Source organism: Gallinula chloropus, assembly GCF_964237585.1.
Source record: "Gallinula chloropus genome assembly, chromosome: 4".
Lineage (NCBI taxonomy): Eukaryota > Metazoa > Chordata > Aves > Gruiformes > Rallidae > Gallinula > Gallinula chloropus.
The window spans coordinates 35,341,000-35,629,357 of record NC_140088.1 but is presented as its reverse complement, the minus strand read 5'-3'; the positions used below and the strand labels follow the sequence as shown (position 1 = coordinate 35,629,357).

General features: G+C 41.5%; 7 protein-coding genes across 28 annotated transcripts; 3 read left to right on the top strand and 4 right to left on the bottom strand.

Annotated features, from left to right (window-relative positions):
* Positions 1 to 2,303: 2,303 nt before the first annotated feature.
* Positions 2,304 to 14,050, bottom strand: SLC39A13 (solute carrier family 39 member 13). Its single transcript, XM_084262777.1, has 9 exons — positions 13,768 to 14,050; positions 13,237 to 13,350; positions 11,562 to 11,683; positions 10,167 to 10,319; positions 5,599 to 5,688; positions 5,196 to 5,246; positions 4,816 to 4,948; positions 4,602 to 4,701; positions 2,304 to 3,054 (listed from the first exon to the last, which is right to left on the bottom strand). Exons 1-9 carry the CDS (start codon positions 14,033 to 14,035, stop codon positions 2,979 to 2,981), a joined length of 1,107 nt encoding a protein of 368 aa, XP_084118903.1. The 5' UTR covers positions 14,036 to 14,050; the 3' UTR covers positions 2,304 to 2,978.
* A 40,253-nt stretch (positions 14,051 to 54,303) lies between these two features.
* On the top strand, positions 54,304 to 74,692 carry SPI1 (Spi-1 proto-oncogene). The gene is made up of 5 exons (XM_084263334.1): positions 54,304 to 54,432; positions 60,859 to 60,952; positions 69,150 to 69,337; positions 73,166 to 73,322; positions 73,883 to 74,692. The coding sequence occupies exons 1-5, from the start codon at positions 54,388 to 54,390 to the stop codon at positions 74,197 to 74,199; spliced, it is 801 nt and encodes a 266-aa protein (XP_084119460.1). The 5' UTR covers positions 54,304 to 54,387; the 3' UTR covers positions 74,200 to 74,692.
* A 13,202-nt stretch (positions 74,693 to 87,894) lies between these two features.
* MYBPC3 (myosin binding protein C3) lies at positions 87,895 to 145,974 on the top strand (the record flags this gene model as incomplete). Its single annotated transcript, XM_084263148.1, has 31 exons — positions 87,895 to 87,919; positions 96,578 to 96,844; positions 98,530 to 98,625; positions 98,878 to 98,958; positions 99,101 to 99,249; positions 100,217 to 100,334; positions 101,637 to 101,685; positions 102,927 to 102,971; positions 105,249 to 105,305; positions 109,988 to 110,011; positions 110,747 to 110,913; positions 111,710 to 111,842; positions 113,058 to 113,182; positions 113,808 to 113,913; positions 117,778 to 117,944; positions 118,281 to 118,446; positions 119,385 to 119,491; positions 119,798 to 119,827; positions 119,990 to 120,126; positions 121,606 to 121,683; positions 122,839 to 122,998; positions 123,867 to 123,971; positions 126,402 to 126,590; positions 128,627 to 128,761; positions 129,924 to 130,091; positions 131,225 to 131,313; positions 136,266 to 136,461; positions 141,554 to 141,693; positions 142,431 to 142,590; positions 143,143 to 143,279; positions 145,735 to 145,974. The coding sequence occupies 31 exons, from the start codon at positions 87,895 to 87,897 to the stop codon at positions 145,972 to 145,974; spliced, it is 3,846 nt and encodes a 1,281-aa protein (XP_084119274.1).
* A 13,731-nt stretch (positions 145,975 to 159,705) lies between these two features.
* Positions 159,706 to 217,850, bottom strand: MADD (MAP kinase activating death domain; the record flags this gene model as incomplete). Of its 20 annotated transcripts, none has more annotated exons than XM_084263931.1 (35): positions 159,706 to 159,813; positions 161,566 to 161,612; positions 166,274 to 166,343; positions 171,418 to 171,524; positions 173,456 to 173,528; positions 174,441 to 174,605; positions 174,689 to 174,796; positions 176,684 to 176,794; positions 180,321 to 180,426; positions 181,478 to 181,598; positions 181,988 to 182,050; positions 182,625 to 182,733; positions 184,367 to 184,525; positions 187,329 to 187,412; positions 187,731 to 187,828; positions 190,828 to 190,881; positions 194,515 to 194,721; positions 196,508 to 196,658; positions 196,829 to 197,015; positions 198,041 to 198,143; positions 198,603 to 198,662; positions 200,561 to 200,662; positions 201,887 to 202,026; positions 202,669 to 202,949; positions 203,578 to 203,771; positions 204,642 to 204,745; positions 205,730 to 205,886; positions 206,302 to 206,537; positions 206,985 to 207,163; positions 209,745 to 209,825; positions 210,533 to 210,646; positions 211,599 to 211,730; positions 212,071 to 212,374; positions 214,152 to 214,766; positions 217,789 to 217,850. In XM_084263931.1, 35 exons carry the CDS (start codon positions 217,848 to 217,850, stop codon positions 159,706 to 159,708), a joined length of 4,992 nt encoding a protein of 1,663 aa, XP_084120057.1. The 20 variants fall into 20 exon arrangements, with proteins under 20 accessions (XP_084120057.1, XP_084120068.1, XP_084120070.1 ...); XM_084263942.1 differs by having other exon boundaries at positions 187,341 to 187,412; XM_084263944.1 differs by lacking the exons at positions 181,988 to 182,050; positions 190,828 to 190,881.
* Positions 217,851 to 232,682: 14,832 nt separating this feature from the next.
* NR1H3 (nuclear receptor subfamily 1 group H member 3) lies at positions 232,683 to 261,739 on the bottom strand. Of its 2 annotated transcripts, none has more exons than XM_084262934.1 (9): positions 261,664 to 261,739; positions 244,740 to 244,987; positions 241,613 to 241,888; positions 238,547 to 238,755; positions 238,130 to 238,309; positions 237,485 to 237,584; positions 235,948 to 236,061; positions 235,025 to 235,119; positions 232,683 to 234,623 (listed from the first exon to the last, which is right to left on the bottom strand). In XM_084262934.1, exons 2-9 carry the CDS (start codon positions 244,855 to 244,857, stop codon positions 234,477 to 234,479), a joined length of 1,239 nt encoding a protein of 412 aa, XP_084119060.1. In that variant the 5' UTR covers positions 244,858 to 244,987; positions 261,664 to 261,739; the 3' UTR covers positions 232,683 to 234,476. The 2 variants fall into 2 exon arrangements, with proteins under 2 accessions (XP_084119060.1, XP_084119059.1); XM_084262933.1 differs by lacking the exon at positions 261,664 to 261,739 and adding an exon at positions 260,533 to 260,629.
* A 288-nt stretch (positions 261,740 to 262,027) lies between these two features.
* ACP2 (acid phosphatase 2, lysosomal) lies at positions 262,028 to 270,856 on the top strand. Its single transcript, XM_084262670.1, has 11 exons — positions 262,028 to 262,156; positions 262,245 to 262,340; positions 262,413 to 262,499; positions 264,430 to 264,582; positions 264,935 to 265,033; positions 265,196 to 265,285; positions 267,477 to 267,609; positions 267,683 to 267,771; positions 268,389 to 268,495; positions 268,712 to 268,887; positions 268,969 to 270,856. The coding sequence occupies exons 1-11, from the start codon at positions 262,046 to 262,048 to the stop codon at positions 269,103 to 269,105; spliced, it is 1,278 nt and encodes a 425-aa protein (XP_084118796.1). The 5' UTR covers positions 262,028 to 262,045; the 3' UTR covers positions 269,106 to 270,856.
* A 1,243-nt stretch (positions 270,857 to 272,099) lies between these two features.
* Positions 272,100 to 285,088, bottom strand: DDB2 (damage specific DNA binding protein 2; the record flags this gene model as incomplete). 2 transcript variants are annotated; one of them, XM_084263010.1, is made up of 10 exons in its annotated part: positions 272,100 to 272,378; positions 273,049 to 273,094; positions 273,402 to 273,566; positions 273,817 to 273,962; positions 274,592 to 274,769; positions 276,064 to 276,163; positions 277,269 to 277,435; positions 280,077 to 280,268; positions 281,289 to 281,419; positions 284,908 to 285,088. In XM_084263010.1, 10 exons carry the CDS (start codon positions 285,077 to 285,079, stop codon positions 272,128 to 272,130), a joined length of 1,548 nt encoding a protein of 515 aa, XP_084119136.1. In that variant the 3' UTR covers positions 272,100 to 272,127. The 2 variants fall into 2 exon arrangements, with proteins under 2 accessions (XP_084119136.1, XP_084119137.1); XM_084263011.1 differs by lacking the exon at positions 277,269 to 277,435 and adding an exon at positions 279,074 to 279,219 and having other exon boundaries at positions 284,908 to 285,079.
* Between the last annotated feature and the right edge of the window lie 3,270 nt (positions 285,089 to 288,358).

The window sequence follows — 288,358 nt, the reverse complement described above, 5'->3', positions numbered from 1 at the left end:
ACATGGCTCCTGGCTCACAGAGCCCCAGCAGCAGGAACAGGAAACTGGACTAGAGGCTTTTCTTTCAATTAGGAAAGTCTGAAGAGTAGAAAGGAGGGCAAGATAGAGCCCAGAATTTTCTAGACTAACCCAGAGATGATGCTCTGTAATTCAAATGAAATTTTAATTGAATTTTTAATTCAAAGAAAAGTAGTAGCTTGAACAAAAATAAGACACAAACCCACATGGAAAACCATTTATTTCATCTCTATTGTCTCCATGCAAAGCAGACCAATACAGATGAAGAGGGAAAATGCATAAGAGCAGCTGAAAAAATAGAGCTAGAAAATCTGATTCTCTCTGCATTTCCGAAAGTGACAAAGGTGGTGGAGCGATGCTCCATTTCCTCCCAAGGCTCTCCACTCTCAGCCCTTTGGCTGACAGTAGAAAACTAACGCGCCACTCCCTCCTACAAGCCCTGTGCTACCTCCAGGGTATCTTCCCAAGAGCTGCAGACTGTCCAGGCCTGTGGTAGCAGCCAAGAAAAACAGCTCAAAAATTCTTTCTTCAGTGTCATACACTCCGCATTCCCGAACGCTGAGCACGAAGCACCAACTGTGGGTTTCAGTCTTGGCAAGTCTCAGTGCTGATGCAACAACGCCAACTCACGGGCACTCACCTGGCAATGCCTCAACATAAATGCCAACCTCATTTTGAGAGAGACATCTTGGGAAACAGCAGGCACATCTTTCTGTGCAAACACGCTTCCTACAGAGCCCTACTACAGGGGCTGCTTAGCTGCAGTCCCTGGATGGGGAGGGGAGGGACACCCCCAAAGCTAGAACTAGAGGGTTAGCATATTCCCCCAGTCCCTGCTGGCTAATCAGATTAATCCAGGAAATTCAGATTAATTCCAGGAAAGCTGGAAGTGGATGCTACCTTCAGGCTTTATGACAATTGAATGATAGAGGGAGTAGTTGGCAAAGGAAGGCAATTTTGTAAAGAGGAATAAAAAAAAAAAAAAAAAGTACTCAGCCTTCTTCATTGTGAAATCAGTTACTGATGTAAGCCTGGGGTAAGGAAAGCTGAAAAAATTTCAGACAGCAGTTTCCGGGCAGAGTGAACTGCAGACATGAGCTCTCCAGCAATCTCTGGAAAGTAGGACAGGAGCCGTCATTAGAGGGGAAAAAAAAAGAACAGAACTGTGTCAACAGTTCAGGAATCTTGTAGGGAAGTAAATAAATGCCTCTGCTCTGGGCAGCACACCTGCCTCACTGCTCTGACCCAAACTGACCTCTGAAGGGACAAGTCCCTCTTGATAAGGGCTCCTGTGCAGACTGGAGAGATGTACTGATTTACAGAAGTTAGTTGGTGCAATTTACACCGTGGCACCTGTTTTGTGTCCCATGACTCCACAAGTTCAACTACACCTGGTTTTAAATGGATTTAAGCAAAGTGAGGATAACCTCTGCAGAAGGGATGATCTAGTAACTGTGCACATTGCTGTGGCCATAAAACATCCCTCCAGAACAATGGCCTGGTCAGCCCTGTGAGCTGGGATGCAGGAAAGCACTAGAAATGTGTTGGGTTTTATTTTTTTGGTCTCAAACTGCCAAAAATTTTATCCCAAGCATCATAGACCAGAAGACTCCTCTAAGCATGACTTACTGTAACCCTTTCATACCCCTTTCTCTCTTTACTTAGCACATAGATTTTCCAGACCCATTTTTAAAAATCTTTTCACCGGTAGTTTCACTCTTCCCCTTTCACCTTCCCTCCAGTATTATTTGCTGCTGTGCCCCTTCCTTTAAGGGCTGTCAGTATTATTCCTTTTCCATTCATCCCCAAAAGACTAGCTCCACTATGAGGTAAGAAGCCCAGAAATAGGCTACTGCCTGTATTTTTGGTTATAGCATGCTCTGAAATAGCACACACCGAAGAGAGGAGTTACCAGCTGCTGACCAGGCTGTAGCGTTCCACTATTGCTCAAGCTGTCCAGACCTCTGCCAGGACAGTCTAGGGCTGCTGTAGCACATTGGGCAGGGCTAAAACACTACACCTCCAGAGAGCTCTGAAACGTGGTGTGGGTGGGTGGTGGGCGAGTCAGGCCTCAAGAGCAGGTTGAGCGCCATGTTCAGCTAACGGGTGTGAGGAGAGGGGAGCTGAGTCACAATAGCTACATGGCTTTCCTTCCATATGGAGGTGAGCTGGTAATAGGGCAATAGAAGAAACATTTACTGACCACTTCTCAGATAAATAGTTGGGCTGTGCTGGCTATTAGAGTGGTTAGGGCTGAGGCAAGTCATCTCCAAGCTGAGCTGTTTTATTGTAGTGATATATCTTAAAATGCCTCAAGCTTTTGGCATGATTTCAAGATAAACAAATACAAAATAGACCACAGAGGTGGACTGCTGAGGGTAATACTACCTTGAGGAACAACTGATGTCAATGAAAAGCCAGAGATCAAGTTGGAAGGGTCCTTTCCCCTCTGTCTCATAGCACCGTTAACTTCTCATGGGTAGGGAGTTCCAGCTAAAGCTGTTAAGTTTATCGTTGCTTTGCCATCCCTGTTCTGCCTCCAGCCCTTAGAGTGGTAGAAGTCCTTCCTCTTCATCAGCTACAGGAACTGCCTCTGCTGTTTTCACACAAGCGCTTGGGAGGTGCAGTTCCATCAGAATGAACCGAATGAAAAATGATCCATTCGCTGTAGAGCAGTTGTTCAGTTCAGTTCTGCTCAATCTTTTGTTCCATAAAAAAAAATAAAAACAAAGAAACAACCAGAAGCCCTGATGTGTGGATTTTAGCAGAACAGGGATAGGAGAGCCAGGGAACGAAGTCCTGCACGCCCAGACCTCTTTCTCACCTGCTTCTCATACTAGCAGCCAGATCTGCACACACACACACACACATAGGAAGTAACATTAGTGTTCCTTATTGCTTTGTAACAGCTCAGAGTCACTGTGGTGGCTCTGGGAGGCATCGTGAGGTCTGCGCAGAGGTCACTCAGTTGTGAGCGAGAGTAGCACCATGACTGTAATGCCTGTACACAGGAGCAGAATTTGCTGCAGGGAGTTCCTGGGAAAGAAACAGCAAAATTAGGAGAAGCCATAGACCAATTTTAATAGGCACCAATATAGAGGCTCATGAATGGTTTGTTCTTTGTCCTTCCAAATCTCCCCCAAGGAGAACACAACAGATGTATGAAGTCACTAACACAGCTGAGAAGACTCTTGCCCAGCACCCCAAGCATGTCTATACACTGACATGTCTTTGTTCTGCTCAGCTGCAAGGTCCAGCTTCAGGTTTCAAAATCAACATGGCAATTCAGTTATGCAGCTACCCAGGTGTGTGTATATACAGATTCTCATCCTTCCTCTGGCAGGAGAGCCAGCACTTCTGCAGCATGTTCACAGGTACTTTGGGAACCTCATCCTGCTAACAACTACAGTTGCAAAGATCAAAAAAAAACCCCAGCTGATTAATTTTGCCATTCTTTTAAGCACCATATCAGGCTTATGCTGGTTTGACGTGACTGTGTACCTACCATCTCTAGATAGTCTGCTGAGAGCTCTGCCAGCACAAGAGTTTACCAACCCAAAACCAGGCTCCCACTGGTGATTAACATTTCTCCACCAGAAGTTCCTGCCTCCTCAGATATAACTGTGGAGCTGTTTTTTGACCACTTCCTTAACTGTTTCAGAGAAAATGAACTAGGTGAGACAAGCCCTTTTTATTTAAACTACTCAATCACAGAACATTAGGAGTTGGAAGGGACCTTGAAAGTCATCTAGTACTCAAGTTACCTGCCTTGTTACAACTGAAATAGGAGGGAAATAGGAGGGAACATTCAGGGACAGCTCTGCCAACAGGTCTGAGAGGGCCTTTGCTGTGGTACAGCTGGATTTGGACCTGTTACAGCCTTAATTAGACTGCAAGAAACTAGAATAATACAGATATAATACAGATATATACCAGTGTAGAAGAGAGATGGCTAAGGTGGGGTAACAGACTATTAAACGCTGAATGACAAAGAGAAGAAAACTATTAGTTTCTACTCAGTAACACAGCAAACTTTAATAAAAATTAATAAGCAAGCGGCTAAAAACAAAGTAAGAGGCAGCATCATTTAACACAGTGTAGTCAAACTATGCAAACTTGCTGCCAAGGGGAGATCTCAAAACCCTAATGTAATGGATAGGGTCAAAAAGGGATGAAAGAAGCATGTAAAGCATAGGTTCACATGTAGTTATCAGACACACACCCCCTTCTATGGGGCCCTGGTTCAGACAGCCCCTAAATCAGTACATGCCAGAAGCTGATAAGACAGACCAGGGAACAGGTCACCTTACCAGACATGTTTCTGAGCAACCTTCTCAAATCGGTCATGCCATATACTGCATTAGTACAATCTTTAGGACTGAACTAGTTGAAGATTCTCATGTTTTTTTAGGGTCTTTGCAGTCCCATAACCGCAATAGGTAGCACAGCAGTCCATCTAGATTCCAGCCTTGCCCATTTGCAGAGCTGGCATTCATGTGCTCCCAGTACAGACATGGGGAATGGTTATATCCCTGCTTCCTAGCAGCATGAACTGCTGCAGCAGAACAGGAGGGAGCACTTACCAAGGATTCTTTTCCTCCAGGAGATCAGGCACAACATTTACCAAGGCAATATACAGAAATCCCCCAGAAGTGAAAGGGAGGATCCAGGCCACTGTTTCTCCTGCATAAATACAGAAAGCTTTTGTTATTACTGAGACAAAGCCGTAGGAGAGAACAGAGAAGGGTGAGATACACACATGCAGATGGTTTCTACAGAAATCCCAGGAAGCCTTACCTGCTCCTTTTGGTGACTGAGCACATATTGCAAAGCATGCTCCTAGAATTCCCCCTAGAGCTGTGGAAAGCTGCATCTTGGCTGCACTCCAGCGGTCAAAGCCAGCACGAAGTAGGATTGCAAAGTCTCCAACCTAAGAAAACCAAGAAACAGCAGCCAACAAATATGAACACGAGTATTCTCTGTCACAAAGGCCACCCACAGCAAGACCGGTGCTTCAAGACTGCTTCTTGTCTTCCAGACAGCTTTCCATGCTGCCAGTCTCACAGAGGGAACAGGTTTCAAAGGGACAAGAAAATGTTAGCCAGACCTAGTCCTCCTCTTAGAAGATGAAGCACCCTTGTAATCCCTCGTGATGGCAAAATACAAAACCTGCTCACCTCATGTGGGATTTCGTGCAGAAGAATGGCCATTGTGGTTAGGAACCCAACCTGTACCAGAGGAGAGAAGGTAATTAGGAAACAGTCCCCCAACTCCAAGAGATGAGAGTTTTTTTTTATCAGCATGTTAAGACTTGTTACTCAAGAGTTTAGAACCATTCAGAAAAGGGCAGGTGAGCTAACCCTTTCCCTAATACCAAGAAAGGCAACTAACACAACCCAAATTTGAGCAAGCTCTGCATCAGATGGTCAAGATAGTGCTGTGTTTTACTGTAGTCTCCATTTTCTCAGAAAATTCCACAGAATAGGATGGAACTCCTCACACCTTTGGGGTTTTTCTGCATGTTGCATCACACTTGAGAACAGCCCTCTCCAGCACAGAGCTGGTGGACAGAAACCTTACCTTTCTGCTAACCAGGAAGCTTGCTGCTACAGCCAGGCCATGTGTAAAGTTATCAATGGTGTTGGCCAGCAGATTGAGGTATCCACTAATCTGCAAAGAGAAGGAAGAGCTCCTGATAAGGGAAGAGACATAACAAGATAAAAGAAAGCACATGGCTTAGACACAGATTATAGTCATGATCAGATGAGAAAAGTCAGGACACGGCACTTCTGGTGAAGATCTTAAACTACATCAGTGCTCAAGTAAAAAATAAATGTTCTGTTCAGTTTTAGAGTAAACTAAGCTTTAGGGCAGGCAAGTATCGTTTAAGATTAGGATAATCACCTTATGGAAGTGACAAAGGGCTCTACAAACATAAAAAGAGAAAACAAAAAGTAAAAAGTAAAGATGCAAGAATATATCTGACTAAATCAAACAAATTTTAGTTAACACTGAGTAATTTACACAGGTGACTGGATTCAAATATGACCTGACCTTGTTTTCTAGTCCTATACTTTAATATCCAACTCTTAAATATCTCCTCCTCAAAAACTGGCAAGAACAATGCAACAGAACAAATGCTGCTGAAATTGCTTTTTATAACTAAACAACTCTTCAAACATTGTACTAAAAAAGCTTGTACTTGTGGGTTTGTTTTCCCTTAACAAAGAATAAAACGAGAAGGTAGTGATGACAGTCATGAAAAAGCCACCTACTAGAAGGCTGGAGAGCATGTATATGCCTTTGCATATATAGACATATTTCTTAAAATTATAAGCATAAAGCAGCTTCCTTCCTTACAAGTCCATCTCCATGCTAGTCTTCCCTATTATGCAAACTACATTCATCTCCAGACAAATTCTAAGTACTTGACCTGAAGTGATTCATGACAGTACCACCCCAGCTCTTTTGCTCAAAAGTTTTGGGGAATTTTCCATCAAGAAGTACTGCATATGGGCCCTGAGATGCTGCAGTTCACTGTATGGCACTGTAGCTTAAATTATTACCAAAGCAGGTGTTAGCCAATACATCAGCTGTCTCTGCACCACAAGAACTAAACTGAAGCATCCAGTGAGTGGAGAGACTGTCTAGAAGCTGTGAGACATTAACTGCTTATTTCACCACAGCATCAGGTGCCAAAGCTCAGCCAGAAAAACACAAGTGCTGGCGCATTTCATTAGCCCTTTTTGGTCTTCTGCTCCTCCCTGTTTCTACTGAAGTCTGCTTGGGGCATCTTTTCTTCCTACCATCTGTATGTCCCAGCTCAGGTAGGACTTTGTCAAGTCTCTCTCTCCAAAGCACCACCATTCTGTAGAGCACTTCCACTGCACAATTTCAGGACATCTTTATAGGCTCTAACCTTTTAGAAGTGCACTGATGATTAAATATGAAAATAAAGAATTAAACAAAGCCTAACTGCAGATCACATTTAATATCTTAAGTAACATGTCTACAGTGAGTGCACAAGTAGCCCCCTGCATATTTTTGTAAGAAGGGGAAAACAAAAAGATGCATGCAACAGACCCACGAGCACAGCTGTTTTACTTCTCATTCTTTATTTTTAGTCAAATCTGCCTAAAATTTCTCTTCTTCATGTTGAGATTTTATGTAATTGCATTTTCCCCACAGGCTAGTAATAATTATTCACTAAGTTTTACACAAAAATGCTTTCTCATACCACTCTGTAAAGAAAAAAAACCCACCCCCCCAAAAAAAGACTTCATGATTAAAACATTATGACTTTTTCTTGTCAGTGGCTTGGGCAAAAGCTGTCACTGAAAGCAGCAAAGCCTTGGAGTGCTCAGAAATAAACTGGGTTGATTTGACAGTTGTGAGCCTCTGACATTTACATTCTGCAAATTCCTAATAGGATGTTCCCATTGCTCATAAAGAGCACAGCCAGACGAAGTGTTTATGTTCATGCTTCAGAATTAATGTCACTGTGCAATAAAACATACTTCCACAAATCAGTAAGGATCCCATGTGCCACGGGGAAAAAGAAAGAATAAGCTAGGCAAGAAGTAGTCTGTAATGTTTTTACTTGTTGAAGGAATAAAGACCGCAATGCAGGACAGAACTGATCTATGTTTGGGTGCAAAGGAAGCCTCCCACCTGCAGTTTTCAAGCTAGGACAAATCATGACAGCAGCAGCTAAAGAAGCTCTAATACATATGGACAAAGGATGACAGATTACAGGTAGTCAAGCCCCAAAGGGTGACTTTGTTTAATAGCATCCTTTCCTCTTTTTTTCCTGGGGGTGGGGGTTTGTGGTGGGAGGGGGGTGGTTGTTACAGAGTAGATAGTGGAACCAAAGATGTCTGGGTTGCTCCAGCTTTCTCACTTTTCATCTCAAGCACACACTTTGCTCACTTCCTGCAACACTGCTTCCCTGCTGGCCTCTTCCCCACTTGCACCACAGCCCCTTCCACTCCAGGCAGGGACAGCAAGACTGATGTGCCAAGCAGGCAGACAGGCCAAGCAGCACACAGCACCTGAGTCCTGCCAGTTTTCCAATACAGCCTTAGTTTGCATTCCCCCTCTACTGCCACGTTGATCTGTATGTATCTTGCAGAAATTTGATTACCCTGAAGACTTCTGTCCTCTCTTGAACTTCAGCAAAATTAATTACGGGTTCAAAAGTTATTGAAAAATGAAGGGCATAACAGATGGACAGACAGATGGAATGACTGCTTATATTGTTGCCTAAGGAAACAGGCTAACAACGCAAGAATATCTCAGTAGCTTTGGTAATTTCCCCACAACCAGGAAGACTATTAAAATATTCAGGTTACATGTTCAGAATGCAGAAAGTTCAAACCGTGCATGTTAAGTCATTAGTTTCTGTTTCATGCAGACTGACAACACTGTATAAAGCTGAACAGATGCGTTAGGTTTTTAAAGCTAAGAGAACTTTCCATGGTTGCCGGAACTTCTACACAACACAACTTCAGTTGAATCTCACTGAATTTCTGCACAGAGCCTATTGCTTCTTAAGCTACAGCATACTTCACAGAACACAGCTTAAATCACAGCTTAAAGCTCACAAGTGACAAAGAATCTACTATGTCTCTACGGTAAGTTGGTCCACTGGCAAGTTACCCTCAGTTACAGAGTCATCTTTGACTTAATAGCCTGATACTGTTTGATATAGCTTTAACAATTCAAATTTATTCATACCTCTTACATATTTGTATACTTCAAGTAACTCCTGATCTGTCATGTCTACAGAGCTAAAGATTAAAGAAAACCACTTCTTACAACACACTGCAAACCTAAAATAATTACTTCAGGTCTTTCCTGACCCCTTTGCAAATTATCAGTAGTATTTTCGATGTTGGAACACTACTGGAAAAAGTCAGATAGCTGTTTCTTTACTACTGTACAGAAAGAGGAACGCTTGTCTCTTCTCTTGCATACGATTTCTTACCCTCCCATCCTCCTGGCTGTAGCATCATAATGGAAGAATGTGGTCAAACAATTTCCTACTGTGATTATCATACTCTTTTCCCAAGGCAAGACTTCCTAGAAACTGTCCTTATCTCATAAATATGATCTGCATTCTTTCCTAATATATTCCTTAATATTTGCATGTATTGAAGCATGTTAAAAATTCATCTCTTTTGATTAGGTTAATCAGTTTAGCCGCTATCACTGACCTCATGTAGTCACAATGTGCCATTTAAGTCATACAGCAGTATCTACAAATGTGAAGACACACTGTTTTTGTAAATAATCATTTAGAAAAACAAACCACCTCTGAACAAATTTAAGGGCAGCTGCATTAATCCAGTCCCTGCTGATAATATAAAATAACTGATTTTTAATGCAGCTAATATTAGCAAAAGTTGATTTAATGCAGCACTAGTCTCATTAGAATGTGGGAGAGTTGTGTTTTGTATACATTTGCTGGTGTCATTACCTTTATAAAACAATCTTATGATCAAACGAAAGGCAGGGGCAAGACGTCTGGTTGACAAGAAGTTATCTTTCATAAGATCATATCAATTAACATTAATTACATTATTTTTTACATTAGGACTGGGCCTGGAGCAATTGTCCCCCCCATCAGTGTTTCATTTCTACTTGAAAACAGCAGTAGACTAACCATCCTCTAAATCCATAGTTCCTTATATAAGCCTTTCTAAAATAATGCCAGGGTGTTTCATAACTCAGTAATATTGGCTTCTCCACCACTATCACCTCTAGAAACATCAATGCGGCACCGTGCAGTTTCCTGTAGAGATCACATGAATGTGACAGACCCAGGGACCTCAGCTTATCTTTCACACTTCGTGCTAAGAGCTAGAAAGTCACAGCAAAACAGATTTAAAATAGAAAGAGCCTCTGACTGACCATATATCATGGTTTGGGCTAGTTCACGCAACCGCCCTTTCTGTTCATAGTTACCCTCCTACAATCCTGCACATTTTTATGGGCTTTTAAAGTCAAATTATAGGTTCTCCTTCACCAAAGCAGTTGCTTACTCTTTTGCTTGTAATGCTCACCCAGACAAGGGCTGCCACAGTGCAAAGAGAACTATTTTAAAATACATGCCCCAAAAACCTAAGAAGGGCTTGTGGGTCTCTTACCTTGATTCTGTTGCCTGTTGGACAAGACTGGAGAGAGGAGCCATTACACTGAGCTGAATCTGGTCTTGCTCTTTGGGATTGGCCTGCCACCTTTGGAAGGGGGTAGCCACTTCCATTCGGAATCTTTCCAGCTGGTGCTTTGGAATCACAGCCCTAAATTAGTGGAAAACAACTTGTTACTGCCTTTTTGTCAGTGATGAGTATATATGAAGCAGTGTGAGAAATCCAATCTTCACCCTTAATACTTTTGTCCTTAAAACACAAATCAGCAACTTTGGTACCACAGCTTAACATCAACAACTGGCAGAAATGAGACAGATTTCAGAGAGCATTATGACATCTGCACTGTTAGACAAGGACAAAGACTTCCTCGATCACCAAGAGAAGGAAAGTAGAAAAACGGAGGAGAAATTGGAGTCGTGCCCCCTTGACACTGGAAAGACAAGGGACTAAGCCTGCCACTCCTGCTGGCAGCTGCTGCCCAGAGAAATACAACACCATCTGAGCAGGAGATGGGGGAAGAAGTCTTGCTCTCCCTAGTGCATCAGAATAACTAAGCACAGAAGATTATTCTATAGCTGGGATTGTCAGCTTCCAACCAACAAAATGTTCATCTCAATCTTATTTACAGAGTGACTGAAGTCTAAGTTCCTTTCTGACTTTAATGTCTCATGTTGAGTCAAAGTAAAACCTAACTGCTGTTATGCAGTGCTTGACCTCAAAAGTCATGACACAGCAAGGACTAAACAGTCCATGGGAGTTGCTGCAAGGTGTGCAGACACCTGAAGAGTAGCTGCTCTCCTCTATATTGGAATTACCTTCTCGTACCTCTGTATGTTGACCCTTTGCAGCTGTGGGACTCTCCTCTGAACCATTACTCGGTATTACTTGGCCACTCATAAATTCCCTTCTACCACACCAAGTTACCTGAAAAATCATCTGGCTCAGGCCATACCCCAGAATAAACAGTGAGTAACAGCTTCCAGAGAAGGCTGGTCACTGTCCTGACTGAGGACCCAGAAGGGGAATGAGTCACGATGGCTTGGTAAAACATGCATCAGCAAGCTGCCAAGCACGCCTTGAAGTTAACTTGAATGAAAGTCTCCTCTGCAGAGCACTCCAGCTCCCAGCCCCATAAAAGGGAAGTTCTCTCTTATTCATACCAGATCATGAACAAAACCAGCCCAGAGGTGAGAAAAAACACAAAACCAAAGCCCAGAGATGAAACGCCTCGTAGAGCTCAGTATCAAATAAATGGCACAAAGCTCCCCAAGGGTACTGACAAGCTACTCACAGCTCCAGGATTATTTGCTGAGCCTGTCAGAGAGGGCTGATGATGCATTTAGTACAGTACTCCAAACATCACAGCACTCCCCCTCTCTCTGGCTAACTTACCACACCAGGGCGTTCCTTCTCTTCTTTCTCTAGGAAGATCTTCTCCAGTACCAGGAAGGTCAGGAAACCAACGATCACCCAGAGACCCAGAAGCTTCTGCTGCTGAAAGCTCTGCCCTTCTCCTGAGGGACAAGAGAGAAATCACATACACAATGTTTCCCACATGTGAACCCACTCCACTCCAGACAGTTTAACCAGCAGTTCCAAGACAAAAAATGACAATGAAAACACCTCCTGTGAAGAATAACAAGCAAACGTATCTCAAAGAAAATTAGTTTAACTTGCTCATTTGATGTAACAGATATCATCTCAAGACCCTCAGTGTGAGAGTCCCTTACCCCTTCTGTTTTTATAGTGCAATCCAGAATATTTCCTGACAACACTAGGAATTTCCATGAGTTCCAGAGTCAAGTGAAGATTACAGCAACAAAAATCCCACAGCTGTATCTACTGAGCAGCAAGTCCTGACACGAAATCCACCATCAGTGGAGCTACAGACTCATTTTCCCGTTTCTGCCACACCTGGGCAAGTTATTAAGCCCAAAGCTATAAACTTTCTTTTCAATTACAGCCAAGCTTGTGAGATAATAATCCATTCATCTTGGCTGCAGAAATTGAGACTGCATTGCAGTGGAAGAACAGAATGACTCTGTAATGGGGCTTACATGGGTCAAGGAAACCTTTATGCTTCAGGACAGTCTGGCAGAAGCAAACAAGCTAAAGTAGGAATAGAGAATCATTTGGGAACCGTTGTAGAAAGGGAAAAATAAAAAAAAAGGAGAGCAGGTTCTCCTGGCAATGCTAGAGCCATGAGGAAGAGGAGGACCAAAGGCCCAGCAGATTTGAAATTCCAGAACATAAGCGCAAGGAAGTCTGCCTTCCATCCTACCAGTCTGCTGAAGCAGAGATACAATCAGTACAGGTTTCAACAACCCTGGCTATTTGAGGGGTGAATGCGATACACCAATACCACAAGCTCTATCTCAACCCAAACAGTGTTTCATTCACTGGTGAACAAGGGTTTCTGCCACTGGCATTTCTTTCTTCTTGCCCAACCCTTTCCTCATCTTACATATGGCTCTGTGGACAATTTTCCATTACTTCTCCTTGAGTAAAGATTGAGAGGGCAACACATTTGGGGTCCCATGGGGTGAAGCAGGGGGGCCCCAGTTGGTCCCAAGTAAGAGGCTGTAGGAGTAGCACTGTTATAGGCTATCTGATAGGGCAGAATCCCCACCTGAGATGGTGCACACTTCATGTGTGAGACCACACATATTCATAACTTCCCATCAGTGAAAAGAAGCATTCTGTTTCCTTACAGAAAGGACAAAGGAAAATTAGCAGAGATTTACAGGAGTCCAAGGCAAGACAGGAAAAGTTGACAGACAAGAAATCCATTGCAAGTCACTAAACAAAGAAATGGTGGCCAACTCTGGAAGCCTCCAATCTCAAAATCTTTGGAGGACTGCAGAGTATAAAGATGAAGTATAAATGTGTTTTATTTGTTCTCCCTTCAGCATTTGCTTCTACACATCATTTGAGAGTGAATTCCAGCCTAGACTAGTTTTGGGGCTGACCCAGTCTGGCTGGTCTTGTGTTTTCAAGATGGAACAGACTTAAAAACATGGCAGTAGTCATAGCATAGATTGCTTCTGGGCACATAAGGTTTTCATACCTGTTGTTGCACTGCATGTGTAGGCCCAGGCTTCAGGAAGCAGGTGCAGAAACACATTGCCCAGAAGTCCGCCAATTGCAAAACTCAGCAACTGCTTCAAACGGTGTGATCCAGCTAAAAACAATATCCAAAAGACTGATCACAACCCAGCCGGGAGCCAAAACATCTCCAGCTGAGATTCTGAACAAAGAGAACTAAATTGGAAGCATCTGCAAAGCAAGCTTTCAAAGGGAAGAGCACTCCAAAAGTTGGAGTGCGAGAAAAAGTCCCTGTACCGCTGGGACAGCGGTGCGTGGGAAGGTCTTGGACCAAGCAGGGTGCAAAACAAACAACACTCATTGTACAAGCTCCATCCAGGACTTGCATTTGTTTAAGGACTCCCTATCAAATTGTCAAGTATGGACTAAAGTACCAGAAAAGGAGTATTTTACAGGGCAGTATTTTTGTGACAAGGTCCTGTTCATCACTATGCCATTCAAACACAGCCCAGGACTTCTGGCTTCGTAAGGCTAATGCAGGTAGCAGGCTTACCTTCTGACTGCAGAGCAGCTCCTGTTTCCAATGGGATCACCAGCAAGGGGAAGACCCCACTCAGCCCGACCATGAACGAACCGATGAGGGAACAGATCCAGGCATCCAGCCGCTCGCTACTGAAAAGGTTTCCCCAGGACTCGGTCTCCTTCTCGCACAGAGGACTGGAACTAGCAGTAACATGACTCTTTGGACGCTGATGAGCTTCACAGGCCACAATCAGAAACAAGGAGAGTGTCCCATCAAGAAGCAGTTTTTGTTTTGTCATCGCTAAGTGGTCTCAGCTTGGGGCTGGCCAATCTCTGAAAAGAGCAGGGGAGAGAACTTCTCAGTCCATGCCTCAGACTCCCTCCCACCAGCAGCATCTTAGCACAGGAATACATCCCCATAAGAAGCATCTTAAACTCTTACTGATTTTGGTACAGCAGCAAAGGACAGAAAGGCTGTTTATTACTGGGTGTACGAAACCACACCAAACATCTTGTCCAAGAGTCTGGCTTTCAGCATCTCCCCTCAGGTGGGCTGGACAAGGACTCTGACTGAGTAGCCTTGTCCTTGCCTTTCAGTGTCCTGAGGCTTCAGAGAAAAGTATTGACCAGAGGTGCTACCCAGTAAGTCTTCTCTTTGCCACACAACAACATCCATGTAACAAATTAAGATGCAAGACAGGCAACATAACAGAGGTCTGTAAAATCATGAGTGCTGTAAAGATGGCAAACAGGGGTAGATTATCCCCCATCTCTTCAGATGTGCTGGCAGCCATCACAAGAAGCCAGCGAGGGTCAGCCTCATAACAAAACAAACAAATGTGATGCTTTATCAGCAGGTAACTCCTGTGGTAGTACCTCTCCAAAATTACGGAAAATTTTATATGGATTCAACAAGAGACAGGACAAGTACTAGAAAGACACGTAATGATTGTTCATGGTTGGCCAGATCACTTTAGACTCAGGAAATCCCCTTATCTGAAAGGAGATGGAGACTGGAAAGGCAGTTGGAAAAATATCATATATACTTGTTCTATTTTTATTCTTTGCTAGAAGGACACTGGGTTAGATGTTCTCTTAGTCAGAAATCAGCACAGCTCCAACTAAGAATACTTCAGTCACAAGCAAACTGGACAGAAGCAGGCATATTAGAAGAGGAAAAGAAAGATAATTACACTCTCATTGGCAAATGTAAGAGGCAAGCAAATGATACAAAGGCTGAAGTTCAAATACTTCTTTAGTGTCCAGGAGAAAAAATGAGATGTGACAAGCATTAATTTGGAAATGGAAGAAAAGAGCAGGTTAGGCAGTAACAGGTTAACAAATAATCACAAGACAGTTGTAGATTGAGAGGGAATAATGGCATTCACTTGAAAGCATGTAAGAAACCAGTCAAAGTAATTTCTGAAGCATTAGTGACCATCTTTGAAAATTTATAAGAGTGTAGGAAGGCCACAGAAGGCTGGAGAAGCATCATGCCTCACCTACCTTTATAAAAAGGGAAAAAAAAAAAGGTGGGAGAAGACTTAAGTTACAGACCAGTAACTTCAATCCTCTGAAAGATTCTTGATCAACTTAAATGATCAGTTTGTAGTTACCTAGAAGATAAGAAAGTGATAAAGATAGCAAAGCATTAAGTAACAGCCAGACAGAAAGGGGCCTGAAATCATCAAGATGAAATTCAGGGTGTTGGAACCAATCTAAGGCCTTGCTGCAACTGAAAAGGTCCATGTTGCTCCTTGCCCCCACCCCTCTTCATGAAACATCCCCTTCCCATGCTCACACCTGGCTAGAAAGAAAATGAACTAAATCACTGTGGGAGGAAGGCCCAGCTGCAGTGAGCAATCAAAAAAGAAAATTAACGGACAGGGTCCCAAGGCTGCAATGAAGGAGAACACTGAGCTCCAAGCACAGTGACTATGGACATCAGGAGCAGAGTGCAAGAAGGAGCCAATGAAGACACTGGCTTGGCTACCTGTGTAAAAACCATCAAAAATTTTTTGGCAACATAGTGTCTAATCAATGGTAAACTCTACTGACCCATACAGAACCCATCACTTCTTTTGATAAGGAAAAAAAAATCCCTCAATGTAGGTTCAAGCCCGTGCAAGATATCATGTCATCTTACTGCAGCGTTTTGATCTGGCTGCAGGAACCCTGCCTGGACCTACCCACAGAATATTATCAAACCAATCTCAGTGTAGATCAGTACAAACCAGTATACTCAGGGGGGGAATAAAATAAATCAAATGGACATGACTAAACAGTAGCTCTAATGTGCCACCAAAAAAATTAATACGCACACATGCATTACATTGATTCAGAAATTAATTTCAAGCCATGAGGCTTATGCTTGTACAAAGTAGGCAAATGATATCCTGGGATATATTAGTAGCTACATCATAGGTGTGACACTGAAGCAGTGATTTCATTCTGCTCCACACAGGTGGGACTTCAGCCAACAGACCGCACCCAGGGTCACATGCTCTTCTTTATAAAACAGATGCAAAAATCAGACATTGCAATAGAAAAAAAAAGGAAAATATAATTAGAGTGTAGAAAGGCTGACATGGAAAAAATTACTGAAGGGTCTGGGTGTGTTTAGTCTTAAAAAGGTAACTCTGAAACACACACAGCCGTCTGCACACATCAAAAGTCACAAGAATGGGGTGGAAGTGCTCAACTCTTCTTCTACATGTAGCATGAACTCAAATGGTAAACAAGATTCAGCCTGGATTCGAAGAAACAAATGTACATAGAACCAAAGCGGTGATACTCTGAAACATGTTATGATCCAGAATATCCAGCATTGGTTTCTTTCTTCCGAGAATAATAACAAGCACCTGCTACAGATGCTATTTCACTGCAAATAATAGAACCCCTTTTGAAGTCCCTCATGTGTAATTGATGGAAGCTGGTGAGATCCTTGTCGTACTGGGAGGACCCTATGAGAGTGGGCAGGTTTTCATCTACAAACCATTATTGGCACAACCCCTTCAAAACAATAGGGATGCGGGGGTTGGCAGCACAAGGCATTTTCATCTCTCACAACACTCCATGCACCAATTCAACTCAAGCACTGAAGTGAAGAGGCGCTGGGCTGATGCTCAGAGCACTAGTACAACAGCAAGGAGAGCCTCATGGACCAAAGATGTAACCTTTTGCTCAGCTCCAACACTCAAAAGTACCTGGGATGCTGCCCCCAACAGCTATGCGAACAGACACACACAACTATGGTAAAACTATGCTACTGAATCCCCAAAGTTTCTCCTTGAAAAACAGACAAACAAAAAAATCCCCAAACCAAACAAAAAACCCTAACCCACACCACAAAAAGATGAGAAGCTTTTAAACTGTCAGCCACAGAGGCATCTGCACAGGGAGGTGACAGGACTCCAGGCAGATTATAGCAGCCACAGCCTCCTCTTTGCTTACTAGCTGCTGCATAACAACCTGCAGTTAAGAGAATTTCATGCTTTAAAAAAAGATGAGCACCCCTTCCAACCCCAGAGTGGGCCTGACGGACATCCTCTTCCTCTGTGACAGGATTAGACCTAGAAAATGACCAAGAACAGCTTCTTTGTGAGAACAGGGAAAAATAAAATCATGATTTATAAAACCACCATATGCCTGTGAAAAGGCAACAAACTCACAGCAAAATGACTGCTCTCTACAGCTCGGCAGTGATGGGATGTGGCACAAACTGGCCTCTGCAACGCTGCCACCACAGCTTTTGAGAAACAGTCTGGAAAAGTAATCACTGCAACCGCTCCAGCGGGTCCATTTCTTCCATCTCCTTCTCCACACCCACACCTGCCACAAGGGATGACAGAAAGGGGCTAGGAGACTAAATGACCAAAATCCCAGAGGAGGCAATAGCACACAGAACAAAGGGCATGTCCAGGGCTCTGAAAGCAGGCTGAATACCTGGCTTGGTGTCCTTCTTCCAGCAGCAAAAGGGATGAGGCTCCACCAAAGAGGAACAGCAGTGGACAATAAATGGGCATAAAGGGGTAGAAATCTGATTCCCCTAACTGTATCGGTCAACTTTCTGCAGCCCACAGGTCTTTCTTCTCTTGTTACACAAGGGAAAACCAGAACATTTCCTTACACCTGTGCTGCCTGACTTCATTACCTTGTGGCTCAAGAACTTCCCCCTATCTCATGCAATAAATTCCTGACGCTTATAAAACATCTATGAAGAACTTGGTGCATCATCCAGGACACACCTGAACTGATCTTCATGCCCAGCTAATTATATAGAGTACAGCCACAGGATTTGCTTCTTTCTAACCTATTATAACCACTCTCTCTACAAACTGCACTTATCTCTGTAGCCCCTTTGCTTCTCCGTGTCACTAGTACACACTCCTCATGAGATGTTAAATTTACTTAACATTTTTAAAAATCTCTAAATTCAAGCTGGCTGCTCCCAAGACAAATAAGAGGAAGAAAAGGAGCAGTCAATATGCAGGCCTAGGAAAAAAAGCTCGAGAGAGAAAATAATGCTGTCACTAAAGTTGCAGAGGGTAGAAGTCTCTACCTACCCCTAATTTTAGACATCAGCATCTGTTTTAGGAACCCATCTAGACAAGATGCTGAGAAATTTCTAGATGAAGTACCTGCAGGTTTTCAGTGAGGTCTGTGGTCACTGAGGCAAACACAACCAGGTTTAGAGATGTGTTTTTATCAAGAAGGGTGTATGACCTGTTTAAGAACATACACACCAGAGAAAAAGCTGATACTCCCAGCCATGCTGAATCACAACCTGGTCACTATTACCACTGGCAGCACTTCCCAGGCCACCACATGTCCTGCATAGGTCTCCAAGCTGAGCATGCAGGAATCAGGTCTGCTCAGCTCCTTCTTCAACAGCCGTAGAACTAGAATGAGATCTTCCCAGCTCAGGACGACCAAGCGAATGAGAATCTGCCATTTACACGCCCCTGAGCTGGGGCAGAGGGAGGCAACCCACCAAGGAAGGGGATGAGCTCCTTCCCTCTCGCTCCCTACCTCACAGCACTCACTGAGCACCTCTGTAGCAGGCAGCACCTGAGAGTACACGGACAAAACTTAAAACACTAAGGCAAAAACCTATTAGAAAAGAGAAAATGAAATATTGACCTGACACTTCCTGCAACCACCCACCTCCTCCTCTCCTGGACACTTTGCCTTTCCAGACCACACAGCTTCAATCTCTGCCTCAGCACAATTGCTTGTGCCACATAATGACATTTCAGATACTGTTGGGGGGAAAAGAAGTTTAAAAGAAAAAGGCTTTTTTCAAGTGTTTTCCCTGGAAGCCGGTTGCCTGATCTTACAGTTGCAAAAGAGCACTGCATGGAATGGAAAAAAGTTATTTTCCAGGGAGGATGCATCATTTCCAGCCAAAAAAACTCCACAAGCTGCCTCCCTCTATTAGCCCTGTGGAGAGCTTTGAATTCCTCCCTGGAAGCCCTGACCTCAGCAGAGGCACAAAAGGTCTCCAGTCCCCATTCCTCACTCCCCCCTCCCTCCCAGCACTCCCTTCTCTCTCAATCACTGCCCCTCTTTAGGGAATGCACTGCTCTGCTGGGACCCTTTCAATTTCCCCCATCCCTCTCAAAAAAACACTTGGCATGGAGACTTACACTTCTGCACATCAGGAGCATCACAGCATGCAAAGCTAAATGCTGGAGATGAAGGATGAAGAGCAATGGGGTATAGCTGACCAGAACAGGTTACAGACCCCGGGCAAACCCAAAACCTGGCAAGGGAAGCAGTTAAAGCGCTGATTAAACGCTACAGTAGTTTGGGAGATAGCGACGCCTTCCCCAACCTACCCTGGATGAAAGATCAAAGTCTGCGAATCTGGCACCGGCGTTCAGCCCCTCAGGGCTAGGTGGGATTTCTCTCCTCCCAGCCCCCTCACCGCGGCAGCCCCAGGCAGAGGCCGGGCAGGCACGCACACTCCCGCCCCATCCCCCGGTGCCGCAGCCCTCGCCGAGCCCGGGCCAGGCTCTTATCTGCGGGCGATTAACACGGCGGCCTCGATCTTGCCATTGTTCCTAACTCGCATCGCGGCGGGTGGCGTCTGATGGGGCAGACAGCGCGGGTTTTCCATCGGAGGAATGCTGACCAGTGCAAAGTGAGACATGTTTGTCCGGGGCGCAGGGAAGGGGGGAGGGAGAGGAAGGAATTAAGCCTGTTCCCGCACCTTACTGGACCAGTGCGTTAGTTGCGCCCGAGGGTCCGTGTACCGCTGCGGCCGCGCAGAGCCCGGCCAGCCGGCAGAGCCAGGACGCATCCCCGCGCCGCGCGTCCCGCGGGGGAGGCAGGGACCGGGGCACCCCCCCGGCGCCGGGACCTTCCCGTGGCACCGTCCGCCGAGGGAGCGACTTCCAAAACTTTCTCTGCTTCGTCCCGCGGGGCCTGAGCTCCCAGCCCCGCACGCCCGCCGCCCGGCAAGCTGCAGCAAAGGCGGGTGGGACCGGGAGGACGCCGGTAGTGAGAGTCTAGAGGAGGAAACCGGGCCCCGGCGGCGCGGAGCCCGAGGTCCTACCGGGCCGAGGCACCGCTGCTGGCAGCAGCGGCCCGTCCCGGTGCCGCCCCACACCGTCTTTCCCGAACTTGCCCTGCACTCGGTCAAGCCGCACCGGACCCGCCGGTGCTGGACCCGGCTGCGTTACGAGCAGCGTTGTCTGCCACCGCTCCCACTCAGCCCGTCCCGCAGCAGCCCGGAGCTCAGCTGCACAACCGCACGCGGCCCCCGCCGGTGCCCCTCGGTACCACAACAGCGGAGCGAGGAGAGCGAGGAGGACCCGGCGAACCACCCCCCGCCCCGCTCCCGGCCCGCCAGCTGTCGTTACCGTGTGCCGCCGCCGTGCCCCGGGCCGCCGCTGCCATCCAGCCGCGGCTCGGCGCGGGCCTGCCCCGCCCGGCGCCCCCTCGGCCCCGCCTCCCCAGGCCGGCCACGTCGGTCCCGGCCTCCTCGGCACCAGCGTCGCCGCCCCGGCGGGTACCCGCGGCTAGAGCGCTTCCGGCCGCCGCGGCGGGGGGGGCGGGCGCCGGACCCGCTTCCTGCCGTTCCCCTCGTCGTCCACCCTCCGCCTTCTCCCCGGCACACACGGCCCCCAGCGCCCCGCGGTACGGGGCGGCTCCGAGCCCGGCCGGCGGGGCGGAAGCGGGGCTCGCCGGGCCGCCCCGGGTGTCGCGCATTTCCCCGCCCCGACAGTCCCGGCCGAGGGGGACCGGGCCGAGCTCCGTGTCCCTCGGTTCTTCGGGGAGCCCCTGAGGGGCACGTCCTATCCCAGCGGAAGCGAAGTCTTTGCAAGCAGCTCTTCGCAGCTCGCATCTCGCACGGCCAGTGAGATACTGCACATCGCCCCAGGAGGAGCTTCTGGGCGGTGGGACAGAAACACGCATGCTGGGGCAGAACTGGCTTTCCAGGATTGGCTTAGCGAGACCTTTCTGCTTCTAAAACTGTAATTGGATCATCAATTCATTGGGCTGCAAAAGTGTAAAGACGAGCACGGTAGAAACGTGGGTTTTGAGCAGAATCCGTGGAAGTTGTTACAGCAGAAGAAAGTATGGCAGCCTCCTCTAGGACTCAGCCCCCAAATGGCTTTAGGAGATACAATGACTTTTAAGCATATTTGCTGCCTCCTTACAGGTGCGTTACAACCTCCATGCTGATGCTTACGTAACCACAGATCTCCATAAGCACCAGTGTCCTGGCTATTAGTGGTGAAGAATATCCAGAGATTTGCAGAAACTGCATGAGCTCAAGAAACTAGGTCAGAGGAGAACAAAGATTTACTTTCATAAAAGCTGAGCTAGTTTGGAGCTTTTTATTTTTCTTTCCAGTACAGATGCTTTCCAAAATGTACTGATGTGCCCTTTAGTTCCATCTCTTACCATTTTCCCAGAGACACAGAACTTTCTTCTCACTCCATTTTTCAGAATGAATCCTATTCCCCAAGGAGACACCGCTGATGCTGATTCGCTTCTCTCTACAGTTTTGCCCTAGCCTCATTACATCATACCAATGTCATGCCCTGGAGCAGGAGTTAGGAATTAAATCAACCGCAATCGCCTGCACTGGTTGAGCTGCAGTTTCTGCGTTCAGGGAATGGGGACACAACCCAACCACACTGCAAATGCAGTTTAAGAAAAGTCGTGTCTTTCTCATTGGCAAGCAGAATGTTTATATAGGAAGATGAATTCTGAAAATGAATTTCTAAAGAAAAAGTACTTTGCATTTTGTTCTCAAGTTGTAGCATTTATGGTTCTTGTGTTCCCATCAGCCTTCCTGAGCCTTGCTCCAGTGGCACAGTTCCCTGTGCTGATGGATCATAGCTGTGATTATCACAGTTACAACAGAAAGCTGCTCCGGTAAACCAAGCCACACTGATAAGTTCCAACTGCTGCAATCAGTAGTGGCGTCAGAGAAATGAGCAGGAATTTGCTTCAGTGATGTAGGATTTCACTCCAAGACTTTCAGATTTTATGACATCACCTGTAAGCCAAGGCAGGAAGAATTTGGGAGGAAATGTGCACTCAGTAGCTTGTGTCATCAGGTGGCAGCTGCTAATGGGGCATCAAATGGATCTTTTTCACAGCTGGTGGCTCTATAGTGAATTTTCAGTGACAGGCTAGAGATCAGTATGGTGAAATCAGGGTCCAGCAGGCTGGGTCCAAAAGCTGGTGTTTTGTCACAATAGCAACTAGATGACGAAAGCACTGTGGCCTTCGTCTGCCTCCCCTAAGCCACAAAGCAGCTTCAACCTGATTTCTGTGAAAACACTATTTAGGTTTCTGTATTCTTTACCAGATTATTTTCTCATCTGAGGAGTAAAAAAACCCAACCAACCATACCAAAGGCAGACTAACAAGAACAGTCACCATATATCCAGTTCTGTTGGACTTGTAACTGATGTTCTCATGTCTTTACATCAAATACCCCTGTTTACAGTCTTTGCAGTCTCTTGTGTCCTTCCCAGCATGTGGAAAAAATGTAGCTGAAGCAGCTTTCCAGAAAAAAACCCCAACAGAACAAACCCCATTATAGCTCACTGACACCCACGAAGACAGAGGTGTGGGGCACATACCTAATGCACCAGCCCCCAACGGCTGGCACGTTGTGCATCCACAAAAGCCAAGAGATATCCGTGGAGCTTGGCACATCTTTTTGGGCAAATAATTTGTTCACTGAACAAAGCAGTCACTCAAAAGTATTAGTCAATACACGACAAATGCTGCAAACAGATTGATTTTAAAAACACTACTTTTGATTTTTTTAAATTGTTATTATGTTATTAAAGCCCTACTCGATGGGTAAAGTAGCACGTCATTGGTTGGGTCACCAACCCCTTTAGAGCGTTCAGGCTGGGAGAAGGAAAAAAAAAAGAAAGAAAAAAAAGAAAAAATCTAAAAGGAGAAATGGAAAAATCAGTTATTCTCACACACCTAACGGGTTCTGGAGGTTTCTGGTGTCTCTAGCTCACGGTAGCTGGGGGGCGGCTCGGTGCCGCGCTGGGAAGAGCAGCGGGTCTGTCAGAGCTGCGTTTCCGCAGAGGCACCGCACGGAGGTGCCACCTCCCCGCAAAACCGGGTCGCGGGGCCCCGACCGTCTTTCCCCCGTCCGCACCGGCGTTTGAGCTAAAAGCGTCTTTCAGCGGGGAAATGGGGAATTTCACTCGCGTCGGCCCAGGGGTGAAGATAGAACCTGGTAGATCGGATCTGGTCTTTCACACGTCTACTGCCCACCAGCAATTAAACCCGAGGGTAGTCACACACGAGTGACCTTCGTACAATACGCAAGTGCCGCGGGAAGTTCTGTGGCACCTCACAGTGACAGCTTGACAATCACTTCTTTCACCATCACAATGTACATAGCTCAGCGCGGTACCTGGCACTCAGGCTTGGGAACAGGGTCTGTACCGCGGGTCGTCTCTCCCCATGAGGTGGTGTGCTGGGGGGACAGGCACACCCCAAGCCCAGGGATGGTGCTAAACCTTCCCCTAGTCACTCTGGTGCTGTGGGAGGCTTTCCTTTGGCCAAGCACTGCCTTAGTGGAATTTAGGCCGTGAAGAACTTGGCACACATCTGCTTTGGGTGAAGGAAGAGACCTCCCGGGAGAAGTCTGGCTCCCTAGCCACTGGGGGGGGGGGGGGGGGGTGTTCTTTCCTAGGAAAATATTTTTGGCTGCTGAATTTCGACCATAAAACTTGCTAATAAAGTTAGGTATGGCTTAGTAAATCCATGCTTTCTCATGCCTAATAGAGGTCTCTGCACTCTGTCCTCAGGATGTTCTTAAACATATTTTTTCTTCTTGTGCAGTCAGAAGCTCACTTTTTAAAAAGGCCATGACCTGAATGGTGCCCTGAAAGTACACTAACTGCAAAGAGAAGGTACCAGAGCCTCAGCAAAGTCTCTGGAGAGGGCACATGAAAATGTCTGTAGTGGGCCCACATGTGTAAGACTAGATGTCTGACAGATGGGGCATGGGCAAGCAGAGAAACAGGGACAGCCCATGAATGTGGGTAGGGCAGGAAGATTTTTGAAAGTTCTTCCCAGTAGAGGTGGTCAGGCACTGAAAGAGATGTCCAGAGCTGCTGCAGTATCTCTTGGAGATTTTCAGAAGTTCAGCTAGTCACTACCTTGAGGAACCTGATCTAGTTGTGAAGCTTTGAGCAGGAAACTGGACTAAGTGACCTCCAGAGATCCTTTCCAATGTTTTCTATAAACCTATGATTCAGAGTAAAACAGTAGCAAACAAGTGAATCCAATGTATGTGTATGAAAGGAGCTGCGAGGCCCCACCATTAGGCATTTTTGCCTGCTGTTTGGTGGGAGCCAAATGCAGTAATGCTACTGCCTGGAAGTCCTGCTCTGACTCATCCCAGGACACATTTCTGCAAGGCACGACAGAAAAGGAGAAGTGACTGCTGAACCCTGAATGGGGGGGAGGGGAGCTGGCCCCATGGAAGCTCAGAACAGGGAATTTTAGTCTTACTCATCATATTATTTTTATATTTGGTTTTTCAGCTGTAAACCTCTGTTTCTGTCAGCGTATTAACTCTGTGTGCACCAGAGTTAATTTTTCCACTAGACCCAGTGACTCCTTTAGGCCTGTCTCTCACAGACGCACAAGTCCCAGCTGGGAGCTCACTTTGCCCCACTGCACTTTACTGCTGTTTATAAGGAATAAATGGAAAGCCTGGTGAGTGCTCTTTAATCTGGGCAGATTTCAGTGTCATGCTGGTGAAAGAAGAAAAAAAAAGACAGGCCTGGTCCGGGCAAGACAGCCAGAGAGCAGGTTAGGGCAGATAGGTGAAATGTGACAGCTGAGCCTTAGAGGATTTACAGAAGTTAGAAGTGAGATTCATCCTGAAAAGGTTCTCTACTTAGCCTTAACACATGTAACCGAGAAAAGGAAGGGAAATCTGTATGACCATGAACAACGAATAGTGCTGGAAGGTCTAGCAGAATCTAGACCTCTAAAAGAAGACCAGCATGAGTTTGTTCATTTCTGCGGTTTCAGATTTAAATAATGAGGTCACAATACCACCCTGCCACGGTAGTATCAGTATGTGTTATGTGTTTGATACCCGGCCATTATCTTATATTATTATCTTATATCTAAATGTAGTTAATGCTGGATTCTGACCATGAAAGAGGGTTTTCTTATGTTCTTCAGTGCTCAATAATGAAAACTGTGGTTTCTACAACCTCATATGCATTCTTCATGTCTCCGGGGCACAGCCCAAACAATGGTTCCTGCCTTTCAGTTGACAGCGGACAGGCTGCAGCTTGGTACAGATGTTTCAACATCAGTGTTGCAGACATACATACAAATACTTTATAACCAACATTCACACACTTTCTTTCTCCACACAGAGATCTACATCCCACCTTTGTGAGGTTCATATTCTGAATGCTAGTGCCAAAACTCACACTCTCAGCTTCTGTGAGTAGTGAGACCTGTGCTGTCACTCGCCCCGAGTGCTGCAAGCTCCAGGCTGTACAGTGCTACATACCCTCTAAGTGGAGTAGCTATCACTTGGCAGAGTTGTAAGATCAGCGTTTAGCCTCTCAGGCCTCATGTGCAGAAAGGGTTAAATATCAGGCCCATGTAACGCAGGGCTTCATGGAGTGCCAAAGGGCCTCCAATGCAGTAATACTGTGAGTCAGAACAATGCCAACCTTGGGCCAGCAGAGACAGAATTAAATTCTCCAGCTTCTTAAATGCAGATGGTTCTATTATTAGTATTCACCATTCAAATTCTAGGCCCAGGTATTATAGCCTCGTCCAGTTTTCTTTTAATGAGGAGGCCACAAGGATGTAGAGGTCGGTGGTTTACAGCCTCCTTCCAGACTCTTGATGAATCTATGCAGCCTCTGTTTGAGTGACAAAAAAACTATCCAGTAGGTTGGTACAAATGGTTCTGTAAGAAGACCAAGGAGAACACCTCATGCTGTTTCAGTCTGAAATGATGTATTATGGAATATGTTCTCAAAGACGGAAGAAAACTATGAGATCAGGGTTTTTCCATTTCTGTTTGTCTAAGGTTGTATAAAGCTGGCACTAAAGTGCAATTGATAGCAAAGTTCATCTGAGGCACTTCAAAGTACATAGGGGAAGCCCTTTTTTTTTTTTCTTCTTGTCTAGTTGGCAAAGCAGCTCAGGACTAGAGCAATAGTGGGAGTGCCACAGGCAACATTGAAACTCAGTGACAGACATTATTATGGAGGAGGATTCAGAAAAAGAATAGCAAAGAGAATTACCACTGAAGCTCAACTAACATTTGCTGTTATCAGTAATTTGAAAAAAATGAAGTTTTGGTTAAACAAAACAATTCACACGCAACATCCAAGATGAGTAATCCAGTACATAGCAATGGTTTCCTAGTGATCCACGATGATCAACGATGAAAAGATGCAGGCAGAAGTAAATTTAGCAGAGACATCAAGAGGAATGATTAGAAGAAGGAAACAAGCAGCTTGGGGCAAGTAAGGTTGCGTAGACACCAACTCAAAGTAGGTCTTAGGAGGAGAAAATTGGAATGTAAGCACAGCATCTCAAAGATGAGGTCTTGAAAACTGATCTTAGTGTAGTTGTATATGGATGCTATCATATACAATAGTGATAAAGGCAGCTGAGGAAAGCTGTGAGATAAACTACTGACAAACCCTTTCTCCCTCCACAGCTTCACACTAAGTGTTTCTTGTTTTGTCTTAGGTTTTGTGTTCTCAGAAGCTGAACTTCTTAGGCATAGTGAGAGGCCCCGTGAAATCTCAGTTTCTCTTTCTTTCAGAAGTTTTATATCAGACAGCATGAAAAGTTTGAAAAAACCCAACAAAAATGAAAAGGCTGAATACAAAAAAAAAAGAAAAAGCAGCACCACAAATTAATAATGCAAGGATCTTAAAGTGCTGTAACCAGCTGTGACATTTTAAAGTTCATCCTGTATTTTTGAGCTTCACAAATTTTGCACTATCAGAAATGGGGCATACTCTGAACAGTGCACAGTGCATTTACTTACACTGAGAAAATGCATATGCTGGTTGGCAGAACCAGTGGCCCCGAGTTTGAAAGTTTATCTACCACCCTCATTTCTTGCTATTGCCACAGACCTCTTCTCAGCAGTCTGGGGCTTTGCTCCCCTAATGCTTGGCTTGTCCTGCACAGCTGCCCACCCCTGATAACACAGCTGAGGAGCCCAGAGGAAGTTGTACAAGTTGCTTTTGTCAACACTCCTTCCCACACAGGCCATCTCCCATCTCCTTTGTTACTGTAAATTGACATCAGAGCTGCTGAATCATGATATGGGAGTCACAAATATATTATTTATGCTGCAGAAACAAGGTCCCCTCCCTCTCATTGTTTCCTGCCTGTGTCAAAATGGAGTCACTGATTTTTCTCCTAACTCCTCCTGCACTGGTACTTGGGGTGAAGCAGGCCAACTTCTTCTGGTTTGGGCTAGGATAAAATTCATGTGCAGATACAAGCAAGATTGGATTCTGGCCAGCTGAAAGACAGCCTTGCTGAGCAGACGCTGTCTGGACAGTTCACCATGAAAAGCCATTTGGAACCAGTTTCTAAGAGATTTGCCTACAAGGTCAGAGCCCCAAGGGAATTTTTCAAATGATACACTGCGCATTTGAAAAGTTGGCCTCCCACACAGAGGACTTACTTGCACTGCAAAAATATTTTGTTAGGGTGCTTCGTTACAACAGGCTTTATTCATAAGCCTGTAGATGGGGCTGAACTGTGCTTTGCCCTTTGAGCACTGTAACTGGATTCCTAACAAACCCCAGTGTTGAGGAAAGAAAACGGTGTGACACCTGGAAAGGGATGCATGGAATAGAACAACTTGGAAAGCATTAGACAAGACAGGAAGACACAAGGAGCACATGGAAAAGAGAAGGAAGAGGCAGGGGGAGCCGTGGCTACAGTCAGGAAGACATTGATGCCCAGAGACAAGAAGTTATAGACAAAATATTAAAATGTACAGGCAGAAAGGGTAAGTTAAGTCAAAGAGGAAGTCTCAGAGGCCTGGCACAACACAAGGAAGGGAAGAGTTTATAATCAAGCCATCCAAAAAATTCATAATGATCAAAATTTTCTATATATAAAAACATGAGCTCTTAGCATATTTATGCAAATGATTTTCAAAGCCATATTTTCATAGCCCAGTAAGATTTAACTTTCCTACTTTAATATATAGACTCCATATAGATTTGCTAAAATACTCAGGGGAAACTTCCAGACTTTGACTGTCAAATTTATCGGGAAAAGGTACCTATAGATGTCATTTAGAAATTAAATTCTAGAATGTCACCTCTGGTAAAGAAATCTAGGAAAATTCACAAATGAAAATAAAGTTATACATTCTTTCACTGGAATACTGTTCCTTTGCTGTTGTCTTCCAAATTCTTATTTTACAACCAGCTAACAGACAGACAAAGCTGTACTCAAAAAGAAAATATGGAAAAGCAATAAAGATTTCAGTTCTTCATTTACTGACAGTCTTCCCCACTATGACTCACCCTAGGATTATCAAAAACCATAATAAATTCAGAATAACAAACATGGTATTTTGGAATCACAAAATACCATAGCTGACACACATTTTCAACACATTACAAAATTGTTGGTGTTGCTATTGTTATTTTAGGTGAGAACAACATTGGGATGAAATGATACATGTGCAAGACAAATCTTGTAACCTAACTGAAATCGAATGTGACAACTGAATGACAGAATATAAAGGAGGAATTATTGGAGAGGGGAAAAAAAAAGTTTTAAAAAATATGGCTAGTGACTCCCATTAACTGTGCAACTTCGGTCATATGAAAACTTTCTTTTTTATCAACAAATTAAATCATCTGCCTTGCTCAGTTCAACTATTATTGTTTGGCTCATAGCACAGTAAAAAACCAGTACAAAATTAAAAATACTTACATAGTCATTACTAAGTTAAAAACAGACCTTAAAACACTTTCTTATCATGTCCTCTACATATCTCACAGTTTAAACATATCTATTCTAATTCTAATGAGAACTCATCCTGTTGTGCCACTACTGTTGGAAGGCTTATGGAACTGTGCTACAGTGTCATAGGCTGTTGAACTACTGTCCCTTTGAAGTTGTCAGCATTTGCTTAGTAAAGACACTATCGCTTTTTGCACCATATTTCCATTAAATGTAGGACAGTTACAAGACCAAGTGTGTGATTTATGCCCCATAACTGAGCGACAGCAGTGTCAGTGGGAGGAAATCCTTACTTGGATTTTTTTTCCCAAGTTCTGTATGGATTTGAAGGCCTGTAGCAGTTCCAGTGCATTTTTCTTTCTGGTAGTAGCATGCAGTGCTTATATTGCCTTTATTTTTTTTTTTTTCAAACAAGCATTTTACTCCAAACAAGGTACTGAACATGTGCCACACATGGCAATCTAATAAGTCAATGAGACAGAAAATTAACCCAATATCCTAGATTATAAGGCAGACTCCAAAGAGTGGATCATACTCTCAGCACTGGAATAGGCTGCCCAGGGAGGTGGTGGAGTCTCCTTCACTGGAGATATTCAAGACCCATCTGGACGCCTATCTGAGTGATGTGTCCTAGGGAGCTGCTTTGGCAGGGGGGTTGGACCCGATGATCTCTCGAGGTCCCTTTCAACCCCTACAATTCTATGATTCTATGTTAGCATTTGCAATGCTATTTTCTTTTACAAAACCTACTTTTCCACAAAAGTAACTCAGAGGTTACAGGCAATTAAGGTGACATTTTGTGAGTATTTGAAGGTTGAAAGAGAACACCAAATGTAGTAGGACGAGATCTCAAGAGAGACATGGTCAAGAACAGAGCACAGCAATCTGGCTTTAATGCAAGGGTAGGTAAAGGCAAAGGAAAATTTTTTGGGGTTGGAGAACAATATTATTGCAAGCAGCAGATTAGTCACCTTTCATGTTGGGGAGGAGATATTTTTAGCTCTTTGTTTTCCACATGGTTTGCTGTGGGACTCTGACAGAAAACACATGGTTTTCTATGTTTGGCAGGATGAGGAAGATGAAGGATTTGGCTTAAGAACCAGATAAGACTTCAGAGTTGAAGTTGAATTTTGCCAATGCAATTGGAGGTTTTCCAGCTGTGGCTCTCTGAAAAACTTCCATTGAGTATCTTGAGTAGTTTGTAATAGGATAAAATAAAAGGTTTTTATTTTAGATGGAATATTCTTGGACACTGAATGACTGTGAAATTTATCCAGTTACACTGGTAACATTTATTTTGGATATTTTCCTTCAGCATTAGTTTGAAATCAGTCAGATTATCAGCAGGAAATCCAGATGACCCAAATACAGACTTGTCAGAAAGTCTCTAAAATTTGAACTTGTGCTTATCAACCGTTTAATACTCTCCATTCCTGAGGGACTGAGAGCATAAGCAGATGGTCTGCAAAACAAAACTGTAATATTTGAGGCTTGATGGGAGGTGTGCATTTTGGCCAAGAGGCATGTACAGTCTTGCCTGATACTTATTTATTTTCCCTAACATTTAAGACATGAATCCATCACTCAACAAATTGGCTGATAAAATAGCTGTTCCTAATCATCATATGCCTATTCTAGGATGGGCTTTGTCATGTCATTGAACCCGAGGGACAACAAAGGAACAGTCATTATTTGGAAAGTGGTAGTTTGACAGGTTTTTCAAACACAGAAGACAGGCCTATTTCTGTTGCAGCATGGACATGAGTCCAAATTAGAAAAGGTGAGATGGAGTCTGATACCTGAAAAGGCTTTTTCCCTGAGAGGTTAAGCACAAAATCTTAAAGTCACATCTGCCGTGAAGAAGCTGCTTATTCAAAGTCTGCTAGAAGGGGGCTGGCCCTGGTAACAGGCCACTCAATGCACTAATGGTTCTTTCCATCCAAATTTCCTGTCACAGCTGCTGGTCTGTGCAGCTGTCTCTGGTTGTTGGTTTTTTTTTTTTTTTTTTTGGTTTTTTTTTTTGCCTACCCCATCTCATGTTTATAAATGGCTTATCATTGTATGTTGCAGGTCAGGGGCATGAAAAGTAAGAGATACTATTTTGATTTTTGCAACATATTGATCACAAAACCCTCAACAATCAAATATCTGTCCTACACACTAGTAACTGAATAGTAAATACCAACACATTCTTAGACTTTTAGCCTTGGGCTTTTGATTTTCCTTTGTTTCCTTTTTGTTCTCCAGGCACATGTACTCAAGGATTTTTTCCCTGCCAAAGGCTTTAGCAGTCCTCACTCCTTGTGAACCCCAGTAAACACCACTTCCCACCCCCTTCCCCAGTAGAGATTTACAGGAAATGCATTAAAGAGTACCATTTTCCCTACTTATTCACAGGCTTTAAATGCATTAAAGAGTATCATTTTCCCTACTTTTTCACAGGCTTCAACAAATTTCAAATCAGATGTGGGGTGATGTGACCTTTTAGTGATGGAACCTTATGCCACCAATCTCTGGGTACAATGAATATATCCCCTGGGGTATGGGGAACACTGGTTTTAGTCATGGGTGCCTTCCGGAAGGCTGAAAGAGTTGTTCTCAGCCTCTGATTCCGCTAGCTTTCTATCATTTTACTCACTGGTTATTAGCCAAATTCACTTATCACCTGAAAGATAACAGCTTGAGATAAAAAGAAATGACTGATAAAAAGCTCATCCCAACCACTCCAAAGCTCACCCACTGTGGCAGGTAGTAGATTGGCACTGGTTTGTAAGAGCATTGCTCCAGAACTTAGTCTTCAGGCTGCCCACCCATCTTTTGTTCATGTAATCCTCCTTTTCCCTTTCCATTCTTTGGGCAGATAGACCTCAGTTGCTGAGTGTTGCTTCAGTGTAAAACAACACGTGGTGTTGTGGTGCGGTAAGGAAACTGGCTGTGAGAGATAAAGGTTGAGGTTAAGAGCAGACCGACTGTTATGCTCCTGGGGCTTTGCTGCTCTTTGTATAACCTTGGTGTGGCTGAGTGATACAAATCAGCACTACCTTTTCTGATAAAATCCATCTACCAGAGGCAAACAGCAGCCATACCTCCACATCTTCTTGTAGTTTATTACAGCCCTGGTGTTCCAAAGGGTCGGGATGGGTTGAAGGTTTGTTTTCCATGATATTTCTGAAAGAGCACGATCAAGTTTCGTTGGGGCTCAGAGACTTAGGAAAGAAACGGAGGAAAAAAATATATCAGAGGAGCTGTAAAACAAAAACCTTCAGGGAAATTCCAAGATTGCCAAAGAAAAGAACAGTCACTGAGAATGTGTGCAAAACCACCATCTTCTCCTTCCTTCCCACAAGGACTAGCGCAACTCACTTTGAAAGAGAAAGAAAGACACCAAGAAACACTTCACCCAGCTGTCCTACTCTGCAAAGCCCTAACGCTTTACTTCACTCAAACGAGCAGGCAGAAATGCAAAATCATGCCATTTGTGACCCACAGAATCAAAGCTCAATGTTTGCATGGGTGGGGGAGAGATACAGTCAAGCTTATCACCAACTGGAAAAAATGCAGAGTAGAAATGTTCTGGTTGCTTTATCTTGGGCTTTTTCAGGGGGTTTTGTTTTGTTGGGGTTTTTCTTCCCCTTCATGCAAGCCTTAATTATTTTTCCTCCCAGGAAATGCAAATAATTATTTTTCCTCCCAGGAAATGCAAATCCTAAATGAAGTCCAACTTCACTGTACATAATCATAGAGACCAAGACTGATGGTTTGGAAGGCTAGAGACTGAATCTAATGTTTCTGGAAGATGCTGCACCAAAATCAATCTTTAACTCTTTAGTGGGAAAGGTAATTAAAAATAAGACAAGTATTGAAAAAAGAGAAGATCTGATCTGATCTCCTCAAAGTGGACTGTAACCCAACTTAAAGGAAAATCTTCTACCTGATCATCTGAAATTTTATACAGTAAGGAAAGTTCTTACATTCCCAAGGGCTATAGAATATGCAAGTGTGCATTTACCAGGCAGGTCTATGGCAGCTGGAGTCTCTCCCTTAGCGATGTCTAGAGCAGAACAAAGATTGTCATTGGACAATCTTGTCCAACCATTGTCATCTTATTTGGACTCAAGCTGTCTGCTGAAAGGAAAAAAAAATACTGTGAGCATCTGCATAACTGAAACCTGGGACAAGCATGATGTTAAATAAGGCTAGAACTGCTACAAAACTTCACAAAGGGGAACAAAAATCTGCTCCATCTCTGAGGTCAGCTCTATCCTAAACACAGCTTTAAGTCTCTCACATTATCCTGACATAAGGAAGTTACTCCCTCTGAAAAAATTTGGTAGAACCAGAATGGAACTGGCATGTAGAAACCCTCTGTCATCAAAATACATAATTTGCAAATACATTAAAAATACATAATACTGATTTTATTAGTGCAAAAATAAAGCTTTTGCTTTAAGGAATAAATGAAGCTAATGATGCTTTTTTCCCTTAAGCTCCGATTACATCAAGAAAAGCTGAAAGTGTTTTTCTGCACTGGTTTAGCTTCGAAAGTATTACTGATGCTGCAAAAACCTTTATAGATCATATGCAGTTCTGAAGAGGATTAGATTATTTATTGGTAAGATAGTCTAATTGTTCCAATAACAGCAGTTGAAATCAAGAGAGGTCAGGATCTATGAAAATAAAGTCTGAAGTGTGTAAGAGAAGATGAAACCCACACTGTAGAAACTGTAAACAAAGGCAGAGTTTGAATAAAACAGAATCATGCTTCAATTAATGTAATAAAATATATGTTGTGATCTAAGGTTGAATTGAGAAATTGATGGACTAAAATATACGTTAGTCTGAAAGTGATGAAACTGTGTTTTGATCTTTCAGCCTTCCTTTCATTTTTCTCTTTCTCCATTGCTCCATTTTTTTGGGGGTTTTCAGTTTTGTCAGTTACAAACAAAAACCCAACAAAATAGCCAAATAAATGAACTGTGTTTCATAAAACTAGTGCTAGAGTTCTACCTTAGCAAAATTAGGTTATGAGGGGTTAAAAGAAGCTGCTGGATGTTGAAAATACAGTATAGATTAGAGAGCAACCAGAGTGATTCCCTTTGGCAGTGAATTTAAGAGAATGAAGGGACAGAGTGAAGTATGCAGAATAATTTTAAAATTAAAAATAATAACAACTAAAAAGAAATCAAACTAGATGTATTTGAAGTAAGAACTATGTGTTATACAATGGCTACTGAAGAAATCATCCTTCTTCTTGCTCTAAGTGAAGACCTATAAAACTAAGCATTTCTGGTCCTTACCCGAAGCCTCCTATAATCTGGATAACAGCTAAAAGGAAAACTGGAGGAGCCAGCTCAGAGACTGTCCAGGCAGGAGTGAAACCAGCATCTTGGTGTTTTGAAAATGTTCTCTCTGAAAAAAATAGTAAGGTAATATATACTGAAATATATACTGAAATATAATAAAACATAACTAACCTAGCCTACTGAAAGATAGAGTTCTTCTTCAAAACATTGTTCATGTCCACATTTTAAAGACTGCTTTTAATTTTCCCATATACACAGTTTAATATGAGTTACACTTTTGTTCATAGAGAGCGGTTTTCTAGCTTTAAGGGCAACTTTGTACCTACTGGACTTGAAAAGGGCCATGTCAAGCCCAACAAAATCCAACCAATCCAACCAAACCTTATGGAAAAGCCACCGAGAGGCACAGAAAAAAGTCTTTCTGACTACAAGAAGCTCTCAGCTTCCTAAGCACTGAAAAATCACTAGTTCTCCTGAGCACTTTCTGAGTTCATTTGCATAAAATGCACCACCTTTCCATTTCTTGCCTCACACATTAGATTATTTTCATACTGCGTATTAGACCATTAATAAGGTACAAAATTCAGAGAGCATGATCTAGTCTAATAAGCACGCGAAGTTTAAGAGGGCCAAACACCCCCAATCGTCTTCATTGGCTCTGTGGTTTAGTGCACTGAAATATAATGATAATGCATGAAATTTCCTCTCAGAACTTAATTTTTTATCTGTAGAAGTTATTAACACTACTTTGGGCAGGTTGTAAGGGAAAAACTAGTCTTAATATATTTTAAGCTAGAAAAAGGTTGAGATGAATCATCAGACGTCTGGAAAACATCGGGAAGCACACTCTGAGTTGCAATCAAAGTTGAATAAAGTAAATGAGGAAGAACTGGTGGAATAGTTTGTTTCTGACTGTTTGGTTTCCAGGACAGATTTTCACAGTAACAAGCACAATAAGGACATTTTCCTTCCTCAGGACAGGTTATTTTTCACACTTACACAGCCAGGAGATGGAGTCCCAGAAGTCCATTTTTAAGTACATGCATAATATTCCCAAAGGGACAGAATTAAATGCAGACCTCAAATTTAAGTGAGCTAGTGATTTTTTTTTCTAATTTTGTGTGTGTGTGTAGATGCAGAATGGTAAGACATACCTTGGCGTTTAAGTATATGCTGATATGTCCACAAAAAAAAAAAAAAAAAGAAAAAGAAATAATTAACCCCTCCACGGAAAATCCATGACAAGCATGTGAACTGGGACATTTTTAAAGAAACAAACAGAATCAGCCATCTATTTTGCCTAGTCTGCCACCAAAAGAAAAGCGTAACTATTTCAGTTTTCAGGAGAAAAGACAGGAACAGCACAACAGTATTCTGTCTAGTAAACTTCATGATTTTATCAATATTTTTAGAACTTTGAAACAGCCAACAAACTGAATAGCCAGCAGGAAGAAAGAGATGTTAGACCAATATGAAGAGAATATGGATGTGTTAATATTGGAACTAGTCACCTTGCTCATCTCTGTGCACACTTGAAATGAAAATGTATTTCATGGCAGGAAAAAAGCCACAGTCATGAGCTTTAGAAAAATTCCAAAGCATGTGCTGTGAAAAGAGTTAACGTAATGAGAGGAGCTACAAGACCAACTGAAGTTGCCTCCTGAATGACTGTGCAAAATAGGAACGATCTGTTTAGAATCTTCAAAAGGCAGTACAATGAAGTTTTCATCTCAGATTAAGCGTTTTCAAAAGTGAACTGTGCGGAAAGTGTTATAAACTCCACTGTAAAGCAATTTGGGGAACAGAAATCTGGATAGAAGGCTGCCCATAGTAACAGCAGCAGTTAAAATATTCAGTTTATTTTTGGTAGAACTGCATTTCCATTTGCCATAGAGTAAGAACTGTGACAGAGAAAGCAGAAACTTGGGAGCTAGTGCTGAAAGAGGTAAAGCATTTCTCCACTCTGCTGAATAAGTTATATGCTTCTAATCCAGTTGGCAATGCTTAAAGTTTCTACAACCAACTTTGCTGCTTTAGCAAAACCAAGCCAGCTTCCTAAGGATATTTGTCTAATGTTCTGTTGACACTGTCTTCAAATCTACATTTACTTTCTCTTTCTGCACTCTTGCAATATAGCTCTTAACATTCTCCAGCTTCCAGTAATGCTGAAGGCCAGATTTCTGAAATCTCACTACATTTCTTATTCGGTTGGAGTTATGGGAATAATCAACTTTTATTGGCTGAACTGGAAAAAAAAAAGCTAGAAATTAGGTTCTTAATTTTTACCATTTTCATACAAAAAAGGAGATCCCCCAAGATTTAATTATGAGTTGAATGAAACATTTCTATTCAAACCAAAATCACATACGTTTTCATTTTGAATTTTCTTAAGTTCTGAAAAAATAAAAAAATCCAGCATTCAAAACCTTAAACTGTTGACAAAAGAATTCAGAGAATTTAAGAAGAATTCACAAATAGTTTGATTTCCAGGATCAGGTTCTCAAATCTTAATTTACCTGATGAGTGGAACATCTAACAGAGGAATAATACCTAACTCTAGTCTCAATTGCTAACATGTTTTTCTTTCTCTGATCCTCTGCTACCTACTTAATATTTCACTTGTTTTGCAGCAACTTCTCTAACTCACAAATCCTGCATGTTCAATTTAAAAGCCCCTACTAAAATTTTACTTGCCCATAATACAGCATATGAACTCATATTTTTTCCCCTTTTATTTTGCAGAACAATTTTTCAAGATTATTTTAGTGCCCAAACACAATAAACCCCCTCAAATTTAATTTTTTTTGCCTGTTGTGGAACATTCTGTTCTTCTCTTTCTGTCATTCCTAGTCCTATTCCATGCCGCACAGCACCCCTAAGAAATGGTGTTTCCTACTTTGAGCCGTGCATCATGCTCCTCCTTTTATATGCAGAAGACACCTCTATTCTCTGAAATGCTACAGTACAGTCATTTCCCTGCAACCATGACAATGAGAAATATTTTTTCTTGTTTAATATGAAAAACATCTAAATCATGAGATATATATATGTATAAATGTCCATCCTAAAATATTTACACATTTCTTCCATGTTGCCAAGGAAATGAGTACATAGTTAATCATGCTGAACAAAAGACAGTACCCTCCACCTTCTCTATTTCTCTCTCTCTTTCTGCCAGCCCTCCAGACAAGAAGCTTCTTACTGTACTTCTCTACAAATTTTAGGGATGGAACAAAATAATCGACAAAAGTCTTCACATTGTGGGTAAAAGCGTCCTGCTAATAAGGGATTTACGCTACAGTGACTGAGAAGCACAGGACATGTTGATGACTGAGTTTAGGTTATAGGCCTGAGAAACCGAAGCTAGGAATTGCACAGGCACCCAGAGGTCAGCAGATTTCTCATCTCTTTCTCTGTGTACTTTGCAGTGTTCTGTTAACGTTTTGCAATAGGTTCAGCAGCTAAGTTTTTGGGGTGGGTGTAAGAGCGCACCACTTCCTGTGGTGGCCGTTGTGCTTCCTGTTTTCTCAAGGCTGATGGAGACAAGCTGGCGGGGCTGCTGATTTTGAAACAGGGGCAGCTGCATGATTGTCTTGTGAGAGCTCAGAATGAATCACCACCCCATCCTTGTAGAAAAATCCCGAATATTTCCAGAGTTGGAACTCGAGCTCTGGTGGTGTTGGACTACCTGCTCGTGCCTTGAGAAGGGGGTGGGGAATGCCCAGAATGCCAAAGAGTCAAAAATCAAGAGCCAGACCACAGCAGATCATGAGATTAGTTCAAAAATCATACAGCTTTTGGAAAACACTTTTTCTGTTCACTTAATCTCCATTCTTTGAGATACATCCCATTCACTGCGACGAGCAAGAAATATTTTTCTTTTTTAATGTGAAAAACATGAAGGATCACGAGACACTGAATAAAACCGCAAGTCGGTGGATGGACAGGAAGGTTACTGAAACACAGAACTACCTTTACACAGACTTTTGACCAATGAACATGCAAACCACTGGAGGGTTCAGGGATACACTGAATTCAGTTTTCTTGTAAAAGAAGGGAACTTGCTGATAAAAGATCGCAGAGGACGGGGAAAAGAAATTGACACCCCCCAAAAAATAATCCTCTGATGTAAAATAAAAGAGGCAGAGTAAATCTATTCTGTTAAACTTTATCTGGTTCTTATTATTAAAACCTTCATATCAATATGAGATCTTCTCCATCCCTATTACAAATAACTACAATGTATCCAAGATTACAGGAGATGCTTCCCTGAGCTGGATGCAAAAGCTGAAGAGAACATTTGCAACACCTGCTTGCAAGAACAAAACAAAACAAAACAAGCAAGCAAAAAACCAAAACAAAAAAGCAGTTATATTCATACTCTCCTTTGATCTCCAGACTTACATTGGCCCCTATATTGTCTAGAAATTTCAGGCTAACACCTGTTAGTTAACATATGCTAATAAATATGCTTGAGAAATCTTGCATAGACAAGGCAGCGTGCATTTTACCATGCTCTAAGCTCACTGAATTAATTATTGGGCTTTTCTCTATGCTTTAAGCTATCCACCACAGCACTAGGCATTTTTTGCAAACTAACATGATTTTTTTAAAACTTGTTGCAGTTCAGATCCAAGCTCCCCAGCCCAGCAGGCTCCAGATAGTTTCGCAGTTAAAGCCTTAATTCATTGGTATTGTCTTCAATGCTGCCCAAAAGCAGCTCAGGTCTACATTTTGGAAACAAGACCTAAACAAAATGAGAAGGAAACAGTGAGAGAATAAGAGCCTTGAATATACCTCTTAAGGCTGAAAGGAGCGGTGCTAAAAGGAGGGATTGGTGGGACCCTCCTGGGGAGATATGTGTGGTCACTGTTGACATTTGGAGCCTGCCCAGAGAGGAACAGAGACTACTATATAAACCAAATAGCTCTGTTACTCCTTGATCTTACTGTAAGTCTCATGCCTCAAAGTGATTGTGTGTTCAACCGAACTGACTGTCAGATGTTTACATTGTACCAGATGCCTCTAACCCACCTACTGGAGAATGCTTTTATATTCCATCACCTGTATGCTAATGACTGCTTTTAACCATCTATTTGAACCACATGCTACATTGTCTAAAATGATCCCAAATGTTTTCACATCGTTTTCTACTTCCTGGACCTTCATCCCCCTCCTACTCTTGCCTGGTCCCCCATAAATTTAGACTGTGTTTTACATAAATATTCAATATGGATAAATGTCCCTCTGCTTTCTGCATTCTTGTCATGGGCCTGCCCTGAGTTCTCACAGAGAAGTGAATATGAAAGAGCTTGAGTTCCTCTCCTCACACTGCATTTGTTTCACTTTCTCCTCTTTTCACTCACTGATTTAATCTGAAGTTCTCTGAGCAAGACTTTAGGGTTCCTGAGTCCCCAGTTCATAAAATGAAGACACTGGTGCTGCTGGAGGATGGAAGAAAGGAGGACACGCCATTAGGTATCTCCCTGATCTGGGTCAGTGGCTTGAAGGCTCTACCTTCAAGCGTCCCTTTCTTATTCACAAACATCTCTGAAAATCTCAATCAAACCTACTTAGCAGTATCTACACAGGGTTTTGTGTATAACACACTAGAATAAGAAAGGACACATCCATTTTTCCCTACCATACCACTGAGCAAAATCTCTTTTGCAAATCAGTCTGTGGTGCATTATAAGCGAGCTTATTTATTCTTCCTGGCTTTAAAAGCTGAATGATGGCAGTCCAAAAATCCATCTTTGGTGAGCTGGCATGCAGCTCAGTTTGCAGCAATATGGATCTAGCATAGTTCTTGAAGAGCAATTCCTTATAGCCTCCACTGAGGTGTTTACAAACTGGAGCAGTGCAGAGGTGCAGAGAGGCCTGGGAACTCAAAATGTAATGCTACAAGATGTGGAGAGTGGTAAAACAGATGTGGATCATAGTTAAAAAAGACAAAATATTGGGATATGTCTCTATGGATTTATCAGTGTCTATAACTTTGGATGACAAGATTAATTATATCATTTTCTAAAATGTCCAACAGTTGTGGGGTATTTTTTCCTGGAAATGAACTAACATAGAAGATCAAGTCACATCAATTTGCACTACAACAGCAGTTCCAAAACTTCTGCATGAGGAAGCGGGCCTTTGCAGACCTCTGTGATAAACCTGCCCAATCCTCTGGAACCACATACCATGAATGACAGAGTTTATGCTGACCAGAAAGGCTAGCTGCTATCTGGAAACTGGCTACCCAAGACTGCTACAAGTCAGTGGCTAACCATCAAGTCAACTGTCAGACTGCTAAGTGGGGGTGGGGAGAGGTTGCAATGTTGTTATGAAAGTTGTTTATCCACTGATTATCAGCAGCAAGAACGTACATGAAATAACAGCAGTTTTTTTCAGAAAGAGTGCATTATGGCTAGAGATGATACACTTTGTGTCCATGGTTTGTGCTCCAGAAAAAGCCTGTAAGTTAACTAAAAAAAGAAAAAAAAATCCTACTTTTCTCTTCTTCAAGGTTTAATAGACACAGACTGATCAACACCTATGTGGATAGCACTAGCAAAATGTGTGAGTTCTAGGGAAATCATGCAGTCACAGTGTTGGGCAACCTGGAACCTTATTCTTTCCTATAGAGATAATCATCAGCAGAGTCCACTCCACATACTGCTAGTCTGCAGTCTTGTCCTTTCACATAATACTGGTGTTTTCTCTTCAGATGGTCAGGTGGTGTGGGCATGAATACAAGCTTGAGCTTGGAGCTATCAGATAGATAAATCTTAAGTCTGTTAAAGAGGAAAAGTTGTGGTGGCAGAATTTCCCAGAATTTAAAAAATTCGTATCACGGCATAAAAAAACCCTTATTTGTGAGAAGTTGCAGAGCTGGGCTGGATGACAATAATTCAAAAAGAAGTAGTTAGGAATTCAGGGCCCAGTTCTCATTTTCCAGGTAACATCTTTTCTCTGCTCAAGATGAAGACCATGTGCATTATCAAACCTACAAGTTTTTTTAAATTTTGATAAAATAGTACGGAGTATAGATGAACAAGGGCTTCTGTTCTTATGTAAGAGGCCCATAAAAAGATACCTTTACTTTTAAAAAGAAGAGCCCTTCACCTTGTTTTCGCTCTTGTTCTTCAGGTTTCTTTCCTAATCAATCTGGGTGAACAAGTAATATGCTCTCAACACTGTAATAATAAAGTAGCTTTAAAAAACCAACCAAACACCTTCCTAGCCTGGATGAAATTTTGACTCCATTTATATAGAAGTTTCTCTATATGAGCATAAGCATATGCTAGAGATCGATACAATCTAAACATCTGCAATTTGTAAAAGGAATAGCAAAGCTCAGCAGCAGATTGTTCCAGGATATATTTTCCAATTGTTTTGTGAGCAGTTTTGTATGTAATTTGAAGAAACTGGACCCAGGGGTAAAATGACTAAAGAAATACTTTGCGGAAATTCCTTGCATTTCCAGTCCACTCAGATACAATAAACATGCTCCCCTGAAATGCGTAGACAAAATCTAGAGATAAGTCATCTATGGATTAATCAATATCCAGAGGACAGGCTCTGTTGTAAGAAACAAAGAAAACTCCTCACCTATACCAGGCTGGTGACCATAGATCATATTTGTGCACGTGTCTGTGTGAGAGGTCTTATATTTCTTTATCCAATAATTGGTACCGAACAAGATGTGTGCCCTTTATCCTTACATAGCTGTAAGAAAAGTAAAGTATTACCTTGTCCTAATAGCTATATGTTCCACAGCAAATCCAACGTCTCAATGGTAAAAGGCCTATAACAATTGTGAAGGAAGAAAGTGGCTTGGGAATCCATGCACCCAAAAATACAAGAAACAGAAACTGCAGAAGTACATAATCACTTTAAAACTACTTCAGATGTTATGTATGTATTGATTCCAAGTGGAATGACAAATTATCAACTTCTGATTCCTTTGAAGATGACCACTCCAGATTCTAGAAGAGGTCTCCCCCAAAGCTAGCACCTAATCTGTCAGTCAGGTCACAGACTAATGTGATGTAAATGCAATACATCTAAGACAGGCTGAGAAAACTGTTTTAGCCTCAGTGGAGTGTGCTAAAATGCTAAAAAAAGAGGAAGGTCCTGCTAGCTGACAGGATTTGAGAGAAAATTGTCTTAGACAAATTCTCTGGAGACTTTTTTCAGTATGCTATAAACTGTCACAAAGCACATCTATCCTGAATAATATATTATTATGTGGAATTCTTCAGCCCAATGCCTGGGGGAGGTACATGACACATAGTGGCATGGACAGACCCATGGTTGAGCTTTGGTTTTATTTTAGTGCCTTCCTATGTAGGTATAACCAGTTTGCCTGGAGGATCTTGAAGATGATGCTGCTCTCTAGAGTGTGGATAATCCTACTGTCACCCTCTGAACTATTTAGCATGATTCTGAGAACAGAAGGCTCTCAATATCTAAGGTGTGTGTTTAGCATCATAACACATAACAATAAAGTTTAGGGAAAAGGCACTGAGAGACTGTAAACTCTCTGACAGTTAAATTAGCTACTAGTTATTTTAGCTACTCTGTATGAGGCTTTATTGTCACAAGATCATTCTGTAAGGAAAATCTGCCAAGAGATCTTACTTTCAGACAACTCACCTTTTCTCAAGTGACAGCAACAATAGTTTTTGATGAAAAAGGGGTCAAATAAACAGACTATCACAGATTTGACAAAATTTGACTCATCAGATCTTTGGGTTTCTAAAATGAAGGCAGTTCTCTATAGGAAAATAAACATGAATCAGACTTAAGAATATAATGCCTTTTAAACTTACGAGGACTACAGGCTACATACCTAGTTTCAAAAGTTAGCTCTTGATTGTTTCAAGAATGTAAAGAATAAAGATTTTGAAAATTAATCTGGATGGATTAAGACTTTACTTGAAAAAAACCCCACTGAAAACAGTTTACATTTAATTTTGTTGTAACAGCCTGATAATGAATTCCTGATTTGGGTGATTTTTAATATTGCAGTCAAGCATCTTTAATTAGTGATGTTCCCAACACCTAGCCAGAGGTAGTCCTTTGGGGTCAAGGTGAGAAATATGTCCTTGTTTCTTTGAAAGTGTATCTAGACTATTTGGTGATGACTGACCATGATGGTGTAAAGGATCTGTTCACTATTCCTGTCTTGGGAATCACAGTTTTACAAATACTTACAATAGCTGCATCCAGGTTTGATCTTTCTAAGAACTGACTGGATCAGGAGAATATACAGAAAAATATTTAGGAAACTTTCTGTCCATGATAGCAGAACGGCAGCTGGGACTGCTCCCACGTTTGTGCACATTGCAAAAGATCTCAGTGTATTTGTTGGATGGAAAGGGAGTTACGCAGTGTCTCTCTCCATGCCTACACATACTGTCCATAAAGAAAAGCCTGATCTCTTCTGACCTTATGCAAAATGGGAATGGTAAGAAATGGGGAACATTCGGTGAAGGACTTCTGAGGACAAATACATATCCATTAGGTCATCCTTTCATGGTCAAGAGGTAACTTGTGAAAGGAAGTGATTTTAACATTGTCTCTGTGAAGGCCTGATGTTAATGTTTCAGCTAAATAAAAAAAAAAAAGCACACTGCAAATCCCTCTACCAACTCATTGCTGTTCATCTCTGGCACCAAAGCTGAATACACCTCGGTATATAACGATATTTCAAGCACTACAAGCAAATGTGCTATCAGGTTTGGTACAAAAAAGTCAATGATAATGGGAAAGGAGTCATTATTATAAAGTTTGGGTGCTTAAACTTAGTATTGTAGCTGCCAGGAAGTCATGGGATTCACAAGGTCTGTTACCGCCTTTTTCCTCAGAGGACAGTTGGGTAGTGTTGTGACCCGTACTGCAATGTGAGATGACTGAAGACATGTCCTCAGTTTATCCACAAGGATCATGCCTGATTCTTCTAGGGCATGCCAGTATCACCCTCTTATAGGACTAGCACAGCTATTGAAACAGATTATGACATATTTGTATGGTTTTCATTTTGATTCTTTGCTCTCAAATTCAGAATATGCAGAGGTCCTTCTTCCGGAGAACTAACTGTACACTGCAACACAAAATACAGTTACATTGCAGAGCCCCTAAGGTCTTTCCTTCTGCAATGCATTCTTTTCCTGAAGTCTTCTTACCAGCTCTACAAAAAGTAGATCCATCTCAGCTACAATACGGAGAATCAAAGCCAGGATCTCAGAATGACACAAAATAAAGGACACTTTAATCCAAATAATTTTTATCATCAGCCTTTCTCACATTATTTCTCTGCTTTCCGGGTTACACTCTCCCTTTGATGCAGAATATCTTCCATCACCTGGTTTGGCACCTGTAGTAATACCCAAGATCCAGCCACACAGGAGGCTTGTCTTCTGGTTACAGAACCTCTGATGAGCTAGGCTTCCTTCCCAAAGTGAAAGGAGTCAGTCTGTGCCCCAGTCCCCAAATGAGCTTTTGAAGAGTCCTAACACTCAGTACAAGACAATGCAGTCTGTAGTGCCTTAGATGATTTCCTGCTACTGGTGGTTTGAGCATGAGAAGCAGTCTTTCACTTTTCATAGGACAAGAAGAATAATCAAGTGAAATCCAGAGCCTGAAGTGGATGGGAACATCACAAAACAATCTCAAGAGAAGAGCTCAGCATATTGTGCAAAGGAGGAGTAAAAAGGCAAAAGCTGTTCTAGTAACCTTTCTATTTACTGGCATGCTATTGAGCAATAGTTTTTGGTAACATGGTGTATATTCATATTTACATATATTTACAGATTCTTACATATATGTACAAAACCATAAAGACGTTCCTTAGAATTGGGATGTGATTTGCAGGTGGTGTTCAGAAAGGGATAAAATATTGTGGGGCGCTCAGTTTGTGAGGTTATCGCTGTTCTTCACAGCACCCTCAACAGCAACTTTAGAGCCAAATCTATTTAAAAACAGTAAAGGCAGAGAAGTGAAGTTGCCTTTGGTTGTGCTTTTTTTTCTCTTTCCCGTTGTAGCTTCCTCTTTCTCTTCACCAGCTCAGCACTGCTGGCAGCTTTTTATAAACCACGATTCCTACTGCTGTCAGCTTGTTTGGAAACTACATGGTGAGCTCGGTTCAGCAGCTACTGCTGTGGGTTTGTGTTTAATTGCAGCCCGGATTGGCTTTACATTCTGTATCCACCACCATTATTTTTATTCCAAAACACTCAAAGAGCTCTGCATATTCAAAAACAGTCAGTACAAAGGAGAGTTTCACACTAAACATATGCAGTTATGTTGCACGAACTAGAAGCAGAAATTCATTCTCATAAATAAGCAGTGAAGAGCTTCTACACAATGTATATGGGAGTGACGGCTTCTGGAAGGTTAAACCATGGCAGGGCAGCCAGCAATGTCAGGTTATTCTAGGTTGACAGTAATCTGCAGAGAGCATGCAAAGTGATGCCATGACCAGAACAATAGCTGTGTGAAGCAAAAAGCAATATTGAGAAGATCTTCATTTGTAGAGAAATCTTCTACAATACTTCAGACTTCTTTAATACCAGAGATAGGGTGGATGGGTGAGTAGAGGGCTGTCCAGACTATGTGAATGATTAGGAATAAAACAATGAAAAAGCTTTATCTAGCCATAGTATCAAGGAATGGTTACTAGGAAAGTAGGTAGAAACAACAGTGAGGAGCAGTAGTGGGACTGAGGAAACACAGAGTTGGGATAGTAAGATAAACATCTGCACTCCTGAAGTCTTTGTCCTCTACCTGTTGCTCCCAAGACAAGCTTTACTGTTGCTTTGGAGGATGAACCAACTTGGGACAGACACATTATATTTCTTCTCACCACAGTAAAAATCCTACAGTCGGCTAGGGACTGGGGAATGATGGCAAGATCTTGGCTGGAGCTAAATAGTACTCAGAAGAAAACCTATATAAAGAAAATAAAACCGGAGGTTCCTCTAGGTCACAAAGTTCAAAAACTTTTACTTGCAGATCCCTAAAATCCTTCCGTGTAGGTGCAAATACACAGACAATTTATATGGTCAGTTGCAGCCCACTGCTAACAGGGTTATTTTTGTTATTTGTCTCATATCCCTCAGAAATACTCCATGGACTTGCAGTGGCCTAGAAATCGTGAGTGGAAAAGTCGCTAAATCATGACTAGACAATATGTCTAAACATGGTACTTGTACTAGTTAAACTAAATTTAATTTCCTTATTGCTAAGTTGAATGAAAACAACATTGGTAATAGCATGCTGCGACTGTGAACTGAGTTAAATTTACCCACCGTTTAAAGTATACAGTCCAGTACTCAGATTAAATTTCAAATAGAAGGTTAAGATTTTTTATGTAGGTGAGGTCTGTGACTAGAGACACAAAAATCCTGAGTAAGCCCAGGGGTACAGGAGTGGGAATAAGGTGACTGTAAGAAAAGTTGAAGCTCCATTTATGAGCAGAGCACACTTTATCAGCAGCTTTAGCTATATTTGCCCACGCTGTACATAACTGCATGTAGTACTCCTAATAGAACTATAACTCTCACACAGTGTTACCCATCACAATGGGTCACGATGGTTACTAACAAGACACCCCACAATGTCAAAGCCACTGGGAAAGTCTGTCCCCTTCTCTGCTGGCAGGAATCCTGCAATCTCCGGACAGAGTCAGCTGAGTTATAAATACTCAGCCGTGGCTCTGTTTTGGTGTCTACTCCTCTGTCTCCTACCATCTCCTAGTCAGAAAAGAACCATTTCCCTTTTCTTAATGACCACTGAAATAATTTAGGGAATTTCCAGCACACGGTGTACAGATTCTGATTCACTTTAACCCCACAAAATTTTTAACTCCTTCTGGGAATTATTATGAATTGATCCAGTCCTGCAAACAATGATACTCCAAGTTCCTCTTTCCCTTTTTCCCTTTCAGCCTTATACAAGCACTTAGCATCCAAAGCATTCTGCTCCTCTGCACCCTTCTGTCAGTGCAGTGAAGTCTTCTTAGCCACTGGACCTTAGGGTCTCCACACCATTAATTGGGTCATATTTGTAGAGGTATCTTCTTCTAAAATGGGAAGATAATGTAACTTTTCTCATTTTCTGAGATACATATATATCTCTTGGCTTATTCTTCCATAGCATTATTTAAAATGTTTAACTGCTGCCACTAATACAACATGGGCAAAAAACCCCTCTTTGATTTCTTTACCTTCTACCTCCTTCCTTTAGCAAAGCTATTCTTCTTACTCTTGTCACCTGGGTGTTGTATCTGACACTATGCCAATCTACACAAGCAGGCTTTATCAAGGATGTGCAGCTTCCTCTTGCAGAACACCTGTAAGATCAATTTTTTCACTTTCATTGCCTAAACTCTCACCCACAAATGGCATGAACAATGGAAGTCTCCTCTCTGGCCTTTCTGGCTTCAGACTCTCTTTTCCCTTGGGGGGTACCAAAATGCTGTCCAAATGATCTCTCCTGCATTTCTGTCCTGTATTCCTCTCAATCACCACATCAAAAATTTTGAAGCCCTCTTAAGACCCTTCACACAACTGATCCTCCCTGGTCTTTGCATGTTTAATGTATAATAAAATACAGCAATTCAGTTGTTTAACATTTCATGCAACACTTCTAGCAGAAGAAAAAGAGTTAAATACTGTTTAGTACAGTCAAATACTGGGCTGTAGGTAGAGAAAATTGCTTTGTATGGAGAAACTCAGAAGACTACAAAATTAGACCACTGGACGGTTGTGAGAAGAACAGGAGAGAGAAAATAAAATGTTAAGCCCATATACTGCTAGCAGAACAGCTCTACAAAAAACATAATACCAAAATACAGAGCAAAACAACTGCAACCAAACAAAAACTTATCAACTCCTTTGACAAGCCTGTAGTCTCTACATAACTGATGCAGCATTTGTAAAAGCAGTAAGCTAACTGTGCTTCTAAAAAACTGAACAGCCTACGATCAAGTTACTTATATCTACACTGTTATTTTTTTCTACCAGAAGATTAGTGAAAGATGCCAACTTTTAAACAAACTGCAGATTTCAAGCCACCTGAAAAAAATCCACAGGTGAGAAAGCAAAAAGGAAGACTAAAGAATCTAACTACATGTGATTTATATAGTTAAGATGGTCTAAGGCTACAAAAGAATGAAGCACAGTTAATTCAAACACAATTTTTCCTATCAGTAACTTCTTCTGTAAGAAAAGGTTTCTATAGATAATATAACTACAGAGTGTGTCGTACACAAGTCATAAACACCTGTCCTTGACATACCACATAGAGCTGTGACATGAGGCTTGCATCCATGTTTCACTTTTTATGCAGCCAAACATCTGCTGTGAGGATGTATAAAGAGCACTGGCTTCTAGTACTTCAGTTCCTATGTTTATGCAAAATTCCAGACAGAAAATCCTTGTGAAAGTGGTGGCAGAGAACAGGAAGTGGAGTTGTAAACCCACAAGCTACCTAAAGATGTGTCTGTTTGTGAACAGTTTTTACCTTTAGAATTCTGAGAGATTACAAAGAGATATAATCCTAATACAATACACATCTGAGAAGTATTATTTACACTAGGAGAGCAAGACTTCTTTCTAGATGCAGCTGCATTCTCAAGAAAGAACTGATGCCTAAGTATCCAAATCAAACCCCATACAGCAGAGGTATTTCTGACACAGCTTGACAGATGTCACTACAAAGCCAGAAAGCAAATCCTCTCTAATGGTGGCTGTAGATCAGCAATTCAGTTCAGATCTTAAGTGCACTTATAAAATTAATCTTCAGATCTTAAACAGACTTGAAATACACTTTAATTAAATTTCACTTCTTTTTTTTTTTAAATTAAAGTACACTTTTTTTTGATCTAAAGTACACTTACTGTACTTTAATTTGCACCATGTAGCAGTCTTAGAGCACATAAACCAGATTCTTTTCTGGTGAAACTGAAGATGTGGCTCAGAACTCCTGCTGCAAATGGGAATTCAGTCCAGTCCACAGCACCAGACTGGAGCCAGCTTGAAGTGACACCCCCCGCAAAGGAAATACAGGGGGTTGAGCCTTCAGCAACATTTTTTTCTCTACAGATATGGTCTTGTATAACAGTATGTGAGTCATAGCTCATAACAGTATGTGAGTCATAGCTCACATACTGCTCATCCTTATAGTTTATTTTTGATTATTAAAGTTTGTGATTAGGACAGGCAGAAGGAAGACAACCTCAATTTGGACTGTAGGTTCAAGGCACAACTCTATGAAGAGATGTTAGACAATAGCACTTAAATCTTACGACATTGGTGCTACTAACTGTACATAGTACGTAGACTAGATGTAGACGTCAAGAGTAGACAGTATTAGAACTTTCAGGTTAATTGCTTGAAATGACACAAAAATTTTGAGAGGTGGAATGACTATAAATGAGTAAGAATGTAAACTGAAAATCTGTTGCCTACAGGATGCAGAATATCACTAAAAATTGACATCAAATCTTATCCTAAAATCAGAGAATGATTTGAATTGGAAGAGACCTTAAAGTTACCTAGTTCCAACCCCCACCATGGGCAGGGACACCCTCCACCAGACCAGGTTGCCCAAAGTCTCATCCAACCTGGCCTTGAACACTGTCAGGGAGGAGGTGTCCACAGCTTTTCTGGGCAACCTGTGCAAGGACCTTACCACCCCCATATTACAGAATTTCTCCCTAACATCTAATCTGAATCTATGCTCCTTCAGCTTCAGGCCATTGCCTTTGTCCTATCACTACATGCCCTTGTAAAAAGTCCTTATAGTTATTTGAAAACACCTAAAGCCAAGACAAGTTTTTCCAAATATAATAAATAAAATGTAACTGAGGTGGAAGCAGCTCTTGAAGCCATATACATTGCCAAAGGGAGATTTTCTTCTTTGCTGAATTCTGCTTTATTGTCAGTTTAAATTTTACTAATAAAATGAGAAACAAAATGCTTTTAATTTCTGTAAGTGATTGCAAATCATAACAGTTGTTTAAAAATTCATGAGGCTTTCTGGATTAGTACTGACTCAAATTACTCTTCCTCCCAAAAAAATATACTTATCTTCATTCTGATACGGATTTAGTCTAGTCTATGCTTGAAAATCTTTGCCAATATAGTGAAGTCAGTTAAAACTGTGATATTTTAATGACATTTCCACCTGGATAAACGTCCTTGTATACATGCTGTTACAGGATTTAATAAAAGCCTGACTGTCAAAAGCACATTTTTTGCCACTGGAAACTTCATCAACTCTAGGAAGAGATGCCCACCTAGTAAGGAAAAGTCTTTTTCAAATGTAGCCATGGTAATAAACCTGTGGGTAGCACAAGGGAAGGTCAGTAGGTGATTACCTAAGACAGTGGAAAGGGAAGCACTTATTTCAGTGGAGTCTACATTCAAACTGTTAAGGATCCTAAAGTGATGCTCTACATGAGAAAAAGTGATAATAAACTCTTCTCAGCCAGTAACTTGCAGCAGACGCTTTTTGGCTCCTACTCTCTCGTTATGAGAAAAGCCAACAAAGTTACTTCAGGTCAAGTCTTCAACTCAGTAGCATATGTAACAAAGAGTTAAATGCAGAGGACTCTGGTCTAGATCTCCAGACCCCATTAGAGTTCACAGTCAGTGATCCAAAGGTGCTCTTAAAAAAAGAGGGCAAATCCCTCTCATGTCGTCTGAATGGAAATTCAATGTTAAAGGATGGTATACAAGACCCACAAGCCATATTATCTCTAGATAAAACAAATTCAATGGAAAACATAGGCTTTGGTATGAGTATGGAACATGCAAGGAAATCCCTTGCTTAGAGGTCTTGACTTGCTGTTAGAAGAAAACTTGGTAGCAGAATCTATGTAAACACCTGATTCTGCTTAAGAGACTTCAAGATTAGTGATGTTTTATGTGGTTTTAATAGGAAGAAAAATTACCTTCCAAGCACCAAACAAGGTTTGAGGTAACGGGACCTCCCTGTGATGTGGCTGAGAGTTAAAACCCTTTTGCTTTGGTAGCTTGTGGTTAGAAATAGTTTGAAGAATAAACGGGTAGAGGCAGTGAAAGAACTGTTTCAAAAAATTGCACACAGTGAGGTGATGTTTAGAGGTTTATATTAGGAGTGTTAAATGTTTTCAGAAATCTTTCAGAAACTTAATCTTTCAACTCAGTAAGTTTTTCTCTAATTCTCCAAATTCCCATTATGGAGAGGATCCCTGCTCTACTTCAAAAGCCTTTCTGAAGGTGAGATTACAAGAAGTAGTTCATTTCATACGCCTCTGGAAATCAGTTCTCCACCATACATTTGTTTCCTAAATTCATCTGCTTTCTGCCTGGAACTCATCTAATAAGGTATTGTGAGGACCTGGGCCAAAAGTGTCATCTCTAGTTAGGCCTTCTTTTAGGAGTGAGATCATTCTGTGATTACAAACTTAGGATAAAATACCAGTTAAATGAAAAATTGAGAAAGTAATCTATGTTGAATTTTAGCAGGATTGTTATTAGTGATGCTCCTTTACAAATATGATAGTGTAAAAAAACCCATTTTATTTAACTTTTAGAATTTCCATTTATGGACATACTGTCCTTCCTAGGAAGCTTATTCAACTTCTGGATTTTGTGCTGGTCCTCAAACTTTATGGCATATTTTATGGTTCTAATTCATCATACAAAGAATCAATTTCATTATTTACACTGATAACTTTGGTGAGCTTATGAATACTCATGTGTTAAATATGGTGGATAATGTGAGTGATATAGCATTCCCTGACTGCAGTAAGGCTGGTGCAAAATAGCTATCCTTATTAGGTAATTTCCTGTGTTGAGTGGGGAAGTTTCATTCAGCATGTGAAATATAGTTGCATTCGACTTTAATAAAAGCCTCTCTGTGTAAAATGCTACATTTTTAAAATTTCCAGCAGCTGTGTAAGCTATCTTCCACTAAATGATGAATCAAATAGCGTATCTTCTTTGTTCTGAATAGCCTTTTTAATAGATACATGATTTCCACAATTACTTTTATTACCTATTACTCAATTACCCACTTTAAGGTTTGTGTATCCTACTGTTCACACCCTTTTCCTCTGTTTGCACTGTATTTTATCACTGGGACTGTACTTTCTTTCCCCTCGGGTGGTTCTGGTCACTTCCGGGATGGTATCCAAAGCGAGACTTGAGAACCATCCAGAGACAGAAATGGACTGTCAGTATCTTGCTTATTTCTAGGTTAAAGTCAAGATTTCATGGTATGAATAAAAGAGGAATGAAATGCTTATGTGTTAACTGGTGCTGAAGAAATTCGGTTTGGGTCTTCAAGAGTTAATCTCCCATCAAGTTCTTGATCATGTCCCATTGCTAATATGGGTTGCTTGTTGAGTTCCTTAGGGTGGGGAATGAGAGGAACTTGTGAGTGGCCTCTGGTTTTACCAGTGTATGAGGGAGGAAGTCTGTAGTGGCTGAAATTCCCCCCTCACACATAGACCCAGGTGAGTGGTGAACAGGCTGCTTTCAAAAGCAGAACCTGTGGCACATGGGCATAGATTGAAAGGGAACAACCCAGACAAAGAAACTTCACTTTTCCAAGACATTAGCAACTAACTGCAAAGCAGTAAGGTATTTTGCAGAATGAGAGCATTCTCCCTTTGCAGCAAGGCCCCACCTTCTACATCCTGCCCCGTGGCCCATCACCCCTGCCCCTGCGAGAACCTCTGTACAAAGGGCATTCGTTCAGTGTAGTGAAATGCAAGTAAAACAGTGGGATAAAGAGAGGGGAGAACACCATGTGAGAAGAGCTAAAGCAAAATATCTACAAGAAATTTTGACATCTAACTATGTAGATACAAGTCTAAAAATCTTGTTCTCTACTCACTGTTGAAGGCAGTTAGGATCTGAGAGAAGTCAGGTCATTTCATGGGACATGTAATATTTTCTCCTTTCCCCCACTCATTTTCTCCTTGTAGGAGCTAGAAAAAAAAACCCACCAGAAATCACAATAAACAAATAAGAGGACTAGGTATCCTTCACTGAAACCCCACCAGAAATCACAATAAACAAATAAGAGGACTAGGTATCCTTCACTGAATCGTTTTGCTCTGTTGCAGATTTTACACAGAAAGTCTCACAGGCTTAACCCAAGTCTGTGTATTTGAAACTCCATCTTTTTTAATTCATTTTTTTCTTTTCTATTTAGTATTGCCACCTAATTCTGACACAGGACTATTATTAAAGAAAGCCTATGCCACTGCACTGTCCTCACAGAGGTTGCCAGGACCATGTCTCTATGATACATCGTTAAACCAGAGAGCAGCACCATCGTTATGGTTCATCTACACTGGGAAGCACATAGCCTTCCACAGAGCACTGCACCCATATGCTTGTTTATTGGTAGCAGGCCCGGGCTCTGGGTTGCTGATTATACAATAAGCACCTGCCCATGGCAGATCTCTCTCAGGGCAGGCTTCCTGTTACAGTGCTCAGCTTTCTGAAATGAGATTTATGCAAACGGGTGACGGCCTGAAAACCATGTCGTCACAGCGCACTGATAGACCCAAGGGCTATCTCCCTTCTACAGACATTTGATAAAATCAGGAACTTCACACACGACTCGGGAAGAAGTTCACCTCAGAATGTATTAGGGCAAACTATGAAAACTTGTTAGTGTCCCTCTCCTACCCTGAGATCCATCACTGCAAAGGGACTTCACGGAGTCCAAGGATCTCGATTTTTTTTCTTTTTTCTTTCTTTCTTGTTTTTCTTTCATGTGATTTTTTTCAAGTCAGTTATCCTGGATGTTTGAAAACTGAATTAAGAAAATTTCACTCAGAAGTTGGCTGAATGTTGCAAGCTTGCAAAATGGAAGGATTTCCCCTCATTCCCCCTGTGAGTATACGGGTTTTAATTCTAGTATGGATCATTGGGCTCAGTAGCAAAAGGCAAAATAAACCAGGCTACATTACTGAAGAATATATCTCTGTTTTGGTCTGTATTTGCAATGCCAGGAAGTTGAGCTTAGATCAATATATAAAGCCAGTGACAACATTGCAATGAATGGGAAATTAATGTTTCCTCCATATACTTGTGTCTGATTTTGATCTCAGTTTGTTTCGCAGATTTGTATAGTATGCGTACAGCATGTCAGTCAATTTTTTTCTTCAGTGCTGGCTTCACAATAGAAGGCCATCTTTCTTCAGGTTGTAATTCTTAGTAATCTGGAGTCTCTGACATAGTTTATGTATTTAACTATCTACCAATATGCAAGAAAACAGTTGCTGAATGATTTTATGTATTGCATATTTTAGGACGCTGCTCTTTGCAATTATGGCATTTTGCAAATATGGATTGAGTTCTCTTGAATTCACTCGCTATGAAAAAGCAACTGGTGAATGAGGGGGGAAAAGCGATGGTCCTGAATTGTGTCTTTCAATGCTTTCTGTAAAACACATTTTTCTGTATGCTCACGAGGTTGTTTCTGTCCTTTCTAACTCTGAAGCATTGTTACACTGCTGTAATTTATCATATGGTGAGTTCAGAAATTATTATTTATGAAGAACGCAATGTCATTAATCTGTTCAGAAACAGACTTTAGTGGGGAGTCTTGAAGCAGAATGGGTAAAAGAGGCCTTAATTAGAATTTATTAAGTTTGTAGAAGCTGAAGAGATATCAGATAAAGTGTTGTACCTGGCTTTTTATGTGGTAAATGACTTATGGCTGTTGTTATATGTGTTCAGAAAATAGAGATAACACAGATCCAAGAGTCCTTTTAAAAAAATCTGTATCAAGTTTTCTTCTTGTCTTGTCCCATCTAATGAAGGCTAGAGACATGGTTGCATATCTTTCACCCAGAAATACGTCCCTTTGAATTACTTTCATGTTTGGTGTCCATGTTGCCTGAAAAAATATGTCTTCTTTTTCTGAGAACATTTATTCTCCCAGCTCATCATTAGTCTCTGAAATCCCCTATCTGCTCAAAAGATGAGAAGACCCTAAAGATTTTATTTCATTCTCTTTTTCTTAAATCACTGAGTTGCCCAATAGGATCTACTGTAAATGCATTAGGATAGAAATCTGAAAAGAAACTAAGAAAATGAAAGAAGTACACAGAAATTTCTCAATATGGTACTTGTTTGGCTTAAAAAAATTAAAAAGAAACACAAATCTTGCCCTTACCCCAGAAAGCATCACCCCTATTTAAAAAAAAAAAAAATATTAATTTTCCGTCCACTCAATCACTCTTAGTTAAGTTTTCTGGATTCCTTTTTTTTTTTTTTTAATTGAATTCCAGTGCATACATTGAATGAATGGAATGAAAAACTAATACAGTCTGGCCTATAGTCTAAGTTGTGTTCCAGTTAACATTCTGGCTGAACTCTGTCACATGAGTGATAGAACAGGCAGTGAAAATACAATTATGTCTTACAAGAGCACTTGACAGGCCAATTTGGGTTTTATTTTTGTGATTAAAATGTCCAAAATTCACTAATTTCGTGGCTTGTGCTTTCAAAATTGCTTTAAATGCACTTTGAGCGCTGCCACTTAGATCCCCACATGGCATCATTCTAAATGTCTGTGTCTCCTGGGACTTTTTCAGAGGGGAGACTTATGCCTGTTTCTAGACAAGGGGTTCTGTGAAGCAATACTTCCCCCCCTCTGCCCCTCCCCTTTCAGTTGAGGGTGGGTCAGCAACTGCTTTCTGACGATGCCAGAAAGCTCTTACATTTCAGTTGGAAAATGGTGCTCAAATAGTTTAGGAGTATTGCATCTTTCTCTGAAGACCAGGAACTTTGTTAGGAAAAGTTCTGCAAACTGGGCCCATGTCTTCCAGTTCATGACAGAATCTAGTTGTACAGCGAGGCAAAAAAATTTAAACTCAAGCACCTTGCCTAAAGAGGTCCCCAGTTATATGTAGACACCTATAGAAATCCCAGCTTTGAATGGAAGTATATTTGTATGAGAACAAAATGCCCCACAGAAGTGCTCTGTTCCACACAATTGCGTTGCCAGCATGGTTCAGTGAGCCTGGCCCAATGAAGGATCCTGCTAGTATTTTTACTCATCTTTTCTAAAATAGTTATACTGTATTTTTTTTTCCAAGGAAATATGGCTAATCTTGGCATTAAAACTTGTCTCAGCAGCACATCATTGGAAACTGCGTGGAATATTTCTGAATCACATGCCAGTGAATAATTATGTCAGTGTAACAAAAAATGATCAACTTTTAGTGAATTTACAATCACCTGGAATCATCTGATAAAGTGTTGGTGAATAACAAGAATTTTCAAATTGCTACTCAGTCGAGGCCCTTATATCTCTCTTAACCAGCCAAGCTTTTTCCAAGTAGGTTTGTGGTTTTCCCCTTGATTTTAGGGCAATGAAAGTAGATGGAGGCAACTCTCCGTTTATCAAAGTCTGTTGCAAACAAAGAATTGTTTGTTGACCACTTGCTTGAGATTGGAATATGGTTTTAGATAGTGTACTGCACCTCATGGCATGTAGGAAAGGAGATACCAACTTCAGACCACAGCTATGAGCTGCTAACAAAACTCTGTCATGCTTTTACATGAAAACAATTGACAGAACAAATGGCCATTGACATCAGTTAAATATTAAATTCTAACATAAGCCATTCTTTGCTTTTTGTCAGGGGAAACAAACAGCTCAGTGTCATGGAAGTGCTATCAGTGAGTAAGATGATGAAATGGTGTGTGGGTGGGGAGGTTCCAGAGAAGGATGGGGCAAGCGAGTGAAGATTGGTACAAGAAGCAACAGCAATGCATGGTGAAACCTATTCTTTCTAAATAGAAAATAAACTTTTAATAAAATGTAAAACAAATCAAACAAAAAAACCCCAAACAAACTCCCAAACCAACAAAACAACACCCCTCCACCCCCAACATAAAAAAGGTTTCTCGTAAACAGTTTCTCTAATGAATACAGGAAAATATTCCACCTTCCCATAGGATAAGCAGAGAGAAGTCTCCTCAGACCACCCATCTTACCAAGTTTATGATACCAAAACTTGTATCAGTACCCTTGAAGACCTGACACCAAGATGGAAAGTGGTGCCAATTCAAGTCCTCTGTGGATTGATCCAGGTTACATGAGGTGACAAGAATACACATAGATATTTTATCAAATGAGCAGAAAACAAATACAAGGAAGAAAATTCCTACAGTTGACAATAAAGAGGTTTTTTAAGTCCCAGATTTCAAAACATAGTAAGTAAAAGCAGGCTGTTTTTTAGATGTTGAGTGTCTACAGCTTTCTTTGCAGTCAGCAAGGTCTATAAATATTAAGGGAATCACTTTTTAAACACACTGTCACTTAGTTCTGTTCACTAAATGCACATCTGAACTTGTAAAACTAGCTTCATTTTCAGTTCTCAGACTGTTGGACACTGTCGCCTGTTACAGTATGTTGGACTGAAATCGGGGAGTTTGGAAAATCTTAGTGAAAGAGAGATAAGCGAAGAACACAACTAGGAACTCAAATGTTCTTTCCTGTGCTTAAAATATGTGTTGTTTACCTACTTTTGGACTGATGCTTGACCTTCCTGCCAAGATATACTTGTGTAAAGTTATGAGTGGTAAAGCTCTGGTTATAGCATTGGAAATCTTATACATAGCAAATAAGGCCTATATTGACAGGCTTTACTTTTGGCTAAATATTTATGAGAGCTGCAAACTTTAAGGCATTTACGTATGGAAAAATTTTCCAGTTTCAGTCAGCTTCTAGTGTTTTACTTGAAAGGAAAAAAAAATGTTTCTTTCAAACTATACACATTTATATGATTTTTTTAACCTACATTTCTTCCAACTAGTATGATGTGCATTTTCTGTTTGGAAGTTGAGGACTCTGTTCACAGAATATTAATGCTTTCCTTTGAGTTATGAAAAATTATTAATTCTGAATATGAAGGCAAAAACTTCATACATCCTTCAGGTTGACATGATTTAACAGGAAGCATATATTTATGGAAAGGAAATTAGGGGTGTGAAGTAATTTGCAAAGATAAGGAAAAGTAAAAATTCCACTCAGAATTTTATCCTGACGAAAGCAAAACATAGTCTCATTACTACTTCTTGTCAGAGATCAGAGCACATCACAGATGTAAGGAATGGGGATGAGTGAATGCATATAATCAGTCACAATTAGAGAGAACACCAGGAAAATATGTAGAGGAAAACCAGAAGCATCAGAGAGAATCCATGCTGTACTGTCTCCTTTGACCACCCTTCTGAAATCTGGAAAACAGGTTATACCCCCCATTAAATCTCTGTGTAGATGAAGGGCAATTCTATTGCAATGATATTGTCTTGGAAAGGGAGACTGAACCTTTGTCATTTTGGAGTCCAGAAATGAGAAGAATCCCTTCACTGGTATCTCTGCTGTGGATACAATTAAGTGACAATTTTCACCTTTCACTTAGTTTTTCCCTTAGATTGACCTCATTATGGGTTATCATCTTCTGAAGATTTTCCAAAAATAATTATTCACCACCACAGATTACTTTGGGAGCTGATAGGCAGGCATTGGACTTACTCCTGAGGCACTGAATATTCCATGTATCTGATGACCAGTTAGTGTGTATTCTGGATGTCACGACATTTTAGGCAATCTTACCAGTGTACTTTAGTAGGATACACTAGTATAGCACACAGCTGTGACTAAGGATCTACCAAAGCTCAAACTAATTTCTCAAAGGCTTTTTTTTGTTGTTTTTTTTGTTAGTGTTTTGGGGGGAGGGGGTGGTTCTAACGTCTTAATGCTCTGGGAGTCTCTTCCTTGGTCTCATTTCTTCAATGTCACAGAAATCGCATCCCTAGAAAAGGACAATCCTTAAATCCTCAAATTCCAACAGAATGAAGGAGTTAACTAGAAGAATTACAGAGTTGAGTTAATGAGGACTAGTATCTCTCATGCAGTCTTCACCAGAAAAAAAATTTTTGCCACCTGCTTATTTACCACATCCATCTGGATTGTAAAGGCAAGTTGCTGCCTTAGGTTTCATGTTCAAAAGTAGTCTAGAGGAGGAAGAAAGAGAGAATCTTGCATGCATTTCTGGCATGCTGTCACCGTAACTTAAGCTTACAAAATGCTGGTGTTCCAAAAATGAGACACCTTTATAGAGGAAAATAAAGTTTGAGACATACAGACAGGCATATGAACATATAAACATATGAACATAAAAAAATTCCATTATATTCATTATCATGCTGTTTTAAATATTTGTCCTTTTATTTAAAGTTAGTTATGCTGAAATTAACAGAAGAAAAATGTTTATATTAGTAGCTAGAAACTATTTCCTTTCAGAACAAAAAGGAAGAAGGTAATTGAGTTCTACATTGCTTTTGACGCTATAAGAATTTGTTCAGATTGAAAGAAAATATTGTAACAAACTTAATTGGACAAAAGTGTAGTAAAACCCTGTGATGGATACTGCCCTTCTTCAACTCTGCTTTCTGGAACAGGACAAAGCCAAACCTCAAATGAAGCAGCAGAATTGTGCACAACTAATAATAAACAGACCACTATTATAACAGCATCAACAGCAGAGTACTAGGTGTGGGGAGGAAGATAAGTGGGAAAGTCACCCTCTATCACCTGTTTTAAGAGGATAGAGAGGACTTTAATTCTACAGCTGAGCATCCAGTAAGTCACAACTCAGTATCTGCCCCACATTTGGACTTTTTAATTCTTCTCTGGGCATACCTAACAACCCCCTGCAGCCAATTTGAACCAACAAACATTTTCAGTTCATCTTGGAACAAAACCCGAGAAATACAATGTTTTTATGTCCTCTGTCAACATCATAATCCTCCTACGAACTGCCACCATTTAGTGAGACCTCATAGAAACACTCAGTATAATATGCTAAGCCAAGACAAATTTCTCTTTTCTCTTATGTATAGGAGGAATAATAATAAACGTCTGTTACTACCAAAGAAAGGGTTTCCCTGCTGTGCTGGTAAATGGCATCTTGTCTTGGGCCTCGTGTCCAAAATAACTCTCCAAGTAGTATCCACAGAAGGTTGGAGGGCAGGATATCAAGAACTTTTGCAACAGCACAGGGCAAGCTCTGACACAGAGACTGCATCTAAAGAGATTCATTACTTTAAAAAAAAAATTAAATCAGTGTTTGGCGTCAAGGAGTTTATTCCTGCTGATTCAATAAGAACTTGAAGCCTCCCCCTTCTTTCCCTAGGCAATATAAAATGTGTTGGCATCTCCCCTTCAATAACTTTATGAATAATTTTCAAGGTATTTGTGTAAGCTTACAGTTCTAAAAATTCCTCTTCTCTTTACAGCCCTCTGAAGATATGGTACCCTATGAGTCAGACCTCTACCGACAGCCCCATGACTATTACCAATATCTCAACAGTGATGGAGAGAGTCATGGTGGTAAGTTAAAAATATATCTCATTGTCACATAAAGTCTTATGGGGTACTAAAAGTAAGAGATTTAGAACATTCAGGAAAGGAACCAACATGTTTCTCTGATCTATAATGTATATACTTTCAAATCAGAAACCAACAATATTTTATTCTGCTTAATGGCACTGTTCCAACCCAGCAATTGCAACTCGGTTTCTCAGAAAGAGAATTTCAGAACGTACTGAATGATGCAAGGAGCTTCTAGGACATTCAGTGTAGTGCCAGGAAGGTGGGATTTCATGATCTTTATCCTTCATTATCTTCACTGCAGATCAAAAGCACTCTGCTGGGTTCAGAGCATTTTGAGGACCTGAGTTTACAATACTGTATTTCTCTTCTTGTGTTCTCATCTCTGATTCCTGTTTGATTTAGGTGGTACAATACTCTATTTGTGCCTTCCTTTTGACAACTTTTCTTTGGTACTTAGCCTTTTTCAACTCCATATATTTCGCTCTTTCTTTTGATCTCTTTTGCATGCTGCCACACCTAGCTTTAACTTTCACTCTTCCTTCAGTACTTCCTCTCTAAATCTATGTAAAACTTCCTTGTAGCTGTTTGTACGTAAACCTAGCTCAGTATAAAAATACTGCATGATTATTTATTGTTCCAAAGCTTTGGTGCCTTTATATTTTCATGTCATCTGGGTACTGGACTCTAAATCAATGCAGAGGGGAGAGTCTTGCTTTGTCAGTTCTGTCTCTCGTGTAATACAATGGCTCAGCAACACCACCCTGGAAATATCAGAGTCAATATTGACTCAGGAAGGAAAAGCACCGTTCTACTGTATCACTTGTGGCAGTCCCTTCAGATCCTGGAGTTTCCCTAAAAGACTCCCACTGATATAACAACGAGACCCATCACTGCTTAATTTAAGACCTGTAACAACTTCACAGTATAGCTCTGTTTTATCGGTGGCAAGAGAAGATACCTTAAAGGGACACCAAGTTACAGCATAGGATTGTTCTAAGCAACATTTATCTGAAAGAGCTTCCTGCCTAAATTTGTTCTCTGTTGTGCATACAAGAAACACTTCTGCTATTCTTAACACCTGGAGACTAATTAATTTAGGTTTTATAAGTTAGCTCATGGCATCTGTCAAGTCACATTAATCAAACCCAGCAAACTCCATAGGGAAATTCAGGGTTTTTACATTATAACACGTACCTGTTTACACACCCATAAAATGAGGATAACATTTATTATCTCAGAAGGCAATTGTGACAATTAAACAATAAATATAAAAGATGCCACGTAGGAAAAAGCAGTGGGAAATAAATTTTGTGTTATTAAATCTAGGCTACCTCTAGCAACAACATCCTTTTATCTTTCATAGTCTTATCATCCCATCTGGTTTAGTGCCCACTTTTCTGTTGGGAGGCTGATCATTAACATGTATTTTACTCATCATATTGAACACAAAAACTTGAAAGTCACCTGTGTGGGTGACTAAGTAGTACTTAAACGCACAGAAATTTGTCTTTTCCTAAAATTGTGCTGCACTAAAGACCCCCCCCCCCCCCCCCCCCCCAAAAATTGTTTAGTGTTTTAACTCCTACAGTAAGTGGTTATGGAAGAGACAACTTAATCCCAGCCTGCACATTCCAATAAAATTTTTATTTATGAAAGCACCTGTAATGTAGTTGGCAGTGTCTAAATACTTAATATGACCTATCCTTTCCTGAATTGCTCATGGTCCAAAAGAGCAATGAACAATCAAAGAACACAAAGGGGAAACAAAACCAAATTAACACATTGTGCTTCTTTCCTATAAACACTGACAAATCCAACTTAGGCTTTCATTTTGTTAACACGACAGAAGCAGTGGTTCTTGAGAAGAGCCATGTAGAAGAGTAGGAAAGGGCCATCACAAACTACTTCTAGAAATATCTACTAGGTGTTCAACATAATGATTGAAAAATGCAGAGGAAAAGAATAAATAAAGTGCTGTAGTGATAGCAGTGAAGTGAAGTGAAAGAGCTTGGAACTTGATTAAATAGGAAAAAAGGAAGAAATAAGTAGGACAGGATTGTGAGAGAAGTTCAACTTGGGGTGCACAGTGAGATCACTGGAAAACATAAAAAGCAATTTTGCAGATCTACTCAGTACCACTATGGACATCAAAGAAAAGCTACATAATAAAGTAAATATTTACTACAAGACAGAATAATGCTTCTGACTTTGCCGATAAGGGAGTGCTAAAGAAATAGGTCTTGCTCAAGTGTCAGACTATCTCTCTCACTGCTAGCAAATTAATTTTGTGAGAGGGAGATGGCAATATCTTTATCTGCAGATTTGTGCTGCATGCATTACTGTAATTTTTCTAGAACATAATGCTGAAGGCAACCCTTATTCCATATTTACATGAGTAGGCAGTAAAGTATACACAATAGTGTGTCACTAATTTAATACGTAGGAGATCATTGCCAATAAGTGAGTGCTAAATTTATCAAGCAAGCACAAGGCATAGGAATACCCATATGTTCATGACAGCATGCATTGTGTGCATTTATGGTGTATACTGTAGTTTAACTATTTTGTAAATACTGTAATAAACACAAAGACACAGTCATGCAGGACAGAACTACTTCAAGTGATCATGTATTAGTCCATCACCCTACCCCGAGCTTGTGTGCTAGTAAGCCTGTAAGTGTAACACAGTATATTTTGTAACACTAATGCAATCTTAGTCATTACAAAATTCCACCGTAGCTTTGTCTCTAAGTTATTACTAAATATTATTGGTTTAGTAAAAAATCACTTTTTGTATGAAGCTGAATGCTGATCTTTTTTTGCTTTGTTGCTAACCTCATGAAACTAACTAGATTTCATGAGCTGCAATTTGATTTTCATCCCACCTCCTGGAGTAATATGATCATTTAAGAATCTCAGCTTTGATTTCACTAGGATTTTACTCCACACAGGAGGAGGAAAGTCCGAACATTTGAACCCTAGTCTTAAATGCTATATGGAAAATAGAAAGAACTCCAAACTACATTGAAAAATCCCCTCAGTTCAAAGCCATTCTCATTATTTGCTGGGTCATGACTCATAGATTTTTGAACAGTTGGCATTATTAATATCATGAAGTTTGTAAACTGAGAGCTAATGAGATCCTACTGTCATTACAGGTAAGACTGCTGCACTGCTTAGGAGCACAGCATTTCCCTCAACAAAGAGCAATTCTGTAGGGAACAAAGACATTAAGTTTTCAGTGTCCTTCAATACTTTTTTCATTTCCTCTATGTTATTTTTTTCCTTGGTCTGTTTCTTCAGATGAGCGAAACACAGTGGGAACATCTAAGCTGTGCAGTGTAGCTCAGACCTCAGAAGTACAGCCATGTCAACACTGGCATCTCCTTAGACCAGGCAGAATGCTGTGCTGACAGAGCTCTCACGTTTCCGGTCCAAGAGCTGGCTCATGAATTTCTGCGTGGTTTTGCACTGCATGATACAGATTTAACTTGTTATTCTGCTTTAAAATAAACACCTACCATCAGCCTGTTCAGTATTCTAACTGCTGGTTCTAACATTATTTATCTATTAAAACAGGAGCAAAGGCATCTGGGCCCCTCAGTTCAAGAAGGCCATAGAACTCCCAGCACAGGGCCACCAAGATTATTAACAGAGTGGAGCACCTTCCTTATGAGAGGCTGAGGGAGCTGGGCCTCTTTAGCTTGGAGGAGACTGAGGGGTGACCTTATTAATGTTTATAAATCTGTAAAGGGTGAGAGTCAGGAGGACAGATCCAGGCTCTTCTCAGAGATGGCCAGCGACAGGACAAGGGGCAGCGGTTGCAAGCTGGAGCAGAGGAAGTTCCATGGGAACTTTTTCACTGAGGTGATGGAGGGGGAAAAAGTTCCCATGGGTGCTGGAGCTCTGGGACAGGCTGCCCACAGTCTCCTTCTCTGGAGACATTCAAACCCGCCTGGATGCGTTCCTGTGTGATTTAGTCTGGGTGATCCTGCTCTGGCAGCAGGGTTGGACTAGATGATCTTCTGAGGTCCCTTCCAACCCCTAACGTTCTGTGAATTTTCATTAGTCAGAACATGACTGAGACAAAGTTCAGTTATGTTTTCTTACTTGTAGAGCAAGAATTTACCTCCACGGTGAATATTAACACGTTGCCTTAAGCTCTGCTATTGCTTCCCAACATTCCTTCTGTCATGGGAGTTCAGAATTCATGACTGTCCTTCCTCTAACCTTTCACTACATACAAGACCAAAACAAACATGATTGCCATGTCTCTATAAAGGAGAATTTTTTTCACATCCTCTTTCACTTCATATGAAATTTCTCATAATGACTCCATTGTATAGCTATAGGTTGGCTTTTAATGACATTTTCTTTTACCCAAATAATAGACACTTTCCATTTCTAGAATTTTTCTCTTTTTTCTTCCTTCCACCTTTACATTTTTGAGAAAATAACAAAATTACTATGCATTCTGATACAACACTAACGGAGAACACAGAAGTAAACAGCTGCTGTTAACACTAATAACTGCAGACACAGATATTTAGATTTTTAAAGAATATTTTCATCTACAATAACTTAGCCAGAATGGTTAACTGCAGAGGAGCTTGTGGAGACAGAATTTGGAATTTCTCTTTTGATGTAGCTAAAACCTGTTTTTCTTAAGCATCGCTGTGAAATTATAAATAATTTAGAAAGAATTAAGGGTTTATGGCCAAATATTCAAGTCATGATAGGACAAAAGTTTGTGTTGAAGTAATTTCTGACATAGATTTATTTTGTAATGTATTAGTATTATGTGGTCACTGTAAAGCCTTAAATTCAGTGCTATAGGTATTACTCTATTAGAGTATTTTTACAACAGCCCACAATTTAATAAAAAAAAAAATCAGTAATTACTAGGGTAACTATTACATAATTAACATGAATATGCACAAATATTTTTCCATACATTAGTTTATTTCCCAAGAAAGAGTTTAAAAGAACAGTTTTAGAGTCAGCAGGAACCTTGTCATAGGCTCCAAAAGTAGGAGTTATATTGAAATAGAAAAACATGACTGCTGATAAAAAATATTTAAGAAGAATCAAAAGTAGACCATTCAGAACATGCACTCATGACTATGTATATTGGAAATGTACTGTGCTCTCTTTTGGGCACCACAGTTACTAATAGTAATACATTGCACAGCTGAAGACCTGCCATTGACAGCCTCAGAGACTTTTACCTGGGCTTTGTCCTCCTCACAATTATGTATTGATCTCATTTGTTGTAGAAGACAAGGGGTCTTTGAGATATATGTTGCCATCTGACAGAGGACATTCTGCACAAGTAGCAGGGCCAGGTCATTCTAAGGAAGAAGAGTGTAGATTACTCCTGAAATGTATTCTCAACAGTTTATTACACATGGCTGACCATGGTACAGGGGGGATCAATGGATTTGCTCTACTTAGGGAAATCTGCAGTACTTTAATGCAGAAATAGCATGAGTCAGTGTGGCTCAGTCTTCCAACTAAACAAAACCATTTCAGATTGAAAGTGCCCAAAGTCTCCTGTCAGAAGACAGCCTTAGATGACCTGTGGTTTCAAACACACACACACTGCCATATCGTGGGTTGGAGCAGATGTGAATGTAAAAGTACCTGGGTACTTTGCACCCATAAACCCCATTTTTTTACCAGAGAAAAAATTAATTTTCTCTAGCACTACAACATAAAGAAGTGCTACCATGCAATTATAACTTTGGGCTACAAAATCCATACATAGCCAACAGAAAGCACTATACAATAAATCAAAGAAATTAGAAAGTAATGCAGCAGCTCCCTGGGTGCTTTTATAAGCATCTTTCCATCCCTTTAATGTTGCTCTGGTTTCAGCAGGGATAGAGCTAACTTTCTTTCTAGTAGTTGATGTAGTGCTGTGTTTTGAATTTGGGATGAGAATGGTGTTAATAACACACTGGTATTCTGCTTGTTAATAAGCAGTGTTTACCAAGTCAAGGACTTTTCATCTTCTCACCTTGCCCCGCCAGCAAGGAGGCTGGTCATGCACAAGAAACTGGGAGGGCATACAGCTGGGGCTGACCCAAACTGGCCAAAGGGATGTTCCATATGATGTCACGCTCAGTGAATAATCTTGGAAGAAGCTGGCCAGGTGTGTGGTTTCAGCTCAGAGACAGGCTGGGCATCAGTCAGTGGGTGGTGAGCAAATTACATTGTGTATCACTCATTTTGTATATTATTATAATCATAATCATTATTATCATTATTATAATCTTTTCCTCTGTTGTCCTATTAAACTGTGTCTACTTCAACCCAGAAGTTTTACTTTTTTTCAATTCTCCTCCCCATCCCACTGGGGATAGTGGGAAGGAGTGAGCCAGTGGCTCATGGTGCTGTGTTGCCAGCTGGGGTTAAACCATGACACACATGCAGTGACATGGTTCCGCCATGAATCTGAAAGCAGGAAGGACAAAAACACTGGTGTGGTAAAAGGGCTGATAGAGCCTCCAAATAGATATCTACAGGCCTGATCCATAAAGGCAGCTAAAAGAGCTTACAACTTCCCCAGTACAACTATGTTTGGTATAAACTTCACCCAGTTCCCTCTAAAGGTAGCCACATTCAAAGTCATTATGTTGGATTTCAAATATTCAATGAGATTAGACCAAGTTGTTTGAAACCTAAGTGGGGAAGTATGAGGAGACAGAAGCTGAGAGAAAGAATGAAACTGGTATTTAAGTAAAAATATTCACAGCACATTAGTATCCAGATAATGTCATACACAATAACATCATACTGCAGAACGAGACAGCTGTTCCTCTATAAGTTCACAACACGCTCAGTTCTGTCCACTGCATTATCAGAAGGATGTCAACAGCTGGGAGGGAGCTTGGAGAAGTGCACAAGTATGATTAGAGGGGTGAATATACTGATTCATATTGAAAGACTGAGAGATAAATACATGCAATTGGGTTAAGTGATAATTAGGTGTAGACTGTAAGGGTGCATGACAGAAATCTGAAAACATGTGAAAGGTAGGACAGAAATGATTTATGATGATACAAGGGAAGACAACTCAGAAGAGTAAGATATAAATTAGAACTGTTACACTGAATATCATAAAGAAATTTCAGCCATGCAAAAATGATTCATGAGAAGTTAAACGATGGAAGGTTAGTTTCTAGCTCAGTCAGAGCAGAAGATGCGATGTTGACTTTGATTTTAAAAAAACAAAACAGAGTGCACACAATGGGCATAATTATGCATGCAACTACTGTATTTGTGAGAGAAATAGAATTTGCAATGCTTCAACATTTCCTCTTGCAGATTTTAAATTTTGAGAAGCAAATAAGAAATTTTAAAAATTGTAAAGGTTTATATTGAGCTAAAAAAACCCAGTAATGTAAACCTGAGAATTATGTGGAAATTAATTTTAAAAGTTTTTTACAAAATCAGTTAGTAGGACATTAGTTATCTGAGTAACTTTTTTATATTTTTGAAAAAATCTAATTTTCACAGACATTTCAAACCCACTGAGATAAAATGTAGATAGAGAATCTGCATCAGAATTTCTTCTCACTGACCACAGTGTACATCAGACTGCTGCAACAGTTTATCATTTTATTCTCTACTATTGGTACTGAAAAATGCTTGACCTCAACACATGATTACATGTCTAGCAAAGTACTGTGCCTTTTCTCAAGCATTCCTGAGATTTTGGTAGCAGAGTAAAATGAAGATAATTGCAGAACAACCTGTAAATTTTCTCCATCTTCTCAGTTTCATGCCATGAGGAAGAATGTAATGAGCATGTGACAATATGTATATCTTTAGAATTTGTTTCTCCGACAATGAAAATATAAGATTGCTACAGTCTTTTCCTGACTCAGGTGCCAGTACTAATGTCTTCTGCAAATTGTGCTAAATTATCATAAAAATCCATCTTTCCATCTAAGAGTATTATCCTAATTAATTAGCCTAAGCATTATTTTTCAGCCACAGGCATTTATGAGATTAGGAAAATTACCTTTACAGGGACCAATGTAGATTGTCACTAGAGACGTACAGGTCAACAGGGATGGTGTGGAGAGGGCAGAAAGGATAGTGGCAGGAGTAGGAACCAGTGAGAGACAGGTGAATGCCATGTTTCTTATTCTTGTAATGGCAGATGATCTGCTTTTATTTTCTTTAGATCATTACTGGGAATATCATCCACACCACATGCACAGTGAGTTTGAGACCTTTGGAGACAACCACTTCACAGAACTGCAGAGTGTACAGCCACCCCAGCTGCAGCAGCTGTACAGGCACATGGAGATTGAACAAATGCATGTCTTGGATTCTGCAATCCCAACCACACACATTGGACTCAACCATCAGGTACAGTTGCCACCCCTTACTCAGAATTTTGGATGACAATTAAAGGGTAAGGAAAATAATGCATCAAAATGGATATTGTTATATGAAAGAGATTGCTGAAATTAATTACACCACTTCTGACTACAGAAGCACTTGATATAAAACTCTTAATTCTCAGGACAAATTTTCTTTAGCATTCTTTTTATCTGGATAATGAGGAGTCATGTTCCTCAAGTTGTGCCTAGAAAGATAAATGCATTTTGTGTAGGTTTTTAAAATTTAAAAGTTTTGTTTAATTCGGAATGAAATTCTGCAGAGGAACTGGAATTGAGAAGCTATGCATTGTCATAGCAAGGGTATCCATGACTACTGGAAAGTATTCTGAGCCTCAAAGTAGTCAGAAAATATTAAATATTACCGAGCAACTCTGAAAATGTTACATGACCCATACAAGAAATACTAACAAATGCAAGTCATTGGTAATTTTACTACAGTGAAACAGGCTGAAGACAACCTGCTTATGTTTTTACCTGAAAGTAGATAAGCCATGAGCCAAAACACACTTCCTTCCCTCTGCTCAGATTTTACATGAAGACAGTTGTCTCCCTGTAGAAAAAGTTACTTAGTTGTGCAGTCAAAGTAGTCACCAGAGTGACAATGAATTCTCACTAAAGCTGAAATTATAAGGGGTACTATGAAGACGCTGAGAAAAGTGGGTGTGGAGATCACTTGTAACTTTTGGTCCTGTAAGAATATGCCCAAAGTCATTGCTGGGAGCAAGAAGAAAGCTGGGTGATCTTGTCTTAAGGAGTTTCCCAAGGCAGGCAAGCTGAATGCAAGACAGAGTAGGACTGAGGTCAGAGAAAAAGCTGTTTGCTGATCACAGTGTTGCGTATAATGGTGCCATTGCTGAAGTTTTGTGAGAGAAACTACATGCATGGGAATTATCATTTGGGATTTCTTTGTTCAAAGCATACAAATTATATGCAAATACTGCCTTAATCAAAAACATGGGAAAAAAGCGATTAAATTAACAGTGTCAACAGGAAACTGTCAAACTGCAAGCTACCAAACTTCTCACCTACTACTCAGAAAAAAAATCAGGAATAGAATATAAGATGTAGATACAAACAAAGAATTAGGAACAGAAAGTTACAAATATAAAAAAAGGCTTCATGGAACAGCAGTCTGTGGGAAGCTTCAAGTCGTTTCAGTTGCTCGCTGCAACTGCTAATATATAATGACCAACCGTTACTTCCATCCAAAGGCAAAGAATAAAAATTAGCCCCATTATGGATCTCTTTGGAAGCATCAAAAAACAAAGAATGTGTCTGCTTATCCCACTTCATTCTACTCGGTTATCATCTTTAATTTCAAGATGAAAGGTAGAGAATTAATTTTGTTGCAACTTCTGATAAAGAGCACTGTGTCTCTGTCCCACCCCAAACCAAGTTGTAGAAGACATTAGTAGGTAAAATTTAGCACTACCCTCCTCTTCCTTACCAGCTGGGGACCTTTGGCTTTTCACTTTAATCTACAGTAGCTCATGCAAATTGTACTCAGCATGCTCTGAGGTTCAGACTCTGGTGTGCCTCAGACACAGTCCTAGGCAATACCTATTACGGTTCAAGGCATTTTCAAAGAAACAGAAGCAGGAAGCAAGCTTTAATCCTCTGCTGAATTTGCCAGTTACTAAGTGCACTCATGCTTATCGTGAAATATCAGAGTTACAGTTTGCAAATAAATGAACATGCAAGGTTATCTCTCCAATTTTCTGTTGATAGCGCACTACTTTGTGAAATCAAATTTGAGGCTGCAGCTATTCTGGGACAAGATTACTTTATAAAGTTTTGTTAGCTTGTCAAGAGGTGGTCTCACTGAATAATAAATTAAAAAATAGTCATTCTGAAGAGAGAATGAAGGAAAAGGTTGGGAAACTGAGAGCTTTAGGAAGAGGAAATTCACATATGGATGCCACAGACCACAGCATATGGAAAGCAGTTAGCAGTTTCTTAAGCTTTCTGTCTCCAGAACTGTATTAGATATCTGGCTCTTTCAAACAACTACCAGGTCCTCTGTGACTCCATATAATATAACTCTGATGACACTGTATGTGTTGACTTACACTTAGTTTCAGGAGTAAAGTAAGCATAAGCAAAAAATTAGCAGATGGGGAAAATTACTCAACTCCCCAGGTTGGTCTCTGCAACTGCTTTTGCCTGTGAGACACTACTGCCCCTCCTCCCCCCACAGTGCTCTTCTACTGTCGTCCGCCAGCCCAAGAGGAGCTGTTTCTGCCATACTACCCCAAACGCCCCCCGAGTTTCCACAACCTTCCTCTCTGCAGAGGCACCAATCTCTGTTTCCCTCCCCTGTAAGCCATTGTCCCACCTTCTCATTCCCCTTCCCCCATGGCAGAGTGTCTCCCTTCCTTCCTACCCCTGATGCCACAGCTTTCTTAACTGTAAAAAGCTAAAGGTGACTCTGTGGTGAGGGCTGAAGTTTCGCTCTTGGGGATCTGACAGGAAGCTTACACACACTCTTACCCAATCCCGGCCTTCCTGCCAGATCGGCTCCAGCCAATTTGCCAACTCATTAACCGCCAGCTGCTGCACCCCAAAACCAGCCCTTTGCACACTCCTTATTGGGACATTTTAAGCTGGTAAAAGCACCGTTCTGCAAAGCCTGACATGGGGTGGGTGTTGTGACTCATGAACACCCACTCACTACTTCAGGGCCTAAGGACCCCTGGGAAGGGAATCAGGCTTGAGACATCATTTCTTGGCAGAGGGAACAAAGAGCCATTCAAATGGAGCTCACCATCCAGGACTACTGATCTGGCCCTTTTCACAAAAATCACATTCTATAATGCTGCTGGGTTTGGGGCATGATGGTTGGTTTTCTTCAGTGTAGGAATTGGGTTCCTATATCCTGCCCCTCAGCCTCATCTGTTTCTCATTATTAAATATGAAGCTACCATGGCAACTGGTCCCAATACCTAACAAACCAGACTACAACTGAGTATTTCTAGAGCTGAGGTATATTTCACACTGTTCCTGACAAGACCACTGTATAAAAGCAAGAGAATTTCGCACAAGTAGTTTTCTAGCTTTGTAGATGAGAAATCCCCATTCACTGGGAATTTTCAGAACGCCACTTAGGGAAAGAGAATATGAGCCAATATGATGCATCCTTTATATGCTAAGGCTATTTCCCTCCTCACAAGGGAAATTTGGGACAAGAAGCTGTAACCTCATCTCCAGAGCTGGATGCAGTCCTGTAGGGATTCACTGCTATCAGAAGGTACTAAGCCTGAGAGGAAGGGGACAGCAGAGACAAAGCCAGTCAAAGCATCTATGCTAGAGCAGAACTGATCAGCTCTTTCAAATTTTAAAGACTGGTTTCTGAAGGTCTGTGTTAGGAAAAAAAAAGTTGTTCCCAAAAGCAGTTTTACACAGGGAATAGGCAACAGGGATTAGAAACTCATTAGGAAGAATGCTGGCTTTGGGGACGTATGGGTAAAGAGGGGCAAAATCATTTGCATAGGATATAACATGTGGGAAGCTTGTGACTTTCACAACCTTATTCCTGCTTCCCTCTTGTAAAGGTGCATCTTGTCCATGTGAGTTGACTGCTAGCAGGAAGTGTTTCTTAATGGCATAGCATTTACTTTAAATGTTGACACCTAGTATTTATTATAAATGACACACACTATTACACTAAATCTAATATAGCTCTTACTTTTTCCCCTGTTTTCTCTGTATCTCTCTCCATAACATTTCCATTTTTCACCTCCATGCCCCGCTTTCTATCACTGCCTCCTACCTCTATGACTGTTTTCTCCCAAAGGTGTCCTACTTGCCCCGGATGTGCTTACAGTACTCCTCTCCACCACAGCCCAGTTCTGATGAGGAGGACATAGAGAGGCAGAGCCCCCCACTGGAGGTATCAGATGGGGAGACTGACGGTGTGGACCCTGGGCCTGGAATTATGCATGGAGAAACAGGTCAGTGAAGACAGAGACTTCATCAAGCTATATGCTGAGCAGCCTTTACATTATCATGAGGTCAATAAATATAACTGCGGTGCCAGTAATTTGTCTCACTGCCAGAGCTTCACTTTCTCTGACTCCTTGCACTCTCTTGTCTTCCGAATCTTCTATGACCATAACTGTGTCTGTATCTTGAATCTCACTTGCTCACGTACTCCCACTGCCTCCTTCTGCCTTTTGCCTCTTTCAGGCTTCCTGCATGACAATGGCTTTCACCATTTCTACTCTAGTTTTCCTTAACAGATGGGAAAATCAAAACAAGAAGGTCAAGGAACAGATTTAAATAAAAAATATTTGGTTCTGTCTGCTCAGTACCTGAAAGTCAGTTTCTATATAACCTGCCCAGGTTAGCTTCAGATTACTTTCAGATTAAAAATGTTGCAAACTGAAGAAGTTACATGACTGACAAGCTAGATGGAACAGTTATATGAATTACATGCCTTCTGCTGTTTGACCAGGAGTGACACACTAATCCTGATGCTCCAACTGCCTTTCTTCCCCTCACTCTCACACAGGCAGCAAGAAAAAGATACGTCTGTATCAGTTCCTTCTGGACCTTCTTCGCAGTGGAGACATGAAGGACAGCATCTGGTGGGTGGACAAGGAAAAAGGTACTTTCCAGTTCTCTTCCAAACACAAAGAAGCATTGGCGCATCGCTGGGGCATCCAGAAAGGCAACCGCAAGAAAATGACCTACCAGAAGATGGCCCGGGCCTTGAGAAACTATGGCAAGACAGGGGAAGTCAAGAAAGTCAAGAAGAAGCTGACCTACCAGTTTAGTGGAGAGGTGATGGGAAGGGGGGTCACTGATAGGAAGCATTATCCTCACTGAGGCCATGGGACTCTAAGCAAGAAAAATATTCCGACCTCCTGGCTGGATACCAGCAGAGGAGATGGACGCATCTTTCTCTTTGCTTCCTGTGCCCCCTTCTCTGCCTTTAAACGGCCTTTACCGTCAGGTGTTTCTGGTACGAATTCCCTTCTTCAGCATCTGAGAATCCAAAACATGACAGAATTCTTTGCTTCCATCCTACAAGTTGGACACTTGGGAAATTTAAACAATGTACAAATATATTATTGCCAGGAAAGATTTTTTTTTTCGATTGTATTGTAACTAAAGAATACAGCTGATGAAGTTTTGCCTTCAAAGGTGGTGCTGTGTCATTCATAGTGACACTGCATTAGCTTACAGCTTTCAAACTAGCATTAATACAGGCTCTGCCGCAGCTCTCAAAGCTAGAGAGAAGTTTGCAGATCTTGGAATGATACTCGTTCTTTTAAATAGTAATAACATGTACATATTTAATAAAATTTGATATAATGAAGTTCTGGTGTTTGCATGGTAAATGGTTACTTCACAACTGATTCTCACATGCATCCAGTTATGCAGATACAGCTGACGTATGGTACCTGAACAAAAAGCATACAGAGTTACAGGGCCTTATCCATCTGTCATAACTTTTTAATTTTCTTAGAAATGTCATCAATGCTGTCAAACTAAGTAAGAAAGACAATAGGTGAGACACATACTGTGAAAGAGAGTACAATACTGAAGTAAATTTTAAAATGGATATACATATTTACGTATATATCCATCATTTTTAATGCGCAAATGAAACCCTGCCAGTTGAACAATTTCTATTCCCTTATACCAGGAACAGCATTTATAGCCCTATCCGGTTTAGAACATAACAATTAACCATGTTCTTCTGTGGTTTCAGTCATTTTCCTGCTCCCGTTTTCCTCTTGCTTGCTTACCTCCACAGTGATATCTCAATTTAGCTTATGAACCTTTCTGGAAAATATGTTGTATTTAACCACATCTTTGCAGAATTTCAGTACAAAAGGTTTTCAAGCTTTTAACTCTAGATTTTTAGTCCCCACTGTAAAACAATTGATAGTAGGTAATAACAACTGCATTGTATAGTTTACACCCAAAATGTAAAATAAAAGATAATTCAACATCTGAGATACCATGGTAAAGTTACCCAGTACATCTACAGACAGAAAAGAAAACCAGTCAAACACCACTAATAAAATTATAACTTTCAATTTTAACATATCTCAACTGTGTTTAAGCACTCAGAAATCAGGCAGTATCATCATGATTCTTCAAAAATAGATGAGGTGAAATGAGCTAGGTCTAGAATGAAGACAAGGGGGTTTGTTTAACACTATTAAAATGTTGTAGAGCATGCCAAGTATGGCAATTTGGAAGTTGTAACTAAGTAACTTGAAGCTTTTCAGAACTTGCTCCTCACTGAAACCAGAAATAGTTGAAAGTGATGAGCTTCTTAGGGACCTCAGTTCTTGAAATTATATCTATACATAGTCAGTTTTATCCACACTAACAATCTCACTGTGGAAGTGAAAAGTCTGATGACATCACCAAGCTACAGTGTCTCTTTGGAGCCAAGCAGAAAGCAGCTCCTGCTTAAAAAACCCAACAGGCCATAGTGCTTCTCAATTCTTCTTCCCAGTTCATGAACACAATAAAAACATCAATCGATGTCATAATTCATCTGAGAGTTAAAACCGGGTGGGGGCTTCAGAACTTTCTCTACTCAAGACAAAAATAATAAATAGAAATAATATTTCAGTCTTATAAAAAATGTCTTGCAACCCAAATTTCAGTTACTATTCTTTGAGGATTGTGTATATTCTCCTAGTCAAATATTCTTAATTCAATTTGGGTTAGGATATGGCAAAGGTATAAAACAATTTTAGAAGAGATTTTGTTTCTAAATTTGTACTGTAAGAATTTACTTCCTATAAAACACAACGTAAACTCACTAGATTAGACTCATATAAACCATATTGCATCCATATTGCAATTGTAGGATGGAAGCCAAAGACACTGAAGATAGCTCTCAGAAGACCAGAATAACACTCAACACTGACATAATTGGGGTTTCTTCAGTGCTGAGGTAGAAAGTCGGGATTTTTTTTGCTTGGCATTGATGACTGCACCACTGGCTTGCTATTAGAAAGAGGTATAAAACATTTGCCCTCATCAGACTTTTAGACTTGGTATTCAAGAAAACCAGAGAATTAATTCCTCTCTTCACAAAAATATCTTTATCACAAACACAGCTCAGAAAAGCAGAACTGATTATTCTCTCACACTATAATATGGAGGAGAAGGATAACCTCCTCTTGCAGGAAAACTGTGATGGCTGAAAAGGACTTACTGGTAGATAGTTGTGGAGAAGTTTAAGATATCACAAAAACCATTTCAAGCTTGTCAAAAAGCTTTTTTAGATCTGAGAGACCGAGTTTTCCATTTTCCTAGCAAGTCTGATATAGAAAACAACGAGTCCTGGAGAAATACTACAAAATTAAAAAAAAAAAAAATAATTACAGGAGAAACAACAAGAACCTACAAATGAGTGATTTGAGCACCTGTCATTACTACAAATATTATTTTAAAGCAGCTACTTCTATTTGAACTGAAGAATTTGCACTTTACATTGATTTGGGCCACAAGTAACATAGAAATGGAAGAATCTGAGGAAAAATATTTATGGGATCAGTACTATTTATAATGAATCTATTTTTTTAAAAAATACTGAATATACTTTAACAAGCAGGTTTAAATGTTTTATCTCCGAAGCTGCAATCTTTTTCTCTTCCTCTTGTTAATACTTTGAAATACAGTTTCTAAAAATATTCTCTCCCCATCTGTTTCTGGTTTGGTTTTTCATCTGTGGCATAAAGAATCTGAATAATCATGTGTTGCAGCTGTGAAGGAGACCAAATGATGATGCTTCTCCACCACAGTGCCGTTTGTACCCTATCCAATCAAACTGGTCTGGACAGGAGGCTGTCTAATCAAGCTGAATTATCGCCATTCAATTGCCCATGCAAGCAGCAGCTCTTTCGCTGTTTTACAGAAAAATACCAAAATTAATGTGACAAAATCACTGGTTCAGGAAAATTACAGAGAAGCAAGCGTTCCCTTTTCTCTGAAAGTGGCCAAATACCAAAAAGGCAGACATGCTGGGAAAAGGTAGGTTGAATCATTATCTGAAGAGATGACCCACCATTAGCATGAGTTTATTAGAACATTTTACAGCCCACTGCTGTTACAGATCATCAGTCCTCTTTCAAAGCAAAGATTCACACTACAGCTGGATATTCAACTTACTTTAGACATTAGCAGCCTGCTTCAAAAAACCCAACCAGCTTTATTAGCTGCAGACTAGCTCCTAATCAAGTCTTGGGGAAAAATATTATGCAGAAAAGTATTGCTGAGCTAAATTCAAATTACCCAACTTCATACAATATTTTAGACTTCATCCAGTCATACACCAGACGTGTAAAACATAGAAAAATTGCACTGGCAGTACTGAGGAATAATCTGCTTATAATAATTTACAGAGACAGCATATATATTTTTAATTCTACCCAGTCAGAGTTTTAGACATTTGTCGTGGTTTAATCTGGCCAGTAGCTAAAAAAAACCCAAACAGCCGTTCACTCACTCCCCACCCTCCTCACCCCTGTGGGATGGGGGAGAGAATTGAAAATGGAAAATAAAAAAAAAAGGCTAAACTTATGGGTTGAGATAAAGACAGTTTAATAGGACAGAAAAGGAAAATAACAGTTAACAATAACAAATATACAAAACAAGTGATGAACAGCAGAATTTCTCACCACCTGAAGCCAATGCTCATCCAGACCCTGAGCTGCCTCACCTCCCATACAATCCCCAGTTATATATGGAGCATGACATCATATGGTATAGAATATGCTTTTGGCCAGTCTGGGTCAGCTGTCCTGGCTGTGTCCTCTCCCAGCTTCTTGGTCCATACCGCCCCACCCCCTCCTCCAACCTTCTTGCTGACAGATCAGTATGAGAAGCTGAAAAATCCTTGACTGCTTGGTAACAACTAAAAACATCCCTGTGTTATCAGCATTGCTCTCATCCTAAATCCACAACACAGCACTACACCAGCTGCTAGTAAGAAAATTAACTCTATCCCTGCTGAAACCAGGACATTTCTAGATCTGAGCTGCTAATCACCTATATCAGACAGAAATGCAGTTCTAAAGGTGCTATCATTTGGTTTTGCCTGATGTTTCTTATTTCTCAAATCCCACAAACTTCCTGAAATCTACATTATATCTATATATATCTCCCACTATATTTGCTGGTTATTTTTTTTGTCCCCTTCTTCATTAAATTGTATCTCCATAGTCTCATTTTGAGATCCATATGCTACCAGAGACTTATAAGCTGTATTTGCCTTCATTTTTAATTACAACAGGTCTTATGCTCTGTGCTTTGTTAGATGTTTTAACTTCAGTAAGCTTTCTGCCTCAGTTTACTTTTTCTATTTGTATCCCTTATTTTTTTTTCCTTTCTTCTATTTCTTTCTAGGTTTTTCTCTCCTTCATTCAAGTCTACACAGAAAAAGCCACTTTATAATCATCAAGCTTAATTCAAACTATAGTGCTGACTTTAGAACATGCACATATATTGCATGACAGTTCAGTTCATTTATTCTACTGCCCTAATTTTGCTTATACTCCAACTGCACTTTGTCACTGATGACAATATGATAAGTATTTCATCTTTGAGAAGACCCAGAACAGTATCTTCTCCATGGGAATTCCATTCATGTATATAACATTTATGGATTAATAATAGAAGAGACTATGATATGACACAGACTACCACACTCTGTGGATACCAATTCCAAGAATCATATGTTAACTTGCTATCTCACTACCTTTCCTTGTTCTAAGCAATGCTCGAATCAGATTTACATAATTTTGCATGCCCATATACCTAAAACACTAAAAATGTAACACTTATAATAAACAAAGCTACTGCAATAAACCCACTAATCTCCTACTACAGTCAAGTAGACAAAGGCTTTGCTCTTTGAAGCAAGTGTAACTCAGCTATAACTTCACCAAGCTTCACCTTCCCTCTCTAACAAATTTGTGTGTTACAGTTCAGTTCAGCATGTAATATTAGGGAAGTCTGTATATAACCCAAGTCATCAGAGTCTTGGAATAAGACCCAGGGAATAGGACCTTCTTGCAAAGAACATGGAAACAGCAATAGGCTGCAGATACTCTTATTCAGAACTCATCTGTGTCTTCTTTAGCCCCATTATTTCTTTCACAGCATCTCACACCTCACCACACAGTATCAGGTTAACTTAGATTGGAAGGGACCTCTGGAGGTCACCTCATCTGACCCCCTGCTCAAAGCAGGCCAATTAGATCAGGTTTCTCAGGACAACTTTCTTTACATTCTCTGTTTCTTTCCATTCTCTTCACTCATGTAGCCACATCCCCCTTCTTCATGCCTTCAGTTCCCCACAAAGTTACTTTTTACTACTGGGGAGTCAAAGCATACGTGAGAATGAGCAGAAAAGTCTATGGACAGGAGGAGAATGAGGATGTGGTAGAGCAGATAAGGTTTAGCAGGAGGTGGTAGAGGAGAAGGAAGGGTGGGAGGAGGTGTTGGGGAGACCAAGGTTATGCAAAGGATTGGGGAAGCGGCTTTGTGGTAGGAAGGAATGCAGTTTCTGTGCTTTAAGGGCTCCCTATGAGCTTTTGTTTTAACTCCCCAGGAGCAGAGTAGCAGCACTCTTCATATGAGAAGCCCTTTGACCACTGACTCCTTTGTGCAGAATGCTCCAATGCCTCTGCTTTATGCAAAGTGAAGAATGTTTGGGTGCTGAAATGGGCATTTGCATAAACAAATAAGTTTGGGTTTCTTTTCAATTTAACTAACTAATTTTCTGAGTTTTGAGCGTTTGCATTTGAAAACATAATTCTAGAGTTATTCTTCAGTCCTTCTTCCACTTTTTCCCACCCATAAACACTCTGTACTCTGTTCCCTGCCAGTCCCAGTTATCCACTCCCAGCTCTTCGTTCAGTATTTCTCCATCTCTAGGCTTGGCTACCAGACACCTCCCTATTTAGTAGATCCCAAGTGCTTTATTCTCAGTGTCAGGCTGCAGCTTTTGCCTAGCTAGTCTTATTCCTTCCTCTTACACCAACTTTTCTCACATGTGTCTCCAGTCAGCTTCTCTTTATGAGAATGGTTCTCAGTTCCAATATATTTGTTCAGCCATTTATGGTTTTCCCATCCCACATCCTCTTACAGTTTTAGTCTTATCACCTACTGACTCCAAGTTCTCTTCCCTGTCTCCCATTTGTACCCCACCTTCCCATTCAATATTCTTGTCTTTTGAGGATCTATTTCAAACCCATCCTGCAACATCCAGTCTTCCTTCTCTGAAGGTCCAGTTCTTTTCCCCCCACAGCTCTTCTGTCCATTTTTTATGCACCTGAAGGAGATGCTATTTGGAGCACAGGACATATACATGGTATTTGCTCTTAGTTTAAGTGTGTGGATTCAGCCCAAGCCCCACAGTAGCCCAGAGACAAATGCGGAGAAAATTCTGCTGACCCCTGCACTGGACCCAACTGATAAAGTCAAAACTTCTTCAGAGGATAAAAACTAGAAAGTTCTCACTGAGCATATGTAGACTGCACTATTTTCTATAGTCTACAATATGGAGCAACTCAGGTTGGTTATCATGAAGCCAGTTGAAATACATCCCTGAAATGAAAGCAAATTAACTTTCAAATGTCCAGAAAGATCCCAAATATGGGGTGTAAACTGCAGAGATACAAAACAGTTGTGCAGAGGGAAGCTCAAATAAGCAGTATCGGCATTACCCAGATCTCTTAAGCCCTTGTAAATGCAAGTTCTGCCAGCAAAGCCAAGTGCCTCTGCACAGTAGCCCCCAGAGCTGTTTCAAAAGCACAAAGGAAACAGCTTGCTCTGTTTGGTGGGTGCAGCACTTCACTGAATGTCTCCTCCTGGACCTGTGCTCTGCACCGAGCCAGCTCGGCTATCCCGCCATTCACACCAGTAAATCTGCAGCCCCTGGAACCAAGAGTTAATTTTAGATCCTTGTCCCCAGAAACTACTGAATCATAGAGGAGGTTATATTTTCATAAAACAGAACTAAGAGGCAGAGAGACAAATAAACAGAAACAAGAAATCAAATGACCTGACAGAAACTAAAAGGAAAAAAAAATGATCCCCAAAGTAGAAAAGCATCACAGAGACTTTCCAGCTGGATAGCTACATTTGGGCAAAGTTGTAACCATCTAAAAAACTATCCTTTTAATAGGAAGTTGGATAGTATTATCAGAAGGAGATGCTGCTGACTTTGTCTATAAATAAGAAATCATTGGGTTTCTTTTCATAAACCATGCTGCAACTTCAAAATCAGGAAGATGCATCACACAACCTATCACTGCAGGCCACCTATTTCTGTCATGTTTTAACTTGACTTTGAACTACATGATGAAAGCCACTGTCTGAGGCACAGAACAATAGTTTCAGACTTGCAAGATAATTCCTCTGACAAAAAAGGAAATAATTTTCCTTCTCACTCACCCTTTTAGCAAAGCCCCAGAGATATTTATTATGTGGTGTTTCACTATGCTTGTACATCATTTTTATCTGAATATAAAATGAAACTTCACACACTTTCTAAAAACTTGTCTAGTGTTGTCTTGCACCGGTAAGTAGTATCACAATCCACCACACATTTATTTTGGGCTAGTGTAGCCATCGCTGTCATATATTTCATTTGCATAGCAGTTTTGTTATTAAAAGCGTCTAAATAAATAAATAAATGTAGAAAGTGCTAGAAAAAAGTTTACTATTATAGCAACGCTGCCCCCTGGTAACCAGAAGTGTAATAGCAGAGAACACATTCATTCCACTCTGCCTTGAATGTACAGACTCAATTTTAAATTACACTTAAGATCACAAAAGCTGCAAAGTTGTAGCTGGAATAGGGTCATTACCCTGCATCAAATTAAATAATTCTCGTAGCTTTGTTGCATTGAGAGATAGAAGTAACTCACAGTCTCCCCAGATTAAACTTGAATCTGAATCTTGGAAAGGATCTATGAAGAATAATCAGCTAAGGGACTGACTACTATACTTGTATTAAATACACCTGATTTTGAGCACACAACGAGTCTACATTTAAAGTTATTCATGTCCTCTAGCAGCTTGCTGAATTAAAAGCATACCACTAAAAGTTTACATAAAGAATCAAATCTACAGTGAGAAAGATACTGAATAGATAAAATGAAATCCTGAGAAGAGATCCAAAGAAAATAAGATGTTGTGATGTCACAGCTGGAAAATTTATTCATTAAAAGGAAAATGCTATGACAAGCTTAAATAAGGAATATTTATTTAAAAACAGGAAAAAAACCCAACATATAAAGGTTGGGAAACATGACATGGATTGGAGAAAAGGTTCCCAGGCATTTATGAGACTCTGTAACTCAAGTCTAATATTGTTTCCAAATATCTGTGATAAACAAGGAGGAGAAAGTGAAAAACAGAATAAACTTATTTACATGATGCCAGAAAGCATCATTGGGATGAAATCCTGCATACTGTACTGGCCACATTAATAAAGAAATGCAGAGTATATTGTTTGTCTTTCCCTTCTAATATACACTGTGAATGCTTCATTATCTTAATACATTGCAACTTAATATCTTAGCATATTAGATTTTTCAGATTAGTCTAAATTTCTTTCGAATCCTCTAGGAAATAATGGCTCACATACAGTAACATCATACAGTTACTGGTATACAACGCTCAAAGAGTATACCCTTGGAATTCAGTCTAGTGAGTGTCATTTGAATGGTGTTTTGGGTTTGCATGGCAAGGTGGGTGGGCGGTGGTGGTGCTGCAGGTTTGGCTTCTGTAAGAACCTGTTAGAAGCTTCTCTTAGATCTGACAGAGCCAATACCAGCCAAGACAGACCCACTGCTGACTAAGGTTGAGCCAATCAGTGATGGCCATAGCACCTCTGTGATAACATATTAAAGAAGGAAAAAAAAACCCAAAACCAAGAGACAGCATTTTCCCACCAATTTTCCACCAGGGAAGGGAATGAGAAGATGTGAGAAACTTTGCAGACACAAAGATCAGTGAAGAAGCAGGGGCAGGAGGTGCTCCAGGCACCAGTGGAGAGATTCCTCTGCAGCCCATGAAGACCACCATGGTCAGGCAGGCAGCCTGTCCCCCTGCAGCCCACAGATAATGAAGAGTAGAAATTCCACCTGCAGCCTATGGGGGATGCCACAGTGGAGCAGGTGGAGACACCTGAAGGAGACTGTGATATGGTGGGAAGCCCACACTGCAGCAAGCTCCTGACAGACCTAGAGCCTGTGGAGAGAGGAGCCCACACCAGAGCAGGTTTGCTGGCAGGATTTGTGACCCTGTCAGGGACCAGGCTGGAGCAGTCTATTCCCAAAGGTCTGCACCCCATGGGAGCCATGCTGAGGCAGTTTGTGAAGAAATGGAGCCTCCATGAAAGGGAGGTGTTGAAGTGGAGAAGTTCATGGAGAACTGTCTCCCATGAGAGGGCCCTCACACTGGAGTAGGCAAAGAGTGTCAGGAGCCTTTCCTGAGGAGGAAGAAGTGGCAGAGACAATGCACGATGAACTGTACACAACCCTGTTTTACCAACTGACAGCATCAATAGACACAGGCACCAACAAAAAGGGGACGCTTATTTTACTGTCTATTTCAAGGCAACATAAATATAAGGTTAATGCATTTAGTTAAAAGAATAAGCTCATTGCACTCTAGTTTTAAGCAGCAAGGATAATAAGCAGTGTAATGCACCTAATCATTACTGTACAGGAAAAAGAAAACTCATAGTGGTTAAGAAAAATACATCACCAAGCGCACTAATACTTTACCATCATCCAGATCTGAAGTCATTGGGGAGCCCTAGTTGCAGTGAGGATTCAGAGAGCCTACCCCAGCAATTGGGAGGTCCTACACAGTGCATCCACTCGTAGGTGAGGTCTCCAAAGTCGCTGCAAGAGGGTCCAGCTTTTATATAGTTCAATAAATATATTTCAAAGCTTCAAGTGCAGAGACATTTTCTGTTGGATTCTGCCCAAAGCCTGACCAGGGCTCAAGGAGGAATCCAAGGGAATACCTCTACCTATCTTGGCTTTGATGATGTAATCCTCAACAAGGCCAAACATCTGATCTTGTGGCCTTACAGCATGCCATGAAATAAAGAAAAACTGTTCCATTGGTTACAGCAAGTGTTACAACATTGCATATGCGATTAATATTACACATAGTGACTATTTTGTTGGTCTGTGAGGCTCATCTAGATGTCAACTTCTTTTCAGTGCCTATAGTTCAGGCTCAGTACTTCAAACCCCTATTCCCTTTTTCCCTGCACCACCCAGCTGGAGGAGGAGGAGAAATCGAGAATTAAGTTGAGCCCAGGAAGAAGGGAGTGGTGGAAGGAGCTGTTTTAAGATTTGGGGTTATTATTATCCTTCTCTGGTTTCATTGGGTATGGTATTAGATGCATTTTATTCCTCATTGAGTCTGTTACACCTGGGACATTAATTGCTGAATGATCTCTCCCTGTCCTTATTTTGACCCATGAGCTTTTCATCATATATTTTCTCCCCTGTCCAGCTGAGGAGGTGAGTGATAGAGTGGCTTTGGTGGGCATGTGGCATTTAGCCAGAGGCAACCCACCACAAATGGCAGCATGGTTTAGATCACCCCATAAATTTCCAGAGAAACACACCAATGCAATTATTCCACAAGCCATGTGATGGCAGGATTAACTCCCCATTTTCCCCACAGGAAGCAGGATACTTCCACCACCAAAGTGATGGAAATGACATCTTATAGGCACACATCTGATGCTTTTAAAGACAAATACCTGATGATAAGAAAGCATAAAATAAAATAAATTGTTTTCACATGTAATGTCAGGTTTTAAAAATGTCCTAATATAGATTTATACAGCTGTGGCTTTTGTCCTAAAAGTACTGGAGTTGCTGTGACAAAGAATAGAAAACAATGAGCATTCAGACACTGAACAGCAACTTCTGTTCTCCTAGACTAGAGGATATTAAAATTAAAAGTTGGAAAATGCAGAATCAATAACAGGATTCCTGCTTTTACAATGTGTATTTCAACAGGGGAATCACCACTATTGGAAAGTATTGAGTCCAGGGACTAAATGTCATTTTAAAGAGAAATTATTATTCAGATGAATCAATAATATTGAGAGTTCCAATAACTTAGAAGAAATATTTAAGACGTACTTGAGCCACTATCTATTAGCATTCAGAATGAGTTCTGTGTTAGATATGCATTATCCCACATTTAATTATTCCAAGGTTCTCAGTTCTTGCTTTGGAACACCTCCTACTGGACAGTCACAAAGAACAAATATAGACTCAGAGTATAAGATAAATAATATAAAGGCCTGCATTTTAAAGAGTTTGTATATAAGGATATATTTCCTTTAATTCCATAAAAATGAGTTTATTTCCACTTACACTCTTACTTAATGGTAATAAAGGCCTATGTTGCTAACTGTAGAAAAAACCTTCATAACTGAACAACATTTTGAATCCAAATCTAACATATCCTGTCAGCATATTATACATTATATCAAATCCAGAACCTCCAAACATAGCATACAGGCTTGCAGTAAAAAAAAAAAAAAATTGCTAATAGGTGAGTGTCAAAGGATGAATCTTCATGTTTTAAATGTTTAAAGGTTCACGTTTCAAATACTGCAGAAGTGACTTCTAGTCAGGTAATTTTCTTTGTAAGCATTATTTCAAAGACACATGCTAGAGAAGCACCTAAGGTGGAGAAGTGTGGATCCGATCCCAATTCACCCCTGGATAATCTGCATAGGAGTTTGGTTTGTTCCTTTCTCCATGTTAGCTCTGCCTCCTGTGGCCTCCATTGCCTAGGGTTAGCAGGTTGACAACTCTCTTCCCATAAGGCATGTTGGAAATCAGCTCTGGAGAGAAGTTGTTGTTAATGGTACCTCTCTAATAGGGAGAGATATTTAAGAAATAAATAATGATCTTCACTAGTCAAGTGACAGATTTTTCTTGGGGAGAACCCAAGCTCTCTGAAAGCGTCCAAACCAAAGCCAAGATTTCCTGGCTCTCAGAGAAATGCCTCAGGCACAGGCTTCTAGGTCAAAAGCATACCATGCTAACTTGTGCTCTACTAGAAGCAGAGGCAATGGAAAATCTGCATAGGTCACATCCTACCCATCTTCCTCACTCATATGGGAAAAAAATCAGAAGTGGAGGAAGTATTTGGCTCCAAATCAGAAGAGGTAGCAGCAGACATTCTTGCATGTTCACATTTGTCCTATCAGTCTCTCCAGAGAGTCAGATGTGAAAGACAGACACAAAGTACAGTGACTGATAGGCTGCCTGCACACTCATCTATTCTGAGCTCCCTGTCAAAGGGAAAAATCCTTTAGATTGAGGGGGGTTTTTTACCGGGTAGAAAAAACGGAAAAAAAAAAAACCCCTGTTTTTAAACAAACAATTTTTTTCAATACTAGTAGTAGCTAAAATCATAGAATCATAGAATTCTATGTGCTAAATGCTTGGCCTAGAGAGTTTCTCTAGAAAAGAGCAAAATTCAAAATGGGACAAATGAAAGTGACAGGAACAGGACATGCCACCAAGTCAATAAAGGGATGTTGTCTACAGTTACTATTTTGACATATGCCAAATGTATGAATAAATAAGAAGCAATAACTGGAGCATAAAATAGCAATGCCAGAGTAATTTTCAAGGGAGATTTCCTTCAAATCTTTTCTAGATAATTAAGCAATATTAAAGCTTCTAGAGGCATCCGATGGAACCTTGGAACAAATAATTAAATGCTACTTAAAAAAAAAAAAAAAGAAAAAAAACCAGACTTGCTAGTTTTCAAGAGCTGTGTGCTGCAGACCCAGTGGGTGGATGGGAAGGAAGGACTGAAACTATTTAAGTCATGTCATGCTTTCTGGTTGTGACCATAAATGTCAGTAATGTATAAGTGTCTGTGAAAAAGAAAGTTCCTTCCTGATGGTTCACATTTAGTTCTACAAATACAGTCTTTGGTTGTAGAGAAAAAAAACATGGAGGTCGTTCAGTTCGGACCCAATTACAACAATAACAAAGACTGAAATAGGTAGCAAGGATGCAAGCAGATACATACTTAGACTAAGTACCAAACCAGCCTACAGGAGATGTAACTATCAGGTCTAGTTTGCTGAATGTGCCATGAACATGGATGGCAGCATAGGAATTCTTAATGCAATACAGACCTGACCCTGAAAAATGTACTGTACACACGTGCAACATCACATTGTGGTCTGGTTTGTGCCAACGGAGCAGCAGTAGCCAGTCTTGAGTGGTTTGAGCTCTCTGGCTTCTGGAACTTGGCTATATTTATCCCTGCTGATGTCGCCTGTCAAGCGTGTCCTGCTGTTGATAAGGAGCCGTAGTTGACAACAGTGGAGAATAAAGGGGGAGGAGCAGGATGGGGGCTTCCACTGAGTGTTTCTTTAGGGGGTCTCAAAAGCCCTGAAGTCTCATTCCTGTTTAGCTCAGGCCCTGATTTTTAGATACAACTGGGAGCTTCATCAGAAAAAAAGGGAAAATGCCAGAGCCTGCAAAGAAAACAGGTAAGGATCATAACTGACAGACAAAACCTAAGAACAGTTTGACAGGGAAAAACCTGAGTTGCATTTGCATGCTAGAGAAATGAGATGCCTCTGGAAAACAAAAAATACAGGGGAAAAAGAGATGGTATTTTATGAAGGTGTGAATATGTCGAGTGATCCCGCAGAGAAATCAGTAATCAGTTTGGCAACCCTCAGACACAGAATTTTCTCAAGCAACTTTGGATGAGGAAAGACTAAAGATGAAATGCATTTAATTCTCAGATTCTTCTAATTTCTCATTTCCTTCCCCAGTCACCTTTAGGACTCTGACAGAAGCTTGTCATCTCTCTCAGGCAGTTAGGCAGTATAAGCCTCTGCTGGTTTGGTTGGGTGGGTTTATTTGTTTTGTTTTTGGGTGCGGTTTTTTCTGTGTGGTTTTTTTTTCCCCTGGTAATTTCAAGGAAGTGTTATCAGCAAACTTTGATGGTATTTGTTATTAGTGAAATCTCTGTGAAAATGAGAGCAAAAGGCACCTGGTTCAGAGCTTATTTCTTCTAGTTCTTGTACCTAGTGAAAGTACAACTCTAGAAAAAAAAAAAAAGACACAGTACTGTAAAGAGTATATATGTATTTCTTTTCACTTGCCCTCCTCCATTCTTTTCCCTTGAGCCAAAAGATAACTAACCTTTTTCAGAAAGCCAAGGTCACAGAGCCCAGTGCAAGTCCCACCCCACTAGAAAACATCAGGAAAAGATTTCAGATTTAAGAAAGTTCTAATTTAAAATTGAGAAATAAGGAATCATTCAGAGGCTGCACATGTAGGAAACAGGGGAGGCCTAAGATGGGGTGTAAGGTGCAATCAAGCTGTTTGAGGAGGAAGAGAGCCTGGGAAACAGAGGTAGGGAGAGTTTAGCTTCAGAATATTTGTGTGTGGGTAGAAGAAGGCGTCTTAAGACCACTTCGTGTCCACAGTTAAATTTGGAAAAAAAGTCAAAAATTGAAGTGATGATTGTTTGAAAAGTGCACAGATACCAATACACAGGAGAATTGTACTAAATCTGGGACTCCACTTCTACACCTCTCACTTCATGGATGCCAGTGCATACCCAGAATCACTACTGCCTGAATGTACAGCACAAAGTGCATGCTTTTTAAATAACGTGCAGTTTCCAGAGGTAGGCAGTAATAGGTGTTGATACTTTGTGCTTTGCAAAGGACTGAACAGGCATCAGTCTCCTGTTAGGCTGGTCAGTGGGAAAATCTGCTGTGATCACAACAACAGAAGAAAAACTTTCATTTTCACCAAAATATTCGGAATTAGCTGCTGCCAGAGGCAGAGCACAAATCCAGTCTGTATCTCCCACTAAGAGCTCTCCAATGAGATTCTTTATGTTTCATTTAAATGATAACTAAAGCAAGAGTGGTGTCACCAATCCTTCAATTTTATCACAACTATAACATCACCTAATGTTCTTAAAGCTGCGTAGTAGAACCATATAAAAATATATATACCAGACCTCATAACTGTAGAGAAAACCTTGAAAATAAAGGTTATAAAAGTTCAGCAAGCACTCCAAAAAGAAGACATTCCTAATCACTTTCTATTTTTAAAGTCACATGATTTTTGAGATTTATTAAAATGCCTGATAGTTATGATTGACAATGCTGACAAAAAGAAATATGAGAGAGTAGGCAAAATGTGACAGTGTGATTGCTTAGGCATTGTAACTTTTGCTTTCTAATAGTTTAACTGCCTTTAAATGGACATCTTTCAGTCTCTGTGGATGAGAAGCAACTTTCCTGCCTGTGAAGATGCCCACAGTGGAGCAAAATTCTATTCCAGCTTATATCTGCAGAGAAATCTAACAGGTGTTTAACATCACCAGTCCTACACATTTCATAGGAACAAAGCAGCACAAACACAGTGATTATCACAGCAGGGGGAGGAAAAGATCTTATTACCCACTCTGACTGAGACAGAAACAGTCACATGCTCCATAACTTCTAGAGCGGATCTTTTCATTCTCCCAAGAGTCATTAATCCCTTTGGTTTTCCATTTCATGTTGTTTATATAGTTCAAGTCGTTTCAAGATGGGATAATGTTGAGCATAATCCTCAGGAGGGGTGAATAATCACCTAGAAATTCATACTTGTACAAACCACAACTCCTGCCTTTCAAATACCATACAGTTAGAATACAGAACCCTCAGAGATCTCTAGTCTGTATCTCTGAATATCAGAGATATTCTGCCTACAGCTGCTGCTCTAACAAATCTTTTAACATGTAAAAACAAACCGCAAACAACCACCATGTCCTGCCCCCCACTCCAAACCCAGACAAAACCAACAACAGCAAACCACAAAACCTAAACTAGTGAAGTAAATTTTCCAGCATTCTTTTATTTTAAATTGTCCAACTAAAATGCTTCAGGATAAGGCACTGCCTTATTTATTTACGTAATACCCAAAGAACTGATGTAGCTCTTCAGAAAATTGGTATGTTCCTCAAGAGCAACTGGAATTAGAAGTCCTGGAGCAATTTAGTGTCAGAGAAAGCAATCAAACACTGAAAACCATCAATTTAAGGGTTCTGTAGCAAAACCTTTATGTTCCTCTCCCTTAGATTTAAACATTTCATAGTTAATCTCTTTCCAAAGTCTCACTGTTTTGGAAAGTTTTGATTGCTTTTTTTGTTGCAAAAATTCAGAGAGGATATTAAGAGGAAACAGGTGAGCTTTAAATACCAAATTTAGTAAATAAATGTGACTTAATGGGATATGTGTGTGTTTCCCATTAAGTAGTACCAGTAGTCTGAGACTACTCACCTCCTCTGAAAATCAGTCAATTTTTACTCAAGTATTTTATAGATTGAGGAGTCTAGATTTTTCAGTTCACATCAGGGAATTTTTAAAAGGTTCATAATTAACCTGGATTGTAAGTACACAGAGGCTTTCAGCATTAATAATAAAAATAATCAATATTGCATAATGAAGGGTACACTGTATAATTTTAGTTTGACTCTAACATCCTTTTACATCCGCAAGCACCTAGCACAGTACTGCTCTATGATAATGAAATTCTGTGCACTATAGTAATGCAAAAAGAAATATCATCATCCTCCTCTAGATATATTTTCCTCTTTTGTAGGTTTCAAAGCAAGCTGAACAGGATTAACCCCATTTTACAGAAAGTATGATGGATGCATAGAGAGGAAGGTGACTCTGCTTGGTGAAACTATTCCTCGCCCATTGCTCATGTCACAGGAATTTAAAATCTCAGCTGCTGAAGTAGGGAAGGAATGATAAGATTGAGTAGTTCAATAGCTTTTGGAGCATGGAATTAAGCTTGTAATTGCAAGAAGCCACTTAGGTCCTGACTGAGGAATGTGCAGCATCTTTATATAGACTCTCAGTAAGGAATTTGCAAGCTCCGTTACTGAAGTCTGCTTATCCACAGTCTGGCTTTTAACTCAGTGGGAAACCAAATCGTATAGAAGGAAAGCTAGATGCCAAGTGCAAGTACTGATGCAAAGATAATTGTTCAACATGAAGCCTTAACAAATGAAGGAATTCCAAAAGCTAATACTAATTTTGTAATATGAATTAGATTGGCCAGGTACCTATTTTAATACCAAATACACAGAATGCACAGTAAGGTATCTCAGCTTTGCGGGAGAAAACCTGTGACTATCTTCCCTAATTACACTCACTACAGGTTCCTTGCTGGAGTTTATAGCATGTTCATTCAACCAGATACATTAGATTCTCCTAAAATATTTATAAACAGTTTTTATTTCAGAAAGGCAGAAATATCATTTGAAACCCTTATCTAAAACACATTCTCATTAAGTGCTTCTCCCTCTTGTCCATGTGCACATCACAGATAATGAATGCTGAAGCACTGAAGTCAGAGTCACCTCTCTGAAAAGCAGGATGAAATCAAAATAAATTTAAAAAAACCAAGAGAATGGCTCTCCTCTATGGCTATCTAGTTAAAAATCATACTTGTGGAATCTACACTTCTTCCTCACTTTTGTTTCACATACTTCAGATATACTTTGAAATTCAGTGATTTTAGGAAAAGGTTTTTACCTAATGTTTGTGATTCTTGACAAGCCAAATTACTTAGAGAATGTGGCTAGGAACTGAAATTATTCCAGTTATTTAAAAACTAATGTATATTTCATATATTTTTTTCTAACAATAATCAAAGAACCATGTCTCTTCTAGCTTCTAATACTGACTTTTATACTTATTAGGGTTTCAACTAAGTACTTAGTAGCTACTTACTAACAACTTGATGCTGTACAAAGAAAACTGAAAAACGGTCCCTACCTCAAAACACTTACAAAATAAAAGCACAGTAAATAGATAATTCAACAAGAGAGCAAAGGAGATGATGAGTAGTACAACAGAGAGTGACCTGGGTGCTACCTTAGCCATTTTCTAGGTTGCTTGTGGATTTTTAGGAGGCGATTGCTTCGAAGTAGGTCAGAAAGTAAGGGACAAAGCATGGAACTACTACCATGAAGTTCTAGTAAATGCAGCAACAGGAAGACAAAGCACTAGTTTTATTAGTGGAAACAGTGAAGGAAATTTTTTTTGGAACTTGAATAATTTCATTCCATTTTAATTTGGCCAAAATCAAAATGCGTTTTATATTTCTTCAGTCTCCTGATCAAAAGACTTATTCATAAATTATTATCAAAATGCAGTCTGATCATGGACCTCCAAATAGACCTTTCTATTACTAACGAAGATGTAATTCATAGATAACTGTATGTCTGATGTGTACACCTTCAGGTGTGACAAGAGTTTTCAAGGATGTGTGCTGCGTGCAAGTTCTGATAACAGCAGTGTTAGCCACCAAAAAGTTGTCTGCAAGACTACTGCAGACCACATGCAGCCTCCTTTCTCTTCTGCCTGGGGTTGAAATTTATTGGTTTACATTACTCAGAAGTTATATGAAGCTCTGTTCTTTGCATTATGAAAGCTGGAAGTGATTAGGAAGGTCTGGGACATGAGAAGTGAAGTGATGAAAAACAAGTTAGTACAAAGTAGCTCTAGTCTCCTTTTCTTTCATTCCCATGTTAAGTCCCCACAGCAATTCCAAGCCCATCCCCGCAAAACACACACACAAAGAGCACTTATCACTCTCCTTCTCTTCAACAATTCCTGCCATCATCAGCACTAGTAACTCGTGTGCATCTCTGTCTGCCCTCTCTCCAGAACTGCTATAGCATGATAGTATTAACATCACTTTTTTCTTCCTTTATGCAGGGTGGGTTAGAATTTACCAGGACTCAGAAAGTGAGTGGCAGAGGACATGGGCTACTTGGTCATCAGGTGCCTCGGGCCAGTGGGTCCTAAGAGTATGTTTGGCTAGAGTCTGGATAAAAATGGCATAGTGTTTGAGATCTGACAGTGCCTGACAGGCACAAGAGCTGTAAGACACTCCACAATATCACATGAGAGGTGTCACAGCCTGATGATGGTGGTCATATCCAACAGTGTTTTGAGTATGGGATGGATATAATGAACTCAGAGGGATGTATCTGGGTAGAAGCAAAATGTTGAAGTGAGAGAGAATGCTAAATGGGGAAAATGTTTCTGATAAAAGCAGGCAAAAGTGAAGTCCTCAGGGCAGACAAGAAATTTTGAAGGGGGTATTTAGCAGTGTTCCTAATGAGTGAACAGCTGGATTAGATGGGAAAAAATAAATCTGTTGGTGAACTTGGATTCAAGTCTTACCTAAAGTAGCAACCAGAATGAAGGAGACTGGGAATAGCTGATCTCTCATTTGTCTTTCTTCTGTTAAGCAGCCTATTTTTCCCTGAGAAAGAAAATGATGGCATTCTCATTGTGTGCTTGTTCAGCAATCTCACTTCTGCAATAAAGTAATTTCCTTTAAAATCTCCAGCTGTATATTGCTATTTTTCCTTTGCAAATATGAACAGTGAAAGATAAAAGGGAATACATATGGATACAGAGAGACACTGCTTTGTACATTGTCACGCACTGACTCTGAACCTGATGTGCAAGAAAATGACTTTTAGAGTCTCCTCTACCTGTGAAAAAGTGGGTTCTCAACAACTGTTCTTGTAGATCTTTATTTGGATGGGAGATTTTGGGCTTTTCCAATTTTATGTTTAGTTGAAGTATTCACAATTATTTTAAGTTGGAACTGAAATGAGTCTTTTTGCAGGAAAGAAGCGGGGGTGGGAAAGACAAGATTTACTCTCAAACTTCTACACGTATATTCAGATTTCCCAAAAGTCTGAAATATTATGTGGTGGTGGAGATTTCTCACTCTGCAAGTACTTCTGGCCAACAATCTGTTTTTATTGAGTCATCTACAGTAAATGTAAGAAACTTAATCACTTTGCAGGGTGTTCAGCAGATCAGAGATTTGCTTCCAAGTATGCACATCTTGAAACCCTGCCATTTGTAGGCTGGAACCTTTACAGGCCACATTGCTGTTAAGTAATTAATGTATTTATAGATTCTTTTGTGCTTAAATAGAAGAGTGATGATGATAGCACTTAAGAGAGAAAAAACATGCCTCTTTGCTGCTTTATCTCTAGCGCCACAGGGAAAGGAGCCAGCTAGTAGATGTTTCAGGAGTGGGCTCCAGAACTGACCCGGCTGGCAGAGCATACGCTGTCGTGCTATTTACTGAACTGCAATAATATATCAAAAGATGTCCAACTGATAACAGGGATTTGAGTACTATGCTATAGTATAGAGCCCTATATTCTATACAGTACTATATTCTGTTAAACTTACAGGCCTGAAGTTAGAAAAAACTCAACAAAAGTATGCAGACATTCCACTTCCAGAGGAAAATTCACACATTTATATCTTATTATGGAAGAAAAACATGCAGCAGAAAACAACAGAAGCTCAGTCAAGGCTACTACAGGTTCAGTGCAAATCAGATCTTTTTTTCCATCTAATATATTGGGGGGAGAAGAAAAATGCAATTTAGTTTTTTAATATAATAAAGAAAAGCAAAATGCCATACATAGCAAATTCTAAAATTATTTGCAACTGATACTTTAATTGGTGTTTAGCAGCTTTGAATCCTTTGCAAAACAGTGCAGGAAACAAGACCTATGTTGACTAAAGTCCAAAGACCATCGGATGAAATCTTTGCAGATGTAAGTCCACTGGAGTCAATTAATTTATGCAGTCTGAGGACACACTGCAGGACTAGAGATTTTGTGCAATGAACAAGTGGTATTATTAGTAACATAGCATTTCTACTAAAGCACCAATTTGAACACGAATAGAAGCTATTTCTTTTAAAATATTTCCATGCCATGTACCTTTTAGTATTATAAATCAGTATCAAAAGTTTAAAACTAATTATAACCCTTGTTGTGGTGTTTGGAAGAGTTCTTGTTGCTAGCCAAGGAGGAAAGCCTTACACAATTTGCCACAGAGGTGACATACAACTAAATGTGATAGATTTACTAATATTTTTAAAAGCTTGGTTATGCAGGAGTAAGTCAGTAAAAAGATGAAGAAACATTCAGTGCATGAATCAGAATGTCAGTTAATGGGTTTTTTTATACATTAACATAGCTCATGGCAATTAGCCAAAAGATTAACTGTTTCATTCAGACAAAAACATAAGCATAAAATAAAAAACTCGATTTAAAAAAAGTTGAAAAAAATCTAAGTAAATCAGGGTAAAGAAATTAGTAAAATAAGTTATCTTAGAAACATCTAATAGTTAGAAAGGTTAGAATACTCATGGAACAAAATCACGATTGGGGGGTTGGACTCTATGATCTCTGGAGGTCACTTCCAAGCCCTACAATTCTGTGAATGACACATTACTTGCTTTCAAAACTCCTATCTGTTGCTATACTTTGATTATGTACGAACTAAACCATCATTTGGTTTATGCTTAATTCACACCACGTAAGAATAATTTCATTACTTCTCAGTAGAAGCATCATAAATGCTTCTTGACACACAGAGGAAATATTTTGATCCACCTTGTAATTTATCAGAAAACTAGTCATTGTAGACTAAAACGTAGGCAAGTATTTTTAATGCTGAACTAAACACTTGAATGCAAACAACAGCTGATATTACTTTAACTGGGATAAAATTATGAGGACCATGATCCCTTTCCACTAAAGCTTTCATCAGTCAAAACAGAACAACTAAAAATGAACCATTAATTCACTGGGGTATATTAGGACACAGGTTTCTGCACAATCTTTAATTATGTTGGAGGAACAGTTCCTGATACAAGTAACTCTAAGGACAGAATTAATATTCCTAAATAAAACTGCACGGCAAATTGACATAGAGAGCTTGATATGTAAGACAACACATCCTACCATCTTGTCATAGTTCAAAACATTCACTTACAAAAAATCAGAGCGCATTATGGGGATGGAGGATGGAGGACAGTGAGATGAATCCACTATCAATTCCATTTTATTTCACAACAGTATGGAGAAGACATGACATCTCAGACAGAGGCAGAACTCAGTAAACACAAAGAGAATTCCACAACTTCTCTGTGGAAAGTGTTGTAATTTGTATCTTGCCTCGGCAGATGGGAGAGAAAGGAGACAGCTGTTCCAGCCACAACAGCTGACTACACCAGATATGCCACAATTGCAAAACAGATTTAAGTGAGCCTTCTCTGTTTTTCAGTTTCTGCATTTACCAAGAAGCCGAAGACAACAGAGGTGACAGCCGGAAGCACAGCTGTGTTTGAAGCAGAGACAGAAAAAGCTGGTGTCAAGGTGAAGTGGCAGAGAGCTGGCACAGAAATTACAGAAAGTGAGAAATATATCATCAAGGCAGAAGGAAACAAGCATTCACTGACAATCAATAATGTAGGAAAAGAAGATGACGTGACATATGCTGTAATAGCTGGAAGTTCCAAGGTCAAATTTGAACTCAAGGTCAAAGAACCAGGTACAGCATTTCCTAAGCAATTCAAATTTAATTACTGTTTCCAGTCCCAAATGCAAACTTCATGATTGAGGCCCATAGAAATTAGCCTAAGTAAACACTAAAATTTATGTACCAGAAGTATATCCCTTTTTCCCAATTACTTGAAGCTACTTGTTAATATAGAGCTGGGGAATACATTTCCCATGGTTAAGACACCCTTTTACAGATGTCGGAAGTCCACACAATGGATTTCACTTGGGAAATCTCAGTAGGCACCTTTAGAATTCTCTGTCAAGCTTTTCAACTTAACTGTTGAAAACCAGAGCAAACCTAGTCTAACCTAGCCTGACAAACACTAAAATGCCTGCATCTTAGGCCTGGTATTTATTTATTGTTATTATTCATACAAAACTGTATCAATTAACAAAAAAATATGTTATGCTATATTATGTCTTCAGAAGCTCACATATTCCCAAAAAATGTGTCAAAATAAGTTGCTAATGAAAATACTTGAACAACTACACATCCAAGTTATAACTACATCAGTTAGAATAAAGTTTAGTTCTTTCCAGTAAAAATTCAGTTCATATTTATTTGGATAAGATCCAGTGGGATACTTTCTAAAAATAAAAGTGGCAGAATTTGATACTTAAATATTAAAATAATACCAGTTTAAAATCACACTGTTTTCTTTCAAGACAAAAATACAGTTTCGGGTAAAAGGCAGAAATTTTCTGAGAGCAGGGGTGACTCAAGTTCACATGCTCAAAGGTGCTGTGTTGTTTTTCAGGCCTTACTAAAATTAGATTGTTAAAGACTAACTGGATTATCCATTGTTATTTTCACAAATAATAATAATTTCAGCTCTTCATTATAAAAAAAAAAAAGGAAACTGACCCCTAACCTGCCCACACACATCCATCTCCTGTTATGACAGAGGAGCAACATGGCACAACAGAAATCCCTGGTGGAAACAACATTGCAAATAGCTGGGAAACTGCCAGTGGAACTTGTGTGAGAGGGAGGCGAAGCCCTTTGGAAGTGGCTCTGCTACCTATGGAAAAAAAATAATCTTGTTGGAACTGATCTGTTTGAAGAAATTCTACCTCACTCCATCTGCCCCAGTTGCTCACTCCTACTCCCTTTTCATACATTTCTAGCTTCTCCATTGTGCTAAATGCATTTGCTTGAATTTGTCTGTGAGGTCATGGTTTAATTGAGAGGCCTTAAACTACCATGAGCCAGGGGAAGAAGTGATAGATGTATTTTTAAAATGCTTGCTCCATATTGATTCTCAGCGGTGCCTAGAGCTTTTCTGAAGCTGCACACAGCAATAGCATTTTGAACATTACATTCCAACAGAAGACTTAAACAAAATATCATGAATAAGCAAATAGTTTACAAACCAAAAAATTGCATAACTTTTCACTGCCTTTTCTATTTAGGCCACTGAAGCCATCAAATAATAGTGTCATTCATCAGCTGCTAAGTCACAAAGCATCAAGACTATAGAACTTTCCAAGCTCAGCAGAAGAGCGAGCCTCATCATCTACCTTCAGGAGGCCTCTTTTCCTCTAAGTTCAACAAAACCACAGTTAATTACTCTGCATTTCCTAACATTTATTAAAAGCTACTCTTTGCAAAGTTTCTTCAGAAAGGAAGTAGAAATATGACTTTCTCTAATCTTGGCTTACATTCATTTCCAGAAAAGAGTGAGACAGTCACTCCTGCTGAAGCTGTTCCAGCCCCAGCTGCCTCAGAGTCACCTGCTCCTCCAGTAGAAAGCAGCCAAAACACAGAAGGTAATAGAGAACTAACACTGTTATCAAGTCTGGTTCATTAAGAGAAGGGAAGAACAGGAACAAAGGAGTCAGTAGAATCAGTGACGTAGAGACAGTAGCAGAAAACAGACCGCTGGTGATGAAGAATGCAGAATCTGAGAGACAGAAGAATCATACTGAGATATTTTGAAATGACTTAACAAATTCACTACATAGACTCTAACAGAAGCTGATGCTGAAAGTTCTAACTAGTAATTCTGATGTTTAATTCAGTTGCATCTGCTGGGACAGAAGAGCCTCTGGACCCTATTGGGCTCTTCGTGACACGACCCCAGGATGGAGAAGTTACTGTTGGTGAGTACAAAACATGAGTCAAGTGATTGTAAACTTTATTTCTTGCTTGACAATTTAGCTCTCCATGTGCAACATGACAGCAGTGATATAACAATTAAACCAAACACTTCATAATCTTATTTTGACCTACTTTACTTAAAAGGTGGAAACATCACATTCACTGCCAAAGTTGCAGGTGAGAGCCTGCTGAAGAAACCATCAGTAAAATGGTTCAAAGGAAAGTGGATGGACCTGGGAAGCAAAGTGGGAAAACATCTCCAGCTACATGACAGTTATGATCGAAATAACAAGGTACAATTGACAGAGTAAGGTGCTCACTCTTCTAGATATTCATCTTTAATCTGGGGATAATATAAGATAGCATAGGCATGTTTTAATATTAAGGCACTCAAAGTTACACACAATGCTATACTTAAGCATAAAAGTCTGTTTTGACCATGCAGATGAGGAAAGTACTACATACAGAGGCTTGCGTACCGTATCTATGATGAAATGAGAAAGTGTCTTGAGGTTGAAAAGAGCAGTTTTGTAGGATTCCTGCAATCTTCCTCTCAAGTAATAGATGCTTGTTTACATTTAAAAGAAAACAATAAATTAGATATTTAAGTATGGTTTATCTTGGTTGTAATAGATCCAGTATTCATCTATTAGTATTGGAATTAAGTGTTCTCTTGCATTGTCTAGACTACTTTAGGTAATTAAGATCCGTTTTTACAACACACATGTTCAAAGGTACACGAACAGGATTACAAGAGAGTTTGTACCATGACATCTCATGCTGTTTAGTATATGAAACACTACTACCCTCTCCTGGATGGAACAGAACGGACTTGATCTCATTAGCCACTCCCTTGCTGAGTTTTTAAATGCACTGTATGCATTTGGGGTGGAGGCTCTATTCATTATGTTTAACAAAAGCTCTATTCCTGTTTCCAATGTACATACAGCACTTAGTGTATGCAATGACTACACACACCAGTACAACAAAGCTGTTAATATAACATTGCATCTTCTGGAAGACCTGCAGTGACAACAGTCCTTTATCTTACTCAACTGGGTGGGAGAGGAGGGGCACTTGATGTAATTGTTATGGCAGTAATGAATTACATGCTCAGGAGGTCCTCTGCTCTAAAAGAACACAGAGGTTTATAGCATCCCTTGTCTATTTCTCTCCATGACTTAATATGATTCATCCTCACAGTCTGTTTCACCATTTCATTTTCTAACTTGTGTATTATATCATTGGTGCCTGTTCTAGGTGTACACCTTTGAAATGGAAATCATAGAAGCAAACATGACTTTTGCAGGAGGGTACAGATGTGAGGTGTCTTCCAAGGACAAGTTCGATAGTTCTAATTTCAACCTGATAGTCCACGGTAAGATAAATTCCTGACATCTTGCTTCTTCCTTTTATTTTTTTCTTCTTGTATGCCCACCCACAATTCTTTCTGGTATATAGTGGCTACTAGACAAGCATAGATCTGAGATGTAAACCTGAAGGGCTACAGGTACACTTACCCATAGAGGCCCATAGATCATGACTGGGATGGATTGACAAGAGGTACAGAGCATTAGAAGTAACACTTCTGATTTTGTATCCATTCACTCATGATACTTACTTCCACTAGAATAAAAGAGAAGTCAGTTCTTCCTTTGGCAAAAGTTCAGTATTAAAATAGTTATTTGAAAAGATCTTTTTTTAAAAAAGGAGAAAACTGAAAGATTTAGGCATGTAACACTATTACAAATTCCCTTCTCAATAAATTTAAGTCGTGCAGAAGCACCTTGTAATAAAACATTCCTTTAAGATTAGACAACTCATTCTACATACTACACGATACCACCATCAACTGTTATACTGAAAAGATTATCAGCATCTGAAGTGGTAATAAATTTTAACATCAATTATACCAGTGTGGAAGAGTTTAGGTAAAACAGCGTAATCATGGACTACCTGAAAGACCTAAATATCCTGTTTCAGTGGTTCTGCTGAATGGACTGCAACATCAGTGTCCAGAAACCAATGGAGCCCAATATGCAAAGACAAAAGTTTACTGATGTTACTCAAGCAGCGGTGTTCATTTTTGAAGTTTCACTAGTTGGCTGTAAGACTCAGAAGACTTGGGAACTGTGACAGAACTGCTTTTCTCCCAATAGTAGCAGTACATACCAACAGAAACTTAGAACAGAGTAATAAAGTTCTCACTATGCAACATCCTTTATGGAGTTTCTGTACATCTTTACATATTTCTGGGAATTTACCTTTGCTTTCACAGAGAATGCATTACAATTTATTATTAGTAATACTGTTCAGATGTTATACAGTGGTTTTATCATTAGGGTTTAAATACCCTGTGAAGCCAGTATTGACACTAAAATTTACCTGCAGAAGAACTGACAAACAAGAGACAATGCAGTTTGTTATGCTGCAGGTTATTATGAAACATGAGACAGAATTACACAAAACACTGGAAGTTTGAAGCTTAGTGAAATTAATGAAGTCTACATGTTTAAAGATGATGCTTTAATCTTTCAATACAAAATAGTTCCAAATTTATAAGAACGTCAGAAAAAAAAAAAAAAGAAGTCTGCAAAGGAAAACTTTAGGAATATCAGTGTATTTTTGCATTATTTTGATTTACTCTCCTATTCTTGTTCATCGCTTTTTGTCACATCAGAAGCACCAGTAACTGGAGACTTGGATATTCGCTCAGCCTTCCGACGCACGTGAGTATGTACAGTAGAAATTTACGTAGATCAGGTTATACTTCCATGTAGAATTCATTACATTCCTAGACAAAACTGAGTAGAAGTAAAGCTGTTGTACAAACAAGAACAAAGATAGGGATGTCTACTAAGAAAATATTTCTATTATCAAGATACTATGCAACTCCTAGAAATCACCTTAGAAAGTTTAGACTTTGTATGAGCATAATAGTCATGCTTGTCTTCGATTATGCAACTGATAACATGTATAATTCTATCAGAAATTTCAGCACTTTTTTTCCTACCTGTAAAGAACATTCTAGACCTAGAGCAATAGAGAAGGAAAAGATTCTGTGTAGTTTTGATTTAATCTGCCTTGAGGAACTACACGTACCTTAATATAACCATTTGCTAAACAAATAAGCGGAGTTTTATTTGAGCTCTGTCAGCAGCATAGTCCTGGTAACATTAATAGAAGCATTTGATTGTATTTGTTTTCATGTTCTATAACCATACTAATTGAATGAAGGCAATTAAGCTGTCTGTGTAAAACCTCAGATATATGTAGGTCTAAAATATTAAAGACTGCAAGGTACTGTACTGATGTTGAAAAGGCTCTTCTCTCCACATCTGTAATGAAGTCTGAATTGATACATGATTTAATGGAATAATGTCCTCTTTTATTAGCAAAATTTGAAAAAATTGTTATTTATTTATTTAGACTGACAATGTGTGGCTTTTCACCACAGAGTTATTTCTTCTCCCTTTGCATAATTCAGTTTCTGGTTTAGTTTTTATCTATTTTTGCAAAGTAACTAGATCAAGAATATTCCTAACAGACTTCTCTTTCTAACATCGGACACAAATCACCTGTGGCAATTCCTTGAGTTTTTCCCCCTAAGCACCATTTTATGAGATTATTTTTAAAACATTCTATGACAAAGAACTGAAAAAGGCTTGCAGAAGTTACCTACAATCTAATCCATCCCTATTTAGGCAGCTAAGCAGCCTCACTGTGATGTCTGTTAAACAGAGAGAACATGCGTGCATAGCTGTATTGTGTTATTTCACTGCAGTGAAATTAGGCTTCAAGAGTGCCTCTTCTTTCTAGCATGATTAAAAGAATTTAGAGCCAGTTCAGAGTGGGCTCAGTGTGAGCAGTTTCAGGCTATTCAGATTTCTGGTTTATTCTGTAAGATAGGAGATAAAGTTTGAACTGAACTGTTTAAATCTGAAGCTCTGTCTTTGATACCCTCACTCAGGAGCCTGGCAGGAGGGGGGAGACGGATGACTTCAGCCTTTCTCAGGTAGCCACTGTCTGTGTCAGCAGACAAATTTAAGCCTAACAATGAACTGTCTCTCTTTGATTAGGAAAAGGAAAAACAAACCTCACAAAAATAGATGCAGCTTAAATTCCAAATGAATCATGGTTTGTAGTATATAGTATTTGTGTGAGATGAATACCTACAAATAAGTACTAATGTAATATAAGTAATGAAAAAAGTCATTTGATAATTCAGTGAGAGGCAGATTTATCTACAGTAAGGGCATGCCTTTGGCAAGTGGCATCTTCTCACCACTGTTGAAGAAAAAAAGTCACTTCAAATTATATGCATGTCTACTCCCCTCTCTTTTACATGTTTTCCTCTCTGCTGAGCACACCCTGACTAAAATAGCTACTGCTCACAGAAATGCATCACCACACATGTGTTGTAAAATCTGTTGTTTCCTGGCATACTCTTTATCCTAGCATCATTGAATTTTCATCCCTATCCTTTTTAGTATCAATGTCTTCTACCACAATGAAAAGAGGAACTCTGAGATTACATTTAACTCTGTGCACATTAAAGCAATTATTATGGTCTTATCCTTCAGAAAATAGAAGCTTCAGAAAGGCTGAAAATTGATTGCTAGGCTTTTCTGAATATCTGATTTAAGTACCATCTGGGAAGCAATAAGGTGACTAGCTATTCTCCCAGCTGTGGATTCTGATTTCCTAAATATTTGATCAAGAAACCCCTCTCAAGTTTATAGTAGTGATATTTCCTGTATTTAAGGTCTGCAAGCATCAAAAGTCTTCTGAAAGTAGTGAACATAATGGCCAAAAATATACTTTTCTGTTTGAGCATTATACCCAGAAAAGTATCTTTTCCAGTACTTTCCAGATCTTGAAAGTAATCACAGAAGCAAAAAATATTTCCTTAATAAAAATATCTCGCAACATATTCAAAATTACACTGATTCAAATTTGTTACTTATTCTCACTAAACTTGCATTGTCAATCAGCACATGAAATTTGGCACTTGTTTCTGTTTCATTTTACTAACACTACTGTTAAAATGCCCATCAGTTTTCTGTTGAGGCCATTTCCTTACTTTTCAAAGTACTAGTTTCTGCAATATTCTATTTCCCTGACATGCCGGTTTATACTTCTACAGGCAAGCTGCTTTTCTCTGAGCAACCAGAATTATGGGCTAGCACTATCGGCAGTACAACTGAAAATAATAATTTATGTGTATAAAACATTAATTAAATATAAGGTGTGGCTGGAAGAATATGAATGCAGTGAGACTGCATAACCAGATTCTTACACACAAGACAACAGAGACGTCAAGAGGCAGCTGAATATTGATGATGGGAGACTGACTGATATAAAGAAAATCCATTTTGACTTTCTAAACTCTGTCCAAATGCAAAGAAGACCAAGTTGAATAACCAATAGACATGAAATGCATGAAACTCCCAATACTTTTATATCAAATACCCAAAGTGATTTTTTAAGAATTATACCCAAAGGAGTTTAATGACTTTATGCTAAGTTTTCAGAGTAGATCTGTACTTCAAATGTTCAGAAGCACAGCTAAGCCACATTTAATTCAGAACACCAAAAATAACATTGTTCATTCCATCTGAGTTCACCATATGTAACAGACAGAATTACACATGAAAAACCTGCTTGTTGCTTCTTATCACAACAGAATCAATTCAAGATAGCTTGCTATGATGCTTGTTGAGCAACTGCATATTGAATCTCATCTCAGAATTCTTCCTTTAACTCTCCCCAAGCACCAATGACATCTTTTTTTTCAGTATAATTAACTCTAGAATCGCAAACAACCTTAAGAAACAATTACAGCTGGGATAATGAAAAAAAAAATTAGATTCTAAGAAGTCCCACCAAAAGCTTGGTTAAATACTGCCCCACACTATAAACAACATCCACAGTCCCAAAACTACAGTTTTCCAAAAGCATTAATGATGCTAAAGGAAAGCTTCTGCAACATCTTTATGATAATGAATAGATTCTGGATCAATATGACCACCAAATTAGTACCCTGTATAGCTTTAGCCACAATCAGTACAGAAAACAAATACAAATTCATAAAATATATTTTTCAAACCTGTATGAAGGCCAATATAGAAAACGTCTAATAAAGTTGCCTTCCATGTCAGCACACATTTGAAGTCATTCTAAACCCAACTACTACTTCCCTACAAAAATATATCATTTACATAATGACATAGTCTCACAAGTTATTCCTATTTCCTTCTGACACTAATTATGTTTTTCTGTTACTATACAGTACCGAGGGACATGAAGAAGGCGGAGAATTTAATTTTAGTTCCTTACTGAAAAAGAGGTGAGTAAAAACCCATTGACTTAGAGAAATAAAGTCACCAGCTTCTGTTGAACTACTCTGAAAACACTAAAACTAGAGTAAGTGAAAGCTTCATAAATTCTGAAGCCTTGTAAGTTTCCTAAAGCAGCTCTAACTGGAAAAAGGATGATAAGAAATTATGGCAAGATCCCCAGATACTCAGGGTTGGCTGCATTTCTGCTACATTTACGCTGGAAGGGAGTAGGGGGTGAGAAGAGATTAATCTTTCCCCAAGACAGAAAAGGCTGAGACTAGGGTAATTGTGTGCTTCCACCAGCACTTTCCATTAGAAGATCCCAAACCACCACAGTTTACAAGTCCATAATTCTGCCTTATTAGGAATTTTCTGTCCTAAGTTTTCACAGTACTTTGCATCAGATAGCTGAGAGGACAAGCCTTTTAATTAGATACCTAAATATTATTACTACGTTATACAACTATATATGATAAATTAAATAGCTGTTAATCATATATTTTAAAAAAAGGATTCTGTATTGTATACATAATTATATAAGTATTTTTTTACTTTTCCAATTCTAACTCTTATTTCTTACTTTCTCTTCACTTGGTGTAATTTCCTCTCCCTTTCTCATCCTTCCTTGTCACATTTGTTTTCATGATCTGCCTATTTATGTTTTTCTCTTTTTACCACCTCTTAATTTGGATGTTTTGGATTCCATTGTTGTAAACAGAGAGTAAGATTTCTATTTCATTTTATTACAAATGCATGGATCAGACTGAATACAAGAGCCATTTGGTTTTTAAATAATGCATGCATTTTTATATTTCTTATATGTAGAGCATGACAAAAATTAGACAGTCTAAAGAAAAATTACCAGCCACCAATTTCTGAGACAGAAATGTTTTTAAAGTGTTAGTAGCAGTTAACGGTTGAACATTCAATATAAATCAATATATTTCTCTGAATTTTCTTTGCTTTTCACCATCACTTTCTTGTATAAGCAGTTTTAAATTGTCCTTGAATGTCCAGATTTTCTCAATAACCTACTGCTTAAAATTCTTATTTTCATAGAAATTAGAATCAGAAAAATAATTTGCATAACATTCATGCTGGTGCCTATCAAATATGTGCTGATTTTTTTTTCCACCCATCCTTAAATATTAAGCAAATATATTACTGAAGTCACTTAATCCATAGATGTATGGGCTTCTTCATAACAAAACACACCTTTTTATTCAAAGTAAAGTTTCCTTTGCTCATTATCATCCCATTTCCTCAAGCATGCTTCTTTCTGTTGATGGCCCCTGGCCACTCACTCTCTCTTTCCTGAAGTTATTAGAAACACTTCTCACTAGACTCATGTTTTACAAATCTAAGCTTACTCAGTTAAGTTTTCGTGATCAACTACTTGGATGAATGTTGCTCTGAATCCGTGTTGAGTCTCTGTGTAAGTATTGGTATCGCTTTTCATAGAAAGTGTTATATTTTTACAAAGACTTCAGGATCATGTAGACATCTGAAGTAGCTTGGCAATAAAGACACAACAGCCTCATGTTTCATTCAGGTTAACTCACCCAAATTTGAGTGGGCCAAACAAGCTCACACAGGTACACAGATTCCTGTGTTATGCAGTATGATGCAATGTATCCAGAGCCAGCGAATTCTGGCTTTGCAGAACTCTCAAAGGACCAGCTAGATGAGACAGAAAGTACACCTATCAAGCTTTCTATAGCTGACATCAATATCAAAACTTCTTGTTTCATCGTGATCCCAGAAATATCTGAAGCCAAAAGCGCATTAGATTTTTTTTAGTTCTCAAGTAGAGAAAACATGGCAGTAATCAAAACTGCACAAGATTGAGGGTTTGAACAGTTGTACACACATTCTAATTCCTATAGAAAACATAAGACAATAAACAATTGCTGATCTCTGTTTTAAAAATCCAGATAAGTGGTGGCCAATGTGAAAGTATTCAACCATTCAGTAACTATTTCACTAGAAATGTAATTTTCTAAAAGAAGTTTACAAGTTTTACTGCATGTTATCAGTGGTTTTGACTATTCTTAACTTACAAGTCTGTTTAGTGAATTTAAGCAAACTGATAAATTCACTGTTCCTTGTTGTATTTCACAGCCACTTTAAAAGTACTTTGTGGATCCCTCACGCTTTGCTCATCACATTTTGATGACCATACCTATATTAATGAGAACTGATATGCATAAAACTCATCATAGAATGAAAGTGTTCTTTGTTAAAATAGAAAATAAAAATAAATTAGAAAAAGCTATGCAGATTCAAAGAGAATTTAGTATTATTCTTCCTACACTTCAATTTTATCCCACCTAATTTACAAGAATGCCTCAATCCAGAGGTAATGAACATTCTCACTGTAATAAAGAGAGCTTCATTTAATACCGTATCTCCTATTGCTGTAATTTAATTAACTGGTGTTGACATACAGATGTCATGGGCCAAGGAAGAAGAGGTCACTGGAAAGAGGAAGGGAACAGCTGTCACAGAACCATTAAATGGGATAGTGAGCAGAGACCTTGAAGGAGGTGACAGCTGACAGGGTCCAATCAGTTGACAGTAATGGGATAGGAAGGAACCATCTCTGGGATGTACAAAACTATTTTTATCCCTTCCACATATGTTTAAAACATACCAGCTGCATATTCCATTTACAGCAGGTTCACTAAGCTGCATCTTAATGGCCCCAAGTGCATAGTTAACCTATGAGACGATCACCCTCAATAAGGATCCCTAACACCAGTGACAGTAGCATAAGAGTGGGAGAAACTTTAGGAGTCCAAGTTCTCTATTACTTTTCATGCACTGCTTAGTTCCTGTTGGTAGTGGAAGAATACAGCCTAACTGGAAACTCTGTCTTTATGAGATCAAAGAGAATGTGTCAACAAATACAAAAAAGTTGAAAAGAAGTACTGGGATGGGGAAAACTTTGCTCAGAGGCAGGTTTTATTTTTTCTTTTCTTTTTCTGAACTAAATCAAACACTATACAAATTACAGCCTTTAGCTTTTAGTACCATTTTTGCATGCAATTTACAAGCCTTTACCTCTAATTAGAAAATATTAGTATCTCCAAAGAAGAAACTATGATCTTGTTTACAAACAAATTTTTTGTATTTCAGCTTGCCTACATCAAAACAGTATTGCCAGATATAACAGTGGGATGACTGAGTAATGGAAGGGCTAAAGCAAAAATTAAGGAAGTCTTCTCAATACTAAGATACACTAGACTGTGAAATTGCTTCCAAATTGGAAGATTTTTCTCATGATGTATTAAAACTCACTCAAATATTTTTGAAAACTCCTGAAAATTTTCAGGGAAAAATGTGTATACAGAGGAACTGAGAAAAAGAGTAGCAATTGAAACTGCTAAGTAGTTCTTATTTCCTACAACTTTATATTTCCTTTTGAAATACAGTTTTCTCCATAGAACATTAATTGTACTAGTACAAATAACTCAGCACATATTAGAAATATTATATATTCCTAGCTTTGTGCACTTATATATCTATTCCAGTTTACATGTATTCAGAAATATTTTAAAGTTGTTCATTGATATGAGCAGGGCAACTAGCCCAAGACTTCTTGCATTACAAAAACCCCTTAGTCTATTTGGCACATCAGTTCAATTGTCTGCTAGGCAAAAATACAAATCATTTGTAGCTGCTCCACACAAAATGATAGATATATAAAGAGGAATTCTGATTAAATTTGTGGGTGATGTTGATGCACTGTTAAAACAAATTAAATAGCCAGTAGGCTGCACTTATCACAAGGAGTCACTTCAGATCCAGCTATCAATTCAATGAGTGCTACTGAGGGCTTAGTGAGTGCTAAACCACTCCAAAGATATAGGGTAATGCATGTCATATTTCAGTTCACACTCTTTTCTTACTTCGTTTCTGTTCAAGAACTAGAAGGTTGTTGGAAATCTCAAGCCTAGAATGCAGTACTATAATAGACATAGTTCTCTTGTTACAAGCAAGACTTTTTTGGTCAGTAAAGTACCAGAAATATTTGGTTATTCCTGCTGTCTAGATTGACTACAGTCATGCTTTTGTAAGGAGTAATATTTCTCACAGAATAATGAAACTGCGTTTTTTCCTGAAAAAAAAGTGAATTCTGCACAATAATCCTCCACTTTTCTCTGCATTATTTGCTGCATAACTTCTTTTCTTGTTCACCACTTCATAACAATGTGTTCTGCTGCACTGGAACCTACTTGGTCCTGGACATGTCAGAAGCAACAGCCCCAGGAAGTTCCCTTCCATAAAAAAGTTTTTCAGAATATGTTACTTCTGTCATCCTTTCTCTGTTTACCAAAATACAAACTATGACAGGCAACAACTCCATGACAATAGGACAAAGTAGAACTAATTTTTTCCCTGTAAGGCAATCATCCATAATTAAGAATTAAGCAGAAGTACTTAGACTTATAAATTGCAGAGTGGAAGTGTACAAAGTGTGGGAATGAGTTTGGTTTAAGTAGAGAGCAGCATTTTTGTTAAGCCTCTTTCAGCTTTTGCATGAGCTCCTTCCTCTCACTGCCACTGAAGCACAAGCGTGTTGATTACATCCATGGCTCTTTTGTACTAACACATGATGTCCTCTTTCTTGCCCATTGGGATGCTGTATGTATTTTCAAACGGTTCTCTGCATTGTTCTGGAGTACAGCAGCTTCTTGCGCTCAGTAAATAGGTAAGGTTACATCAACTTCTTTTTCTATTTATGATTTTTTAAGTAAAAATACAGTGACAGAAAAACATCTTTCCATAAGCCAGACAACCAAACTTTCACTTGGCTTTGCTAAACCAAACTTAAATTCTTCCATAATCACTAGTTCGTTGGTTAAACTATAAAACAAGTAGACAATTGTTAATGTTGCCTTGTTTGCCACTACTCACCAGTCTGTATGTCTTTATGTTTTGTAGATTACTATAGCCAACAATTATATTTTCAATAGAAGACATATATTGATCATCTGAGAGTCATTTTAACAAAGAGAAAATTGTCCTGAGTAGAAAAGGACTTGTTTCTTATTAACATAAACCAACTACATTGTTTCTAAGGTGTTCTCAGGATATCAGTTAAGTTCCTTGCTTTGCCATGCCTTGTATATGATCATCACTGGAAAATAAGTATCCTTGTGTTCCCATTACTCAGCATTAAAGGGAAGTTAATATTTATTTGCTTTATAAGAAACTAATCCATTCAGGACAGCGATTGGATTTTAATCACAGCATATATAAATAGAAGTAAAACTAGTCACTAGTTTTAGTTCATTATTATATGTAATAATATAGCAAAAAGTTGGACTGCTAAAATCTTTATTAAGAAATGGCTTTGTGAAGCCAATGTGTAGCTTGCTAGGTCTATGGTTGTTTTTAAATCCTCCCAATAGTGGCATTCGGACATTTTAATCTCTTTCTGCAGAGGTGAAGCAAAACATGAATCACAATCTGATGTTGATGTCTGGGAAATCCTGAGGAAAGCTCCTCCTTCCGAATATGAGAAAATTGCTTTTCAGTATGGCATCACAGACCTGCGTGGGATGCTGAAACGCCTCAAACGCATAAAGAAGGAAGAGAAAAAAAGTACAGGTTAGTGACCTGTATTCAATTCAACTGTATGTGTCCATATCTTCTTCTATAGGACTTCTTCAGCATCAGCTGAGCAGCATCCAGATACAAGAGCATGAGAAACAGGAGCTTCCTATTCTTGCAGTTGCACAGTTTTTACATGTGAACTGCTGATTACAGAAGATTAAAGCCACACCCAAAACTCTGAAGTACCTTGTTCTGAAACTCTGTATATTCTGAACCTGCTCATTTTACTAGTTCTTTCTGCTCTGCCCCTTTTATTTCCCTGAACATAAAACAATACCCCCCTTCATGCCCAAAACCGATCAGTACATCAGGCATCAGTGGTACGTTTAAAGAATTGTATTTCCATTGGGATAATACTTCTGGAATTCTTGAGCCTTTTCTAGTATTCTGAAGTATTAATTACTTAATTTTAACTTTTAATTTGTTTTAAAAGTCTGAAACAGAGAAGGCAAGCTGCTATATATTATTACCGAGATCAGTATCATTTTTCTACATGGGCAGACACAGTTGAAACTCTGTGTAGGATGTGTTGAAGTACATATTCACACCTGATTTAGAATATTCTCCTTTGCTTATTTTAGTTTATATCCCATGCTTTTCATCCAATGTTAAGGAATAACAGTAAACAGAACAGGATGAAAAACAGAGAGAAGTGGCAAAAATGCAAACAGAGGTGCAGAAATCAGGGAAGGCTTATGATGACGATAAACAATAGGAACCTTCCTGACAGTTAAAAAAGTTAAATCTAAAATTATTTTCTTTTTTAAAAAATAATCATTCTTCATCATAGCATTCCTCAAGAAACTGGATCCAGCTTACCAAGTGGACAAAGGGCAAAAAATCAAATTAATGGTCGAAGTTGCAAATCCAGATGCTGATGTGAAATGGCTGAAGAATGGACAAGAGATCCAAGTGAGCGGCAGGTAAACTTGAAATATGGAAAATTGAAAAAAAGGACAAAGCAAAGAAACAAGCTTTTCTTAGGAAAAAAAAGGATCTGATACAAGCAACCTGGCTTGCATCAGAAATAGTGTGACCAGCAGGATTAGGGATGCAGTCATCCATCCCTACTCAGTGCTGGTGAGGCCGCACCCTTAACACTGTTCGGTTTTGGGCCCCTCACTACAAGACACTGAGGTGCTGGAGAGTCTCCAAAGAAAAGCAATGAAGCTGGTGAAGGGTGTAGAAAAGTCTTATGAGAAGTGGATGAGTGAACAGGGGATGTTTAGCCTGGAGAAAAGGATGCTGAGGACAGACCTTACACTGTCTACAACTACCTGAAAAAATGTTGTACCAAGGTGGGTGTTGGTCTCTCCTCCCAAGTAACATAGGGAGGAGAGATAGGACAAGAGGAAATGCCCTCAAGTTGTGCCTGGGGAGGTTTAGATTGGATATTAGGGAAAAAAATTTCACCAAAAGAATTGTCAATCCTTGCAATAGGCTGCATAGGGAAGTGGTTGACTCACCATCACCATGCACAGATGTGGTTTAGTGGTGGAGTCGGCAGTGCTAGGTTAACAATTAGACTTGATGAACTGCAAGGTCTTTCCCTACCAAAATGATTCTATGATTCTACTCTAAAATAGGGAGACAAAGGAGCTAAGAAAGAATCTACATAGTGCTGTGGCTCAGGATCAGTTTGCCATTCTCACGACTGTTTGTTTTCTTCCTTCTGCTCTATGTATCTACACATGGAACTGGATGCTTACGTCTACCTATTTAGCAAGTAAGTCCTCAGATTATAGCCATATCTTTATGTGTACATCTAGGTTTCATATTTTCTTGTGATGTGTGGTATGCTTCAGTGTAGCTCTTTTGCAAAACCATTTCCAGTCATTTTGTGCTGAAGCTGTGACAAGGCATTTTTAATGATAGTCAGGTCTGTTGCATGGCTAGATGGTTGAAAAGCATCCACCACCATTCACAAGAGTTTACATATGTTACTTGTATGAAGATTTCTCCATAAGTTTTTCAAACACTATGGCTGTCACTGGCACAGACATACAGGGTTTGAGTCTTAACAAACTTTGCCACTGAGGTCAGAAAAAACATCACCTTGTTTTCTCTGCCAGACAGGGGATGACAGTGACAGGGTCCAAACAGTTATTCTGATAATTACATTTAGTGTCTCTTTTCAGGTATATTTTTGAGGCTGTTGGGAATAAGAGAATACTGACCATAAACCACTGTTCTCTGGCTGATGATGCAGCGTATGAATGTGTGGTAGGGGAGGAGAAGAGCTTTACTGAATTATTTGTAAAAGGTAAGCAATGGTAAGCAAAAGGGGAGAGATCTCTCCTAACATATAACATTGTTTTACTGTTACCTTGTCTATGCTCAGATTAGTTAATCCTGTGAAAAAGGAAATTCTCAAACATATGATCAAATTCTGACATCTGTTGAAGCAGATATTTTTCTTACAGTTAAATGAAGGAAGATCTTTCCCCTATAGCTGCAACAAAGAAAGCATAGTAATAATTACCATTAATTCTCATTTGGAAAGTGATTTATGATTTCTAGCCCTATTCCCAACAATAGGGCCAGAAACATACTTAAAAATTTGAAGCCTTTCAAGATAAACATGAGCCTTAAGGTCTACAAGTAGATCTAGTAGTACAAAAAACTAATGCTTCCAGTTTAGAATTTCAGGATATGTATGAAAACCGATTCATCCTTTGCTCATATTCTGCCTCATGAAGAAAAAAGCCAAAAGGCCATTTGATAACATTGTTAATGTGATCCAGCGTATTAAATTTTAAATTCCAACTCGGAGAACATCACCATGTATTTGGCCAGTGGTTCTTCCTGTGGAGTGCAGAGTGGGAAATCTACTGCTGGTCTGCACTCTTTCAGGGTAGTGTTTTAATAAAAGTCTCTTCATTCTCCAGAACCTCCAATCCTAATCACACACCCACTGGAGGACCAAATGGTGATGGTTGGAGAGAGAGTGGAGTTTGAGTGTGAAGTATCTGAGGAAGGAGCTACTGTGAAATGGTAAGAGAATAGAAAAAGGGAAAAAAACCCAAATAACACCAAACATATCCTTCCAGGGACATTCTAGGACCAGTGTTTGTGGAATAAAAAAGAAGGCATCCTACACAGTTGTTTTTAGGATGATTGATTCTCCTCAATGTTTGACATTGAGGTCAAACTGTGAGGACAGAACATGGCAGAAAACAGATTAAGTATAGATATTTTACAGTCCCTCTAAAATTTCTTGTTCAGTGTTTATAGGATGCTTCTGACTGTACCAAGCTGTTAGCTTTGAAGTTTTCTAAGCACTTGACAGTAATGTCTAAGTATTGCCCAGACTAGTCAGATCTGTATTGTGATGAGTTTGCTATACTTTATGGAATCTTCTTGTCTTCTGAACTGCAGTGAGGGGCTTTCTTAAAGTATTTTATGTACAAAGTTAGTGTTTCTGAAGAAAGAGAGTGAAGGTCATTGACTTATTTTAACATATCTATTGTGTTGATCCTGCAAAGCTGGTCGTTATGCATATGCAGCAAGCAGGATTAAGGTGACAAACATTTAGACCACTGAGTCCATTTTGCTGGGCATTCCAACTGAGCGGAAGCTGGAAGGTTCATGCTGCTTGGGCAGGCACAGCAGGCAGTACTCACATACCAGGTCTTACACACACTGTTCTCACTTCATTTCTCTACCAGATGAAATTCTCTTAGGCTTGTTAACAGCTTCAGGCACACGGTCATCAACTGTTCCCACAATGCCCATTACATTCCTGGAAAGTGCCAACCACTCATCTGCTCTCCCAAAGGAAGGAACTGAGAGTTTAAATAGAGCCCAAGAGATAGTACAGCGTATGCATTACACTATTAAAGCCACATGCACAGGCACACGCATGGTATTGTTCAGGAACTGCTCAGCTATGCCTGGTCACAAGTAGATCTGTCCCTCTCAGAGCACAGTGCAGCTGCCACACTTTGATCCTATGCCTTTGAACACCTCCCATACATCTTGCAGAGTTGGTATCTGTGGGATGGGCATTTAGCGGGACAAGGGCAAACCAGCAGCTGTCTCAGCCTGAAATGCAACAAGTGGTCAAATAAACTCTTCAAATCATAGCAGCAGAAAACTGAGCAGTTAAATATTTACACTGCATTTTACTGGTTTTATTATGTGAAACTCAGTGAATGTTTTTTGGTAACAAAAGGAAAATTTTGGACAATGAAGAAAAGTGCTCAGGAAAAACATGAAATGCAGCATGGAGAAAGAGTTCCTATTCTATGGCTCATTAGGGAAATGCTCAGTGGTTTTAGCCAAGTAACAGGCACAAGCTCAGGGCACCTGTTATAGCTCTTGCACCCTTTAAACATGAGATATGAAATCACAAGCACATGAAGAAAAGCAGTGATGTGGCTTGCACAAGACAGAACTAAGTCTTACAGCCTCTTAGGCATGGCCTTCAGACTAGGACTTAGAGAATTCTTTATGAGGGTCCCTTCAAAGCAGTCAGGAAGAACGTTCTCTTGATCACCTGGAAAAGTCTCACATTATTATTACGTAGTACTACAGAATAGTTATTTCTAAACTTCAGGCAGCCTTGTAAATAATAGAGTTCTTTAAAGAAAAGATGTAATAAATACATAGTTTTGATCTGATGTTTTCATCTCTGAATGCTGAATGTATCATTAGCTCCAAATGAAAACAAACTGTAGTAACATAATGGTGTGTGTCCCCATTATCAGATAGCACCTACATCAGTGATATCTCAGCAGACATTAACCAATTTATCCTTAGAATTTAATAATAGGTAAGCTACCTATTATTGCTCTAGTTCTGCTTCGAGTATGAGGCCAGACCAGGTGACCTACAGTAGTCTTTAAATCAGTACTTCTATCATTCTATAAAATCCTCCACATACACTTTAATATCAACTGATTCTTCTACTTGATTGCTCCAGATGGCAAAGGCAGGCCTGCAATATTACCTTAAGTGAGCTTTTTCACTTTTCCCTGCAGTAGTGTATTATTTTAAGCCATATTATACCATGGAGCTCTTTTTTTGATATTTACAGTTTTATCACTCCACAATTTGTCAGTACACCCTTCTGCAAGCAATCTATTTCTCATACACAGCATTAGCAATGTGCTAATAAGTAAAACACACACAAGTGAAACACATTATTCCCTTGACAGGGATTTAAGACCCTAGTCATTGCAAGTATTTTTCATTACTTAGATAAAATTTCAATAGATCTCTTTCTTACCAATGGCTGAATAGAACATTCAGATATTTTCATGAGCCACATGCCAAAACACATTCATCAAAAAAATTACTTTTAATAGTTCAGCTTTGGAACACCAGCTACAGTGCACATGCCTGCTTCTGCCACAGCAGAATTTGAATTTTCTGGATTACAGTCCATTTGCAGCAGTTCAGCAACAGTTTATGCATTGCACTGTAGCAGTTGTTCCAGAAGTAATCTGCCTGAATAAGACTATCAGCCTTAGGAAAGCATCTTGCATGTGGCCTCAGACTCTTGCCACTCAGCAAGCAGAGGAAATGTTATCCTGACATAAGACCAAATGCTGTATTTAATGTGGTTGTTATAGCCCTCCTCAGTTCCTCCCTTACTGTCGGTCGAGTCCTATGATCTGGAAGGAGTCCAGTGTTTTTCTAAACCAACTATAAATTCCAATAAGCTGTGCTGTAAAGAACAGTTAGGAGGGAATAAACTGTAGGCACTTTGAAATGCAATTGCAGTGGGTACATCAAACATCCAAGTCACAAGTTGTAGGATTCATGTCTCTGCCTAAAGCTTTGATCTTGTGTTTTACTTAACCAGAGGCAAAAGGTTCTCTCACATGCATTCACCTAGATATTAGACCTATAGTATTTTAATGAGTCCCTAAGAAGCATTTCAAGTTACTATCCTGTAAAGGAAGCTTAACTGTCACTGGTAACAAATAAGGGAAACAACACAAGGTAGAAAGAAAATTTTCCCTCTATTAAAAGCATAACATCCTTTCAATTTCTTTTTCCACACGATTATAAAAAACTTTTTCATTTACAAACTTCAGAAGCATTCAAGTTACGTAATATAAATATGTCCAAATAGTATTGAAAAATACAAAAAATACATCTGCAAAAGATGTTGAACTAGTTACAAGTGTTTTTCTTGTAGACCGTTTATGTTATTTAGGAACTGGAAATCTTTAAAATATCTTACAAATTTTTGTGTGACCTTAACCAAACAGGATTAACCAAATCCTCTATGCTCATTCCCCTTTATGACAACTGGAAAGTACAATAATTAAATTTCCTCCCAGGCTGGATGATGAAGCTTAATTTAGTAACGTCTTAAATATACTGTGGCATCTTTGAATGGAAAGGGCTACAACATCCAAAATACAACTTCCTTTAAATCCAGCCTAAAACATTCTTCTTTTACCAATGCCCACAAACCATGAATTTATAACAAATGTAATTCACATCAGGAAAATGAAGACTTTCAAGTCATTTCCCAGGAAGTCTCCTTTACCTTATGGCAGCTTTTAAGATAATGAATTCCCTGCTGGAATGAAGTGAATCTTCATCCTTGCATCTTCTACAGCATTTATCATATTTTCATCTTTACCCATAGTATATAAATAGTAACAATGAGTAATTCCTCTCTTGAACCAGAAATCAAATACCAAGTGAAAATCAATGGCCAAGCTAGAAGCATCCTGGTTCTGGTTCCACTATGTTTATAAAATGATCTATTTTTAACTAATTTGAAGTGTTACAAAGGTTGGATTTATCTTACACCTTCCAATATCTACTAACATTGAGCTGACTCTTAAATTTCCTCTTCTGACTATAAAAAAATGACTCAACACTCTGGCATTGCAGGGAAAAGGATGGAATTGAGCTGACACGGGAAGAAACATTTAAATACCGATTCAAGAAAGATGGGAAAAAGCAGTATCTAATTATCAATGAGTCAACCAAGGAGGATAGTGGACACTACACTGTGAAGACCAATGGTGGGATATCAGTTGCTGAACTGATTGTACAAGGTAGGCACATGTAATTTTACAGAAACTGAGAAGCTGAAAAAATGAAAACAGACCAAAGGTAACCCTCTCCAGTGCACAGGGTAGCATAATCCTCATGCCAGGAAAAGAGAAGACTTAATAGGGGCCATAAGGTTTGATAATAAAAGCTTCCAATGAGAAGTCAGACCTGTGTACTGGATGTAACAGATACTCCAATAAAAACAGATGCTTAGCTATCAGTCCTGCATGCTGTGGATTTCCCTTCATATTTCACCTAGCCTTTTCTACTCAGCAAATCCACACTGTTTACTTACAGATCAATTTGTTGCTGAGTGTATTTTATTCTCACAATATCAGAGAAAAAGCTGGAAGTTTATCAGAGCATTGCAGACCTGACAGTGAAGGCACGGGACCAGGCAGTCTTCAAGTGTGAAGTTTCTGATGAAAATGTGAAAGGAATCTGGTTGAAAAATGGAAAAGAGGTGGTCCCGGATGAAAGGATAAAGATCTCCCATATTGGCAGGTTAGTTTTTCAGAAAGCAGGTACAGGCTTGCATATTGCATTATAATTCACCAGAACTATTACTTCAGGGGATAGGAATATAAAACAAGACTTTTTCCTGGCTCCAGCTAAAAGGAAAAATGTTTAAAACCCGCTCATATGCAATCAACCTAGTTACAAGAGTTGCTTTGGTATGCATGTGGTCTTTCTGTGTTGCTACATTTTGCATCTATGGCATCAGTGCTATATCAGTAGAATTCACTCTCAGTTTTCATTAGCATTTCATGTTTTCTTGATATTCAAAGTCTAGAAGACACATTGTTGATAACTTTAAAATTAGAAGTAGTGTTTAGACAGATTAAGACACATAACACTAGTTTTTCTGAAGGCTTTTAAATTTAACACATAGAGTTGCACAATTCTGTGATCAAGTTTCTTAGCAGCCTTAACTGCTACAGGAAATGCAGCCCAAGAAGATTCAGAAGATACATAAGCATGTTAGATAAAGTCTTCCTTGGTACTCCCTTTCCAGAATCTGTTTTAAATCTACAATAATACAGGGATGGAGCATCCCTTTAAAATTTATCCCCCACACACTCCGCCCCCAGAATTCAATATAGTCACAATCTGATCAAATGAAACCAGCAGTGTTATAGTTGCCCTTGTAATGTTAAATGGCTGGACTAAAGAAGAGAAACTTTCCTCTATTCAAAGTGGACTATACATCTGCCTTGATAAGAAAAATCCATTCATACACAAGATACTGACACGGATTTTCTTGAATACTGAAAGTAAAGCAGTCTACAGCCCTGGTGGTTGTTGACTTGATGTTAGTGCAGTGAGGAGATGAATATCAATGTTTATGAATATCCTATAGCTTGCACCTTATCTCTTAAGATAGGCTATTTCTTCTGGAGAGGTAAGGTAAGGGAGTGGAATATATCTGTTCATGTTTCCAGAATCCATAAGCTAACTATTGAGGATGTAACACCAGGTGATGAGGCTGATTATTCCTTCATCCCTCAGGGATTTGCTTACAACCTTTCTGCCAAGCTTCAGTTTTTAGGTAAGTTATCTTAGATTATGTAATGGGAATTCCAGAGGGATAAAATTGCCATTAAGTACGCCTATATCAGGAAAGAGTATGCAGAATCTCCTTCCTGATACCACAACACAGGCCCATAGCTGTTCTGTTATTTTGCACTACCATTACCACACTGTTTTTACAGAGCATCCTTTCCAGTTTATTGCATTACTCTGTTGACACATATAACCTACGAGACTTTAATGCTGAATTGTTTTTAAACTACTTTTTAGGTAGACATGTTACATACATTTTGTTTTCTGATCCACCCTTTTTTTCCCCCCCTAGAGGTCAAGATTGATTTTGTACCAAGAGAAGGTAAGAACAGCAGTCACTATGTATATGCAAGTAACCATGTTTTCAATTGCAAAGGACACGGTGGGGTTTTTTATTTTTATGTATATTCACCTTCTCTCTCCTTCTCCCAGTACAGAACAATCAAACTATATTTGCAACTTATTTTCTCTACCTTTGCTATAGAGCCTCCCAAAATCCACCTTGACTGTCTGGGCCAATCCCCCGACACTATTGTTGTGGTGGCTGGGAACAAATTGAGATTGGATGTTCCCATATCAGGAGATCCAACACCCACTGTCATCTGGCAGAAAGTAAACAAGGTAATGTGTAACCTGGTGCAGTGTCTGAGGCCAGGAAGTCGCAACAGGAAGAATTTTCTTTCTCAAATCGTACTTTGATTTACAATTCTTAGCTACAAGAATTTTCTTCTTTTAATTCTATTTTTTAATACCTCAAGAGAAAAACAAAAAAGTATTTGCAACATAGCTGTTTGGGACTTAGCTACTTATAAGACTCATCCTGAACTGTTCTATTTCTGAACTGTTGCCTGCTTTTCTATTCCAAAAGAAGGGGCTGAATATATATGGCTAGACATATGTACATGCAGACAGTAGGCTACTATATATGTTTATTCTCTTCCTACCTCAGAGAAAAAGAAAAATGATCAGTCATGCCCATCACCTTCACCTGATAGGATGGACATGTTCTGGAGATGGCAGCTTCTTTTTCACTCTTTCTCAAGAAATCTACAGTCTGTGAATAAAATGTAGTCGTAGCAGACTGCTGGGATAAAACTGTATTCACTGTAATGAAAACAGAGGACATTTTCTATTTGCCTTAATGTAGTTACAAAACATCAAAGAACGAATTTAGAAGCTAGACACAAAATGTTAAGAAAGCTTCCTTTATGGTTATCTCAGAACATCCCCACCCCTCACCATCTGTGGGCTCTTGAGCTATAACTAGCACAGAACACAGAACTACTCTGCATAATATTCTACGGCATCAAAATACTTCCCATAGGTGTAGGTAAAGACAAAAAAATTGCCAATTTTATAAATTTCCCCAATCTCATTTCTTCATACCTCTGCCTCTTTCTTTGTTCAGGTTAGCACATTTGATAATACATAGGACTTTTTTCCGCAATGCAAAATTAGTATGGAAACAAACAAAAAAGCTATTTGCCCTTTGGGAATCAAGATGAACTGACTTTCAGATACATTTCTCTGGTAAAATTATGATCAGATATCAGACAAACCCTACACAGTGTCATTTATAAGATTTGATGTGAATAAAAGAAACCAGTCTTGATTTGGAGGTCATATAGCATATACTTACTAAGAAAATACTAAACAAACACTAGCAGAGCTTCAGAATGCATTGTTTGATATATGTTACAGACTGGAGTGTTTATGGCGACTTTCTATCCCACTGTTACAGAAAAAAGTAATCCTTATTTTTATAGTTAACCAAGATGAGCAAGTAATACCACAGGATACATACTGACTCACAACCAGATACAATTCTACTGCAGGAATGTCATGCATCTTTGTTTGTTGAGCTGTAAATTTAGGTTTGCTGACTTATCTTTCCATTAATTCACTGCAGTCTGATACCTCTATTTCCATTTCTTCTTCCGTATCAGTTGATTTTCTTCCTAGGTCTGCTTGCTGCCTCACTTTGCTCTTCACTTTTTTTCACCAAGCCCTCTAACAAAGCTATGGACTCTTCTCTATCTCGAAGAAACTGCTTTACTGCTCTGCTCAAAAAGACTTATCTGGCTTTCTTTGCTTATCTAGAAAACCGACCTTATTCGAAGCAATGATGATTCCATGACTCCCTCAGAAAACAGCAGTGATTTAAACACTGATAGCAAGGTAAATTCCTCATTATTTATACAGACTCACAACTATGTTTAATATTTTCCAGATAAAACATCATATTCAGAAGAAAAAAAAATTGAAGTTAGTAGGTACTGAACTGTCAAAGCAAATAGCATATCAGGGCCAAGACCCTGTCTCACAATGGTTATTACCAAACTTTAAACAGGCACAAGAGATCTGGTGAGTAATTTTAGAGTAAGATGCTGACTGAGGAAATCTCTCACCATCCCATGGTAGCTGGGTTACAAGGAATTAAAGCAATCATTTTAAAGCTTTTTTATATATTGGTGAATGTCTATCCTTTTTTATCCCCACTAACTTGTGAACTTCAATAGCAGCTAGGAAGGAAAAAAATATGACAAACTCTTGTAGGACACAGGGAAAAGTTAGCTTTTTGTAAACACTTTCTGATTTTGATAGCAAAAAGTGGTTTAAATTTATTATATAACAATAAACATTTCTCAGAGTTAGGGTTTTGCTGTACTAGTCACTACTGAGGCACATATGCTTCCTAATTGTTCCTGTTCTAAGTGTAAAGAAAGATGGGCATAAAGAAAGGAGTGTGTTACAAACGTACAGCAAAGTTGAGGTCATTATGTTAGACCTCAGCTCTGGAAAGTCTAGACAACTATACTATATGACAATCTTGTGTGACAGAAATCACACTAACACCATTGAGAGTTACAAGAAACACGGTAAATTTTTTACAGAAATTGTTAAATCCATGCTATCTGATGCCAAATATAGACACTGTTGATCAGGAATGTTTATTCAACTGTTTGGATTTGCAAGTCTTCTTAAATTTACATGGTTCCCAACTCTTATACCAGAAACTCTTTGCATTGATACTAGCAGCTATCCCAAGCAGGAATTTGCAAAAGTACTTAGCAACTGGGTATGTGAAACTAGCAGTGAATCTTAACAACCCGCAAACTTAAAGCGCCAATTATCCCAAATGTTATTTACATAAGCCACTTGGTCTACATTTTCTCTCTTCTATGGACAATTAGATCTTTAAAGAACTTTGTAGATTTTCAATATTTTTTAATAATATTCAGTGATTTGAAGATTTTCACCAGCTTACATACAGGCTCATCAGACTTTCCCTGGCACAACTTACAATGACTCAGTTACTTTCACTGCCCACAGCTTCTGTTTGAATCTGAAGGCAGAGTTCGTGTGGAGATGCACGAAGACCACTGCGTCTTCATCATTGAAGGAGCAGAAAAGGAGGACGAAGGAGTATACAGAGTTATAGTTAAGAACCCAGTGGGAGAAGATAAGGCTGATATTACTGTCAAAGTTATTGGTAAGTGAAGGAAGGAAACAGACAGACCATGAAAGCACCCTGAGTTCACCAAAACTCACCCTTCTCTAAAACCGCAGCAAGTTCTGACTCTAGGTTTAGAAAAATCAAAAAAGGATCAGAAAAGAATCCCATTATTTTACAGATGGCATTAACTTCGGAAGTATATGCTTCATGCTTGTCAGTGACAAGAAAAACTTGGTATTCTGTTGTGGTTTGTATTTTTAAACAAAGATTACTTCATTCTCTAAGTAGTAAATGGCCAATTAGATACATTATGTTTCTTTATTCCATAAGATAAACAGATTGCCACTGAGTCATGGAACAGCTGTGGGGAATAGGATTTTGAGTTAGTAACTTTTATAAAATTTTTCATAAGAATTAACTTGTTTATACCCTGACACACATATGACAATAGGCCAAGTTATAAGCAAATTTTAAAATTATAAAATTATTTCCACCTACAATATTAAAATTATTATTTACCTAGGCAGTGAATTCTAAAGTCTCTTCGCAAATAACAAAATACATGAGACATGCAGCCATTATATTCTATAAGACTTCTTCTATTAGACTTCTGCAAAACTGTTGATTACGCCTGGGAAGAACAAGGGAGCTGAATAATAAAATGATATTTAAAGGAAAATCAACCTAACACAGAAGTGCCAAAAAGTAGGATTTGCTCTAGACTAAGTTAAAACTTTCTCAATTATACCCACTGTTGCTCTCTGACAAAGCTGTATCAATACAATACGGGGCAGGGTGTGGGTGTGGGTGGGGGTGTGTGTGTGTGTGTGTAAAAATATTTCATTGACTTGTATACAGAAATTGAAACCATAACAACTCACATTCCTTCTCACACTTTCTTCAGACGTTCCTGACCCTCCAGAAGCTCCCCAGATCAGCAACATTGGAGAAGATTACTGTACTGTGCAGTGGCAACCTCCTAAGTATGACGGTGGGCAACCAGTACTTGGTAAGTAGTGCTAAACAAAGTTCCCAGCATCCTTGCCGATATTCTTGCTGCTCATTTAAAATGACACATAAAGACCCTCTATATTTATTACTCTGGGAAGGCCAACACTCAGAAAGTATCTGCTCTGATGCAGCAAAACTTCAAACCAGTTTAGATTTGAGCCCGTCAATTTTAGGGAGAGAGTGCCCCCTACCTGTGCTATCTGAACCAGAGAAAAACATCAGCAAGCAAATGGTCAAAGCTAAAACTACACATTCTTATTCAAGACTGAAATTCTATGTAAGTGTACAGGCCTTTGGACTTACCCAGAAATACCAAAACAGATCTGTGGCCATGTGACTCATGTCATACAGAAGAGAAATTCACACAGAATCTTCACTGTCACAGAAACCTTTTGTGAGGTCTCATATACTTTTTATATTACTAAAGCATATCTTTAGCATAGATTATGTGCATTTTGGGGAATACAATCTGCTTTACCAAATGTCACCAGTAGTACCACTATTGTCTTTTTTAGCTAGCTCCTTTTCACTTTTTTTAACTGCAATTCTGGTATGCCACAATGAAGAAGTATCTAAGTTCTGACAGAAAACTATGCATATATAAAACTGCAGGAAAACAGAAATTGAGATGCCTTAACTTCTCTCAGTCTCACAGACCCTGGTGAAGAAAGAAAAAAAAATCAGGAACATATCAAAGGAACCATTGGTTCTTTGCTTAAACGTTTGACCCTATTTAAAGGTACTGAAAACAAGCATGCCAGGAGTAACTTCATATGTTAGAAGCAATGATAAAAGCTATCAGCTCAAAGATACTTTCACCACTCATTTCCAAAAAACAGTCTGTAGACTCCCATGTTCTTGCCATTCAGTGTAAAGGAAAGGGTGCCTGTGCCTGTAACGTGTCAGCAAACGTGCCTGTCATTCTCCAACTCCCTTTAGATGATGAAAGTATGAATCACACTTCCCAGGTATACCAGACATCTCCTAGTTTGATAGCCACAACATTTGTGATCATTGACCTAACACAGCCTGATTCATAAGCCTTTACAGTGGATTTCCTATAGTCTTATACTGTTGTAGCTGACCACTGTTACAGACATATCCTATCTAGACTATGGGTAGAAACAGACATATAGTACATACAAATACACAGTATGTGTAAATCACTAGTAAGTGTATTTTCTGGTTATTCTTTCCGTATTTAAAAGACTAATAGCTTTAACAAAACCAGAGCCTGCTTGGAAGAAATCTACATGCATCACATCCAGGCTACTTACTACCTGCTAGAGAAAAAAGCAACAGAAATGTAATATAGGTAGATGGAAAGAAACAGTTGATAACTTTTTTGTAGCAGGATACTTGAAAATTTATACAAAATTTTCCAATGTGATATAAAACCATCCTCCATATTAAGGATCAAGATTCCCAGATTCTATTGCCAGTTTTGGGAAATTAGAGATTATCTTTTAAATGGATAACCCAGTCTGACTTAGACATTCTGAAAAACAGCGCAGTAGTGTGGGAAAGGCTGTGGATGTTCAGGGGGCAAGGGAGATGTACTCAAGACCTGGATTCCGTGCATGCAGGCTACACCTAATAAGATACACTACAGATGTATTCTGCAGTCCATCCAGCTCTCTTCAGTCTCTGTAATCATACATTTTCCTTCCCAAGGGAATTGGAGCAACAAAAATGGTGTGCAGCCAGGACTCACTCCACTATGGAGCTGAAGCAAAGCTGGGCTCTGCACTGTCTGAGAAGCACTCCGCAATTCCACCTCTTAGCAATGGACACAGGGATCTTTTATAAGTCATTTTTATATAAAATAGACAAAAAATACCCAAACCCGAACCAACAAACACCAAAGGGATCTGTCAAACTCTTCTTCCAACTAATTTTTTGCAGTGGGATTTATGCTGTTTGTCAAGATTAGTGAACTGCAGCAACATTTAAGAATTTTATTTTTAAACTATGTTTCATCTTACACATTTCAAGGCAATTTCTCCTTCACTGAGGGGGCTGTTAAACTTCTGTCTCACATGTAATTAGAAGTGAATGACCACATTCTCACCAGAAAGGATTTACTATTTAAAGCTCTGCTGTTATCTCTATTTTGCATACATCTAAATAATAATACTGTATAGCATGCAAAATGTGCTTAAAGCCTAATACCAGCAACAAACAATTCTAAATAACCTCTACTCTGAAAAGATAATTGTTCAGGTAAGAATGTCAGATCGAGTAATACAAAAAGAAACTCTGCAGGAAAATACCAGAGCTTCACACAATCCAGTTACATGTAATAATTCTGAATCACATCTGGCTCTTATGCCACTGGAGAGAAAAAAAAAAATGGCAATTTTTCTTTTTTCCTGCATGTGAGAGAATAATCTGCAGATCTTTTACATCATAAGAGCTATTCTTTCAGGCTATATTTTAGAGAGAAAGAAGAAGAAGAGCTATCGATGGATGAGACTGAACTTTGACCTTTTAAAAGAGCTAACATATGAAGCCAAGCGAATGATTGAAGGCGTAGTTTATGAGATGCGGATTTATGCTGTGAATTCTATCGGCATGTCTCGGCCCAGCCCTGCCTCGCAACCCTTCATGCCCATTGGTGAGTTTTACCACACTTGTTTCTAGGACAAAACCAAGACAGAAGAATTTTAATCTATTGTCCTCAACTTCTCATATACCTAAAAGGAATATGTTAGGAAAGAGGTTATCAACCACCTCTATATTCTATATATATAATCAACCTTTTCCTCTAATCTTCCTCTTCCCTCTCCCTCATTCCCCTTCCTGAGGAGCACAGAGGTTCCAGTTTCATGAAATTGCTGATCAATTTTTAGTTGTTATAATTAGAAGTGTGAGAGTCAAGCTGGATCTGGAAAGGAGGAAAGCTAATTGACAGAAATTTCCCTGTCCCTCTCAGCTTCTCCCATTCCCTTATGGGTGCAAATATCACAGTATCCCACCCAGTACTCCCTTAATCCTGGCCCTCTCCACAGCCAAAATGATAGCTGATTAAGAAAATATTTGAGGAATGATTTTCTATAAATAATCCTTCCCAACACTGCAGTGCAGTGTCTTCTGCAGTCCCTGAGCAAGGAGTCATCAGGAAGCCTGCCTGCTAAAACCTTTAGAACGAAGACCCAACAAAAATACAAATAGCTGGAGATTAAAATGACTAGAGTTGTTAAATCTACAAACGACAGTAAAGGGGGACAGCCTGCTGAAGGGGATAATATAAAAACAGATGATGCAGTGAAGGGGGCAGAAGTAAAGGATGAACTGCAAGAAGTGTCTCTTAATTCTGGATTTCAAACACACAACAGCTGGTCTGCAACAAGAGAGGGCAAAAGAAAACCATCAAGTGGAGCTACTGAAAAAAAAGGTCCCAAGTTTTCATGGAATAGGCAGAGTTTTACTTGATTAAGGATAAAGTTCACACTTACTGCTTCAGAGAAGAGGTTTGGGGTTTTGATTGCGTACTGCATACTGTGTCGTTGCTCCCAATTGCCTTTGCCTCCTGTGTGCTATTCACAGTCCTTGCTGCCGTGTGAATATGAAAAATTGACACAGCTGCAGAAAGGAAACTGGGTGATATTTTAATTTTTTTTTTACATTAACTTTAGAAACTAAGATCAATTTTAATCAGATGTACAATTTATAAAGCTAGCTTTAACTTACATTATATATTAAATATGTCTAATATGTAAAATCTGTTACGTATATTGAAAAGTTATTCAGTTTATAATACATATACACACAGTATACCAAACATACATTTCTTTGACATGATTGTTTTTAATGCCATGTATATTAAATTTTATGTTCCAGGACTCGAAGTGTTATTTTGAAAAATTTATCTTTCTGTTTGTTTTTTGGAATCAATGATTTCACAATAGCATTTGTGTGTATTTGGAATTCTCTAAGTAAGGTGTTTGCTTTGTTTTTTTCTAATTAGTAGACATTGTCATGCTTAAAAAGACTAAAATTTAGCTAACGGTGTTTCCAAACTAGGGATTTTAAGAGAGTCATGACAACCCCACTCTGAAAATACATGAAATAGTTTTTACTGAAGTGAAAAATTTTTCAGCCCCAAAATATTTTTCTCACGCATGTCTGTATTACAAATGTGCAAATCAGATCTAATGTTTCTGTAAACATGTGGTCAGAACTTCTGGTCATTTTCTCCACTGTTAGAGGAAAGTCAGTGAAGTCAAATTTAGCCACTGATTAATTTGTTTCTCCGCTATGTCAACTTGGTCTACTTTACAATCAAGGTGTAAGTACAGCATACCAATCGTATGCATTTTTATTTCTAAACTTTTCCGCAGATGCCTGCTGAAAATTAGACTCCCTTCTACAACTCTTCCTTTATCATTGGCTTTTTCTCATAGGGGAGCAGATGTGTATAGGAACTATCATCTTAACCTCTTGTTCCCCTTCTTATTAGAGGAATCTTGTGCTACACATAGAGTAAATGAAGTATTAGGCATTACATTTCCCAGCTGATCTTCATCTGAACATTTTATTAAAACAGATAATGGTATATAGTTCAGCTGCTAATCATGCCTGCTATAACCTTACAATACTCACAGTTGTATTGCTGTTTCTCAGAATCTACTTCTACATGTTTTATTATAGCTCCTCCAAGTGAACCAACACACTTTACAGTGGAAGATGTTTCTGACACCACTGTTGCCTTGAAGTGGAGACCCCCTGAGCGGATTGGAGCTGGGGGATTAGATGGTTATATTGTGGAATACTGCAAAGATGGATGTAAGTACGCACAAGTTTAAGGCAGCAACAAATGAACATTATTAAAATACTACAATTGCAATGGCTTCACTGCAATAACTTAACCACATCCAGTATCATTAAATTTGAACTCTAATGTATGACATCCTTGTCAACCATCACCAGAATTCCAGAACAGGACTGTAAAATCATGAAAGCCACACCAACTATATATCATCTTCATAACCATCATAAACTTTAATACAGACAAGTACTAGAAAAGTATAGTAGTGACTATAGAACAGCACTGATACTTTTGTAGCATTCAAATTGCATATTCCTTAAAGCCAACATAACAACATCAGTCCAACTTTCAAGTAACTGTTACCTTATCTCATCTACTACTCATGGCCTGATAACAAACAGTGTAGTTGCACTATATCTGCAACACTCAATTTACTGTGATGCTACGACACAATATTTATGTCAAACTTCAGACATATTTATAATCGCTTCAATCATTAAATTTTCTCTGACAAGAAAAATTGTCATATAACATGAACATGAATGATTTTACGGAGTATAATTTATCCAGAAATAATTTAATAAGATATCATGGTGGAGTTACCAGAATCCCTATGGCATCGTCATAGAAGAATGATTTTATCACTCATACTTCTGTATCATTAGTATAATTAAGGAAGTCCTAAGAATTCTATTCTACAGCGTCAATTGAGAATTTAATAATAAATCCCAATAGTTATGTGCTCTGTTACTGTGTTCAGCATATGCTGCTCTCACCAAGCTGTTTGGACACCCACAGGAAATATATTTATTCCAAGAAAAAATTAAATTAAGGTTTCATTTTCTTGCTAAAAATACTTCTAAAATTCTCTCCCCTCCTTTTGATAATGAAAATAAATGTAGAACAGTCTCACAGCTCTAAGCTCTATAAAAGAGAATGCCAAAGGAACTACCCCAAAATTATTCCCTTAATCTTATCTGTTTTGCATAAACAAAAGCACATATATGTGTAAACACCTTCCAGATACAGGATTCTTTTTCCAGCTTAGTTCATTCCCTCTTATGTGTGCTGTTCACATTAAGTTTATTTTACTCTACAAAAAATTACTTCCAATAGTAGACAACACATGAGTTTGGAAAAATAATATATTATTATGATATGCAAATCCTATACTTGCAGGCACAGAATGGATTCCAGCTCTTCCTGGCCTAACTGAGCGCACATCTGCGCTGATTAAAGACTTGGTCACAGGGGACAAACTTCATTTCCGTATAAAGGCTATAAACTTGGCTGGTGAGAGCGGAGCAGCAATAATCAAAGAGCCTGTTACTGTTCAAGAAATCCTGCGTGAGTATCTAGACTGAATAAATCTCATTCATCTATTTCCTCTGGTCAAAATTATAAATATGCACACATGCAGAAAAGCCATGGGACTGACGAGCTGGTGCTGCCTTCTGAGAGCAATACCCAAACAGCTTTTTGACAAAGCATCCAATATCTTCCAATTTTGATAACGTTACTACACTGTCCAGGTCTTATTTATAAAGCATAGCTTTTGAAACTAAATCCTACTTCTTAATTTCAATATATGGCCATTTCACCACTTGTAGTCGCACTTTAATATTTAGTTCTCTGCTGGAAAAGCTGTTATATTACTGCAAAATGACCACGTTGGCTACAGCAAGAGATCTATTTAAATAAAAACAGTTATCTGTTCTTGATTGTCCTAGGTTATTAATTAACACTCCATATATCACCCAATAACAGCAGATTGTAATTTGTTTGGCTGGAGTCCAAAAGGTATCAAGAGCTGCTAATAGTGAATTCCTCAACCTTGACTCACACAAAGTGTGTGCCAGCGTCTCACTGACAGTAAAATGACCCTGTGTAAATGAAACAAAGTTGTAATGAATCTCAGAACCAAGTGGACTTGAAGAAGACAGATAATCCTGACTGTAGAAAGGCAAAGAAAATCCATTGAGTTGCCCTGTTTTCTAAATCCATAAAATCTCCAAACAGCAATTTACAAGGAGCTGCAATATAAATATAGATCAGTCGTAGTTTGTAGTCATTCTTTTTAAGTCCAATCCACCCTTTATCTCATCTCTTCTACTGAACTGATAAAGTTCTCCAAAGAAACAAAGTCCACACAGAAGGCTCACCTCCAACACATCACTGAAATGCGGCTTTTCAGGTGTAACAGTTTTACAAATCCTGATGCCATTGAAACCTGCTCAAATATAACAGAAATTTGCTTCTAAATTTGTATCCCGTAATCAAATATGTTTGAGACTACTTAGAATATTTACTCTCTAAGTTATAAACAGCATTTGCACAATTTTCCCTAGGCTTACTATTTCTTATGCTTTCTTATTTCTTATCCAAACTTCTCCTCTTTGATGTTTTGTCTTATTTCTGCTATAAGTAATATTTCAAATTATCAAAAAATTTGTCTTTAATGTGCTGATGCTTAACTGCAGAGCGTCCCAAAATCTGGTTGCCACGCCATCTCAGACAGACTCTAGTGAAGAAAGTGGGTGAGACAATCAATATTGTGATCCCTTTTCAGGTGTGTATCAGTTTCTGTTTTGTCATGGTTACTTATCATTACTTACCTAAAGTAGTTATGCACACTCTCACTGCTTAGGCAACATTACATAAAGTAAAATTGGTGATTTAAAAATACCCTCTTAAACCCTATAGAAAGGAAAAAAAACCACCGATACCAACCCACTCTTCCTTCAATTTTTTGTAGTCACAGTTTCTTCCATAATTCCTCTTTTAGGAGAAGAAAAAGTAAGTGCTTTAAGTAAGTGAAAGTCCATTCTTGCTAATTGACCATAGGATGCATCCTAAAGAAAGGAGTACACAAAAACTTAACTATTCTTCTGGATCCAAGCTACATGATATTGCTTGGCAACTTCTTTGCCAAAAGTATTTATGGTCATTTCTCTAATGAAAACTACAAAAAATATAGCTTGTACATAAACAGAATACCACAATTTGCCCTATTTAGAATTTGTGTGTATACAAAGAATAGCTTGGGTACCACTACAGGAGCTGAAGGGTGTAAAAAACCACAGTATGCCAAGGATTATCAAGAGTACATGCGTATAAGTAGACATGCCGCTAAGGCACGCGCAGAATTGCTAAAATATACTGACATAACCAGTTACCCCGTCTTTGCATTTTCTACAGCTGTATAAGAAACTATAATGACTACTTGCAACACAACATATACATTTTTTCAGATGCAAGACTAATATCAATACAGTGTAAGGATTAGCTTGTGAAAGAGAAAGGTTTCCTGAGTGAGACATCAGAAAAGAAATTGTAAATTGTAGATTCTGGCTCTGACAGAGATATTCTCCATAATAAGATAGATCATTTAATCTTGTACTTAATTATATCATGAATAAACTAAAATGCCCCTGCTGTCCAGGATTTATATTTATGAAAATGTAATCACTGTTACTCATGAGGAGTTTTGAAATTCTCATGTAGAAGATGCTGGAAACATGCAAAACGTTTTTCTAGCAAGGGAGACAAATATGCACACATTACCTATATTCTTTTGTTTGGGCAGTACTCTCAGGGAAGGAGGTGGGAGTAGCAAAAGCTATATAAGAGCAAAATCTATTAAAATCTACATTTCTTTTGCCCTGTGGTTACTGGGTTACATGAAAAGTTGCTTTTTCACAAAGATATATGTAATCAGTAAATAGTTGCAAACCAATACATGGAGTAACTGCCTTGAATTGGGTGCTTGTGCTACTTCAACATAAGCCCAGGATAATTTTTTCCTTTCACATTTCTTATCTCCAAAATTGCTAAAATGGCCCCTTCACTGAGGCCTGGCCGCATGCAAAATTCAAGATTTTACACCTGATATTTCTGAGTTGTCTTTAAAAAAAATAAATCAAATAAACAAGTAATTCTCCTGCCTGGATTTCCAAGTTTAAGAAAAGCAACAAGCTGCCCCAAAAGCAGAAGAACTGACAAAATTTGGCTTTTTAGAGATTTGTATCTTACGTCTCCTGTGTCACCATTTTCCTAGCATTAACAACCCACTACTTTTGCTTAGAGCAGACTCACTGCAATATTCCCTGAGATTTGCCAATTCTTTGTCACACTCCCCTAGGTAGTCCTACCTGACATGTTCTCATTTCTGCACGCCAGAGAAAGTACATGTAGCAACTAATCCAGAACTTCACTCATCCTGCCTGATCATTAAGCTGTTGTCAATGGAAAAAGACCAAGTCTTCCCCAACTTTTCTTTAGTGGGGAAGATAACTCAGGTTTCAGTATTTCACCCCATCATCAGTTTTCACAAAACTGTACTAAGCTAGTTTTAAGAGATTCTAGTTCACTGTCAAATTTAACTAAACCAATTGATTCAAAAGTTATTTGAGCAGCTGATGAACAAATGATGTTGGTATAAACACTTCTCTCTTAAAAGGTAAGGTTAGCAAAAAATGCTAATATCTAGCAACACAAATTTTAGCCAGTGTATTTTAACACAAGAGGTATTTTTTGCTTGAATTGAATGTGTAACAGTGTTGAATTGCAGCTACTAATACAATTCTTAATACTACAAAAGCTGTTTGGATGATGCAAAACTTGTTATCTTTAAAAAAAAAGCAAACAACAAACCAGAAAGCAAAACAAACACTTCACTTGGTATTTTGAAAAAAATTAAATCGTTGACAATTTCTACTAAAGAAAGATTCTAAATAGATATGATTGTAATGACCAAATTACAAAAAGCTTATGGGAGACAAAACATAAATACTAAGACTACCATGAACCCTGAACTAGGAAAACAAGCAGGTAGAATATTACATAACCATAGTTTAGGTCCTCTACTATTTACAGTTTCTGTGCAAACCTGCCAGTGTTCTCTATTATCACTACTGTGTCATTTAACACTGAAATTCTATTAAATAGCTTGTCAAGGTATCCTGAGCAAAATGCTATTTGCAAATCCGTTCAAATCTTTAAATTAAAAGAGATGGAAAAGAAACAACTATGGCTAACTCTATTACGCAGGTGGGATATTCTGCTGAAAGGAAGGGAATCAACGTTCTTGTTTCAAAGTTAAGCATGTGGGCATGTGATTGAAGGAATATTGTGTGCTATTAGTGGACAAAATTCACAGTGTTATTGAGCGGTTTTCTTGCCTTTCATATATGCGTAATTATAAACATCTAAAAGCATTTAAATTGGCTCTTCCCTGGCAGTAAACTCACTGAAGTTTCTCTGCTGTGTATTTATCCACTCTGTCACTCACTGTTCTCTCTCAAATTACCTATTACACATTGCAGAAACCCAATCCTCTGAGACACGTATTGGGAACATTCTTTCTAACCATTTATGCTTTTCACAGCCTATAAATATAAGAGTATGTGAAAACCAACACTTTGAACACTTGCAATCTTTCACTGGCCCTCACAGCACCTCAAAAAAGGTGGTGTTGGGAGTGAACATACCTGGTAAACCATACTACAGTACCAACAGTAGCAAAGCTTGATTTATAATCATGACAGAGATAATACTATGGCTTCTGATGCCAATTTTTGCCAAGATATTTAGTGACAGATCCTCAGTGCACCACATTACTCAATACACCCAAAACTATTCAACCTTATAATCAGTCTGAAAACCTAGTCAAGTATTTGCCTTGACAAATTAGAAATTTAAATAAAATTTCCATATCATTATACCATTTTAAGGAGTTCTTATATTGAAAGCATTCCACTAGCAAAAATTTTCAAGCAGAATCCTTGTATAATTTTAATATATACATGCAATGTGGATAGTAAAATAGAATAAATACTAGTCGAGTTCAATAATCAGACATGGATATGGAAACCCATCTTTTTACTTGTTAAAAAATTTCTTCTATACCTTCCAACTGAAAAAGGAAGATATGTCTTCCTTTCTTTGATCAGAAAGCCTGTGTGGCATCTTTTTATTTTTCTATGGTGTTAGAAAAAAAGCCTTGTTTTGTAGAAGTCCAGCCAAGATACACCCAAAATTACATTTGAACTTCTAAAACACCTAGAAATTGCAATTCTTTAATAAATGCTCTTTTCTCCAGCATCTAAATCATCAGATGCATTGTAAATGGGCCTGATGATAAATAAACCTTGAATGAGTAATGCTTTTGGATAATCCATTTTCCCCATCTCATAACTGATTTTCTTTCTGCTTTTTGCCAAGGAGTATTGTTACCTGAGGCCTGTAGCTCTGAGATATTAGACACAAGATAAATTTGTCCAGTTCTAGTGTACCTTCACCCTGGTCTCATTTCATAGAAACCTTACAAAAATAGTAGAGATATCAGACAAACCTTAAACAAAGGTGCAGCAAAGCATGAAGATTTCTTTTATTCTGCCTACCTGTAGGTACCTAAACCACCCTAATCTCTCTCTAGCCCAAGAAAAATGAGACAGTCTTACATAGTATGTACCAGAGACCTAGTGAATTGAAGAGCATGGAGGCGCTTTCCCAGCTGTTTATTGCAGAGGGCAATATGTGTCCTAATTCCAATGCCTTAGACTTCGGTTCCAGGGCAGCTTAAGCAGATCTGACTGTCAGCTTGGATGGTCTTGCTTTCCCTCCCAACATATTTGGGCTAATCCTAGCATTCATCTAACCCTGTACTACACTATTTCACCTTGTTAATGTGGCAGAAATTTAAGAAGCCCCCAAACACCACCAACCCACCCCCTAAAAAACCCCCAAAATAAATCCAAACAAAAAACCAAGCCTGACCAGCAAGTTATTTTCTGCTAGAATGACTATAAATACAATTAATTATGATGTGACCCTCAAATGACTTTTGAAGAACTAAATATTATCTATCGATTTCCCTGGAAATGGCTGACAGTGGTGTAACCACAGATATCTTACTGATCCCACAGTGTCATCTTCCATCGTCGTACTAACACTGACTGCATAAGCTAACAGTCACCAAAACAATGGTGGTAATGCAGAAATAATTATACAGTTTGTTATGCATGTCAAGACTTCAAAACTATAACATCTTTTTGAAATATCTGAAAATTGTCTGGGGATGGAGAAACAAATGTTTTAAGAAATGGAGGAGGAGTGGGGGGAAAAGCTAATAAACTCCTCAGATAGTAAAGACTTCTGTTACTTAATAATAATCAAAGCAAGCCAGACCAAATGTTGGCTTCACAGATGCCTGGGAAAGAACACCAGAACAGCACAATACTATTTTTTCTGGATTTGTTCTCAATACACTTTCATTCTCTAACTATAACTAAATGGCATCCTCAGGACATGGTGCCACTAAACCACTCAGATGGCAGCACGTATTTGCTGCAAGAAAATATAAATTGGAAAATATTAGGAGAGTTTACTATCTCAACTCTGCATAATAAATTTAGACTTTCTAGACTTACAGAACACTAAAAATTTGACAAATTAAAAATGTAAATCTATTACAGCCTAAAATATTTTTTTAAATCCTTTCTTTTTTTTTTTCCTCTTCAGGGGAAACCAAGACCCAAAATCATTTGGATGAAAGATGGTCAAACTCTTGACTCCAAGGATGTGGGAATTCGCAACAGCAACACAGACACAATTCTTTTCATTAGAAAGGCAGAGCTTCATCACTCAGGAGCGTACGAAGTCACTCTTCAGATAGAAAACATGACTGATAAAGTTGCAATAACAATACAAATAATAGGTAAGACCCTTACAACATTAAAATTAAGCACATTATACAAAAAAAATAGCAGTCTTACTGAGTCAATCAAAAGATTCAGCTGCCTCAGAATCCCTTCTCTGACAACACTTGACAGCAGATGATTATTACAAACTCAGAGCAGGGCTGGCGTGTCACTTCACTTGCTTGTGTATTTTCCCAGCCTGAAGTTATCTGTGTTCTAGAAACTTGTAGGAGAGGCATTATCTGTGTGTCCCATAGCTCTGGAGAAGTTTTTTCTTGCATGATTTTATCTAGCCAGTTGTTTAATCCACATTTGGTTTCAGAATACAAATACCTTTCTGTAAGATATTTTACCTCAGAGTGCACGTATAACCACCTATTTGGTTTGTTTTGAATCTCTTTCCTGATCATCTCTCTTGATGTCCTTATATTTTTTTACTCAGAAAAACATTAATGATTAATCATTTATTCAGTGTTTCCATGCTACTCATGTTTTTATAGCTTACACCCTCAGTTAACCTGAGAAAGTTTAGACTCTGATTATTTTCAAAAAGTTGGCAGCCCATATCTTTGATCATGTTTATTATCCTTATTTCTACCTCTTTAAATGACAGGGAAAACTTTAAAGTTCTGGTGTTCCTGAAAACAGCCATATTGTCTTCAAGGAAGGAAATACAAATCCTGGAATAAGGATATACTCTTACTGGGTTTCTTCAGCAACCAAGGACAGTGAAATCATTGTACAAGTAAATATCTATTGTCCAAAAAATCAGAAATGACAAGACAACTGAGTCCTGTGAATTTGGAAAATTCTCATTTAATGCCCTACTCCTTTAAGAATGGCTAGTTAGCTTGAGGCTTAATGGAGGCTTATTCTTGATTAGACTATTTCTAGTCACTTTTCTTGTGACATTTTAAAGGAACACTGCCAAACTTTCAGTAACTTCCCTTGGGATTTTGTGAGATATGTTCTGAGACCCTTCCTACTCAGATTTCACTAATGTTCAGCCAGAGCTCTTCTGTTTCATCTCCATTACAGCTCTACGTATCATATATATCATCAAAATAATTGTTTTTCTTTCTCTTCCTCCACACTTTCCCCTGTCATCTTAAATTTATTATATGTATCAATACATTTGTAGAATATGTGTTTTGGCACAAAAAGACTATTTAAACATGACTCCTAATGCTTTGGAATTAGAGATGTAATGCTGACGGCGTTTTGCTTAAAGCTTTATGGAGTAATGTTGGCAGAACACATATTCAGTGGTGCCAACAGCAAACAAGAAAGGCAAAACAAATTGGAACAAATACCTTTTAATACCACCATCTGCTTTTGCTCAAGAACACGGCTGCAGTTCTGCAACAGCAAAATATGTAAATGACAGCTAAACAAAATAATCCCAAGGGATCTGGATAAAGGGGAGTAGCACACCCTACACCAAAATACCTTTCTAACCGGTTAAAGACTCAATATTCTAGCACACTGTTCTTACAGCACAGTACAAGGTATCTTCTGCCCATTGTCTGGTACTGTGCAAAGACACAAAAACACATCCATGTAGCACTGTCCAAGAGTTATTCCATCCAGAAAATGAACAACTGAAAAAAAAAAAAACCAACTAATCTTATCACACAGATTAGTCCATGTCAGAGTTGGAGGACAGGTATTAAACTTTTAACTTCTTGGGCAGCTAACTCAACTGAAAGGGAATAAACAAACTTCATTTTATTCCTGGCCAAGAAGAGAAAGGTCTTGTAATATATGCAGATTCTTCTGCAAACAAGGCATCTACTCTGATTCTTGATTCAATTACTCACCAGAACTACCTCATTTTACCGCATTTTTGTCAACAGTACATTTTGCTCTCCAGAAGTATGGGTCATTCAGGCACTCTCTATACTTCTAGCAATACTTTAGGAATGACATGTTGAAAAGCCAACCCAGCTTGCAGAGATAAAATAAATCAACGATCTTTTGAGGCATCTCTTCATCAGCTACCTTCCCTTGGCAGATATCTACTTGATGAAGGAGTAACACTTGTAGCTTCAGCCCTTATCTTTCGTGGAGTGTGGCAAGCAGGCAGTGAACCAAAAGCTCTACTGCTATGAGGAATAATCACCTGTCAGATCCAAAAAAGAGGAAACACTTATATTACTGCCATCACCTGCTCCTATTGCCAAAATAATTGCTGCAGTTTACTGTAGAGAACTAAAAAATATGGATTTTTAGTATGGGAATATAGTATCTTTCAAATGTTTATAGAAAGGCTGTAGACAATGAAAATATCTCTGAACTCTGGAAAGATATGGTTCCATCAACTTTTCATCCTTTACATGAATCAGTAAATTATGCCTTCCATTATGCCTTCTACTGACCAAAGCTATTTTAAGTTTTAACTAGAATTATTTTTCTCTTGTTTATTATACATATTTTTGAAAGATAATTCACATTTTATCACTACTTCTTCTGTAAAATTTATTCAAATGCAAAAACTCCTCAGATGAGCTTGTGCTGAGAGGGCCAGAACATTTCCCCAGTATCCCACTATATAAAACCCTACTCTAACCCAGTGTTCTGCAGAAGAAAATTATTTGCTACAGATGCAAATTACTGGCTGGAGATATACTGGTTAGTACTGCGAAAAGAACATTCTACAATTCTACAAAAGAATTTTGAATAGATCTGCTTGCAGATTGCATTATCCCATCAAACCACAAATACCAAGAATGTAAAAATCCATTTAGCAAATTTATCCATCTCTGCCTTTTGTAAGATCGCCCTGTACAAAACCTTACAAGTACTGAGGCTTTCAGTACACTCCTTTTCTTTATTCCATCTATACCACCACAGGTAGATATAATAATTCATTAAAAAATAAAAAGGGATTATTTAACACATCACTGAGCTGTTATCACATTAATCTAACACAGGTTACAGCTTATAGTGTTTTTCTGTTTTTAATAAAGTCATATTCCAAAATTTCCCCTTCACCCCCCCAATCATATCAATATACAGAGACACATATCTAAGAATGTCTTAAATATGTATCTATATACACATGCACATTCCTGGAGTCGAGCTCTTCCAATAGATTACTGCATTAACAATTGACCTACCATCCCAGGTTTTTTTTAGTTTTCACAGAATGTTAGGGGTTGGATGGGACCTTGAAAGACCATCTAGTCCATCCCCATGCCAGAGCAGGATCACCTAGATTAGGTCGGATAGGAACATGTCCAGGTGGGTTTTGAATGTCTCCACAGAAGGAGACTCCACAGGCTCTCTGGGCAGTCTGTGCCAGTGCTCTGAAGGGAGGTTTTCAGATAATGGCTTTTAGGTAAGTAGGAGCAATAAGGTACAGGCTTCAAAACAAAAAAACCCCACATCTATCCAGTGAGGCCTCCCCAAAAATTTTTCTTTCATTGCACCTGTACTAGATGTTTCTTCCATTTATCAATCTATTTCTACAGTATTTAAACCAACTACCATCACCAAGAGCTCCAGAGTTTATGACAAATCACTGCATAAGCATCCCTTTAAACCAAAAAATGACTGTTGTGTAGATATATCTGTAAGCAAGCACACAGGAAAAATACTTGTAAAACTAGGCAGATACTACAGAGTGTTATATCAGCAAGTAGACTTTAGAATATTTAGAAATTGCTAAACATCATAACATGTGTCTACTGTTAGACAATAATACATTTAATCAGGGTTTGTAGAACTTTACCATCTTGATACTGTTGCAGTTTTCATAACCATACAGGTATTCCTATATAGTATCCAAAATTCTTCTCTTCAAATCAGAACAGATTGATTTCTACATAATGAAGATAAAAAAACCTAGATATATTTCTAGAGGTGTAAGTTGTGATTCAAGATAACAAGTACATTTCCACATGTTGTTCATCTGACAACACATTACCATTCCCTACTTCAGAAGAAAGACTTTACCTAAAGTTGGTAACTGTTGAGAAACTCAGAAGACTGCAGCTTTTTCTCCAAAATATTAGTGTAAGAGAGGAAGGAAGACTATAAATGGAATGAGAGCAATGTACTCCATAGTCCTTATTGAGCTTCATGCAGTTTTCTAGTTGGCTCCAGTGTTTAGCAATTTGGAGGACAAAAAGGGTTATAGCTAATTATAAAGCAGCCTTTGATTCCAAAGTATGTCAGTGAAAAGAGAATTAGCACATTATGCTTTGACGTAAAAAAAAAAAAAAAAAAAAATCACAGTTCTCCTAATAACAGTCAAAGGCTTGTTTATTACTGGTTTGCATATCCTTCCTCAAGGAATTAAATTACAAGCAATCCATAATTGCATTCCTCTGTGTTTTGCTCATTTCAATCCTACATCTGTCAGATTCTTACTATTTCCTTAATTTTTCCTTCACGTACAAAAAGGGGAGACAGTTTTCATTCAGATTTCTAGAACAATCCTTCACTTAATCACAAGACCATCTACCCAAACCTAATCATCGTCATCATCTCCCCAACAGGCCCTGTAACCGAGAGCAACAATTTAATGTATCAAAAAGATTTCCATCTCTCGGAGAGTTTGTTCTTTGCCTAGTTATTACAGAGAAATAACATTAGTGGGCAAACTAACAAGCACTGAGGCAACAGGAAGGAAAGTCAGGTCTAGTCCCAAATGACTGGCCTTCGTTAGCATCAGCTAAGGAATATATATCCAGTTGCCTTTATTGTTTATATTACTTTCAGTGTACCTAAACGGCTGAGAACTGTCACTGAGGTAACAAAGCAAATAATAGAGCTGTAGTAAAAGAGTTAATCATACCCATTCAAACAACAGAAACTTCTTATTCCATTTTAAGGAAGAGTTTGTCCACTTCCTATGTTACTAATTCTATCATGCTGTCTATGCCTCAGGAGGTTTCAGGCCTCTTGGAAGATTATTAAGAGGGTATTTGAAAATTTCCCAAATTTCCTGTTTACAGTTTCAGCTTCACAAAAATGAAGTCTATTGCTATGGTACAATTATAGATTGTTATCAAATTCTATTTTTTCCCCTGCATGGGAGGAAGTGGCAAAGCTCTTAGATCCTGAACCAAAACGTAAAGGGTTTATTTCATGTGTCCTCTGCAGACAAGCCTGGTCCTCCTCAGAATATAAAGCTTGTAGATGTTTGGGGATTTAATGCAGCTCTGGAGTGGACACCTCCACAGGATGATGGCAATGCACAGATCTTGGGCTACACAGTCCAGAAAGCTGACAAAAAGACAATGGTAAGAAACTGCACTCAGTCAATTATGTTGTATGGAGATTAAATGACTACGTGCTCTTGGAAACACAGAGACTTGAGGAAAACAGCTGAATTCATTGCTCTCAGCTGTGTGTCCAAGGTGTACTGTGGCATACCAGAGGCAGTTGAACAGTGAAGAATAGAATCCACACAAAAAAACCCAAAAAGACGAAGTATAAAACTGTATCAAATGCCCAGTAGGAAGTGAAAGAAGAGAGACCTAGCTTGTCCTGTCTCTAGTGGTAACTGGACAGCTTTACTGAAAAGGTATTTTTCATATTGAAGCATATTTTTCATAAACGAAGGGGAAAACTGAAGAGGAGGGAAAAAGAGTTAGACTTAAACTCAGATGCTGGGCATACTAGGGTGTATACTGGGAGAAGTATTTTCCAGTTTGACTGGCATACACATCTCTCACAGAAGTGCCCATCACATACTAAGGACACATCCTGTATCAGGTTCCCCAGATATAAGTAGGGCTAAAAAGTAAAAAGGTTTTGGGTTTTTTGTCCTGTATGTATTAAAACATCTATTATATCAGCCAGAAAACAAAAGTAAGAAAATAGATCAGCTGACCTTCATGAGAACATTCATTTTGCAGGCCAGTGTGAAATGCCTGTCTACCTGTCTTTTCCCCGTAGCAAGAAGGATCTCTCCACATCAAAATTAGCACGTTCGATCTCTCGTAGCATCTTTCTGAACAGTATAGTCTTGTTACAGGAATGGTACACTGTTTTTGATCACTATCGCCGCACAAACTGCATCATCTCAGACCTGATTATGGGAAATGAGTATTTTTTTCGAATCTTCAGTGAAAATTTGTGTGGATTAAGTGAAACTGCTGCAACCACCAAAAATCCTGCCTATATCCAAAAAACAGGTAACATTCTTCAAAACAAAGATCACAAAAGCTACTAAATATCATAAATAATACATTAGTAAATGGAAAATACAATATTACTAGATGCATTGCTATAAATATTTTCATTGCTTAGTAACTAGCATTTAAGTATTTTAGTATCAATAGCCCTTATTTAGACAAACCTCCTGTACTAACATGAACATCTGTTCAAAAATATTTAATCACAGTCTTCCTAAACTATATTAGGAAAATACAACAACTAGGGTGTTATTTTTACATTCTGGGGTTAAAAGTTTAAGATGTCTGTGGTGAAGACTTCCCCTGCAGACATATGGCTTACATATTTTTAACAGAAGCTGGAAACCCATGATTGACAGAACCTTTAACTAAAGTATTAAACATGAGATGTCTTTTAGAGTGAGGTAAATTTAAAGATTTGTTATGTCCTAAGTGCCAGAGCTTTGACGCTTCTCTAAATCATGCATTAAATACTATTAAATGACAAATAGAGGGGATACAAGTCAAGAAGTAAAATCACAGTTCTTACTATTTTTTTCCTTTGAATCACAGGTACCACTTATAAGCCACCTAGTTACAAAGAACATGACTTCTCTGAACCTCCTAAATTCACTCATCCATTAGCAAACCGTTCTGTGATTGCAGGATACAACACTACACTCAGCTGTGCTGTACGAGGAATCCCCAAGGTACAGATCACATCAACTGTCATCAGGAGTGTTGCAACAAACCAAGGCTGTGCCTTAGATTCCATGCCAGTTCAGTGACTGGAGTGTAAGGACTGTATTAAGAAAAATGAAAGGTCACCCAATTATTTCCCATGTCATTCATAGTTGATGCTTAAGCAGAATGCATGGCACAAGCATTTGTGTGACTGCACATAGAACCAGTGGAGAAATACAGTAAAGGAAACAAAGGACAGTCATTGCTCATGGTTACACCATGCCATTGAAAATGTACCACATGTACATAAAAATCTACTACCAAAGAAGGTAAACAGCAGAGTATCTTCTCACAATGTGTATTTTGTTCTCTTCAGTCTTTCAAGAAAACAGCAGTTAACGTAACACACCATTAACCTAAATGATACACAGGAACACCAGTTTTTCTGTTATGTCAATACAATCACATAACTTTTTGAGAACCTGATATATTTTGAAAAATTAACTGGAATAAGACCTCTTTTCATCTGTGACATTTTGGAGGTTTTATTGCCTTTTTCTTTTTTAATCTCATGGGAACGTTTTCTCTTCTAAGAGTATAAGATGATGCATGTTTTTAGAGTCAGGAACAAGTGGTAAAAACTATCAGCTAGGAGCTAAATTTAGGACTATCAAAAAAGGGAAATAAGCTGTTTGTCTGCAGTGAAGGAATTTACCATATTATGACATAATCTTGTCATAATATTAAATTAGTACAAACACAAAATTTGCAGTACCCTTTTCCCTTCCTCTGCTGCCTGCGTATTTCCAGCTCCTCTCCTTTCCTCACACCTGCATAAGAATCTGAGAGCTGTGGCAAATCACGTAATATAATTGTTCAAAGTTTAAAGTAACACAAAATTAAAATTAAAAAGGTAGCCTTAGTGCAACCATTTGTTGCAGTTCACTGGATGAAGAAGTAGCTCCAGACAAAAGTCAAATATAAAAACAAAGCATACCCACACAAATAGCTGCTGAAGAACTAGAACATAATAGAATACCAACCACTGTAAGCAAAATCCACTCGGTAGGTCCCTCGGTACTGCATTCAGTTTCTATGATTTTAATAAGATTCGAAGAAAAGCTTCATGTTTTGTGGCTGCTAAATACAGTAGCCACATGCTTTTGAGTCTGATCATGATAGCTCTTCCTTCCACATTAGCCTGAAGGATACAAATAGTCCTCATCCTTCAGTACATCTAAAAATTAAGAGTATTGTCCAAGTTAACCTTAACGTTTCAGTACCTACAGCTCTGCAACAGCTGTTTTTCCACAGAGAGTAGCTTATGTTGATAGAGCTTTCCAGTTCTGAATAACTAAAGATTATCAAGCATACCTCAGATATGATCTGGCATGAAAAAGCTGACACTTTAATCAGAGCCAATATTCATGCCCTGGTAGTAATGTTGAAATAAAAGATACATACTAAGAAAGGTAGAGAAGCTATAGAAAAGAAGAAAAAAAAACCCAAAACAAAATACCCACACGGGATTCAGTAGATTTGAATGCACTCTATATGAAGAAACAAAAGATGTTAATTCTGAAAGTAAACCAGATGCATGCTGAGCTTAGTTTTCTGCTGCTTGGTCTGGTTCTGGCCAGGACAGAGTTAACCTCCCCAGCACAGGTGAGCTTTCCAGGGGGGAGTGATATCAGGTGGTGTGGAAACAGCCCAGACTAACTCAGCTCACCTGGACTGGCTGCTTGGGGAGCTGAACTCTGGCTGGCCAGAACCAGGAACTGTGCTTGAAGCCTATATCTTCACTACATGTACGAATAAGCTTGAATTAATCAAAACCAGCTTGCTTTATATCAGTTTGTTTTTTTTTTTTCCCAAAATTTCATTTATAAAATTTGAAGCAAATTTACAGGTACAGGAAACAAAACACAATGGCTTGAATCGGTACAGAGCCAACAACATTATTGCTCAGTTGAAGCCAACAGGAACTTTATTTTGAAATTCCTGAAGTTGCTAAAGATACACCAAAATGCTTTGGAAACTTCTTCCAGCTGAAACCTTGGCACCCAACATCCGCAGACCCTTATGACTCTTCAGCTCTAACAATCTAAGCATTTTAATTCCTCTGTTGTAAGACACTTAGAGTATCCAACCATATTTTAACAAGAATAATTAAATAGCTCCTGAAGGACTGAATCTGTAGCCAGTTTGAAGGGGTTTTAAAAAGTTGCAACAAAATAGGGTACAGACCTACATTCCCTATATGCTATTTTAGAGTTGGAAAAAAAACGATCACACTGAACATCTGAATTACTAGTTTCATTAGTCTATCGAATGAGGAGAGGTTCCTTGAAAAAATATTAACACTACTGTGTAATATATAGCCCTCAAAATTCATCCAACTGATGGTTAAATTAAAGCTGTAAGATCAGCCCTAAGTCTTCCATATTTCACCATGCTTTAAAATTCTTTTCTATTTTTCAGCCAAAGATATTCTGGTACAAAAACAAAATGGATCTCTCTGGTGATGCCAAATACCGCATGTTCAGTAAACAGGGTGTGTTGACCCTGGAGATCCGGAAACCCACTCCATTTGATGGTGGCTGTTACACTTGTAAAGCTGTTAATGAGTGTGGTGAAGCTGAAATAGAGTGCAGACTGGATGTCAGAGGTAAGCAGATGAATCTCACGGATAACGATACTACTGCAATGAAGAAAGAGTAACGGACAGCTAAAAAAAAAATCAAAAAAAAACCCCACCACCAAATCATAGTAACCCTTTATCTGACCCTGACTTCTTTGGTGGTATGTAAAAAGTTGATTACACACAGCAGCAAGACTGTCCTTTTCATTCTGAACTGTTAATGGTAGAGTTAGGTTACTTGTAAGGTAATACAGGTCTGAAGGTAAGGTAATACAGGTCTTCTGTCTTTATACTTCTGGAGAAAATGCTTATCCCTGGAATGGAGGCCTGTTTAAAAAACACTCCATTGTGGATCCTGTTATCTTTTGTGCCATACTCTGTAATTTAAAGTTTTAAAGTAAGTCCTTAACTGTTTGATATATGTAAAAGGTAATGCAGACATGGCTCAAAGCTTCTGAAGCTTGCTTTACAAACACTAAATCTCCTTAGAATCATCAGATAATATTTCACCTTCAGCAGCATGTCTCAATTTAAAATCAGCATGCTTTAATGTCTGATAATATCTTCTCCCTTTTTTAAATTCTCCAGCACCTCAGTAAAACTCTGAGTCTCAATCCAACTGCAAGTCAAGGTAAGAATCAAAACAATTCAGCTGGATAATGGAGCCATGGCTTAGATATAAGATTAAGCAGTCAATAGATATTCATGTTAAAAACTTTTTGGCATTTTTATAATGCTGGAGAGGTATGAGGCATGCTTGTTTGATTTCTATTTGTTTTTCCAATAACCAGACTAAGCTCACATTCCTCCAGGGTAATGTTTTTGACTTATTTGAAAGTCAGGATTTTGGGGGTCCTTTGTGCTGTGCCAGTGTAAAAAAATGTGTAAAACCAGAATTTTTTTTCTACTTTTTTCTTAACTCTGTAAAAGCACTCCCTCTAAGAGATTCTTATTTCTTAATATAGAGCAAACAAGTATCGATAATCTTTGTGCATTACTTTAACCAAGCACAGTTAAAGTTACAAGGCATCTAGAAGCATAATGTACATTACAGACTTCAAAAATATGAAATAGCTATAACAAAAAATCATGTAATACTTTTGGCAATAAGCTTTTCTCTCATTCTCTGTTTTAGCACTGGAATGGAAAAGAAGAAAACTGAATAAAGAATAATTTCAGTTACGTTTAGGAGTCCTGTTCATCTTAAGAGTCATTTAATGTATGTGTACTAGGAGGGGACAGCGTCTAGTAGTGTCCTGCTTACTCAGCATATTTTCAGATAGTATTTCCTCTTTTCATACATCTGTTTTAGTTGCATTGCCCCTGTCTCCATCTGAACAAATTCAGGGAAGTAAAGACAAAACTCCCCTTATTGCATACATAAGGTATGCCTGAAAAAACCCAAATATTACAATTACTTGTAAACTCAGTCCATTCCTAGTATCTGAAGCGAATATAAATTCCCCACTTCTTCCATTCTCTCCATTTTATCTGCTCAGAATTCTGACATTGTACACAAAGAAACAAGTGGCTCAGAATAATGAAACACTAACAAATTATTTGTAATATTTAATCAACATTAATTCTACTGATCTCTGCACAAGAGAAAGTAACTTTCATTCCTACTACTTTTACTGTCAGGGCTTGAAATACCTGCTTCTGCACTCTTGAGCAGATCTTTGCAGAACCACATCCAAAAACACACCATTTGGGAATTTCTCACTAAAGCTACTGTTTGCCTTCATATAGAAAATAGTTTCCTTGATAATTACTCACTACTGGTTTTCTAGCTATGTAAAAGACACGAGCACAGAATTCCAGTTATTAGGTGTTTCTGCAACCAATAATAGACATCACACAGAGGCAATGTTTAATATCAGATGAAACAGTGGAATATGTAGCGAGGATTATTTGCATGTAAAGAAATAATTTCAAAACAAAAGACAGTGATGAATGCAGTAAACTTACTGTCATGAAATACTGCTGAAGGCTTTTGAAAGTCTATGAATGGTATGTGTGTATTTTTGCAGATAATATCGTCTAATCAAATGACACAACAGCATCTCTGACTTCTCACCTACTAGCTCGAATAGTATTTGGGGTGGGGCTGTTTTAGACTTGCAGTAGTTATTAGTCATCTCTGGTTGGAAAGCAGTTTTTTCTGATCATGTACAAGAAAATGTGGAAAGATGGAATTGATCCAGGAAGCACTGCCTTTTGGAAGAATCCACACAAAGGAACTGAAGTAGCATTACTCCCTTTCATCCAACCTGTCAGTTGAGATGGGAAAGCATGTCTGACACAGATTGGTAGTTTTACTCACTGAGCAAATATGTCTTCATAATAAAACCACTGATGATAGCCAGATGTGTATTTTGATTATTTTATTATTGCAGATGACCAAAGAAGGGTACTCCTCCAAAACCAATGCCAACTTATACAAGGTTAACATTTCTATGATGCACATGGTTATTATTCAACAAATAAATAAAAAGCAATGGAGCCACTAGGAAAATGGCATTTACTAGTCAACGTTTATTCCACCTCTCAGCTGTGAGAACAGTGTCCTGCAAACTCGGGCTTTCACTAGATGTCAATCATTTTTTCCATGAAATTTCATTGTTCAACTGGTCTTCAAGTATGAACCATACATACGCAAAATAAATCCCCAGAGGTCACAGATTTACTTTCTACAGTTTTGAAGTCCTCAAGCTGATGACAATCAAAGAAATGCCTCCTCAAAAAAAAAAAAAAAAAAAAAAAAAAAGGCCAAGATACTACTTCTGGAAGTACTTCATGCAAGGTAGTGCCAAGTTCTATAGGGTCTTCTAGATAACACTGTGCTTCTGCATGAAAAATACAATTCAGTTTTATTTTCCAAAACTTCAATGACAAGGAGTGGAACAAATGTGAATACTTATTATAAAGAACAACACTCTAGTTAAGTTTTGAAAAGTTACTCCTAAAAATGTGAATTCAAGCATTTAAAATGCTAACCGCTCCTTACACACTGAAAAGTGGAAAAGGGGTAAGGTGCACCTACAAGATCTGAACTTTCTGTGATTTGTTCTAAAACAAATTGTTCTAGAAAAAATTTTCTTTAGAAAAATTGTAGGTGTTTATTGATGTTTGCAAGCACAAAGCATTTTCATTTACCAGTTCCATGGCTGATACTGATCCTGAATATATAGTTCACTCACCGTCCCTTAATTTTGTGTTGTTAATAAATAAATAAATTAATTACTTTCATCCCAGTCTGATCGAAGCTACATGAAGTGAGCAGTTTCTCCCAAACCTAGCTCATTAAGAGCAACAAAGTATCTCCTATTTTTTCCCCGTAACACTTGAAAGCCTACTTGACAAAAGATGGTTTTAACTATTTTTTCCTTTGTGGGACCTGTCTTAATGCAAAAATCAGACGGGCTTACCATCTCTAACGTCATGGCAAATATTCTTACCTTTTAGTTGGTAAGTACTATTAAAAAGACATGTAAGAGTTAAGATCAATAGTAAAAAAAATATTAACACAGGCCATGAAGTTAAAGAATTCTTACCTAGTAGCATTCTCTTTAAGTGTCTTTCACAGCTGACAGGAAACAACAGTCCTGTGGAAGCCCTATCAGCAGTTTTCCCCAGACAAAAAACTACTACTGCTCAAACAAGAGATCCTTCCACATGAAAAGTGTATGCAACTCATACAAACACAGCCTCCTCTAGGCTACTACTTTTATCCAGTCAGATGCAATGTTAACTTTCACATTTGATGCTACTACGATTTCAACTAGAACCGTATCACTACCTACATACCAGGAGCAAAGATACTTAAATGTTTTGGATTATGTACATAAGACCTAGTTGGATCACAGGGATGTTGTGAAGCACTACTAAAGACACAGTATCAGGCAGTATTGAAACAGTCAAGTTAATCCAGAATGTCACTTAACCTAAGATACCACTTATGAGAAACAGCATCTAGCCTCAAAATATTAAAAAAATAACAGTTCTGGTACCTCTAGTTCAGTTCTCACAGTGCAGCATTACCTGCTTCTCAAATAAACCCTTAGCTGACACTAGCTCAGGATAGCACACACTCCACACCACAACATCAATTCTTTTGTGTTTCATCCTGTATTTCAGCACCATTGTATAAATATTTTAAGCAAGCAATGTTTTCTTGCTCCCTTATGGTCAGCCAGACGATAGAATTAAACTAGTAAATGCAAAAAAACCTTACCAGAACTCTTCACTTCCTTTAGTTACTTGGGATTGCCTTAGCGCTCAAGTCCTGGGCATTATTCTATACACAAAAAGTAAAAGAAGTTCATCAATGCTTAGGAAAACAACAATAAAAGAAAGAAGCACATGAAACCCAGGTGAAAAAAACTTGAAAACCAAACGATAAGGTACACTGAGAAAACCATATTCTCCAAGTGTAACTCTAAAAATTGAGCAAGCACCTCACGGATCAAGGAGCAGCTCCTTCAAGCCTATATCAGCTATTTTTTTACTGTTCTGATTTGAAACCATTACCCCAATCATACTTAAGGAATAGCAAAACTGGACTCCCCTTCAGGTTACTCACAGAGTAAACTTTAGAGCCGTTCTACAGAGTCAGTTTGGGGATTTTTATTTCCCCTTAAATGCCAACACCTGAACTGTGAGCAGAGGCTGTAGCAGAATTTGAAGTCCACCCCACGCCAGGGCCACAGGTTGGGCTTGATGGGTATTTTACCCGTTTTCAGCTAGTTGGCACAGAACTCCCGTTGTTCTCGGGGCTGCCTGGTTCTAGTCCTGTCAGGGCCGTGCAAATGGGGGTGTAATGGGGTGGCCCTCGAAGCCTGCTGCCCCCGGCCCGGGGATTGAGGGCGCTGGCATCCCGGCACGGCGCTTCCCGCCTGAGGGGGAGCCTGGCAGCCGTTGGGCCGCTCCAAACGGCCGGCGCGTGCCGCGGCGCCAGCCCCTCTCAGTGCTGGGCGATCGTGGTCTGAGGGGCTTTTTGTCTCTAAAGCCTGAGGAAAATCACTTCAGATTCTGGTGTGGGCGCGGTGTGTTGAGGCAAAGCGTGCTGGGTTTCACCCTGCTTGTCGTGCAGCTGTAACCCGGTGTGTACAGAAGCTGGCAAAGGCTGTGTGGGGTTTAACTGATGGGGTTTAACCCATGGAGATAATGAATTCTTCGAGGAGTGGATCAGTTGGAGCCGAAGAAAGGCGTAAGACATGTGCCTGCACTGGAGTTAATGGCAGTGACTGCGTTTGGTGGAGCTTCTGAGGTTGCAGCTTATTTTCTTTTCTGCTATTGTAAATCTGTGATTATAAGCATAAAACCAGCAGGCATAACCATGGTAACAGCTGCAGAATAAACATGCTCATTGTGTCTTTCCCGAGTATTAGATTTCTGACTGGTTAACAAAAATTCATGTAGTGTTTTGTCCCCAAGCCACTGTAAATCCAGGTATATACTTTAGGACTAGAGCTATTTGTAGTAAGGGTGCTGACTAGTATTTCTGTATCATCTTCAATGCAGATTGATTCTTGTGTGACCCAGGAAAGGCAGCCTGTATAACAAGGTATGTTTCCATCAATGTGAGTATGTTGTTGCAGGTTACGTGTTGATGCATTTTATTTGGATACGTGGTTAGGATGAACTACACCAATCATAAACTGGGTTGGAAGAGACCTTAAAGATAATCTAGTCCCAACCCCTTGCCATGAGCAGGGACACCCTCCACTAGACCAGGCTGCCCAAAGCCTCATCCAGCCTGGCCTTGAACACTGCCAGGGAGGGGGCAGCCACCAGTTCTCTGGGCAGCCTGTGTCAGGGCATCACCACCCTCACAGGAAGGATTCCTTCCTAATGTCTAATCTGAATGTGCCCTCTTTTAGTTTAAACCCATTACTTCTTGTCCTGATTAACGGTCCCTCTCCAGCTTTCCTGTATGTCCCCATTAGGTACTGGAAGGCTTCTATAAGGTCACCCAGACCCTTCTTTTCTTCAGGCTGAACAAACACAACTCTTGGCCTGTCTTCATGGGAGAGGTGCTCCAGCTCTCTGATTAGCTTTGTGTCCCTCCTCTGGATTTATTAGAACAGCTCCATGTCTTTCTTGTACTGGGGACCCCAGAGCTGAATGCCATACTCCAGGTGAGTTTTCACCAGAGCAGAGGTGCAGAATTGCTTCCCTCAACCTGCTGGCCACACTGTTTTTGATGTAGCCCAGGACATAGCTGTCTTTCTGAGCTGCAAACACACATTGCCAGCTCATATTGAGCTTCTGATCAATCACCACCACCATGTCATTCTCTTCAGGGCTGTTCTCAGTCCGTTCTCTGCCCAGTCTGTAGATCTGTTTGGGATTGCCCCAACCATGCACAAGACCTCGTGCTTGGCCTTATTGAACTTAATGTAGTTCACACAGGCCTAGCTATCAAGATCCCTCTGGATGGCATTGCTTCCATCCAGCATGTCAATAGCACCACACAGGTAGGTGTCATGGGCAAACTAGCTGAGGGTGCACTCAGTCCCACTGTCCACGTCTCTAAAATGCTCCTCAAGTCCAACCATTCCCGTCCTAAGCTAAACCATACCCCTAAGTACCTCATCTACCCTTTTTTTAAACACATCCAGGGATGATGACTCAACTACCTCCCTGGGCAGCCTGTTCCAGGCCCCAACAACTCTTTCAGTAAAAATTTTTTTTCTAATATCTAATCTAAACCTGCCCTGGCACAGCTTCATGCCATTTCCCCTTGTCCTATCACCTGTCACCTGGCTGAAGAGACCATCACCCACCACTCTACACCCTCCTTTCAGGTAGTTGTAGGTGGTGATAAGGTCTCCCCTCACCCTCCTCCAGCTCCCTCAGCCGCTCCTCATAGGATTTGCCCTCCAGCCCCTTCACCAGCCTGTTTGCCCTTCTCTGGACTCGTTCCAGGACCTCAATGTCCTTCTTATGGTCTGGAGCCCAGAACTGGACACAGTACTCGAGGTGTGACCTCACCAATGCCAAGTACAAGGGCACAATCACCTCCCTAGACCTACTATAGTAGATATCTACTATAGTACTATGTAACTATCTACTATGTACTATAGTAGATAGTTAAGACAGCTTCAGCCCATCTCACCTGCAGGTTTCATTCCTTCTAAGAGGGATTAACATGCTAGCTATTCCAAAGGAGCTCTACAACTGACTAGAATGAGTAAATACACAAGAAAATACTAGTTGATAGAATTTCTTCCTTAATTTAATCATATAATAGCCATTCAAATGAGAGCAGCTAGGGAAAAGACATTTCTGGAAAGCCAAAAGTCATTTATGTTGCTTTTATTACAGAGTTTTTATGAAATAAAAATCCTTGCGTGCTTAAGAGAGAGGTTTGTCACTAACATTCATCTTGGAGCAGGTTTAGAATTGCAAGCTATTCCTGCGTCCTCACAAATAAATTTTGTAAGAACAGTCTTCTGAGATTAAAAATAGCCCCACTGATACCTTTCAAGTGCTTCCCAACCACAGAACTCTATTTTAGGAAAACAAAAGCTGTCAGTGAGATATCCTTTACTTGTCTTTGGGCAGGGTCACTGCAGCAGTCCGTATAAGCAATGCATCTTTAAACAGTTTGGACTGGTGAAAGTTTAAAAGAAACAGATAAGAACAGCTTCACTTACTAGGTCCTGATATGGGAAAAAATTGTGTAGCACGTGCTTTTTGTGCCAGACAAAAATGTGACAATAAGCAGCCCTAAACCCACAGATAACCGTCATAGCTCTGAACACATTTCAGTCATAATTCTATACTAGGATCACTTTATACCAAAAAGAGACTAATCCAATATATATAAAGTATCAGTGGAAATGAAAATGTATGGAAATTAATACAAGGTAGAAAAAATAAGTAGGAAGTATGCACCCATTTTCTTTCACACCATGGATAATCATGTGAACCTAATTTTTCTATTCATTATGGCTGATTTAACAAGCATAAAGCATACCGTACATAGTTTTCATTATTTTGCTTGGAAGTCTAATTTGTGGGACGAAATTATATGAACCCAGGATGTGGAATTTAACCTTCGGTAAGGTTGCATTTGCTTGGTATCTGTCATAATGCTAATAATGGTCCTGGTAATCCAGAGCTACTCCAGGAAAGTATGGTCACAAAAAGACTAATTACTAATATAATTCCCAAATACAGTTTTGTTGTTTACTGCTGGTTTTCATATATCAAACCCAGACAAAAAAAAAAGCCTGGATTTTTTGACTATTTTCTTCTGCTTTGTAGTTCAGCTCATGTATATGTTGCCTTCAAAATACCCAAGTACAGTAGATTTTGATCATTGGAAAGTCCTTGAAAATTTCTACCTGGAAATAAGACTTACTCTTCCTCACTGGTATACGAGGGGCTAACAGTACTACATATTTCAAAGCATGATATTTCCCCTTAGGCTTTTTTGCTTCCTACAGCATTGAAAATCTTTAACAATTTAGACAATGTTAGGTTACAAGTCTGTTTTAGATAAATTTCCTTATTTTTAATATCAGATTATGTGCTTAAGCCATGTCTATTAAGGAGTACAGGGAAGAGCTGCTGCTGGGGGCTATCACAGCACAGCAGAACTAAGACTGGAAATATTTTCTGTTCCCTCTATAGACCTCTTCAGCATGCCACCAAAAATAATTCGATTAAAATGCAAAGGGAGTGAGAGTGGAATGAAGCTGAGGGATGAAAGATGACAGAGAACTTGGTAAGAACAGGAAAGAGGAAGATGACTATGACTGGAAAGGGGCAGAGACTGGTTGAGCAGGAGACCAGGGAAGAGAATAAATCTGAACAGTTTGGGCAAAGAGGCTGGAAGATGATGATGGTCAGAAAGGCAATTAGAACATATGAAAAAAACACAAGGGAAACAGATGGAGACATCTGATGAGAAACTGAGGTGCAAAACTAAGCCTGCTGTGGCTGAAGACTGCAGGCCAAAAAATCGTGAAGAAACAGTATGGAAGAAAACCCTTCGATACCCAGAGCACTGTGGATAGACTGACACTCACTGGAGTTAAAGAGAGAAGTTGAAAAGGCAAAAAAAGTGTGGAAGGAATGGAAATACAGAACTAGAGTTTTTGTATACTTGAAGGAAGCAACTGTTTATAGGGTTTTGCTGGTGTTTTTTCCTGCCACCGTTTGTTCCTTTTTATGTATAACTATTTTGGCAGTAGGGGATTTCTATTTCTACGTAGGTTCCTAAACCACATTTATCACTATAGTAACTTGCAGATAGAAGCAGGACTGTTTGCTCTTGGCTGTTGTATATACGATTTTTTGTTGGACTGATGCTGATGCATAGCACTACTATGCTGAGATTTCAAAACACTGTACACGCATAAACAGAAAATTAATTTATGATTTTGTAGCCTTGGTATCAGCATTGAGCTGATTTTTATGATCCGAGCGGAGAATCTGCCTCTCAAATCTGGTTTGTACTCCACTGCACTCAAACCTCATTTGTCACTAACATCAAGCTTTCAAACCCCCAGATACAGTGCTGGAAAACACGGTCACATACCCACTATTATTTAAAGTATCATCACATTTCTACTATTTTAGTGAAATAGCCACATCAGAAATAGCTGTAGGAACTAAAAGCTCTTAACGTGAGCGTTACAAGGTAGGAGTGTATGTGAAGTCATCGCTGCTAGCAGAAGCAAAGTAACCCCACTCAGCTGTTCAGAAGTGTCTTGCCCTGTGAGGCCCAGATGCCTCTGGCTGAATTGCAACTTCTGGAAGAGCCAGAGGCTCTTCAGCATTGCCTTTTGTCTGACAAGGTCCTTTGCACGAAGCTGCTGCTTCTTGGTCCCGATTCCCACTTCTTCAGGGGCTATGATATGTCTTCCAACAAAAGCTGATTTGTCTGAGTGGTGACTTGGAGTTGCTAAATACCACTGGAGTCAGGCTTCAGAAGAAGCATTTTTTCATACAGAAGGAAGATCTCACCTCAAAGGCAACATCATCTCACTTACATCAGTCTGGCAGTCATCGTTTGGCTCTTTGTGAGAAGCTTAGCTTCCATTTTCTATTTAGTTCTGAATTCAGTGGTAACAGAAGCCTGTGCCTGACACAAGGGCAACTGGTTTGTTCCCATTCTAGGTGACTGCTTCCTTTTTAACAGTACACTCTGTGGGAATCAAAAGCCCTCCTCTGGCACAAGCAGAGCGATTCTAGAAATATCTTAGGTATCTTTGCAAGATAAAGCTTCCTATGGTATAGAATCATAGCCATGCTTTTTCATCCACTTTGATCACTAAAAGCTTTAGTTTGAATCAAAATTCTTGATATGCATTTACTAAGAAATTCACATTTAAATGCTCAGATGAACATTTTATCTTACAAGCTCTGCTATCCCGAAAGCGTCAAGTCAGAGGGTAGGAATCAGGGTGCTAGAAATTTTTACATGTTCTTAAAACAATTAAATCTTTCCTTCAGCAGACATCTCCAAAGGTTTTTTTCCAAAGATAGCTTTAATAAACACACTTAAGTACTGTTAATGTGACATTTGCTGATGTCAAAACCTTTGACTGTTAAAATGTGGGCCCACTTATATTAGAAACTGACACTAAATTCACAAACAAAACAAGGGTTTGGGATTTGTTTTTTTGTTGTTTGATTTTTTGGAAGATCACAATGAAGATCTGCAATTCAGAAGACAAATAAATTAGTAACCTTGGTTCCACTTTGAAAACTGCAGGAAGACTTATCACAAACGCCAGGGTTTGCAGGCAATGCTTAACAGTCCTCTTGAAAAACAGCTTCCAAAAGCAAGGAATTGTAGCAAAAAACCCCAACCTTGTTCAGGATAAGCCAATACCTTAAGTTTTAAGGCAAGTTCATGAATCCTTGTCACATTTGCGTGTCTTGGAAATACCACAAATGTTAAAATGAAAACATTGCTGCCTTGAAATAATTAAAAAGAAAGACACAGGCTCCTCCTAGTGGTAAAAATAGAAGGATTATTCATTTTGTTCTAAGAATCTTCTAGCACTACTTATTACCTGTTACTGTCAGTTAGTTCTAGAAGGTCTGAGTTCTTACAGCTGCTAAAGAATTCCTACCTAAGGATCAACATAAGTCGGCCACGAAAACATAACATGCTAATCTTTTTTTTTTTTTCCTCCAAAGTAAAGTTTATGGACCTCTCAATGCTTAGGAGTGATGAAGGGAAAGTGGAAACGATGGAAGACTACATTGCAAAGACTTAGGCTTTTATGCCAGTTTTTAATCCAAGCTCCAGATCTGCACTTGGTATCCAGAGAAAAGTCCTGTGTTCTTTGGAGAACAGTGACAATACCGCATGGCATGTCTTTGTCTCACATGAATCTGCCACGTTCCCACAGTTAACAGAACACCCTGCCCATTTCAAAGCCAAGTCAGGTGCTATCACCTAAAGAGCAGAAGTCCACTTGCTAAGTTATTAAGTTATTATTGTTATTAAGTTATTATTGCTAAGTTAAGTCAGTCCACTTGCTAAAGTTATTACTTATTCTTCCTTACTGCTGAACACCAAGCACAGCGGTGTTTAGCCACACTTGTAAAATCTGTCAAAAGGTACAGAAGGCCACTTTTATTATCAGGACTTTAAAAGTCTTATTCTGGACTGAAGTTTCCCAGCTGTCAAGAGTGTATAGTGCTTTATATAATTTATGATTTTAAAGTAACAGAAAAAGTACAGCTTCTACAGGAAAGAAAAAGGACCCCGATGTAAGTGATGCTGTGCAGTTAATTATGTTAAACTCTAATCTTCCCCTTAAAATAGTAAGTTAACTGGTCTGAATATGTTATATAGGCCTGCTAACATAATATTTACCATTATAAAATTAATATTAGCTTCCCAAGTGGAACCCAATATTGCAGTAAATGGAGAATCTATCATAGAGCATAACGATTTTAGTCTTAACTGTACTTGTAATACAGTAGTATCAAGAACATGGCAATTCTTAAAATTCAAATATTGCTATAAGAAAACTTACAGTCTCAGAATACAAAACAAAAATATTAAAATAAGTACAGAACAGGCTACTTGCAGCGTTTCCAATCTCTGTTTTACCTATTAGGAAAGGATTCTATCAGCATGTGTGCAAAAAAACAGTCAGTATTTCAGATGTGTCTGTTTTCCCTATTTACCTTTTCCAGACACCGTTTTATGAAATAGTGTAACAGAAGTTACATGAATATTATGATAGAATAAAAAAATTGCTTTCAACTGCTTATGTGCAAAGGAATGTAGGTTTTCCATTTATAGTCTTCTCTTTCACGTTATCTTATATATGCATGAGGTATATAATTACATTAATAATTATTATTAATTGTAATAAACAATTATTATTGCTTATAAGTGATAAGTTGCATCGATAGGAAAGCACAGGGTGATGAAAACCAGTTGCTGGTTGAATGACATTTTATTTTCACATTCAGACAGCTGTACAGTTTCTATAAACAGATGTGGTGCTATAGTATTTACATCATTTCCTCACACATTACTAGTGTATTCCATTCAAAATGGTGGACACCCTGACCGAGCCAAAACAGGGTTATTTCTGGGCACATTTACTCAGAATTCCATGTCAAAACATACAATACATCAGTTTGCATCAGAGCAATTTTTACCAGATATTTTACACGTAACATTGTTTTCTCTAGACAGTCTCTCCTCCGGCATCCTAAGAGCTTTCCAGACAAGATCAGTACAGTTCAAGAACAAAAACAGGATGCAAAAGACATTCATATTCGGCCTACTCAAAATAAGGAATGTGATGGATAGTTTTAACTGCAGGAGTTTCATTATACATTAACACAGTGTTTGCCAGATTCCTTGATATACAGATTTAAAAAAAGCAGTAACTTAAAAAAACTGAAGACAGAATAATCCTTTGGGCTTCTGAACACATTTTGCTATAACAGTTACAGACCCAAAAAGACACGGGTCTGCCATGTGCCAATAGTGTTTCCAAGTTCTAGATTTCCCTAATCATTTTCTAATCCCTGCGATTAACTGCTTTAGGCAGTGTTTATATGCATCTGTTAACTCTACTGCTGCGTTACCTACTAAATGTTACCTAAACTCCCATTTGAAAATCCACACAACCCACGATGTGTCAGGGTTTTCTGCAATATACTACCTTCAGAATTTCTCTCTCTGCTTCTCTTTCCACTTAGGAAGGAGTCATCTTCACAGATGGACCAATTTAATAGTCAATCTTCAAATGCTACCTGGTATTTTAAGACTATAGTAGCTAAATTGTTCATCTCTACCAAAAGGGTCTGAAGAACTAATGTGACAAGAACTCCATGTTGGTGGGTAAAAATGAACACAGAAGGAAAACAATAAAAACACTACATTTAAACAACATGCAGGACAAGACTGCTTCCACTGTGCACATACCAGAGAATCTGAAAACAGAAGCCTGCAGTTGTAAAGTGATTAATCTGTAACAAGTACTACTAGAAACAAAAATTACCCAACCAAACTCAAACTGTTAGTCATCTTAAGAAAAAAGGAATTCCAAGGAACGGCCAGAGTAGGCCACTCATAACTGGATGCTGACACTCAAAACTGTCTGATTAACAGCTCATATAAAAACTCCATTAAGGATGAATTCAGGAGACTGAGCAGTGAAGTCTTAGGTTTTTCTACTGGGAAAGACTTGCAGGGTCATACATAAATAATCAAGTTCTTATAGAAGACAGTAAAGTGAGCTCCAGGAACTGCAGTAAAAATGGGAGTACTGCACATCAATGTGCTGAAGGGTAGTTATTTCCTGATATCATGATCAACTGGAAACTGGTCGAGGTGGTTTGCTTTTGTTTTCTGCCTCTTTTCCACGAACGGCAGCCACGTAAGAGAAGAGACACAGCACAGAGTAGCAGATCTCATGAGCCTGCAAGAATTTAGAAAAGGAGATAATGAAATTCAGATGATTTAGTTGTAAATCCACTTCATATTTTACATTTTCTTGCATGTCTAACCTTCACAAGACAATTACTCTGGCTACAGACAAAAAGCAGGAAAAAATGTCCCATACTACCTTCTAACTGAGATGGATAGAGATGAAAAAAAAGCCTTATTACAAATGCAAAACCTCCACTGGGATAAAAACATTAGTTGCTTAGTATGATTCTGACAGTTTAAGAACAGTATGCTAAGCTAGAATGTTGGCCAGCTGGCTTTATTAAAAAAATAAAAAGCATCCTATAGATTTGCTTTTGGTCTGTTTGTATGAGGGGCTCAGAAATTTTCTGGGAGAGGTTTGAAGCAACAAAAAAGACTAGAAAACTAAGCATCCAGTAATGTATCTTGACTCCCGCAATAGTGGGATTCTTCCTTATTCACAACTATCTCTTTATGCTCAAAATTAGAAGCACTGGTAACCCCTGTATGTTTTAACCAATGCTAGAGAATCCATGGATAGTACAAGCTCTGCCAACCCACTTTTTCTTGTTGGGTTTTTTTTTTTAACATTAAAAATCCCCACAATCCAACACTGAATGTTTCATATGAAGAATACCAAGCAATTTTGCCACTACCTTAAAACAGAGTGTTTCACGTAGCATTAGCAAGATTGGCAATTACTGCTTTCAACTGATTACATGTGCTATTGTTTAACAGAAAAATCCTCATTTAGTGTTTGACTGGCAGCACAATGCAGTGACTTAGTTTACATCCTACTTCTAATACTGGCTATTCTGGTGATTTTATAAGTTCTTGTCTTGTAAATTGACGTTTATGACCTTTGTAAAGAATACAACAAGATTTATAACAGCATGTTTTGTTGTATTATAGTACAAGTTCAAACACCTTTATAAAATATAATTAATTTTCATTAAATTGGCCTTTCTTATTAAAAGGTACAGCTATCTGCTTCTTAAATTAGATATATTCTAAGCCTTTAGCTTCTAAAATGCTTCTACTTTCTTCAAGTAATTTTTCTGTCCTCGTGAAGGACTGAGAGTATCCATGCAATCACCAAATATAGACACTGCCTTTCAGACATAAAATAACAGAAGAAATTTCAGTTCTGATGAGAACAGTTGGTTTCTATTTCTTCCTCATAAGCCTGAGCATTGAACTATTACGTGTACGAGTGGTGAGTATGATTCTCAACTGCTGATGTTCAAAAATTGTTACAGAAACTGAACACGGAACCACAGCAATAACTCACTTATGTGGCAGGGATCCATAGTCAGAATATTCTCTTTATTTCACTACTCACATTCAAGAGGAAATGGGAGTTTTTCATTAACTCAGTTAGCAATCATTTTATGCCCAGGAACTAGCCTTCCTTTCCATCCATTCTGTGGATTAAGGATTGTGTTCTGCACCATATTAAATTTAAATTTCACTCACTCTTACGGTGCTAAAGTTCATGGCAAACCAGCTACCCTGCATCTTTATCTTAACAAGAGAGACCACAGTTTCTACACTACCCATGAGTTCCTCTAGTTTCACAGAAATAACAATCACCAGGTTTTGTCATCTTTCCTTATGGAAAACTATGAAAAAAGAGCAGCTGGTGTTTCACTGTAGTGTTAGCTTTGCAAACCCTGCAGTCTCAGCATAATTCCTTTCATCACACGAAAATGTAAAGACACATCCTCTAAAGAACTACCAGAAGGCATCACAGTTGACTCACCATTGGCGTCTTGTACTTGTGGCTCACCACTTCTTTAGTTTCAGGAACTAAAACCGGACGGGCAAGAGACAAAACAAAAAGTTCAAAAAACGAGAGGAAAAGGGGAAAGAAATAGCACAATGTTCCCATAGGAAAGGGAAGGGATGCACACAGACAGCAGGTGCAGGTACAGGGCACCTCACTATCCCTCATTTCTAGTTACTCTTCGTTCTCTTCAGTTACATTACATATGTCCTTGAAGATACTGGTAATGTAATAATTACTCAGGCTGGCAAAAGTATTTCACTGCCTCTGTTTGGAAAAACATAGTAGAAACTCAATGGTTCTATCGAGACTCTGACTCTCTCGTATAACTTAACGCTACTAGACAGTGAAATTAAATCACAAAACGTGCTTAATATCTAACACAATAAAACATAAACCATCAGTTTCATAGGAATTTGTCAGTGCACAATTCCCAAAGATTTTATCCGTTAGACGTTTGAATCCTCCTCTGCTGAATAACAAATCTCAAAAGAACAGCTGGAAACCCTGTATTTAGTGAGTGAAATCCAGAAAAATAAGAAGCAGCTGAGGGAGGAAATTTTCTAAACTGGAAGACTGTTTCCCAGTTCTATCTCAAGAGTTTCTTGAGACATTCCTTCTCTTGTCTAGGATACGTGTGCTGATATTTACTTGAGCTACTCACTGGAAATGTTCACTGCTTTTGAACAAGTTGCCTTACAATAAAATGCTGATTTAAGTTGCACATATTCTTAAAATACCAGGCTTGTTGATTTCTAGAAGACTTCATATCAGAGAGGATTAGGGCACTGATAACAAAAATTTAAAAAATCTATTGTCTAGACAATTTCATCTTGCACTGCCTCAAATTAACAGAAAGGAAGCAACCATAACATCTGTAAAGAAATCTGCCTCTTGTTCTCATTGTGGAGCACTTTAAAAAGCTGTAACCATCCCAGTAGTGTGCATTGCGCTGGCCTGTGCCTTTCCCCTACACTTCGTCTATGAATATTGTTGTGAACAGATACCATGGGAAATCACCAGGAGAGAACAAAGACCACACTAAGAACATACAAATGGCAAATTTAAAGTGTTAGTATCACAAAATACCAAACCAACTTTGAATTCTTCCTTTCCAGAATAGCTGAAATTTGCCATGGAATTTCTGTGTCACAACAAAAAAATTTAGAAGAAGCAATACAGAAATTATGCAAAACCAAATCATACCAGGTTCATAGAAGAAGGGTAAATGTCTTATTACACATAGTACTAGTAACAAGAAAAGAAACAGAGGCAGATGAGTTCAGTATGAGTAAGTAGCAAAAGTCCACAACAATACCTATCCATGCAGATGTCATCTCTTCTACTGTGATATGACATGGCTAAATGCTGGGGAGGGAGATGGATCACACTCTAAGGGGCCAAAATTAGCCAGTGCAGACTGGGTATGAGAAAGCACTCTAAACATAAACCAGTATCTACTAATTCTCATGTGTCACGATATTGCCATTCTTGAAAAAATCTCATGAAAAAGTACAGAACATTATTATAAAAAGTAATTTTTAAGGTTAATTTTTCAGTTCTCTCTTCTATTGGAGTAGGCAGTTATGTTAAGAACTGAAAAACATGCAAAGCGCACACCCAGGCTGCACTGCTCCAGTAATACCAGTGACTAGAGTTGGGGAGATAAGGAGGTGCACATCCAAGCTACCTTACCCGTTGGCACCAGTTGTTCCAAATTAACTCCATGTCACCAGGGCATAAAGGTGGGAGTGAGGCTGGTGCACAGCCAAATAGGGTAGGATTTTTACAGTTGTGTAAGTCTCACTGCCCACTGGATAACATACAACTGTTCATACACTCTTCAGAAAGCAGGAAGGGAAAGGTGTTAAGGACCTTGTACCATGAGGGAAGGAGAGAAGGGAAGCTGTGAAGTCCTGTATCCTAATTGAGAATAGGAAGAAGGGGAACGGGAGAGCCCCTGGGCAAGGTACTATCTCCCCCCTTCACAGTCAGTAAGTTGCCTTGTCTTTAAGTAAAGTACTCCTCCACAGTCCTTCCAATAGGGAAAATTCTCCTGAGAGGACTGAGTTAGTAAGAGTAAAGAGAGTGGGTTTGCATTTACACTCAGAGAAGACAAAACACTACCCTTGCAGAATACAAAGAAAGAAGAAGAAAGAACAAATGAGTAAAAATAAAAAAGATCCAAGCCTCAAATTAAAATATTAGCAGAAGCACTTGTCTTCTAACATTAAAGGTTATTCCTGATGCTGTGAGCTAAGTGGATGAAGGGTGGAAATTATTAAGCACCATCCTGCAGCCTTTGGTCCTGTGAATGAAAATATGGCACTAGCATAGAATGAGTTTAGGGGGCATCACTTTACCTGCTGGAGAATGAAGGTTTTCATAGCAGCGGCGGTGAAGGGGCCACAAGAAAGTAAAGCACAAATACACAGCAGTAACTCAAATTCCAGAGGGAAGAGCCTTACATTTCCTCACTTACTTAAATCTCCACTTCCATTTGTGGGCAACAATTCCTGAACTTCTCCTTGCACCCTGTTCTGAAATCACAATTCCAACCTTCGCACTCCCATCTAAGCCCAGCATTACCACACACAGACCTTTAATTTCCCACTGCAGTAACACTAAACTTGGAGCAAAATCAAAAAACCAAACCCTGCACTGCAGCATTACCCATCAGACTGGAATACACATGCATACCAGCCTCTGCCTTTCTAAAAGGTGACAGTACTTCAGTACACTCCTAATATAATTAATCTGATGGCAAGGTTCACGATGTTTAACACAACTAAATAGCTTAAATCCTAAGCAATCCACACAAGTTTTTTGCTGAGTGCTGTTAGTTTACATGTGAGCAGGACAGATTGGCATGTCTTCTCATCTTTATAGCAATTAAAAAAGCAGCTCCGAGGTAGTCTCACATCTCTACACAAGAAGAAAGGTTAGCTCCCCTGCAACATTTTCCTTCTTGCTTTCTCTTAATTAGCTGGATGGGCAAATTGTAAATCTCATCTGGTATATTTAAATTGGTTCTTCTCTGTGACCTCTATTTTGGGAGGACAATATTTTTAATTTAATTGGTTTAATTTCTCAGGTTTTGTTTGTCGGGTCCAACTCCCATTCTAATTGCTTCTTAAAATTACCTTTTCATAAGTCCTGTATCACTATTCCAGCTTCTGCAATAGGCCCTTGATTACAAATTTTTCTGTAAAAAGCAAGTCCTTTTCCTTACAGTTATTAGTTATTATTTAGGGGTTAAATGCTGTATTACAGCATCATTAATATAAGTTAACCTGAAGTAACCAAACTGTCTTTCTTCTTGTGCAATACAAACTATTCAAATAAGTTTAGTTAAAACCTCTCAAAAGTATCCCTTTCTCATTCAAATAATTTCTTTTAAGTTAAAGATTTCAGAAGCTGAAAAACTCATCAATAATCTGCTACAGCCTTAACCAATTTTTTTAAGTAGTAAAATGAATCATGTCTGTCAGGGTGAAAACATGGTATCAAAGGAATATGCAAACACAAAATGCAGACAACTTCTGAACATCTGAACTACCAGAAATTTTTCAGGTTTTAAATACACCAATTATGATCATTTGAACCATGAACAACATTTTCAGACAATGAAAATAAATTGCTCACAAATTCAAATCCCAAACTTCTGGGAGATTAATTTACAGTAAACTACAATGGTCAGAAAGGCTTCATCATTTGAATACCTTATAACTGTGTCACTGAAAGGAGACAACACATCATTATGGACAAAGACATTAATTTCAGCACCAAAGAACAGTGAGACTTATGGTAAAGGGAGCTGCTGATTTAGATTTTGACTAATGGCCAAAATGTGGATGCTGATCTATTACAGGATGAACATTGTAAATTTTATCTTCCTTTTGTTTCATACATACACAGAAGACCTAAAGGAATGCCTCACAGATGGTTGGAAAAATAAACCCAGATGGATTTGGGGACTACTGTAAGAGTATTATGTGGATCACACTTCCAAAGAGCTACATCTGAAGTCACTTATTTTGTCCAGACTACAGTTAAGCATAGTGTCACTAACACTGAATAGTAACCCAGAATTTTCCCCAAACTAACTGTAGGGAGGTTATATGCAATAGCAATAACTGACCAAAATACCACAAATTCTCTATTCTCCTTAACCTTTACTTTTCCCACTCTTTACCAGTCATGTCCTGAAACAAAAACCACAGGATAAATAAAGTGCAACCTGACAAAGTATCTTCTGCTCCAACAAAAATTAAACTCCACATAAAGACAAAACTTTGCAATTAACAGTAATTCTTCCTAATGAAAGCAGTGTCTTGAGAAAGATCAACTATAAGCACTGCATAAAAATGTGGTTTCTCAGATGAAAAAGGAATATACCGGAGAAAATTCCTACAGACATCCAAATTTACCTGTTGTTTTATTTCAGATGACGCAGAAACACCTTCTTTGCCTATTAACAAAAAGCACCTAGGCTACAAATCTTAATACCATGAAAATTAACGTGGTTATTTTTACATTAAGTCACCCAGCTCGGGCAACTTCTCATGTTCAATCTATATTTCTCTCTCATCTATGAAACTGTAGTGCAACTCTCAATCTGAAGACTGGAAATTTGAGTTACTGCCATGCGAGTACAGACCTAGTATCAAAATAATGTAATTACCAAATTCCTCCAGGACAAAGACTCCTCGCACAGTATTGCACTTTTTAATGTGATTCAGCTCTATGAAAACCTACAAAAACAGGAGGAAAAGTAACATGAAATTAGTCAGGTTTGTTTGGATTTTTTTTTAAGCTAAGAACCAAAATCAAACAAAAACAACAGCAGATAGAACCTGAAGTGTTGTAGCATACAGTACCAGTTTGTTTACAGTTTAATATATAAACAAAGGGTGAAATAAATATTCAAAAGACAAACTTGCCACAATGCTAGAAATCAACAAATAACTTAAAAGTGCTAAGAAGCGAAGACAGCAGAAGATGAAGTACCTTCCGCTCCTTGCAGGAGGAGAAAGCATGGAAGAGAAACGAAGGAGTTAGTAACTCTGACATATTCAACATTGCTACCCCTTCAGGCACTCAAATGAGTTATTGCAAAAAGAATACCAACACACCTGAAATACAACAGAAGAGGGGGACGAGAAAAAAGCTTGCTCCCAAATTTGGCATGATTTTTAGTCTCTGATCCATCCCAATTGGTTTCTGCCCCTCCATGCATCCTCCTCCAGCACAGAGGGCAGGTAAGGGGCGCACTACTTCCCACCCTGACACTGAACCTCATAACCTATCCAGTAGTCAAATCTAACCCAGTGATAAACCACTGGTCTTCCTTTTCCCTGAAGGGGAACCACTTATCTCCTGTCGCCTTGCTATTTAAGTTTTTGCTACCATTTAGGACATACAGCCTCATACTTACTCTTGGAACTGCATCCTGTAACAGTCAGTACCAGTTTTCTGTTTCAGCAGGATGGGAAAGTTTGTGCCCTTTTCTACTTGCTCACTTCATATATAGCTGCTGCCAGATGAGCACTCGGAAAATAAACGTGCTTTAAACTCAGGTTTTACATGTGTGAACCCCAAAAGACAGAGCAATTGCACTAAGGGACTAGGTTTTTCAGTCCAGAGCCAAGATGCCAAAACAAGTTCTCTGAGCAGAAGCAGCTTGTTCAATATATGGTCCATATCACCATAGAAAAAAAACCCCTTCTTGTATGCACATCTCCAAAAGGGCCAGTGTCAGTATACACACATAAGAAGCTGTACAAAAGTGCTATAAAAGGAATCAATTCCATATTCCAGTTTCTAATATACTTCTTTCAAGCCAAGATAAACATGGGGAGTAACAGAGTTATGTCCAATACCTCAAACAGACCCTTGCAAGACGGTATTACAACAGTTCGGATTGAAACTTTCAGTGTCTCTGTGCTTACTGATGCCATGATCCCAGGAGCTTTTTAAAAACATGTTACTAGAGAACTGCATTGTCTTGGAAAGAAGGGAAAGGAAACCCCTCCTGAACCCAGTAACAGCAACACCCACATCATTATCGAAGATACGCGACCCAAGAAAGGCAGAGGAAGCCAACATGAGAAATTCCTGGGGGGTTCTGTTGTTTCATTTGTTTGCAAGGAACAGGCTTGTCTGTATCAATAGAGATAGTAAATGCACCATACATCTGAGAGAAGTCAGATTGATTTCCTAGTCAAAGGGGGTTTTCTTATTTTTTATTATTATTAGCTTTTGGGTTTTGCTCAGTATAAAAAGCTAAACTTCCACTTCATCATGCATCAGAAAATCTGAAGCTTGCTTTCTGTTTATATTCAGTGACTGAAAGAAAAAGAGACTTAATCCCAACTTCCTTGTTGGCCTATTTTTTTTTTCTATAATAATTTCTGTGAGAAGTTTTGGCTAGTAATCTAAAGCACAAAATTCAGGAACTCAGTAGAAAGGCTCAGGCAAAACACTGGTTGTTTTATGGGGTATGGTACAGCAGCCTAAAAGGCTTGACTGCCCCAGGTGCTCAAGATCTGAGTATAACGTGAGGGCCACATTACCACAAGAGTTAGGAGCACAATGTGAATTTATCTAGCTTGTCACAATTACAGCAAGTTACCCGTTTTCAGAAGACATATGAGCTGATGGGCAATTTCTTGCTATACTGTTAAGACGCTCTCCTCTCAGTCAGAAAACAAGCATAAAGGAAATAACAGTTACTTACCCTAGGGAAACTGTGGATCTTCAAGACAGAGCATTCAGTGTGGATCCTACTGTAGATGGGCATGTGCCTGCTGCATTTTATTAAACTTCCAACTATTTTTGACACAGATGAATTCATAATGGGGACGGAGTTATTGAGTCCCAATATCGTAACAGAATTTGTAGGTGTATACTCAGAATAGTCTGCCAATGCCACAGGTACACTTGATTCCTCCCTATACCAAAGGACTTCCTCAGACAGAGCTAAAACATTTTTTCCTCTTAAAAGTGCACTGCTGCCATGGTGAGACAACTTGTGAACACAAAAGACAACTATCACATGTCAATCATGCACCATGTTGGCCCATCACACACCTAAGACATTTCCTGAGGAATTCACAAGGTGGCAAGAAAGTACACAGACTGTAAATCACGCACCTTCAAAAACAGGTTTATGAAAGCACCTGAAGCACTGAACAACACGTTCAGTCTTCTCAGGTAGGACAGAATAGACTCCATTTATCTTTTTTATTTAAGAAGTGGAAAATTCTCTTCCTGTGTTCTAAATTAAATTATTTCTATGACATCCAACCAAGCAGAGGAACAGAAACCCCTTCTTTTAGTAAGCTGCACTAATGAAAAGAGTACTTTTAAAGAGGGCCAAGAACAGGGCCTGTATATGGAGTAAGGAGAGAGAAAGCAGTGCCTGGTGAGGTTCTGTAGGCATATGTAGATCATTATCCCCGTCCAAACGAAACAGAAACAGACATTTTCAACACAGAGAAACTGCTATAGGATCCTGGTTTAAATCATACATGTATACATGTTCTGAAATCAACTGCTTGAGGGAGCAATTCCTATAATTTATATGAAAACTGCAAAGGACAGTTCATTAGAATAGCAGACCTTATATTAAGAATGCTAATTGGCTGATGAGTGTTAAGAGTAAGATTGCAGACATCCTTTTGCTGCACAGATGGTGAAATTGATGGGGATTTTTTTTTTTGTACAGCACAACTAGTAGAAATCCCCTATGCAACTGCTACAGTTGTCCATTCTATACAGACCCTCAAATGGCAATTACCAGCTGGCAATGTAAATCTAATGCACTAAGAATTAAACATATTAAGGGTATTTTCCAGGACTGTACTTGTTTTAATATCCACATTTGGCTGCAGCCTCACTGGAGAGATAACAAACAAGAGGAATTATCTTTCAGGTGGAAGAGTCCACTGGCAGAGGTGCCTACCCTGCATGGACTGCTGACCAGAAAAAATGTGGTAATTTTCACAGACAGCAAATTAGAGCACTCTCCTCTAAGGAAGGATATGATAAAGCTAGTATTCTAGGAGTGCTAGTGCACAGGACTCAGTATCTGTGGTACAAAATTTAACTGGTGATAGTCCCAACAGCTGTGTAGTAACAAACAGTGCTACGTTTCCCTAACCGTTCTTTCAGAATGTCATTCTAGTGTTTCAGGGCAAAAAGGCTTTAAGTATAAGAACACTGGTATGTTCCGAGATCTAGAGGTTTTCTTTTGGACAGATGCTCACTATGTGCTTAACTGAAAGTCTTTGTCTTGACAAGATGCCTGTTCATGTAGACTCATCATCATTTCTTAAGTGTTACCTCTCTTTTCTCACTGCAATTCCCTATGCCTGGCTGTATGTATGAAATAGAGTCACCTCCATAGATTGTTTAAGACATGAGCAGTTTGAGCTCAACATTTTTGACTTCTGGCAGAAGGAGGAAAAGTAGAAGTAAACAGAACATTCCCTGTGGTGTGTCCTTACCTTCGGGCAAAACAATTTCTATACATCCTTCTACAAAATCAAACTTTTCTCAGGGTTTAATTTTCAACGTCCTTGGACTTGCCATTTCCAATACCTACAAAAATTCATTCTGTAGTACCAGTGAGTTCCTCTTGCAGTTCTTCATATTTTGGCATATCCAATAAGTTAAAATCTCTAACTTAGTCAGGAATACTGTTCCATCATGGAGTAGGTTCGAAGTTCTACAGCAGCTCAGCTGTAGTACAAGTTCTGCACTGGTAACAGACAGGAAAACAACCTGAAGGAGGTTCACAAGTTTCCACTCCTTATCCTGACACAAACTCACTCAAAACGGCACATGGTGCTGCTGTGACCTTGGGAGAAGCATTAAAGATTCTGAGCATGTGTGTTTGAGATGCACGTGCACTTCCAGTGGGATCTACACTGATGTATTCTCAAAGAAGAACAAAGCTTGTGTGGGGAGAAAAGTCTAGTCAGGAGGAAAGGAAAAAACACTCCACAGAGGACTGACAGAAGCTGTACTTAATTTCTCTCTCTCACACACACACACACAAATTCTCTCCCCCCCCTAAAAATGTATTCTACTTTCTAGCACAGCATGCATTTGATATCATATGCAAAACAAAAAAACACAAAGCAAAATAAAAAACAAGGATCAAAGGAAGCAACAGAAAAAACATCCAGAGAAAGGAAATGACAATTCTAGTTGTGTTTCCTCTATGCCCACAAGATCTGCTACTTGTAAGGAAAAAAGAATTAGGAATTTTCCTTATTTTTGTGAATTTCAGCAAAAGACACTTTGCCATTTGATTCTCACGCTAAATTTTACAGGTAATTTCTCAAATTTTGAACCAAGAGAGCGTAAATACGATGCAGCAGGTTGCCCTCTGCACCTGTAACATTCAAACACTGTATCTTTAAGGTTAATTGCTTCTGTCATCAGGATACCTTCAGAGTGTGATGCATTATGACAGTTTACATTACTATTGATTGCTTTTCCTGTTCCTTAATACATTGCCTGCCATTTGTTTTGCACTTAGACAATTTAGATCACCAGAAACAAGAAGATGAAACCTCTATCAATGTTTTTCTTCAGTTGATTATAGTTTTCTTGAGGATATTTAATTTCAGTGTATTTTTACATATATATACTTGTATAATCATGTGTGTTTGCATGTAAGCATACATAGGCTTTATATGCTTTTTTACCCCCATAATGCTATCCCTTGTCCTTGATACTCTGGGAAGAGGAAACACATATACAGGCGTGCTGCAAAAAGCTCCATGCTCACAGTCTTCTCATAGACTTCCCTCATACCTGACTGTGCATAAATTTCAGGTTAATTCCTTCCAGTGTGACCTGAAGAAGACCTCCTTCACCGGTTTTCATATCCTGCACAGGGAACTCACCACCCAACTCAGGGCCTGTGATATTTTAATTTAAAAACAAAAACAAAAGAGAAAAAAAGAACAAACACCCAAACAAACAAAAATAGACAGAGAGAGAGAAAGAACAGAAAGCAGTCAGCCAAGTCATGATATGTGGAAGGGAAACAAAACACAATTTCCATTTGATGTGAACTGTGAGAAGACACTACTGAGAATAGCAGGCAGCACTTCAGTAGAGTCCACGCTCTCCTAACAACTGTCTGAGAACAACTAGGTTTTTAAGCATCAGAACAGATGTCATTCTGGATACATGAAGGGACATTATGTCAGCTCAGTCTGTATTTATTGATTTATTGTAGTTCATTTACTTGGACTGGGGGTTTGGGGGTGAGTGTTGCTTGGTATAAATGCCACATTTCATTTCTGCCTGTTAAGACACTACAGTCACATAATACCCTAGACAACATAGTCTTAAGTAGAAATACATAAGCAAGCACAAACTAGGTTTGCATTTGTGAGCTTGATGATTTTGCATGGCACTGTTTTATGCTTTCAGCAATGAAAAAGTTGACACGGTCAGAGAACACCAATAGATGACATTAGATGGAAATTCCTGGACTGTCATCTGTTAGTTTCTTTTGCATCATTCAGTTCAGGTAGAAAGTGCTTTCTTATAATGATTTTTTTTTTTTAATTTTCATTTGTGCAGAACCACTGAACTCGGGACAAACACATTTTTAATATAACATTATTGCCCAGTTCTTAAAACATATCTCAGAGACACTTTTGCCCTCCTCTATCCTCAGTGAAAGGCCAATCCTCCCTCCTTCTCCTCAAATTAAACTGGACTAATAACAGAAGGAAACAAAAATGGTGGCTTTTTGAGGTTCTAACAGTTAGCTGAGTGTCAAACACTTAAGATGCTAGATTTAAACACAAGTAATTTTCTCAGCCATGCTAATGCCAGTTAGGAGCATAAAATGTAAATCTCTTAAATTTGGCATTAAGATGCAGCTAAAAAAGGTTTGTCCCTCAAAGCATGGCTCCCAGAGTCCTAGCATCCACCTGAGAAAAAAACAAATAGTTCCAACAAAAATCAAACTTGAGAACAGAAAACCACAGTGACGTTACCCTGAACCTGCAAACAAGCTCCACCAAGGGAGAAACTTATGAAGGTATAAAATAAGCCACCTTGATGTTTGTTACCCAGGTACATACAGCACCTGCTGCACTTCAGGGACTAAGAAAAATGGAAAATTGCCTTCCCAGAGCTCCATCTCCCAAAACTGCAAATCCAATTTTTTAGGTTGTACTGACTCAAGAGGAAAAGAAATGGGGTGTTTGCTGAGAAAAGTGTTGCCAGTATAATTATGATGTGCTGTCCCAGATGATGATGCAAAACAAAGAAGAAGTCACACTGATATAAGAAGAAGTTATACTGATACAAGGACATTGGGTCAACTGCACCTTCTGCCTTGCACCACCACAAGACCTCCCAATACAGGAAGGGTTTGCACATCCAAAGTCTAAAGAAAGCTGCAGGTTCAGCACTGCTAATTCAGGGACACAAACAGGCATGTTTATTAGAAATCCCTTCTCAACACAAAGTGGACAACATAGTTCTCTGCCTCAATCAGGACTGTAAGGTGCAGCTAGCCAACCACGAACAGAAAGTGAAGCTGAAGTTTCATAGTCTTTTCAAGGTACCATTCCACAGGCAGCTAGTCATCCTTACTATCTTTACTCTTCTTTATACGGGGGGTTTGGGTTGGTTTGTATTTCGAGTGAGGTATTTCAAGGGGGAAGCAAATGATAACACTAAGTCTGCTACATACACACAGACAAAGGACAAAGCCATCCCCAGATTACCAAGTAAAAGGATACTGTGTTCCGGTAAGTTATTAATTTTAAAACATTGCTGCTTGCAGATTAAACAACAAATGTCCCTGAAAAGCAAAATCTTGTACCTGGTTTAATGCTTTGCTGTCTTGCTGCTGCTCGCTCCATACTGTCTTTGACACAGTAGTATAACTCCCGACACTGAGAAGAGAAATGCAGATTTTGCAGATTACTGAGGGAAAAGAACAGCAGAGTCCAAGAGCCCATAAAAAAAGAACAAGCCCCACATGATGCATAATGACGAAAAGCCTTAAAAGCTCAACCACAGCTACTTACTAGATGGTATTTATGTTTAGCTTTCGAGGTGGCAGTTACTTTTCCAGGTATTTTCTGTAGCACACCGCTATTGTGTTCCTCCCCTTTGCATTCACACCTGCATTACGCTGATCTGGCCCAGGTAAAATTATTTATTTTTTGAAGCAGAAATCTAATCCCTTTATCTCTCTCACAGATAATAACCTTTTAATACATTACTTGCATTTACAAACCTTTACTTCTTTCTTGTCTACTGGCCATTGTGTAAGAGTAACTAGAGCTTTCTAGTAGATTTAAGGATTTTTCTTTATATTTGCAATTAACCATAAGGAGAAAAAAACAGTTTTCATAATAGTGGATACCACAGGCATAAGAAATGAGTCAAACATATTCTGTCAGTTGGGTTTGCCATTGAAATTGACACAATTAACTCCATTACCAAGACAGCTTTTGGAGCTTTCCCCCCTGAATCTACCCCAATATTTTTACTACCTTTATAAGCCTGCAAGCTTACACAGTATTTAGTAATGCTGATGCTTTCCTTCTTCAAACCAAAAAAACCAAGTAAAAGCCACACACGTAATTACATCCAGCTGTACTACTGGCTTCAGATAAATGGCAGGGCGTGATGCCCACTGCAGATGCCAGTGCTGTTAAACACCCGCTGCAGCTCAGTAACCAGTGCTGGAGACACAACGCGATTTTGTTTCGATTGAAGATGGAATATGACACACCAAAGATTAGCTTGTTCGGTGCAGTCTTCCCTCAGTATTGTGTGTATCAAACAAGAAGCTGTACCTTCTTGGTGTAGAACTTGTTCAGCTGGGTCTCCTGGCCGTTCCTCCGCCAGAGGCACAGCACTTTCGTCTTGGGACAGTAAGTCATGTTGATGAGTTTCTCATACCACCACCGTTCATACACAGTGCCGATGTTGCTTCTCAGCACAATGCAGTCGTCGCATACCTGGGAGCACAACATATTAGATAAACCTTCTAATATCACTCACTGGATGCTAACAGTGGTAGTAATACTATTCCCGCCTCTACCTCCATGAAAAATATGTCTCCTGTCGTGTCTGTCCCAGCATGGACTACAAAGGTTTGCTTCTTGATGTGGCGGCTGCCGCTGGGTCTCACAGGGAGTTCCCGCCCATTCTAGAGAAGGAAGGGAAAAAAAGGAGTCATTAATGAACTCTGAAACCAGGTTCTCCTGACCTACCAAAGAAGTCAGTAGGTGACATTAAAAACACCTTCAAAACGATGAAAGAAAAAATAGGTATTTTTAAAAACAGCTGACTGGAGGTCAATTTTGGACAAAATATTGGCAAGATATTACAGTAAGTTCAGTTTGAACAAGTACAACTGAGTTATCACAGCAAACAGCAACGTTCACGCTGGTACCATGCTCAGTATGGGCTGCTGAGGTGTCTGGGTTCCAGTAACGTTGCCGTTAACCAGTCTGCTTTGTCTCAGTTAATTGTGAGATAGTTTTATGCACAGAAAGGAGGCAAAGTTAAGTGTCAAATGATAAAACACTTTGAAACATTAACTCTAAAGGGCTGTGGGATTTGCACCTAAGAGGTTCTAAACACGGGTATCCACTTATCTCTTATGCAAATACTGTGGATGGAGATCAGTAATGTTGGTGTGAGAAGCAGCCAGAAGAGGGAGTCTTATGGCAGCAGGACAGCCCTGTTTTGGCTAGAGACTTCGGTACAAGCAGACAAATGGCTTCTACACAGAATTTTGAAGACCACGGTGGCCATATTGAGACTTTTTGCTTCATTAGCTGTGAAATTAATATTGAAGTTCACGTTCCTAAATATGCTAATGAGTAAAAAGCAGTACATGCTAAACATAGATGACTGTAGTACTCAACTCTCCACCCACATCTTGCCAATCATAACCCCTGGGAGGGAATGGCTAGCATTTATGTATAAAGGGTACTGCAGAAGTTACCCACATGGAGGGGAGAGAAGAACTTGAAGACCCCAAAGAGGCAGTCGACAGGCTGTGCTCCTCCTCCTCCACCCAACACAGGGACACTCTCTGGTAAGTAACTGCAGTTCCACCCTTTTGGTGAGAATACCCATCCCAGTCATCTATCAGCACAGTTGCAGTAGGTGCATCTATCAATGGCAATCTCAAACTTTTTTCTCTGGCGTTTTAATAAACTTCCCATTTAAACTTTAGCTAAAACTTCAGTTTATGCTTTGCAAAACTGTCTCAGCCCCTTTCAGGGGCTTTGACATGCAGATGTTTACTCTGATACATAGTTGTATATATATAAAAAAAATATAAAATCCTTTAGACATAAACCCTTGACCCAGTCGGGAAGTAAGACTGGACCCAGCCACACCTACACTCCTCTGGGGAGTTTGGAGGGCAGGGGAGTCCTCTCTGAACCGCAGGACACGACAGGAGGGCTGCCCTCAGCTACACATCAGACTCAGACCCTTTACATGACAAGGGCCTAGCTTGCATCCACCACAGGGAGAGCTGTGTTAAAAGCTGGCTAGTTTTACTAACTTCAGTGTTCACCTGAATTCTCAATGAGCATTACAGGATGCAAGGTTCATCCTGCATGGCAGGCTGAGGGGAAACATTCTTGTACAGAAACCAATTGCTACAAGACTTACAGTGACATGGAAACCAACAGAAAACTAAACACTTGTTACAGTCACAGTGGGAAAAAAAGGTTCCTGCCCACAGAAGTGATATTAAGAGAACATTAAGGTTGCACAGAACTGGGGTACCGAACTATCACGTTTATACATTTTTGTATTTTTGGAGTTCTAACTGCAATACAAAGTGTTCTAATTACAGTTAAAACATTCTAATTGTATAATCATAATATTATAAACAGGGTCATAAGATCACAGTCTTTACTTATAAACATGAAAGCAGTATTTAATAATTCAATGTCATTATTTTTAATATTTTAAAATTAGTGTTGCAGAACATTTATAGAAGAATTTTCAGATAATGTTTTTCCTCTGCTGTAGGTCCCACAGGTACATCGCTCATCACTGTTTTACTTACCAGATTAGCAAGCTTGTCTAGAACATCATTTATTTGCTGGCTGTGCACCAGGCCAATATGTGATTTTCCCATCAGACGACGCACCTTTTTCCTAATATCATTCTTGTTCACCTAGAAAGCAGAGAGACACCCAGTTACTTAGTCTTGTCTATTCACAGGCGACAGCTCTTATCTCCCAAAATCAACATAACTTGGTTTCCGTTGCTATGACAGCAAAACTGATCTCCAGCTGTCATGCCAGGGCCTCTTCAGCCCAGCAGCACAAGCAAAAGTTGCACGTACACCACTTCTCCCAGCTACTGGGCAAAGGATACTGCACACCACAAATTTTCTACCTACTCCTGCATAATAGATCAGCAATTCCCCTGCCTTCCATTTCCAACTGCTGACATCAAAAGCCTCAGTTCCCCAGCTTCTCCACCACCTCCTCCACAAAGAGTTGGTTCAGCCAACTGCAGAGCCCTCAAAACAAGGAATGTTAACAAAAAGGCATGACATGGCTTTCATCATCTGTCTCCTGGCCACTACCTTGGGGCTCTAGCAAACACTTCCAGACAGTCCTCAAAGAGCAGCAGGTTCCTGCTGAAAATGAACTACAGGGAAGCTCAGAAGCAACACATTTCTGTGCCAGGTGCCATTTCAAAAGGCTCTTGTGAACATCAGCCAGTGACACTAAGGGCTTCAAAAAGGTACACTCACGCTTCAGTACTGACCTCAAGCTAGACTGCATATTCTTTTTAATCATACTGTGATTATGACCTTGCTGCTGTGAAGCACACAAAATAAACTCAACCAGCTTCCTTCGTTTGGCAAAAATTCTTTGTAGTTCAAATAAAGTACTGTATTTTTCAAGATCCTTTTTCGGTAAAAATAAGCTCTTCTATCCCAAAAGTATCAAGGTGTTGGGTTTGGAAGCTTTTCCCTCCCCTGACAGCTCAGAATTCACCTCTAGTAACAGAAAGCCTTCCAACTTTGTGGTTTCTACTAGAAGTTGCTTGTAAGATGAGATACTTCAGTACAGTCTTTCAGGCCATAAAGTCTTCACATTAACAGCTAAAAAAAAACCCACATGTACAAATAATAAGTACCAAATTCTAGAGCCACACCTTTTATTCCAAAACTGATAATGGCGGGGGGGGAAGGAACCACAATAATGAAAAAACCCTACACCCTACAACCCTTCTTTTGGCCAGTTCTTTGTCATATCCTCACTCCTGTGTGTCTTGAAGATGCACTGAAAGAACTCTCAGATTCACAACTCTCAGATCCCCTATATTCCCTTTTCATCTGTAATGCACAGGCCTGGAGCAGGTCATTTTCAAATGATAATATCCTGTATGCCTCCTTATCCCTTTCCTCCAGGAGATCTGATTATTTTCATCACACCAAAAAACATTCTTCCCCTCTGGGACTAACTACCAACATCTGCCATGAGATGGCCTTTTGGAGCCAGTATTAATTGCTCTCCTCTCTTGCCTCCTGCAAGGGAAGTAATTGCACTGGTTATTATTACTTCTACTTTAAGCAGGGTATGTCCTAATGGTCAAACCCCACCGTCATCTTAGAAGTAAACAATCCAAATAAGCTCAAATCCCATCTCAAAAATTATCTTCACATTCCATTTATGTCAGTGTTTTAGTTTGGCATGGCAAGGTTTGGTGGGGGGGGGGGGAGGTCGTGGGGAGAGTAGGGTGGTGGCAGGGAGCTGCGGGGGTAGCTTCTGTAAGCAGCTGCTAGAAGCTTCCCCTATGCCTGACAGAGCAAATACCAGCTGGCTCCAAGACTGAACCACCACTGGCAAAGGCCATGACTAATCATCATCAACGGTGGTACTGTTTCTGTGATAACATATTTAGGAAGAAAACAAACAAACAAAAAAAGAGCAGCAGGGTTTGGTTTTTAACCACCAGAGAAAGGAGTGAGAAGATGTGAGAAACTGCAGGCACCAAGGTCAGTGAAGAAGCAGGGGGAGGAGGTGGTCCAAGCACCAGAGGAGAGATTCCGCTGCAGCCTGGAGAAGACCATGGTGAGATAGGCTGTCCTATCTCTTCTGTCCCCCTTACAGCTCACAGAAGACGATGGGGAGTAAAGGTTCTACCTGCACTCCGTGAAGGACCCCACACTGGAGCTGGTGGAGACACTTGGAAGGAGGTTGCGGCCCTGTGGGAAGCTGGTGCTTAAACAAGCTCCTGGCAGGACCTGCAACCCATGAAGACAGGACCCCACAACGGAGCAGGTTTGCTGGCAGGACTTCTGACCCTGTGGGAAACCCAGGCTGGAGCAGTCTAGTCCTGAAGGTCTGCACCCCATGGAAGAGCACCACACTGGGGCAGTTCATGAACTGCAGCCCATGGGAAGGACTCATGTTGGAGAAGTTCATGGAGGACTGTCTCCTGTGAGAGGGACCCCACACTGGAGCTGGGGAAGAGCGCGATGAAACCTCCTCCTGAGAAGTGTGATAAATTGACCACAATCCCCATTCCCTGTGTGCTGCTCAGGGGGAGGAGGTAGAGAAATCAGGAATAAACTTGAGCCTGGGAAGAAGGGAGTGGTGGGGGGAGGTGTTTTAAGATATGGTTTTATTTCTCACTATCCTAGCCTGTTTTGATTGGGTAATTAGATTAAATTGATTCCTTGTTGAGTCTGTTTTGCCTGTGATGGTAATTGGTGAGCAATCTCTCCCTGTCCTTATTATGACCCATGAGCCTTTTGTTTTATCTTCTCTCCTCTGTCTAGCTGCAGAGGGGAATGATAGAGCAGCTTTGGTGGGCGTCTGGCCTCCAGTCAGGGTCAAACCACCAGAGTCAGGAAAAAAATTATCTTCTTTCTCTCTCACCACTTGTCCCCCACACCCCGCCCCCCAAAAAAACAAACCCGAAACACCCAAACAAACAAAGCCATACAATAACTTCTTCCACCAGCTGGGTATCAGATTATTATTGATCTACAGAATGATCTCTCACCTCCTCATTTAAATAGTGAAAGTCATCATACTGTCACCTATTCTTATTGCCAAGCTGTTGCACTGGACAGCAGAGTTCAGCAAATCTGTCATCGGTAAAACCACGCACCTAAGCTGGTTCTAAACATGACAAAAATTCTAGAACACAAATTTTCCAGTGACTTTGGGGGAGGATTTGGATTAAAATTATTACTCTACTTCAGGCTAAAAGAAAGATCTTGCTAATGGCCACCTACAGCATTACAGACAGCTGCAGAATGAGAAAAAAGGGCTGCTTATTAGTATCGGTAAATGTCATGTCAAGTTATTGATACTCATATTCATGATCTGGAATTTGGAGCTGTGAGGAAATCAGATTAAAAGATGCTCTCCACCTAATTTATAACCCCAACTCCTAAAACCAAGAATGTCCTCCAGAGTTACTAGTAGAAATAGTAGATTTCTATTTTAAATGCATACCCACGGCACAGAACTGAGTAAACGCACACACAATCTCAAAGGATCTCCAGGTACTGAAGCAGTTTTGTCATTAAGATTAGGAGATGTTTTATAATACTTATATTTCACTGTTCTGAGCTCTGTGAGCAGAGATGCATGATTTCACGACACAACCAACAAAATATACTGCTTAAATCTGAGCAGTGATCTATTCAAAAGAGAAAGAAACAACATCACCTTTATCATAAGCATATATGCAATCATATTATGCAGGAGCGTAGCCAACAAGCGGTCCTCATCATCCTCCAAACGCTTCCGATCGTGTTCTCCCAAGGACAGATACCTGCAAGAAGGGCTAGATCTGAGGCAGCTCAGAGGCATTCTTTATCTCATTCTCTAAAGCACTGGCAAAGGACAGATCGCTATTTGTAAAGCACGCAGCAAACGAAACCTCCAAGCATCAAGCCAAACAGGCACTGCCTAGTAAAACAGCCTCATCGCTATCAAACACTGCCATTAATTATTAACTGGTTGAAGGAGCTGACAGCTGCACAGTGTGGGAAGTTCCCAGTAGCCCAGGGCAGGTTATCCATTCCCTCTTTTTTGCAGCTGCAGCCCCATGACCATTAGAACTGCCCAATGAGGAACATGTAACTCAGCACTAGAGCTTCTGGCCATTAGAGCGCCCCGGCGCTCTCTTTCTCCAGTGAGGTGAGTGGTTTGTTTGAAAAGAAACAGTTTTCAAACTAGTGTTCTGCAACCTACTTATTTAGGCTACCACAGCATGGGCATAGGTGGTACAGCTGAAGAGGAACACAGAGCAGAGGCAAAATAAAAAAAAAAAAAAAAAAAAAGAAGAAACCCCACTGACATCTTAGGAGTCACCTAGTTTTAAGCAACCATGTGGATTATTTCCATGGCAGGTATTATTTTGTTTGCTTTCTTTTAGCTACAAGCTGTAAAGTAAAAACACCTGTAAGTGACCTTGCATTTTGAGAAAGTTCAAACTGCAGTTTCTGAAGACATGTAATTCTTTCACTTCATGTCAGCACACCGGTATCTTTCTTTATCCCAAAATACAGTCATCTTGGCACTGAAATCTCTTGCTTTACCACTAATCTAGTCCATCATACTGTGAGTATACTTACAACACAAATTTCTCTGGGAACACTACCTCTCCACAAGAGTTAAAAAATACATGTCACAGCTGAAGACAGTATTTCAGTAACAGGAGATACCTGCCATCAGAGACAAAAGGCTCTGCTTTGGAACAGTCAGGAACAAGATTTACAAAGTGACAATATCATGTTAATCAGAATTAAGATTTTATTTTATTGTTACTGTTTCATCCCCAGGTGAAACAATGAGGAAAGAGGTCTACTAGAGAACTGTACCTGTCAATCATCTCCTGAGGTCCTTGGTCCATCCCCATTCCTTCTCTTTCTAACATCACAGCATCCAAAAATGCATCTTCCCAGAATTGCATCTGGTCCCACAAAGTTGAACGCTCTTTGCCTATGCAATATATACAAAATTTGAGCATTTATTCAATTTATGCCTGTGAAATAATTCAAGAATAATTCCTGTTCCTTCCCACTCCTTGAAAATACCATAAACCAACACACAATTAATCCTTTCTTTTTAAAAAAAAAAAAGTTACTATTTCAAACACAAGCAATGTCACAACTGAAGAAAAGCGTAAAAGAGAAGACAAAAACTATTTCCTATTCTAATTCACAGCATTATCTTTTCACACCCTTACACAAAATTACCTCTCATCTCTATTCTTTAAGGAGCACATCATCTTCTATATACTGTTTACACAACTCCAAAGAGAGAGGAATAACTCACACAAACACAGGTAATGGCAAACACAGAGAGAAGCGGAAAGAGAAGATTATTACTCATAGAGAAGGTTTCCATTGCAGCATCCTCTAGCTGGTCCCAGACAGATCCTTTATCCCTACCTGCACCATTCCAAGCAGGTAGAAACGATAAATGGAAAGGATGGAAAACACAGGAAGAGAGAGCTCTTTATTAACAGCAAGTCCAGATATAATACATTTCTAAAAAGCCAATATACTCCTACTTCAAGGATACATGTGAAGACCATTAGTACCCTGAATTGGAAGCTCTTTGTTTAATGACTTAAGTTGAAGGATCTTTTTTCAAGATCAGCGACACATTTTAGCCTTCCACACATACCCAAGTAAATTCCTTCTCCCTTGTTTTCAACAGATTAAAGAATTCATATTCATGAGCAGCAAGAGACTTGGACAAACTGTACTTCATACACACACCACCACTCACACCATCTCTTCTCATTCAATCCACCCAGCACATCTGTGGCTTTACTCTGAGTGGCCTAATGCACTCTCCCATTCTACCAGTATGGCAGATGGTAAGAGGTTAAAAACAGTCTGTAATGTAACATAAAAATTCTAGCCTGCCCCAAACACAACTCCACCTGAACTTCAGTCTAGAAGATCCCCTCCCCATAAAAAAAAATTATTTATATATATATATATATATATAGTTTACCCAAAAGTCCTTCATAGAGGTAGACACGTTGGTTCCCATCCTCTGGGCCTCTCCCTGGAGTACTGCCTTTGCTATCCTTCACACTCTGCTTCAGATTGTGAGACTTGGCCTGAAAGTAATACACGATGTGTCAGACACATTAATTCTGCTCCCTGCAGGGCTGTTCCTTGTGTCCACTGTTGTGCCCAGCAGATGCAGTTTGCAAGCTGTACCTCACAGACGCTTCCCGCAAACAATTACAATTACTCTGTCCAAACAGCAAGGTAATGTGCTTTAAACTCCAGAGTCACACAAAGCAAAAAACAGAGACACAGAAATCAACACACAGAGGAAGCAAAATGCTTCCCTGAAGGAAAACTGAGACAAAATAGGCAAAACCCAGACTAAGGGAAAGAACAGTTAAATCTCTTCTATCATCCTCCTTTCAGGCTCATGCAGTACATTTGCCCAAATTCTAACAGTAATTTTCCCACTGTACATGAGAGAGCTGAGCAGCACTGGCATCCTACTGATCATGAGAGAGGAAGAAATACCCAGCCTCCTCAGGACTACACAGAAAATGAACATGCACAAGCAGAGTAAGATTACCTAAACCCTATCTCACACTGAGACTTTACAGGTTTTTCTTTCATTTACTATTCATAAAGGTATGAGGTTAAGCAAGCGACTACATATCATCTCATCTGAAGAACTGTGTGCTGGGACTGGGATAATAAAGCCAGTCCATTTATTTCTCTACCACAAGGTAAATACAGTGCCGTACTTGGTGCTGACCATTCATCATGCACACCAATCATGTTTGTTCTAAACCTGTTGCAAGGACTCTTCAAAATTCCACCAAATAGAAAAATGCAGAAAACTCTGGGTTCAATAAGAAAAACATGTGGCTTTAGTAAATGAGAAGACACACTTGTGCAGCTACATAAGCACACAAGGCAACATAATTTTTACACTTTTAGACTAAGTCTGCAATGAAGCACAAAGATTTTGTTTGTTGCTTAAAATGAGAAGCCTGTAAAGGATTATAAAATAATTAACAGAGTGAGATCAATCTTAAGGCACTGCAAGTTGTTGTCAGATTTGGCTGACAGCTTGATTTAGCCAAATGGAGTATACAATTATTTTCTTGGTAAGATTATGTTAAAGGTCATACACAACAATCAAGGATTTTAAAAACCAAAATAAACAAGCACACCTGGTTTGAGTTTTACTGCATATAGATTTTCCAACTAGGAAAATATAGTTAAAAGTTGTGATTAAACTTCAAATAGAATCAAAGTAGTATTTTAAAGAAACAGAGCAGCTGCTAAACCTACAATTGGCTTGTTCCTTTCCTGCATCAAACAGCTGGTCCTAAGAAACAAGGGAATTCATTCCTCCTCGTTAGCTATGGTGGAACAATGCCCACCGATGTTGTTCTAACTCTTAAGGGCAATTAAACTTCCACTTGGTTGAGAAAAATATTGAATGAGGGGGAATTAAGCCTTGCTAGAGCCTGTAACAAAGTACGAGATGTGGATCTGCTGTTGTCAGAGAACCACGTATTGCACAGGAAACAAAGAAAAGTACATGGATCCACACAAAATCATATCTGTAATATTCCAACGTGGTAAGTCATTGGTGATCAACCTTTAGAACAGAATCAGAGATCTTCTTCCACATCTGCACAGACATTGAAGTGACTACTGTGCAAGAGTTAATTAAAAGATAAAGACTAAAAGGGAAGTCTGCAATGGCCTTACAAAGATAGAGCTTGTAGCAGAGTTTGTCTCAATTTCACTGTCTGACACAGTGCCTCTGGATCCTGTCAAATTGCCACCATTTTCCACACTCGGGCCATCACCAGCATTGCTGCTCAAGTCGCTGTCTGCTCCCAGAGTCTCTCCAGAGCTGTTACTGACCTGTGGAGGAAAAACACAGCCGTTGCCTTCAACTGAGAATGACGCTGCGAGGAAAATTTTACAACATTTCCCTTATGGCACAAAAGAATCACAGAATCATAGAATGGGCTGGGCTGGAAGGGACCCCAAGGATCACAGAGCTCCAACCCCCCTGCCACAGGCAGGGCCACCAGCCTCCAGCCCTGGATCTACACAAGGTTGCCCAGGGCCTCAACCAACCTGGCCTTGAACAGAAGCAGCAGTACAACTAAAGGCCACATTTGCTGTTTCTCCTTCAGTAACATCAAATCCTACTCTGCAGAAAAAAGATGGAGAGAGACTCAAAAAGCCCTTCAGAAAAATCACGGAGCCATTTCAGTTGGAAGGGATCTGTTATGAGCATCTACAGATGAAGTCCACCCGCTCAAGCAGAGTCAGCTAGAATATACTGCTGAGCACCGTGTCAGGTTTTTAAAGTCTCCACAGAATCCACGAACCTGCTACACAAACTGCTCCAGTGTTTGACCCCCAAAGCCTTCTCTTCTCCAGGCTGAAGAGTTCCCAGCTCTCTCAGTCTCTCATCTCATGAAAGACGCTCCAGTTCTTTAACTATCTTCATGGCCCTGAGATGGGCTCACTTCAGTAAGTCCTTCCCTTTTTGTACTGGGGAGCTCAGAACTGGGCATCAAACTCCATCATACACCTCACCAGTGCTGACAGATCACCTCCCTCAACCTGCTGGCAATGCTGTTCCAAATATAGTCCAGAACATCATAGGCCTTTTCTGCTGTGAGGGAGCATTGCTGGCTCATGACCGCCTTGTTGTCCACCAGGATCCCAAGGTCCTTCCCAACAAAGTTATCTTCCAGCTGGTCAGCCCCCAGCATGTACTGGTATCTGGGATTATTCCTCTCCAGATGTAGGATTTGGCATTCCTCTTGTTGAACTTTATAGATTCCTCTGTTCCTGGTTCTCCAGCCTCTTGAATGGTGGCACAATCATCTGATGCACTGGTCACTCTTCCCAGTTTTGTGTTATTGCAAATTTGCTCTGTACCATCATCAGTGCAGATGCTGAACAGCATTGGTCCCAGTACTGACCCCAGGGGTATACCACTAGTGACTTCTCTCCATTGGGACTTTGTGGCATTGATTGCAGTCTGTGCCCAACTGTTCAGCCAGTTTTCAGGCCACCTCACTGTCCACTAACCTATGCCATACTTGGTCAGCTTATCTGTTACAGGAGAGTGTCAAAGATTATTCAGTAGTTGAGGTAAACAACATCTGCTGCTCTTGCTTCATACACCAAGCTAATCGTCTCATTGTAGAAGACCATCAGGTTGGTTAAGCATGCCTACACATGTAAATCCATGATGACTACTCCCTCTTGTCCTTCATGTGTTTGGAAACATTTTACAGGAAGATCTTCTACACCACCTTTCCCAAGGACCGAAGTAAAAGGCTGGTCAGCCTGTAGGTCTCCCCAGATCTTCCTTCTTGCCCTTCTTGAAGAATGGTATTTGCTGTCTTCTGGTCTTCAGGAACCTCTCCTAATCACCATAACTATTCAGAGACAATTGAGAACAAACTTGCAATGGCATCAACCAGTTCCCTCAGCACTTGTGGCAGTAGCACCTCAAGATCCAAGGATTTACGTATATCCAGTTTGTTGATGTGCTGCCTAGCCCAGTCATCCTCTACCAAGAATAAGTCTTTATTTGTTCCATATTTTTCCTCTGGTCTCAAGGGCCTGGGATTCCTGAAGATCAGTTTTACTAGTAAAGACTGAGGCAAAGAATGCCCCAAGTATTTCAGTCTTTTCCATCTGTCACAAGTTCCCCTGCCCCATTCATAAGCAGGTCCACATTTTCCCTAGTCCTTTCTCTTCCTGTTTATGTACTTGTAGAATTCTTTTCCTGTTTCGATTCACATGCCTTGACAGATTCAGCTCTGAGCCTCTATTGGCTTTCCTAACCCTATCCCTGCGAGATGAAACAGCAAATAAACACTTCTCCTCCCGTGTCACCTTTTGTCCACTGATTGTACGCTTCCTTTTTATGTCCAAGTTCAATTAGGAGCTCTCTGCTCACCCAGACAGGCCTCCTGCTGCCTTTGCTTGGTTTCCTACTTCTCGGTACAATTTCTGGGTCCATTAAAGAAAGACAGAGCATTATTCTTCTTACGGGCTGGGAAAATATCACAGGTATGCAGCAGTTTCGATAGAAGAAAAGCCACCATCAACAAACCCCCAGATTCCTTGGGGTTTATCCCTGGAATATGCCACATCTGGTAACACGTGGCAGGGATCAGGCTTATTCTTTTTTACTGACTGCATTCCCACTACCTTTTCCCTCCAGGCCCTCCAGTTGATCAGAAAGCAAGGAGATGTTTTGATATGATTCAAGTGCCTTAAAATAATGCATCGGAGAGTTTGACCTTGTTTTAACGCATCAGGTGATTGGCCTTTTTTGCTCTCTGGTTGTATTTCAGAACTTCTATTCTTCATAGATGGTTTATGCACAACTAGGGCGTATTTATAAATGTATTGCAATTCACCAGTTCCATAAACATACCAAGACATGGGAATATGTATCAACAGCACACCCCATGTGCGAAGGATGCAATCTGCTAACAAAGTGCTAAGGATGTTCTGTCAGACACACGTGCTTCCCACCCACTCCCAGGCTCTGAAGAGACAACTCAGACATACTCACAGACATATATTATGCATATGTGACAGTGTGTAGCTATACCACACAAAATGTAGGCACGAAATGCCCTCCCCCACTCTAACAAGCAGTGAATCACGTCAAGATTTCTCCTACCACTGTGCTGACTTCAGAATCTTGGCTTGTACTTCGGACCATGACTGCTGGTCCTCCGCTGGGAATTGAGTCGAAGTCACTCTTCTGCAATCAAACCATAGAAAGGACATGAAGAAAAGAACATTAGTTTTCATCATAAACAGAGAACATCACTTCCCATCCCTTTGGGGTCTTGAATCACACGCTTTATGCTTCTTTGGTTTATTAAGCCAGCAAATAGTAAACTATTTCATGTCAGAAAGATTACGGGGTCACACAATTGAGACACCAACAGAAGGGGGAAAAAGTTTACTGAATGAGCTTTTCAAGAACTCTCAGTCTGTAGAAGTCATCCCACAAATTAAGCTGTGAATAGAAAAATCCTCTCTCTCACCAGGTAAAGCAAGCATAGGGGCCACTGACCTGGGAACCTGAGGCCAAACTGAGACCGCTGTCTGCACTGATTTGGGATTTCTTCTCATCTGTTTCTCCCAAATCGAGGTGCTTCACTCCTTCTGGTCCTGAACAAAGGAAAAAGGAAATTGTTACTGTACCAAGAATAATCAACATGGCAGAAAGCAGATGATGGACTGAAAGCAGGAACAGTACCAAGAAAACAAATTCGCTTTCTCATTTCTTTGATTATTTAAATTTTTTTTAAATTTTTTTTGTTTAATTTTCCTTGGTACCGTAATCAACAAGGCCAGCAGGACACATCTGCCATTCTTTTCAAACACTCCAAAGGCATAGTCCAGGAGTGTCTATCACTAAACAGTACCTTTGTTAGCCATTCAAGAGAGAGAAGAGGACAGACAAAGGTCAAGTAGCTTCCAGTTACAGTAACACATGCAGAGCAGTTGCCATTCAACTCTAGGAAGCCACTTCCTTTATTCTTAGTAAAATAAAGGGTACTTAGTCATTTACAGTCAGAATCCTTTTTTGAACAGCTGATTTGCTCTAAGACCTGGACTGAGTTTGTTAGGTTGCCCACAGCAACAATCTAGGCAATAGTCAGGCAATATGTGACAAGAAAAACAGCAGCAATTTGTATTACACCAGTAAGAATTTCAAGGAAGAAGCTTGTGTGATGCTGTACTTCACAACATTCCCCAACTACATGAACAAATGGCTCTCCAGAGTTGACAGTCACACAGGTCAGTAGTGAGAGAGGGAATCAGCAAGCCTTAAGTCATGCATTCATTAACCTGCCGATCCAAAAACAAAAAAAAGGGGGGAAAAAAGGATAAAGAACTTTATGTTCAATTTCCCATGCAGTTCTAGAATCGTATCATCTAGTGTCCTCTGATGGCATGGCAGAAGGAAGAGAGAATAATGGAGACGTGGAGCCTGAAAAGAAGTCTGGATAAGCACTGAACCAGGTAAATAACAAGGCAAGAAAAAATGTGTTACAGACTATACACAGAACATCACTACTCTCGGAAAGGGGAAGAGACTGAATGCAACATTTCTGCCATATCCATATCTGCCAACTATTCAGTAACAGGAAGACATGATCTGCAGCTGGAATGTTTCTATTGTACACCCATGACTTAATCCAGTAGCTCTAAGCAAACAGTGCTGCTATCTCTTATAACCACTGACCACAACCACCTGGGAATTATGAACATGTTTGTATTGCATGTCATATTAGAGAGGGTAAGACAGTGAAAAGGAAAGAAAAAGGGAAGGGAGGAGAGAGAGAGAAGGATAATATACAAAGATTTGTGGGAGTGAGTTTGAGATGGTATGTAAACTCATGAATAGCAAAGCCATAAGCGGGCTGTGCAGACCATACTAGCTTACTACTTAACCACCAATTCTCCATGTGAAATGGTTTACAGAAAGTGTTCTTCATTTGGTATAGTATTCTGCCTCTAAATCCAAATGCCCTAGTTACCGCAAATCAAATCAGAGATTCTAACAAAGTACAAACAAAATTTATAAGAGAAGAAAAACAACTAAAAATATCCTTCCTAAGAATTTGGAATCTTATTTTCCACTGAAACGCACATGGCTCACTTCTAGAGGTCTATGTCCACTCATTCAGATGGCCACCGTTTCTAGGTCTGAATAACAATGCAGCAAAAAGGTTTATATCGTATTACTACAGCAAGAACACTAAACTTTAGCTGTGTGTTTCAAGGGGGTTTGGAGTTCCACATCCCAACATATAATTCAGAGATTTTTCTGGCAATGTGATTTTTAAACCCAGGGAAACTGACTGAAGCAGTTCGGGTACTTGACAGCTGTGGACAATATTGCCAACTGAATTCAAGGAGCACAACAATCACAATCACACTGTTGTCACTCTCCCTTTATGGGCACTTAAACCCTCCCTTTCTTTAAGGAGCTTTACTTCTAAAACACCAAAGCCTCCATTTATTCATCCCAATGTAGGCACCTACCTGAAAGGCCCAGTTTGGGAGGGCAGGGGTGTGCCTGCCTTCTGCAGGTGTCATACACACACCCCTACCTCAGCAGAAAGCATTTCAGATTTTAAATACAGTAAGCTGTACTGCAGAGGTGGCCCATTTGTTCCACTTTATCTGATGCTTGCTTGTACTTAACGGAAGTATTTAACTGAGGCTAAAACTAACCTAGCACATCCAGGCTTAGTCAGAATGTCAGGAATTTCCCCCCATCCATCTTCGCTATTAATCCTCCTCAACCTTCAGTCTATAAAAGGGGCATCAGGAAACACCTACCACATCATGGTTATTATAAACTAGTAATTGTTATACCATATGTCCCTATTTACAAGTGATAACCAAAAGGGCAAAACCTTGTACTACACCTGAAGATAATATATATGCAATATTTTATTGAATGTTAAGATTTGTGTAGATTTAGACTAATATTTAGACTCTGCAAACAGCCTCAGACTATTTCACTCCTCCTTTAAGATTGGATATAAAACCAAAATCAGGTCCATGCCTTATTATGAGGCTATTATTTAAGAGCCATCAAGAAATACAATTTTTCACATACACCTTCTCTCTCCCCCTCAAAGGTATTTCTCGTTGCAAACTGCCCATGGTCATAGACTGTTCATGGTTGATACCATGAAAAAATTTGCCATCCCATTGCTTAAAGAACAGAGAAGTCTTCATTCCATTAACAAACAATCAATATATTCATGCCAAAGACTTGTTAAACAAAACTGGTCTTTAATTTTTAAGAAAAGACATGGAATATCTTAAAGACCTTCCATATACATCTGGTATGGTGAGGAGGCAGAATATATGCTTCCCCTTCTATGAAGAAGGCAACATTCAGGGGAGATAAAAAAGAAAAGAAGAAAGAAAAAAAGAGAAAAGACATTTGATCACAATTTCCCCAAGGCAAATGATCTGTTTGGTCTCCTCTATAATGAAGGCTTTCTTGATAGACCTCTGTTCTTGTGGGCATAAAAGCTGTGTGCCATAGATGCAAGCTCACCCTGCACCTGGGGAGTTGGCAGTTATGGGGAGGCTGGAGGAGTCAGTTTCTATGTTTGTTTGTTTTTTTTAAATTTCCTTACTCGTTTTTTCCAAAGATTTTTGCTTTTTCACTTCCTGGTGCTTGTTCCACAATTCTACCCAAGATGCATTGAAAGCAGGAGAGAAAGAGAAAGAGTCAGCAGCTGGTCAGACAGGTGAAAATGTGGAAAAAAATTACTGCAACAAAAATCCCACCCCCTTCATCTCAAAAAAAACCCGAAAAAAGAAAAAACAAAAAGAAAAAGCAAAAGCAGAAATTTACAACAACTACTGAGAGGTTAATTAACACCACTTTACAAGAAATCAATGTTAGGAGTCAAGCACTGCATCATCTCTCTTACAAAATTCAAGCTTTAGAGATGACATCATACAGTGAACTCACTAAGGGGGAAAAAAGCCATTATGAACACACACAATGCAGTTAATCCCCTTTCCTGAGAAAGGCCCTTAAGACTGTCAGGTATTTATTCCTCCAAAACACAGGCATCACAGAAGCTCAACGAACCGGAACATTTCAGTGTCTCTAGTTTGTGTCATTGAAAGGAAAAAGGCACAAAACCAGCAGCAGCAATTCCAAGAAAATGCAAACCATAGGTTAACACAATATTTAAGGGTAAACTTTGGGATAAGTTTTGAGTACCACAGGTTACTGAGAGCATTCTCAAGAAATGCTAAGCCCTGACTATCTACCAGTCCTACATGCACAAAGCTGAGCTTCTCTGCTTCCCCTCGTTCCTATTTGGGTATAAAGAATGGAGAATAGGGAAGAAGAAGAAGAAGAAAAGAGCAAGGTATCAGCTGTGCTTAGTGCCAACTTCTAAATTTCCAATCAGGTCCCAGCACTCCAATCAAGTCAAGGAATTCCATAAGCAAATCCAATGCAGAGAAAAGGAAAGAACCCTGAAGTCTGCATACACTCGTTTCATTTTAGCCCTGAGAAGAAATAATGAGGCTCTTGAAGCACTTTTTCATCACACACATTCTTTGACCCTCTGAAATGCAGTCATCTTTTCTGCTCAGAAATATCAGCTCATTCCAGCTGCTGGCCCAATGGCTGAAGGAAACACTATAAGCTGACGTGCTGAACTGACTGAATGCTGGGCACTGTCCTCTCTCACCAGGAGAGTTAAAGCTGGGAATGCTACAGAGGAAGATATTTTTAGGAAAGCAGCAAAGGGGAAAAAAAGTATAATGTTCTTCTACTGTTCTTCAAGGAATCTTGCTGAGTAACTAAAAAGGCTATTTGAAGTGTGTCAGAAACCCATACCACATTGTAAGTAGCAGAAACTGGGGCAAGGCAGGCTCTCAAAGAGCTCTATTTAGAAAAAGTCTAGTGAAAAATAAAAAAGGATAGTGTATGACTATGGAGGAAGGCTTCCAAGCACTTTCACTAAAAGTATCAGGAGCAAGGCAAATGTACCAAGGGAGAAAATGCTAGAGACAGCTGCTAGCCAACTGATTTCTGTATCTGCTTCATGATTGATGGATGTTCCTTCAACTTTCGTAAGTACAGAGATGGATAAGGTAAATTTGCTTATGGATCCAAACAGCATCCTATAGGCTTATCTAGCTGAGCACACACTGACAGAGATAACAATGCTTTTAAGATATACTGAATTTGTTTGTTAAAGAGCTTTGAAAACCTTTTCTGTTTCAAAAAACTGTTAAAATAAAGTGACCTGCCAGCATTATCTATGTGCCAGCACTTAAAAAGTAGTAATGGAAACTGTGGTAATTACTGGCATTTTCATTGACAGTTACTGCAAGTATGCAATAAAAATCAAACTAACCACTAATGTAAAAGGAGCAACTATTAACTATCAACCTTAAAGCCACCTGTGTCCTAACAAAACGGCCATTACAGGTAATGACCTGGAAGAAAAGAACCCAAGAAATAAGCAAATAATTGGTGACTGTTTAGAAAACAATGTATCAGAAGCATCATCTTCACAATGACTTTCCTAGCAATCAGGTATTAAAGCACAGCAAAGATCAATCCCCAGCTGATAAAAATCCATCACTTCACCTCAGAAATAAGAATTTTTAATACCATCAGCCCTTCTGACTACAAGGGAACATCATACATACTTCAGAGAGACACAAGAAATGATAAACTTTCTGAAAAGTGAAGAAGAAAAGGAGGCCAAGCAGGAAGACACCACTCTGAACTTTGAAAAACTGTGAAGCTCCTGGTCATTGTTCCTGTAGTACAAGAACACTGCACGCATTCAGCTACCACACCTCTGTATCTCAGAGATGCAGTTTAATCACCATACTAACACATGCTTTATGTGTGGCTATTACAAACGGTGCCATACATAGTTTTACTCCATCCTGCTAATGGCTTCCATTCTGGTATGCCTCTTGTAACTAGGTCAAAAAAGTTAGCAGCCCAACCTGTACTTTGTCTATACAATATCAAGAGTAAATTTACATATCTGCAACCTGATGCTGTAAGTACCTTCCAAACTTTGTGGAATATGGAACTGGTGAGGTTCAGAGGGACCTCTTTATATCACTAATCAAACCTCCCTGCTCAAAGCTAGGTCACCAAGAACACATTGCTGTGTCTGGTCAGATGTTTGCTATCTCCACAGGTGGAGAATCCACAACCCTTCCTGGCAACCTGTTCCTCCTGTGTTGGATCATCTTCACATAAAACCATTTTCTTCTCACTTTTAAATAAAATTTTTTACAAACACTTTGTTATCTCAGCAACACATAAATGTTTGTCAAATGCTTTTTCCCCTAAAGAAGTCAGTTCGAATGAGAAAGTCTGTGTTTCACCACAGAAGTTATTTCAGCCTAGCTATGACTAACTCTGGTCCTGTATAGCCAAAGTATTGCATTATACTGGTGCTTCCATATCAGAACATAAAGGAAGTATAATAGCTGAGCAGCTGTACATTATCTTCCTATAACATAAGGGAAAATCCCTTCTAGATCTCAAGTCAGATGAGCAGAGACACTACATGAATTTACAGCCATTTCTTAGAGACTGGCTTGCATACTAGTTATGGTTCTCCATGACAGACAAAACCACCAGTTCCTGCAGTCTACAGCAGGTTGCATTCAACCTGTATGTTTCTTTTCCCCTAAAAAATGACAATAATCCGTAAAGCCGTTTTTTAGATGAAACAATTTAAACCCTACCTCTTTTTCTCAGATAAGAAATTAGACTGGGAAGATTTCCAATGACTAGCCTAGCAGATGCTGTTTAAGACAGCACACGTTCTATTTGCCATTGCATGGAAAGAAGATCCATCAGTCCCACTCGCTGAAACTGTAACACCACAACTAAAATACTTTTAGCCATTTTTATTATTAGCAATTCAGCATGTCCCAACTTCTATCAGGATGCAATCTAGATAATCCCATGTAGTCAGCAATAACTAGAAAACTTTGGGTTCGTGTAGTCCCTTCCACAATACTGCTGGCCCTGTTTTACTTTTGCCACTTTCTGTTGCATCAGTCACAGAGCAAAAAATAAACCTGTCTGAAATGTAGTGGAATTCAGAAAAAAGATTAGGAAGCCCCTGGGAGAAAACTGCCCTGAATAGTTTATCTAAGAGTAGAGTGAAAACACATATGATTGTTCCTTGTGATCCAAGGTGTATATGAAGCATGTTACAGCAGCAATGTAGTGTGTTAAAATGGAGAGAATGCAATTAGAACCTAATGCCCAAACAGAAGGCCCTCCTGCACTTCACATGCACCTCAATACACACCAATGGAAGCAATAAAATTTTCCTCCTTTAGACTCCTTGTGTCAAACTCCCTCGGCCCTTTGCCTGCAGGGCTCGGTGCCTTTGGCATCAGCTGAGGTACCGGCAGCTGCATTGCAGGTTTTGGCTCCACTCTTGGGGATGATGCAAGATCTTTGCCAACTGGAGTGACAGATCCATCCGTGGGACTTCGTTTCCTCTTTTCTGGTTCTTTAAAGGAAAAAAGAAAAAAACAAAACCACAAAGACAGTGTTGGGGGAAAATAAACCAACAAAACAGCCACAACGCAAAAGGAAATGAGAGCAGGAAAAGGAAGATGAGACAGGTGGTCTGACCTAAATCATTAAGCCTGGCACTGAAACAGCTCAGTCCCGTATTTGTTCCCACAGGTCACCGTGGCTTGCAGAAAGTCTGACACACTGGTGGAAACAGTAAAGAGGCAGGGTGCTGGTTTTGGGATACTGAAATTCTCACCTTCCTGTATATCTGAAACCTATGAATCTTCTTTGACCCCACACCTGTATTATCTCCTCTGCAAAGCTGTGCAAAATCAAAGAACTCTGCCTAAACTATCATGATTATCACTTCTAGAATATAAGGAAGCTCCTCTCCCAGTCAAAAGATGACAAATAAAATCATCTTTGATGTGGAACACTAAATGAAACTTCAGTTACCTCACCTAACCCTATCAGCTTTAGCTCTTCCATCATTCTCCAAGACGTCATATCATCATATGTCCCCAAAGGCAGTTTGTATTATTTTTCTATCTCAAACTCCATAGTTTGAATTATAGCAAAACTTTCAGAAAAGAGTAATTAAAATTAGGTTTTCCATAAAGAACCTCCTGCAATCCTGCACAAACTGTTGAGATAGCTGACGAAGCCAATAGTCAAAATTTCAGATCTAAATTTCTCGTACGAGACCCTGTGATACCTTTATCCAGTAGATTAAAAATTCTGCTATCAGCAACACCTTTCCATTTAGATAATAATTGAAAGCAATCAACACCTAACACTGTCAGACTGAACACTTCCATCTTTCAGAGCACAGTTCCTTGTAGGCTTTAAAAGTTTATATCAAGTTGTCATCTATTGTGACCACAATTAATTTACTGGATAAATTCTACTTACTATCAAATTACGGTTTCTCGCACTATATTATTAAAACTTCACTCTAAAGCCAGTGAGTTTCACATCAGCCAATAATTTTGCTTAGAAGTATCAGAGTAAAAGGCTTATTATTATCACAATCAACCTAGTCCCCAAATTCAGGACTGTTACACCAACACACCATTGCCAGCCTTCCTTGCCTTCCTCAGTGACTGGAAATGAACACCTACAACCCTAAGAGCATCTAAGCTAACTCAAAATCCCTGATGCAAGTCACCCAGAACACCAACTATAAAGCTGTTGAGTAAATGTTACTCCTCTGGCTATTAAGCAGAGATGTAGCTTTTCGTCATTTTTTGCTCTTTCTCCTTAACGGATGCATTTTCTTACGTTGAATTAACAATCAGGTTTTAAGGAAAAGAAGAAAAATAAGAGTTTTTTCAGACTTTCCTCTCCAAGAGTACTCAGTGATAGAAGTATCATTGTGTAACACAAGGTGGTCGGTGAGGGGCAAGCCTTGTATGCTTCCACGTTAGAAGTATCTCCTTCCCTATTCAGATTGTCTGCCCTAACTTGCAAAGACTGCGGTTGGGATAGTGTTAGCTGAAGATCACCCCTCTCAGAACTTCTACTTCATCTCTAAAAAGTCCTAGGTTTTTCATTTTCAATCAAATATCAGTTGTGTGTTATTTTGCTTTGGTCCAGTTACAGGTGTGCAAGAGAATGGTTTCAAGCTTCATAAGGTTTCAGTAATGATGGCACAGTTCTCACCTATTTTGAAAGCGTTATAACCCCCCTCAGACATCAGAAGCCACAGAAAAGATACCTTCACAAAAGAAACCTCGTTTGGTTCATGAACACTGTATTCTCATAAACATTTTTCTTACCTTTGTTGTAATAGTGAGTATGTGCTATCTCTAGCAGGCCAAAAACACTGGCCATGCCTCCCAGGCCAGCATTTGCATATGACTGCTCCAAGCTCAACACGGTGCACTTGAGCAAGTCCAGCATGCCTTTGTAAACCTTGCGGCTGATCTCCTGCAATGAAAACCCTGTTAGTGTCACTATTTCAGAAGCAAGAAAGCTCAAGAATATAATTACAAAATTGCTGTAGCATCAGCTTTTAGGAGGTAATTTAACAGAAGCTTCCTATGAATCGAGCCTCAGCACAAACCAAGTATGAGGACCCTACTGAGTTCAGCACTGACCACATCCTGGATGACATCTTGTCGAGCATCTTCTTCTGACTGGATGGTGCGGTTCAGCTTGCTTAGCACAAAGACACGGAGCTGCTCGCTCTCCAGCAGACGTCGGACTCTCTTCATGTTCAGCCAGCCAACACCTTGCCCATCAAGAACATTGTGTACCACCTCCTTCAGGAACTGCTGGTTCTCACTGACAAGAGGAAGCAGCAAAGATTAAGCTCTCTGTGTGCATCTCTGCTTGTGTGGAAAGCGATATGGCCAGGACACACGCAGAAACACGTTTCCCATCACAGGTAAGTTTGCAAGAAAGAAAAAGGTCTAACAGAGCTACGCCTGCTGCTAGCTGCACATAGCCCAAGCTGTGTTCTGTAGCTATAGAATCAAATATTTTGTCTGTTATTTCCAATAATAAGCTATAATCTAGCTACCACTCAGGACCTTTAGCTACCTTTAGTCCTACATCACTGGACTCCTCAGAACCTGTAGGAATCCTCTATGCCACAACCTTCTCACACAGTCACCTTGTCTGACCTGCAGGCTCTCCTTGAAAGAGGAAGCCCAGCACTATCAATAGCATCGATGCAGCAGCCTTGTCACATGTTTTTTTCAGCGTGACTTGCCACAAGGGAAGAACTGGTAAGAAGGGAACACTCCTGTGTAACCTGCTGCAGACCCGTCTGAACTGCAGTTCCTGTTCTTGCTTGCCTCCCAACTCCAACAACTCAAAGTAATTTCACTTTACCCATGACTGCCACATAAAGAGAGAACAAAGCGCAAGTCAGGTAACGTTTACTTGTTCTATTCTCAGACTCCTCTCAAGACTTCTAAAAGCACTTCACATGAATTCATGGAATCAAGCTTCTTTATATGACATGGCTGAACCCTGGCATGATGCATTAAAACTCCAATGGCCAGACTACCTTGTTCAGAACAGACTCAATGACAAAGAATAAATACTGAGTTAACGTAGGGACTTTGAATTTTCTGGATCCCAGACAGAACAAGAACACATTTCAGAGTACAGAAAAATATTTATGTGCACTATTAGCTGTAAGACCATCCATACCAAATCTTCTTGAACAATAGTATGTGCAAGAGTAGGGCTGCAGAAAAGTACCATTTTGTTTTCAACAGCTAGACTTCTGAGAAAACATTGGCCAAGTATGAGACCATTCTAACACCACTTTTTACCCAAAAAGCAATGAAAAACATTACCTGGAATTGCTAGTTCGACCCTGAGGTGATGGAGATTCTCTCTTCACTGTTGGGCTGTGCTTAATGACTGAAGACTTTTGATCCACAAGGGCTCGTCTGTTTCCTAAACAGGAGAGGAAACAGGATGGAGGGAAGGGGTGGAAGGAAAATAGTCTGATCCCAGGGCAGTAACAAGCAACGTAAAGGTTGGCTAACACACCTATTCAGATTACAGGTTACAGACTTCAAACAAAATGGAAACTCCAGAAAAGCAGCAGCGTGTATCATATTCTAGCATCACACATCGGCAGAAAACAGTAATGGGAGTAATGCAGAGAGAAAAAGAGGATATGATAATGGGAGCAGGAGGTGAAAGGCAGGAAAAGTTTGGCTACTCTGCATGCAGTTCCACAACAAGAACCATCTTCAAATTAGTCACTATATGTAAAAGCATAATGCATTGGGGGTGACTAGTATAGATCATGTGGTACTGGTTACCCAGTGAGAAAGGTAGCCCAAAGTCAGGCATAGGGAATGCTGGAAATTGTTATATCATGCACAGCTCATGCTGTAGGGAACCCACCTTCATTGCTTACTGGGCCAGCTTCAGTAATAATCTCCATTATAGTATTTAACCCAAATACTGGGACACAAAATATACAATTAGTAGTGTACTACAATATCTACGCTCCCCATCATCAGCATCAAAAGAATCCAACTACCAGCTTCTTCCCAGCCCTCCCTCAAAACAAAACCCCAATGGCGTTAGAGCAGGAAGGATGCTTGAAAGCCCAAGACAACAAGGGCCAGTGTAATTAATCTTAGATAGTGCTTGACTTGAAATTTGGTATCCTGGAACCGATGTATTGAATCTTCAAGGACACTACTTGCACATACTGTATTTCAAGGGCACTATCAAAAACATCCATATTGCTGAGGAAAAAGTATCAATGGATGTGCATGAAATAAAAATTAAAAAGGAAGATGAAAAGTGGTCAAACAGCAGCAATGAGATGGAGTCCCAGCATCATCTCCCATTACAGTTAGAAACACAGGGTACCACAGACACTTGGTAAGAACAAGTTTATGCAGCAATTTTATACCTGTACAAGAGACATAAACATTTAAAAAACAGTGAAGTGCTCAGTGGGAATCCCAGTGAGCCAGCATGCACATGTAAATGAACACAAACACACGCACACACACACACACTTGCACATGCATAAACCAGACTGAGCTACTCCATGGAAATCCCATCCTCATATCTGCATAGTAACATTAAAGGCCCTACAGGATTACAACAGTCAAGAAAAGAACACCAAAGTGCAGAAGATGAGGTGCAAAGCATGAACGTGGAATGGCAAACCCCATCACTGTTTTCTTCCAATGCATGGAATCAGTCATTAAGTTTACCCATGGCAATAACCCTGACATGAAGCATGTTTCTTATCCAGTACAATTGGACACGAAAACATAACCAACTGGTAAAAGGTTGTCAAAAACAGCTGTGCAGAGTCTCTGCTAGTGTTTTCACCATACCAGTCCCGTTCCTCTTCATTTTACACACAGGGAATGATTACTTGTCTCAAAAACAAAGTCCAAAGCAGAAACACAAAAACTAGCTTTTGGCCTTTGTTTCTACAAGGTCAAAGGTCAGCAAAACATCATACCAACCTTCATCCACATCCCTTCCCAATTCCAGATTAAAGTAATCTTTACCGATGAAAATGATGAGGAGGAAAAAAATAAATGAAAAAACCAACATATTAAAACAAAAGCAGTAAGTTCTAATCAGAATAACTCAGAAGGCAAAATAAAACCCTTCCTCAGTTTAACAACTGAAAAGGTCTGACCGCTAAGACATCAGCTCATTCTCAGTCACCCTGCTGTTAAGGAATCTGGTACTAGGACGACCACGCTGCCTAACTCCCCAAGGGAGAGGGTCATTTTTCTAGTGCCCATTCAGATATGTTATCTAATGATACCACAGACAGACAGATGTTCCAGTGAAAAGACTTAAGTTAGGGATCAATCTTCACTCTGAATGAGCTTCAGCATTGTTGTAATTTGATTCTGATCAGAAATTTCCTATTTTTGAACAAAAACGCCTTCTGAACCCCACGTTAACTGCCATCTCCATGGGAGGTTAACATTATCCTGACTTAGAAATGCAGCATCATTGCTCTGCGAAGTTCCCTAAGGCTAATCGTGAAGATAGCAGCAGTACTGAAGTAGGACCTACCTCTTGGTTACCATTCTTTACACTAAGTATTTAAAAATAAAACAGCATACAAAGCAAAACCAACATTCACAGTCTATCCTGTAACAGAAGCTAGACTAGTCAGTCTCCCATCCTAACACAGCCCAGCTGATGGGACAAAGCCTGACTCAGAAACATCAAGATGATTTACTGCCTTGATACTAAAGATAGATACTACCCAAAACTATGTCACCCCCAGGATTCCTGTTAGGGGTAAGGCCTCAGACTGCCAAGTCACAAGAACTGTAAAGGCTGTAGAAGACAAAGGGAAAAATGATTACCTTTCAGGCTGGGAAAGGGAGTATTCTTGTCTCTCCCAACTTTGGTTGGCAGGGCTAAGTTGGACAGACTGAAACTTGTGCTGTGGTTCCTGTACAGGCTGCCTGTGACAGAAAAAGAAAACAGTTAAATGCCTAAAGCTCACTGCACACACCCAAGCTTCCTGTAATTCACCTTTTTACTCCAAATCCTTAATGAGTAAATTCTTTATTACCCAAAAGTCTCACAAGCGTAACATGATCTTACTGGCATCGTAATGACATCTGTAACCAGGTTATTCTAAGTTCTACACAAAGGTAATTCTTGGCTTTTGTATTACAATCATTGCTGTTGTATCATTAAACTTTAAATGGAACAGCAATATTCACCAGACTCTCTGCACTTCAACCATCCTGTCAGCTGTGTGTTTTAGTTGTATTTAGGAGCAAATGAATGGTGGAAGCCATGTGAGAAAAAAGGATGATGGAAGACCTCCAACATATGCTAATTCTGAAGTGAGGATTGTGCACTGTGTCCTGTGAGACACTGCAAATCTGCTACAGAAGAGCTCTTTAAATAGGCATTTCATTTATTAAGAGAACACAAAAGTTCTCCCTTGTACAGACAGATCTTAAGAACACAATGCATCATCATCTGGTTGAGCCTGTAGACAGACAGATCGTGTAGATCAACGAGCTGATTAACACTTCAATGTGTTAATTTAAAATGTCAGCATACTACTTCAGTTTGGTTTGGGGTTTTTTTTTTTTTTTGCAGTCTTATTTTAGTAACCACCATTTTACCAGAAACATTTAATATACTTTCCCCACTAACACAAACTTCTTGTGCTACTCCTCCCTGTAGTTCAAGACTCAACTGACCATAACTTCTCTCACTCATTAGAAGACTCTAGATTAGTTTTCCCACACTTACAGATTTCATTATTAGAATATAACCAAAAGTAGGCCAGCACAGTCAAGAAATTAAATTTAGCATCTAAGCACACAATATGGCAGCATGGAAGGTATACTACTGGCAAGATTTTTGCAGCAAGTTCATGAAATTGCAGATTTTTGTTTAAATGAAACTGGAAGAATTTCTGATCTGTGTCGTACACTGCCATACAACTCAACAGCCTAACCACGTGACCAAAGCCCTTCTTACTGACAAGTACATAAAACAGGAGTTACCAATAGCGTAAGTTCATTAGGTCCTGTCACTCCCAACAGGACTTTTAGAGAGCTGGTAACAATTTTCCAACTAATTCTCTTGACTAGCCATCCCTCTACTCCATCTCTCTGTAAGCTCTAACATCACAAAGCCAGCTTAATGAATGCATGAGTACATACTTGCAAAAGACATGATGCCACCAAAACCTTCACTGCTGTTGTTGGAGACAGTAGAGTTTGGGGAGCTGGCCCTGGAATCTGAATCTGCATCAGAATCATTGGCCAGTTTTAAACTGTTTGGACGGAGTAACTTCTGAGACCTTTGAAGAAATTAAATACAACTGTAATTAGCTTTCCCTCTTCCAGCTTCAAATCAACAAGTTGTTTGATTTTGAGAGATAGATGCTGGTCTCATTCCTAACCAGTTTTCAACACAGTGCCATTACCTTGCAGGAAAGAATAAGCATTAATTAATTCAAAAAGAAAAAAATGAGAGCAATGAAGTATCTTTGTATTCATGCTTTTACTACCTTTCGAGGCACACTGAAAACTTGTCTGCAAAAAGGGTTGTTAGTGGCTTTGGGGGTGGGAAGGTTCTGCTTTTAGATCAATAACAAGAAAACCCAATGTCATTAATCAGTATATTATCTTTCCCCCAGAAGACAAGGCTTCACAACAAAAATTGCTCAAAGGTTTCCAGAAATCCATCAGTGATACACTAAAATGTTTCTAGGAAGAACTGATAATTCCATTAGCTCCCGCTGCTTCCATAAAGCAAGGAACTGCAGGAACTGAGCAAATGCCTTTACTCAAACCACAAGGGTTTACAGAACTTCCCTACTAAATAGAAGTGATAAACACTACATTTCAGGTGCAAAAGAACAAATGAACACTAAACTACATGAAGCAGATGGAAAACCCAAAAGTGCTGTACAGAAAGGCAGGACACACAGAGGACTCACCTGCTTCCATTGAGATTCTGGTTAAATCTTGGGGTGTAGCTCTCTTCCTGCTCATCATCTTCATCCTCTGTAGGAAAACCATACTGTGGTTCAAAGTATGGATTGTCATACTCTCGCTTCCTCACTGCCCCTTCTGAGGAGCTCATGCTGCCAGCTGTGCTTTCGCTCTCACGATGATCCAAGCTTATCTTGGGAAAGCTCGGTTGCAGTGGCAAGGAAGGGAGATGGTTTGAAAATCCAGCAACCAATTTCTCTTCCATTTCTGCTGAATCTGCGGGCTCCTGTGGACCAGTCAAATCATTGATCTGTTCGCTAATTTGCGTTACGTACAACTGAAGGGCAGGACAAGAACAATTATTTCAAACTGAGAAGTCTGCTGAGTTTTTGCTTTTATTTCTACTAGTCTCCAACCCCGTCCCCACTATATGTAGCTACAATCTAAGATTTTATACATGCTGCAGTACTTCTGAAATATTCTGCAGTTTTACTTCCCTGGCAGAGATCACACTGGTGTTACCTCAGGGTAACTGCTCTCCATTACCCTGCTTCGTGGTTATGCAAGCAACTCCTATTCTTCCTAAATGGCCATAGAGATTCATGAGCTTCCCCAACCCATTCCTTGTTCTTCTAACACCTTCAGGTCTTTCCATACTCTGTAAAAGCACAACCTGGACCACTCTGCTGTCTGTTAATGCAGAGTTTTTCAATGCATGGGAGCATGCTATGTCCCAGCATGAGAGGGTATCAGTAAACTCCAACTTGCTCAGAAAGTCCAAAAAGAACATGCAATTTAATCTGTGCATGGTTTCAGAGTCCTATTAGCTTTTACCCTTCTCAGAACGAACCACGTGCATTCTCCCATTCTTTATATCCTAATATGCTGATCTTGGGGCTGAACTCAGTACACACATGATTCACTCCATGGATGACAGTGCTGGGGCTGCTACTGGCTGTAGTACTGGAACTTGAACGAGGCTGGTTGTTCTCTTGGGAGTTTTCACTGTCCATGGCCTGTTCATCCAGATCACCTGAATATTCTTGAAAATCATCAAATTCCACTTCACTAGCATCACCAAGGGCTGCATGAGTCAGGGGGTCAACATCTGCGAACACATCATTTTGCATTAAAGAACACTGCATTCTCCTCATTTAACTAAAGATCCCCAGCAGATGAGGGCTGCTCCAGGAGAATAAACACGAATAAAAATTTAGGTTGTAAAGAGCTTTTGGAGGCCATCTATTCCAACTCTCTGCCCAAAGCAGGAGTAATTTCACAGTTACAGCAGCTTGCTCAGAGCCTTGTACCACTGAGTTTTGAAAGTCCCCAAGGCTTGACAATCTACTGTGATCCTGGGGACCTGTTTAATTACACTAATCACAAAGCTCTTTTCCTTGTGTGCAAGCAGAGTTTCTTTTGTTACAACTTATGGTTATTACCTCTTGTCCTTGGGACACAGGAAACATGTTGGCCTTCTTAGATTTAGTTTATTGAAGAAAGTGACTTTCCTGCTCTCCGAAGAGAGGCTAGTGCTGCAGGCTCCATATAAGCCACAGAGAACGCATTCTCCTGTCCCCACTAGCACAGAGTGACTCATTATAGCCTGCACTGAGAACCAATGTGGGCACAGGAGAAAGCTTGTACTCTGCTGCCATGTTGCACAGTATCTGCTGGCAGCAGCAGGTTGTTTCCAGATCTAGTGATCCAATTTTGTTCAGCAGCATCTATTTCTGTTCTTCCTCCTCCCAGTGTCCTTTGGAAGGCATTGTTTATCAGCAGGAGAAACGTCTTTTTCCAGCCTACCACCGGACACCAAAAAAGTACAGAAGACACTTTCACCTCAGAGCAAGACTACAATGGAACAATACTTTGCTCTGATTCAGGAACTTAAGGGCGGTGTTTTTCCCCACAGCACAGATGAGCAGGGAAGAGGAATCTATGCATACCTTGGAAAGTAAGGCTCAAAGTTACTCACTTGGGGTATCACCATTAATGTCACATTTCATCATCTCACTGACAAAGTCACCGAGGGAGGAGTAGGAAGAACTTGAGTCGTCATAGTCGACACTGTCACTGCCACTGCCACAACAGGTGAGAAAGAAAGATGAGTGGCAGTATAACAGCAACAGCAGGGCTTGGTGTTTCAAAGATGCAAATCAGCACTGTTTTCATGGGCCTCTTTAAAACCTCACAGTATTACAAACCAATTTCTGGCAAGAGTAAGAAGCCAACTTCATGAAAGGTCACAGCAAATGAAGTAACTTTGAGGTACATGAAGAGACAGTATGGGAAGATATTTAAAGGCTCTCAGCAAAATTTATGAGGTCAAGCAGAAGTGAGCAGGGAGTGCTGTATTAATTCTCAGGGCGAGTGCAGGGGCTGACTTCAAGGGAATTGAAAATCACAAGTAAAAACATTCTTTTTTGTTTATACTTATGATACATCCCCCTCTGACAGAACCACTGGTGCAGTGCAGAACATAGATGATTTGGCCTGAAAGATCTCACAGGCTATCAGAAAAAGAAGAACAGTAAAACTAGATACAACACTCTGGGAAACGTGTCCAAATATAGCCAAAACTACTAGAACAAAATTTTACTCTTGCCTTACTGAACACACAAGGTCTTAAACAGTGGGTAGTACTAATAAGCTTCATATAATTATGTGAACTGAGGAGAGATTTGAAAGAGTGGTAGGATGGGCATGAGTACTTGTAGTACTGTGACAGAAATACCCAGAGAAAGAACAACATGGAAAAAAAAAGCGTTAGGTGGGAGGAAATACCAAACGTTGCGTGGCATACAGGTAGCAAAGGAAACACAAAAATATAAATGGAGAATCACTTTAAATGAGGACTTGAGATGACACTAGCAAAGAGTTTAGAGGTTGCTGTGATGACAGAGCAGTGAAATAATTTACTTCATTGTCAATATTCTGCCCACACAAAAGAAATGAGACAGCAACCTGGTAGGCTAGAAGAAAAGGCAGCAAATGAGGGAGGAGAAGGAGAGGGTCAGCATCTGAAGTAACTATCACGTGACTAGGGTCATGCTCCCCACTAACCTGTCATCAGTGGGATCAGAATCTGTTTCTTTCTCTACCGAGACATTCAGTGCTTCAGCCAGCTGTGAATTACTGTCATAGACACGGTAGTGGATGGGCTGCAGCTGGTGAGCATACCACTTCGGTTTGTCACCAATCAGTGCTGGGTCAAACATGTCTGCACAAAAAGCAAGGAAAGAGTTAATTCAACTCATTTGTTGGTGTTGAAGGCTTCATTCACAGTGAGGCCACATCCTAATAAGTCTTGGAATAGGCTGCCCAAGGAGGTGGTGGAGTCCCTTCTAACCCCTACAATTCTGTGATTCTGTGATAAAGGAAGGGACAATTTTTACTGTAAGAAAGCTACAAGACTCCATAAGCAAACAAGACCAGAGATAAAATTAATAGGAAGAGTGGCTAATAGCAGAGTTCACTTGCTAGAAATACATAAGGACATACATAAAATTAAAACAAACATTCCTTGAACTGGATTTCCCTCCCCAGCAGGAATAATATGGTATTACACAAAGTCTTTCACTAGAATCTCTCTGCAGTTACAACCAAGCGCAGAAAAGGCAAGACCAAAAACTTACTGTTATGAATTCTTTGGAAGGCATAGTTAGTAGGGTTGAGTGACCATTCACCAAAGTATTCTACTGCCTGTGTCCTGGAAAGCTTATCTGCAAAAGGCGTTTGCTTCGGTCTAGATGCAAGAAAAGAATTTGCCTGGAAGGCCACCACCGGCCGCGGAAAGAGGCGAAGCGTGCGAGTATGCATCTGGAAACCCTGCAGAACGTTTGGCGAGTTGAAGAACCTCACCATAGCAACCCTGAAAAGAAACAGAGGACAATACATCAGATAAAAACACAGAACAAAACAGAAAAGACAAGAGGTATGCAGCAGGCAATGTTTTAAGCCTTTTGAGAGTGGTAACTCAGTACAAAAACCTAAGTCTTCTCAGAAAACAGCTTATTTTGTAGTGCAAGGTTGTGATTTAAGTCTGATATTGTATCTATAGCTAAGTCCAAGTCAAGTGGATGATCTATAGAAAAATGAAAGAAATGAAACGCCCCATGAAGATACACAGTTGTGTTTGTGCAGTCAAGATCTCAGATAAACACTGTAATTTCTGCTCTTTTCTTCCCACGATGCAAAGTAGAACCTGCAGGAGAACCTGGAAGATGCTGTTTTCACCACAAGACACACAAAAGTGTCTGCGCAGCCTTCAAGTGCAAACTTTACGAAGTCTTGACACTACCTTCCTGTTCAGCCTCACCTGGTAGCCACATCCACAGAGTCCACATCGTTTCCATAGATCAGAGGGTTGAATTCTGTGGAGGGAGTAGACTGCAAATCATTCTGTGGTCTTCCCAGCAGCAGTGGCACCTCCTGCCCCTCATGGAACTTCTCTAGATTAAGAATGGGCTGAGTATTCAGACTCATGCTGGCCAGTGCCTAATGAAGGACAATATCATGCACATATTCAGCAAGAAAAGTTATTCAGGGAACAAGAGAGAGGTAAAAGCTACCCTGCCCTCTAGGCAATTGCAACAATTGTGCATGCTCCATTAGTTTGTCTTAAATCATCTCCTCCTATACTGAATCAACAAATATCTCCAGGCCCTCCTTAGTGTGGATTGTCAAAATGATCTCCTCAGTGCTGAAACAGTCCTGGGGCCAGCCAAAGAGTAGCATGGAAGTCAGTTTTGCTAGATCATTCACACATGAAAACAGTCCAAATCGGACCTCTAGTAGAATGGCACTGTGTACAGCCTATGGGAGAGTTATTCCCATTGTGTAGTTTGATTACATCTTGGGACCTAGAGGCCTTGCAACTTGGCTATACAACCAGTGGGTTTGATATCCCAAGACAACACAAAGACACTTTTATGCAGGCATCTGCCCGTGTCTCTGCAAACCTCTACTTCCCATCTGAATGAGGTCTTCATCGCTTCATAAAGCTACCATCCTCTTCAAGCCTTGTAACACCTTCAGGGAAATGCAGTGGAGCAGCACAAGTAGTAACTCAGCTCTGGACACCCAGGCCTATCCTAAATTTTCATCATTTCTACCATTTGCCCACTGAGCCTTCATCTTTTTATTTCAAAAATTAAAAAATTATATATAGAAACAAAAACCAAAACTCCAAAATAAAAGGGTAAAATGGAAAATTGAGGGGAAAATAATAAAACAAAGAACCTTGTTGTCAGGAGTGAGCAGCTGTTTCTGAGTGATTGCAGTCATGCTAACCAGACACTGGAGGCAAGATGGAAGATCATATGATAACACCAGCAGCCCATCAGAGCCAAGACGAACACATGACCACAGAGAAACAGATGGAAGGAAAAAAAATATCTATTACTACCAATTATCACAAATGAGAAGAAATAAATGGGAACACAAAATAGGCACATCTTGGGAGACAGGTCTAACTGCCCAACCCCCAAGCATTTATATCTGGCCACTCTGGAAAGTGGAAATGCTGCTGTCCTTATTGATGCAGCTAAGAACTTTCTGCTGCAGTTTAAAAGCAGATATCCTGAATTTTATTCATTTATACTGAGACCCAAGAGCCATGTGGCTGTTAACCTTAGCAACACGGGCCAAAATTTAGCCTTCTATACTTTACAGAGCAAGCAGTAGTACTCTTCATCCTTTGCCAATGGTCAAATCTTAACAATTTGCATCTATAGGCATTCATAGAGATGTAACCTGAATTTGGGTGAACATTCTGGAGAACTTTAAATACATCTTCAAGAAAACTGCAATGTGTTCTTCTGATACTCATCTTTGCCCTAGTGACAGAATTTTGCTGACTAGTGCCTGAAATTGCAAGGGGGTGAGGCAGAAGTGGGGGGAAGGTGGATCTAACAAAACTTCAAGCAATACGTTGCTTCCATCTGTGCTGACAGCAGGTTCTGGGGTATCATAGAGGTTACACACTTTGCTCTCCTGTTCTACGAGGAGAGAGAAAGAGCAGACCTCGTCACATTAATAACACACTTTACCTTTAGGTACTGCATGCAGCGTGCATAAGGAAAGCAGAAATAAAGAGATAAAACCTGCTTTACACGATCAGCCAGGATGACCCAAGCTGATTAGGCTTAGCAGGACCTGAGAGGAGAGACTGAGACCTCACACACAGATCTGTGAAGGGAGGGGAAACAAAGATGATCACAGCTTGATGGATCAGGTCAGAGTTTAAAGCCCACAAGGCAAATGTAAGGTGGAATCTGGAACTTTCTGCACCAACTGGAAACAAGTTAGGCCCAAAAACAGTAAAAAACAGAAACCATCTGTTGTGTTGAGGAGTATTTCAAATTATCCATCACCTGGCTAAGACATTAACTGCAGTTATAAGTCTCAGTGACTACTCACTTTGCCAACCTAGCTCTCCTTGAAGATAGAAAAGCAGCAGCAGAACACTTACCACTTAATGTTCGTATCAACTGACGCCGCTTTTCAAGCTCAAAATGCTGTTTGTATTCTAACATGGGGATGTTCTAACTGGTCAACACCATAAAAAAGGCACCTTAAATAGGCTGACAAAATTCTTAATCCTGTGCTTCCCCTACCAATGATGAAGGTGAAAGCAGTGGACAGCAAAAGATGAAATGGGTAACAAAAATTATAGTGAACTCATTTGGAGAAACTACAGACAGATCTGAAACAAGATGAAAGTCTCAGATTTTTAGTCAGGAGAAGACAATGTTAGAAAGTCATACCTCCCAGGGAGCTCAAAAGAAGACACCCCTGGAACTCTGTTTAACCAGCTACCCTATTGATTAGCCCACCTCCACATTCAGAGAAGCAGCCCTCACCATGACTGATCAAGGGACACTTTCTTCAATGAGTCTTCTAGTAGCCTGATATGTTTTCACATCCAACTGATATTCCAGGATCTACACCTGCTTTTAATGCATTTTGTTTTACATTTGCTGCTTTGCATTCTTATCCAGTATAGCAGAAGAGCTATACAAGACTATATCTGCTAAGTCCTACTGAATGTGAGTCCTTTCCCCGGAGCAGTTATTACCTGTTTCAGATGCTTTTTCAGCTCTGAAGCTTCAGGTTCTGGCAACACCGGCAGAGACTCTGCATTTGTGGGAACAATCACCTGGAATGAAGCACAGCAACAGACTTAAAAATTCCCCAGCTGTAGTCACTTCCAAACCAGAATCTTCTGAATCTCCACTACTCCAGAGACTGAGGGATAAAAGCCATAAAGTAAAATAATTTTTAGAACACCCACAACAAACCCCCTGCACACGGACAGCTGCATCAATACTTTGATTTTCACTTATTTATGGTTGTTATTGTTTACAATATCACAAACAATGGAGTAGCTGCTTTATCATTTACCATAAAAAGGAGAAGTCTGAATGAACCCACACTCATCCTTTGGAATTTCCATCAAGTAGAAGATGATATGCATATTTCCCTTGAAATAGTGTTGTTTATGCCCCGGTAGAAAACAGGGTACAGGATGCCACTTAAATCAGGACAACCAATGCTGCTGGAAGGCTCCTAGCAGATTGGGTTAATTAGCCAGAGCTATAAAAGATAGGGTCAGTCAAGAAGACATCCTGAAAAATCCTCAAATAAAATGCATTCTAATTATATAGCCAGATGGATTAACTGAAAAAGAATGCCCTGTGAGCAAAAGAAACGTGGACCTTGAGACACAACAAGGAATGCAATCCTGAAGTTTAAAAGGCTGGAGTGGCAAAGGCAGACTGAGGCCAGGTATACTTAAATCCTCTATGGGTACACTGAAGCAAGTGCACAGTTCTCTGGAAACAAGCCCTTATAGGCACCACTTACCCTATTGGTATCCAGGTCAATAAGCCACACATCATCAGGCATTTTAAAATCCAGTTTGTAAAGGAAGAAACTCGCTGGAACACCAATGATGTAAGGTGTAGGGGCTAGAAGTAACTGAGAGAGAGAGACTTTAATAAGGACAAGATCTGCATTTGATATCACTATGTTCTTACCATGTATTTATTAACTACAGTATGTTTATAGCAGAGAAGACAAAACACAAGGCATTGATAAATAAGTAATTAATTCCAAAACAAATGAGAAAAAAAGAGACACAAAAGACAACATTAAGAAGAAAAAGAGAAAAAATCTAAAAGCTCTGGCTCAGAGGGCTTCAGTTTTCATCTAGAAGAAAATACATGTATGGGGAAAACTTAATGGGAAATTCAGGTTGTTTCTGATAAGGGAATAGCTTTAAATCAATAAGGCACCAGGCAGCTTGAGTCCAGTGGCTTGGGAGGCTAATTTATCCTTATCTAGAACAAATGGTCACCTCCAAGGGTGAAGAAGAAACCTGTAGCATCAGTTGCAGAGTAGCACTGAAGGAGTAAGATGGCCTGAATTCTATCTTTCCAAGTGAAATAATGAGCTCCTGTGGAGAGTCAACTATTGGCAAAACCCAGGCTCCCAGCTGAACTAACTCAACACTTTGTATTTCTGAGAATAAATTGCAGGCAATAGTTTCTAAACCCTGAATCAAGAACCCTTAAAAGTCCTTACTACACTGGACCTTCCCCAAACAACCCAAATACCCCAACTGGGGAGAGGGCAGGGGGTAAATACTCATCATACTATTGTGCTTCTATGACCTTTCACTCCATTGCTTGTGAACTACTGTAAACTACTGCTTTGAATCATACTGAGCGCAATTTGAAGATAACCTAAGTAAGTGATGCTACCTGTGATTTAAATAGCTAGTGGTGCTCAAAGAGCATTATTTGCTAGGCAGAGTTTGCTACAATCCCTGAGAAAGCAGTGGCAAAGGAAACAAGGACTACTCCTAAATGAATTTCAGGCATTACAGAAATATACTTTGGAAAAAGATCAGTAAAGGAAAAATAGATACCTGTTCTGCAGAGGCCATGCAGGTGGGAAGCAGAGGGATCACTGGGAACATGTACTCTAATGGGTAGATCATAGCCACAAAGGCCATTACAGACATTGAGAGCGCATTATAATCCCGGGACTGCAATACAACCTGCAACCAAAGAAACTCCCTTCAGCACTGTAGCAGCCATTCAACTCCTAATACTCCCTCCAGGGGTATACAAAGATCACAGTCTGCAGGCCTTGGATTTGATGGCTGTGAATTGGATGACCCTCCAGTCTTCTCTCTGAAAACAACCTTCAGGTGGCTATTTGAGTGACAGAAAATATTTTCAAAACAAGAACCTCAGAAGGAGCTATTCCTTCCCTCTGCAGACAAACTGATTCCAGGCAGAGCAAGAGAGAACTCTTCTACACATCCAGCCTAACCTGGTTTTGGAGTGGGTAGAGCTTCCTACATATCTATCAAATATCAACTCTTCCCTTCTTACCTTGTGCTCCAGAAGGATGCAGGTCAGCACCTGCAGGCATGCATCTACTCCCAACAACTCCAATGGCAGATGTAATGGAAAATCCACCAAGGTGAAGCGGGATGGATCAGGAAGAGCAAAGGTCAAGGCTGGCTGTAATTCATGTGGCAAGACTTCCACATCCACCCGCTTCTGACCAGCAACGGGCATTGGTGAACGGAGCAGCCGGTATATCCAGGCCTCGATCTCCCGCAGGTCGTGTAGCAACGCACTAGACTTCTCTTCCACCAGGAGGGAGCCTGTGAAAATCCGCCACATCGTATCCCTGTACCAGGAAAACAACAAGGTTAATCCTCCAAGGGCTCCACTGGGCAGTCATTCCACAAGGCTCTTGCGAGGAAAGAGAAGATATGCCAAGAGTTAAAAAGAGACACCACCAAAATATTTGGTCACACAGGGGAATGGAAGGTAGGGAATTAAGCTTACTGAAACAGCCACAGTGACTTCTCATCCTCCAATCTTCCTTCAGCTGCATGTAATGCATGGAACAAGAGGCTGATAACAGGCCTGCTCAACCCCTCACAAAGCTGTAATGATTCAGTTTCACCTTTATTCTGCCACCACTCCAAAGCTATCTGGCTTTTCCAGGTCACAGCATACAAACCAAATGGGAACTTACACCTGCTGCTTAACTCTTCCCAGAGATGTATGCTCAGCATTCCTTTTCTCGCCCTCCTCACCTGTCACTTAGCTTTCCCCTAAGAATTACATCCACCAAGAGCAAATTTTTCAAATACCACAGGCCATTCAAACCCTGGAATACATCAGCACCCCTTTCAAAAATCAGATGAACCCAAATCGACAAAAATAATGAAATTTAGCTTTTTTCTCCCTCAGTAATTATCAGACAAAACCGAGTGAAAAATAAGCTCCTTCAATAAATACTTCCACGAAAAAAACCCAGTTTTGATCTGACAGAATAATTTTTTCCCCACTAGTCAGTGGATTCAGGTGATAAATCTGCTAATGCAGGAGTCGTAAACCCAGGAAATCTCTTAGAAGAGATTTCTGCCTCTATCCACAGCAGTAACACAAGTAGGCTACTGCTCTGTGCACGGGACAAATTCCTCCTTCCATAAAAAAGTAAAGAGCTTATAAAGATGAAAAGTGTAGATGTTCTGTCATTTTTTTTCTTGCTTTTGACAAGTTTAATTTGGAGTGTACCAAGCTGCTTAACTCCCAGCCCTATCTATCTTACTACATAGATAATCCCCTCCTCCTCCACAGATGCGTTTTATATTTTCTTTCTCCAGCTAGCATATTGGAAAGGAAAATATCATCCTGGAATGTAGGTGTCAGGCACGATAGCACAGATATACATCCATGACTAATATACTTAAAGACATTGTTGCTTCTGTGCAGCCTTTTGTTACGTACCCAACATTATAATAGCAGATACACAAGATTACTACATTGCATTAAAAATACACCAAGTTCCTGTTAATTTGCTGTTACCAACCCCATTCCCAGAAGCTTCCTAGACAATTCCTTTGTTTTCTACCTCTCCTCCCTCTCCCCTTCAAATATTGTACTTTGATCTCTTTCAGCCGTTGCTGCTTCTCTAGTCTCTTCTCTCCCACGCTGAAGGTTCAGGTTGTTTCATAAGCTCATTAAGCACATTTTCATCATTTCCCTCTTGCCCCAAGTGGAAATTCTGTTATTTCTTGGCTATTTCTAATTTGCCAGGGAATCAGTCCTAACATACACTGCCACAGAGCTCATATGCCAAAGCAACAATGACAGCATCAGCGTTCAGCTTCAGAAAAGATCATGCTCAGTCAGTTCTTAGCAAGATAATGCTTCCTTAAGCATATCAAAAATGAAAATCACGCCAGGCTACATCATCAGACCACAAGTTTTAAATACATCACAACAAAAATTGCATTTTCCTACTGTGATCCTGGGTTAAAACAGCAAAAAGGTCAACCATTCATGTTTGCCTGCTTCTGCAGCCACATCTGTAGCCACAATTTTCCATGCAGACAATTCCAGCCATGGACAAACGGTTGGAAGAAAATGTTCTCTCTTCCCTCTCAACATACCTCTGCACCCCGCGAGGAATCCCCAACTTCTTGCCCAACAATCTCTCACTACAGCAGTCCACAAGTCTCTTGAGGGTGTATAGACACTCACGGAAGGTGGAAAAGAAGGGATAATGACTAAGGATGCACAGAGAAGTCAAGGTGCTGTTCCGAGAGCGATGGCTGCCTTTGGCCAGGCGCTTGCTGCGCGGTGATCGATTCACATCTGGGGTAGACTCTGTACTTGGAGCCTGCAGTGAAGAACCACTCTCTGAACTCTCGGTGCCCACTTCCTCTTGGGGTACAGACGCATCCCCAGATTTGGGGATTTTCTGCCCTTCCCGAGCTCGGTGCCCCCCTGTGCCTTCTCCCTTCTCCTTAGGTACTCGCTTCTGGAAGGAGCGGTAGAAGTTAACACAGATTCCATAGCGAATGACACCCGTATCCTTGTCTGTGAGTGTGAAGACAAAGGAAGTGTCATCACGGAAGCTCATCCGTTTCTGTCGCACACTCAGGCATCCTTCTGGCTGGCAGAAGAACACAACATCAGGAGGTAGAGGAAAGTCCACGTGGTCTTCTAGAGGGTAACGTCGCAGCAGTTCAGGAGTCTGAGCAACGCTATCGCTACTTGGCTGCCTGCAAAAAAAGAAGCAAACAAGAAAACCCACACATAGTTGATTAATGCCAGTAAAAATCTTTGGTACCTCCCCACTAAGGTATCAGGAGCCTGTGGGCTCAGCTTCATCTTTGTTTCTCCTCTCCCCTACTATCCAGGGAAAGGACAGCTTCTCAATCACTAGTGCTAGTGGTTGAGCATTGTGACAAGGCCATAACTGCAAAAAGGTTAAATTTTGGAAGTCTGCACCACCATTATCACAAGGAGGAGCCTGGTAAAATCTGACCAAGAAAAGGACTTTCAGGAATAAGCTGCTCCCAGGAAAACATCATATTGTAACGTTTCCCTGACTTTGATTTCCAAAATGAATTTAACTGCACAGGTTCCTGGGCAACACTTGGGTGGGAAAGACACTGTCCCTCTCCAAATATACAGTCAAAGACCCCCTGGACTTCAGCCATCTATGAACAAGATGAAAAATTAAATGGGAAAATCCAGTATCAACTCCTAACTGGGAAAAACAAGAATTTACCAGGAAAGAACTGAAGTAAATGATGAACTGATACGGACCTCATCCTGTAAAAAATATTAATTAAAAGGTTCAAGTAGCCACAGATACCTGTGTTGCAGTGTTGCTGTTTTTCAAGTTGGATTTGAAGTCTAAATTACTCTAAAAGCTGGGCAGTAAATAAGCTGACCTATTTAACACTGTGGCTCAGCAACCTTTGTACCACAAATCACTAGTGGGACACAAAGACAGAAAGGCAATACTGTTTATTGCTAATTTTTCAACAGAACAACAGACTCTTTCAAAGTATTAACTATTTTCCTACCACTACTTTTCCAAGGAGGTTACTGAATAGCTGCCAGAGAAACAGCTTGAGATTCATGCAGTAAAAGAAGTAAAATGTTCCCAGACAACCTCTTTTTTGTTTGATCCCTTCATTATAAAGTCTGATCTCTCATCATTTTAGCATTTAGCATCCTGTTTAGTGAATGGGATATAGGAGACCTTGTTAATGTTTATAAATATCTTAAGTACGGGATGCAGGGGGAAATGGCCAACCCCTTTTCAGTGGTCTGTGGAGACAGGACAAGGGGCAATGGCTGCAAGTTGGAGCACAGGAAGTTCTGCTCCAACACATGGAAGAACTTTTCACAGTGAGGGTGACAGAGCCCTGGGACAGGCTGCCCAGGGAGGTGGTGGAGTCCCCTTCTCTGGAGATATTCAAGACCTGTCTGGACGCCTGAGTGATACGTCCTAGGGAGCTGCTTTGGCAGAGAGGGTGGACCCGATGATCTCTCGAGGTCCCTTCCAACCCCAATGATTCTTTGATACAGGAGACCTGGCTCCACCATCACTCTCCTATAGGATCTCATACGAGACATTTTAACACCTTGATACTTAGATTTGCCCATTTCAAAATAAAAATGGCACTTCCTTTTCTGAGAGGTGAGAAAACCCAAACAAGTAGTAATAGAATTTCTGTAATTTTCAAAGAAAGACACTGATGTAAATAACTCTGCTGACTCAAGACTTCATTAAAGAAAAAGATGGTTTAGTAATAAAGCATAAATAGGTAACAAAATTTATACTGTCTGTACAGTTAAGTACAAAACGAAGAAAGAAACACTAAAAAGCTTATTAGTGGACACATGTAATGCATCACCTGTTGAAGAGGAAATGCTGGAACAGTTAACAGAGTCTATTTGGCAGTAAATAGTTGGAAAGAAACCTGTCATCAACAAAGGACTAGTGAACACACTATTAGTTTATGCCTTTGCAGTAGCGTTAGCTACAGGGTCTTCTCTGACATTTAGAAAACCTGCTTCTAGTAAAAGGGAATACTTCCAAAAGGCATTACTATTTGTGCTCAGCACATAGGTACAAGTTGTAATCGTAAAGGCTACATGGAGCTCCCAAGAACTTTGCAGTAGAAGCTACTTCAGTCAGCTCCATCTCTTATCATAGGCATTTGCTGAAGTGCCTAACGAGACAACAGACCTCTGAGCGTGAGCAATCTAGCTACCACTGCCCAGCAAAAAGCAAGAGAACTGTAGGAGTCCAGAAGTGATGCTAGCAAACTTCTGAGTGAGAACATCAGACACTGTAAGCACCACTGAAGTAGACAGCTAACATTTCTTTCTCCTCCTTTTCATGGTCAGTAACACACATATAGAAAACATGAATATTTTTCTACAGCCAATAAGAAATCATTAAGTTATTATTGTCCATAGAATACGATAATAAAAGTAAGTATTACTCATGATTATTTCCTCCACTTAGCCTATTTAATGTTGCACTCAAAGTAATTCTGAAAAGAAAACGAGAAGTACAGCAACAGGCTGATACAGGTAAACCACTGATATTTACAAATGAAAGTAAAATACACTTTGTAACATACCAACTACATAGACTGGTAGAAAGTTACTGCATCAACTCTGAATAAAGAAAAATAATATTTACTGAGCACTGGTGTATTTGACAAACGGCACGCATATCAACCCCACATTTCATACACACTTTAAGTAAACAAGCCTAACATTTTATCTATTGCTAATAAGACTTGGAAAAAAGAAATCATTTGTGTCATTCCTATGAGGATAAATTAGCATTAGAGGAAAGAACAGCCAAGTTTTTATTAAACTGATTTTACAGGCTGCATTTCCAAAGCTAGAAAAGTAACCTAAACTCGTATTTTACCTGCACATGGACTTTTGCTATTTTCAATCTGTGAACCTCTCTATCCTGATACTTGTAGAAACTGAGGAGTTTGAATACACAGGCTACCAGCGTGCCATACATAAATTAGCTACTCTTGTGCCTCTTGAAAAGGAGCCTAAAAACCACAAGTTAAAAACACCTTTGGCTGCACTTTGACCACATCTTTCAAAAAGTGATGCTCCCATTATGGCAGCATGTTGCACACATTCCTAAGAGCGCTTCCAGAGCACCAAGGCAGGCTTCCTCAATGGGTGCTAGCCTGTTTGCCCCCACTCGATGGCCCAGGCAAAGGTGGAGCTGAGACTCTCTTACATTACCTGGCTCCAATGATCACAAGGTAGTCGAGTAACCGAGGACAGATTTTCTTTTTCTGCACCATTGTCCTTGACACCTGTCCCTATGTCATCTCAGTGAATTCCTGTTCATCGATCCAGCAGCCAGTTATCCAGCCAGCTGTGATTGACTGTCTCGGGGAACAGAATCTACTTGGAAACGTCTGGCAAGTTCAACCTGTGATCAAGAAAAGCAAAAGTGTCAAAAGCACAATCAGAAACATCAAATACATACAAAACACTCCCCAAAAGTCTGTTTTCCATGGAGCCATGCCCATTTACTGGTCTTCTCTTCATGAACATAAAACCACAGCCACATGCCCACAAAAGTAGAGGGATTAAAAAACACACAAAAAAGTACATGAGGATCTCAAGAAAGACCATGGGCAAACAAAGCAGCATATTACTGGCAAAGAGCTAGTCACGAAAGTGTTTGAGGCAAAGGTATTGCTTTGGCAAATCCCTGGGATTCCTACCGTGCTTGGGAAAGCAGCCTTCACTGGCCATTGTGTGCAGTTAAACATGACTGAAGAAAAAGCACAATTTAAATGTTAGCTCTCTGACAAACAGAGTAACTAAAGAAGGGGTAATATCAAGAGAAGTCTAATTTAATGTAACATACTTCTCTCTCCCATCTGGATGCAGCCTAGAGCAAGAATGATCTCCACAGCCCCCAAAACCTTCCATTTCTAATGCTTTTTCTGTGAAGATACAGAACTGTATCTTTGCAATAATAAGTTTTTCTTGGAAATCATACCATTTCCTTCACTTCATTAAGTTTCATTTATTTTATCTACTTTCACCCTTGACTCTTAATATCCATTCCTCCCACTACAGCTACTTTCTCTGCTCATTTTACAATAGAAAAAAATCCTCTTGGCAAAAATTGGTATTTTACTGCAGCATTACTGCTCGTCAATAACTACACTTAATAGACATTCAAAATTTAAAGAAAGTAGCTGTAGTAAGAGGAATGAGTGTCAAGAGTAAAATTCATGAAAGAATGAAAAAGAAAGGGGGAGGGGAGAATCAGGAAAAGTACTGAATTTCCATAATACAGTGTTCTCTGTGTTTTAAACAAGTTTACTGAGCATCCTAATGAAGGCATTAATAAAGTTATTCAGCATAATATTCAGCATAACATTCAGTGTAAGGTTGCTATTTCAGTTCATGTTTACATCCTTAAGCTAACACAGAACTCATAGAATTATTATTACTGCATTAATATCTTTCAGTTCTGCAGCATTAAGTCTACATTTTATTTGCATGAAAGTGTAACAGACTTACCAGAAATCAGTAAGTCTCAGCAAAATTAGGTAAGGTTTTTCTCCTTCCTTCACAACCAGAAGTTAGTGAACAGCACTGTGACTGTCAGCATCTCACAATCAGGTTCAAAGCCTAGCAGCGTACTGCCTTTCCCAGCCCTTCACACTCCCAGTACAGAGTTGGGGAAGTTTATTCATTAGCCCTCCAAATATCAGTAAGAACAAACACACAAAACCAGTATATATAAAATTGATCAAAAAAGGAAAACCAAACTAGTCCATAAGTATTGATTATGGAATAATAAACTAAAAGAAACACCAACCCTCACACAAACATTTTGTAAGACTCCATGGCATGGTTTTAGTAGATCCTCAATTACAATGAGGTTCCCGAGTGGCAGCACCATGAGTTACCTTCTCTGAGTAGCAATATTTTTATCAATTATCATCTCTAAACAGCACAGAAAATACAGACACAGGAAGTAAAGCTCCTATTTCTTCACTTCAACAATATAATTGAAAACATTGTAGAATCTGCCCTGCCACAGCTCTTGATCCAACATATTCTGCAAATATCTTGGAGCAGATCATCTTGTTCCCCTCAGGTTTAAGTTAGGATGATCAAGTGAATCTTTTTGCCTTCAGTTTGAAGAACTATTTTATCTGTTTTCTTCCCAACTCTTTATGGAACTTCCTATTCAGTTACAGATACAGGAACAGGAATAAGTTATGATGAGGTAAGTCAGAAGTATTACTTCGAGGAACTTACTGCTACTCAACAGCAACCAAACATTGGTTCTTCCTCTGTAACCAAGATTATCCTACCCCTCAGTGAAGGTGGAGAAAGCAAACTGCATTTACAATAGCGTAAAAACACAGGCAATTACTACAAAGTAACCCAGGCTACAAGACCACAGCCCTACCTTACTTGGTTATTTATTCCTAACAAGGACATAGTTACAAGAAGACATGAGAAAAAAGCTTTCTTTTGGAAGATAGGTTTTGTTAGACTGGAGCAAGAGGTAGAAGAATTAGAACTAAGTGTAGGTTCTTTTGCCTTCCTCTATTTCATCTCTTGCTGCTTCAGATCTAGTAATGGCTGATGACAGCAATTAAAGAGCATTAGATCAATACCTGCTGGAACTCACCTTCCTACTCCTGGTGAGAAACAGATACCAGACTAGATGATCTGTATAAATCAACACAAACAGGCCTGCCTCCCTCTCCCTACCTGCCAAAAGCTTGTTTTCAGGCCAGTGTCATTCCCTCCTCTGTGCTGGTAGTAGTGCTTGTGCAGTTACACAGCGAACCAGATTGTGGAACTGATACAGGCTAAAACTAACACCCTTCCTTCTCCTCCCTTGCCACTTTTGTTTTTACTAGGCTGTTTCTATGACTTGGTTCAAGTGGTCACACAATGCTTGTGCAGGCACAAAGAAAAGCAATCAGCTAATGGAACCTGGAAAATCCGATTGAACATACTATGATCACAGAATTACAAATGACAGCTCCTCTACGGGCAATAGTTAAGCAAATCTCCAAGAAACTATCATCCTTCCTCCAGCTCCTAGATTTTTCAAAGTATACAGAAAGAGTTCAAACAACTGAGACTTCAATTTCTCCTCTTTAATGCTGGCATTTGGACATGAACTGAGAGATTATCTTGACTCCAAGATGGTACAGGTTTTGATACTGATGGTCCCTTCTCTCTTTCTCATGCTGCTTTAGGTCTAGGTTACTTTTTTTTGAAAAGGTCTCCTGCAGTGTACTTTCCCTTTGCAAATGTCTTGGAACCAGCCCTCTGAAGCCTGAATCCTCAAGCACCACCTGAGAAAAAACTTCTCATAACTTCAACTCAAGGAGAAAATAAGAAAAGGAGAAAAATACAGAAGGGCACCTCAGAAACATACTGCACAAACATATCGCATCTCAGAGAACACCATAATTTAAATAAGCACTCATATGGATGGTGAACAGGTTGGTGAGAACTAACACTGCCCACGTACTGTAGCAGCTGACTGCAATAGTTACGAACTAGTAGAAATTGGCACAGTAGCCTAGACACAAAGATGAAGGCCAGAGCCAGCAGTAACCCACGGCCTACGAGTAACTTAAGAGTGTTCAAAACAACACTTCTATTACTAGCACTACTCTATATTTCAAAATTCCCCAAACACCCACGTTTTAGGTTGTAGCACAACTTCTTAGAGGACAATCTGTATGGTATTCTGCAATGTAAAGTCCTCCCAGGAATAAAAGTCTATATGAATACAGAGACACTCTTGAAAAGCACCACGCCACAGAAGAGCTAGAGTGGCATGAAAGAACTGCAGCAGCCTTGTCATCAGCTCAGAGCCATCTGTGTCAGACCAATACCTAGTGTTAGCCCCCAGAGTCAGGCATTGCGCAGCTCCCCTGACTCATCTACCCGCTGGAGTCTTCAGTCTCCTTAAAAGTGTCATTTCTTTCTAGACACAAAGATAGAGGAACACATTCATTTAGTCAAAGGGTAACTTGAACACCACAAACTGTTAATCTAACCTCACTCGCTACAGTCATTTTTCTCACACAGAACCTTCCAGCTTTGATAGGTGAGCCTTACACTCAACTGTATGATAGGCAGCAGGTATTTAAGTCATTGCTTAAAAAAACCCCACTGAGCAAAAGGTTATTTTCCAATGGGTAGATGTTAAGCCCTTGCTTTTCTTGCAACTCTCCTGTAGTTCAGGATGGTATCAGAATGAGAGCTGTCCTTCCATTATCTCCAGCTTTTTAATCTGGTACAGGGGTCATACCGCACAGTTCACCAATGCATGGATACCTTTAGAATATAAATCTGGGTCATTCAATTCAATTTATTAACTGAGTGAAGAGCATACAGTGGGACATTAATTCTGAGAGAGAAAAGAGGACAACGTGAAGAAGACAGCAAGACTTACAGTACAGAAGTGACACGAATTCTGTTTACTGCTTTGCCCTGCAGAAGGCAAGACTTCCAGACATGTCCAAAAGGAACTAAATTTTCAGTTCTAAAATGTCCTTGGAACATCTTGAATTTCTTTTTTCTTCTCATCCAAGACAGCCTGTACTCTGTTCAGATCTATAGTCCTTACTGCACTGTTTACTGTGAATTCAAGATCCACACCAATCCAACTATTTGTGTTTGTTTCAGCTTTCAGTTTAGAGCCAGGAGTTTCAATGCCCACTTTCTGGTTGATTTATGTTTCCTCTTCTCACATTACACACTTTGAGTATATTGAGACCACTATCTGCTACAAGAAATAGGTGCAAGACCAACCAACCTCATCCTGCATGGCCAGGAACCCCACTTAACTCACTGCAGAACTAGAATCAATACAGTTCAAAGCTTTAACCTGTCATTAGATATTTTAGTAATCTTTATGGAATCTTTACCACTGAAATTTTGCTTACTACTTCTGAGTCTGTTTCAAATGATTCCAGCCATTACCTTTGACACAGCACATACTACTCTTGCTTGTACTAAGCTTTTAAATAAACAAACCAAGCAGGCCCAATTTCACACAACCCATTTTGCACTTTCTCTGCTTAACAACTATATTAACATTAAACACCACTAGTAGTTCTATACTTAAAAACACAGAACATTCTAGGAAGCTCATTACAGCGATTATCCAGATACTACAGTGGTTCTACTAACACAAGAAACACAGATGACGGCGCAGATGAGGTGAGAACACCCCCTCTTCACCAGAGCTTGACAGAACATGGAGCAGTTTCTGAAGTCAGACCTGGATGGACTTGCCGTACTGGTGCAGCTTCTTTATGAGTTCCCATCCACCTTGGCAAGGCAGCAGTGCATGCCAATACTGTGACTCCTAAAAAGGTACTAGCATTCTAGCACACACACAACAGGAAAAAAAAAAAAAAAAAGAAAAAAGAAAAAAAGGCATTTTCCAAGCACTGCAAGCATGCCTAAACCAGACAATGGCATATTTATCTGGTATGGTTAGTCTGTAATATAGGTATGGTTCTGTGAAATGCCATGGGATAGTTCCAAGCATAAGAAGTGACCCAGTAGAGAATAGGACTGCAGGCAGATTCTAAAAGCATCCTCCCTGGAGCATACACATCACTTGTGTCAGGAAGAGTTCCTGATGGATAAAAAAGCAGATGAATCCCAACTGTTTCCACTTTCCCTCTATCCATAAAGCTTGAGGGAAAGGGCAGACTAAATCAGATTTTTAAATAATTAGGGAATGAATTGTGAAAACAGTTTTCGGTATTATAAAAAGACACCCTTAGAAACCCTTCTCAAGAATGATACTACTTTAAACGTTTCTTCCTTTCCTACTACAGAATGGTATTGTCTCTTTGCACTCTGAACACCTTACTGCCACAGCCAAACACTGTTCGCCTTCACATTCATATTCCAGAGCAAAATGGAGGTAGCATGGGCAGGCACGCCAAGAAACATGACCAGAATTAGTTCACAGAGGTACCATACCACACAGACAGGAACCGTTTTTCAGCATCACAAAGTGAAGCTGGACTGATTCAGGTTCTCGGTTGCTATAGTGACAGATTTCCTGGTCCTTATCATATGCTGGCCCTTCAGTGTTGCCCCCCCCACCCCCCCACTTCAGCCAAATGCCTGGCTACAGTAGCCTGGTGCACATGCAAGACCACACAATCATCACACATGCACATGCTGTGAAAACAGACCCACAGGTAATCTGATTCAGATCAATCTCCATAGCAACCCAATCTTTAGTCCCTAGATCTTAGCCTGTTGGGTCTATTTATAGAGCAGCTGCAATGCTCCACCCCCTCTGCTCTACCACCAAGGCTCCCAGCACTGCCCACACTACAAACAAGCTTCACCCAAGCATAAGGACTGTCTGGAGCCAATGCTGAAACGTACCCCTCTTGGCACCCACAGGCCCCCGAGCTAGATGACAGCTCAGTATCTACAACACATTAAACACCTCCCAGTCAGTGAGGTTTTCCATAGCCATGAGCATCAGAAGTCGTAACAGCTCACGGAAAGCTGAGTACTGACAGCAACTGAGAAAAACTGCTTGCCCAAGTACATGCAGGATGCTTCCACCAGCACCCACCTCAGCTGCTCCTTCAGCCATGCACAAAAAACCCAGTGCAGTGTGCCAGAACAAGGGTGCAACCCTAACAGGGACTGCCAGGCAGCAGCAAACGCAGAGGAGCCGCCCCAGCAGTACCCGCCCCACAGAGGCGCAGCTATACCCATCAGCAGATGTTTGACAGCCATGCAGCTGGGTCATCCACCTACTAATTACAAATAAAACTAAGCAAAAAAACCCACCAAAAACAAAACAAAAAAAGCCCCACCCAAACAAAGCAAACCCAATCAAAATCAAAAAGAAAAATCAAGACCCAGGCCCTGAATGAGCCAGGAGATATGCATGTGAGAAAGGACAGGCTCTTGGGGAAAACCATCAACAATGAACTAATGCAGGAGGAGCACACGCTTCTACAGTACTCTACTTGCTAATAGGAAGGAGATGACGGATTTTAGCCTTAGCCCCAGTTCCTGTAACACACTTCAATTTAGGTTAAAGACCTAATTCTCCTTCCTTCCTAATTCTCCCCTTCCTTCACAGCCTGAAACACCTCTCATGATTCTCCCATGCAGCTCCTCATAGTGCAAGGGACACAGAGCATCACTCATCATTTTCTCACAGAACATAAATTCGGGCATTAAAACCCTACATCAACCCAGCCAGTTCTCCCGCTCTACAGTGTTTGAATTTAAATTCATCTTTTATTTAAAAATACTCTCCAGAGAACAGTAACACAGGAGCTTTGGCTCCCTGCCCTTCACTCTTTTCCAGTCTGTCCTTTTTTTTTTTTTTTCCCCTCCTTGTATAACAGCACCATCACAAAATGAAAGAGCCTTCTGATCTATTTCTACCTCCTCAGCTTTCCATGAGCCCTCAAAACTGCAATAACAGCCACTCATACACTATGCAAGAGTGGCAGGGGGGAAACAATGCAACACCTCAAAACCTCAACGCCCCACAAACCATGTTAGCCTCAACTTCTGCAACCACTATGGCAGTATGCTCTTTCCCAAGCCAGAACTGCTTTCAGCTCAGGTTTTGAGCTGAGAAATTTACTCACTGCTTCTGAGCACAGCCTAGACCCCAGTAGACATGAGATGCTTCCAGTCCTCTGCCACAGTTCCCATAACGCGGGCACCAGCAGTTGGTTTTTTCCAAGAGCCAAACGCTGCAAATGTACGGCCATAAAAAATTAACAGGGAAACAACAAAGCATGTGACATTTAAATTGAGAGAACTGCTGGATGCAGCTGCAAGTGCTAAATTATTCAGTGCTCTCCCTTGCCATGGTGCCTCCCCCAGACATGGTGAGCAGCTGAGCCAGGAGCTCGGAGAAGAGGCTTGTACAGACGGACAGCGGGCAGAAAAGACACACAGCAAGGAGCACACCACTGACTAGTGGCTTCTCCTCTCACACAGGTCTCAGGCTATTCACCTACTCATTTAACAGGTGACATCACTCACAGCAGCACCACCATCAAGTACAGGCGCATTCAGCTCTCTCTGCTGGAGATGGGCCGCTCAGGAACAAGTGACAGGCTTCTTGAAATTCCAGCCATTTATAAGGCAGAAAAGAGAGACGGTGTAGAAATGCTAAAACTTCACTCAGGGCAACGAGAACCGGAAAATAAGGAGAAGTACTTTAAATAATCCAGTTATTTGGCTGCTGTTAGCACCACTCAGCTTCACATCTGTTTTTTCGCATCTTAGAAACACTCAGCCTCTCTCTCTCTGCATGTGCCACCTGCCTTGTTATTTCTTCCATCCACACACCTTCCCCTTGTCTTTGTCAACACTGTGGAAGATCAGAAATTCCAGGTTTGACCAATCCTACTATTAATTTTGGTGATAAATCATAGTACCAGCTGGTCAAAACTGAAAGGAAAGCAAAGAGAAAATTCTCCCCCTGCAAGTGTTCTGGGACGTGAGAACCGCGTGTTTGGCAGACTCACCCACACGTAAACATCGTAGGAAGCAAACTCAGAGCGAAGAAGGGATAAGGAACCGCCTCAAGCAACTGTTAGGACCAGCGAGCGACAGAACGAGGGGTCCCAAGAGGACCTATTAGACATCAGCAGTCATCACGGCAAAGGAGGGAGGGAAAACACAACACCTGCTGGATGTATCTGAAGCCTAATGAGACAGGAGGCCGAAACGAGGTGGCCTAGAAGAACGTGCAAGCATGCCCAGCTCGTAACTCCAGCAGAGCACAGCTTAACCACTATCAAGCGGAAACAGACACAGCAACAGGGTGGCTCGGTGTTCGTGGGCAAAGCAATTTTGGTAAATGTTGGTTTTAATTCTTAATCACCTCTATCACAAAAAGCACTCCTCCCCTCCTGCTGTCTGATGCCGAGGCAGAACTCCTGCCACAAGGGCCTTTCCAGAGCAAGCACCACATACCCAGGCAGGCAGAGATCTAGAGAAGCCAGTGTCAAAGCTGCAGGCAAGATGACAATCAAACATCTGATACTGACAGTCAGAGATTCGGTTAGAATGTAGAGGGAAGCCGAACACAGCCATGGCACTGAACTCACAGACATGACAAAGAAGAGGAACTGTGTGTAAGATAACACACAGTTCCTAGAGGTCATCAGACACATTACTGATAATCTGTGTATCTTTGTCCTCTATGTTAAAAAACCCCCCATAACCCCAAGGTTAATTTCCTGATTCTAGCAAATACCACTTAGAACAACTGTTTAGAAATTAGTTATAAACAAAACAAAAAAGGGAGAGATCTGACAAACATTACAGGATACATCAAAGGCAACACGATGACCAATGCCTTCTTGAGGGCTGTGGCCGCTGTGAAACATACAGAAAACCCTGAAACTTTGTTCTTCACTGCTACACTGACATATCGTTTCTCACATTGATGTGGAAATAGAACAGCCTCTCGTGTAACCGCAATGCCGACGAACACAGCAAGAGAACAGCCTCAGCACAGGTAATTTTGGCACACGCATGTAGCACTTCTTTTAAATCACTTCAAGGATCCTTGGCTAGTAGCAGTGATTAAAAGCATAAAGTCTCGCAATTTGGTGGTTTCTGGGTGCCAGAAGGCATGGCCTCCCCATTGGGGAGTTCTCTGGTACAGACTGTCGAGCTCCTGGCAGTACGTGCGTCATATCAGCAGTTGTGCTGGGTTTGGGGTTTCAGATGGTTGTTGTAGTTCCAAGAGACAAGTCAAGAGCATGTTTTCTCAATCATCAACAGTAATTTTCATGTGGTCGTGACAGGTTTACAGGCCTCCAGTGACAGGGAATCTGATCGCTCTGAAATTATTTTCTAGCTCAGACAACAGAGCAAAGACCAGCTGAATTATACTGGCTCAGCTACAGAAAGTGAATCTCACAGGTCATCACAACAGTTTTTCATAGCTTTAGAGGTAGAGAAAAAAAAGCAGCAAGCCCTTCTGGGATGAAAAACATCACAATTATTCCACAAATTAACAGAATATTCCACTAAAAAACTCATTCCTTTCTAACTGATGCTCACGCTCCTCATTTTTATTTCTCTTTGCGTCTTGTTAGGTCACTGAAGATGTTTTTCCTTCAGGAAAATTTACACCTTGAGATAGATGGAAAATGCTTAAACTAGAGGAGCAATAATCCTGCATACCAACCTCTTTCACTCTTGTTTCTAAATCCTTTCCTCATTGCTGCAAATCCCCAATCTGTAACCGCGTTCTGTGTTTTCCACTAGTGTGTTGAGTAACTACGTCAAAGCCTTTCTACTGAGGGGCTGCCTGAAAATGTCACGTAACACATCTTAAATGCAGGCACTACAGAGCAAAAGAACGTTTGCAGGAATTCATCTGGGTTGTACCATGTGTGTTGCCCATCTCTCATTCCATCCTAACACTAACCAAGTGAACCATTCAACTTTGTACTTGGTTTTAACAAAAAAAAACCCATTTCCATCTTGTGAGCATGATGGCACTAACCACCTAGCTAAAAAACTAAGAGACAACAGTGTGATATGACAGCCAATTATACATCGCTTGTTATCCACTCTCATGCACTAAATCTCTATTTTTTTTAAAAAAAAACAGCAATTTCTCTAACAAACATATCTGAGAAGTATCAGAGAAAATCTATTACTGCAAGTGCAGTAAATTTAAAACCATTAAGAGATTTATTCTCTTAGAATTCAGTAGTACTTGTGACTTAATAATTTAATACCAGAAATTTTCAGAAGGTATTTGGGTTTTCAACTGATTCATTACCAAATGTGTTAAATAGACCAGACTGAACATCTTTCCAGAGTTACGCCTAGTATATCCTGTCTATATGTAACTTTACTATTTGACATGGCTTGAGGCAAGTGGGAAAAAGCCATAAATAATGAACCTCTGTGCCCCTCAGACCAAGCCAGATAAAATCAAAGCCAACATTAATTTAATTTAGGAAGATGATATGATTAAGCATTTTAGTAAGACTTGGGACGCCCTGGCAGTTCTACCATTGCCACTTAAACATCAATCCTGACACACTAAAAGCCTACTCTGGCTAGCTGGGCAAGGCTTACTGTTCACGATCCTTGAAACTTATTTCTCTCCCTTTCCAAAGTCCTTCTGAAAAGGACTGAAGTTGGATACCCTGCCTGCTTTCAAAAGAATTACAGAAAGGTATCATGGTTGAAGAGGAGGTTTGCTCTCTACAATATTTATGTTTTCCTATGAAAACTTCCAACTAGAAGAGCTAGTATTTTGCCAGTTGCTACACACCTTTCAGTTCACCAACGTGCATGGGTCTGGCACGTAACACATACATCATCAAAATATATCTTGTCCATGATATGTATGCATTTTGTGTGGAAAACGTTTGTTTAGTGTAGCCATTATTTTCCTTTTCATCCATCCAGTAAAACTAGAGCTGTTTTAAAAGTAGCAATGGTGTGGAAACTAATGCAGTAGGACTCTGATGCTTACAACTTGAAAGCCATTAATTTGGCAACACGAGAGTCCAGACTTGCAATCTAACTGCAGCACCACCGGACAGGCACGTACAAGCCCTTTTAGTGCAGACAAGGCTGTATTATTTTCCAAACAAAAGTGTTCTAGAGACTTGCTGATGATTTTGCATTTTAGTAGACAAACCGTAAGGTGCTTAATGAGTGTGCAATTAATTCCAGGGTATATTAAATTGGGTACGAGAGTTATACATTTCCTAACAATACAAGAGTAAAGGAAAAGAACTATTTTATAGCTGGAACGATCGATCAGTTCATTATTACATAACGTGCCACAAGAGAAAGATTAAACGCAGCAAAACCTGCATTTTGGCTCTGTTGGGTGCCCGAGGTACTCTCTCGCTGATGTGTCAGGACTGCAGATTTTCATTAGTGCTGAAAACAGCAAGTACTTGTGCGCATCCAACAGTTCCCAAGGTTCAAGCAGTGCAGAGTCCAAAAATGGAATCACTTCCCAAATAAACCTATATTTAGATGACTTTGGTTTGGTTATGTGACCCCTCAGGACGCCACAATACATCTCCCCCCTCCCTTTGCTTCTGTCTACCAGTAACATCCTTCTGGCAGATAAGCGATGCTGCGAAGAGCTCAGCAAGGACACTTGCGAGCATACCAACAGAAACGCTGACCTAGAGTTGCACTGAATGTAGACAAAATGGCTGGCTTGCCTAGGGAAAGCACCGATTCACCCACCATTCCACACCATCTCCGTGGGACTGTGAATTTATAACCTTATGTTATTTGTGTCTGAGAACAGCCTGGTATATCGGCAAGTTGGGGGGGTGGGGGGGGGGAAGAAACAAAAAAGGAGACAAGAAAGCCAGGCAACAAATCAGTTTCCTCCATGGGTTATCATTCCCCGCAAGCACCTCTTCATCGCGGCTCCACGCAGCCACAAAGATCAAGCCTTCCTCCCTTCCTCCGCCCAAAAATAAAAGCGAGCAACACGCAAGGTGGCAACAACCATTTCTGCGGGGAAAACGCCTTCGCTTTACGGGCTGCTTCACACGAAACTCCCGAGTACAAAGTGGATTTCCTATTCTATTGTCTCGGGGAGTAACAGGATCTGCTGTTTACAAACCCAGGAGTAAGAGCGAGCACCTTTCCAGTCACGTTACTGCAGCAATCCCTTCGCCCGCCTCGCCAGCCCCCTCACGGGGAGCAGCCCTTCACCTGCGCTAACTGTCCTGCCCGCTCCTTCCCGGCGAGGAGCGAGGAAAAGCCGCTGTGAGGCCCGGCCCGGCCCTGCCCGCCGGGCACCCCGCTGTGCCGGGAAGCCGGCAGGCTCCGCGCCCTCACACCCGCCACCGGCCGAGCCCCCTCCCCGGCCGGTCAAGCGCCGTTTCCATGCCCGCCCAGCCCCGGCACCCTGCGGTCCCCCGTTCCGTTAGAAATCCGCGAGCGACAGCCTCGGGGGTCGCTGCCCGTTCCCGCCCGGGGACTGCTCTGCCACTGACCGGGCGCCGGCAGCTGGACCCGCCGCACAGTTGGCCGCGGAGGCCCGTGGCCCCGCGCGCCCACCGGACCCCCGGGAGGACGGAGCAGCGCGCGGCCGGCCCCGCTCCTCAGAGCGGCAGAACGCCACCGCTGCCCCCTCCCGCAGCGACCTTGCGGAACGACTCGCCGTACCCGAGCATCACCACCGCGCCCGGCCGGGCGGCTGCGGTAAAGCCGGAGGCGGGCAGGGGCCGCGGGGGGGGGGGCCAGGACCCACACGCCAGCTGTCCGGGTGCGGATCGCCTCAGGTAGCACCGGCCGGCCGAGCTCCGCGCTCCACGGCCAACCCACGCGCGGCGGCGCCGGGACAGGCTCCCCGCTCCTGACACGCGGGTGCGGGCACAGGCGCTGCGCCGCCTGCGCGCCGGTCCGCACGGACGCGCATCCCAGCCCCGCGCCCGGCCGGGCAGCCCCACTCACCTGTGCCGCCGCCGCCGCCGCCCCCCGGCTGCTCTGCGCCGCCCGGCCAGTTCCGCATCGAGCGCCAGGAGCGGAACGTGCCACCGCCACCCGCAGGGAGGGAGGGAGGGAAGGAGGGACGGAGCGAACCACTCGCGCCGATGGCGGGGGGTGGTGAGCCACCTCAACAGCCTCCCGCAGGGGGGCGCTGCAGCTGGGGCGCGCCGCCACTCCCCTGTCTGAGCCCGGCCTGCGGGACCGGCCGGGCCGCAGCGCGGAGCCCCGGCCGCCCCTTACTCGCGGCACTTAACCGTCACGCGGGGGCGGCGAGGGGCAGCCCGCAGGCTGAGGGGAGCGCGGCAGGGAGGGGAAAAGAATCCCCGCAGGAACACCGCGCTGCTGAGGAGGCCATGGCCAGCCCCGGGCGGGTGAGAGTATCGGGGATCTGGCACCTCTGGTCCGCGCCTTGCCCTGGCAGCAGCCGGCGAAGCCACGCAGCAGAGCCCGGCTCCAGGCGAGGCCCGCGGGGTGAGAGGAGATGCTGTCCCTCAGCTATCCTGGGAAGCTGCTGTAAAACTGAAAACTAATTGTGCAGTGGTTTGCTCTAAAAAAATAAAACCCCCCACAAAAAAAACCACCCAAACAAACAAGGAACTTGCGTTTGATTTCATGACAATGAACAAGGCTGGAGAAGTGAGCGCCAAGGACAGTACCAGCAACATTATGCCTTTTATCTTGAAAATCCCTCATGTTTACACTTTTTCTTCAAATTAATGAGATGCAGCTCAAAATGAAGAAAGTGAGCTAAAAATTAATCTGCAGCTTCACTGCCACTGCCACTGCCTCTGCTGTTGACAGCCTCACTCTTGAGTAAATCCTTGGAGTAGAGCCCAGCCACCCTCTAATCCACCCAGGGCTGACTTGAGCTCCCGCCTGTTACTCCCCGCCTCCTGCTCCTGCTATAGCCTCCTCATATTCCCTCTTCCTCTGGTTTCGTAGTTTCCAATATAAATTTTACATTCTAACAGGATGCAGAGGCTCCAGCAGGATAACCCATGGTGTGGAGACTTGCTGAATTGCCAGCTGCTTTACTTCCCTGTTGGGGCAGGGGATGACCAAGCGCTTCGGAAGCAGCTCATGCTGGACAGCTCTCTGCTTTCCAGTTCCACACTTCCTTTCTGGGTAATATGCAGAGACACCTATTCCTGTTGTGCATCTGCTGCTGATCATTTCTGATGTAGTCATACCAGCTTATCAGCTGGGAACCTGCTGAAATCTACTTGAAAGCCGGGGGCACACTGGACTAGTTGAATTTTGGGGAGCCATGATATGCAGAAAACACAGCAGAGCACATGGAATAGAAAGGTTCAATTCCGAATGCAGCTGCAGAAATCAAGGGGAGGTAGGAACGGGTAATTCACTGTCTTCCTGACATACAGTTAATCCACTTCACCTACGCGTCAGCTCTGGCACACAGCAAGCTAAGAGTCCCATACTACAGGCCCAAAGAAACTGCTGGAAGTTGCAATGCTATTTCTTTTTCACTGCTGCTTCTTTCTCCCCAAGTAATATACTCACTTTTTTATGAGCTTTAAACTTGATACCATCAAGACCTTCACCCACTCTCCTCCAGTCTAATGACAGCGCATCAGATAATGTCAAAATCCTGTATTAGGCTTTATTCTTTTATATAAACATTAACATTTCTCAAACAGATTAGTTAAAAATACAGATTTAAAACAAGAATTTTTGCAATTGCAATGAGTTATAAAAAACAACAGATTATTTTACAGATTGTTACAAGTGCTTTACAAAGGTGCAGAGTGAAGGCCAGTGGCAGGGGACCAACCTCAAGTGCAAAATGGACACGATACCCTCACCACGGGCATAGCGCTCAGATACACAGCCAAAAATAAAACCAAACAAAAAAAAGAAACAAACAAAAAACGAGCCATGTGAACCTAGGCTCTTGGGATGCTCACCGGGCAAGCAAACATAGACCCCTATCACAGAGAAGACTCATGAGACCAAGCTACCAGGATAGTTCAGGTTACATCTCTGAGATCAGCTGTAAGATGTTCTTTCTTGGAAAATAAGGAACATGTTTTACAACAGTGTATTTCTCTTCTGTCAGACAAAATATTGCTGTAAATCCTACAATACTTATTGATGTGGATACTTAAGAACTTGGGGCATAAATCCAGCATGGATCTCTCAGCGCCCAAAGTGAAGAAAGGATAAGAGACCCAAGTGTCCTTCTAGAGCAGTTGGCACTCCTCATACAGGAGGAACCTCCATAACCCATGACCATCAGTAAAACCTCAAGGAAGTACCTTGGAAAGACTTTGGCAAAAGGAAGAAGACGCAAGTGGATCTGGTTACACCAAATATTCCTGCAGCACATGATCTGAGAGTTGTACAGCCCATAGTTTACGCAATGCCCACATATTTCACTAAATGCAGTGTGTCCTCTCTCCTTGGCCAATACATCAATCATCACACCCACCCTGGAACACATGCCACATGCTCCAGATTCTTGGAAGTTTTTGAGATCCTTCCACCACACCTACCTAGCCTAGGTACCAGCCCTTCCCACCTATCTTTTTTCTATTCCACCACTAAAGATAAAATCTACGTCCTGATCTGGTTTGAACTAAAGTTTTCCTGCTGTTAGCAAATCAAAGGTAAAGTGAACTGGCTGAGAACCATCGTGAGATAAAACTGTGATGTATTATGTTAAAAAAATCCACTACTTGATGCCTGACATCTTTCTGACATACAAATGTTCCCTACCCAGAGGGCCTCCCTGTTAGACAAAGGGCACTACACATTAGAGGAATCCTTTCTCCAAAGGAGGGCCAGAATGAAAGGGCAGCTCTAGAGATGAAGTCTCATAATAAAGAAACAGCTACTTCTCTTGGAATCATTGTAAAGGGCAACACATACAAGAGATTTTATTTAAAGGAAACCCAGTGAAACCCCTAGAACATCCACATTGACTTCCCTGAGCTCCTCAGATCCAGCTACACTGGGGACCCTGCAGAAGCCTTTTGAGCTGGGTTACTCTCAATAGAGAGAGGGTTTGGCAAGTTCCTGCAAATTCATTTTCATAATCAACAAGAGAGGATCAATGGGCAAACCCTCAGGGCATGCTTAGAGAAGAAGAAGACTCCGAAGAAAGAGGTGTATGTGTGTGGGGGGAAGGTCTTCATTTCTACTGTTTTCAGATGTTTCACGTTACTCCGTTGGGGTACAGGCAGTACATCGAAACCAACCCCCATCTGATCCACCCCAGCTGCCTCCTGCGTAGTCTCATGACAACACTGAAACCCCAGGCTCATCGCTCCCACACTGCCTAGCCCAGAGTTCAGTGCTTTGGGGAGGGGAGGCTGGCTTCTCATTAGCAAAGGCTGGGAGATGGCGTTACGTCAGCACGTCAGTGCCCTGGGAGCATGCAGTCACTCATGCACATCCCAGATTTCCGAGAGCAGGGGAGGGAGTTTCTTGTCCTGCAGCCGAAGGGCAAACACCTGTTCAGAGTGGACACTACTCAGCGTCCGAAGACTGACCAGTTTCATTAACATCCGTGGAAACATCAGGCGGTCCTGCAGAGTCAGAAAAATAAGCAGCTGTTAGGAAACTCACACTAAAACTTTGTTAAAAAAAAAAGCCCAAACAAAACAAAACACACCAGATGATCTGCTGTAACCACAATCCTGACTTCCTTTAAGCCTGGTATTCTCCAGGAGGTGGCAGTGTGGAGGAACATAAATACCACACCATGTCCCAAAACTCCAGACTTCCCACGCTGGCTAAACTATGGAACAGGACAGCAGGCCATGACAGCCCACAAATCCCCCATTTACAGCTGCTACCACGGAGCCACAGAAGAGAAGAGCATGACAGCTCAAGCAGTGAGAGACCTCTTACAGACAGCAGAGCTGTGCCTGCATAAACACAGGATCTGTTTGCATCATTGCTGGGGATGTTCTGGTCGGGCACTTACATTTGGTCTGTTGATGCAAATGTAAGAATGAAGGGCTTCCACATAGGTGTGCTGCAGCCTCTCCACCAGGGACTGGTCCTGCACATTCGGTCGGTCTGCCAAAAAGTAGGTTCAAGTAAGGTTGCCACAGGCTGCTTCAGTGGATTTGACATCCCTGCCTAACCCCCAGTCCCTCAGTATGCTCTTTCCCCAGAACTTCATTTAGCATTCACCCAGCACAGCTGGGAGTCATCCGGGACCGCAGCAGCTACAACAGTTATGGAAAACTGACACTTCCCAATCACGTCTACTGTGTATTGGGAGTCAGACCTAACTCCGGTAGAGGTGGATGTTTAGAGACCAAACAGCACTATTTAAGTGTGGCTTGTCTCACATTCCTGCCTCTGGGAAGGTAAGAAGCTGCCCATCCAGGAGGGGAACGGGAGAATCTCTCCAGCAGCTGAGCCAGTTAGAAAACCAATAATTTCTCTTTCAGATCACAAGAGAGAAAACGGAAGGAAAGAGTAGAGGTGGCTTCTTTGCAAAGCCCTGTCCTGGCCCAGAGCTACAGGTCTCGCATCCGGAGTATCTTTCCTTTGACCAGCAGATGTCACTCCTGCCGCGTGACCTGCATCACACCAGAGACATGCCAAGTGCGATATGGGGGCAGTAAAACAGCTGTTTCTAAATGAGGAAGATAAATATGGGCTAATTTTTCTATACACTTTTTTACAGCAGTGAGGAATCTCATTTCCTCTGGAGGCAGCACTAGAAAATTCAGGATATAATGAATACTCTAAGCAGAAGTAGTAACACAGTCCCTTTATCAGTAGACCTTATACACCCTCTACTGCTCCTCTTCAGCTTGTGACCTTCCTTAACACTCTACCTTCTTTGCCCTCTGACTCACTGATGCAGCTCTTCAGATCTCCCTGGCTTTTTACCTGCAGAGAAAATGTTGATGGCGATTAAAAGTGCATATTCAGCATCGTTGAGCTGTAGCTCATTCATTCCCTTTGAGAACTCAAAGATGGGGTTAATGAACTCAAACTGCAGACCTGCAACACACAGAAGAGAACAGGGTGAGGCAGTGACTCTCTCCCTCTTATGGAATAAGCTGCCAGAAACCCACTGCATACACAAGGTAGTAAGGAGGACAGGCAGGCAGGGAAAATTCCTTACATTATGTTCCCTTTACATCCCACCATTACTGGTGAGTACTAAGAGCAGTGGCTGAGGAGTTGGACTCTAACTGTAAAATCACACTATTTCTGGGTTTTCTCTGAGCCTGGAATTCCCCACAGCACGTTAATAGGCAACAGCCAAAGGAACACAGCATCAGCTAAGTCCATCAAAAAGTCAGAAGCCCACAAGTACCTCATATGCACACTTCCCCCTCCCACAGCAACTTCAAACCCTGCAGCCCTCTTGCTTTCAAAGAGAGCTTTAATCCCATGCTTCAGATTAATCTGAAGTTCATCTGAGCTGAAAATGTGTAGGTCCAAGAAGTCTGAACTATGCCATTTCTCTGAGCTTAACCAGCTGGGAAAGCTGAGGCAGAGCCTGACTCAGGCTTCCAATCATGTCCTTTGATAACTGCAGTGTGGCAGAAATGCACTGGTATTTATTGTCATAACATACAGAGATGCACTGTCAAATCAGCTACGTGCTCTACAATCATGCTGAAAACTTTAAGTCTTTCCCCCCAGACAGCATCTAAGTTTCTAATTTCCTGCAGTACAACTGCATCAGAGAAGGGTGAGCAACATACAGGGAACCTTTCTGGCTGCCTGTTTTTTTCCTTCCTAACAGTCTGAAAAAGCTAGAAGAGCGTCAAAGAGGACAGTTGTATATAAAAGCCATCTCAAGTATAAATGGTTAGACAGCTACCCAAGGAATCAAACCACATGAAGGACAGCCAAAGTCTCATTTTCAGAAATGCTGAAGCTACACACTTCCTGTTACTTCATCTGAAATTACAGATGTTCATTACAGACTTCAGAAATCACGTCACCACGGATCATCACGTACAAGGCTGATGACATGGCTGAAGCACACTGCAGGGATCTCCAGTGCACAGTACAGACTTCATATCAACTACAATGTAATCACAGTAATGTCATCACTCAAAGCATGCATCTGCATTAGCCAGTGATATACTTGCAAAGGGGAGAAGACTGGAGTTTGATTTGTTGTGATCTGAGATGGCTCTCAAACCACATGTCAGATCTCTGAGCTAATATCACACGTTAAAAAGAAAAAAAAAAAAAAGGGTTTGTGGGGCTATTGGGCCTCATCCTGTTCCACTGATTTGAGCAGAGATTAATTCTCTCTTCCAAACACCTGCTCACAGACTAGAATCTCTACAGCTGACCTAAGCTTTAAGGCCCTACATAGTACTTCCACCAGCCCACGTTACAAAGGAGAAGATGAAAGAAGGCAAGACACAGGGAAGGAAGAAACACCTGTCTAATGCACCACCTGCTTTGGCGAAGTCATCCCGGTTATAGCTCAGGTCCTTAAGGAAGGTAATGCTCTCAATCTCTGGATTGTAGCGCCGAGATGTCTCCAACAACATCACCTGAAACCAGAAATCACAGAATCTTTAAGGTTGGAAAAGACCTCCAAGGTCATCAAGTCCAATCATCAACCCAACACTAAACCATGTCCCGAAGCGCCACAGATACACATTTGAATATACTCAATTTGAAAAATAATGTTATAACAACAATAACTTGATGAGTGTGAGAGCATCTCTGGAAAAAAAGAAACCAACAAAAAACCCAACAAACACCAACAAAAGAACACCATCAAAGTAACCCCAAAAGCCCACCCTCCAAGCAGTTTCTCTCAAGTGCTTATAAATCCACGGTAAATTCTGCTGCATCCTTAGTAGTGCCTGCTCCTGGGAAGGGGGAAATACCTGCTTACCACTACCAAGGCTCTGGCCTCATTCACCTCCATGGCCCTTTGCTAACATAGCCTGACACTGCAGTAATGGTCTCATAACTGAAGTCCTTCAACCAGCCATCCCAAAAAAACCCCTGATGGAACCAGTCCTCCATGTGGGTACTCCGAATTGTTTCAGCTCTGCTACTATGTATTGTGCTGGAGCCAAACTCTCACCTCTATGGTAGATGTCTTTAATAAAGCGATCTGATCTTCTCTGGTGAGCTCCAGAAAGCCAGGTAGTTGCTTGGCAAAATCCACAATCTCTTGCACAGAGATAATGGCAAGTTCTGTAAAGTGAGCAAAACGCTGCTGCCTTGCTTCACGGTTGTTAGGGTCAGGAATTTGGGGCCAAGGCTGTGAAAACAGGAAGAGACAACATATATATGTGAAAGATGGAGCCAGGGAAGAAAGATGAGAAGATGAACAGAGAAAGCGACACACATAGGAACTTCATCCTTTCCCGTTCTTTACAGATCTTTAGCCCCCAGATGCAATACCTGAAGTACCTACACCCTCCAATAATTCACCCACAACCCAAACTCCCCAAACTTCACTTTTTCTCATTTTGGGGACACCGATAAGAGTTTTTACCGTCACTTTGAGCCTGTCTGTGAAGGAGCGCTGGTTGCACTGCTGCTGAGCCGCCACAAGCTTTTTTATCATGGTTGACTGTTCAGGTGTCAGTTTGTGGGAAGGGCTTGGCGGGTTCGGGGGGTTCGGATGCACCACAACTGTCCGAGCCTGATCGTCTTCCTGCTTCTTCAGTTTCTTCAATCGGATCTGTTCTTCAGACAGAACATCTAAAGCAGGAAGAGCCAGAGATCAGTCTGACATGGGAGCACACTGGAAACCACACCAAACACAGGGTGACGTGCTGTGGATGCAGAGATCACAGCTGCCTGTATCTGGTATGTCAAGAGTGTAAATAATGCAGACAGCAAACAGGAATACTTATTGGTTTGTCCCTCTTTTCCCCACTTCAAGTTGTTCCATTGCCTTTCTTTTTATTATGCTGTCATGTAACGCCTTCACAAAGGACAGAAGCTCCCTCTGTCTTTCTGAGATCTGCAGGGCATCACAACAGCACCTTTCCCCACTGAGCAATACCCCAAAATGTCACACATCTGATTCCAACGGGTGTTCTCTTCACATGCTGTATTTTATGTTATCCTGTTGTTGTGTCTTTGTCTGATATTGTTAAATTAACAGCTTGTGTCATTTCATCATCTTCTTGGGAGGTTAGAGTCAGTACTGAATGGAGTTGGAGAGTGAAAGGACAATTCTCTACAAAGCACATCTGCAGCAGACTGTAGAGTAGTAATAAACCAGAAGATGAAGAATTCAAATAATATCTTTGCATAAAGCATACTGAAAACCTCATGTCCTGCAGGAGTAGGGCTGGAAGTCTTCTTCAGTCGTCAAGTCAAATGATATACCATTTAGATGTAAGGTTGTAAGGTACAAAACAACTCAGAGGCATGTGTTGTGAAAAACCTATTTAGACCAACTGCTCATCAGCAAATTTAAATGCAAGAACCTGTTAATGTCCTGTAAGTAAGTTAACTGGAAAATTCAATGACTTGAACATAGAGGAGGTTTGCTGTTAAGCTGCAAAAACTATCTGCAAGCTGCATCCAAAAATCCAGAACTACTAGACATACCTAGATTCAAGGACTACAGTCAAGAGAATCATCCTGTGTGTTAGTGCTGAACGAACAAAAAAGCTGAAAAGGGGCCAACTGGAAGAGAACCCGTATCTTAAGGATAAAGTTAAAATCTTGTTTGCAAAGTCAAAGAGTGATGAAAAATTCTGTATCTGTCTTTTATGCACAGACAGCAAGGAAACATGGCTGCTCCACAGGAAAGCAAGCCCAGAGACTAAATGAGTATATACTGGCACTTCTCAAAAGCATCACGTTAAATGTGAAGACAAGGAATGGAGAGCTACTGAAGAGAGCCTTCTGGAATGGACAGCCTGTGGGGCTGGAGGCAAAGACAAGGAACACAACACATTCAAGCTGAGAGCCACCTTTACCCCTGACTTTCAACAGGGAAAGATGTGCACACAGGTACACACACACACACACACAAAACTTACAATTCTAACAGTAAAAACATTCAATAGAATTACCAAACTAAGGGGCATCTGTTAGATTAGAGAATGCCAGTCACACTGTTAAAGTTTAGTTTAGGAAGGGAAGTAATTTATCCAAGCAATTACAGTCCTTCATCTTAGGACTTAGTGCACAAAGAATTTACAGATGAGGAACAAGTTACCAGGTATTACTGAATCTTGAAATCTGCCTATGTGCAAGCTTCTACACCACGCTGAATTCAAAGTGATCTAAGTTACTCAGTTTGCCATGAAGGAACAATTTAACTTCATGGTTCACACTGGCTTAAGAACAACAAACTGGCCATGAATAACTTCAGTCTGGGAATTAGAAGAATGTTTCCAACAATTAGTAGAGGGAAGTTCTGGAGTGACCTTCCAAGTGAAACAGCTGGCAGAAAAAGCCCTCGGTTTCTGTCAAGATTAACAAGGCGAATTTGCAGTGGGGATTAGAGTGCTGACAAGAATTGCCAGGCACTTGGTAATAACAACCCAAAGATTCCTTTTGGCCTAATTTTCCTGAGCTGTCTCCAACAAAAGACAGCAGAGTAAAAACGCATGAACGCATTGAGGCTCTCTAGTATCTACCCCGAACAGATGAGTAGCAAGGTGGACAGGTAACCTTGCTCCATAGCTTTTCAAAGACATCTTGTTTGTAGCTCTCAGGAGCAGGGGAAAATGGAGCAAAGACAACATATGTAATGCTGATACAACCAGTGTGACAAAGATACTGGTTATGTATGTTAAGTGTGCAATGGTTCATGTTGAAAAACTGAACACCACGTTTCCGTGATGCAACTCAGCAGGACTTGCTTTCTGCAGAAGTATTTTTAGATGTTTCCAAAATACCCTCTGTTCCTCAACTGTTCTGAGCGCTGGATGTCAGAGAAGACAACTCCACACAGATTTCATGTTAACTGAGCATCCATTCAGCCGGTTTTGGCTGGCAAAGAGATGAAACCCAGACGCCTTGCAGAAGAGGGACGTCCTGATATGTGAGCAGGAATACTGCTGAATATTCCGAAGCAACAGTCTTTTGGCTCACATGAGAAAAACAGCAGAGTTCACTAACAGGAGCAACAACATCAGGTCTGCACAAACACAACTGCAGTAATGCGGTGCTGCCTTCGACCTCTGTCACGCTCACAGCACAAGGCAAAGGAAAGTGCCTGTTGTTTAAGGGGCACAGTGACCAGCCTTGCAGTCCTGATCACAAGACAGACAAGCCAGAGTTTACTGATATGGCTGACAGCATAATGAATAACGCCTAAATCTTAGCTGCAAGTCTTTCCTCTGGTATCATGTTCCATTAGTTCTTACAAAACAGCAAGCTCAAAGAATACAGCAGGGCTGGGGCTCTCCGCACACCAGTGTTGTTCCACTAAGAGCCTCACCTCTCCACGTGATCCCTAAGCTCCCAGCGACTTCCCACACACATCCTGCAGGCAGCCTGCATCGCTCACACGTGAACCCCCTCCTTACACCCATGGGCCCCCAGCCCGCCCCCGCACGCCTCCTGCCCCAGCACCGCTGCCCGCACTCACACTGCTCCCGCATGCCCGCCTCCTGGCACTTGCGCAGCCGGCACTCCTGACACTTGCGACGCATGTACATGTCCATCTCACACTTGCCGCCGTTCTTGCAGACATACTGGGCACCCTTGATGACGCTGCGGCGGAAGAAGCCCTTGCAGCCTTCACAGCTCAGGACGTTGTAGTGGAAGCCGGAGGCCTTGTCCCCGCACACGCTGCACACTTCATTTCCCAGCATCTTAGGGGCTGGGCCCTTCTTCCGCTTCAGGGGGGGATTTTCTACCAAAACTAACAGTACCAAGGAGAGAAAACACAAAGACAAGAAAACCCACACATGTGAAGGAAGCATGTTGTTCGCAGCTGACTGCCCCGCTCCTTGCAATAATCAATACTCTCACTTACACCCACCTTCTCCCAAACACACAGATGAAAAGATCAAGTCTCTGATGTCACAGGCTCCCCCTTTCTGTGCAAGCCTGTCTTCTGCAACAAACTGACTTCTGACATAATCCAAACACTTTCACCTCAACTATATAAGCAGGTGTAGCTTCACACTTACTCCCCACCTAAATAGGGTGGAAGTCCTAAAACACACTCAAGGCCAGATTTCTTCTGCACTTTCCATCAGCAGGAGCAACAGTTCAGTTACCCATGTGAGAAAGAGCCGCGAAAACGTTGAGCTGAAATCCAAGACTGTGCAGAAAGCAATTTTGTTCAGAATTCAGCTCTAGCTCTCTTCTATTCTCTGCCATACTCAGGAAAAATGGTTCATCAGTCACAGAACACCAATGCTGAAACGCTATGAAAAGGCAGACTGAGTAGGCTGTCCCTGTAACTGGAACACCTAAGGAAAACCATTGAGACAGAATTTGTGGAATTAGAGGCAATAAGCAGGCAAACAGCCCACTGCACTAACTGAACTTTTGGAACCCTGAACCTATCATTTCTTCAAGAGTGCTCTCTGCTCCTAAAAACAAAGCACTCTCATACTAATAGTTCATTAACTAAATATTGCTTGTCCATCTGACATGCAAGGCCTTCACTAATGCATCACATTTCAGATGGCCTTGTGCAGCAGCTATCAGTTCTTCCTGTGTCATTCTGATAGATCTTAATTTTGTCACTGGCTGTGTGTTCCAAAAGAATCTATGGTCTACTCCAACACGTCTCACCTTAAGCATTCAAGCCAAATGCTTGCCAATGTTATTTGAGTATTCCCTCCCTATTTGCCATAAGTGTCTCTTCCCCATTCCACTTAATTCTAGCCATGTTGACAGCTGCTATGTCCTTCTGCACAGCTGACAGTGCAAGTATTCTTCTGTAAGTCAGATATTGTAGATTCTGCTACAGCGGCTGTTCATAAATCTTACAAACAGCACACCTTGATGAGTCCTCAGATTATCATTAGATATGCTTGAAAAACCTTTACAGTGGAAATAATTTGTAAGTATTGGTTTGCAGGACAAGGCAGTTGCATTTCCTGATCAGCATCAGGGTGACAAAGGCACATCTCATTTTTGTACATATGGTTCTAATACTTCTATCTTTACCCTCAGTTACACTTAGTATTCTGTTCAAATTCCTGAGGTGATTTTAGGTCAGTCTCAGCAATTATTATTAGTGGTCTTCACTACATATTGGTTTTCACAGTCTCAAGTATCTTGGTGTTGATTTTCAATCCCATTGACTTTACAAAGGTCTGGAGGTCACTCATTTTGGCCTGCACTTCTCAGTACAGACTGGACAGCAGGAAAATGCCATCAGAAAGGTTAAGTCTCTGATACTCCCCTGTCTTGTTCTACTATATTTCTCTTCACACAATCAGCTACCAAGAGGAAATTATTCAATGCCTACAGTTATTTTAAATTATTTAGTCTGCTGCTGCATATATATTAACTGGCATTAACAACTTCACAAAAGCCTCAAATGATGTTTATAAGTTTCTGAGGGACAGCAAACTAATACAATAGACTTTGCTGTCTTTAAGAAGTTACATAAACATCTGACTACCATTCCTATGACCATTTTATTCAGGCAGATAGGCTTACTCTTTGATCTGTTCAAATTACTTTCTGTAACTGAACATGAAACATTTTCCTTCTATAACTTATTATTGTCATTTTCTGTAGCCAAAGACAACACAGAAATAATTTGATATGTATGAAGCATGAATGCCATTTTCTGTACTGCTTCTTTGCTAGGTCCCCTATTTAATAATATATTTCCACATATTGAGGTTTTTTTCTGGCATTTTTGTAAGGCATTTATCAATTGTTTTCTTTTCCTGTCCTCAAACTTGCTTTAAGAACTTTTACTGTATAAATTGCAATAAAATTTATTGTACTCTTCACCTGTAAACAACTCTCTTTGCTTCTACTCTGATGAGTCCTAGTTCCATGTACAGATAACCTTTTTATACCAGGGATTTCTCACTGCCTCACTGTCCAGATACATTTATTTGTCATAGTATCAGATATGAAAATATCCTGGACACCTCGCTTGCACTTTCCTTTTTCTTCCTGTTACATATCCAGAGATGTTATACCAAGGCTTTTTACAATTTGAAAGCACAGGATTGTGTGTGTCAGCAGCAGTAACTGCAAAACCTCAATTCTGTTTGCTAATGCTCTTTTAACTTCAGTTCTTTGTGGCAGATTACTCTTGGTTTGATTCTGCTTCCCATCTTCTTTTTTTATGTGAAGTACCTTCACAGTATCATGGCACAAGATGCTTCGTTACCGTGGATAATATACATTCTGGAAAAAGAAGCATGTAGAGGAGAATCCTACTGTCTTTTCATTATGTGAATCTGCAAGAACCTACTTTTTCTTTGCATAACTAATCCATATTGGATTGGCACCTGTAGCAAAAGCTTTACTGTTCAAGAACTTCTGATAAGACTAACAAATTCATTTTACTGTTATGGGCCTAGCATTGAGGTCAAATAAGCAAAATATTCAACACATTTATCGCCTTGATAAATCCAGTCACCTTCAGCTTATTTTATTCTTAGACCTTCTGTGCTTGAAGCACCCAGAGAGCAGAACTCACTCAATTTCTGCCAAGTATCAATTCTGCTTGGAGCTGAAGGAAAGGCCAGCCTTTAGCTTGCATGGATTTAGGAAGGATTTTTCCATACCTGCATGCTCAGGGGGGTTCTCTGAGCCAGAGAAGAGGAAAAGCCCTTCCTTCTCCATCTCAAATACACTTGCCACCCTCTTCCCATGATCCTGTGTGCTGAGTTGAGTGGGACCCATGGAGGCCACACAGGAAGGGCTCGCTATAATCTCATCGCTGCAGCATTGTTACCGCCGAGCAGGGGGCTGCATATGTCTTTCTTCAAGATCTTTAGTTCCAATCTGCTACTCCAAGTCAGAAAGGAAGTACCTGCAGGGGAACAAAAAAAACCCCACATAAACAACACACAGATGCAAAAGAGGCAATAGTTCAACTACTGAGGCTACTTACTCCCAAAATCTATTACAAACTGCATCACAAGCAAGCATTGAGATTTTGTTTCCTTATTTATTAAAAGGGACAATAAATTTCATCAATGTTTATGCTCTTTATAAACAATATTTTAACAAACTGCGGTAAAAAGTACAAGATTAACATGTCCAGGTGCAAATCTGTCCTTTTGTTGCCAAAGTATTTATCAAAGCAGGAAAAAATCTTCGTTATTGCTAATGCCACCAGGGAACTTCAGCCGACCTCTCCAAGTGTGTAAGAGGGAAATTCCAGACTTTACAACCGGTGGCCTTTGTTAAAGCTTCCAGTAACAAACAGCCTATTGCTGGCAGCTGCTCTGGATTTTGTGGCATGCACTGCAAAGGCTGCACAAAGCCACGAAAAACAGTTTTGATACAACGATTTATGTAAAAACTACAAACCCCCGAATTCCTCTATTAACATCAGTAGCTCAAGATCAATCATGTATCAAAGATGAAGACGACAAAGCCTCCCCTCAGCTACAGCAAGAAATTCAAGTTACCATTATGCCACCCTTGGGAAATAGATTAATCACCAACCCTCTGAGGATACCTTTTCCTGGAACCTGAAAACCATACTGAACAGCATCTTTATTACACAGCACTAACTCCACTGCAGAACCTGAACCTGCAAGGCAAATCCAATCACTTCTCCCAAAAAGCCTCACCTGCACACACACACACACACACACACACAAAAGGCCTTACTGATTTGACTGAGCAGATCTAGGGAAACTGATGCAAACTGGTAGTGTGAACAACCCTAAGCTGACTGAACCTTTGATCAGTTGATCTCAGCGCAGTGATTTGCCAATGCAAGCTAAAGGGATTAGCGATTTAAAAAGCAACTGCATTAAAGACCTGTGCCAGTTTAACTTGAGTGACTGAGATCAGCACTGGAAGCCTGCCACTCTCTGAAAGACAGGAGGTGACAGAAAGCCGTACAGCAGACCAGACACAAAACCATCGGGTAAGCAGAGGCGTGCCTCACACACTGCAGTGCTGACTGGGAAGAGGCAGAGGGCCACAGTCCCAAGACCCTGTCTCCCTCCTGGACGAGATGGTGCAACCTTTTTTCAGAATGCCAAAGGCAAAGATGAAAGTGGTACTTCAAGAAACCATTACCACCACCCAGCACTCTGGAACAGTCATCAAGTGTAAATGCAGTCATACTGTCAAGCCTGCAGAGCTCCTGTCATCTTTTATTACGCCGTGGCAGATAATAGATGCAGGTGTTAAAAACCACAGGGCATATTAATTCATGTGACCTTTATAAACACAGCCTCAGACTGCATAAGGAAATCAGAGCTCCCTCTCCTCTGGTGCAAGCAGCCACTGAATTGCTGGAGAAACAGACAATCTAGGATAAAAGCAGTGGCAGAAAATATCTAATTCAAAGCCACAGAAAGGAAGAAGCCCTACTGTGTGAGACTACAACCTAACTGATGTGATTTGCAACCAATTCAAAGAGACTCAGAGTCCTTGAAGGAACAACATGACTATCACAATTTTTTTAAAAGTTTCTGAAGTAAATCCTGCAATAACTGAAAACCTTGTGGAGAGGCACAGAACATCACACAGAGACAGGAACTTCACTGAAGCAAACCCAAACCCAACTTGTATTCCTAGTCCCATGTAAGCTCCTCACTGATGTCGATAACAGATGTCTCTGGACATGTTTGGGCATGAAAGAAGAAAGCCATGTGCACTGCCTCAGTGCATCTCCACATTCCTTTAAACCATGCAAAAGACTCAAACATTAATTACCGTGTAGAATGAATCACTAGCAGCAGTACCACAGTCGTTTTTCAAAGGAAGAGTGTGATGATCTGAGGGACTGCCTGACAATGCTTAGACCCCACTGCCTCCTTCAGTCTTAGTGCATCTCAACCACCACTGTGACATACACCAGACAGCTAAAGAGTGGGACACAGTCTGAAGGGATCTCAAATCCATTTCACCCACACAATCATCATGGATTGACACTGCAAGAGTGAAACTTGCTGTCAGCAGGACATCTGTAGCCCAAAGGGGAGTTTCTAAGAGACTGCAAACTTTTAAGGCATTGCCAGAAGTCTGCAGCACACAGCATGGACAGAAGTATAAATCCATGTGCATAGCCGGGACATGGTAAGGGGCTGAGGCCTGCCAGCTGCTATTCTCATGCTGTAAAACCAACCCACGCATTCCTACTTGGTGCACCAGCCTCCAGTCTGCCCAGAACAGAATGGTGAAGATAGGAGAAAGGCCTCTTGTCTTCTCTGCTCCTACAACACAACACTTTTTAGTTTTGCAGATCTAGTAACAGTTGCAGGCCGTGGAAAACTGACCCAACTACAAACAGGAGTGCCCTGGTGCTAGATAAAGAAACGTAAACTAGCATTTTCTCCGCAGGCACACAAGCAAAAGGCTGCAGGACTAGGTCAGGGAGTTTTCACAGAAACACAAGAGGATTGTTTTCAGATGACTAAAAAGCTTGCCAAGTTTTGTCCTAATAATCAAGTTATTAGAGGTTTGTATCTTCCGATTTGCACCACCACCACCCAACTAAAAAAGAAGGGTGATGCAACCTGTAACTGTGAGAGGGAACAGTGTCTTCTTGACATCATCTACTGTGCTGCCTCCCACTGTCTCAACTCTGTTAGTTTTTTACTGGCCAACTGACAACAGATGAAGCAATCACTTCTCTCTAACACAGCATCTAGAACAGAGGAACCTGATGAGCTGACATGCATCAGTGAGGAAGCACATATAGATGAAAGGCTAAAGGAAACAATCTTCTGTCAGCCCTTGCCACTCACATCTCAAATAAGACACCAAAGATTTCTGAAACATGTCACCACTGGCTTCACCTTACTCCATTTCTTCCCTCTCCCTTTCTTTTGTGAGACAATGGAGCAACTAGGACACCAATGGTCCCCAGATCAGTACTACTACAAGAGAAACTGGTGTTAACAGAGACTAGAGGTGGCAGCCTCAGCTCTTGCCCCTCATGCTAAGGACCAAAACCATCCTTCACTTCATCCAGCAACAGTCTCATCCAATCCTCTCAGCTGAGTCCTCTCCCCAAACCCAGCTGAAGCACAGATACACTCTTCTGGAAGTCTTCAATCTGACCCATCATAGACTGACATAATGCTATGGGATATGCCTAGTTTCCATCCCACTTGTTAAGGACAAGTGAAGTCGATTGCCTCAGCCAGCACAGCACAGGCAGAAACCAAACTAGCCAGATGTAGTTACTGGGGCACTTCTGCCAAACAGGTCTGTCCTCTCCCCAGCATTCCTTGTTTGATGCTTTCTGTGAGAAGTTTAAGGATCAGGAGCCAGACCAGATGCACATATGTCTCTAAAGAAACTGTACCACAAAGTGCAGGAATAATTAGAGGAAAACCACAAGGAGCTCTTTACCTCCAAACACTGGACAGCCAGAGGAAACGATAGCTTTTTAGGAAGTTTGTGCAAGTCTCCAGGATCTTTCAAAACAGGATTTACTGGTCAAGAGTTCTGAAACAGTAAATTACAAAATCCTACAGCCTTCTGCCAAGGGAAAATACATGGTTATGTTTCAGTTTTGGTGGTAGTGAAGCACAAGTACGTGCTCTGCAACACATCTGCATCAGCAGAAGACACTGTAAATCTATATACATATGTTACCATGATTGTGCTTATGCGTCACACAGCTGCGCCTCAGCAGGACTGTGCCTTAGTGCATGGGCCTAACAGACCGGTGGTGAACAAACGCATCTGATACGAAGGGCTATCTTTCAGGGGTCCCAAAGGCATGGATATAATTTGGCATTTTAGCTTCTAAAGGCATTCAGACAGGAAATGTGAGTGCCAGCACCCAAAGTGAATCTATCTCAGAAAGCTGGGCTCACAACAGGGCATAAGGGACTCTGCTGAAATTCAAACACACAAATCACAGTGGCGATGCTGCCGTGGAGATCAAAAGCCAACTGCGCATCTAAACGTCCAAGAAAAAAAAACCCCAAACCAACAACAACAAAAGCAACCACACACCAAAAACTGTGGGACTGAGATTTTACAGCACCAGCACAGAACTAAGCCCTGCAGAAGACACAACTGATCCAATCCTCCCCTAAGGATAACCAGTATTTTGTGAGGTAATGCTCCTCCTGTACCATCTCTGCTGTAGCAGCCAGAGTACTTTCACAAACCTCCTCAAGGAACTCGGTACTACCCTGTAGCTGTCTCTGAGAAACAAAAGGTTATCCCCAGCTCATGCTGCCTTGTTCCTCTTCCTTCCTTCTGCGTTGTCATGCTTCTCAAGAAACACTGTAGCAGCTATCAGGTCTGGAAGCCCTGCAGAAGTACAGGTGCAACAGGGCTTAAATTAGGACCAAGTTGAAAGAGACACTTGTACCTTTCAGGGCAGAAAAGAATCCTACACCGATCTGTCACTCTGGAAATGAAGTAACATTACACATGAAAAGTGTTGAAACTCACAAGGAAAAATGATCAACTTCAGGTTGTCAGCGGGAGAGCCAGAACATGCAAATGGTGTGCAAAGCAGTGCAAGAGGGAGGTAAGGAATGGTAACAGTGTGTTAATGAAACTCTCTAACTCTTAGGGAATGGACACTAGCTGTGTGCCCCCACGGTAAATCCCTCTCTAGAGAGAGCCACAGGGACACAGTTTAGAGCCACATTATCTATTTTCATCTGTCAGAAGCACACAGACAACCGCCTGAAGGAATCTGCCAGCCACTGTCAGTCCCAAACTGATAAAAAAAGCTACAGCCTCCTGACTGCTTTCACATGCTGTCAAGCTAAGCTTCAGCTGACCATGAGCAGCTGCCCCAGCATGCAGCAGCAGCCTGCAAGCCTTGCAAGTTGTTACCACCTCTACCAGCTACACAAAAGAGCCCCACCAGTCACTCCTGGCTGCACAGCCAGCTGCATTCTGGTCTCTAGCTCCCAAGTTAAGGGTCCTACTCCCACCTCTGCCTCTCTAGCTCTGAGTTGTAGAGGCTCCCCTTCCCCACACTTTGCCTTTCACTCCTGCTGCTGACCAACTCCTTTAGTACCCATGACTTTGCTGACTTCTGGCATGACCTTTGCCCGTGCATTTGTCTCTTCCTTTGAGCTCGTGCATCCCTGAGCTCGATCAAGTTCTCAGTGCAGCACTGAGCTCTTATTGCAAAGACCTCCTTTGGCTTTAGTCCAGTCTCAGCACACAGCTTGCTGTCTCCTACGCAGGTCAGATATGGATGCCGTGGCAGAGTTGAGAGAAAAGCAGCAGAAGTGACTAACAACTGAACAGATTAAAATAAACAAAATGAGTCACTTGGTTGAAAGAGCACTGGAAAGAAAAGCAGGAAGGTGTAACGATGGCGTACAGCTCAACGGAGGGTACTATCCTGGAAGATGGTATGCCTAAACAGAAGGAAACCAAGGAAGGGAAAGTCAGGCCATTACAGAAAAACACCCTCAAGGTGAGTTCTGGGAGACTGGAGGGCAGTCTCCATAGTTTTCCTTCCACAATTAGACCTTTCTGAATCTGAACCTAATACAACTTAGATGCTCTTGACCGACAGAATATACCATTATAAACAAACAGTGGCAGCAGAAATCCTAAGCTAGTTCCACCCTACCTTGGGTAAGAAGGAATACAGGACTGAAACAAAAAGGGAAACCTCTCTACTGAATACATTGATTAGCAAAGCAAATTAGGATCATAAGGCACAGTGGTACTACCAAAGAGAATTCAGTCATTCAGAGCAGAATCAGCTCCAAGTACCTTTGCTTTGTTCCACATAACCCCAAACTCACTCCTTGTCTATGATCTTCAGAGCAGTAACCGTTTTGTGAGAAGTCAGCTCTCCTGCCCACATGCCTCAGCCAGAACCAGATGCTTCCTTCCCTCTCACCTGCCTCTCATCATTCCTTGCCTGTCAAAGGCTGATGTTTTGGCTTTGCCCTTGTCTTCACCTCTTGGTTTCTCCCTAAGCAAGAGTGCCATGTCAACATAAGGAGCAAGAGGAAAAGAGAGTATCCATGTGACTGCTTTCAGGGTGGGTAAGATCCTGAAGTGGGCTGTGCCTTTCTGTTTCCTCCCTCACGACTGCCAGATGCTCTTCGTCCTGCAACTGAAAGGAGGAGAAAGGAGACGAGGTTACTGGAGTTCACTCACACCGTGCACGGGGCTGCTCTCGCCTCTCTTCCTGTTTGCATGGAAGTATCAGTCCCTCTGACAAAGGGAGAGGGACAGACAGAGAGACAGAGAAGAGATGGTGCTAAGAGAGGATAGATTCGGGTCTATCCTGGTTAATGAACTGGAAACGAACAAGTGATATCAGGAGTGATGTGGCCACGTTGCTGTCATGAAATTCCTTTAAAGGGCATTGACACAAGTTCCCTTGAACTCTGACTGCACAAGCCAAGTCTGGCTAACAAAGTTCTAACCCTTTCTAACCCTTCCAGGCTTTCTACTGTCACCTCAGCTTTTGACCCTGGGGCTAACCTAGGGCATGCACTGGTTACAGCAAGGAAGATGTGACAGTAGCAGTATCCTCCCCACTTCAAACCCCTCCAGACCATCTTGTAAAATGACAAGTGATCCCTTCTCAGCTCTGCCTGGCCAGATAAGCTGTGAGGCCAGTGCCCCGACACAGGGAGCAGACAGAGCACAGCCACTTTGGAGTGACACCAACTTCTGCAGCACCACAGAGATGAGCATGAGCAGAACTTGTTGTTTGTAGCTGAACTGCAACAATTTCCCATGGCCGGCTGAGAATCCAGCTCATCAACAGGTCGACGCTGCTATGAGCACAGACCTTCAGATGGCAGCAAGCACAACTGAAGCTTTGACACAGCTAACAACAGGAAAAGTGCCATCTGTGATCCTCCCAGGAGGAGGAAACACACAAAGCAAAGCAGCTGCCCCCTCCCGCTAAAAGAGGAGCAAGGGGCAGCTCTCTGCCACTCCTTGAGAAGAAAGGGAAGGGACAGGACCCAGCATCAGCTGAGATCGCAGACTCTCCCTATGGAAACTCATCCGTTTGTCAGTACCACCCACTACTTCCCCAAGCAAATTGAGCTATCCTACCAGTAAATTTTGGGTGGGTTTTTTTTTTTTTCACTTGCACATATGAATGTGCCTCTTCAAAGGTAGGTTTGGTTTGCACATTTTTCTTCCTAGGGCCCCTGTACTTGCTAATGGTGTCATTTTTTCACATTTTAACTACACCAATACACACACACAAAAGAAAAACTTAAAAATGAAAAGTGTTCAATCAACCTAGAAAGCTTCAAAATAATCTGCTAACTAGCAAGACCTATGAGCACTATGAGAACCACCTAGATTATGCCTAGGAAAGAGCACTGCAGGTCCTTCCTTCTGCATGTAGAAAATGAGAAGAACAATTAATCACACAATATACTGCTTACCTTTTTGTTTCCTTTAAAATAATTTAATCTACACTGAACCATGCAGCCAGGGAAGAACATTTCATGACCCGTACCTATTCTAGCCAAATGCCTTTATCAGTTGGCACCGCAAACGGGAAATCAGCTCAGCGTCCCAGGTTGTCACAACCCATCTCTTCAACATCAGCATCCCGAACTGCTGCTGACCTCTCTGAGCAGGAACACGGCCCAGCCCTCTGTCAGCACTGAACACCCACTAAAACAGATAACATCAGCAAGAAGCAGCAGATGGAATATTTTACCATGAGGTCAAGACGACCAAGGACAAGTAAAGCTGTAGGATCTATCACAGCGAAACCAGGAAGAGAACTTATAAGCCCCTAACTCCTACAGTCTCGCCCAGACCACCTTCTCTTTCAAACTACCCTCTAGCAGCTATGAAATAGTAGAACATGAAGAATAAGAGGCAAAAAAAGAAAAGGCAGTAAAGGAGAGGGTTGTTTACAATATAATTGGCTGTTTCTGACGTCCCCCTTTCCTCCCACCCTGAGCACACTTGCAGAGTTACAGTGATGAGCAGCGTATTGATCAAAGAGGATTGTTTCTGGGAAACAGCCTCTTCATCATGTAACTATACAGCACTTAGTATCCAAGCACCATCCCACCTAAAAGCATCAATCAAAACAAATACTACCGCTCAGAAGCAAAACAGAAATACAGTACTGGATTGCAAAACAGGCAGGAAACTCATTAAGATTCCCTTAAGGGCAGTAGGGGAAAAGTACCGATTCCCATTCACAGAAACACCATCCCTCGATGTAGTGCAGAGGTCAGAAGAAACGACAGTGCTACAGAAATACCCATATAAAGAACTCCTTGGAGGGACGCTACAACAAGAGCTTTAAATGGTTTCTAAGTAAGCTTGATTGTTAGTCTACTTCCCTGCTTGTCCATTGCTGGGAATATACTTTGGCAGGTTCTGCTAAGATTAGGAGAAGAGAGGCAGGGGTTCCTACTCTGCAGCAGGTGTACCTACGCACACCAAGAGCAGCCAGAAGACTGCCGTTTAACAAGAACAGGGATCAGAAGAGCTGCCAACAAACATAGCAAAGACTGGCACAGGGGTCCAGGTCAGATTAAAGGACTATTAAGAGCTCTGTTGCAAAGCAAACTTGCCCTGCTTTTGACTCTGCTATTCTGGATCCTGGCCTGCACCATCTATTTCTGCTTTGGGGGTCACTGCAACTAAACACTGAGAAGATACAGTAACAGCAAAAATGGAGGCATATTTTGTTTTGTTGGCATTTCCTTATCAACCCAGAGGGTGAAAGCTAAGAGGGAAGGGTTAAAGGTTTGAAAATGAGAGAAAGAGGATCTGTGTGACAGGAAGGGAGCATGTGAGAGGGCGTGTGACAGGCTGTGTAGCAGAAAGTGTGTGCGCAGATCTCATTCCCTCAGAGGCTCCTGGCCAAATGTGGAGCTGAACTTTCTGCAGGCTTTGTCCTGCCAAGTCATGTTCCCTTCTCACACTGCCTGACATCACCACAAATACTCAGCTGGAAAACAGTCCAGAGCCGGACAGAGTCCACTGCTCAAAGGATCAGCCAGTGAAATGGCCGCGCTCACGGCACACCCACCAGATGAGAAACCAGAGCCACGGCCTCTCCTTGCAGGTTATCGCCACGCGCCCGGGGAGGCCTCGCTCGCATCCATCCAGAAAGAGCCCTCAGAAGGCACAAAGAAATCAGAGGTGCTAACAGCCAAAGACAGAAGGACGCCATCACAGACAACCCACGGACTAACCGGGAGCCAGTGGTTCTGCCAAGAGTGACACTGAGGCACGGTCTGCATGAAGCAAGTAAACATCATACTGCCAGAGAGCTCCCAGCACCTGACTTCTCAGAAACAATTGCAGACCCAAGATCAGCACTAGAAAATGGGAGCACGGGCACCAGTGTGTGGGAGCCGGCAATGGGGCTACGCCAGCGGGTGGCTGGGTCTTATTTTGATCCTTGTATCATGGGAGAAGGGTGGGGATGGCCTGCTGATTCTGGGACGCTGCTAAAGGCACCACCCAGAGCAAGTATCAGGGAGTAGCAGTTGGAGATGATACTGAAACAAGAGAGGACAAAGTCTGCAGTCTCCTCTTGGCTTTTCTTCAGCCTTTACCCCCAAGCCTGCAGCTTAAAAGCAGCATGACAGAAAACACCCCCAAAGTCCGCGTGATAGGGTGAAAAATCCACGTTTTCCTCAGGCAAAGGTTTCCACTTTTTCCATTTCTAGAAAAACAGGAACTTGGGAGCTTTCTGGGGACCAAAAGAAAATTCTTCTTCAGTCCCATGTAGCTAAGAAAGTTAAGTCCCCTCTTCTCAGACACACCCAAATAAGAGAAGCTGTTATACAACGTGAGCTTATCCATATCATACATTTTAGAACCACCCCTCAGCAGAAACTCCCCTTTCCTTTGCTAAGGGAGGGAGTCACACACTTTTCCTAAAGGTCCAGCTCTGTAACCTTGCCTGTCCACGTGCTCGATGGACCTAACATCCTATCTCTAGGGCTTCCTGCCCAGACTTGCAGATGCCTGCAGATCTGTCCTCCTCACCAGCTGCAAGCACAGAAGCCACCTTTTTTTAACTTCTTCCCAGCCCTTTCGCAGAAACCTGAGCATTATTCCCCTCACGCAGGCAACAGCGATGAGTGGGAAGCAGTCAGAGGTGGTATCTGAAGGCAAGGTGACAGCTGCTGCTCCTTCCAACTGCAGAGCACACGGGTGGGTGAGCTGCCCTGCCTCGGTGGCAGCGCTCACGCAAGCCGAAGCTCGCGGGCGAGGAGGGCTGGCCGCAGGAACCGGGGCGCGTGTGCATGTCAAGGCACGCGCCGTCGCAGCAAGTCTCCAGGGCTGATCCAGAGCAACTTCGACCTGTCCACAAACATTTGCAGCTGGGTTCTTACTGGTTGGTGCTCAGGAAGACACTGCATATGCATCACTGACAGCCTGACTGTGTAAAGTCCTCCAGTAAAATTCACTGGTGTGGCATGTGGAACCCTGTGGGGGCTGGCACCTTCCTGCATGCACGTCCCTGGCAACCAAGATACACTATGGAGCTGTTGAGAAGCCTGCCTCTTAGTCCTCGTTTCACAAGGGTCATAAGACAGACTATTTAAATTCCAAACGTTTTCCTTTAAATGGATTTTAAACACATTTTTCAAAATTACACTCATTCAATTTATTTCTAAGCTAATGACAATTTAAGATAAAGCCCAAAACAGTCACTTAAACACACACACACCCCATATCCAAGCAGCACACAGCTGTTGGAGAATGTTTGAAGAGTGTAATTCCTAAACTTGAGAAAGTCACTAAGTGTACAGAATCAGAACCCACTGACATACCAAAGAATTTTTTCTTAAAAAGGCAGACAGATCAGTTTCTTCAATTCAGTTATTACATTAGCCCTGTTCACGTGAAGTCGGGGGAGGCAGCAGGAAACGGGGGAGAGATGTTTCTGCCTTACAATCTCTGAATAAAAACAAGACAAGGGAGGATGAGTTATGCTCATCCTAAGATCTGGAAGAACACAATGACCAAAACCAAGCAGTTCCTTTAAACATACAGATAACACCACCCTGTTAAAACAGCTCAGTTTCAGTAGCACATGCTCCAGCAAGCCTATTTTCTCTTACGTATCCAGTGCGTGATTTGCATTATTATAGTCTCATCATTTTAAAAAGTGCATATTCAATGTGAGCTTTTTATTCAAATACAGTTTTGTACAAGTCACGAGGAACAAAATTATTCAGCTAGTAAAAACAACCAACCATTTCCTAATGTAAACATTCACTGTGATATAACTGCATAAATGGGTGGATGCAAATAGTATCATCCTGTTTAGCAAGAAGCAGTAACACAGCAACCTAAATGATTAGAATAAACCCTCCTCTTAAGAAAACATCAAATGCAAAACAAAGCTTAGATGAATTATCTGAATCACGAACTTTCATCATGATTTTCAAATCAGCAAGTGGGAAGCCTTGGTTTAAACCAATTAACCTTGTTTGTTTCCCAATTGCAGTGGGACCCATGGGCCAGGAGTGCCCCTCTCTCTGAGAGCACAGAGGATACAGCTTCTATGCCTAGTCTGTATCAAGAAATTTTACATTTGCCAGTATTTTTAAAAAAAACCAAAACAAACTAGAAAGCCTTACATGCCAGGAGACACCTACCCTCTTGTCAGTTATCTGCTTTAGCAATCAGTCTGATACTCACCTAAAATCTTGTATTTACATCTCAGAAAGGTTTCTCTGCATACACAATACAACCTGACTCTGAAACATGGCTTTTGAATTGCTTCGAACCCCACACCCCACAAGACAGTTCTCCTACTTCATCCAACAGACACGAGTTTTGGTCTGTTCAAACTAAGAATTAGATTTCCTATTCTCTTTGTTCATTTATTCACCAACTTTCCACTAAACATTTTTTTTTCCTCTTCCCTTACACATACTGGAAGGTCTGCAGTGCTCCACTCACCTCAGTGCACCACCCTAATTAGCCTTTCTCCTCCCCAAATAAGATACTTACAAGCTTGACAGTGTGCACTTCAAAGCAACTTCGGAAGTGATATTGAAATTCAGTATCACCTTCACATTTTAACAATCAATAAAGTAATTTTGCTTTGCAGGAAATCTAATTTTGAGATCTCCAGATCTGAAAGCACAAAGCTACACTGGCTCCAGGGGTGTCTCCTTTTTAGTGAAGGCACAAGAAAGGCATTTCTCTATGCTCCAGTCATGGAAAAAAAGGTATTTTGTCCCAAGCAGGAAGTCACAGAATAAAAGCCACAACGGAGTGCTAAAGCACATCATACTACTCCTAGCAGAGACATTTCTAAGATCAGCCAGAATACGGACAGCCTCATCTAATTTATCCATATTATACACATCTCTCAAACCCAAACTGACTACAGCATAGCAGTTTTGTTGCAGTTACTCCAGCTAGAAGCCAAGTCATAAGTTGTATATTAGCAGAAGAATGATCTAATGACAAAGTTCAACTGTTTGCAGCTTAAACCCAGACCTGTGCCTGTCAGCAGGAAGCATTCCCCAGGATTCCTTCACAAGATGTTCCTTCCCACTGAGACAGTTCCCACAGCTGAAAGAATGGGATGCTGCCTTCCTAAATTATTAGACTGTGCACAGAGAACAAGGCCACATACCTTACTGCAGACCAGCAGAACATTTCCCCATAATGAAACTAGTTATCTTTGTAGAGAATCACGGAGTGGTGGGGGTTGGAAGAAACCTTAAAGATCATCTATCTCCAGAACCTCCCCCCCCACCACTGTGGGCAAGGACACCCGAGACAGGTTTTGCCTCAGTTCTGAAACATGTTTTTTTCTCTAAGACTGTCAGGTCTCTGAATCCTATTACTTAGGGGTGGGAGGCAAGGGAGGGAGAGTGACATACATCTGATGAGCCTTCCTATTCAATGCACAAGACCCACACATCCACAACAATGAGACTTTCACAGCAGCTGCTTCCAGAGCAGAAAGCAGGATCACCCTTCAACCTATTCAAGACAAAGCACACTATATTCTATACTCTTCCCCAGGCAGATGAGAACACAACTTCTGGAAGACAGCAACATTTAAAGGTCTTAAAGGAAAACCTTAAAGTTCCCAGAACTGTCAGTTTTGATATCCGTGCAATCACAGGCAAGATCTAATTACGAGCAATGCGACTTCTGAGGTCTGAGACTGTCACCACTGGATCGAACATTTAACAGCCAAAAAAGTCACCCTTCTGTTCACCACAGGATGAGTGTGCTGAGTTGTGAGGACTAATCCTTGAGAAAGCACCTTTCTCAGGAAGGAAGGAAGGGAAAAAAGGGATAGCAATCAAATGCGCTTTAACGTGCTGGAAACACAGCTCTCCCTGCAGGTGTGAGATCAGGATACAGCAGCAGCCTCACACTGTGTACTTGTCCGGCTGCACGGCTGTTCCTCTGCACACCCTCTCTCTGCCTGCCTACTCGCTGGCGGTGCGAGCCAGCTGGTAAAGGAAACATGCTGACAAGGCGCAGAGAGCTGCGGCAGCGGTAACTGGAAACAGCCGAGGACGGTAACCCGAGGCACGCAGCCAGGACACACTAATTCTGCGATACAGTTTCCTGTTTCTTATTTTTTTAGATTAAGCAATGTGTGTGTATACATATATATATATATAGTCATTGCTATAGTACTTCTCCTTGCAACCCTTCACAGTACAAGTAGCTGCACGTTTCCTCCAGCAGCTCCAGAAGTCCCAAGCATCTCCGCAACGACCCATGTTCAGTCCTACCTGAGGCTTGTTTGTGTTTATCCCCCTCCACCTTTGTTGTTGGCTGTATTTTGGGTTTTTTTTGGGGGGAGGAAGGAGGAGCTTGTTAATTATTTTCACTCCTGCTTTTCTCCTGCAAAAGCTGGCCTTCCTGTATGAAGAAGGATGCACGTGTATGGCACATCAGAGAAAGAAGTGTCACTGAACCTGGAGCCAGATTTCCAGCGGGAAGCCACGCAGTCAGTCCGCCCTGGCAAGTCCTGCAGCAGCAGCAATCTTCTGGCAAATGCACCACAGGTGCCACAGCAGAGAAGGGCGGCAAGGCCAAACTCCATCTGGTGCTGGCACAACCCGTACCGCGTCCAATGCCCTCCTCCCACAACCCAAAGGAAAGAAGGACTGAGCTCAGGAACACCTGGCTGAATTTTCAAACTGCATTTGCTTCCACAGCTAAGAGATAAGACCTTTTTGTTCCGTTCCTACCTCAGCAGGGGGATTAAGACTTGCTTGTTCCACAAGCCAAGCCCACCACTCGCTAGAGAAAGCTAAAAACAGCTTTTCCTTTTTCTTCTGTCTGTCCTAAGGCACAGCCTTCTCCTGACACCTGGAGAACAGCAAATACTCCACGTACTTTGCAACAAGCAGCAGAGCTGAGAGGACTCTTCCCTACAGACAAACATAACCCGCAGTCATAGTCAGAAAGTAGCTGACATGCAGCGATCCAAACAGTTAGTCAGAAACATGACTCAGTGTTGGAGGCTCCCACAAAAAAGCCTTGCAGAGAAGGGCCCAGCTGTGCCTTTAGGAAAAAAGAAAAGGGGTGGAGGGAATTTCAGGTCATTAAAAGTATTCGTCTTTCACTAGCAATCCTAAGTTTGCTCCTGACCAACAGCAAAGTACCTAGTGGGACAGATCCACGGACCTCTGCACGAGCACCTGTGAAGTGGCTCAATGTGGAGTCACTCCCAGTTTGAGCAAAGCTGCCTTCTGAACAGCGCCGTGCAAACTGGCAGCCGCACAGGCACGTCTGTGTCCCAGAAAGCTCACGATCTGGGCTGACAGGATGCAACAGGTGAACGAGACAGAGAACCGCAGCGCTGCGCGGAGGAGACGAGGGAAGAGGAGAGCTAAGGAGCTACAACACCGCAGATAAAGACCTCCGTGCTGCACGGGCAGCATCCCTGGGGGCAACAGGCAGAGACCCGCGCTCTCAGGATGCGCAACAACGGCCACGAGTAACCGATACCCCGCGCACAGCGCCCGCTCTAGGCCCGTCCACCAGCCGCGGCTGCCCGGTCCCCGGCCGCAGGGGAACCTCGCCAACGGCGCGGCCCCCGCCAGCCCGAGGGCAGGCCCCGCCGGCCCCTTACGCCCAAGACAGCGACCCGCTCCCGCCCACCGCGGAGCCGCTCGGGGCCACCGCCGGCCCGGCCCGCACGCCCGCCAGGCCCCGGGCGGTTCGACGGGACGGGCCGCAGCAGCGCGGCCCTGCCCGGCCCGACCGACGGCACCACGCGGGTGGGTGGGGGGGCGGCGCTGAGCCGCCGGCACCGGGTTCCGGGAAGCGCTGCCGCGGCTCCGGTCGGCGCAGGCCGCGGGGCCGGAAAGCCGCGGGGTGGGACAGCGCATCCCTGACCCCGCCACGAGTCACGGACAGCGCCGGGCCGGCAAGAAGCGGGACGGCGGCACCCACCCCGCCGCGGCCGAAGCCGAATCCTAAGAGAAAAGTTACCGGCGCGGGCCGTGGCTCCCCGGAGACCCGCCGCCGCCGCCCCCCGTGGCGCAGGTGCCCGAGCCGCCGGCGGGAGGTGCAGCCGGGCCGGGCGCTGTTCCCGGCGGGGCGCCGCGGCGGAGCTGCGGTGATGTCACGCGCGGCGCCGCTCCGCGTCACGTGCGGGAGCCGCCCCGCCCCGGCCCCGCCCCCCGGGAGCCGCCGGGAAACCTCCGGCTCATCGCGGGTCACTGAAAGCGCGGCCGGAGCCGGGCCTCCCCCCCCCGCTCCTCCGGCGCCCGGAGCCCGAGAGGTGCGAAGCCGGCGGGGAGAAGTTCGGAGGCGGGAGCCCCGGCACCTCTCGGCTGCCGCGCCCGGCACCGTGCCGCCAAGCAACGCGCGACCGGGGTTCGCGCTTTCCCAGCGCAATAGCGGGACGCCGGCCTGGATTCCCTGAGCGCTCGGGCGGGATGGAATTAAACGCGTTATCCCGCCCGGAGGGGCTCTGCGCGCCGTTGCCGACACAGCGCCCGCTGCCTAAACAGCCCGGCGCTCCGAGGCGCCGCACGCCGGGCCCCCGGGCGCCACCAACCACCCGAAGCTCCGAGCCGACAAACGCGCCTGCTGAACCGCCGGGCTCTGCGCCCTTCGGTGTCCTTTGCAAGCCCCAGGGACGCGTTTCCGTCTGTCCTGCGGGGCGGCGGAGCCGGGAGCCCAGTGGCGAAGCCCGCTTCACCGCCTCTCCGCCAACATCACCCACCGGCACGGCGGCCGAGGCCGGGATCCCTCCCGCGCTCACGGTAATTCCACCGTGAGGAAGGCCCAAGCCCGGGCCGGGCCGGTCTAGGCGCTGCCGCGGGGGCGGGCGGCGGGCCGGCATTCCCAGGCGAACACCGTCCCCGGGCAGACCCGGGGGACGAGCCGCTTGAGCGACGCAGGGAGCTCCGCGCCGCCAGCACTTGCCCTCTTCCTGCCCGGCGCGGGGTGGGGGATGATGTCAGAGCCCCGCGAGGCTTCGCCAGGTTTACAAACAAGCCGCCCGCAGAGACGAAGCCCTGAGGCTCCGCTCTGCTCCCCGGGAGCCGCAGCGCGCCGCGCACAGCCAGGCCCAGGCCCAGGCCCACCCCCGCGCCCCCACCGCCCCGCACCTACACGGTCGCAGGCCAGACGGCGAAGGACGCCGCCGCCGCCGCTACGCCGGCGGGAACGACCCTGCCGTACGCAGCTCCTCCAGGAGCCCGGGCGGCCAGGCCACGCCTCCGCCCGTCAGGAGGAGGGAGCAGGCCCGAGGGCCCGCCCGGGGCCGCCCCGCACCGCTCGGCGCTCCCCAGGCGAGGGCGGGCGCGTCCCCGCCCCGCGGAACCCCCGGTGCTGCCCCGCCCCCCGGCCGCGCACGCGCGCTGCGGCGGCGGGGCTGGCACGCGGCCCGGCGCCGCAGCGCTTCCGGTGTGCGCAGGGGATCCGCGTCCGGGCGGGCCCGCGGCCGCCGGCGGCTCGGTTCCGGGTGGCGGTGGCGGCCGCGGGGCGAAGCGCCATGGCGGCCGGTCCGGCGGGGTGCGGCTGCGGAGGCGCCGTCCTGCTCCTCCTGGCGCTCTGCCTACTGCCGCCGCCCGCCCGGCCGCGCAGCCTTCGCTTCGTAACGCTGGTGAGGGGGAAGGGGGGCAGCGGCGGCGGCGGGCGCGGGCCAGGCCGTGGCGCCGGCGCGGCGTGACCCGCCCCGCTGTCGCCCGCAGGTGTACCGGCACGGAGACCGCTCGCCCATCAAGGCCTACCCGCGGGACCCCTTCCAGGAGAGCGCCTGGCCCCAGGGCTTCGGGCAGCTCACGCAGGTGCGTCCGGGGCCGCGGCGGGTGAGGGCCGGCCGGGCCCGGAGCTGTAGGTAACGCTCGCTGTCGTTGCAGGTGGGGATGCAGCAGCAGTGGGAGCTGGGCCGGGCCCTGCGGCGGCGCTACCGCGGCTTCCTCAGCGACGCGTACCGGCGGCAGGAGGTCAGTGCTGCCGGCACCGGGGCCCGGGGAGGGGGCCGGCGCGCTCTGCCGCCCGAGGGCCCGGGCCGCCGCGGGGGACCGCGGGAAAGGCTTCTGTCGGAGGGGAGACGCCTCACGGCGCTGCCGTTGCCTAGTGCCCCGCCGCCACCCGGGGCTGGAGGCGAGGGGCCCGGGCGCTGGACGGGCTGGGCCGGCGGGGCTCAAGCCACCTGCTCTGAAGCCGGGGGAACAAGCCAGGAACGCCGTGCTTTACCTGGTGCTTGTTTCTTATCGACGTTGTGAGGTTTTATTTGTTTTACATGTGTGTGTATATATTTCTTTCGGCCACACCAGCTGACAAGAGCGCAGCCCGTGTTTGCCCCGCTCTCCTCGGTGCGTTTCAGTCTCAGTCTCACGGGGGTCTGTGCACACAAACAGCAGTCACTGAACAGGAGTAGTGACCCTCGTTTGTGAAGTATCGACAGTTTTGGTCCCCCAAAGACATTAATGTGCCTCTCTCCCTCCAGGATGTCGCCACACTTGGTAATAGTTCTTGAGAAACCGCTATGTTTCTTTTTATAAGGAGTTGCAGAGCTGTTGTCGAGCCATGTGCTAAGCAGAGGGGAAAATTTGAAAGATGATAAAAAGTAAGGAAATAGAAAATCCCATGGAATACCTCTGCTGGTCGTTCAAAGAGGTGTGAGTCAACTGGAACGTGAGCAAGCATCATGATGAGAGGCATGCAGTCACAGGGCTCAGCTGGAGAGTGAACACTCCAGCCCCCCTTGTCCCACTGCTGGCTCTGCATCAGTTCAGTTATTTTATCTGAGCTTAGTTTGAGTGGTTGACCAGATAGGGCACAATTTTCTGTCTTTGTTTCCCTCCCCCCCACCCCTTTTTGGGCTCTCTGGTAAATACCCAGCTTGCTGTAGTTCAGATCACAGCCCTTCGCTGACGTTACTTCATCAACAAAACTTCCAGCATCAGCTCAAAACGTGGATCCTTTAACCTTTCTCAGTAGTTCCTTTCCAAACATACTTCGTTCTTACAAAGCTTTTGCCAGCCCAAACTGTTTTTCTTCTCTTGAGAAGGAAAAACAAACCCAAGGCATATGCAAACAAGCTGTTCTGCTAACCAAGCCTGAACCCCTGCTCGAGTTGAGCAACCTCCCTTATAAGAAACGTTGCCTCTGGGTGACACTGTGTGACTTTCTGTCACCTGACTCAGCGACAAGCTGGAGCCCTGTCAAAAGGTGCTGAAGAAAGCATCTACGTACGCTCAGGGCTTGATTGGTTTTTATGACACTTGTAGAATTTTAAAATATTTCCTCCCTGCTTCTTGGAGCCAGACAAGGATAAAAGCAACCAGGGTCAGTTGTTCCCAGCCACAGTTAAGACATAAAAGTGGATACAAATTGTCAGAGCAAAGACAACTTTTTCTTTTCACTTAAATTTTGAGATAGTCTGCGCGTGGCAGATGCCATATAGAGTGAGTGTATATGTTTTTCTTTTAACATGTTTTTAAAAACACCAGTCTTGACACTGTATTTCATTCTTCTGGCTTTTTGTTCTTGCTCAGATTCAATACGCTGTTTCCTAGGACACGTCGGAGTTTGGCTCAGTCCTGCTGTGTAAACACAGTGCATTGCTTATCTGTGCCCATCGTCACCTGCACCTCTGCCCTGCTCTTCTCTGACTCTTCCTCAGGTTGAGACTTTTCTGTCTGTAACCTCCACGCAGCGTGCCTGGCTGTCCCACTGATCCCGAGCAGTCTGTGTGTCTGTCCTTGCAGTTTTGTCCAGGCTGACATCAGGAGGTTTGGTCACTTCAGCTCCAGTTACTGCGCCGCTCCTGAGCAGCTGCAAGCTGCTGGCAACGCTCCTCAGCACCTGCGTCGCCCCACATCCGAGCATCACCCCGTTGCTAACGGTGCCTTGTCCCTGTCCTGGCAGATCTTCATCCGCAGCACAGACTGCGACCGGACGCTGATGAGCGCGGAGGCCAATCTGGCAGGCCTGTATCCCCCAGAGGGGCAACAGATCTTCAACCCTAACATCTCCTGGCAGCCCATCCCTGTGCACACAGTGTCGGAGTCCGAGGAAAGGGTGAGTTAGTCTCAGGGATGAGTACTGACTACTCGAGTAGCGTGTTATGCCGACTTCCGCCTTGGTGCTCACTTCAGCCTCAGTTCATACTGTCTTGAACTTCTCCTGAGCCCTGCCTGGCAAAGGTTCTTCTGTTCTCAGAAGAACGCAAGAACCCAGGGGCTCCCTTCCTGCAGCGTGTTCGCTGCGAGACCTCAGCAGACCGCGGGCTGTCTGGAGTAGGTCAGAGGGCTGTACCTGAGGCTGTTGATGGATTCACCCCGCTAGCCAAGGTGCCATCAGTGTCGCGCGCGCTGACTGCCAGTTCTGTGCTGTGGTTCTCGGTGACCTGGCTGCTCTTGTCTCTGCCCAGCTGCTCAAGTTTCCTTTGACCCCCTGCCCACGGTATGAACAGCTGCAGAATGAAACACGGCACTCAGCAGAATACGTAAATAAGACCAAAGAGAATTGGGTAAGTGATTGTTTGCATGAGATAAGGTGGTCTTAGGCTTGTAGTTAAAGTATTATCACCTGCCTACAATCAGAGCTCTGAGAAGAGGGTAGGAATACCTGTGCATGTAACACAGCATGAGATTGCAAAGTTGAAGGCTTTTCTCTTTTCTTGTACCTACAGCAATTCCTGCAGATGGTGGCAAATGAGACCGGGCTCCGGGATGTCTCTCTCGACTCTGTTTGGAGTGTGTATGACACACTGTTCTGTGAAGTAAGTTTGTCTCACCCTCGCCTTACAGCCATGGGAGTTTGGTCTTTAGGGCTCACTGAATTTGACAGAAAACTCTTTTTAAAAATCTCATAAAACTCTTCACCATTCCCACCCTACAGTTAGAACTAATGTTCTAATTTCAGATAGTAACAGTTCCTACTCAATAGAGGGACATGCCAAGAATTACCTACTTTTGCACCATATTACCCCCCATTGTGTAGCTCAGATGTGTGACAGAGCCAGAAATCGTCCCATAGTCCATCTCTCTTTTGAAAGTCACAAGAAAATCACTGCATTCTGAAATCTTTAGATCACTGTGGATGAATCTGAGTTAAGTAAAGTAAAATGAGATCTTTGGAAAGAGCATTAACTTTATGGTTCAAGTTGGGACCTTAAATTAGGGCTGATCCTGGTTCTGCCTCTCTCTCTGTTCCTTTAGACCCATCGCTTTTCTTTCTGTGCTTTTGTTCGTGCCATCTCTAGGAGAAAATGCTGCTCTTCTGGGTTAAGTGGGGTTCACCCATGTCTGTTTTTTGACCCGTTGTAAGCTCCTATGCAAGAGACAGACTGGAGACAGATGTTACCCTTTCACTGTCTGGGGTAGGGCACTAGGCTCTGTGTTCACATGGAGTTTTGCTGACAGCACATCTCACAGAGGCTTAAACAAAATACAGAACTGGGTTAGCTGCCCTGCAGTCATGCTAAAGGAAAGGTCCCATACCTGGGAGACTTACAGCTGCTGCACACAGGTTTATTTGTGTGTAGCTGTACAGCATGATGCGATAAATCAGAGACATATTTCATGTCAAACTAGCTAGTTGTGGAAGAAGCAGTAAACCCAAGCACTTGACACTGTGCTGTGCTAGCTCTGTGACGCCATGAGGCTACTCCCCTGGCTGGCAGTGGTATGTGCTGTTTTGGGGAGGCACAAGATACATCTGCACAGAATTGCACTTTGCTACATGAAGTAGCAGCTTGAGTTGCTGCAAGCTGAGAATACTCCCATCCAGAGCTGCATTGCACTATGAACGTTTGCCCTTCCTTTCTATCACAAACCCAATCTCCTGACCTGTAACAATCAGTGAAGCAACTTCTGCCGGTAACAAAACATCCTTTGGTCAGAGTGATGAAGAAGTTCAGGTCTTTGTTTTGAGGACTCACTTAATGACCTCGTAGATTGGGCCCGGAAGGCCAGATGACAACTGCTATAATCCCCAAGAACCTGGAGAGTAGCTCAGTGTCCCAAAACAAAACCAGAATGTTTTGAGGGAATTCTACCCTCAAAACTACCCTCAGGCTGATCAGTCTCTTCAGCTGCTTTGGGCGTCCTCCTTTTATTTCTCGCTCTTGCTAACAGTGCCCTGAAGAGAAGGACTGTTTTCTCACCTGAGCCAGTAGATTCATTCTACCAACTGGGTGGAGAAAAAGTCCAAGGAATAGCTGAACTTAACAGCTAGTCTCTTTGTAAAACTAAATTGCTGATAGGAATTTCTCCAAACCCTTCAGACAGAACAGACCCTGAAGGATATCCAGCTTCATCTTCTGGCAGTTTAATGGGATGTGGCATAGCAAACTGCTCTGAGTGATGTCAGGCAACCACAGCTGTTGCTTGTCTGCCAGTATAACTAACCCGTTCTTGTACCAGGTTGGCTGCAAAGCAAATTCTTCTCTTGGTTTCTAGTTCTGTGTGGTCTGGGTGTGAGTACTGGGCTTTCTCAGTGGAACTTCCCAGCGGTACATCTGCAGAGCACTTGCTAACCTTCTCCAGTGTCATTCAGTAGTCCTCAGAGCCTGTGGGGAAACTGTGCTGCAGGTACACCAGAAACCCTGAGTTTATGTTCTCTCATTTATCTTTTTTCCCTTTTTTCCCCCAGCCACGTGTGCAGTCAGTGCCCCAGGATTGTGTTATGACATAATCCTGCGCTCCAGTTGTGTTTTCACAGAACTGTAGCACCTAGATTTTAATCTTTATGCTTCTTACCATTAGATTCTGAAACAACATTAAAGGCCACACACGTTCTTTTTCTGCAGCACAGCAGGGTGAGGACAGAAGCATAAATAGAAAAGGGACATATTTAAAGTAACAGAAGAAATCAGTAGCAGCCTGGGCAGGTCTCCAGACACCCTGACTCATTCTCTATAATCTGTGATCCATGCTACCTGCAGATTATAATTCTGCTTCTCGTTCCAGCAAGCACACAAAATGAATTTGCCTGTATGGGTGACAGCTGATGTCATGGCTCAGTTGAAGGAACTGAAAGACTTTGGGTTTGAATTTCTGTTTGGGATCCATAATCGAGTAGAAAAAGCTCGTCTGCAAGGCGGTGAGTGCACCAGGGAGGGAGCTTCATGCTGCTGTCTGGTTTTTGCCTCTTACCAGCTGTTCCTCTTCCTCAGGGGTCCTGCTGGATCACATAAGGAAAAATCTAACCAAAGCAGCAAATGTTTCTGCCCACCAGCACCCAAAGCTACTTGCCTATTCAGCGGTAAGTCAGAACCTGGAGGCTAGCTTTTAGCCATCTCTCCTTCCTCACAAGGAATTGGGGCTTAGCGGTGCTTCTCACCCTTTCTGGCTTCTCTCCACCCCATGCAGCAGTGATCAGGACATGCATCTTTGCTTCTGAGTGGGTGGGATGTGTAGGATCTGGCGTCATTCCTCTGGGGCTCCTGAGGAAAATTCCCATCCAGTGCTGTGTTCCTGTTAGCTCAGGCCTGCAGATGAGACCTGGGGGAGCCACTGCTGTGTTTACTGGGTAGATGAGCTGATGCTACTCAGACGTGATGTTTCAGCACTGTAGGTAAAGTCATCCCCCCTTTCCAGCAGCCTGCAAGCATTTCTCCCAAATTGTTCCCTAGAGAACAATCCTTAAAGAACAGTGTGGGAGATACAGAGTCAGGCATACACAGCCATGTTTCACTTCCTCCCTTTCTCTGGCACTGTCACAGATCACGGTTTTATCAGTTACAGCTCCTCTCCCTTCTTCCACGTGGAAGTTACAAAGGTGACCCCCCCGGGCACTGCCCTGTCCCTGACTGGTATGGCCTGAGCTGCCCTGCCACATCCCTAAGGGTGACTGATTTGGTTTTTTTCCCTCTTTCTCAGCATGACACCACACTTGTGGCACTGCAGATGGCTCTAGATGTCTACAACAAGATTCAAGCACCATACGCCTCATGTCATTTATTTGAGCTGTACCAAGAGGATGATGGGTGAGGGCTGCAGTAAAGACCTCTGCTGTGATTTCACCTCAAGGGTTAGATACCTAGGCTAGGCTCCACCCTAGGGGGACGCAGTTGTGCTCCTAGTAGCAGACTCTTAGGAGGAAAACTACCACCAGAATAAAGGAGAGGGTGTGCACACCCAGTTTTTGGGAAGGGATGACTTTAGCTAGAGAAAACAAACATCTGACTGTGTTTTGCTTTCAGTAATTTCTCCGTGGAGATGTTCTTCCGCAACGAGAGCGGGAGGGAACCTTTCCCACTGGTGATCCCTGGCTGTCAGCATAAATGCCCACTGCAGAAATTCTTGGAACTCACCAATCCCGTTGTTCCCCAGGACTGGGAGCAGGAATGCCAGGTACCAAGCGGCATGCACGACGCAGGTGAGCCCAGGCCGGACCGGAGCGTGGCAGAAGGGGAGAGCTGGAATGATACCATATTGACTGCTTGTTTCTCCCTTGCAGAGCTTTTTCTGGGTCTGGCTGTGTGTGGATCCATTCTCCTCCTCCTTATAATCCTCCTCTTGACTGTACTCTTTCGTATACAGTCTCAGCCCCCTGGCTACCGGCATGTTTCCAATGAAGGAGAAGATCAGGCCTGACAGTTGCTTCAACTCCTTCCCAGGCAGTAGGAGGGAGCAGCGTTGCCCCTGAGGATGACTGGGCACATCCAGTTCCTGAGCATTCTTCTCCTTTGACTATTGCTTCCCAGTATGAAGCTGGACTTGTTTTTTTTGGATGCTTTCTAAAGACAATGGCCCAGAGAAAGAGGACTGAGCTACTCTAATGGAAATGACACCTTGATTCTGAAGCCAGTATGCTGTGTGATGCCCCCAGTCCTCATACAGATTAACTAGTCTGGGAGTCCTAACGTGGCCAGTTGGAGCTGGTCAAAAATATTTCTCTTCAAGTGATTGTAAACGTACCGCTCACCGTGACTGCAGCAGAGCGGTTCAGGCCTCCAGCAGCTGCCACATCCTGTGCAGTCAGGAGTTGCGTCTCTCTTCAGGACCAACCTGCTTTGAGTGCTTTTCTCTCAAGCCGTTGGGCTGATGATGGTGGGAAGGCTGGCCTTGGAACAGAGGGTGCAGCTCACCAACAGTCCATCAAGATCCACGCAGAGGGGTCTGCTGCAGGTGATGGCAGCCAGCAGAAGTGAGGTTGCTGCAATTGCTTTGTTGGTTTGGTTTTTTTTTTCCCCATCCTCACATTGTGGTCCAAGAGAGAACTGGCCTGGAATCAGGACAAGATTGAAACCCCCTAGTTTCTAGGATTCTGCTCAGAGTATAGTACCTGTGATACAGAGTTCTGACAGCTTCGTCAGAGATGAGTTCTGACCACAGCAAACCCACACCCAATTTCCTGTGTAGTGTCGGCTCTGAAGAGTCCCTGCAGATAACTTGGGCCCTGTCTAAAGATTCAGCCTTTGATTTTGACTTCCGCACCTCTGAGCTTCAAGTACTTATTACAGAGAGAATCCAGTACTGCAGGCAGTCCAGACTTCAGCTATGAGCCCATTCTGCTTTACTTGCAGAATGTTTTTATTCTATAAAGAGATGTAGCAGAGCTGTTTACCTAAGACCAGATTAAATGCCAAGTTCCCTAGTATTTCCTCCTATCCTCCCTACTGGATGAACAACAAATTAAAACAAAACCTCAAGCGTTAAGGTTCAGAGTTTCCAGGTGACTCTGGATCCCACTGTTTGCCAAGCTTCAGCTTTCTGTTCACAGTGTGATTCTTTCTCCAAGCTGTCCTCTCCATGCGCACTGCAGCTGCTGCGGGGAGCTTCATGCCAAGTGCTCATCACCTGCCTTGCAGCTTTTGGCAGAAAATAAAAGCCTGCAGCAGGCCCCAGAAACAGGCTCTTCCCATGGTGATGCTGCACATTCACTTCCCCCTTCTACTTCCCTCTCTGGTGCAGTTCTGTTCCCCTCTTGGCAGCAGAAGCCAGTTCTTAGGTTACAGACGTTTCCTTTTCTTCCCCCGTGGAGTACGGTGGGGGCTTTTCCCTACGCCACAATCAGCATCTGCCTGCATGGGAACTGTGCATCAGCAGAAGCAGCTTGCTGTTCTCAGCATCTTCCTTACCTTTTTGTCCTCTGAAGATAGAACCTAAGTCCCCTGCACAGCAACAGTCATAAAGGAAAAGCTACTGCCTGTGAGAACAGGGACAAGAAAGAGGTACCAGAAAGTGCATTTAGGAGGGTCAGACCTGTTGTCTTCCAAGGCAGCAGATTTTGCACATGCAGGGGAAAGGTTTCTGTGATGATTTAGACATTTTGACTGTGAATGACTTTCTGTAACTGTTCCGATACATTTCCCTTTCATTATTAAAATCGAATTCACACTGAATTCCACTTCTCCTCTTCTCTAAGAGTTCACAGGGCTGGCACCAGTGTGCTCACTTGGTGGGAAACAGGCAGAACTTCCTGCAGCATACCCCTTCCCAAAGTAAATCCCTGATTCACAGCCCCACTTACAGCAGAGTGAGAACTGAGACCAGTTACTTCTGACTGCAGCAACTAGAGCCCATCCAGTGTCCACTGTGGACAGCACTATGAGTGATACTTCCAGCACTGTTTTCCCTCTCTCAGCCCACCTGCGGAAAGGCCAGTAACTTCTCCCATCCAAAAGCAGTTCAGCAGAACGCTCAAAGCAGCCACTCTATCTCCAAGAAGAATTTCAGTTTAGTAGAAAACTTTATTAATAACCAATACTGGAAAACTATAAAAGTGAACATAGAGAATCTGAGCAGGCCGGAGCCTGTCCCATCCATCAACCCCTGGGACAGCAGCGAGGCCCCAGGCAGCCTTGTAAACAAACTAGAAAAAGCAAAACTTTTCAGTTTAACAGCAGTCTTGAGATGTGGCTCTGAGCAAGGGTGTTTGGAAGAAATTCCTCCTTTCTGCTTTAACGCTTTTAGCCAACATTCTGAAGTACATAGGCATGGGTGAAAAAACAGTGGCAAGAAAAAGCCTAAAGCTTTGAAAACAGAAACTACAGAATCAGTAGGTTCCCAGCTCCATACTGCTCTTGCATCCCATGAGGCAGGTAAAGACCTCTGGGGCCATGGTGTTCTTTGTGGTCTTAAATAAATAGCTGCAAGCACAGAACAGGCTAAGCCTGAGGTCTCGACAGACACACTTGCATACGGGAGAGGCTGGGGGTCCCTAGGACACCCTCGCTAGTCATCGCCTCACCTCTGTGGAACATCCTACCTTTTCAAGACGTTCACCTTGTGGGCAAAGGGTTTCTCAGCTTAGTTTGATTAGAACAAGCTGAGGGCCCTGCTCGACAGCAGACTACCGGGGACGGTAACCTCTGGCAGTGATGACAAGCAGATGTGGCAGGCTAGAAGCAGTCACTTCAGCAGGATCTGAGAACGCATTTGAAACATGTCTGAACTTTTCCTAGTGCCTTGGAAAATGTGTGGTAACTCCACTTGAAGTTGGAACTGAGTACTGACACAACTTTCTAGAAGGGGAAGCAAAGGTAATGAGCGAACCAAGATCAGATCCAGGGAGGAAGGACAAAGTACAAGTCTAATGCCCTGCGCAGCTTACACTGCCCATTGCCAACACTGAATTTGTACCCTGTGATCCAGAAAAGATCAGAATACTAAATCATTTCTCTAGATCCTTCCCCTTTCTCTTCCTTCCCTGTGATTTAGAGTCACTGCTTTTTGTTCTCATCTCTTCCAACTCCGAAGACACTAAGTTAGATTTGAGTTTGCTTGTCCCAGGGTTTGCCTGCCTCTGCCCTCCGCGTCTGGACAAACTCCAGTTTCCAATCCCCTGGTCTGTCATGGCTTTCAAAAGGTGTTCTTGCTTCTTGGCCACCATCTCCTCCCGGCTCCAGATCAGAATATTAAAGCCTGAGAGGAAAAATTGAACACTGTGCATCAGAAACTCTACATCAAATACAAAGCCTTAAGGCGATGTCACTTAAACAACGGAAATTCAAAACGCCTTGTCTGTCCTAAGGTACCTCCAAGGTACAGAGCACACAAAGACATTTATTGCAGACACTGCCTCCACCCCAGCCACAGAAAACTGACCTAATTAAGAAACACGATCGAGTAATTCCCAACGTCATCTGTCAAACATCTAAAACAAATCTATAGCCAACCCCCTTAATCCCGTACAGCCCGTGAAAAACTGAGTAATCTGGGCTCCGCAGCCCAGGAGATGAGATGAAATGGAGAGGGAAAAGGCTCTCCCCAGCTACTGGCAGAGAGCCGGCAGATGGCAGCAGCTCCCTGCTGCGGGGAGGCTTCTCACCCCCCCCACCCCTCCCCAGGACTCTGCTCTCTGGAACCTTAAGGACACAGGAGACCACTAGCAACCTGTTTGCTAACTGTACAGGTGGAAGACTGAAATGAAAGTCTTGATCTATTTTATAGCTGTACGATATTACAGAGGTCCTCCAGCAAGTGGCATCTGGGAAACCCTCACTCACAACATGTTTTAGTGTGGAGAAACAAGCCTGCCCTTTTCTGGGACTGGAACCCACCACACCTAGTGCCCCAGGTTCCCTTTACTTACCCATGCCCGAAGCCAGCGTGTCTCCCATAGGGTTAAATTTATTGAGCTGGAAATGGAAACACAAGCAGAATCTGTAAGAGCATCGCTGCTTATATAACATCAACAGCACCATGGCTTACATAACATCAACAAACCATCTGGAAAAACCAATGTTCCCTCAAGAGCACCACAGAAACCCACGGATGACCACGGACCAGCCATGCTCAAGTCAGCAGCATTAGCCAGCAGCCATACCCCCCACAAGAGCATGTGAGTCTGCCACAGGCAAAGAGGATGCTCCTCTTGTTCCAGTCCCTAACCCGTCTCTCTGGGCTGCAGTGCAGTACACAGGCGTCTTTTTGGCTTCAACTCACCGAGATGATACCAGAAGCATTTGGATCGTGGAGCTGACAAACCATCTCCCCAGTGTTTCCATCGAATACATCAACGGTTCGTAGCTCATTCACCGTGTACCCTGGGAACTTAGGGTCTGGGTAGCGACCTGCTACGATGAGGTCGTAGCGCGGATGCCATGTTGCCTAGTCACAGAGCAGAGAGATGGGGAGTTAAGAGTAAGGGACAGAGCCCAGACTGATGCACACCAGACAACCAGCACACATCCCACCCACAGAATGAAGAGCATGGAACAGTGCTCTGCTGGGAGCTGCAGCAGTATGAACGTACACCCACCACCACAGTATCCTGACCAGAAATCAGACCATTTCTGATTTATAGCTGGCTGCTAGCACCAAATGGACACTCCTCTCAATCTGCACCAGCTTGACTCACCTTAATAGGTGTGAGGTGCTGAAACTGCCGATGCGGATGTGGGATCAGATGCTGTGGCTTGGTCCAGTCTGAAGATGAGTAAACCCTGATTTCACTGCGCTGATCTGTGCTCAGGAGCTTGGCACCATCTGTGGGGCTGAAGTAAGCTGCAGGGGGGGCACAATAAGGCAAACAGAAGTTCACAATGCTGTGACTGACAAGAAACAGGAAAGTCGCTTTTCTCTGATCAGAAACCCCCTGCTGTTTTTTAATAGGGATGTGAGTATGGCCATGTGTCCCAACAAACAAGGCTTTACCTTTCTCAAACAAACCCAAAGCTCTGACAAACAGTAAGATGAAACTTACAGCACTGAGTTAAACAGGCAGAATCATCATTCTCATTTTAGAATCACAGAAAGAGACACTGCAAAGAAAGGAACTTGCTCATTCAAAAGGAAACAGGCACCTGCAGTTTGGACTTCCGTGAACATGCAGAACTGCACCCAAACAAGAGGGGTTTGAGTCCCATGCTCTGCTTCTGTCAAAGGAACCGCCCCAATAAATTTGGTTTTCTCATCTCAGCCACTGCTGATGCTTCCATACTCACCTCTCAAGACACAGTGCCACAGTTTGTACAGCAAGCCCAAGACTGTGCTGCAGCCACACATCCCCACTGCCTTTAACACCAGTTACTGCACAACCTCAAACCCGAGTGGAAGCCAATGTTGCCACAACAATAAAAGCCAAAATGAGTGGACTCTCTGCAGACATCCATGCAATGAAATCCTTAACTCACCTGCATTGACAGGTTTGTCATGAGGAAGTGAATGAAGAAAATTGTTTTTGTTTTTGACATTTCTAAGGTCCCAGATTTTGACTGTCTGATCCACAGATGCTGTAGCCAACAGCCACTCACATCGGGAGTTAAACTCCACATGTGTCACTTTCTTCTTGTGCAATTTCAGCTTCCAAATCTGCAGCAGAGGAAACAGAAAATCAGGTCCAGAGTAAAGAAATGGAGCAGCAATATACTAATGCAGAGTAAAGAGGACACATGCTGCCAGAGTAACAAGAGTTCATAGAATCATAGAATGGTTAGGGTTGGAAGGGACCTTAAAGATCATTGAGTTCCAGCTCCCCTGCCATAGGCAAGGGCATCTCTCACTACAGGTATTCCAAAATACACTGAAAGTTCATCCACTGGAAAAAAGAAAAGAGAAGAATGACCTTGGAAACTATATAATTCTAGAAAAATTCTGATCTGTCAGTTTATTACAGCTGTGAGAAAGGAAATCACAATCCCTGTTTCATGAAGGGAAGTATTAGTGCCACAGGAGAAAGCAAGATCACATCTGGAATACTTTATGCAGTGCCAATCTTCCACCTGCAGAAAGATGGGAACAAATGGGAACTGGTACTGACAATGGATGTTAATGGATATAAACTGGCCATGAATAAATTTATATCTGATGCTGGAAGATTATTACTCATCACAATGATGAGCTGGCCCATCCTCCCTACAGTAATGGGTATCTCCCAAGTGCAGAAAGACTGTCATATTCTTTGAGGAGAAAGAAAAAGAAGGAAAGCAAGCAGCTAATCTTGAATAAGCACAAATCATCTGGAGTACAACCAAGTCTGCCCACTAGTTCACGCAGCTGCCTCGGGCCATAGCTCACTGGGTGGGAAACTCTTACACATGTTGCCCACACAGGCAGGAGAAATGGTAACTCCGTGTGAGGGTGGGCACAGCACACTCTGGGAAGCAGGGCCCACGCCGCTGTTCTCTGATGTTTCTGTACTCTGCCTGCCCTTCTCGTGTCTAACGGCAGTAGTGCTTTTCTAGCCCAACACGGGCTGAATTACTGCTGTGTACCTACTGCACCATCATGGCAGGGTATGCGACAAGGCAAGTACCTCCTACACCACTCCCAGCAGTGCACTACGTTTCTGGAAGTGCAAAGGTTGTTGGCAGATGCTCATATCTTCAGGTTACCCTGTAATTACTCTGGCCAGTAACAAATGCTCTTGAGGAACGGGTAGCACAGAACACACTCTCTGTTTGGGAATTATTACCATTACACTCAACAGTGAAAATGTCTACTGAGTGGCAGAAGCTGAGGACTTCTCACCACCTAGACAATGGGTGGGCTTATCTCCTGAGCTGCAAGGTACTGGCTCCTCTTTTCAGGGTCCCCATAGTGTAGAGGAAAGCACATGAGCCATGAAGATCCCCGCAGAGGAGGTGCTGCACAGAGCCATACAAACCTCTTCGCCGGAAGTGCTGAGCAGGACCACGTTGCCCAGGTTATCGCCTGTCACCACCGCGCGGCAGCTCGCAGAAACATCCACGCTGCAGTACCACCAGCTAGAGGGAAAGACACGGCATCAGCGCTGCCTCCCACAGGCAGGTGAAGGCAGCGGAGCTCTGGCTCACATCGCGTCCCTGGTAAGGGAGACTGCAGCAGATCCTAACTGCCATCTGCCTGCTGCTGTGGGACTGAGCATCGTCTGCAAGGGGGGCGGCTTATCAGCAATGCTTTCGTTTGGTGACTGAATATGAACTAACTTCCTAGTCATTTGTGTCGTGCTCATTAGAGGGACCATGATACCCTGGGACAGTGGAACACAACGGAGGCTGAAAAGCCACTTGGTGCCTGCACATGGACGTACCTTGGGAAAGATCAGAACGCCCTCGTGTCACTGGCAGATGCACAGAAACAGCTCTACAGTCACGCTTCCCACAAAAGGCTGGAGCAGCAGTAAAGAACAGACACAAGCTCTGGACTGGAAAGTTGCACAGCAAAGTCTCAACTTTGTTCCAGGAATCAAAACTGAACAGAGACTTATCTAATGAAGATATATGTCTTACCCCCAGCTCCGTGGGGAGGGGAAGGGCAGTGAGATTAAAGCTGGGGTCTTTTGGGAACTTGTTGAGAAAGCTTCACTTGCAAAGATAAACTGTTCTCAAATTCAAGGCCATGGAATTAGCACAGTGAGCGTGAAGCCTCCAGAAGGGCAGCAGGGTAAAATCAATCACCTAAAACACAAATTGTGCAGGAATATTTTGTGGCTTTCCTATGTTATCTGGGCTGCTACAGACAGAACACTGATGACAACAAATAGTAGGAACTTACCCTGCTCTTCTCACCTCATACTTTACGAAGTGAAAAGCTGTCAGTATCTACAGGACAGGAGATGGCATCCCCAGAAAGCAATGCCAGAAGATTGAGGCAGCGCACTCGGCTACTGTAAAAGCCTAGGTGCCTTGTGGCTGCCCACCTAGCCTCTCACCCGCCCTGCAGTGCTAGGGTCAGGACCAGGACCTTGTCTCCAAGCTCCCTCACAGGACCAATTCACACCAAGAGTCTCCAAACACTGGCAAAGTTGAAGATGTTAGAGAGCACAAGCAGCAGCAGCACAGCATTAAACCCCAGAAACAGATAATCAACTCTGTGGTTCTCCCTTCTCACCAAACGTTATGGTGTTCATGGCCACAGTCCGGGGCACGGGAGATCACCTGCATCGCTCTGCCCTCAAGGTCCTGCAGACTTAGGGTGCCATCCCCTGATGCCACATAAAGCTTCAGTGCCTCATAAGGACTGAACTTCATGTCTCCAAGAGAATCTCCTGGCCCTTTCTGGAACACACACAAAGCCAAGAGGCATTGAGGTTAGAGGAGAAGACAAAACTCATAATACAACACTCATCTCCAGGAGCACACTGCTGGTTTCCTGAGGCAAGACATGTCACTTGCTCACAGGGCACGTACATAGGAACTCTTTTTTTTTTCTCCCCTAACCTGTTTCCAGACTAAGCATATACATTATGAGCCTGTAAGTTCAACCCCACCACTTTAGGCTGCAAACCTCATTAGCAGCATTGTTGCTTCTGCTACAGGGGTAAAACTAACCTGCACTTGGCTCAGACCAGGCTTAGGAGACCACAAGCAAAACCATCAGGCAAACTAATTTCATGCAGAAAACACATAAAATCTCACAAGAGTCCTGCACCAAGCCATCAAGCTTTTCTTACAGAGCTTTCATTCACCAGTTCCCTACAGGCTGCTTCTAGTGCTGTTCTGGTCTTTCTCAAGGTACCAGCAGGCAGGAGGAGTGGTGGAAGGAGAAATCCTACTGCTGACCCCATGGTTGTTTTGTTATATAGTTTTCCCCACAGTCTGTCTATTAAGGAAACATGGAAGCCCTACACAAGGGCAGAAAAGAAGGATGCTAGCTGAAGTCCCCAAACTCTTCAATACTCAAGTGCACTCCACCTGCTGCTCACAGAGCAACTACTTAGTAAAGCCTCACTGTAAATACTAGTTTTCAAGAAAGCAGTGAAGATAAAAAAAGGCCAGCCCCCAGAACTTGCCTGTTCTCACAGCAGTAGGAGGATGGCATGCCCTTCAAATTCGGGCATCACTGCTGTGACAGGCCTCCCAGTGGGATACAAGGCCCCTCATGTCCCAGGACCCTCTTCGCTCACCTGGCCAGTCATCCCAGCACTACCTGGGTTCACCTTCTGCAGGGCTGCAGCTGGAACAGCCAGTTTGGAAACCAACCATGAAAGCTGCCACCCAGAAATAACCAGGTGAGGAAAAGCAAAGAGGAGGCTAACCCAAATTCCCTTACTTACCTTTAAGCACTGAACTGAAGTAACTAACTGAAGAGTTCAAATTTCCTCACGAGTCCACAGAAAAAGCACCAGTCCAAGATAGGTGATTCTAAGCATAGGCAGAGCTGCCTCTAGCGATTCATCTCCTCTCTCCACTCATCACTGAAGGAGCCTAGACTCTTAATTTTGGTATAATTTAGATAAGCACCAAAAGTTAGGTGGCATTAATTGGGGTGATGTTTATGACATGCACCACTTGAAGTCAGTGGTGTTCATGAAGAAGCACTGTGATGGCTATAAATTGTCCCGTAAAAACCATATGACAATGAGCAACACTGCTAACAGGTGAGGAGTTTATAAGGTTCCTGGGGCACAGAGGTTTAAGAACAGACAAAGGAAATCTACTGGCACCCCCACACTCTCCCATGTATAACAAAAAGTAAGTAGCATCAGAGAGACCCTCCCCTCCATGAAAAAAAGCTCTCTCCTACCCACCACCCCACTTCAGGGAAAAATAAAAGAGTGGATCCTTGCAATTCAGTGGAGAAAAGGAAGCCCAGCTCCCATGGACACAAACATTTCTCTCTCTCTCTCTCTCTTTCTCTCTGTAGCCCTCCTGCCAGCAGGACACAGAGGCCCAAAGCATTGCTGTATTTCTTACTCCCAGTCCTCGGTGCTGGTGAAGACCCGGATAGTATTGCCATTAAAATCCTGGAGGGTGGTAGTGCCGGCAACTGACGAAGTGTACAGCTGACTAGGGTTAAAAGGGTTAAACTTCATTCCTGTGATGGCCCCTCCAGCTCCCATCTACAAGGAAGGGGATGAACAAAAGAAAAATCCACTGAGTGATGGGGAAGGAGACAAGTGTGTTCTGTAAGTCTGCATTCACTGCTATGTCCTTAACAGCAACAGTGAAACACACCACAGCCCTTCAAGGAGGCAAAGACAACCCTGCCTTCCCACACAACGGCTGTCTAGACAGCTGCCCTCCTAGAGGACACAACTGCAACTCCTTCAGTCCCCAGGCAATGTTTGTGAAAAGAGAAAGATAGATGACTCTGGAATATCTGGAGGGTAGACCTCCTCCCAGTGTCCAGTATGTTAATTTAGAAAGGAGATACAAGTTACAGTCTTTGAGCTCATGTCAGAATAGCATGTCAACGTCTGAACACAGAAACAAGGGGACAGGCCAGCTCTATCAACTATTCATTCTACTTTAGTTTCTCACTTCAGATAAAGGGACTTTGACTTGATTCTATGACTTTGTTTCTCCCCACTCTAAGATGTTTCCTCATTTGATACAGAATAAAATGTGAGCAGAGAAAGATCAAGACCTGAACCAGACAGACCCTCTCTGCCTACTTGTTTCTGGGTTCCCCTTAAGATAAATGTTTTGCCAGTTGCTGTATTATTTTCCCACTGAGCACGCACCAAGTACTACTTCACTGTGAACTTAATCAACATGCCTCAGCTCTCCCCAGTGCCAGAACAGTCTGGGACTTAGGAACAGACATGCTGTTGCATCTCAGCCCTGCCCCATAGCTGGCTGCTCTGCAACCCAGGACCCTTATGTGCTTCTCACAACAGACCTCGGTTTAGACGTGCAGTATTTGATGGCAGTCCAGTCTTCCCTCCCACCCATTCCACGCACACACAAGGCTTACCCCTTTTATGAAGCAGGTTTTAGTAAGTACTTCATAGTCCCAAAGGATGATATCTCCACCTTTGGAACTAACAGCCACAGTACTGGGGTGTGTTGGATGCCATTCCAGGCATGTCACCCTCCTGTCAAAGGGACTTGCTGTTCGAAAGAGACGGTATGAGGCCAGAGAACGCAGGAAGGGCAGCTGCAGACACTGTCAAAAAGATCAAGATAATTAAGACTTTCACAGGGATCCCCAAGATTCTCTGAATGAGGAGCGCAAACACTAACTGCACGGTGTTCTACACCCCTCTGCAGAATGAGAACATGCTGTACCCAAGGGAAACACCCTGTGACCACACAAACCTGCACCGGCCACAGCACTTGGAAAGCAAGAGAGAACTGAGAGATACCACACTTAAAATGATGTGTGGGTAGCTGAGCTAAAAAGGCAAGATAATTAACAAGGGAGAAGAAAGTGCCTCCACACCAGTAAAAGGCATCAGTGTCTTTACTGAGTACCTCAAAATGTTACAGAGATACAATATTATGGTCCAAATTGCCTGCAACTCAACTCTGCAGCATAAGCCTGAACAGACCACTTGAAAAAGGAAATGAGAAACCATGACACACTGTACTGTTGTTCAGCTGAGGAACAGGTACTGCTTCAATGAGCCAGGTGATTTATTTATCTTTTGGATACTCCAAACAGATAAATCATCTGGAAGATAACACTAGCCCAGGTGCTTCCCACCCATGGGTGTTACAGTAACAGTTATTTTTTCTAATGAAAGGGGGAGTGTGGCTCTGAAAAACAATAAACCATTATGGACTCACTGGAATATGTATGTGAAGAGGAAAAATCGCCACTAGACCTGAGTAGCAAAGTAGAATGTATACAGAAATAGTACAAGAAAACAGTTGGATCAGCATGAAAAAGTAGCACTGTGCAAGAGCTTAACTGGTAGTGTGGGCAAGTTTTAATACAATTCAAGGAAGCACAGTGTTATCAGAGGGTAAAATGTAGTGACAGGGCTAGGTCAACCGAAAGGGAAAGCCATCTCAGCTCTTGCACTTGACAGGATTAAGAAAGATAAGGGTGAGCCAGACTCGGAGCCACAAACTGCACATGTGAGGAACTTTAAGCCCCTTTAAACTTTCCCTGCTTGTGTTGAAGATATTTTTATGTAGGGAGCTGAGATGTCCAACAGGGCACAAAGGAGAAACACCTCACCTGCCTGAGCTGTGCCCGAATGGAGCCTCCCAGCATGTTCTGGTAGACATAATGAACAATGCTGCGCTGCCGCTCCAGCTGATGGCAGAGCACTCTGTTGTTTCTCACCACCGACCCACGTCCACTCCAACCTGCCAGAGAAGAAAAGAGTAAAACTCACTGAGAGCCAATGCCTCTTGTGTTTATTCACTAAACAACAGGGGAACATGTCTGCATTTGCTGCTATGTCCATGAAAAGCTTCAGGCACAAGATAAAAGACGCTAAATGATTCTTCCATATCTGAAGAGCAGCAGCCTCTGTGATTATGGAGTCCAGTGCTTCCCATAGCGTGCCAGAGCTTTGTGTATGCTACTTCTTGTTAAACTTTCCTTCTCCTTGCCAAAGATTTATCACAAAGACAACAGGAGAGGACTAAAGCAATGCCACAGGTGGTGGATCTCTTGGACAGGATACAACTTGAATGGTTCGTTCCAAAAACACAATGAAGCTATGCAAAGCCCCAACAGCCTGGAAATATGCCACGGGAGGTGGTAAGCCCCAGCCTACAGCAAAGGGAAGGTCAGACGTGTGACCAGCAGAAGCGTTAACACCTGAAAATTCCCCAAGCATAGCAACATGAGTTCCCACACAGTTCCTGAAATGCCTGCTTTTGAATCAGAATTTTCCATCTGCTTGTGCTCTAGTCCACACGGCTTGCTTACAGCACTGCCAGTTTTGTTTTTGATAATAGACTTGCTGACGCCTCATCGCCTGAAAACATCTCTGTTTGGAGTGATTTTTGCTGAGAGGACAGCATGCTTCTACATTTTGTTCATGTTCCAAGTTTTTATCTTCAGGGACCTTTACATAAAAAACAGATCTGTTCAGTCCTGTGTCTGTGACCTAATCATCCCCATGGCAAAGGTCTGTAACCCCCAGGGAACCCAGACGTCAAACGCATTTCTTAAGCACAAAACACTGTTTTCATTTAAGGATATTGATAAAAAGCAGAAGACTGAAACACAAGGATCATTCTCTATGACTAGAACCTAAACAAAATCTTTCTGGAATGTAATGCTGGAGTCTAGAAACGCACAGGTTTGAAATTGAACTTCTTTGTTCACATGCAAACATAGTACAAACACATCATACCTGTTGAAAGGGTATTCAAGTTTTTATATTGTAATTCCCTTTTTTCACAGAAAAATTAGCATCCACTGTTCTTTTTTCAGAGGTGACGGAAACTGAGGGTTTTTCCCAAATTTTCTTGTATTACAAGGGTAATTTATTAAGAAACAAACCTCAGGGCTTTTTAGAATCTGCTGTAATAAAAAAAAAAAAAAAAAAAAAACCACAAAAAAACCCACAAAAAACTCAAACCCACCCAACAGCCAACAAAAAACCCACCACAACACAACACCAACCAAACTTAAAAAAGTGTTCTAATTGCAAGAAATGGAGCCAGTCTGATATAGTCCCAGGTAATTTTTTTTTTTTTTTCAAAAACACATAAAAAACAAAACTGGAGCACAGAATAGAAAAGCTCAAATACCAAAGTCTTTATCTTTTAAAAAAGGGTTTAAGGGGAAAATATCATTGGCCTTGTTTTTCCAAAGTATTAGCTACATCCAATTCCCTCTGAAACACAAAGGAACTGTAGATGCTTACCAAATCTGAGAATCAGGTCATGAAGTTACATGAAAATCATGTAGCTGAATTTACTACAGAAGATACTTTATCCATCCACAATTATACATAGAGCTCCTTTCAACCAGAGCATGTTGCCTTCACATCCACTGTGAACACTGCCAATTGCTCCAAGTTTGTACTTACACATTAGACAATGGGAATAGAAATCACAGAATGGCAGGGGTTGGCAGGGACCTCTGGAGATCATCTAGTCCAAACCCCTGCCAGAACAGGATCACTTGGAGCAGGTTGTACAGCAGAGCATCCAAGTAGGTTTTGAGTATCTCCAGAGAAGGAGACTACACAACCTCTCTGGGCAGCCTGTGCCAGTGCTCTGCCACTCTCACAGTAAAGAAATTCCTCCTCATGTTTAGGTAGAACTTCCTATACTCAAACTTGTGCCCATTGCCTCTTGTCCTGTCCCTGAACACCACTGAAAAAAGACTGACCCCATCCTTCTGACATCCATCCGTCAAGTAAGTGTTGATAAGATCCCCCCTCAACTTTCTCTAAGCTAAATACTCCAAGTCCCTCAACCTTTCTTCCCAAGAGAGATGTTCTAGTCCTCTAATCATCCTCACAGCCCCTTTTTGTACCATCTCCAGTAGCTCCCTGTCCTTCTTGAACCAGGGAGTCCAGAACTGTGCACAATATTCCAGGTGAGGCCTCACCAGGGCATAGTAGAGTGGGAGGACAACCTCCCTCAAACTGCTGGCCACACTTTTCTGGATACACCCCAGGACGCCACTGGCCTTCCTGGCCACACCTCCTGTATCTCTGACTGCTGAAAATCACTCCAGGCATTTCTGGATCCTTTAAGGCAAAATTGTACAGGAAGTGTATAGTATTTCCACAAACAGCAGTGACTCTAGTGACCTCCTAAACAAGCAATGGAATTTAAGGTTTTATCTGAGAAAAGGAGGCTCAGAGAGAACCTCATCGCTCTCTACAACTACTTGAAAGGTGTTTGCAGCCAGGTGGGTGTCAGTGTCTTCTACCAAGTAACCAGTGATACGACAAGAGGAAATGGCCTCAAGTTGTTCAAGAGGAGGCTTCTCTTGGATATGTGAAAAAAATCCTTCACAAAAAGGCATGTCAAGCACTGGCACAGGCTGCCCACAGAACCGGCTGAGTCACCCACCATCCCTGGAGGGTGACATTTAAAAGGTGATGTGGCAGTTAGGGACATGAACTTGGTACTGTTAGGCCAATGATCGTAAGGGTCTTTTCCAACCTAAATAATTCCATAATTCTATAAAAATAATCTTCACTCTAGATGAAGCCTATACAACATTATTGATAATGCAAAGCATTAACCTTCCCAGTATCTTACACCTTAATCACCTCTCCTCATTATATCTAAAATCTTCATGAGATTTTTTTTTAAACTTACATACTAGAGGAAAAAGTGCACATGAGAAGTGACAAGTGGAAAATCTGTCCTGTCTAATCCAAACACAGAGGCAGAAAGTATTCTTATTTACTGAAGCAAAAATTAGAATATGCAAAGAATCAGGTGGAAATGCCCATTTAGACTGCATGCTGCAGGATACCAACCCTGCAAGTATGAAAGCACATTAAGAATTACATGGGAGATAAAAACCAAAGTATTACCAAGACTGACCCATCCTAGAATAAAGTAGACATCCAGTAATTCAGGAATTCCATAAAACTTAACCACCCTCTAATGAGCTGTGAGAGCAGCTTCTACCAAGGCGCAGAGTCTCAAGAATGAAACCGTCACACAAGCACACACATACGGGCTCACTGGACAGGTACCTGGAGGATGTACTACCCCAACACATGCCCGTGTATCGCTTCAATACATAATCCCATTTGAACACCCATGCCTCAACATGCTTCTTGGCATCCACCCTCTTCAACTAGTCAATGCCTGTCATTTAGGGTAAATCTGGCTGATGAAACAGTAAGAATCTGAGGAAATGTTACCGATTTTCTCCAGGGGCTTGGATGTTTTTCTCACAAACAACCTCTTCGCTAGTGGCTCATTCCCTAGCTCCTCATAGTCCGGTTTCCTCTTCCCAGCTGATTTTGCTTCTTCTGGCCATTGCTCGTGTGCCCTCTCATGCTTCTTATCCTTTGGCTGGTTCACTGGAGCCATTCCAGCAGATCACTAAAGGCAAACAAAGCATGGAAGGTAAGACTACCATACACTGGAAGACAGAGAGGAAACCTGGAATGAAACACATCCCAGCAGCCTGAAAGCAGTGATTATACCTATACCCTCTTTCATCAGCATGACACTAGCTTTTTGTTGTGCTCTGCTGGAAAGGGCAAGAGATTCAATAAACTGTTCTTTGTTCACGTATGAAAATGAATTTATCTTAAAGCATTAGAATATGTTTTGACAGATGTGCTTCTACCAAACTTTTAAGCTTAAACCCCACAGATCTGCATAAAGTACATCTGTGAAACCACATAATGCCCTGACTGTTTCTCTAGTAGCAAACACTGAACTCTTTAGATTCAGCTAAGAAAAAGGTCAGAGTTTTTACGATGATGACAGGGCTGTCTGGTCTTCTACTAAATATGCTCAGAAGGTACTTCCTATTTAGTGGCCACTCTTCCTCGCCGCCACCCTCTGGTATCTGGCTTGGGCTCCTACACTGGCTGGCAACCACACATGAACGGCTCTTCTGACCAGCGGTAGGATGGAGGGACTCGTGTCTTGTGTTACAATGACGGAAGCGCCACCCAGTCCCCAAGTAAAGGCGCGGGCCTCCCATAGCCTTCCTCATCGCTGGCGGGCGACGCGTCACATGCCGTTTGCTGCTGCAGATCACTCCAGAAGATCCTCCATGAAGAGCGTCGTACGGGCTGATCCCATGCTAGCGCTGAACTTATTTATAACTCGCGAATGTCAGTCAGGGATATCTGCCCGCGTTAAATATAGCCCGGCAGGCACCGCGCAAGCTTCCCCAAATAGCGCCCACCCCGCGCCTCCGGGCCTTACCCGGCCCCGCGGGACCGCCCCTCAGGGCCTCGGCCCGCCTGGCCCCCAGGCCCGGCCGCGGCTCCGGCCCCGGCCCCGGCCCCGGCTTCCCCTTGGTCTCAGCGAGAAGGGCCGCCCCGATCTCACCTGCGCTCCGGCGCCCTCCGCTCCCCCGGCGCGGCCGAGGACAGCGGGCGGCAGCCGGCCCCTCCCCCGCGGTTTCATAACCGGGGCGGGAAGGGGGGGGCAGCGGCTCCCGGCGCGGCCCCGCGGGAAGGGCGCCCCCTCCCCTGGGGAGAGGCGCCGAGCCCGCGGGCCCCGCCGCGCAGGCCCGATGAGCCGGCCACGGCGGACCCCGGCAGCCCCTCTGCATGGGGAGGCCGGCGAGGGCTGGGGGTGCCTGCTCCGGCCGCTAGCTTCCCCCCACCGTCCTTACCCTCTCCCGGCAGCCCAGCCGCGGCGGCGGCGATGGGCTTGAGCGGCGCCCCGGCTCCCCTGGTGCGGGAGGTGGCTGCGAGGCTCAAGCTGCGTCCGCGGCCTGGCCTAGAACGCACAGTCAAAGCCCGTGAGGTGCCCTGCGGGAGCTTACTGCGGGCTTTCCGGTGCAGGGCTGATAGTCTGACATGGTTCGTTCGCTTCTCGAGCACACTGGCATATTAAAGCTGCATGGTAAGGCCCCAAAATACATCAGCCAAAACAAGAGATACCATTTCAAAAACCAAGTTCCACAAGAAGATGTACCAGGTGTTGGGACTCAACTGAAAAAAACGCCCTTTAAGGCACGTAAAAAAGATCAGCTCTTGCATAACAAAGCAGATGAGAATGAGGAAGGAAGAGCCCTACCAAAACAGCTGGAGGTACCAGCATTTCCCCCTTCACCTGCAAAGGAGGCTGCTGTCTGCCTGCCAGCTGTGTTGTTTGGGGAACCTTCGCTCTGGAGCCGTAGGGTCCCATTCGTCAGGCCTGCCAGTAACTGTGCCGGGTAATTACGGTCCAGTCACCCACACAGCTGGCTATGAACACAGGTCCTAAAATACACATAACCACTCCTTCACTCATGGGGCTTAGGGGAGGGGGTGGGGGGGTTGCACTGTAACTGTGGTTACTTGTGCATTTTCTCACATATCAGGAAACGCAAAGAAAAAACACTAAGAAAAACAACTAAGACCCATACTCTATGCTTTTCTCCTGAACTGTAACAATGTTGTATTAATTGCTGCCAATACCTGATTATTAAATCTTAAAGTCTTATCAAACACTTCTGTAATACAGAACATCCTTCTTGGAACTGTACCCGTTAGCAAAAAATAGCAAGAGGAATAACTGAAAGTGAGCACTTCCCTTCTTCCCTCTGAAGTCTCGAAGGCTTGATTTCCAGGAAGGGAAACTACTGTAGTAAAAGATCCTTCTTGATCTACTGTTTCATCTGTAAGTCTGCAGATGTCATCATAATTAGAGACAGAATCTATATAGTTCATCAGGAATCACCTTTATGCTTTAAAAGAGGCACGTTTATAAATTTATAACTGAAATAAGAGGCCCTAACACCAGCTTTCTTAAAAGTAAACTGAACGACATGTATTGATTTCAGTGTTCTATGTACTAATCCCAAAGAAAACTGTGACACATCCAAGTTACCTCCAGCAAAGATGGGCACCTCCTGTCCCTGCTGTTTGTCTCCTAAGGGTGGCATCCCTGTGCAGAGCACACACAGAGTAACCTACAGGTGTCCCTCTTGGAGCTATCACAGTTAGCATTTAGTAGAATGGAATGGAATGGAATGGAATGGAATGGAATGGAATGGAATGGAATGGAATGGAATGGAATGGAATGCCTGTTCCAGTGTCTGACCACCCTCTCGGTTAAGAAACCCTTCCTTATGTCCACTCTAAACCTCTCCCTAGAGCGTCTTTGAACCATTCCCACATGCCCCATTGCTGGATCCCAGGGAGAAGAGCTCAGCACCTCCCTCCCCACTTCACCTCCTCAGGAAGCTGCCCAGAGAATTGAGGTCACCCCTCCCTTTCTCCAAACTAGATAAGCACGAAGTCCTCAGCCGCTCCTCAAAGGACATTCCTTCCAGCTCCTTCCCCAGCTCTGTTCCCCTCCTTAGGATGCATTCAAGTACCTTCACAACCTTCTTAAATTGTGGGGCCCAGAACTGCACTCAGTATTCACGTTGAGGCTGCACCACAAATACAGTATGCTAAATACAGTAATGTTTATTAATTACTAACACCAAACTTGCTTTTGCTCTAGCCAATCACCAGATATTTTTGGAATTATTATCCACTAAGGACAAGAATAGCATATAGGACCCAAATCACACACAGGAGACATGCCACTGGCCCAGGGTTGGGGCACAGCTCAGTGTCTGTACGGTACACTGAGCAAGCCAGAGAGAGAGTAATTTGAAAAAAAATTCTTATGTGCATTTCCAGTCTCATG

Excerpts from the sequence above, each read along its gene's own strand:
- SLC39A13 (XM_084262777.1), bottom strand. The coding sequence starts at position 14,035 with ATGACAAAACAAAAACTGCTTCTTGATGGGACACTCTCCTTGTTTCTG. Across the intron at positions 10,320-11,561 it reads AGAAGGAACGCCCTGGTGTG|GGCTGTGATTCCAAAGCACC; the intron begins GTAAGTTAGCCA and ends CCACTAATTTAG. Across the intron at positions 5,689-10,166 it reads CAACAGGCAACAGAATCAAG|ATTAGTGGATACCTCAATCT; the intron begins GTAAGAGACCCA and ends TTCTCTTTGCAG.
- NR1H3 (XM_084262934.1), bottom strand. The coding sequence starts at position 244,857 with ATGGGTCCCACTCAACTCAGCACACAGGATCATGGGAAGAGGGTGGCA. Across the intron at positions 238,310-238,546 it reads CAGACAGGCTCAAAGTGACG|CCTTGGCCCCAAATTCCTGA; the intron begins GTAAAAACTCTT and ends CTGTTTTCACAG. Across the intron at positions 236,062-237,484 it reads GGATGACTTCGCCAAAGCAG|GTCTGCAGTTTGAGTTCATT; the intron begins GTGGTGCATTAG and ends TGTGTGTTGCAG.
- SPI1 (XM_084263334.1), top strand. The coding sequence starts at position 54,388 with ATGTTGCAAGCTTGCAAAATGGAAGGATTTCCCCTCATTCCCCCT. Across the intron at positions 54,433-60,858 it reads GATTTCCCCTCATTCCCCCT|CCCTCTGAAGATATGGTACC; the intron begins GTGAGTATACGG and ends TTCTCTTTACAG. Across the intron at positions 73,323-73,882 it reads AATTATGCATGGAGAAACAG|GCAGCAAGAAAAAGATACGT; the intron begins GTCAGTGAAGAC and ends ACTCTCACACAG.
- ACP2 (XM_084262670.1), top strand. The coding sequence starts at position 262,046 with ATGGCGGCCGGTCCGGCGGGGTGCGGCTGCGGAGGCGCCGTCCTGCTC. Across the intron at positions 262,341-262,412 it reads GCTTCGGGCAGCTCACGCAG|GTGGGGATGCAGCAGCAGTG; the intron begins GTGCGTCCGGGG and ends CTGTCGTTGCAG. Across the intron at positions 268,496-268,711 it reads CTGTACCAAGAGGATGATGG|TAATTTCTCCGTGGAGATGT; the intron begins GTGAGGGCTGCA and ends TTTTGCTTTCAG.